Source organism: Rattus norvegicus, chromosome 20, assembly GCF_021556685.1.
Source record: "Rattus norvegicus strain SHRSP/BbbUtx chromosome 20, alternate assembly SHRSP_T2T, whole genome shotgun sequence".
In the NCBI taxonomy this organism is placed as follows: Eukaryota; Metazoa; Chordata; class Mammalia; order Rodentia; family Muridae; genus Rattus; species Rattus norvegicus.
Window position 1 is genome coordinate 28,725,903 of NC_141553.1, and position 287,523 is coordinate 29,013,425.

At 46.5% G+C, this 287,523-nt stretch overlaps 3 protein-coding genes, 5 long non-coding RNA genes, 1 other non-coding gene and 2 pseudogenes across 14 annotated transcripts; 3 read left to right on the forward strand and 8 right to left on the reverse strand.

Annotated features, from left to right (window-relative positions):
- Window positions 1–31,858: 31,858 nt before the first annotated feature.
- LOC120099016 (small nucleolar RNA SNORA17) lies at window positions 31,859–31,986 on the reverse strand. Its single transcript, XR_015646062.1, has one exon. It is a non-coding gene; the product is annotated as a small nucleolar RNA SNORA17 (small nucleolar RNA).
- A 14,017-nt stretch (window positions 31,987–46,003) lies between these two features.
- Window positions 46,004–46,497, reverse strand: Fabp5-ps3 (fatty acid binding protein 5, pseudogene 3; annotated as a pseudogene).
- Window positions 46,498–50,863: 4,366 nt separating this feature from the next.
- Window positions 50,864–196,862, forward strand: Micu1 (mitochondrial calcium uptake 1). Of its 2 annotated transcripts, none has more exons than XM_087597903.1 (12): window positions 50,864–50,982; window positions 77,038–77,199; window positions 80,089–80,263; window positions 87,184–87,346; window positions 95,434–95,489; window positions 112,461–112,575; window positions 130,590–130,672; window positions 131,509–131,706; window positions 165,487–165,624; window positions 175,868–175,976; window positions 194,121–194,210; window positions 195,944–196,862. In XM_087597903.1, the coding sequence occupies exons 2-12, from the start codon at window positions 77,039–77,041 to the stop codon at window positions 196,099–196,101; spliced, it is 1,446 nt and encodes a 481-aa protein (XP_087454029.1). In that variant the 5' UTR covers window positions 50,864–50,982; window position 77,038; the 3' UTR covers window positions 196,102–196,862.
- Window positions 106,410–118,167, reverse strand: LOC147998622 (uncharacterized). The gene is made up of 6 exons (XR_015645830.1): window positions 117,991–118,167; window positions 114,721–114,889; window positions 113,228–113,397; window positions 109,543–109,590; window positions 109,268–109,409; window positions 106,410–109,063 (listed from the first exon to the last, which is right to left on the reverse strand). It is a non-coding gene; the product is annotated as an uncharacterized LOC147998622 (long non-coding RNA).
- LOC147998623 (uncharacterized) lies at window positions 126,474–135,722 on the reverse strand. Of its 2 annotated transcripts, XR_015645829.1 has the most exons (3): window positions 135,385–135,648; window positions 127,789–127,911; window positions 126,474–127,437 (listed from the first exon to the last, which is right to left on the reverse strand). It is a non-coding gene; the product is annotated as an uncharacterized LOC147998623 (long non-coding RNA). The 2 variants fall into 2 exon arrangements; XR_015645828.1 differs by lacking the exons at window positions 126,474–127,437; window positions 127,789–127,911 and adding an exon at window positions 131,631–131,894 and having other exon boundaries at window positions 135,385–135,722.
- LOC120099025 (small nucleolar RNA SNORA17) lies at window positions 156,435–156,521 on the reverse strand (annotated as a pseudogene).
- A 13,335-nt stretch (window positions 196,863–210,197) lies between the features above and the next one.
- Window positions 210,198–228,400, forward strand: Dnajb12 (DnaJ heat shock protein family (Hsp40) member B12). 3 transcript variants are annotated; one of them, NM_001013907.3, is given in 9 exon segments: window positions 210,198–210,452; window positions 219,631–219,811; window positions 220,370–220,515; window positions 221,983–222,168; window positions 222,252–222,331; window positions 223,648–223,757; window positions 224,894–225,066; window positions 225,543–225,640; window positions 226,654–228,400. In NM_001013907.3, coding segments are annotated over 9 exon segments (1,137 nt in total). In that variant the 5' UTR covers window positions 210,198–210,319; the 3' UTR covers window positions 226,684–228,400.
- An 8,227-nt stretch (window positions 228,401–236,627) lies between these two features.
- Window positions 236,628–240,206, reverse strand: LOC120098848 (uncharacterized). The gene is made up of 4 exons (XR_015645825.1): window positions 240,044–240,206; window positions 239,325–239,368; window positions 238,944–239,160; window positions 236,628–238,620 (listed from the first exon to the last, which is right to left on the reverse strand). It is a non-coding gene; the product is annotated as an uncharacterized LOC120098848 (long non-coding RNA).
- Window positions 236,882–243,006, forward strand: LOC147998624 (uncharacterized). 2 transcript variants are annotated; one of them, XR_015645827.1, is made up of 3 exons: window positions 236,882–237,063; window positions 239,607–239,688; window positions 241,111–243,006. It is a non-coding gene; the product is annotated as an uncharacterized LOC147998624 (long non-coding RNA). The 2 variants fall into 2 exon arrangements; XR_015645826.1 differs by lacking the exon at window positions 236,882–237,063 and having other exon boundaries at window positions 239,605–239,688; window positions 241,946–243,006.
- Window positions 243,007–273,947: 30,941 nt separating this feature from the next.
- On the reverse strand, window positions 273,948–276,047 carry Ddit4 (DNA-damage-inducible transcript 4). Its single transcript, NM_080906.2, has 3 exons — window positions 275,925–276,047; window positions 275,546–275,800; window positions 273,948–275,295 (listed from the first exon to the last, which is right to left on the reverse strand). The coding sequence occupies exons 2-3, from the start codon at window positions 275,739–275,741 to the stop codon at window positions 274,802–274,804; spliced, it is 690 nt and encodes a 229-aa protein (NP_543182.1). The 5' UTR covers window positions 275,742–275,800; window positions 275,925–276,047; the 3' UTR covers window positions 273,948–274,801.
- Window positions 276,048–277,178: 1,131 nt separating this feature from the next.
- Window positions 277,179–281,793, reverse strand: LOC147998625 (uncharacterized). The gene is made up of 2 exons (XR_015645831.1): window positions 281,063–281,793; window positions 277,179–277,936 (listed from the first exon to the last, which is right to left on the reverse strand). It is a non-coding gene; the product is annotated as an uncharacterized LOC147998625 (long non-coding RNA).
- Between the last annotated feature and the right edge of the window lie 5,730 nt (window positions 281,794–287,523).

Consider the following 287,523-nt stretch of genomic DNA (forward strand, 5'->3'; position numbering starts at 1 on the left):
AGTGCTCAGGGTATCCACTACCTGGTAACATTTGTGTCAGCCTAAATTTTCAAGATCCAGGGACTTCTGATGGTGGAAACATTTTGAGAGACACTGTTCTAGACCAGAAGCTTTCAAAAATTTCCAGCTGGATTCGTATGTTACATCATGGCTGTCAAATATAAGCATACTTATAGCTAATGCAGGGGTTTCTCAAAGCACTTGTTCGTCCACACACAGTGAATACTGATCCTTTCTCTTCTTTGGTAGTTCAGTACCGTAGTACCATGCACTGACTTCATGACCCACTCTAATAGGCTGCAATTGCAGCTTGAGAAACAAGTGTGGGATCATAGCTTCTCCAGGTTTCCAATGCATTTGCAGGTTCTGATTCAGCGAGATAGGGTGGGGTGGGGCCTGAGGTTCTGCAGTTCTAATAAGGTTCCATGTGCTGTTGCCTCCGCCCCTACTGCTGCTGCTACTGCCGCTACCCACCCCCTTCAGTGCCCTTGTAACTTTAGAGAAACCTGGAACTAAGTCGCATGTAGGGGTGAGGAGGGCACTTGCCCTTTGATCCTAGTGCTTGGGAGGCAGGGACAGACAGAGCTCTGTGACTTGGAGGCCAGCCTGGTCTTTATTATAGAGAGTCCCAGGCCAATCAGGGCTACATAGGGAAAGCCTGTCTCAAAAAAGAAGGAAAGAAAGAAAGAAAGAAAGAAAGAAAGAAAGAAAGAAAGAAAGAAAGGAAGAAAGAAAGAGAGAGGAAGGAAGGGAGGAAGGAAGAAAAAGTAAAGAAAGAAAAAAGAAAGGGAGGAAAAGAAATTACAAGTAGCACAGATGTAATTTATAGACCACAGACCATTGTTATTATATTATTATGTCCTGATTTAATGAACAGTGCACTCTCATTACGCCCATTAACACTAAGCCAGGGGCAATGGCACACACCTTGAATCTTAGCATTCCACCCAGAGGTAGTTAGATCTCTGGGAGTTCAAGGCCAGCCTGGTCTGTATGGTGAGTTCCAAGACAGCCAGAGTCACATAGTGAGACCCTGACTCTAAAATAAAAAAGCAAATCATGGGGCTGGGGATTTAGCTCAGTGGTAGAGCGCTTACCTAGGAAGCGCAAGGCCCTGGGTTCGGTCCCCAGCTCCGAAAAAAAGAACCAAAAAAAAAAAAAAGCAAATCATTGCCACTGTTTACGGCTATAAGGTGTCCACAAACCGCACGATTAGATGGCTGCAAGCAGTGGTTTCAGCAGATGTCAAGCTAGTGTGTTTGTGAAAACTCACAAAGAAAGCTTGTCTTTGTCTTCTGTCTGAATTAATCCTAAAGAAGTCTACCTGCTTCTGGTTATATACCAGACTTGAGAAAGTCTTCCAAAATCAGGTCAGGGCTGAAGAAAGGCTCCACATTTAAGAACACTTGTTGCTCTCACAGAGGACCCAAGCTGGTTTTCAGTATCCACATGGTGGTTCACAATCATCCAGACTCCAGTTCCAGGCGTTCTCCGTCTTCTCTGATCTCCATGGGCACTGGGCGTACACGTGGTGCACACAAGTATACCCTGGCCAAACACTCACAGACATAAAATAAAAAATAAATCTAAAAAGAATTTAAATAAAATCAATTAATTCTAGACCAGTGATGTATGACCTGCATTGCAATTCAAATTCCTCTTCACAAGTGAAGCAATTCAAGCAGTCTAGAGAGATCAGGATGTTGTCCAATGAAAGGTGACCAGCCCCACCTTAATAAATGCAGACTGGCTGTCAGTCCTGAAGGCTCAGAAACCTGAAATGTCAGTTGGAAAATGGTGCCCAGACTCTTGAGGGTATCAGCTGATATTAACCTAATACCAGGGTCCCAGATGCTGCACATGTATAAAATAAGGACACGGGCTGGGAGTGGTGGCAGCATGTTCCTATGACCCTAGGACTCGGACAGGAGGACCATGAGTTCAGGGCCATTTTAATGTGGAAAAACAATCAAACAAAAGGAAGTTAAGAACTCTGGGCTGTTTCTTTGGCGACAGAAGCTGCCGGGAGGATCTGCACTCACACCCTGCATCTGTCCCTTACCTTCCTGAGAACTGTGCAGGGGGGCAGCCCGTCAAAATAGTGAGATGGCTGAAGAGTGTGAAAGCAGGGGGAGGGAATTTTAACTATCTCAAAGAATTATGGGTTATCTCCCTAATAGGGAATTGATTGGCTAAACAGCACCTTTCCAGCCTGGTGTGGTAATACATGCCCATAATCCCTGCACTCTGGAGGTAGAGGATTATCACGAGTTCAAGACCAGCCTGCACTCCTAGAGGCTATCTAGGGCTACATGGCAATATCCTATCTCCTTGTCTCTCTTGAAGCCTGCTCCTTTTAGCTTAACTAGCCATTTTGTATTCAGACTCCACGTTACTCACAAGGTGAAATTAAGTTCATAGTTATTAATTTATCTGACACTAAAAATAATGTTACTAATAAGCCAAAAAGTTATGGCTTGTCAAAGTTATGGTTATCACTTGTACCCTGTTATCTCAATGTTCTGAAATTTCCCTGTCCACCATCTGTCCACTGTAAGGCTCGAAGTGAGTCTTAACTACAGGGAGACCTCCCAAATGAGACAGGAGAACGAGATCGATGCAAAAGCAAGAGGTTTATTTTCCGGCACTTGGGGTGGACCTTCAATCAGACCCTCATGGTGAGTGACTAGAAGGTGACCCCAAATGGCTATAACAAGCAGTTTTTATACTTTTTAGGGGTACAGGTTACATCAGCAAGGTTACAGTTTAAACTTATCGGCTAAGCATATTGACCTTTGAATCTATTGGCTAGCAAGCATATGACAAGCATTCGGACTCTATCTGGGACCAGAGGGTCAGATGACTATCAGTTCATTTTGCAGTTTTTCAAGAACGTCCCTGCTCCTCCTGAGAACTGTGGGTGGAGATTGGAACTTGGCCTAACCTTGACCTGAGGCAGGAAGCTGGTACTTGGCCTAGTCTTGACCTGAGACAGTGGGTGTAAGACTGGTGAAAGCCCCTAGGGTCCTTCACAGGAACCCTATAACTTTCCTACTTTCTACCAGGCCAAGCTTCTTACACTTCAGTAAGAAGTAGGGTCCTTCACCACCACCTCTTACCTCACACAGGACCAATCAGCTTGTAGCTTGGCTGATGGGTCTTTGTCTAGTTAGCCAAAAAGTACCTTTCACTGCTTGCCTTTGAACTTTTGAACCTGGTTTTTCCTATAAAAAACCCTGCCCTGAGGACAGACTGGTGCCACAGTTAGGTTTTTCCTTCTTGTGGTCCTGGACATCCAGTATTACAGTGTGTGTTCAATAAACTATTCTTGCTTACCTGAGATTGGTGTATGCATGGTGTGTGTGGTGACTCCCAGACCCCAACAGTCTCAAAAGGAACAAACAGCAGACTATACTAGATGTGGGGGTCCCTGCCCGCCATCCCGGCACCTGGGAAATGGAGGTGTAATACAGGTTCAAGATCGGCCTGGGCTGCATAGAGGGTTGACTTTAAGGCCAGTCTGGGCAACATGGGACTCTGTCTCAAACAAGGAGAGAGACAGACAGGTAGGTAGGCAGGGAGACAGATGGATAGATGACAGATTGATAGAAATAAATAAATAAAAGGTACCTTTCCCTTGGCCAGCCTTGAGGCAGGCCTCAGCTGTCAGAATGTGTCTCCAACATTAACAGATCTCTAGACTCTACTGTAAATGACCCACATCCTAAGCAAGTCTAACTCTATAGTCAGTACATTGTTTTCAGCTTGTTTCTTTAACTTTTCAAAAAACTTATCTCTGCTCTAACCTATATTATGTATAATTTGTGGAGTCCCTCAGAGAGGAACACAATTTCTATACTTTTAAAGGACATTTTCCTAATTACTATAAGTTTAGTGATTAAGGAACTATTCTCCCTCCAATTTGGTTTATATATTTTAATCTGAGTAATGACTACACTTCTTTTGATTTTTGTTTTGTTTTGTTTTGAGACAGAGTGTCATTTGGTAATCCAGGCTGGGCTCAAGCTCATGACCTTCTTTCTGTCTCAGTCTCTTGAGTCCTGCTCAGCCATGTAAGGGATGGAATGACATGGTTCCCACCCCTGGAACAGGGCCAGCAGAGCGTGAGCCTCCATGAGCATGGATGGTTGCTGTAGGTGTAAGGCTTGTTTGTATAATAATGTATATATGTTCACATTTGTATAATAATGTATATATGTTCACATTCCTCCTTTGAGGAATATCCTCTCTGCCAAGGTTAATAACTCCATGATAAGGAGAGACAGCACAAGTCTGGGAGGCAAGGGTGTGTCCAATGTTCCAGGAAAATTGTAGAACATTGTGACCTTCAGGATAATCCTTAAAGCTGTGGGAAAAAATCCTGAAAAGACAGTTCAAAAATATATATAATTTTTCAACTATGCAAAACATAAGGATGCAATATGAATTATATGTGAGGCTTCTTGGGCCTAAAAAAGTAGAGGCAGCCGCACTATGAGCCAGCTTCTCAGAAAGATGTCAAGGAAGAAGATAAAGATATTTAGGGGCTAGAAGTTAGGAGCACTGACTGCTCTTCCAGAGGTCCTGAATTCAAATCCCAGCAACTACATGGTGGCTCACAACCGTCTGTAAATGAGATCTGATGCCTTCTTCTGATGTGTCTAAAGACAGCTAACAGTGTACTCATATAACTAAATAAGTAAAAATCTTTTTTTAAAAAACAAATTAGTGAGTGGGGAATCACAGGGCAAGGTCCCACTCACCAAAGCCTACAAAGGCAGGCCAACCTCTAAATTCTTTTGCAATGTTAAAAAAAAAGTTTTCTTGTCCATTTCCCAAGAGTCAAGAGGGATGGTCAAGAGGGAACCTGGAGTAAACGACTGAAATGAAATGAAATGAAAAGACTGGGCTTTTGCTCTGCATGAGATAAGCCAGCAATAGCAGTTCTTTTTTTTTTTTTTTTTTTTTTTTTTTTTTTTTAGAATTTTTTTTCCCAGTGCAAGCTGAGCTGTCTGGAGATCTCTGGATATGGAACGCAGCCCTTTTTTCTAACAGGACTTTTTTCTAACAGGATTTCTGACCTTGGTCGGAAATCCCTAGAATTACTTAGAGAGCTAACCCAGCTCATTTAGAGTGTTTCCAGCTATCCAGAGAAGGCTGTCTGAAGAGCGAACACAGCTCTTTTAGTATGTTTTCTGACTTTCTGATTTTGGTCAGAAAACCCAAGAATTACTTTTAAATTTTTTTCTGACAGGATTACTGACTTTGGAAAATCCATGAGCTATACAGAGAGCTTTTGGAAATTTTTTTCTAGCAAGAGAGAGCTGTCTCAAGAGAAAGCTGTCTTGAGCAGACAACAGAGCCAAGAGCTATCCACAGAGAGCTGTCTAGGGAGCCATCTTAAGCAGAACATAGGTCGTCAGCTTGTAACCCACAAGTCATTTGTTTCGCAGTTCCCAGAAATCCCCTTCCTCAGGATCTCTGACGAAGCTAAAGCTGGTCCTTGGCAGAGTGCTGGACTTACAGGTCTGAGCCTGGCTCTACACAGATCTTTAAACTCCACAAATGCTAAACAAACAAACTGTAACAAAGCAAGTGAGCACCTGTTCTTCTACTCCAATACCTTCCCCAAAAGCAGCTACTCAGATTTGCCATGTTCAGCTGTGTGTGTGCGTGTGTGTGTGTGTGTGTGTGTGTGTGTGAGTGTATGTGTGTGTGTGTATATGTAGGTGTCTGAGTGTATCTGTATGTATAAGTGCATATTTGTGTGTGTGTTGAAGGATCATGTGTATGTCTGAGTATGTATGTGTCTGTGTGTCTGTGAGTAGCTGTGTATATGTGAGTGTGTGTGTGTCTGTTTGTGTGTAAGTGTGTCTGTGTGTCTCTGCATATATGTGAATGTGTGTATAGGGTGGTGGTGAAGGGTATGTGTACCTGAGTGTGTCTAAGTGTATCTGTATGCATACATGTGTGTATGTATGCGTAGTTCAAGGGTCATGTGTATGTCTGAGTATGTGTGTGTCTGTGTGTCTGTGATCATCTGTGTGTATGTGAGTGTATGTGAGTCTGTGTTTAAGTGTGTCTGTGTGTGTGGTGAAGGGTATGGGTGTGTCTGAGTGTGTCTGTGTGTGTCTGTGTGTATATGAGTGTGTCAGTCTGTGTGTGTATGTTTATAGCATGTAGCATTGGGATACATGCACCCATGTCAGCAGGTGCAAGCCAGAGCAGGGTTTTGCTGTATCTCCCTTCACTATGCTCTGCCTTATTCCTTGGAGATGGGGCCTCTCTAACTAAACCAAAAGTTCACTGTTTCCATGAAGCTTTTCAGATGGGTTCTAAGGATCTGAACCCAAGTCCTGTTTGCACAGTAAGTGTTCTTACCCCAGTGAGCCATTTCCTAGCCCCCATGTTCAACTTAAATTTCTTTTTATTTGCTTGTTTATTTATCACGGTGGCAGGGAGGACATGAACTTGTGCTGAGGTCAGAGGACAACTTAGTGGTTAGTTCTCTCATCCTGCCATGGGACCCAGGACTCAAACCTGGGCTGTCAAGTGTGGCAGCAAGCACCTTCACCCATAAGCCATTTCACTGACTCCCACGACTACCTTTTAAACAGTTTTCTCTGGCTCTGAGCTCCATCCATGGTGCATCTTTATGATTTTCTCTTCTCCTTGAGACACCATAGCTTAGGCTGGCCGCCTGACGCCGCCTCCCAAGCCTCCTAACACGTAGAGCAGCTGCTGCTTTGCCTGCCTCGGTTGCTATCTCTTGAGTCTTCAATGTGAGACATTACTTACTGACTTCTCTCTGGAGAAGGAAGGTGGAAAAATGTGATGCCTACACCCGTACATGCCTTTCCTTCTAACTCCGAAAACTTGATATTAGATGCATAGAAAAAGGAATCCCTCTGGAACACTGGTAGGAAAATAAATTACTCCAACTACTATGGAAATGAATGTGCAGGCCTTGAAAATAAACAAATAATTTTTATACAATACTGGGCGGGCATACACCTGAAAGACGGTTAGGAACATAGGCAGACATCTGTGTCTGTGCTTATTCAAAATAACTGAGGCTTGAAATCACCTGTCAACAGATTCGTGGATAAAAAAAGTGAGATAAAGATACGGTGGAATTTTATTCAGCTCTTGTGGTGGTTTGAATATGCTTGCCCCAGGAGTGACAGTAGTAGGGGGTGTGACCTTGTTGGAATGGGTGTGGCCTTGATGGAGGAAGCCTATCATTGCTGGGGTGGGCAAAGAGCTTCCTCCAGCTGCCTGACGATGCCAGTCTTCTCCTGGTTGCCATCGGAACAAGATGTAGAACTCTCAGCTCTTTGGCATTGTGTCTGCCTGGACACTCGCTGCCTTGCTCCCACTATGATGACAATGGACTGCACCTCTGCACCTGTAAACCAGCTCCAATGTTGGCCATGGTGTGTCTTCATGGCAATGAAAACCCTAAGACAGCCATAAAAAAACAAAATTATGTGCCTTATAGGAAAATAAATGCAATTGGTGATCATCACATAAAGCATCATAATGAGTCAGACCCACAAGCACGAGGCTCATTGGCTTTCTTCATCTGTAGAGCCCAGATTCTACACCGACACAGACTTGTTTATATGCATGTGAGAGTTGAAGCAAGACTGTTCAGGGAAGCTGAAGGACTGGTAGGAGTGGGGGAAAGAGGGAGTGGGTGGTGAATATGGTTAACGTGTACGATCGACGTTCTTTAAAAGTCCTTAGGATAGCCCACACTGTGCACAATGAATATATGCTGAGAGTTGTCCAAGCCACCATTGTTGATGCTGGGAATTGAACCTCAGGCTCTGGCACTGACACCACAGCAGACCTTTATTTGTGTTTGCGAATTGCTAGTTTCGTCATGTCATGGGATTTCATTTAAGTTAGTAAGTGGTGCTTACTGCATTCATAGAACTATTTCCTCATTAGGCCCAAGATATATACTATCTAAAAGAACTTTTTCCTTTAAAAAAATAATTTATTGGATCTCCTGAATTCATGATTATTTTCCTCAACTTTCCCACCTCCGGTTAGCTCTTTAAACACACACACACACATGCACACACACACACACACACACACACACACACACACACACATGCACAGACATGCACAGACACACACATGCACGCACATACATGCACACATGCACACATGCGCACACACACACACACACACACACACACACACACACACACACACACAAATGCATACATGCACACATCCCAGAGCAGTCTTAGACGAACAGACCTGTAAAGTGAGCACAAAGCATCCTTATTCAGGTTCACTAACTAGTAATGTTTCGCATTACTATGGTACATTTACTGCGACCCCCACCCCCCCCAGTACACTGTGAGGAAATACAGCTTGTGTTTTATTCAAATGCCCTTACTTTGTTTCTGTTTTGTTTTGTTTTGTTTACCTGACCTAGCTTTTCTGCCCCTTAAGTTACTGCTTATCTATTTTCAATCTCCCATGGGCATTTCTTAGGCAAGTACTACACCATGACATGAGACCTTCTAACGGCATTTCCTCCGGGACCCTCTACTGTTTCTGTCTGGTTCTCGCTGGTTCTGCTGGTGTCCTGGGTTGTGTCCTCATGGGCTTATTGGAGAGTCTCTTCACATTCGCTCTGGGTTCTATCTCCCATTCCCTGTCACTCTGCTTCCTGGCTTGGTTCTTGCCTGGGCGGAGGGTATCCCTTCAGGAGGCCCTGCAGGAGGGACACATTGCAGGCAGTTATATGCCTGTCATCTAAGTATTCTATTGTAGCAGTATTCTGTTATACCTGATGATAAGTGTGATATTACTTAATAACTTCTTCCCAGTGTTCTCACACCCCTTCTCAACAAGTAAACTATCCTCAGTAAAAGCCTTTTTCTGTTCTGTGGAATTGTTTGTGAGCAACTGGTTCTGTCCATCTTCTCTTGTCTGTGCATCAGCCTCTCCCCTGCCCCTACCTCCTGCCAGGACATAGCACCATGCCTAGAACATAGCCACAGGGGGCTAACATACTCAGCTCCTAGGTGCCTTTTCCTTTGTAAAAAGTCTTGTTAGACTCGGTTATTTAAGGCCATGTTCACACACGTATACTGTGTACTTAGAAAATATTCCCCACCTGACTGTCTTTCTCCCTTACTCCCCTTTTGCCTCCCTCTAGTACTTTTGTCCATTAGGGGTTTATTTCTATTTTCATATCCTCGTTGTCTGTCTGTCTGTCCATCTGTCTGTCTGCCTCTCTGTGTCTCTCTCCTCTCTCCCTTTCTCTGTCTTTGTGTATCAGTCTGTCTGTGTGTCTATCTGTCTCTCTGTGTCTCCGTGTGTGTACAGTTTTATGTATCTATAAAGCCTATGCCCCACAAATAAGAGAAAACGTTCATTATTTCTTCCTGACATTGAGTTCGCTTGGTATCATTATCTCTGGTCAGCACACGCTCTCCAGTCCTCTGCTGCTGAGCACACAGGCTCGTTCCATACTTCCATAGTGCGAGCCAGGCTGCAGGACGCACGGCTGTGCAGATACAGTTAGGTCCTTAGTACAAGTGAGCTGAAGAAACGAAGGCGAGGCATGAGAAAGCCGGGGACATCTAAAATGGCTCCGAGACTTTGCTCAGGTCCTAATTACAGCAAGTGTACATAGATACACTCGCAGGCACACATGCATCCCTTTATTGTAACTAATGACGACCAGAGAGACACACTCAACAGGGTGACAGACCTGACCCTGGGGCGATCAGAAGCTGGCTGAAATGTGATTCCCCAGAACGGAGGGATTGTTACGTCTTTGCTGACCGGGGCTCAGCACTCATACATAGTAACTGTTGTATTAGTCAAGGATGCCGACAGGAAACAGATGGCTCACTCAAAATAGGATATCTTGAGGAGAGACCATTTGTAAGCTGTAGGGGAACCACAAATGACTGGGAAGCAATTCGGGGCTTAGCACATGAAAAGCTGTGGCCGCTGCCCCAGGTCTGAAGGGAGAGGTTACACATATATATGATCAGTCTTGAGAAGAGCAATGATGACTGCTCACAGCCACTGAACCACCCGCAGGGCCACGCCCAGTGAGGGTAGTCTCAGCCAAACCATTATGTTCCATTATAAGTGGCTGGTGCTAACGTGGAATCTACTGTGGGATCAAGCATTGGACTAAGACAGGCTGGCACACTCCCAAATCTAACTTCCACAGCATGCCTTTCTAAAAACATCACATTTTTTTCCTATTTTACGAGGAAAACTACACACAATGTGCTGAGGAATGGCTACTAATAAACAGCAGGGTTTTGGGGTTTGAGTTTGTTTTGTTTTACAATTATAATTATTGTGTGTGTGTGTGTGTGTGAGTGTGTATGTGTGTGTGAATGTGTGTGTTTGAGTACATGTACATGTGAGTGCATGCACATGTGGCACAGTGTTCATGAGTATATGCATGTGTGTGTGTGTTCATGTACATGTGTGCTGTGGTGCACATGCATGTTCAAATGTGTATATGCACACACATGTGTCACTGTGTATGTGTGTGCACGTGCATGTATGCCACAGTGTGCATGTGTGTATGTGTGCATATGTGTATACATACGTGTGCCACAATATGCATGAGAGTGTATGTGTGTGTGTATACACATGTATGCCTAATGTGCATATAGAGGTCAAAAAACAATTTATGGGCATCTCTTCCTTCCAGCACACAGATTCTGGGATCAAACTCCAGTTGTCAGGCTCAGCTGTCGGTGCCTTTCTTACCTGCTGAGCCATCTTACCGGTCTCCTATGTTTTGGTTTTGTTTTGATTTTTTTTTGAAGTCTGGCCTGGAGCTTGCTATGCAGTACAGGTTGGCCTTGAGTTCTAAATCCCTCTGCTTTCTCCTCTGAGTGCTGGGATTACAGATGTGAACTATTGTTCTTTTTTAATTTGTTGCCCCATTGAAGGCATGTTTGCCAAGCTGACTCAATTAAATTAGAACAGTGGGCGTTTTCCAATTTTTGGTTGTATATGTTTGTTTTTTGTTCTGTTTTGTTTTTTTATGAGACATGTTCTTGCTGTGTCGCTCAGTCCTCAAATGTCTAATTCTCCTGTCTCTGCCTCTTGAGTGCTGGAATTGCAGGCATAGATGACCATTCCAGGTTTCTGTTGTTTTGAATTTTTTTGAGATAGAGTTTCACTATCTCTATATTTGAGTCTGGCCTTAAATCTACAATCCTCCAGCCTCAACCTTTTGAGGCAAATAAAGTGGAGTCTGTGTTAGGTTCTGCTAAGAGGAAGTAAAGCCCCAGCCATCACTTGGGGATACAAAGGTTGGATCCGTTCCCAGGGAGAAGGGACTGCCAAGTGTCTGACTAAACAGTGTGCCCTCCAGTCAGACACCCGGCCTAGGATTCCAGCTAGGATTCCAATCCTCAAGGAGGGAATCAGAATGCGGATCAGCCCCCAAGGTAAAGTTTACAGGCTGGTCAAACAGTGAGAGTCAGGGGGAGACCACAGTGTGTGCACACACAAGATCTGATCTCACAGGGGTGCTGATGAAAGGCTATTTCTAGCATGCTATTGAAATAGCCCATTGTGTGGGTAGAATACGATATTTGGTACTATTAAACTTGCAAGAAGACAGCAACTGCTTTTTTTCCCTTAGCTTTTAAAAATCGCCCTTTCTGCTACCTTTTTAAATCAAACTATCCTAAAGCTTTTTGGTGCGTGCATGTATGTGTGTATGTGTGTGTATATGTGTGTGTGTCTGTTTATATAGAATCTTACTATGTAGCCCAGCCTGACCTCAAACTCCTTTCCAGCATCCCAAGTGCTGGGATTACAGACATGTGCCACCGTGCTCAGATAACTGTAAAGTTTAAGTCCTTAAACTAAGATAAGCCAGACTCAGATCACAGTATCTGTCCTGTTTTCCTCAGCATCTCTTATATGCCTTTCTCATTAGCCTGCATATTAACTTTAAAAGTCAATGTAATCGAACTGTGCAAATAAGGGACAAGAAGTTTAGCATAATGAAGAAACGAGCATACAATTACTTTAGGGTTTGATACAAACTTTCTGGGATCCAAGACAGGTATTACCTCTGTCTCGCACACCAGCTACGTGAGCTTAGTGGACACGTTTTAATCAACCTCAACTGTCTCAGGCTCATCCTAAATAATGATGACGAGCAGGCTTAATGTATTAAGGGAAGATGTATATTCTCATATTATCGTTTACCTGCTTGGTTAAGAGGGCCCAGCTATTTTATACATCTTTACATTTTTATATCAGTTGCTGTACCTACCATATTTAAAATACTTTCTATGAGAAGACATTTTCCTCATAGCTTCTGGTGGCAGGGCAGTCTATGTATTATAGTGTGTTATTTCCTGCTTTTAGACTGCCCTGTTCCAGACATGGGACCCAGAGACAAGCATCTCCCCTAAAAGCTGCTAACCTTTATTAGCTGATAACCTCCCACCAAACCTAGCATAACAAAACCAACAGAATCACCTGTCTGGGCTCCACTCTGATGTTAGACTGGCCAACACAGATTCTCGGGCAACAGAAGACGTGAAACCTGTTTGAGTCAATGCTGGATCTGAAGCTTAAACAATAAAAGCAAATAAAACAGACAGCACCTGGGGAGCCCTTCAATGGTAGATTGAATTTCCAGCATCCGAGAGGCTCTAGGTTCATGCCCGGCCCTACCAAAACAAACCAAGAAACGATTCATTTTACTTCCTCATGTGTACAAATGGTGCCCATACAAGCAATCTTGTAGGAAAACGCTGCTAATTAGGTTGAAGTCTACCATTGTCCCAGTAGTCTTCTAAGCTTGGTACAAAATGGCAGAATCTCTTTACCAGCAGAGCACTTCTTCTTTGTCGTTGTCTGGGGAGCCCAGAATGCTTTTACCTGTGGAATGCCATGTAGCCTTGGTTAGATTACAGGTTCGACTTCCTTATTCCTGATAAGAATTCGTTCAGCAAGCCCCTGAGATCCCTGGAATGACTCCCCAGTGCTAACGGGGCATTTCAGCACTCTAAGCCTCCAAGCCTCAGCCAAAGATCTTTGCTCATCCTGGATGTTTCTACCCCAAGTTCCCCCCTTGAATCACTACAAATGAAGTTGGTCTGTCTCCGCAAAGCTGATCCTGGAAATACATATTTCCTGTCCTCCTTCATACTCCCCGGCTGTCTGAAACCCTAGTCATCAGCTCTGCTTCCTTCAACCTCATGGGCCTGTAGCCATTAGCAATGATTAGCCATCAAAAACTCTTTTTTAAAAATTTAGGATACCTTCAAGTTACAATAGATTTATCACGTTGGAAGCATCATCTAAGTCAGGGTCTTAAGAAAAAATATGACATGGGGAAATTGAGATAAATGAATGGAATTAATTACAAATATGTGGCTGAGTGAAGGAGGGAGATGGGGATATAAAGAAACCCACCCTGGGCAGGAAGGAAACTATTACGACCGTACATAGGAAGGGCTGCAGAAGTCTGTGAAAGGACAGTTGGTTGGGTGAGACATCTCGAAAGAGCCTTGGTTGAGGTATCTGAAGCTACTACCTTCCAGGGTGGAAAGAGGCTGCGGAGAATAAATACACTGGCCTGGTTTCTGCTGATCCACCCCACACAGGCCAACCTTCCAGGAAGAGAGAGCACCACAGAGAAGGGTAAAGGTGCGTCTGGTGGGGCATACTAAAGATATTCTGGGCACAGCGAGGTTTAAAAATAACTAAAACAATAAGTAAAGGCGACAGAGCAGTTCAGACGCAGACAGTGAAAGTTCTCTGTAGATCAACTGCCTGAAAAAGACGGGAAGGGAAGGTCTCCCTGGAGGTCCTTCCATATTCAGGACTTGGGCTTTGAGGCTCCGCCAGTTTTAGCCTGGTGTAACTTCGTAACAGGGTCTCCCTTTAAAGAAGCCTGTAAGCCATCCTCTGTTATTTCCTTTTTGTAAATCCACATGCCCAGGAAAACACCGGATACAATAAGAGTTTATCTCTCTTAGAAATCCTGCAAACAAAGATGTGACAGACAGGCCACTTACTGAGAGTGAATTATAACACTCACCTCAGCTTTCTGTAAAGTGTCCAGATTTAAAAATAAAGGTGCTGAAGTCGTGAAAACCACTTACTGTCAAAACAGAGAAAATCATAAAACTGACCTAATTAAATGGGTTAGAGAAAACATGGCCAGCTTTTGAAAGAATCACTCTAACGAAAATTAAGACAGCTGTACTTTTTTTTTTCTTGAGTTGTGTTCACACTCAGCTAAATTTTTTCTCTCTTCCCCCTCAAGCCCCATCCTTCCTTTCTCTAAGGTGACAAGGATTTAACCCAGGGCCTTGTGCCTGCTAGCCCAGTAAGTGTACTATTACCAAGTGTATCCCCAGCCTTTTAAATGGATTTATTGATGCATCGACTGCATGAATTTAAAGTCTGTAAGTTGACCAGTTTCGACACGAGTTCCATGACTATGATTAACATCATATTCCCATGTGTTCCAAAGGTTTCTTTGTACTGCCTCGTAAACCCTACATGTATTCATAACCCCAGCCAATCAGTGATCCATTTTGATCATTACAGATCTGGATGCATTTTCTAGGCTTTTATATACATAGACCAAGTGGGATATATTGTTTTCTTGCACTTTAGTTTTGTTCTTTGGAGATAGGGTATCACTTTAGCTCAGATGCCCAGCCTTGAACTATACAGCCCCAGGCTAGCTACAATATGTAGTGCTGATTATGAACTTGATAGACTCTAGAATCACCTGGGAGATGGGTTTCTAGGTATGCCTAGGAGGAAATTTCATAGGTTAGATAAGGTGGGAAGAGAGGTCTACTGTGGGTGGCCTCATTCCCCTGGCTGGAATCCTGGACTATGCAAATGAAAAAGAGGACAGAGATGCCAGAGGCATTCACCACTGATCCTGAGAGTGACTGTAAAGTGGCAGCTGCTTCAGCCTCCTGCCCTGACTTCCCTGCTTGATATATTGTGCCCTGAAATAAACCCATTGCCCACTATGTTGCTTTTCAAAGGTTATTTTATTGTGATAACTAGGAAAGATACTTCGATACTGGCCTTGACCTCCTGACAGTCCATTCTGCCTTGGTCTCTGGGAGCTGAGACACAGGTGAGAGCCGCCATGCCTAGCTCTCCTTGCCTGTCTTTCTTGAGTTTTGCACACAGTATTGTGATTTCTGAGATCAATCCATGCTGCTGCACATTTAATTGCTGAGCAGCAATCTTTATATAAATTTACCTTCATTTAGCTGGGAGTGGCACACGCCTTTCATTCCAGCACTTGTGCGGCAGAAGCAAGTGGATCTCTGTGAGACCAACCTGGTCTACAGAGTGAGTTCCAGAACAGCAGGGGTACACAGAGTAATCCTGTCTCAAAACAAACAAACAACAACAACAAAAAAAGCAATAATAAATTACCTTTGCTTGCTCTTCCACATAGGATCGGACATATGATTCACATATGATGGATGTTTCCAGTTTGGGCTTCTATTCAACTGTTGATTTTTTTTTTTCTTCTTCTTCTTCTTTTTTTCGGAGCTGGGGACCGAACCCAGGGCCTTGCGCTTGCTAGGCAAGCGCTCTACCACTGAGCTAAATCCCCAACCCCCTCAACTGCTAATTTTTAAGATGCCAACAGGAATGATATTCTGACAGGTGCCTAAAGGTTAGTAGTAATTGCTTCAGTAAAATGAAAGTAAAAGTCTGGTCCCTTGATATCTGAGGTGGTCATTGTGGTGTTTGAATAAGAATGTCTCCCACAGTGGCACTGTTTGGGTAGACTTTGGAGCCTTGCGGAAGGAACTATATCACTGGAGCAGTCTTTGAGGTTTTGAAGCCACACACCTTTGCAGTTCACTCTCTCGGCTTCATGCTTGCTGCTCCAACCGCCATGCCTGTCTATTGCCTTGATTTCCTGCCATTATTCCTCTGGAAACTTAAGCCCACACAAACCCTTTGTCATGTATTTTATCACTATAATGGAAGAGTAGTTAATACAGTTACTTACTGGTGATGACGCTCAGGGCCAATACATCAAACTTTCTGAACTTCGATTCCTTCAACAATAAAAGAATATTAGTAATACCTGCCTTCTCCTATTGCACCATTTATAATAGTTAAGATGTGAATTCAAGCAAAGTACCCATCAACTGGTCAATATACTGAATACACCTAAAATATAAGAAGAATGAACTCATAATTTTTATTAGAGAGAGAGAGAGAGAGAGAGAGAGAGAGAGAGAGAGAGAGAGAGAGTTTATTGTGCACTGGGTTTCAGGTTCTAGGGAATGGACTTAGGTCATCAGTCAGTCTTAATGGCAAGTGCCTTTACCAACTGAGCCATCTCACTGGCCAAAAGTCCATTTTCACAAAGTGGATGTTGCTAGAAATCGTTTTAAGTGAAACAAGCAGGCACAGAAAGCAAATATTGCATTTTCACCCTTGTTGGAAGCGAGAAAACAAATTAACATCATAGAAGAAGGTAGTGGGTAGTGGCCCTTGGGGACTGGGATGTGTGATGTGGGACAGAGAGGGGTGAGCTAATGGATATTGAAATACAGTAAGAGGAAGCCAGACATGGTGGTGCACACCTGCAGTTCTCTCCCTTGGATAAAAGGAGGAGGATCAGGAGGAGTTCAAGGTCACCCTCAGCTAAATAGTAAGCGCCAAGGCACCCTAAGTTATGAGACTTTATCTCAAAAAATAAAAACACAGTAAAAATACAGTAAGAGAACTGGAGCTAGCTTTGGTGTTCTACAGCACAGCAGAGTAACTTTGATCTGATTTACAAATTATGATATAATAACTCTTTGACACAATTAGAGGAGTCTAAAGTTCACATAGGGATGATAAATATTTGAAGAGATGGAAATGTTAATTGCTCCAACTTGATGATCACACATCATAAACATGCATTAAATTATACTGTATCTCTTAAATTTGCATATTATGTTTCAGTTTAAAATGATAAAATGTAAGTCCCAGGATTATTATGAAGATTAAATAGCAAAACTCATACATTCAACTTTTCATTCAAGTATTAACTAGCATTTACTACTATGGAGGTAGAGTTAGTTTACTATGGAGCTTGGTTAGTTTTTGAGGCTTAGAAGTCCAAGGAATGGTTGTCATCATTGTCAACGTCTAATAAGGATTTTCTTCCAGACTTACAGATAGAAATTTTCTGTCTTTATGGGACAGAAAGGGAAAGGGAGAGCATCCTTGTTCTGTGGTGTCTCATTCTGTGAGGGTACCAGCCCTACCAGGCCACTACTCTCTAGCCGTTTGAATCACCTCCCAAAGGCCCCATTCAGAATGCCACCATATTCGATAGTTCAACCTATAAATTCAATGGTGCTGGTTGGGCATACAACTCAAATCACGTCAGAAGACTTTTACTTTTCTATGCCTGCTTATTACCTTTCTATTAAGGCCCAAATGATGATGTCAAGTATCATGGCTTTGAGCAACAAGACATTCTAGGTTGGGCTGGACAGGTGGCTCCATGGTAGCGTACTTGCCTAGCATGTGTGAAAACCTGGATCCCCTTCTCAGCACCATTTGATTTTCTTTCTGGAACTAGCCACGAATGCCATCCTATGAATCTGTGTAAAACATTGGGTCATATTTCTTACTTTCTTGGTGTTGGGGGGTGATTTTTGTGAACAAAATAGAGGGAAGAAAATTGGAGAATATTGTGTTAAGTAGTTCCCAAGAAGCCACTGTATTGGAAACAATTTTTTACTTATTACTACATATTTTATCCATTAATAAATCAAAACTCTTGAGGCCAAGGAACCTCTAAAAGAGGAAAGTTTATTGAATTATCCATTTTGATTTGTTGATTAGTACCTTATAGCACTCTAAGTACGACAGGCTATTGTCAATATTCTTGGCTACCCTCCAGGAAAGTAAAACCCTATTGCTGAAAACACCAAGCTCGAGCTTGGGCCCAACTGCTGTCTCTGATGTAGCAGGCCGGAGGGTGAAGCCCTGAACCCAGTTTCAAACATTTGTAGAGGTCAGCAAACAAGCAAGGGGATTTCTAGCCTTGAACACATCCAATTGAGCGACTATTGTAGAATTTTGTTTCCCTTTGACATAATTGGCTGGGGTTGGGAACCAAACCATAGACTTAACTTCTGCTTTCCTCCTGATTGGTGGTTATGAGGAAGTGACATGCCGGGGCAGTCTTGTAATCCGGAAGTGCAGATTTGTTGGGGGTAACCTAGAAACTGGTGCTAGATGCAGGTTTGTTGGGGTTCCTTTCTCTAAAATGGAGTCTGAACCCAAGATCTGATCTCTCAATAGAAACCATCCCTGGCACTGTTAATTAGGTCAAGAACCTGTGTCCTAAGTCCTAGGGGAGAAACGAATGTTATTCTGCTAAATGGTCATGGTATTAAAATGACTCCTAATGACTGATTGCTGTGCTCATAGGTTGGAGCATCTCTCAATCCTCAATGACATTGATCAGTGTGTCCATTTAACATGGAAATAAAATGACAGTGTAGCTTGAAGTCTATTGAAGGCCATTTTGGACAGCCATCTTGTTATCATGAAGCCTACTATTATGAAGAACTTCCAGGCGACCTGTATTTACTTATTTATGTATGTTTTGAAGCAGTATCTTGCACTATAGGCCAGCTGGCCTTGAACTGTTTCTCAGAGAAAAGTACAACTCAGTCTCCTAAGTAGAATTACAGGTATGGCTACCACACCCAGCTTCTCTTTGTCTTTAAGATCAAGCAAGATAGAGCAGGGTATACAAAGAGGAGTGAGTAAGGCCATCTCTGCAGAAATTGTACTGGGAGAGAGACCATCATTAAGGAAGACCTCGTGTTGCTTTTTGATGAATGGGATGAAATCTAAAGGCTCAGCTACTTGGGGTCTTGAGTTGGTTTTAACATATATTCAGAAATACATATATTTAACATATATTCAGAATTCTGATGGGATAACTTCCCTTATTTTCCCTCCACTCCATCCTCTGGCTCTTGAAATTAAACTTAGGAGATTCCAGAAGTATTCTTTTGTTACTGTGGTTTACACACACACACACACACACACACACACACACACACACACACACTTTACCACCTCACCACCACCACTAACAAGAAACAACTCCAGTAGAAAGTTCTATTTGTTCTACTGACATGGATTGCATTTGGGAGAAGGAAATAGTTGACATGCCATATCTGTGTTTGTTAAAGAGGCTACTTTTTCTTATATTTGTATCAGAAATTTTCTTTAATAAAATATATTTACATTACTTGGCTCTCTCTGGCCACTTCCTATAGCTGCGTGTGTTTGTTTCTTAGTTATAAATCTGTTATAGCACCTGCTATTACTTCATGCAAAATTATTTATTGTAACTTAGCTTTCTAAAATCTGTGAAAAACTACTTGCTAATGCCAGTTAAGAGCTTGGAATTTGTTGGCTCCCATGTCAATATTCAAATAACCTTCTTTATAAAGGGGCTTACTAATTCATCTTTCAAAAATAATTTGCCTTTCAATAATATGGTTTGGAGCTGTTTGCATTCATGGCCCAAATTACCTAAAAGGAGACTATGTAGAAAACAAAACTCAGGGCTAGAGAGATCCAAGAATAAAGTGCTTACTGTTCAGGCATGAGTTCAGATCTCCAGCATCTACATGTATGTGTATGTCAGTGTGCCTGTAACCACAGCACTGTGTGGGGGAAGGGATAGGACTGATCTTGGCGTCTTGTGGCCAGCCAACCTAGCTACCCCAGGAGTGCTAGGTTCAGAGAGAGATCTTGTCTTGAAAAATAATGTGATGGGGTGGTTAAAGAAGACAACCATGATGTTAACCTCTGGGGTCTGCATGACCCTGATGCACCCACATCATGAATACATCACATGCACACCTACAAGCACGCATGTGCACACTTTCTGTGACCTCAGGTATGTAGTCTTACCCTCATGCTGAGCAATTTTCAAAACTCAGAAGTTAGATGTTGTGGTAGTTTGAATGAAATGGCCTCATAGGCTATAGGGACTGGCATTATTGGGAGGTGTGGCTTTGTTGAAGTAGGTATGGCTTGTTGGAGGAAGTGTGTTACTAGAAGGTAGGGTTTATGGTATCAGATGTTGAAGCCATACACAGTGCAGCAGTCTTTTCTTGCTGCCTCTGGATCAAGATGCAGAACTCTCAGCTCCTTCTCCAGAACCATGTCTACCTGCCTGTCTCCATGCTTCCCTCCATGATGATAATGGACAAAACCTCTGAACTGTAAGCTAGTCCCATGAAATATCTTCCTTTAGAAGAGTTGCCAATGATCATGGTGTTTCTTCACAGCAATAAAACCCTAAGACTGAAGTTGGTGCTGTGGACTGGGGTATTGCTGTGATAGGCTATACTGGGCTTTCGTTCGGAGGAACTTGGCCTTTGGGTTAGGAAAGCAGTGGGATGCTTTAAGTGGGACTTAATGGACCACCCTAGTAACACGGAAGACATTGGTCCTGAGGGTGACTTGAATTGGGGGTCCTGGCTCAAGAGGTTTCAGAGGAGAAGAGTGTTAGTTTGTGGCCCAGAGACTGTTCCCGAGATATTTTGGTGAGGAATGTGCCTACTTTTGCCCTTGTCCAAAGAGTACGCCTGAGACTAAATTGAAGAGTTTTTGGATTGGTTATGTTGAAAAATTTCAAAACAGCCTAACATTGACTGTCATGTGGTTCTCTTCGTGTTCATTCTTATAGAAATTATAATGGAAAGGAGAAGCTGAGCAAGGAAAATATAATGTATAGTTCAAGGAAGAAGGGGGCACCAGGAAGTGGGATAGAGCTAAACCCTGTGTTCAGTGAGGTAAACAGATTAAAGAAAAGCCTGATGCGAAATGGAATGCTGAGCTCAGCTGAGATTCCAATGTGTGAAAAGGAATTAAAGCAAAGATCAGAGCCAGGTATAGTTGTCCGTGCCTTTAAGCCCAGAACTCCAGAGACAGAAATCGGTGGTGTCTGAGTTCAAGGCCAGCCTAGTCTACAGAGTTCCAGGACAGCCAAGCTTGGACAGTGAAGGAAATCATCAAAACCAGAAAGCTAATGAAGATGTCATTGAATGAGGGAACATGCTCCAGCCCTAGCAAGCAGCAGAACTTGGCTGTTTTACCCATGAGGCTCTGGTTTTATAGTCAAGGATAGAAGAAAGGAGCTATGGAATCTCCCTCCATTTCTTAGGAAAGTCATTGAGGCCAGGTCTGTGGCAGAGGTGTACCTGCATGGAGGCCCAGAGAGGCCATTATGTGAAGCTGTGAAAGTGAAGCTCAAATTGCCTTGGAGAGCCCAAGATATTAGAGATGCCAGAGCCACAGGATACCTGCCAGGGAGAGCTGCTAACAGAGTGGAAACAGCCCAAGAGAAAGAAATGTGTAGTAGTCAATAAAGCTAAAAGGAGTTGGAGATCCGAAGAATGTTTTGACATCAGACATGGATATAAAGAGTTTGAAGTTTGCCCAGCTGGTTTTTGATCTTGCTTTTGTCCAGTATTTCCTCACTGAGCTCCCTTTTGGAACCGTAACATATATCCTATGACATTATATATTGGAAGTATGTGATCTCCTTTTCTTTTTTCTTTCTTCCTTTCTTTCTTTCTTTTTAAACAGGGTATTACAGTTAAGAGATTGTATGGTCTCAGAAGAGACTTTGGACTCTGAATCAGTGTTGAGATTAGCATAGACTATGAGGACTTTTGAAGTTGAACTAAACGCATTTTGTATTATAATACACCTTAAGCCTATGGGGACCAAAAAGTAGAATGTGGTAGTTTGAATGAAAATGGCCCCATCGGCTCTTAGGGACTGGCAATTTTGAGAGGTATGGCTATGTTGGAGAGGTATGGGTTGTTGGAGGAGGTGTGTCACAAGGGGCAGGCTTTGAGGTCTCAGATGCTCAAGTCAAGGCCGGTGTTTTTTCTTGCCTGTAGATCAAGATGTAGAACTCTCAGCCCCTTCTCCAGCACCATGTCTGCCTGGATGCTACTATACTTCCCACCTTGATGATAATGGACTAAATCTCTGAAACTATAAGCCAGTCCCAGTTAAATGTTTTCCTTTATGAGTTGCCATGGTCATGGTGCCTCCTCACAGCAATGAAACCCTAACAAAGGTACTTAATTCAGTCCTGAAACTACCTGCTTAGAAATATCAACTGATTCACAGGTTAAGGGGCTTGATTCCCTTTCACAAGCCAATCACAACCCTTGAGCTGTTTTACCTACATGTGTTTCTAAGGAAATTGTCTCATTTAGCTCAGGCTCTGGAAATCTCAATATAGCTAAACATGGCTTTGAACTCCTTGATCTTCCTTCCTTTTCCTGCCAAGTGCAAGGACTACAGGGATATCACCATGCCTGGCTCTGGCACCTTACCTGTGCTTTTGACCAATTAGCTATAAATTAGGGCTCCTACACTATCAACCTTGGGCTTGTCTAAATTGTTGAGCATCTCAAGGGACTCTGTGAATGCTGAGTTCATTTCTTGATTTCTCATGAAGGTTGTTTCCAGTGATATGGATGAGAGATGTGTGGAGTGAGGTTGTGGGGGAGGGGCAGGGAACTTCCTACCGCTCCTTGGCCTATCCAGAAGCTTTTCAACCTTTCCTTTGGAGAGTCTATGAAGGCTTTATAATACAAACATAACAACTTAAATAATTAATGATTTGTGATCTACTCAGCCTTTAACCCTTCTCCTCTTCCTGGATATTACCAGGGTGTGGTTAAAACTCCAAACATTCCAATCAAGATATGGGCTTTCCTATAACAAGGGTCCATCCTGAAATTGCCTAGGACTTTCTGTTGCCCAACATCATAACAGCAGAAAATACTCCAATTGCCCTGGAGAGTCCAAGGATTTTTAGGAGCAATAAATCAGGAAACGGGGCAAAAAAAACCCACTTACTTTGCCTTATCTTTTGACTGGCAATATAAGACATTTTCTTTACACTACTATGGAAGTAATTTTAAAAGGCAAATGAGTAGGAATTTCTCACATTAGGACCATTAACACTGAGAACCATTAAAATCTATGCAAGATAACTTGTACAATATTTCAAACTAAGCAAACAAAAATTCTGTATAGGAAAATAATAGCTAATAGTTGCAGAAGAAGCAATAGAGTGACTTTGCAGCTCCTAATGAAATAATGGACATAGGCTGTGACTAACAGGAGATGCTAAAAACCATTAAGAGAGACTTTGATGGAAAGCATTATAATAGCCCATGTGACTGAAAATACTTGAACCCACTGGTCAAAAGCAACACCATTCCAAGTGAGACAGTTGTAGCATTCTGGTAGGTACCTTGCAACAGAAAAAGACATTTGGCAAAATCAAAGGAAATCTGAAGAAAACATAAACTGTAATGAATAATAATGTATCAGTTATTGATTGTAACAAATCACAATAATGCTATGTGCTAGTCACGTGTCTGACCCTCTTGGGCCCCCTCAGTGTTTGCCCCATGCTGAGCCTTACTGATGCATAGGAAACTTTTGTTCTTAACTTGTTCATCTTGCCCTTTTCTGTTTAGCCACGGGCAGTAACACAAGGGCAGTAATACCTGGGCGGTTACACTGTTGAGTCAGTTCCTGTTTTTTGTTCCTGTTTTTATCCTGAGGGTGTAAACTTGTTTTTCCACTGTGCTTCCTGGGTTTTTTCCACCCAGTGGACTTGGGGTATATATTCTGTGAACCTCAGTAAAGCTTTAGCATTCTCATAGCACGAATGACCCAAGTCTCTATCTTTTCTTAAATCCCCCAGGCCTACACCTGGTTCTCAGTACCATGGCGGCAGGGGTGCCATCAGTCATGAAGCAAGGAAGACCTGTTAATTTAGAAACTGTATTATTTGCTTAATTTTTCTGAAAAATCTAAAATCTAAAGTCTGTTACTTTGGGGTGTGTATGCTGAGGAATAAACACAGGGCCCTGCACACTGCACTACATTCCCAGCATAAAATAATGTTTACTGACAAAAGTTCTACCAGATATTATGTCCCACAAAGTAACTAAATAGGAAGTAAATATGAGTCACTTAAAGGCATTCACGATGAAAGGGTTGAACTGGTTTGTAGATCAACATGTGTGGTGATTTGGTTTCTTAAGAGACAGAGGTAGGGAAGGAGGAAAAATAGACTAAGGACATCTACCAACCAACTAGACATACTGATCTTATCTGAGCCATGATTTGAAATCATTAATCTGTGAAAAAGCATTTGGGGGAATTTCAACATGGGTGAGTGATGAAGTAACAGGAAGTACATGTGATAATTTATTAAGTGTGAAAAATGGCACTCTGGTCTCTTCTTTACCATCGATTCATTCTATTGTATGCATATGAGTGCTTGTCTACATGCACCTATGTTCACCACATGCATGCCTGGGACCTGCAGAGGTCAGAAGAGGGCGTGAGATCCCCTAGACCTGGAGTTACAGATGGTTGTGAGTTACCATGTGAGAGCTGGGAACTGAACTCAGGTCCTCTGCAAAAGCAACAAGTGCTCTTAACCACTGAGACAATGCTCTAGCCCCTGGCATTGTGGTCTTAAAAAAAAAAAAAAAGTCTGTGTTCTACACAGATATCTCTGTGTAGCGTCTCAATTTAATGTGAGAAAGATAGAAATTTTTCTTTTTTATATGTAAAAAAAGATAAATCAGACCTCTAGGTCAGCATACATAAAAGTAAATCCCAACTAAATTACACCTCCTTGAAAACTTCCATTCTCAGTTGTTATAAACTAGACGAAGTTATGTTGATAAGTCTAGAGAAAAGGGAGCATTGCATCATAAAAGTTGAAACATTGGAAACACTGAGCTGTACAAACTAGAAGAGATCAGTCAGTTCCATTCAGTTAAAACAACAGAAATCTGTACAACTCCAATTGTAGCAAAGTTATTGATTGTTTGATCGATCGATCAATCGATCGATCGATTGAGTCGCACTGCGGACTGACCCCAGGGCGTATGCTATGTAAGCACTCTAGCACTGACCTATCAGCCCTTTGTTATTTTGAGACAGAGTCTTACCACATAGCAATAGGTATCCTGGGCTTACACCAGGAAGGCTTTGAACTTGTGGTAAGCCTTTTGACTCTGCCTCCCTAGTGCTGGGATTATGGGCATGACACTACACCTGTCATCATAAATCTGTATAATGCCTTATTTTTACAGTAGAAGTTAAAATATGCAAGTGCTTTCTTGGTTGGAGAGAGGGGATAGCTTAGTTAGTAAAGCAAATTGTCTTCCAAGCCTGATGGCCCGAGTTTGAGCTCTGGAGCCCACATGAAGTGTCTAGAGTTGGTGGTGTGCATCAGTAGTCACAGAGCTAAGGAGGCAAAGGAAGAAAGATCTCAAGGGCTTGCTGTTCAGTTGGCCTATGAGTCCAGGTCAAGAAGAGACTGTCTCAAAGGAGGTGGATGATAACTAAGGCTATCCTCCAGCCTCCACAAACATGCATGTACATGCATGTGCATAGCACCTATATATACACACATGTACACAAACAAAAAATATGCATCAATCTGCCAGGAATATACAGCTTAATGCCAAAAATACTGTATTCTTTTTTTTTTCCAAGTGGAGAGGTTTAATGAGAGAAGAAGAGGAGAGGAAAGGAAAGGAGGCCGGCCATGAGCACGTGGAGGGAGGGGGGATGGAGAGAGAAGAGACAGGGACAGAGAGAGCAAGAGAGAGCAAGAGGGGAGTAAGAGCAAAATACTGTATTCTTAATTGATGCATATGAGTTACAAGTTTAAAAACAACCAAGACAGAACATATCCCACCTTAAGGTAAACGGCAATCTTGATGAAGGGATAGGATTTTCACTTTCTAAAATATTTGGTTTAGTATTTTAAAATTCAAAGCAAATACGGTAAAGTCCAAATGGTGAGGTTATAGGTTGTAAATATAGTTGTTACTTTGATTTCCTCAGTTAAAGTCATGAGATGAGAGTCATAACCTAGCTTTATAAAGACATGGCTTAAGCTGAGCCTAGAGCATTTATATCTAATTATTCCTAGGCCCAGAAGCTTCTAGCCTCTATATAATCTAATCTTCTGCAACCCTGAACCTTGAAGGCTTCAGCTTGAAGCCTCTGTCTAGTAACCTAGGATTAGAATGTTTCAGCCTCCAAGACTTACTGCTGAGGGGTTGGGGATTTAGCTCAGTGGTAGAGCGCTTGCCTAGGAAGCGCAAGGCCCTGGGTTCGGTCCCCAGCTCCGGAAAAAAAAAAAGAACCAAAAAAAAAAAAAAAGACTTACTGCTGAATAAACTCACTCTTTCTAGTTCTTCTGAATCCTTGCTGACTGGTTCAACACAGCTGTTCTGGTTCAAATATCTTTCCAAGCTGACTGATTCAGACTGGCTTCTCTCAGCTTCTGACAGAATTGCTCTGCTTAGGAGGACTCCTTCCAACTCCACAAACTGAACTGCTCCAAATTGAACTGAACTGATTCTATTCTCTCTCCTTCTCTTTGTTGTCTGTTCTTGTGTGTCCTATCTCTGACTCATTCTGTCAAATCTTTCTCTGATTCATCACTTTGTCTACCCCTCAATTAGATGTCATTGTTTGGGATCAAATGTGTATACTAAAGGTGTGTCTGCATTCCAATTGGATATATAATCCCTTGCCAAAGCATCCATGTTAATGGATTAAAATTCCTCTACAGTTATAGTATTTTATATATGTTTGCTATGTTCCATATTATAAAAATGTATTAAGAAAACAAACTAAGGGATGGGGATTTAGTTCAGTGGTAGAGCACTTGCCTAGCAAGTGCAAGGCCTTGGGTTCGGTCCCCAGCTCCAAAAAAAAAAAAAAAAAAAAAAAAAAAGAAAACAAACTAAAAAATTCAAAGAGAATTTACACTTCAAATAGTTTCAAATGTGTGTGATTGGCAGTAAGATAAAATGCAAGCTAAGATAGGAGGTCTCAGCCCTTGTTTCCCTGGATAAGAAACAGCAGGGGCTGGGATGGATTCTGTGTTTCTCTATCTCCTGTGTACCCAGATGCTGCTGGGGACCATGAGGAGTTAAGAACAGGGGTCTGAGGGCTGGCTTGGCTCTAAGTGAGTGCCAAGAGTACATAGAGGGGATGGAGAGACGGCTCTGTGGTTAAGAGCACTTACTGCTCTTCCAAAGGTCCTGAGTTTAATTCCCAGCAACCACCTGGTGGCTCACAACCATCTGTAATGGGATCTGGTTTACTCTTCTGGTGTGTCTGAAGAGAGCAGCAGTGTACTCACATACATTTAAAAAAAAAATCTTAAGAAAACATATATATTTTTAAAAAGTACAAAGAGGCTGGAAGAGAGGTCTTCTATGGGAGATTTGGGCAAGACTTTTTATGACGAGGCCTTCCCTCTCCATTCCGCAATGGTGGTCCTTGACAGAGATGGTCCTTGCTCATCCACACTGTTTTATTCGTAGCAGATGAAAATTCATTCGTCTTACTCAGGGTGAATCAGGGACTAAATGCCTTTTGTAGGAAAGGTTGCTAACGACTCAGGGTCTAGATAGACGCTGGGTCTATCTCATTAGCATAGGGAACTCTAGGTTTTCACGCTCCGTGACTGGTTGTCATGGTCCTCTTAGTGGAGGGTTGTGATCACATGCTCCAGGACAGTAGAGTCTGGCCGGAGCTGATTCTAATGCCTACTGTTTTTAATTATGAGACTTCACAGGGTTTTGAACCTGCTTCAACCTTACCAGTTCTTCTGTCAGGTGGCTCAATCCACCTGCCCCACACCCTTCTCTAAAAGCTGGAGAGCACTTTGATCTTGCCTGTGGTTGCCCCTACCACATCTCCACAGGTTTTACTGGTTGCCTTTCTCCCCTGTCTTACTCTCCATTTTCCTACTAGCCCACACTAACTGTTGGGTTCTTGTCTCTGCCAAGATTTGCCAGAGAACCCCCAATGAGGCCAGTTGGGTGCAAGAGCATCCTCATTCATTTCCACACAGTTATTCATCAACATAAGAGATGTTAATCTGTGGTTTACACAAGACATAAAAGAACACAAGATGGTGCAGTAATAGCTCTTGATCACAGGAGGGCCGTGTTGGGATGTGTCTTATGCATGTGTCATACTTCAATAAGCTTAAATTCCCATCCAGATGTTAAGAAAATCTGTTTCAGGATACTCAGGATGCTGGCCAGACTGCATCAAAGGGAAATTTTACAAAAATAAAACAAACAGTAGACACATTAAACATCTTGTACTCTAAATGTTCTTTCTTAGCTAGCAAGTGTTAGAGTTTCTCGTTCAAACCCCAAACTTCATTTTTTTTTCTTTTTTTCGGAGCTGGGGACCGAACCCAGGGCCTTGCGCTTGCTAGGCAAGCACTCTACCACCGAGCTAAATCCCCAACCCCCCAAACTTCATTTTTTTTTTATGTGAGGGTTTAGCATGAAGATATTTTATAAAGATTGTTATGATCATTTTTATGTGATGTGCATCTTCTTTTTTTTTTTTTTTTTTTTTTTAGGAGTCTTTTTTTTTTTTTTATTCCCAAACTTCATTTTTAAGGGTTGCTTGTTTGTTTTGCTTTGTTTCTTCTTTCTTTGCTTGAGTCTGGGTCTTACTATGTTGCCCTGGCTGACCCAGAACTCACTATTTAGACAGATCAGGTTGGCCTCGAACTCACAGACATCCACCTGCCTCTGTCTCTTGAGTACTGAGATCAGAGGTAGGGCATGTGCCACCACCTCTAGCTGGGCTAATATCTTTTTAGGATTATGTATTTTTCTTTATGTGTGAGTTCTTGTCCATGTGTCTATATGTGCACATGTGTGTTAGGTGTCCTCAGAGACCCGAAGATGGCATCAGATTCCCTGGAGCTAGAGTTACAGATGATTGTGAGCCGTCATGTGAGCGCTGGGAACTGAACTAGGTCCTCTGCAAAAGCAGCCTGTGCTCTTTGTTATTTCTGAGACAGGGTTACTCTGTGTCACCATGACTGCCTTGCAACTAACTCTGTAGATCAGGCTAGCCTCAAACTCAGAGATCCGCCTGCCCCTGCCTCTGGAGTGCTGGATTAAAGGTGTGTGCCACCAAGCCAGACAGCCAATGCTCCTAACCACTAAGCCAAACACTTACTTCCCAAGGGATGAGTATTACTTGTTAATGGACCGTCAAATTGTCTTTGTTTCCTCTGCTTATCACGGCTTCATTCTGAAGAAGCGTAAATAGAAGTCCCCAGGCTAGCGAAGGCTTTTCTCTCTCTCAGTAGCAATTGAAGGGCAACCATGTCCCCTGGACAGCTGCCTAACAGAAACAGCTTAGGAGTGGAAAATGGTCACACTTGAGCTAAGTCACATTAAACAGAATGGGGTTGAGGACCAGAGAGGTGATCCAGCAGGTAAAGAGGTGTTGCTGCCAAGTCTGATGAGCTGAGTGGATCCCTGGGACTCTCTTGGTTGAAGAAGTGTGCCAATTAGAGCAATCCTCTAACCTTCATACCTGCACCATTGTGCCCTGCTTGTAAGCCTCCCCTCTCTCCTTTACACATGCGTGTGCGTGCGCGCATGCGCACACACACACACACACACACACACACACACAGACGCGCGCGCGTGAGCACACACACACACATACACAGTATAATTAAAATAAAAAGACAAACCCAAAAACAGGGTTGGAGTGATGTCTCAGCCATCAGCACTTGCTCCTCTCCTAAGAGTCAAGAGTTCAGTTCCTATTTCAGGAAATCTGACACCTGGCATTCTCAGACACATATGTGTCATACAGACAGACACATACAATTTTTTTTTTAATTTGAGGCTGCATGACTAGAGAGATTGCTCAGTGTTTGAGAACACTTTTGATTTTCCAGGAGACTCAAACTCAGGTCCAAGCACCCACATCAGGAGCCTCACACCCACCTGCAGCTCCAGCCACAGGGGCTCTGACACCCTCTTCTGGCCTCTGCCAACACCCATGTACACAGGACACACACATAAATGAACACGTTTTTTAAAACTTTTTATTAGTTCTTTGTGAGTTTCACACCATGCACCCCAATCTCACTCATCTTCTCCTTTATACCCACCCTCTGCCCTTGCAACCTTCCCCACAACAACAAAGTCTCGTGGAACTGCAGTGTGTCACAGCATGTCCCACAGTACACCCTTTCTTCCACACTTCTTTGCTTGCAAATGTTCATTATAATGAGTGATGGGTCTGGTTCAAGGCCTCTGGCTTCTGCTACACTATCAATACTAGACCCTCACCAGGACTCCTCTCAGATATCCTGTTGTTGCCCTGTGTCATGGAGATCCTATAGTTTTGGACAGGTCCTTTAATAAGCTCCAGCAGTTCATAGATGGGGTAGATGCTTAGTTCTGGTTCTGGGCCTGAAAGGTATCTGAGCTGGTCAGCCCACCCGCCATCCTGATCGTATACCCTCAGGGCTAGTTACCAGCCAGCCGTGTGTAACCAGGGCCAGCTCCTTTCCAGGTGAGGTACAAGGCCTGTCCTCCAAATGTTGCAGCTGGTGAGGAACAAGGCCAGTTCTCCCCACTTGTATGACTTTGGGGCCAGCGGGGTCAGCTCTCCCACTTGCCATAGATGTCGAGGGATAAGGAAAGGGAAGATGCCCTTAGGGCAGGCTCATCTGCGATCCTGGAATCTAGAGCCAGTTCTACTGTGCTACCCAGGTAAGGTGCAGGGCCTGCTCTCTCTTGTGCTGCAACCTGTGAGGGGCAGGACTCTCCTGCTCTCGTGACCTAGGGCCAGTTCTCCTGCATGCCATAGGAGGCAAAGGGCAAAGGTCAGGGAGGGTATCTCTCTCCCTTGCTGATGCCTTTGCACAGCAGACAAGCGTCAAGGCCAGCTCTATCACACTCAGCCTTCAGAGCCAGCTTACCCACAACACCCACATCCAGGAGCAACTCAACAGTGTCCAGGTGCAGAGACTGCTTCCCTCAGTGCTGCAGTAGGTGAGGGCAGGGCCAGCTCTCCCGCTTTGATGACCCCAGGGCCAGCTCTCCTGCTCTGATGACCCCGGGTACAGCTCTGTTGCTCTGATGACCTCAGGACCAACCCTCCTGTGCGCTGTAGGAGGTAAGGGGTAGGGAGGGGACATCTCTCCCTCTCATGTCACCTCATGACAGACAAATGGTGGGCCAGTTCTCCCATGCTCACACTCTCAGGGTTGGCTCACCTGCAACTCCCACATTGTGGTGGCCTGATTTTCTGAGGACTGCAGATGGCTAGGGGTAGAATCATCTCTCCTACTCTCATGGCCCCAGAGCCAGCTCTCCCATGATGCTCAGGAAAGGGATGGGGCCAGCTCTAGACAGTGTTTGGTTATCAACATGTCCCTGGGTGACATCCCAAATCAGAGACATCCTCCTGGCCTTTGGTGGTAACAGACCCCTGTGCTTTAGAGCCACATACCCAGATGTGGGCCTCAGTGACAACACAGGGAAAGACCCCACCATTGTCTCAGGTGGCAGATCAGGCTATCCCTCAAATCTCCAGTTCTGCCTCTCTTCATTGTACCCACTTCCTTCTGCTTCTCTTTCTCTCCCATTTCTCTATAACTTACTTGTTCTTCTTAGTGGTGCCTGGGGTCTCTGAGTGTCTAAGATCTCCTCAGGACTGCTATGCTTTTTGTACATTATGGCACTGAGCAGCATTGGACTGGTAGTCATCTCAGGCTAGCTCCCTGTTGAGGCCCCTACTCCTTGAACAGCTCACCCAAGTGGTCCCTTGCAAGGGTTGTTGGTCTCCGGTTCATTCCAGCTTGTTCCAGCCCTGGGTGCCTGATAAATTGGTGGTCATCTCAGGCTCCATTTGTTCAGGGAATGTTAGACTAATCATTCAGATGTTCATAGATCAGAACACTGAGCATAGACACAGCCTATCTCCTCTTTGCACTCACTGACACACATGTGACATATCAGCCACATCGGCGATGCCTCTAGGGGTAGGATGAATCAGAATTTTAACTAAGAAATAATTGAAAGTTGAGCTCTTGCTCTCTTGCTCCTGCTCTTGCTTTCCTGCTCCAGTTCTCTCCCCATTCCCCTCCCCCTTCTCTCTTCATGTGCTCATGGCCTGCCTCTACTTCTCTTCTCTTCTCTTCTCTTCCTCTCCTCTTCTCTTCTCTTCTCTTCTCTTCCTCTCCTCTTCTCTTCTCTTCTCTTCTCTTCTCTCTCTCTCTCTTTTTCTGCCTCTACTACCCTCTTAACTCCCCTCCCCACGCCCTGAATAAACTATTTTATACTAAAAAAAAAGAAAGAAATAACTGAAAGTTTAAAATAAACAGTGTAATATACTTTAATTATAAAATCAATATATATGTATAACTAAATGCTTTTAAACTATACTACAAGGTATAAAGTAAATATTTATATTCATCTTCTATTTGGTCTCTTTTATTGTGGTAAAACATTGACCTAAAGCAACTTCAAGAAGGAAAGGCTTACACTTCCAGGTCGCATGTGGTCCATCACTGAGAGAAGTCAAGGTAGGAACTTGACCAGGAACCGAGTTTGAAGCAGAAACCATGGAAGAATACTGTTGGCACCCTCAAAGGTGTACACTCAGCTAGCTTTCTGGTTGGTTGGTTGGTTGGTTTGTTTTTGTTTTTGTTTTTGTTTTTTTTTTTGTTTTTGTTTTTGAGAAAGAGTTTCTTTATATAGTTCTGGAACTCACACTGTAGACCAGGCTGGCCCTGAACTCAGAGATCCTCCTGCTTCTGCCCTCAGGAGTAATGGGAGTAAAGGCACGCAGCACCACTGCCTGGCTTCAGCTAGCTTTCCTACAGAAAACCACCTGCCTAGGGGATGACACCATCCACAGTGGGATGGGCCCTCCTACAGCAATTAACTATCATGACAAATCCCTCCCCCAAGACATGCCCCCAGGCCAATCTGATCTGGGCTATTCCTCTCTTGAGACTTTTCTCAGATAAGTCCAGGCTATGTCAAGTTGACAGTTGAGCCTAAGTATGACACTACATTTGTCACTTTTCAACAGAACACAATGATTGCTTATTACTCAAAAAGGAAATTGGCACTTTTCAAATATTTCTCACTTTTCACACAGTAAGAAATCTGACACTCTGAAATTATTTCCCACTTTTTCTTATCTCCAATTTACCCCAGGTTTTGCTGGTTTCAATTATATATAGTTCAGTACATTTAAAATGTCACCAAGCTAAAGTGTTATAAGCTCATCATTAAATTCTAGAACAAGATATATTACTTTGCACCTTTAAAATACTACCTCTGGGCTGAGGGTGTAGATCCAGGTTGGAATCTTTGCCTGTCACGCATAAGGTCTTGGGTTGGACCACTAGAATTGCAAACTAAATAGATAAATAATACTAGTAATTCTTATGGAGTTAAACACTATTAACATTCTTTAATTAATAGAGCTTATAGTTTTAAACTAAACAAATCTAATATTTGTTTTAGAGCATTTCTGGATTTTTTTTTCTATACATGATTTTTTTTAATTTTTAAATTTTTATTTTTTTTATCTTTATTAACTTGAGTATTTCTTATTTACATTTCAATTGTTATTCCCCTTCCCGGTTTCTGGGCCAACATCCCCCTAACCCCTCCCCCTCCCCTTCAATATAGGTGTTCCCCTCCCCATCCTCCCCCCATTACCGCCCTCCCCCCAACAATCACGTTCACTGGGGGGTTCAGTCTTGGCAGGACCAAGGGCTTCCCCTTCCACTGGTGCTCTTACTAGGCTATTCATTGCTACCTATGAGGTTGGAGCCCAGGGTCAGTCCATGTATAGTCTTTAGGTAGTGGCTTAGTCCCTGGAAGCTCTGGTTGCTTGACATTGTTGTTCATATGGAGTCTTGAGCCCATTCAAGCTCTTCCAGTCCTTTCTCTGATGTCTTCAACGGGGATCCCGTTCTCAGTTCAGTGGTTTGCTGCTGGCATTCGCCTATGTATTTGCTGTATTCTGGCTGTGTCTCTCAGGAGAGACCTACATCAGTTCCTGTCGGCCTGCACTTCTTTGCTTCATCCATCTTATCTAGTTTAGTGGCTGTATATGTATGGGCCACATACAGTTTCCTCTTGGGCCAGGGATGTGGGCAGGGGTGGCAGTATTGGTGGTCTCTCCTGCTCTGCAGTCTCAGGAGTGCCCACCTTTCCTGGCGGTGAGCTCTCTCTCCCAAGGGGTTTGGGAGCAGGGAATGTGGGCCGGGATCAGCGAGGTTCGGGCTCCAGCCGGAAGTGTCCAGTCCCAGAGGAATTTTGCCTCTGTGTGTCCTGAGTCCACCAGGCAGGTCCCTTAGAGCAGAAAAGTTGGTCTTACCTGTGATCCCGTGGTTGAAGTGACTCCTGGGCTGCTGCTTTTGAGCTGCCCGTGAGGGCATCATGAATTTTTTTTTTTTATAAATGAAAATTTTAAACTTGTATTTTTCTAGACAGATAAAAATAGTTACCACACAATTCCTATGGGTTTAAACTATTCTGAGCAAGACCAGAAAGAGAGAAGGAGAATGGTGAGAAATAATCCTCAGACAACAGCCAGCACATCAGGAAGTCAGCAACAATATGTCAGAAAGAAATTACTTGTAACTGACATGGAGTGTTAATAGTTGGAATTCTTTGCTGGAATTGTGCTTATAGAGAAGATTGGAACGGTTAGATGTATTCCAAATTTTGAAGATAGAGGACTAATACTGTACTCTGAATATTTCAAATCCCCCATGGTTCTCTATAACAGCACACACTGCAGTATAATAATAAAATGACACCAATGTTTGGGTTCCCTACAATTAGAGTTTGGCCTTCTACCCTGCAGAGCAGCTATTTATCAGTTCTAACAGGGGGGGGGGGCTAAAGCAGACAGCTGAATCCCCTCAGGAATAGTGGTGTCAGTGTGACCTTTGAACCTTAGTTTCCTCATCTCACATTGGGGCAATACCTTCTATGTCTACATAGCATCCGGAAATGCATAGTAGCCTATGGGACAGTATACATGTACTTATTTCTACTTCGATAAACAGACTTGGAGTACTTGATGTAAGAACTACATTTTTTTAAGATTTATTTTTTTATAGGGGACTGGAGAGATGGCTCACTGGTTAAGTGTAAACTAATTATTTTTAACACAGCTGTTAAAATTGAATTAATCCAGTGGCTGTATTTTTTTATGGATTGTAGCTTGGTTATCATTTATTGAAAAGCTAATATCCACATACATGTGAATACATAGCATATTTATTTTTTGGGTCTAGGTTACTTCACTCATGATTTTTTTCCTAGTTCCATATATTTTACAACAAATTTTATAATGAAACTTTTTTAAACAACTGAGTAATACTCCATTGTATAAACATACACATTTTCTTTATCCAGTCTACTGTTGAGTAACATCTAGGTTCTTTTCAGCTTCTAGACATTATGAGTCGAGCAGCAGTGAACATGGATGAGTGTTCTTGGGTAATCATGAGCATCCTTTGTGCATATGTACAAGACGGTATATCTGGATCTTGCTATAAATGGATTGCCCTTTTCTGAAGAACTGCCACGATTTCGACAGTAGCTTTATGAATTCACATTCCCCACGAGTAATGGAAGAATGTTCTCCTTATTCCACATACCCAGCATATACCATCACTTATGTTATTGATATTAGCCATTCTGACAAGTATAAGACGGGATCTCAAAGTAGTTTTGATTTGCATTTTCCTGATGTCTACGGATGTTGCATTTCTTTGTTTTCCCACCATTTGAGCTTCCTTCACTGAGAATTTTCATTTTTAAACTAGATGATTTGGCTTGGAGATGTCTAGTTTTTAAATTTTTTGTATATTTTGGATATTAGTCCTCTATCAAATATGAAGTTAGTAAAGGGTTTTCACATTTTGTAGGTTGCTCCTCTGTCCAAATGATGATGTCCTTTGTCTTACAGAAGCTTTTCAGTTTTATGAGGTCCCTTTTATTAATTGTTGATCTTAGTGTCTGCACTAGTGGCGTTCTGTTCAGGACAACTTTTCCTATGCCAATGAGTTCAAAGCTATCCTACACTTTCTCGTATATCAGGTTCAGTGTATCTGGTTTTTTTTTTTTTTTAATCTTTATTAACTTGAGTATTTCTTATTTACATTTTGATTATTATTCCCCTTCCCGGTTTCCGGGCCAACATCCCCCTAACCCCTCCCCCTCTCCTTCTATGTATTTCTTTACCTTATGCTAGTCCCCAATAACTTCACAAAGAAACCAAGATTTATTTAAAACTGCACCTCAATAGCTGAGCAGTTAAGTGATCGATTAACCTTCTATGCTAATGTAGATACCTCCTAGCCCCATCCCATGATCCTTGCATATTATTGATCTGGGTCTCGGGGCTTCAGGCGTGTTTCCATGATCTCTCTTCATACCCCATATTCATGGCTCCAAATCTTTCATCCTCCTCGATGTTCTGAATCTCCCTCTCTCCTTCCTCTGGTTGGGAGATGTCCTGCCCTATTCTCTATTCTGCCCAGCCATTGGGTGATCAGCATTTATTGCCAGTCAGAGAATAAATGGTAAGAACTGTTTACACAAACTTGAGACAGGGGATTCTTGGTACAAGCATTACAGTGCCGTGTCCATACAAGATCTGAGGGCAGAGAGATCATCATTTGAATAACCCAAGGGTAAACTTTACAGTGTACAAAAACATTATGCCTACATTAAGAGCACTTGATGCTCTTCTAGAGGACCCAGGTCTGATTCCCAGCCCCTCCATGATAACTGACAGCCATGTAATTCCAGTTCCAGGGCATCAGACACCCTTTTCTGATTTTCATAGTTACTACATGTACATGTGGTCACACATATGTATAAAAAATTAGAAAAATACTAAAAAAAAAAAAAACAACCAAAACATTGTACCCAATGGTATGGGTATCTCAAGCATGCATAAAGGCTGATTCTAAGTTATTGATCTACTTACTTATTTATTGGCTTTTTTATTATTTAAAACTCTTAGACAGAGCCTCAATATGTAGCTCTGGCTGGCCCAGAACTTACTATGTTGACTAAGCTGGACTTGAACTCACAGAGATTTGCCTGCCTGTGCCTCTCAAATATTAGGACTAAAAGCACATGCCACCATACCTGACTTATTTTAATTTTTAAAATAGCATCCCATATATCCCAGACTGGCCTCAAATAGGATCTGTGGCCAAGACTGTCTAGAGACAATTTAACTGAGAATTCATGTTTTCCAAAAGATGTAGATTCTAAGATGAAAAGCTAAGGAAAATATCTTAGGCTACAGTAGTACTATGTCCTCAGGTTTTCTCATTTTAGTGTTAAAATATCCATGGTTATTTCTGACTTCTCAGAAGACTAGAAGTGATGTGGGGGTCAAGGGACAGCTTTTGGGAGTTGGTTCATTTCTACCGTGTTAGAAAGTAAGCTCAGGTCCTCAGATTTACAGAGCTTTCCTGTGCTGAGCTATCTCAAAGCCCTCAAGAGTATTTTTATGCATCAGAGAGTTTCCAGTTAAAATTGAATGATGGAGGGACATACTGCCTTAGATAAAACCATAAAATAACATTACTAAGCGAGACTCATCTCGCTTTTCTCTTTTTATACAGTCCAGGATCCCAACCCAGGGAATGGTGCCACCCACAGTGGGCAGGTCTTTCCTCCTCATTAACCTAATGAAGCTATCATACATAGGCATGCCCAGAGACTACCCTAAATAAGGCTCACACGTATACCAGAGCTTGTCTCCTTGGTGGTTCTAGATCCTGTCAAGCTGAAATGTAACACTCATCATCACAGTGCCCAAAGTGTGACTGATTACTTTATTTATGAGCAGAATGATAATATCAAGATAGTTGGGCTATCCTAATGTGTGTCTATTTAAAAACTCATTTAATTAGAGACCTCTACATGTCTTGTTTTGTCAGAATGGAATTCCTGAGTGCTATATTCATTCTACTTAGAGAAGAAAAGCCAAAAAAGGAAAGATTTAGGACCTATTACCTATGATATCCTGGTAATCCAAGGAATCTGCAGAATTGTCTAAGTATAACCCGAGGGTAACGTTGTGTAATATTTAGTCATCCCAAAGACAGAGTTCCTTTCATAGCAGACAATGCATGATACAAGTCATGTAGCTTCTCTTGTAAATATTCAAGATTATCCTAAGAGACCATGTGTTTGTCATAAACTAGTTCTTATAACGGAAATCTCAAGTTGACTTCTGAATCTTTTTGTAGATGAAGAACAAAGAAGTAAATTGTCTAGATACCAATCTAGGTAGAACTCTTGTGAAAACTGATTTTTAAATATCTATGTATAACTTGCCAAAAAAAAAAAGTATGGAAGGTTTCCCTGTGGTATTACTTTTTTCACTGTTGATTCTTTGAAATAAATGCAAATATTGGTACTTTTATCTACAAGGATTCAAGGATACATGATTCAAGGACACATGATAGACCATGACTCCACTAGTGTCGATCCTTCAGATTCAGCCGGAGCTGTTCCTGTCAAACGGTTTTGATTTAACATAGTTGGGATTCTCGCTTTTAGGTATAAGGTTCTACACAAATGCTTATCTCTGGACATTGGTTTTGATAGGCAAGATTCCATTATTAGAACAGAACTATTAATACTATTAATCCTTACTCTGTCGGGTCTTCTACTGTTGGGGTGATTCCTTGTTCACTTTAAGTTCGTGAGAAAAATTAGGAAATTTAGGAAACAGGGAGGATCAAATTTAATTTAAACAGGCTCTGTGTTTTAGGTTTTTCTTACATGTGTGGAAGAAGATGTCCCCAAGTGCCAAGGTCCAGCCTCGACACAGGATTGGAATTCTCAACTAAAAGCAGGGATATCTGGAAGGCGCATAATAAATATACACAATAAACATAATAAATCTCTCTCTCTCTCTCAGCTTGGGGTTGCACACACTCTGCATTCTCTTGCGCACTCTGCTTCTTTCTATTGTGGTTTTCTTTTCTCGAACTCATGCACACCTCTGTTCATTACCCTTTCATTCTCACACACACTCTTCATACACCTCACACATATCTCACACACACCACATGCACTCCCCTTTCACTCACATATACAATCTTCATACATGCCTCATATTCTCTCTCTCTCACTTCACATTCTCTGCACTCACTCTTCACATTCTCTCTCACTCACTCTTCACATTCTCTCTCTCTCTCTCACTCTTCACATTCTCTCTCCACTCACTCTTCACATTCTCTCTCACTCACTCTTCACATTCTCTCTCTCTCACTCTTCACATTCTCTCTCTCACTCTTCACATTCTCTCTCTCTCACTCTTCACATTCTCTCTCTCTCACTCTTCACATTCTCTCTCTCTCACTCTTCACATTCTCTCTCTCTCACTCTCACATTCGCTCCCTCTTGCGCTCTCTCATTCACTCTCCACAGGTTCTCTAGCCTTTCTCCTCCCCCAGTCTTTTATTAATAATCCAAAAGAAGGTAGAAAAAAAGACATTGTATAATCATTGCCAAATCAAATTCAAAAGAATAACCACATCCCAGAAAGAATTAAGAATTACAATTGTTCCCCAAAGTTTCAAGCTTCCCCTATTCCCAGGCACGTGGCCAAAATAATAATAATAATTGTAAACTTATCATTATTTAAACTTTAACTTTTGACCTATTATACTTCAGAGCTCAGAGCTCTTGCATTTTCCTGTGGAGCTCTAATGGTAAATGACATGGGCAAAGCTGCCAGGCAGTGGCCAGAAAGAACCAAGTTAACCCTTAACTCAGTGGTTCCGCTAGCTTTCTGTTCCTTGTACACAGTGACTCTCGTAAGAGTCCCAGTATTTTGACTTAGTTTACTAGTATATAATTTTCTATATTCTATTCTTCCTTATCCAGGAACCTTATCTCAAATGTTATATAAAACTTATTTCCTAACTTCAATAACTTTTTCCTTTCTTAAGATCCCAATGTTGGCTCTAATTAATTTTCTAATAATTTCTTTAAAGTTTCTTTGCAAACCAAGCATTAATCTGGAACTACTATTGTGCAGTTATCACATTGTTTCCAAGATGAAAACACACAGCATGCACCTGGGCCATTAGGGCTGTGCTGTGCTGTGCCCCTATGCCTCAATTTCCAATTGTTTTAGAATCATTACATCAAGGACTATTTAGTGTCACAGAATTCACCAGGGCAGAAGGAGAAAGAAGTAGGAAAGTCAGATATAATAGAATAATTATGCACACCAAGGCCAACTGAAAGGCAGCCACGCAGAAATGAAATCTATACAGCCGTTGTCCAGGGCTAAGGTTAGGAGAAGTGGGAACAACCAGTTTTTACAGAGAGCTGCTGCGGGCTACTGAGATGTCTCCGTCCCGCCCTACTGCAGGCAGCCTCTTATTTCAGATGGCAGTTCCCTAGAGGGATGTGTCTCCTACTTCTCAGGGTCCCAGACGCCACCCTACTTTACAAGGAGCTGCCACGTATTTCTGAGATGTCTCCATCCCGGCCTACTGCTGGCAGTCCCTGTCATCCTATGCTGTCCCCAGTACCCAAGATTTCAGAAATTTAGAGCAATCAATTTTGGCATGGAGGAAACAGATCTGCAATTTACCTAACGTTCAGAAGAGAATTTAGTGTGGATTTCAACGGTGGCCAGCAGGTCCCTCCCTAGTAGCTGTATGGGGCAGAATTGCATGACAGGAAGTGATGACAGAACTCTTTTAACTTGTTTTGAAACTCCCACCATCAGAAAGTTGTTATTCTCATGACTTTAAGTTGATTTAAAGGAACTGTGGAAGTCACTTAGCAGGTAATTCCTTGGAGCCCTGTCAACACTGACAGCCGCGGAAGATCTCAAGTGTTCCAATTTCCTCATCTCGTAAAGGGATAGTCTTCTGTCCAATCGCCTTTATTTTTTCTTTCTTTTTTTAAATTACATTTTTATTTGGGAGGAGAGAGGCACATGTATATCTATGTCTATCTATACCTGTATTTATCTCTATCTCGATAGATAGATGATAGATAGATAGATAGATAGTTGATAGATAGATAGATAGATGGATAGATAGATAGATAGATAGATAGATAGATAGATAGATAGATAGATAGATAGTTGATAGATTTGTCAGAGAACAACTTGTGGGAGTTAGTTATCCTCTTCTACTATATGAGTTCAATGGTCCAACTCAGGCTGCCATTGAACTGAGCCATGTCACTGGCTCCGTAACTCAAAAGCAAGTAGTCTGCTTGACGCTTCTCTTTTTGGCCCAATGTCCTTTCAAAATATTCTGCTAGATGCTGTGATTCTGTTGGGAGAAGTATCTCTCATTCCTTCATTTCTAAGTCATTTCTTTCTGTATGAAGACATTTAGCAAAAGAGGCCAACAAATCCCCCTCATCATCTTTACCCTTAAGAGTGCCCTGACATCTTCTAGGTTTCCCTTTCTGCTCTAAGGTTAGATTATTCCCAGTTTGTTTATAGGGACTATTTAGAAGGGCACACTGTGAAGGCTGGCCCATTTGCCTAACGCTTTGTCGTTCCTTTTTGGAGGCATTTTAAGTGTGATCATGAAGGTCTTGGATTATTCCGGTGTATTTTTTCCAGCCACTTTCTCCTTGTTCTCGCTATTATTGGTGGTGGGGGTGGAGGGTGTTATAAAGCAGAGAGCAGTAAGTTATAGGTCCTTCCAGTACCCTGACATTGTTCTTTGTAGGGTGACCAAGGACATCTTTTCAATACCTCAGAGCTCTGAATAAGGCACGGGTATAACGATGCTGCACTTGAGGGTCCATTTTTAGGGTAAACTGTTACTGACAGGGCTCAGGCAAGAAGGGTGAGAGATCCGAAGCCCTGCTGGGTTTCGTATTATCAGAGCCCAGAGAACAGGGAAGAAAGGTTAGCAAAGAGCTGTAAGTCAGAGTTTAGCCTTTCATTTTTCATGAATATTCTATACTGGTTCCTTAAGAGAAGTTACTTTGACTGATTCCATCTTGTCTTCTACATTCCAAAGAATATACCATATTGTTTTGGAGACTTTCAAGATACTCTAATTTGAGTATCGTTCATCCTGGTCACTGCAAATCAAGGTTATCCTTTGTAAAGTTTGCCCAGTGGCTGGGACAGGAGATCAGTGGTGAATGTACTTGCCTAGTATATGTGAAGCTGTGGTTTTGATTCTCAGCACAGGAAAAAAAAAAAGGGAAGGAGGGGAGGGAGGACTTTATAACAAACGTAAAGACAGACAGCATCCATCCATTAAAATGTAAGAAATACCGCGGTTTCCAAAATGGCACAGGACCCTTTGTAGTGAGAATAAATGTGAGAAGCAGGGGTTTATTTTTTGGTTTTGAGGTCTGTTTAGTGTGTGTGTGTGTGTGTGTGTGTGTGTGTGTGTGTGTGTGTGTTGCCTAAATGTATGTCTATGCACCATGTGAGTGCCTGGCACCCACAGAATCAGAAGAGGACACTGAGTCCCTGGAACTGTTGTTACTGACAGCTGTCAGCTGCCTTGTGTGTGAGCACTGAGCCACTTCTTCAGCCCCCAAAGCATGAGTTTTGAGGGGGATGGAGGAAAGGTCTCAAAGCAGGTAGAACCCATCTTTGCATTAGGTTCCTTAAGCCACTGTATTCATAGCAGGCCAGTGACTTTACCAACAGGCCAGGGAGGCTCAGATTTTCTCTTTTTTTTTTTTTTTTTTTCGGAGCTGGGAATCGAACCCAGGGCCTTGCGCTTCCTAGGCAAGCGCTCTACCACTGAGCTAAATCCCCAACCCCAGATTTTCTCTTTATAAATAGAAGCTCTTTTATGGAGAACACAACAAGGACACAGGCATCCACAATAAACTCAGTAAGCTTGAACCAAACAGTTTGGGGCTTGGGTCCAAGAAAGGCATCCAAGCCCGAAACTCTGGTTCGGGACAAAGTGATTAGCCTAGGATCGGTGGTAGCAGCATCTGGCTATTCACTGGCTTCAGAGCTCAGGAAGAGTCTTTGGGGTTCTATATTCTGATACCATAACGTTCAATAAGTCAGATACTATTTTAAAAAGTTAACTGTCACTCTGCCTTAAAAGAACAGTGAGTGAATTGGGAGAGTTCAAACTGAGCTGAGTTTGGCTACAGTCCCGAGTCTCTGTGCAGCTTCTAAAGCATTAACGTGACTGTGGGGTGGTGGTGGCACACCCATTTAATCACAGCACTACGGAGGCAAATCTCTGAGATTGAGGCCAGCTGGTCCAGTATGAGTTCCAAGATAGCCAGGGTTACATAGAGAAACTGTATCTCAAACAAACAAACAAACAAACAAACAAACAAAAAAAGGTCCACAACAGAAAAAGCCCATAAATGTGGAATTACATCAATCTCCACTGTGATTAGTAATTATAATATAAATGTATATGCTTTATATGTATATACTATATATGTCCTTTTTAGGGCAACTAGAGCTATGCAAGCTTATTAGGCTATAGCTGGTTGGTTCAATCTTCTCTAATTATGATGACAAAATGGAAAGATAAGTTCCATTTACATTTAGAGCTGATATTTTGAGAGAAACAAACATATCTTAAGGGTCTGGTAGGAGCAGAAAGAAAATCCTCACTGTGCTATGTGTGGTAAAACACACCTGTAATCCTAGCACTCGGATATGAGACAGGAGGATTGTGAATTCAAGGGCAGCCTACATAGTGAGACCCTATTTCAAAATAAAACCAAACCAAACCATTTGTTGATAGCATCAGAATGGCCCAAGGTTTCTTTGAGACCTAACAAAAACAATAATAAAATGTTGCCTCTTGATAAAGAGTGTTGTATTTTAGTAAATGTTGGAATGTGCTATTCTCTCTTCTCTCTCTCTTCTCTCTCTCTCTCTCTCTCTCTCTCTCTCTCTCTCTCTCTCTCTCTCTCTCTCTAGGTGTGGCCTTGTTGGAGGAAGTGTACCCCTGTGAGGATAGCCTGCTCCTGGCCTCCTTTGGATGAAGATGTAGAACTCTCAGCTCCTCCTGCACCATGCCTGCCTGGATGCTGCAATGCTCCCACCTTGATGATAATGGACTGAACCTCTGAACCTGTAAGACAGCCCCAATTAAATGTTGTCCTTATAAGAGTTGCCTTGGGATTGGGGATTTAGCTCAGTGGTAGAGCGCTTGCCTAGCAAGCGCAAGGCCCTGGGTTCGGTCCCCAGCTCCGAAAAAAAAAAAAGAAAAAAAAAAAAAGAGTTGCCTTGGTCGGAGTGAGTGTTCAAAGCAGTAAAACCCAAACTTAGACATTGATGTGGCAATTTGGTAAAGTCTATCAAAAAAAAAATCAGATTTCCTCTCAGAAAGGTCTCGTGGCTCCAGCTTGTGAGGAGTTGTGTTGGCAGGCAGCCTTCAACTGTCAGCCCTTTTGCGTTTTGCCTCTGCTGCAGAGCGCAGACTCTGTCAAAGACAAGTTTTTCTGGGGCAGCCCACAGCCTGTGATTGACAAGGAAGGACTTGTCATTTCCACCCAAAGCTTGAAGACTGATGAGAACTTGAACTCTGCAGCTTCCCTGTGGGGTTAGCTAAGGCACAGGGGTGCAGCAGAGGTCACTTCTCCTTCTGCATAATTACTCTTCCTCCTTCTCTCTTCTCTCTTCTGTAGCTGTTGAATTCAAGAGCACTTCTAAAAACACACCCCGAACTCGGACATTCTTACCCCAAACCTGCTTCCCAGAGAGACCAGTGTGTGTAAATTTTGACTCCACAATTATGCTTCTAGGAGTTTATTGACTCACACAGAGGTAGGATGAAGTATTATCACAACTTTTAGCTGAAGATGATCTGTTAAAGCAAAAATTGGTTATAAGCTAAGAGTCTCACTGCATAAATCAGATGCTAATTAAAGGGAGGTGAAAAGCAGAAGCCAGGAGATCCTACCTAGAGTTCCAGGTCAGCCTGGTCTACAAAGCAAGTCCCAGGCCAGCCTGGTCTACAGAAAGAGTTCCAGTCCAGTTAGGGCTACACATAGATACCTTATCTCAAGCAAACAGACAGATGGACAGAAGAGGAAGTCTATTAGTGACGTGGTCTTTAAAGTGTATGTCCTACTTGCCTCTGCACTGCTGTGATAAAACGCCATAGCAAAAGAGCAGAAGGCAGTTTGGGAGGAAGAGGGTTATTTGGCTTATATGTCCCCAATCATGGTCATCACAAGAGGAAGTCGGTACAGAGAGGTGGAAGCAGAGTGAAGCAGAGGCCGACACATACTGGTTTGTTCCTCGTGGTCTGCTCAGCTTGCTTTCTTACACCACCCAGGACCAGGCTCAGCGGTGACACTGCCCACGGTGGGCTGGAAAATGCACCAGACTTACTTACCTCACAGGCAGATGTTATAGGAGTATTTTCCCAATTGAGGTTCCCTCTTTCCAGATAACTTTAGATGTGTCAAGTTGACAAAACACTAGCCAGGACATTATTTTAAAACGTCTTAAAATGTTTGCTTTGTTTGATGTTAATTGTAAGTAGTGTGTGTGTGCATGCTCACAAGTATGCCACAGAAGAAAGGTAAAAGTGTTGAGAACACTTGGGTCCCTCCTTTCCCCTTTACAGAGGACCCAGGGATTGACCCAGGCTGCCAGACTTTCCAGACAAGGGCCTTTACCACTGTGCCATTTATTTGATTTTGTTGCTTTTGATTTTTTTTTTTTTTTGGTTCTTTTTTTTTTTCGGAGCTGGGGACCGAACCCAGGGCCTTGCGCTTCCTAGGCAAGCGCTCTACCACTGAGCTAAATCCCCAACCCCTTGTTTTTTTTTTTTTTTTTTTTTTTTTTTAAGCACAAACACATTTATTTACTAACCAAAGGAATGATCCTGGGTAAACCAACGGTTTGACATGGGTTTCAGGTAAAGTGTCTGTGATGAACAGTCATGAAAAATCAAACCAAAGCAGCGACGCAGTGTGGCTCTGTGCGACCTGCTCATTGAATTGAGCTTATTCCCTCGGGTGCTGACTGCTGTCCAGGATGTCAAGGAAGTCAGTCCTCATTGTACCTTCTCATAGCTCGGAGTACAGACGGCATTGTTCCTGACACATTCCACCACCATCTTCCCGTCCTTCAGTTTTCTCGTTATCGTGCTTTCTTTCCCTTCCCACTTCTGGTGCTGGACCAGGGCGAAGGTGCTGAACATCTCAGTTTTCCTGCCATCAGCTGTGGTTTCATCAAACTTCTCTCCCAGGGTGCAAGAAAACACGGTTGTCTTCACCGTGCTCTCGGTTTTGACGGTGATGTTGTTGCCTTCACAGGTAATCACGCAGTCTGGTTTGGCCATGGCACCCATTCAAGAGCCAGCCCTACTCCTAGCTCCTTCACGTAGTCCTCAAAGCCGTGGCTTTCCACCAGGCACCACTTCCCTTCGAAGTCATTAAGGCTGGCCATGATGTGCAGGAGAACACAAAAGCAGCACGGAGACGTGGTGCCGGGGGCACTCGTGGCTTTTGATCTTAGACTTGTTTTGTTTTGTTTTGAGACTTTGTCTCAGATAGCCCAGGCTAGCCTTGAACTGTAGCCCAGGATGACTTTGAACGTCTGATCCTCCTGCCTCCATTTCCCCAAAGCTGTGTACCTGGCTCCAACATGTGATTTTATAAGAATAAAAGATGTAGGGGTTGGGGATTTAGCTCAGCGGTAGAGCGCTTGCCTAGCGAGCGCAAGGCCCTGGGTTCGGTCCCCAGCCCTGGAAAAAAAAAGAAAAAAAAAAAAAGATGTAGAAGTAGGAGGAAGAAGAGAGACCTGGGAGTATAGATGAGCAAAGTAAAACCATGTATATTATACACAGAAATGTCATAATGAAACCTGTTATTTTGTATACTTCAAAAATAATAAATGCAGAAAACTAACATCAGTGCTTGCCTATAAGTAAATTTAAGGGTCTCTGGAACAAAGATACAAGGGATATTTTTTACATATCTTTGTATATTTAAAAAATTTAAATCCTAGCCAGGGGTGGTGGCACATACCTTTAATCTCATCATTCCAGGGACAGAGACAAGTGGATCTCTGTGTTTTCTGTTTGAGGCTAGCCTTGTCTACATAGTGAGTTCCAGACCATCCAGTGCTGCATAGCAAGACCCTGTCTCAAAAATAAATACATACATGCATATATACATACATATATACATACATACATACATGTTTAAAGCCTGTATGGGGCATAAGAAATGACTTCCATCATTTTGAGAATTGGCCGCTCTTCCAAATGACCTGGGTTTGACTGTCAGAACTCACATGGAGGCTCACAGCTGTATATAACTCAGTTCCAGTGGATCTGACACCCTCTTCTGGCTTCCACAGACATGAGACACACACTGGATGCACAGGCATGAATATAGACACATAAATAAGATTAAAAACTAAATCCTGTAAATGCATACTTTCAAACTTAAATGTATGGGCTGGAGTGGTCAAGAGCACTTGCTGTTCTTGCAAAAGATTTGGGTTCAGTTTTCAGCACCCACATCAGGCAGGCTCATAACCCTGTAACCCCAGTCCAGGAGACAATCTTCAGACACGGATACACACATGAACATAAACATAAATAAATTATAAAACCAGCGTTCCGTGCAGCAGGTGGACCGTGCCACCAGAGAAAATGTCATGGAACTGTCAAGGTGGAGCATGTTCAAATTCCAGAAATCTCAAAACTTGAGATTTAAATCTCCTTTTGAGACAGCAGGAGTTGGATTAAATCCCTCCCTGTGGAGCAGGAGAACCCTAACCAGGTGGTCACAAGTAGTCAGTGACACAGCCCATGGAATTCTTCCCCATGTGAATAGGACATCACTAGCATCTTAGCCTCAGCCAATAGAATGAATTGCCCCCCCCCCCCAAATTCCCAAAGTTCATATAGTCCCTGTCCGCATGGAATAAAGAGCACACATGTCACTTCACCAAGGGTCGAGTGAAACTGGATGTTTCTACTGAGCTGTAACACTGGGGGGATTGGGAGGAAGGGCTGTCAACCAGGACAAGGGTCTTAAAGCCCACGCCCACAGTGACTCGCCCACTTCAACAAGGCCACACCCACTCCAACAAGACCACGCCTCCAAATAGTACCACCCCTAGGCTGAGCCTATACAAACCATGACACAGCCCATTGTTCTTTAATACTCCAGTGATCCACAGTTGACTGTTTGGAAGCCCTTCAAGCTTTTGGCATGCACCTTTTAATTTCCTGGATACAAACTTACCTTCTAGCACAAGATGTTCCAGATCAGCTGGTACCTCTCTGTCCTGGTCCTGAGTTCAGCCATTTCTCCGTGAGCTCCTGCTTCTTTTATTGGGAAAAAAAGTAGATTTAGAAATCGAAATAAGAGAAGCAATTCTTTGGTTTTGTAGTTACCTTCAACTACAAAATGAAGAATAGATTTTAAAAAAAAAACTTATGTATCGATTTAGCTAGTCTTCCTTGCTTCCTTTGTGGTAAAAAGAAAGGAACATTTATGATTTTTAAGGTTTTTTTACTTATTTAATATAATTATTTCTGGCCATAATTATCGGGAAAGAACGCACACACTACAATAGCAACTAAGGACTTACTTCTAAATGATACTGGAACATAATAGCTTCTCGATAAGAATTTGTGGGAAACAGCTCAGTACTAGAGGGCTTCCTAGAATGTACAAAGTTTGCTTTCAATCCCCAGCACTACAGCAAACAGAGGAAAACTTTGGAAGTCTGCATAGGTTTTTAAAGACTATCATTTCTAAAACTCTGAAGATAAATACAATGAAAGATGGGGACTCTCTTGAGTTCATTTGAAAGAAATTGAATGAAAGTTTTACGAAATGATGCTTCATTCACTCAGACGTCTGTTGCAGGAGAGACTCGCTTTTCACAGTGGTGTAATAAGTTGAGCCTGCTGTGGGCAATACCTGGAATTGTTACTTTTACGTATGTGATAAAAATAGGTAAGTAGGAAACGCTTGAAAGCATGCAATTTATATGTTAGCCCAATTGAAAGGAAAAAAAAATCTCTCTTGATAGCACAGAGCTTCCAGTATAATGTACTTCACTATACTGAAGGCAAAATAGGGATATTTCATTCTATGGCATTTCTTTTCCTATTCAACATTTACATGGAAATCATATGGTACAGTGAAAATCCAGATTTCCGAACACCATTCTAGTCCAGTGAGTATATCCAGAAATCTGTTTTTTTTACCCTGAGCCAGGCATGGTGGTGCATGCCTACAACCCCTGCCCTTTGGAGGCTGAGGCAGGAAGATTACCATTAGTTTGAGAACAGTCTATATAGAAAGACCTGTCTCAAAACAACAACAACAACAACAACAACAAAACCCAAAAAACAAAAACAAAAACAAACAAACAAAACCAAACAAACCAAAAACCAAAAACCAAAAACCGAAAAAACTCTCCAGATAAGTGTGAGGCATTTGATTATCAACGTGGCTTAGGAACTACTGGTGTGGGTCAGGGAAGGGATACGTGGATATTTCTTCTAATGTTTATTTACTATTCTTATGTGTATGTGGGGTGGCACATCTGCCACGGTGTGTTTGTGGGTGGAGGTTAGAGAACAATATGCTATGTATGTAGCTGAGGACAACCTAAGGACAATTCCTGATCCTTCTGCCTCCCTCTCTACAGAGGTTATGGTCATATATATACCAGCATGCCCAACTTAACCATTGCCTTGCTTGCTTGATCTTGATGGATTTTTATGTTTAGTTTGGTTATTCAGATAGGATCTTATAGAGCCCATACTAGCCTAGCCTCAAACCCACTACGTAACTAAGTATGGCTTTGAACACCTGATCCTAGTGCCTCTGCCTCTCAGACGCTGAGATTACAGTTGTATGCTACCACATCTGGCTGAAAAACTTCATTCAGGGGTTGGGGATTTAGCTCAGTGGTAGAGCGCTTGCCTAGCAAGCGCAAGGACCTGGGTTCGGTCCCCAGCTCCGAAAAAAAGGGAAAAAAAAAAAAAGAAAAACTTTATTCAACAACTTATATATTGATGATTTTTCTCTTTACCTTGTTCAGATAAAGAGTTAATTTGCCCCGTGAGCCTCCAAAGTGTTCTATGGTATTTATGATGCAATGTGAAATTTACAAGTTTTGGAGCTAACAAGAGAAGCTTCTCAAGAGAAGACTTTTACTCTCTCCCTATCTCCCTCCCTTCTTCCAAGTCTGTCTGTTTGTTCCACAGCATGAATCTGAAGGTTAGAGAACAGCTTGCATCAGTCAGTTCTCTGCTTCCACAGTAGGTGTCCTGGGACTCAAATATGGGTTATCCAGCTTGGTAGTAAGATTCCTTACCTGCTAAACTCTTTTTCATAATTTGACACTAAGTAACCCACACTAGCCCCTAAGTTCCAAGTGCTAGGAGACTAGTTGGGGACGGTCTGCAAGGAGTGAGAGTGAACTGGAGGTGGATAGGATTAAGATACATTATATCTTATGAAACTGTCAAAGGATAAATAAAAGATGTTTCTAAAAAAAAACAGTGGAAGCCTCTAGACTGGTGGGAAGAACCTCGTTATCTCTTTCTCACTTACGGAAGGGCGGGATTTAACTAGAAAGAGGCACAGAAGAGGTGCACTTGAACACCAGAGAAACAAAATCAGCAAAGGAATGCAGGAGGGATTTTGCAAACCAGCCAGCTTTCCCGCCTTCAGCGCTGGAGTTGCGCGATCATGTGGGTGGGGCCGAGGACAGGGCAGGCCCCCAGGCGAGGGCGGAGTCTCGACTCGGGGCCGGATCCGAAGGGTGGACCGGCCCCAGGGTAGGGCGGGGTTGCTTCTCCGCCCCTCCCCATTCCCCCCCACCCCCGTTCCTCCCCGCTCTGTTTCATCAAGATCCCGACAGGCCCAGCGGCTAAGGGAGTCACGTGAGAGTGGGCGGAGGAGGCAGAGCTGGGCTCCACGGCTTCTGCGTCTCTATGGTTGTCAGAGGTGGGCGGCATTCTCCGAGTTGCTGCTAAAGCTGGAGCGCGGACGGGTGAGTGTGAGGATTTTGATCGCCGTGCGGAGACAGGGGTTGAGGGGGAGGGGGAGCCGGCACGTTTTGGGGACGAGCCTTTCGAGAAGCTCCGAGATCTGGTCACTTTTCAAGTCCGCCGGGGACTGCTGTCTTAGTGATGCTGTTGGCGATATGCTGAGGGGACTCTGTCCTCCGCTCCCTTCACCCCATCATCCCTTATCCCTGTCAAGGAGAACTTGTAGTGCCCGACTTCTAGTCTCTGAGTGCATCCTCTCCACCCTCGGCCAGGACACAGGGGTAGCCCTCACTGGTTCTCCGAATTCGTGGCTGTGGTCAGAAGTGGATGGAGGAGTATAGAGCTGCGACAGAAAGATGACACATGTATCGGGGATAGAGAAAAGGGGGACAATCATGGGCTCCTTAGGGAGGCAAAACAAACTGCAGATTTCTCGGACTGTTCCGTTTTTATCCTCACCAGCAACTTCGCGTTCTCATTCTCCCTCTTTCTCTCTCTGCGCCCGGTCTCAATCGGGGCTTGCCCACATGATGTTTCGAGAATGAGCCAGGTATTATTGATTATATGGGAATGCTGGACGAATAGTTTAAGGCGGACTGTGTTTTATAATTAGTTGTCACCTTAATAAATCCTAGGGTTTGTCCTTTTTTGTTTTACGTTTGCAGTCCCTTTCAGTTGCTTGAAGTGCAAATATTTGTACCTGTAAATAGAGTAAAATTTTATAACTAAGAGTAAATAATTTTCTTCCTGAGACGCTTCGGAAAGACCCTTTCTGTTGGTTTTTAAATGGATGTTTTGATCCACTTTTGGGGTGGCTCCCTTAATAACCTCTGTTTACTTTAAAGGAGTCAGTAGGATCAGAAGGGAGGTGATTTAGCAACATTAGAAAGAAATTGTGCGGACACAGCTGTTGGCGAGTTTAGGTTTCACTGATTGTCAGCATTTGAGACATAACGAACAAACAGTTGGCCGACTAGACCATCCTGAATGTTTTGCTTAGTTAGAATCTTACCCTAAAGAGTTTGGAGCACCACTTACCTAGGAAGGTGTTCTGGCCTCCAGCCACTTTGTTTTGTTTGAGTTCTTTTTTTGAGGCAGGTTTTTCCCCTTATCACTTGGTTTGGCCTTGAAGTCTGAATCTTTCTGTCTCAGCCTACGGAATGGTGGGTGGGATAACAGGCCTGCCTGGACCTTGCAGGCTTCAATAGGTTCAGTCCCCCACTTCTCAGAAATCTTTGATTCTGTCTCACTTAAAGACATCGCCCTGGCTACCTACCGACACCAAGAAAGTGTCAATGCCTAAGTACGGAGGGTCAGCACATTCAAAATAATGTTAGCAAGAAAGTGAAGATTCAGAAGTGGCTTGTGTGCCTGGAGAGAATGAGAGAACTAAGAAAGGCTGGTGAAAGCAAGGGCATTACTGCCTTTGTTGTTGTCTTCCTATATTTCACGGAGTGGTTACTGTATTCAGTAAATCCATCTGACCATCCGTCCATCCATCCATCAAGACAGTGCCTTACTGTGTTGCTCAAGCTGACCTTGAACTCTTGGGTATAAACAACCCTGCCTCAGGCTCTAACTTGCTTTCTAATACTTGGGAGAGAGAGAGAGGAAGAGAGAGAGAGAGAGAGAGAGAGAGAGAGAGAGAACCTAACAATACATAATTTCTCACATGATTGAATAACACAGGAAATAATTATAAGTTATATTTAACTGAACAACTACTTCAGACCTTTGTAATTATTTTAAAAACTCAAATAATTAATGAAGCTCCCCTCTTCAACCCCCACAGTTGGCCAGATACTTAATGGTAGTCTTCTGCCTCAGGCTCCTAAGTGCTGGGATTATAGGCATGTGCCTCCAGGCTGGCCAGTAAAGCCTTTCTTATATGTCATTTTTTCACTCTTAACCTGAGAAGCTAGTTTAAGATCTTGAACAGTTGAAAGAGCACATCCTAAATACTATCCATATTCCCCTCAAAGAGTTGTTTAGCATACTTCGTTTTATATAAAAATATTTTTTATATAAAAATAATTTTTTGAAAAAAGGTTTACCACAGCATTCCCCCATCTCATAATAGAAATAGCTTCCTTTGTTGCCCCCCAAAAAGTGGATTCTTTTCCAATAGGTGTTCTGTTTTAGTAAATCATGAGAAAAAAATGATAATTCTTTAAAAATACTAAATGTTACTCTCTGGGCATGTTTGAGAGGCCTGACCATTATCTTGGAGTGGTTTTTGTTTCTCACTACAAAAGTGGAAACTTTACACACACACAAAAAGTAACATTGGGCTGAGTGTGGTGGTGCACGTTTTTATTCTGAGCTCTCTAGAGGCAGAAGCCAGTAGATGTCTTTTGAGTTCCACGCTATCCTAGGCCATCCAGGGATACATAGCCATGTCTCCAAAAAAAAAAAAGAAAAGAAAAGAAAAGAGAGAGTTCACATACACACACCAAGTCATGGTTATAACTGATCTTCAGAATCATTTCCCTTTTGAGGGATGTAATCGGGAACTCTAGGAATATAATTGAAACTTGGCCTTATACTCCTTAGGAAAGGTTAGCAGTAGGTTCGCACCCTGTAACCAACTGTAGAAACCCCAGAAGAGATCCTCATGTCTTCTACACATCTAGCACATTACTGTGTGGTGCCTCATTGGCCAGCAATGCCAGCTTGTGCCTTTGCTCATCCGAGAGGCTCTCTCTACTGCCAGGGGGTTAGAGCTTTTTGCGGCCAGGCTTGGGTTTCTTTCTTACCATAGACTAGGAGAAAGGACAACATGGTCTCACACCACACAAATTAACGGGAGGGATGGGGGAGTATTTGGTTTCTAAAGAAAAATAATTGTGGCATTATGTCCTGCTGAAGGGAGGACAGTGGTGCGAAGACGGAAACAATAGTTAAAAGTATTTGTATTGGGGTTGGGGATCTAGCTCAGTGGTAGAGCGCTTGCCTTACAAGCGCAAGGCCCTGGGTTCAATCCTCAGCTCTGGAAAAAAAAAAAAGTATTTGTATTCTAACTGAAGAAGTTCTCTTTTCCTTTGCGATATAAATTACTTATATTTGTAGTTTGGTTTTGCTTTTTAAAATGTTTATTATTAACTTACAAAATTTGAAATCTGAGCTCTTCCTTTGCATAGATGTGCATTATTACATGTGTGGTGTCTTGGCTCTGGAGTATATATATTTTTAGATTTATTTTAATTTTGTGTGTGTGTGTGTGTGTGTGTGTGTGTGTGTGTGTTTTGCCAGCACATGTCTTCACCATGTATGTGCCTGGTGCCTGGAGAGGCCAGAAGAGGCCATCAGATCCCTTGATCTGATGTAGTTGTGAGTCACCATTATGGATGCTTGGAACCGAACCCAGGTCCTTAACAAGAGCAGCAAGTGCTCTTAACTAATGAGCCATGTTTCCAGCCCCCAAGGATCTGAGTTTTGTAACCTGTAATATATTGTAACCTTGGCTAGTTTGTCTCACTTTCTTTCTTCTCAGCACATGCTCTTTTTGCTGAGCTACAACTTACGTGTCAAGCTTAGTAATTACTGGTACTTTTTGTGTTGTGGGTTAAGTTGACTAAGTGACTACAGCTTATAAACAGTGAGTGAAGATGTTTTAAGTACTTGAAAAGCTGTGTGATCAGTAAGAGTAAGTTCTAGGTCCTCTGCACTATTCTGTTGACAAGTCTCTTGGTGCAGAGACTACGTTGTATTGATCCTTGCATGAAAAGTAAATCTTATAATTCACTAATTGCTGTTAAGTGGATATTAACTTCAAAACTAGTTGACAGTAGTTAGTGTCTTGTTTTCTGTCTTTTTATGTTTCGTTGTAATGATTCATTATATTTTAGGGAGGACTATAGTTAAAACGATGAACCGTTTATTGTCTTGTTTTCAATGGAAAGAAATGTCGTCAGGAGCTCCGTTCAGTGGGTGAGAGCTGCTGTCCTAGCTGCTGACACTGGCCGTAGAGGTTCCGATGAGGTGTGTTCTAATGTCCAACTCCATCCCTTAACAGTGAGCTGGATAACCACTCCACACCGGAGATTGTCCCTTTGCACATGGGAGTGACCGTGCCTTTCTCTTGGGTGGCCGAGGCTAATTAGTATATAATAAGAGTATGGATATGTAACGTTCTATACACATGTAAGTGTCAGTAGCAGAAATAATGTCTTAAGTGATTTTAGTTTTCTAATTCTTGGAATTCTTATCTGAATTGTGTGTGTGTGTGTGTGTGTGTGTGTGTGTGTGTGTGTGTGTGTGTGTGTGTAAAATATATAGATGCCTAAGCGGTGAACTGTATTACCCTTCAAATCATCGTGAGTTTAAGATGGTTGAATTCCATGTTGTATACATGTCAGTGAACTGGAAGATTGGTTAAACTATTCTTATTAAGAAAGTGCTCAGGTGTTTGAAGAATCCAAGAGTGAGAACTGGTTTCCCAGTTTAAAGAGGGCATTGCATTTTATTAACATATTTATTTACACATGTGTGTATTTGCCAGCACACCTACCCATAGTCCTGTAAAGAAGAAACAATATTTTCAACACAGGGTGTCCTGGGTACTTGCAAATAGGAGGGATGACAGTGTAAAACGTAACTTACAAAACAGAAGGCCACGGTGGGACGGGAGAGCCACAAGCCATGACTAAATTGAATTAGTGATCTGGCATTGGGAGCTAAAGGTTGCTACATAGAGGTGTGTTGATGCAGTTTTTCTTGCAAATTTAAATATTTCCTGAGCTAAAACTAGCAAGTTCAAAGTGAGTTTTACTATTTGAAACTGAAACATGTGGGGCTGGAGAGACGGCTCAGTGGTTAAGAGCACTGGCTACTCTTCCAGAGGTCCTGAGTTCAAATCCCAGCACCTACACAGAAGGTGTCTTATATATCTCTGCCTATAACTATATCTATGGGGTCCAGCATCTTCTGACCTTCCTGAGTACCAGGCATGCACAGACAGACATCTAGGGATGATACCCGATACAAATGAAAAATAATTTTCAAGAAAAATAAAGAAGCAAACATTAAAATTTTATTATTTTTTTAAAGATAAGGCTACAGAGGTAGCCTCAGCTGGCCTCAAACTCACAGCAATCCTTCTGTCTCAGCCTCCTGTCTTAGGGTTTTACAGTTGTGAATAGACACCATGACCAAGGCAACTCTCATAAGAACAACATTTAATTGGGGCTGGCTCACAGGTTCAGAGGTTCAGTCCAGTATCATCAAGGCAGGAAGCATGGTAGCATCCAGGTAGGCATGGTGCAGAAGGAGCTAAGAGTTCTACATCTTCATCTGATGGCTGCTAGATGAATACTAGCTTCCAGGCAGCCAGAGGGAGGGTCTTAAAGCTCACCCACCACAGTAACACACCTACTCCAACAGGACCACACCTACTCCAATAGGGCCACGCCTTCTAATAGTGCGACTCCCTGGGCCAAGCATATACAAACCATCACGCCTCCTAAGTGCTAAGGTTACAGGTGTGATCCAAAATGTGGGGATGGAGATTGAGAGGATTTCCTGTAATATTTGAAGCATTGTGGTGAGGTTGATGAGGTGACGCTGCGGGTAAAAGTGCTGACTCTGCAAGACAGGTGTTGACCTGAGATCCTGTCTATGGTGGAGGAAGAGAACCAAACCCTGAAAGTGCAACACACACACATGCACACACGCACACACATACCCTTACACCCCTTAAAAAATAGTGCATTGCCTATTGTAGAAAGAAACCCTCTGCTGCCCTTTATTCTGCTTACTCCCTTTGTACTCCGGAGAGCAACGTTGGAGAACTAACCCTGTCAGTAGAATAGCCAGCCAACATGAGCACTTTGAGCTGTCTTTGTTCCCTTAGTAAAAAGTGTGGGAACAGAGATGGGCAGTGGAGGGTAAAAGGAGCCAAAATCTAAAGTGATGCCCGGGTTCAACTCTGGAGACCAGCATCAGAGTGCAGATCTAACTTTATTGTTTATTACATGAGCTCGTATATAGCTTTTTCTTCAATTAGGATATGTTTATGTATTCAAGGGTAAATCGGGGTGCAACCTGTGTTGGTTAGTAGAATCCGTCCAGGAGCTTATAGGGGAAGGTCCATTCCCCTGTGGAGATTTCCATGAAGATCCTCCTCATGCCAGGAGCCATGTCAGATCAGACACTGTACAGTGGATCAGAAGTCTCAGGAGCTGGTGGGGCCTCGCTCTCTGTCCCATTTCTTTGTGTCCTCCACCAGATGGGTCTCCACATCCCCCACTAAATCACTGTAGAAAGTGGGGCATTGAGAATCAAATTGTGCTGCAAAGGGCTGTGTATAAAATGCTGTGGTCCTCTCTGTCTTGGAGCCTGCAGATGTCTGCTGGGAACAAGACTTCTAAAAGGTATCTAGGTGGCTGTGGTAAAAGGCTGTTTTTGCTGACTATAGGCAGTGTCTCTGGGCCCAAAGAGAGCACACAGTTGTTCTTAAAACTGAAGGTAGTCATGCCCAAAATGAAAAGGAATTCTGCTTGAGCAAGGGGTGTATGTATGTGTATAGAGCAAAAAACCACACAGCAACTCTTGGTGGAAATCGGATAAAAACCAGAATGATCTGGCAAAAGGTAACCAGGGCCATGAAACAGGAGCATGGTTCATACACTAAGATACATTAAGAAAGTGTTACTAACTTGAATTTGGGATCATTGTCTTATAGTTATAAAAGAGAACATTATAAAGATGTTTGGGGATGAAGTATTGACCATAACTTCCTTGGGAAGGTTCAGAATAAAATAACTGGGTCTATAATTCCAGCACTAAAAATGGAAGCAGGAAGCTCAGAAGTTAAGTTATCCATAGTAAGTATGAGGCTAGGGCTAGAAGCCTCAAAATCAAAACAAAGCAACACAAACGCAGCCTGGGAGAAGCAGATGAGGGAAATGTGAAGACATGTTTAATCTAGGCGATGCGCCTGGAGGGCAGTATTCATGTAATAGCTGGCGTCCCGTGACCTCCTATAGGCATCCTATAGGCAACACTGCTTATGTCTTTACAGTTAATCTCATCGCAGGCTTTGTGGAGTGTGCACACTGTGTGTACCCAGCCTTTGAAGAAGCAATTCAGTTGTCAGTGCTTTGGCACGGTTCCCACAGCTTCTGTAGCCTAGGGGTTTTCATTCATGCTCTGTAGAAAACTCTTACCATTAATAATTTTTCTTGGCTGCGCGCTCTCTTAGGCTCAGATTAAAGTTGGTGGTAAACCCCCGAGTACTGGGTACTCTGTGTTAAGATGAAGCGCTCTTTATTGGTTCGGAGAGTGGATTGTAGAATCTAGAATGCTGTTGTGGGAAATCCCAGTTTCTACTGTAAGAAATTAGCTAAATATACTAACCTCGTGCTTTGGGTTTGCTTTTAAGGCAAAGTCTGTGTACCCATGGCAGGCTTCGACCTTAACAGTGGTCCTCCTGCCTCCACCCCAGTTCCTCTTCGCCTGGGACTACAAATGTACAGCACCACACCCAGTTACTTCGCTCAATATTAAGCTATTGACATTATTTCTGTAGCAAAGTACAGAAGATGGCCAGACAAGGAGCTACTAAATCTGGGTTTGTTTCCCAGTTTGTCGCTTGTTCACTTTTGTTCTTAAGTTGGCCTTTCTGGCCTGTTGCCTTTCACACTGAAATCTTGAAAATTTCTGAGATCATTTTCATCTCTTAACATTCTAGTACATTATTCCCTCCCACTTTCTGTGTCAATCACTGTTTGAAAATATTGGGGGCCACCATATGCTAGATCCTCTTGTCAAAACTACTTGTTTTTTTATTGTCTTAAGGTTTATTTATTTTTACTTTATGTCTGTGAGGGTTTGCCTCCATGTATGTCTGTGCAGCATGTGCACGCAGTGCCCATAGAGACCAGAAGAGGGTGATGGACTTCAGGAACTGGCGTTGGAGGTGGTTGTCCGCCACCGTGTTGGTACTGATAACCAAACCTGGGTCTTCTGCAAGTGCAGTGCCTGCTCTTAACCACTGAGCCATCTCTCCATCCTCATGGAGCTGGAGGTACAGGTTAGCTGTCCTGTGGTGCTGGGAATTGAACCAGGGTCCTCTGGAAGATCAGTCAGTGCTCTTAACTACCAAGCCATCTCTTCCAGCCCCATGATGTATTACCTTCTAATCTCCAATTCCATTCCTAGGTATACACATACAATTTTAGAAAAGGAAGGATTCAAATAAATACTTAGGTATCAATAGCGTTAGTCCCAAAAACTGAAGTGTAAACAGCCCAAGCATCTATTGATGGAAGATGGATGAGCAGGACGGGGCCTGTTCTGCGTGGAATATTAGTCCACTTTTCAAAAGATAGACAGTTGTGCACTGGGCCACAACATGGATGAAGCTGGGTAACACTGTACCAAGTAAAATGGCCAGATACAAAAGTGCACTGTTCATAAAGGAGGCATGGGGGAGGGGGAGGATGAAGGATGAGGAGGATGAGGAGGATGAGGAGGAGAAAGGAAGAAGAGAGGAGGAGGAGGAGTTGGTGGTGGTAATGCAATATTCCACTCTTGAGGAATTTTCATACTGGAAATTCCCACAATTTTGTGTTTTTACCAGCATGCACCCGAATTCCACTTCTTCTGTATTTATTCTCTTTGTTATTTTCTGATAACATTTTCTAGGTAAAGTGTCTCAGTGTGGTTTTGATATACATTTTCCTCCTGACTCATAATGAATATTTGTCCATTCAAGTTTTCTGCCCATATTTAATTAGACTGTGTATTGTTGGACCAGGACCACAGCCCTCCAGACATAATTCCATGTAGCCCAGGTTAGCCTTAAACTCTCTCTGCATCTAAGTGAGGATGATCTGAAACACTGGATCCTCCTTTCTCTACCTCCCAAGTGCAGAGATTACAGGTGAGCACCACCAAGCATGGAAAGGAGACAGTTTTTATGTAAAACCATACAGTTTCTTAGAGACAGGATTGATGCCATGGGTTTACAGTGGGATTTACATTATAAGAAAAAACCCTTTTTATTTCCTGGATTCAACAGTATAAAGGAAAACTAAAGCCATGACAAGAACTGCTTTCCTTTCCTGGGTCTCCCAGGACTCAGTGGTTCACATCTGATACCTCACGCGGATTTCTTCCCTGACCTGTTCTCTAACACCACATAGGTGTCTTATTGTTTGATTCAGGTCTGACACTAACTGGAGCAGGTGCATCTACACTCCTGCAGGTTAAAGCTTCAGTCCCACTAGATTGGCCTTCCCTCCCCTCACAAGCAGTAAGCCCCCATACTCCCTATGACTCCTGTGTGACTTGGCTGTGAGTATCTCACACTTCTGATTGGATTTGATCTTTTGCTGCAAGAACTTCCAGAGTTCCGGAGAATGCTGTCTTTACTAGTTTAGAATCGAGATACCTTTTTTTTTTTTTTTTTTTTTCCAGAGCTGGGGACCGAACCCAGGGCCTTGCGCTTGCTAGGCAAGTGCTCTACCACTGAGCTAAATCCCCAACCTGTCTTTACTATTTTAGAGTGTGTGTGTGCATGCATATAGACAGGCATCGTGGAGATCAGAGGGCAGCTTGCAAGAGTAGGTTCTCTCCTCCCACTATGTGGATCCAGGGATTAAACTCAGGTCCCTAGCCTTGGTGGCAAGTGCCTTTACCTGCTGAGCCATCTTACTCTTTATGTAAAGGACACAGCTTGTGAGCAGGCAAGGTAGAGGAGCTGCTTAAGGAAGGGGTGCTGTGCTCCCATGCTGCCTGAGGGTCTGTCATCCTGTCAGCAGCACCTCTAGCAGCCCAGACCCGGCTCAGTCCTGTCTTTGGGGGTTCCATAGAGCCATGGCTGATGAAATAATTGGCAGGGACAGCTCAACCATCAGCACATTTCCCCTCCCTGGGGATAGGAAGCAGGGCTGAGAGTGCCAACCTTCTGGAACCAGCTCGCACCTGAAGCTGCCCCTAGTAGTCAATCTGCGTTTGTATATTTATCACAGTGCTGGGTTGGGGTGGAAGCCAAGAAAACTCACTTCAGGTATGGAAGCTTAAAAGGAAAGCTTTATTTTCTGAGCACTTAAGGAGTCAGCCAGTTGAGGATCTGAACTACATCCTGAAGGAAGATTGTACAACAATTTTTAAAGCAACAGGAGGGGAGCTGAGGGAAGCTACAGTGTTATCCAGTTGTACTTAGACAATTGTGGGTTAAGCAAGGGAGTAACCATTGGAGACTGGGCTGTATCCAGGGTACCCGGCTTCAAGGTCCTTAATTCATTCTCCTAGACATCAGGTCCAGAGCTCAGAGTGATAAGGGGACAGAGGTGCAAATCAGTTGCGTGTAGATAATTAAAACATAATAGGCAGTTGGTTATATATTTTTACAACTAATGCAACTTGGTTTAGATAACAACAATTTCTATATTCTTTACTGGTTAACAGACAATTAAGGAAACTTTTGGAGAAGTGGGATAGGTGTTCATTCCTAGGCCTGGTAATATGATCTTGTTTGACTCTGCCAGCAAGGTAGACCAGTTGTCTTTGAGATGGCTGGATGCAGACAACTGTCTCCTTACAAGGTGTCCTTGAGATGTCTGGAGTCAGACAACTGTTTACAACAGATGTTTAGCTATTGGGATTCCTAATTCTTAGTAACAAATCCCACTAGATTGGCTGGGACCTTGAATTTAGTTTCTCCCTATGAGTAAATGGAGTCTGAAAACAAAATGGTAGCACTTAGGATATGTTTCTTTTGCTTGTTCCCAACAATAGAAAACTACACTCTGAGAGCCCAATGGTTTTAGAGAGCTGTGTGCCAGGAATCAGCAAGGAGACCAAATAATGCTCCTCACGAATTGCAGCGTAACAAAAATAATGTTTTCTTAACTCACTCTTTGAATTCTAAAAAGATAATATTTACATAAGTATATATATATATTTGTGTAATGTTTTCTTTTAATTAGGCCATCAGCAGGTTTTTCCTCTTTATTTTGCTTGCTTGCTTGAGAAGAGCCTTGATATGTAACCCAGATTGGCTGTGGGATTCTCTTTCTTTCTGAGGCTGATGTCATAATGTCTTGTTCTTCTGATCTCTGGATGGCAGTGGCATGTGCCATGCCTGGCTTGCAGTATTGACTTACTTTACTTTCTAGGCAAACATTTATTTATAATTTACTTCATGTTACACTGTCTGTGTGTGTGTGTGTGTGTGTGTGTGTGTGTGTGTGTGTGTGTGTACATACCTGTGGGTGATGCATGTGCATCCATGTATAGAGAGACTCGAGGAAGAAATCAGAACCCTGCTGGACCACTCTCTGCACTGGTCCCTTGAGACGTAAGCTGGAGCTAGGCTGGCAGTCAGCAAACCTTTGCGATCCTCCTGTCTGTGTTTCCACTGTGTGTCAGTGTGTTTGGGGGAGTGTCACAGGCACACACATTAGATGCCATGCCCAGATTCATGTGCGTGATGAGGATTTGAACTCAGGTCCTCATGCTTGTGTGGGAGGTGCTCTTGCCTGCTGCGCCTTCTCTGTAGCCCTCACCCTGGCCATTTGTGGTAATTTATTATCCATATTTTCCTTGGTAAGCACATAATTGCCATCAGTAATGAAACATAGTCTTGACTTCCTGAGGAATTGTTGTCCATTAAGAGGTCAAGATGGTTAAGTCTGATCGCTAGAGCTAATTAATTATGTAGAGTAGGATATTTATGGGCTTCTGCTTATTAAAGCAAAATAGAAACAAAGCACACAACAGCAGCTTGTACTGTTCCCTGTGTTCAGTTTCTCATTGTCTCGTTTGAGTTTAATAAAGTCCCAAAGTTTACAGCTTTCAGTGAAAAGGAGGCTCTTGTTAAAGAGTGCCTGGTCAAGAGCGGGATGTGGCCAGGAGTGCTGTGCAGTCTGAGGGAGCTGTGGCCCCATGACATACAAGGCAGAAGTGGAGCATCTGAGCCCAAGATGTTCAGAACAGCTTCTTACCATAGCAAGACACCTCTCCCTTTTCTTTGAAAGAAAAAGTACCTGGGAAACTAGAAGTTGGACCAACAGTTAAAGACAGCATGGCGGGAGGGGAGGAGCAGGTAGGAAATCCCTGTGAAATCCCTAAGATTGTTTGTCAGCCTGGCATGTTCGTTTTTAGAGAGACCATAAATACAGGCGAATTGTTGTAAAGGAGTATGTATAGCAATGTTTACTTCTGTGAATACTAGGGAAATGACACTGAAATGATTATTTATATAGGAAAAGGCTTCATTTGGCAGACATATATACCTGAGAGATGTGTGCAGTTGTCTATAAACACATTATTCTTACAGATCAGCCTGTACTACAAGTAATTCTTCTAGGCTGAACGTGGCAGTGAGTGATATGCCATTGACTCACACATTTATTCCGACACAAAATTGTTACTATGTTTTCTGGATGAGTACCCTTTACCCCTTGTGGAAATTGAACCTACTACAGATGTCGGATGAGAACCTATTGGGAGGGGCACTTGGGCAGTGGAGTCCTCAACGGTTACCAGGAAACAATCTTGCTCAGTCTGATTGCTTCTTCTGTCCTCAGAGTCCGAGCATTTGATCTCAGGACCACCCAGGCAGTATTCTGACTCTGTGTTTGGTGAAGAATGGAGTGCATCGTTGCTGGCACCGTTTGGCCCTCCTCTTTACTGAAAACGTGCTCTCTTGGGTCAGTCTCAGCTTTTTTGAAGTTTAGCTTTAGTCACCCAGTGATGTTGCCAAAACGCATTGTATCCTAAACAGATTGTCCAGTAAATGAATTAGCTGATAGACAAATCACAAGTGAAGATATGGCTATATGCTTACATGAGCCATTTGATTGTTTTTATCATATTTAGCTCTACCTAATAACTTTCATGTGGCTAGATGTCATTAAAGTACATACATATGTGTGTGTGGACATGAGAGTGTGTGTGTGTGTGTGTGTGTGTGTGTGTGTGTGTGTGTGTTTTAAGACAGTGTTATTTTGTAGCCCTCACACTCACACAGATCCACTTGCCTGCCTCTCTTCTTCTGGAATTAAAGGCATATATATACCACCATGCCTGGCTTAAAACATATCATATATAATAATAATTATTATTATTATTGTTTTAATTTAAATATATTTGCATATTATTTTAATAAATCTGTCCTTGGTTGTAGAGGCATTACCATAAACCTAGGAGGGAAAAGAAGATAGTTTTTTTCCACATACATATATCCCATATAGAAACCCCTTAGCCAGACATGGTGGTTTTAACCTATAGTCTAAACTACTTGGGAGGCAGGTAGAGAAAGATATCTTGAGTTCAGGGTAGGCTGGATAAAACTTCCTATTTGTTCTCTTTTACAAAAAGGATCTCATTTTGTAGCCCATGCTGTCCTTAGACTCACAATTATCTTCTGCCTCAGATGCGCGCATACACACACACACTTTAAAAAATAATTGTAAAAATACAACTCATGTGCAACTATCATCCAAGTTTGGGCTCAGAAACAAGAAAACAACCATCTTCCTTTGGGGCTAGAGAGGTAGGTGGTTAAGAGCACATGCTGCTCTTCCAGAGTTCCCAGGTCGGACACCCACATGTTGGCTCACAACTATTGTAAATACACATTAAAAAAAAAACACATTTTTCTTTCTTCTTCTTCTTCTCCTCCTCCTCCTCCTCCTCCTCCTCCTCCTCCTTCTTCTTCTTTTTTTTTTTTTTCCGGGGCTGGGGACCGAACCCAGGACCTTGCACTTCCTAGGTAAGTGCTCTACCACTGAGCCAAATCCCCAACCCCTAAAAAACCACATCTTTAAACAGTTTTAAATGTCTATATCCTCAACTCCAGAAGTATCATTTGTTGTTGTTGTTGTTGTTGTTGTTGCTGCTGCTGCTGCTGCTGCTGCTGCTGCTGCTGCTGCTGCTGCTGCTGCTGCTGAGATTGTCTCTGTCTTTGTAGATACTTAGGTTTTGGCAACTAATGTCATGTAGTCAATGACAGAATCAAGTTCAGAACAGATCCCTTACCTCCAGAGAGCCCCTTGTGCCCCTTTGGGGTCATCCTGTTCTCTCACCCTCTGACCCTCAGTACCCACTGCTCTGTTTTTTGTTACCTTTTCTAGAATGTAGTATCAGTGAATCCTACAGTGGGCAGTGTGGCTTTTAAAAGCTTCCAAATTTATTATACAGTAAAATGCATTTCTATTTTTCTCCAGCACAAATCTACAAAATTGGATGCAAGAATTTAATGGTACAGATTCGTTTCTCCATTACCCCAAGATGTGAAAGCCTCTGCAGGCTCTCTCCTGCCATTTCTGTCTGCTCAGAGCTTCTCATATCTCTGCTCCTTGGCGCATGGTTGATGTGTCCTCTGTTGCTGTAGTGTGTGTCTGTGTGTGTGTGTGCGTGTGTGTGTGTGAGAGAGAGAGAGAGAGAGTGTGTGTGTGTGTATGTGTGCGCGCGCTAGAGAGAGAGAGAGAGAGAGAGAGAGAGAGAGTGTGTGTGTGTGTGTGTGTGTGTGTGCGTGCGTGCGTGTGTGCGCGCGCGCTCAGCGGTCACTGTTTGAGACTTGATGTTTGCGTTCAGTAGAATGCTTTTGAAATTCATCTAAATTGTTGTATGTACCACAAATCCATTCTTTTTTGTTTTTAACAATTTTTTATTGTTGTTGTTTTGTGTGTGTGGATGTTTTTACCAGCATGCGTGTCTGTGTACTTAACACATACCTGGGGCCCATGGAGGCCAGAAGAAGGCAGTGGATGCCCTGGCACTGAGGTACAGTTGGTTTTCTGCTGTCCCGTGGGCGCTCTAAAGCAAACACAGGTCCTCTGGTGAAGCAACACAAACTCTTAGCCACTGAGCCGTCTCTCCAGCCTTCACAGATCTGCTTGATTATGGGTGCGTTCTGTTCTACAGCTGTACCACAGTTTATCCATTCAGCTGTTAGAAGATTTTTAAAATTTTACTTTTGGTAACTTATAAAAAGAGTTTCTATAAACACTCCTGTACAGATTCTTCTTTTTAAAAAAAGTTTAATTTTATCAAGGATAAATGTCTTCAGCCGTATTGCAGAACCTTGTAGGAGGAGCATGTTTTCAGAAGACCTCAGCTGTCTTCCAGAGGGGCCGCCATCCTGCATCCCGGCAGAGATGTACACCGCCTCTCTGGCTTTGCATCCTCCCAGTCCAGTTAGTTGTTTTTTTCTTAGGCATACAAATGGGGGTACCATGGTGTCTCGTGTTTCTAATCTAATGGCCAGTGATACTGGATACTTTTTAAAAGGAGCTGTGAGTGAATGAATGGAGCTGCTATCAGCATTTGTTTCTAAGTTTTCCTGGGAATATGTTTTCCTAGGGTAAATGCCCGGAACAATAACTTAGTAAATTGTTTAAAAAAAAAAAAAAAGATAGAGGAACCTTGAATGCAAGGAGAGGGTACACAGTCGACTCTTCTCAGTGACTCAGCCCAGGTACTCCCCAGCAAGACGGCTACCCCTGCAGATCGTGTAAGCATGCCAGAATATCATGCTACACACCATGAAGCAAAGTGATCAAGGAGACAGTTGGAAACCAAGAATGCTCTTCCTATTGAGACGAGAGGCTGTTCCAGGACAACAGGAATCCACTCCGTCCTCTCACTACTGGACGAGTACACACTAAAGAACAAGCAATCAGAGAAAAGTGACACAGTGTTCACAAAACATGATGGGGTTCAGGACATAGTACTCCAAAACATGACCGTAAGAGTCAAAATGCCCAATCCTTTGGGCATAAGGATCGTTTCCAGCTGATTGTTTTAAGAAACTACAGTTATAGAAGAAGGTCTGAAAACTGAATTTTATAAGACATTTATATGGACAAAGGAAATCTCCATTTAATGGGGGTGCCTCTGGGAAGAGAGGGCTGATTAAATCACTGGAGACTTATCAGTGCAGACAGCACCCACTCAGATCTGCATTCATGACACTCTTTTTAAAAACAACATTATATTGCTTAAATTGCTTCTTTGCGAACTTCACACCATGAGTATCAATCCTACTCATCTCTCTCTGTCCCTCCACATCTCTTGCCAACCCCCCCCCACGAAGATACAAACCTAAAGTAAATAAACAACAACAAAAGCATACTGTCATGGAAGGTGCAGTGTGTCACAGCACGTCCCACAGTGCTCCCTTTTGTCCACACTTCTTCACTGCAGTGACTCATTGGTCTGGGGTGAGGCTTCTGGCTTCTGCTCTACTGTCAACCATGGATCTTCACCCATACTTCTCTTGCCCTGTGTCATGGAGATCCTGCAGCTTTGGATCTGCGTGATCAGGCCCTTCACAGGCTCCAGCAGTTCACAGATGAGGTAGATGCTGGGGTGAGCCAACCTCAAGCCCTGGGTCTGACCTGGGTGGTAGCTAAGTTGGTCAGCCTGCCAGCTCTTCCTTACCCACACCACCAGGGCAAGCTCTCCAGCACTCAGTGCCACAGCTGTCAAAGGGCAGGGCCAGTTCTCCTCTCAAACCCTCGGGGCTGGCTCACCCATGCCCATGTCACCAGGGCCAGCTCTACTGTGTTGCCCAGGTGAGGTCCAGGGCCCACTCTCCTGAGTGCTGCAGCCAGTGAGGGTCGGGGCCAACTCTCCCTTGGCTCACCCTTGCTCAGGCACCAGGACTGTGCTATCCAGGTATTGTGCAGGGCCTTATGTCCTAAGTAGAGTGCTTCAGCCAGTGAGGGACTGGGCCAGCTCTGCACGGCCCGTAGACACCAACATGGTCCCAGATGGCAGCCCAGATCATGGATGTCTGCATGGCCTTTGGTGGTAATGTGAGCTGTGGAACTGACACAGACCCCACTGTTACACAGTCATGGACCCAGACATGGCGCTCAGCAGCAGATTGGACCAGGACTTAACCATGACCTCAGGCCTCATGGCAGGCTGCTTGCATCAAGCTGTTCTCTCCACCTCTTGTCTCCAGTTCCATCTCTCTTCATAACACTCAAGCCATTCTGCTCGCGCGCTCTCTCTCTCTCTCTCTCTCTCTCTCTCTCTCTCTCTCTCTCTCTCTCTCCCTCTCCCATCTCTCTACCACATACTTGCACACTGTAATGGCTCCTGTTGTGGAGAGAGCTAGCAGGCCTTTGGGTGCCTTCCACCCATCACGCCCCATAACAGTACTCCTAACACTTTTGTTTGTTTGGTAGTTGTTGGGGCTTGAACCTGAAGTATTTTAAGGTTTTGGACATGTTTATATCGAGCATACTCCCCTGGATAGCTCCACCTTTCCTTCCCTTTCTCTCCCCCTCCCCGTTGTCTCCTGTATCCCTGTGACAGACATGTCCAGCCTGTAGGCTTCGTACACCTCAGAATAGCTATGCATGCAGCATAACACAAACTCTAGACTTAAAACATGTTTTTGTGATTTTTTTTTTTTTTTGGTAATTTGTACTGTTTTTGATCAAAACATTTTGTAGATGGCTTCATTTTGTAATACCAAAGGGGACAGACTGAGGCTGTTAAAGAAGGCATAGTGCGCATGCCTTTAATTCCAGCACCAGCACTCAGGAGGCAGATGGACAGATCTGAGTTGAGGACACCCTGGTCTAGTGTGTTCTAAGCTAGTCAGGACTATGCAGTTGAGACTCTGTCTCAAATGATGTATATGGTGGTGGGGGGAAAGCATGCACTCTTTGTCTTTCTGAGACTGACTTAATTCACTACCTATGATCATCTCCAGTTGCGTCCATCCGTCTTCCTGCAAACAACAACCTTGTTCTCTGTGGCTGGGAAAATTCCATTGTATTTGCTGACCACTTTTTCTTCATTCATTCTTCTGCAGTTAGACCTCTAGGTTGCAAGCATAGGGTCTTGTTTTTGCTCCACAAGTCTCGACTGCTGCACTCCAGCTCTGGTCCTCTCCTTAAAGGGGCCACTTTGTTCCAGAGATGGATGGGATTTTTGTCTGCCTCTGAAACAGATGTTTGAGATACGCTCATCCCTGAGTTTTCTCCTGTGTGTCGAGGGTCCGTATGCGTTTCTGTTTTCCTTTGTCTCAGTCAAGAACTCATGAAGGGTGGAGGCTTGATAAAGATAAGAATTACAGCAGTCTGGTCACGTAATCAGAGTTCCCAGCCATAGTCGCTCTGGGCGACTCACCCGCATTAAGAGAAAACAACATAATGTATATACATGGAAAAGTGAATTTATTTACAGTTATGGCCAAAACTAGAGAGAAAATGTCTATCTGTCATCTCACCCACAGCAGAATTACAACTTAGAGAAAGGATAAAGGAAAAGCCAGGATGCGCATGTGCAGATTTCAGTGTCTGCCCCAGTTACCAGAACTAGATAGTCCTTCTCCTGGGAGATGCGCCAGGGCCCTTGGGATGGGCCAGTTTCACCCCCAGCATGATAATTTCCGGCAATGATCATCCCTGGAGCCCCTGATGCAGTCAGACATGATGAAAATGTTTCTGTTGTTTTATTCCTGAATTTCCCAGACTTCATCTTCTATGGTTCTTCGATGTGAAGAACTTTTAGTGGGTTGTATGTTCTGTTCTGTTTTCAGAGCATGTCCGTGGACAGGTGATTCTAAAACACCATGCTTTGACAATGTAGGTGTCACAAATGTCACTTGAGTAATAGGAAGTGTTGATTTTATTTCTGTCTGCCTGTATACTCTTAGCAAGCAGCTGACCTAATTAGGTTCAGGCTACAGATTTTTGCTTTACCTTTTAAGAGCTGTCCATCCAATGCTTGTCATGAAGAATACATTATATGGATTTATGTTTTGTTTTTTTTTTTAAAAAAGGACCCCGATAGTTTAAGAGGGAAGAAACCAAGAGTAACTTACTCCTGTGTCTGGGCTCAAATGACTAGATGTTTGGGTTTTAGAGATGAGAGGAGTAAATTGGTAAAATCGTGATTTCTGTTCAGGACTAAACTAGGAACTTAAATCTAGCTGTGTCCTTACGGAAAGTGTAGGCTAGAGGTGACCTTCTGAGAAGAATTTAGATATAAGTGCTACTTAAGCTGTAGGATTTGAGGAGGTTGTCTAGGATGAGAGGGGAGAAAAGGAAAGTTGGTCCTCATACAGCCTTGGAAGCCTTTTAGAGGTTTAAAGTTAGGGTTTTTGTTGCTGTGATAGAACGCATGGCAGAAAAGCAAGTTGGGGGAAAAGGTTTATTCTGCTCACATTTTCACATCACAGTCCATCACCAGAGAACTCAAGCAGGGCAGGAACCTGGAGGCAGGAGCTGATGCAGTGGCCATGGAGAGGTGCAGATTAGTGGGTGTTCCCCATGCTCAGCCTGCTTTCTTATAGAGACCAGGACCACCTGCCTACCTACAGCAGCACCCACAATGGGTTGGGCCTTCCCTTATCAACCACTAATTAAGAAAATCCCTTATAGCCTGAGGTTTTCTCAATTGTGGCTCCCTTCTCTCTGGTGTCTGTAGCTTGTGTGGAGCTGACATAAAACCAGTCAGTACAGTAGATACGCATTAAGCAAGAGAGCAAGGAGCAGGAAAGTGGAAGGGGGCAGGGAAGAGCAGTTGTTAGACCCACGTAAAGCTCTGCTGCTGCTGCTGCCTGTGGCCAAGCATGACTTCACTGGCTGCCTGGAACAATGGCCTGGAGAAACGGCTGAACAACCACAGGACATTGCCCTTAAGAGCCTGGCCACACGAACTTGCACGTGTCATCGCAGGGTGTGCGTGTGCCTTTGACAGACAAAAGCTGACTGCCATGAAGGCTCCTGTCAGCTCTTGCTCGCCCCAGAGTGTAAGGGAGCTGGACCTGATGGAAGGCTTTCAGGAGCCATCCTGGCTTCCATGCCCTGGTCACGTCTCTCTTCCGCTCTCCTGGTGTCCACCAGTGGCATCGCCTCTTCCTCACTCCATCTGGTGTTGGAGTTCTTATTCTAGAAAGAGTCCCATAATGTATCAACCAATAGAAGTAGGAGGATGTAACATTATAGCAAGTATGGTCAGTCATCACCTACCTGATGATACATTCTAAAGACTGCTGGTCCGTGAGTGTCTGTCTGTCTTTCTGTCTTTCTGTCTGTGTATGTAAGAATCTCGCTATGTAGCCCTCTCTAGTCTGGAACTCCCTCTGTAGACCAGGCTTATCTTGAACTCAGAGATCCACCTGCCTCTGCCTCCCACTTACCTGGGATTAAACACTGAGCATCCATTCATAGATTCAGTCAGACCCTGACCCAGAGTAGTGTATGACCATTTTGAGGGTGAAGGAGTAATTATCTTTTCAAATGCTTCTTAAAAGTCAAGCAGAATCAGGACAGAAATTAGCTAGGGTTTGGCAATATGAAGATGACCCTGAGAAGCATGTTAAAATCATTATGATAACAGCGGCGTCGGGCGGATCAGCAGGGCTGAAAATCTCATTGCAGTATTGAACAGACTGGAATCTGAGGAGAGACAACTGAGATAAGATGCCACTGAGTCGGCCTGAGGGAGTATGGGATCAAGTGAGACTTAAGTCTTTTTATTTATTAAATCAGTAACACGTGCAGGCTAGTGCCACACCGTGCATATGGAGGTCAGGTGACAGCTTGGGGGAGATGGTTCTCCTGTATGGGATCTGAAGAGCAGACTCAGGTCAAGGTTTGCACACAGACACTTGCTGTGCCATCTTGCCACACCAGGGAAAGATTTTTTAAAATTTGAAATGTTACAGAATATGTCTATATAGTAATATTTTAGAGATCCAATAAAAAGAAAAGATCTAGATCTTTTCCCTCACCTGTAATTCATTCCTTACACTTTGCATTTTGTAGCCATTCCCTGGGTGGGGACTGTCGTCCTCTTAACCCAGATTTGTCTTCAAGATGATATGTTAGTCTGGTGTAACGGTGACTGTGGTTCCAGATTCTCAAAAAACCTGAGGCAAGAGCATTGCTTGAGTGCAGAAGTTTGAGGCCAGCCTGGGCAATTCAGTGAAATCCCACCTCAACAACAATGACGGGAATTCTGTGAGATGAAGGTATTCAGCCCTCTTGGTAGACTTGTGTACCTGAATCCAGATCATGCTTGTGGACTTGGGTGCTTAGTGATCCTAAAAGTGAGTTATACACACAACCTAATATTTTCGGCTGACTACTTTTTTAGATGAGTGGGGAAGGAAAACTATTATTTCCTTAGCTTCTCCAAGGTCTCTAATTGGGTTCATTGGAACAAAAAATAGATTAATGAAGGAAAGAAAATAAAATGGCAGCTTATTAACATCTGTGTCATCTATATATGGGAAAAATTACTTCATTTCAAAGCGATAGCATAGACTTTAAGGTTAAATTAGATTGTCTCTGAAACCAAGGGTTCTTTTGCCTGTATCTCCTGTTTTGAAGGAGGAGCACTGGGATTTCAGGTATGCACGGTGGTGTCTGGCTCTTTGAAGGTGGGTTCTGTCAGGCTTGCACTGTAGCCTCTGCACTCTGAGCTCTCACTCCCCCCTCCCCGCTCCTCGTTCTCCAGGCTTCTCTCAGGCTGTGTGCTTTCTTATCACGAGAGATTTTTTTTTTCAAAGAAAAAATTCTCTCTCTCTCTCTCTCTCTCTCTCTCTCTCTCTGTGTGTGTGTGTGTGTGTGTGTGTGTGTGTGTGTGTGTGTGAGAGAGAGAGAGAGAGAGAGAGAGAGAGAGAGAGAGAGAGACTGACTCTCAGTTTGGCACTCAAAGATCTCAATCAAATGAGGCTGACCTAGTCTCCCAATCTTGTCAGAGCAACTCTCCAGCCTATGTGCTGGCTCTATACCTTTCTATCTCGCTGAGAATCCCCTGGAGCCCTTTCTTTCTGGTGATGACCACAGTCTCTCCAAACATGTGTTCTCTGTACTTCTTGTTGCTGCTGCCAGAAGCAAAGCTATTCACATCTACACATGCATACATCTGGGAAATATTCATTTAAAAATAAATCAGAAAGAAAAGATTCAGAAGTTATCAGGTAGGAGAAAAATACAAAGCTGGCCTCTCTGTTGGATTTTATCACCATATGCACAGAACTGAGAGATGAGCTCTGGGGGAGGCGGGGAGGACTGCTGGAATTGTGCTACTGAAGCTTGAGTCACACAAGGTAAATCTGTTCACATTTTGTCTATAAGACAGCAAATAAAGTTCCAGCGTTGACAGAGGATTTGGCCTGGGATCATCCCTCAGTCCAGGAATAGTCAGTAACAGGCCAGTGACTGAATCTGACAGGAATCCCAATCGCTAAATACAATTATTTTAGTAAATTAGAAGTTGTTAGTATATATAAATATTAGGAGTAAGGGCCTGTGTAATTAATGCTATACAGGTGTTTCTCATGTGGAAATAAATAGTTAAGTAGCCTGTCCAGGGGCTGGGGAGATGGCTCAGTGGTTAGCAGCACTGACTGCTCTTCTAGAGGTCCGGAGTTCAACTCCCAGCAACCACATGGTGGCTCAGAACCATCTATGATGGGATCTGATGCCCTTTTCTGGTGTGTCTGAAGACAGATACAGTATATTCACAGACATAGAATAAAATAAACCTTTTTTTTTTAATGAAAAAAAAAAAAGTAGCCTGCCCATGCCTATGTGTCTACAAAAGGAAAAAAACATTGGAGGAAACTCAGAACTGAGACAGGAAGCAGAGCTATGGGTAAATACATTGCCCTGGGTAGATACATGCCAAGTCCAGGGTAATTTAGATTACAAAGCAGTGTGCTGAGCATTGGGGAACCAGAGCATGCTGGGTGGAGACGGGGCCTAGAGGGATAGTTGAGGGACACCAATGCATACTTTACAAAGTATACCTTAACCGTACCTAGGTTAAGGGCTCTGCCTTCCTCCATATCTGCCTGGAAAGAGAAGGAAAGACCAGCTGTGACCTCCAGGGCATTGTTGAGAGGGGAAAAAAGCCTTTTCCAATAATTCTCAGGAATTATTGGAAGTGTCTAAAAAGACCCTAAGGATTTGGGAATGTCCCTGACATTTCTGCCTTTCCATCAGAATTTTGAGCTGATCTGAGGCTGTCGATGATGTGAGATACAAGCTGACTGAGCAGCCTCTGTCTTTCTAGTCTTTGTTGTTGTGTTGGTGTCTGCATGTGGAGACCAGGGGACAGCCTCAGCCTTGGCCATGTGGAGGCCAGAGGCCAGCCTCAGCCTTGGCCATGTGGAGGTCAGGGGACAGCCTCAGCCTTGGCCTTGTGAGACCAGGGGACAGCCTCAGCCTTGTCCATGTGGAGGCCAGGGGACAGCCTCAGCCTTGGCCATGTTCTTTAGGCACCATCTACCATCTGGCTGTGGAGTTGTTGTTGAGTTTTGTTTGTTTTGTTTTGTTTTTGAGACAGGGTGTCCTTAGCCCTGAGTTTTTAAGCTGCCCAGTGATTTGTCTCCGTGTCCTGATTTGTTCTGTTGGATTTTAGTTGTTGTTTTGAGATAGGGTTTCACTGTGTAACCCTGGCTGGCCTGGAGCTCCCTATGTAGACCAGGCTGGCCTCTACCTCCAAAGTGCCGGGATTAAAGGCATGCACTGCTTAAAAACATCAACATGGGCTCTGAGAATTGATGAGATCCTTGTGTTTGTAAAGTACCCCCCCCCATGCCCATTTATAATTTGTTTCTACTTCTTTTTTTTTTTTTTTTTGGTTCTTTTTTTTCGGAGCTGGGGACCGAACCCAGGGCCTTGTGCTTCCTAGGTAAGCGCTCTACCACTGAGCTAAATCCCCAGCCCCTTTGTTTCTACTTCTTTAGATAGCATTTTAGAAATATTATTTCTAAAATGTTTCAAGGAGCCAGCAAGATGGCTTAGCTGTTAAAGACCCTTGCCACCAAGCCTAACAGCCTGAGCTCAATTGCTGGGACACACATGGGGGAACTGACCTCTGTCAGTTTTCCTGTGGCCTCCACAAACATGCCATGGTATCTGTGCATGTATACATGCAGACACACACATACACACACACACACAAACACACACACACGTAATAAAAATGTAAAAGAATGTTTCAAGTGTGTCTTGCTTTCTTAGAATCTGAACTATTGGTCATCTTTCAGATGATTCACATGGCCGGGCAGCATGGCTTTAAGCAGGTCATTTTCAGTGAAAGTGCCCCAGTAACTCTGTTAGATGCTGAATTCGCTCTTGGCTGTGGCAACGAAGAGGCTTCCCCCTGCCCCAGTCCCCCCAGTCTTTGTGGCTTTTGCTCTCAGACATGATTTCTCACAGCTCGGAAGGGCTGCTGTGTTCAGCCGTTTCAGCTGGAGCTGACAGTGGGTTGTTCAGACTGAGACCTCATTCTTGTAGAACCCAGGTAGAAGGGCCAATGCCTACTTCCAGAATGATCTCTGGGTGAAGCAGAGGAAGATTAGCAGCAGCATGCCCTAAAAGGACTTTGCAGAACTCTTCTGCATTTCATTGGTAGGAGTGAGGAACATAGTGAGACAGGCACCCCAAATTAAAAGAATAGGAAAGTGGAGTTGGCCGCTGGGATTCAGGGTGCGAAGGTGAGTGTCTGTTGAGTAGTAATATGAACAACTGTGGATGTGTCTGTCTTATGATGAAAAACCGTCTATTTTCAATTAGTCAGCCAGACCCAGTTGGGAACGTAGTCAGGAAGGACACAGGCCTCTTCTCCATCAGAGCTCATCAGGGTGACATTGAGCTTCTTCACAGCTGTGTCAGGCATCCTGGACATCTGTAGGGAACACGTGTGCTGTCTTCTGTGTTCCTTAGTGGGACTTAATGGTATATAGTGCCCACACTTATTTCTCTTGGGGCGCCCTTTGGACGGTATATGGGTTGTTTCCAGTGTTCCGGCTGCCAGCAGGTTGGGTGACAGCCACTCTGGTCTGCTCTGTGGATTTCAGCACAGCTTTCTCAGCCTTTAAGAGCTTTGTTTTGGTGACTGAGAAGGACGGGTTCACTTACGGTACCATCTTGTTGAGGTTCCATTACAAAACAAAACATTAAAACAGTGGTTCTCAACCCAAAGGGTTCTCTAATGACCTTTTAACAGGGGTTGCATATCAGATATTCTGGATATCAGATACTTATATTATGATTCATAACAGCAAAGTCACAGTTATGAAGTAGCAACAAAATAATTTTATGGTCGGGAGTTGCAACAACACAGAAATCTGTATTAAGGAAGCATTGGAAAGATTGAGAACCACTGCATTAAAGGACATTTTTTTCTTTAGTGATATTTTAACTATGAAATGAGAAGAATCTGGTAGGGAAGAAGGTTTCCAAGGGCTGGGAGTGAGAAGGATTTAAATCAAACTTCAATTACTTTAATGGAAGCATCTCTCAGCATTAGCACATGAAATAGTACCAGACTTCCAACTAAAATGTGGCACCGCCTAGCTCTGGACCCCACGCTTTTTAGCATGGACCTCCCTGCGAGTTTCAAGCTATTCGGTTACCTACTGCTTTTCAGTGCTAGATCTGCTTGCATTGTCCTGGAACTTTCTCCCTTTAGACTTCCTGTTTCTCACCAGGAGCCGGGTGTACAGGGTGAGGGCTCCTGTTCTCCTTGTTGCTTCTGTGGGCTCACACCTCAGTGGGACATTCAGTAGCTTCCCCTGATCCAAGAAGAGCACCTTACCAACACGTTCTCCTGCCATGAGTTCTTACGGCTTCTCCTGGCATTCCTCCAAACTGGCTTTCTAGTACATTTTGCTGCTGCGATACCTTTGTAAAATTCCTGTTTCCATAGTTTTGTCCTCTCCATAAGATCTGGGAATCAGTCCTGGTTGGGCTGGCTCCTTTTGGGTGCTGTCTGTCAGCCCTGGGAGCGTGGCTGCATCCTAGAGCTGCTGTCTCTTTATATCTGTGTGATTAACTCTCCTGTTACAATTACCCATATTTTATATCTGGATTTCTCGGTTTAAGTTAGCGTGTGGTTCCTGTCTTCTAATTTAACTTTGACTTATATGTAGTTAAGTAGTAGCTCTGGCCTCATAAGTTGTTCTGAGGCCAATACCTGCAAAACAGTATGGTGTCTGACAGCGTTTGGTGTTGCGTCTGCCAACATCGTTATTGTCATTGTCGTCATCGTCATCATAGTTATCGTCATCGTAACCACCAGCAGCATCTAGAAGTAATGTTTCTGTCATTTGTCCACAGGATGTTTCGTCTTAACGCCCTCTCTGCGTTGGCAGAACTGGCCGTGGGCTCCCGCTGGTACCATGGAACATCTCAGCCCACACAGACTAAGCGGAGACTGATGTTGGTGGCGTTCCTCGGAGCATCCGCGGTGACTGCAAGTACCGGTCTCCTGTGGAAGAAGTGAGTGTTGTCTCTGGCTTGGTTCCACTTCAGAGTTTCTTTGCTGAATCATTTGGTGTTGATGATGTTGGTCTGTGGAATAAGTTGTGTCCCCTGCCAGAGCAGGGACATCGGGATTGGTGGCACTGGAGTTGGTGGCATCCAGGTTGATGGCATCAGGTTGGTGACATGTTGTCAGCCTGAGAAATTCTGAGATACCTGTGTGGTTTCCATCCTGGCTCTTTGTTGGCCCAAATTTCTTTCTCATTTTGCTTTCTCCCCCTCTTAAATTTGCCTTTCTTTGTAACTGAAGCCTTTTGTGCAGTGCCCATGCTGTGGAGTCAATGGCTGGTGCCTTTATGTCTTTACATGAGCATGACTTTACTTAAAAAGACAAAAACAAGGCCTGCAGGATTCAAAGTGACCTAGGGTGAGAACCTGGGTGTTCTAAACCAAGAGAAACCTCGTTCTACAAGATACTTAAGCATAACAGTGTTTCAAAATGTGCTGTAGGAAACTAATTGAAACAAATCACATGTCTGATCTGCCTGTGGGTCTACTCCTGAGGGCAGAGTCCCTGTCTCAAAACTTAACCCAGAAGCTATCTCCACTTGACAACTGCCCACACGGGAAAAATGAGTTTCATTGACGATGGGAGCCACACTTAAGGGCAAGTCCCATGCCCAGGCCTTTCTTTGCTCTGCTTGTATTTTGTGATTTCCTATTTTGTGTTTTTATGGTGTGTGTGTCTGTGTGTGTGTGTGTGTGTGTGTATGTGTGTGTGTGTGTGTGTGTGCGTGTCTGTGTCTGTGTCTGTGTGTCTGTGTGTCTGTGTGTGTGTGTGTGTGTGTGTCTGTGTGTCTGTGTTTCTCTGCTTTTTCTTTATTGATTGTTTCTATTTGCCTGTTTGTGTTCTAAAGCAAAAGAAAAAGGTGTAGAGTTGGAAGGAGGGAGATGGGGAGGACTTGAGAGGAGATGGGGAGGATCTGGGAGGAGATGGGGAGGGAAACCAAGATCGAAACAGATTACCTTGAGCTAGGTGTGGTGGTGCACACCTTTAATCCCAACAATTAGGAGGCGAATGTAGATGAATCTCTGAGTTGGATGCTAGCCTGGTCTACATAGTGAGTTCCAGGATGGCCAGGGCTATGTAGAGAGACCTTGTGTCAGAGAACCAAACCAGCCAAACAAAAGAATATAATCATGTTTAAAAAATAATAACTTCAATAAACAAAAATCTGAGAAAAAGGTTCATTCATTATTCTAGTACACTAATAGCAACATATTCTCCTCTCTCTCGTTCTCCCCCTCCCTCCTCTGTCTCCTTGCTCTTTGGGAGCACAGCTGAGGACTTTTGATGGATGGTGTTCCTTCATTAGTCACACACATTCTGTTTTCTTTGTAAAAGGTACCGGCCAACCTAAAAGAATAAGGATACACTGTTAGGGGGAAGCATCTTTGGGGTGTTTTGATTTGTTCTAGTTTGGGTTTTTGAGATGGGATCTCACTGTGTAGCCCTGGCTGGCCTGATACTTGCTCTGTAGATCAGGCTGCCCAGGGATGTGCTGTGAGTGCTGAGATCTCAGGTGTAAGCACCGCGTCTATCACATTTGACATTTTGGGGTTTATAAAAATGACAGTGGGTCTAGGAGTCAGTCAGGGGTAAAGTGCTTGTCATGCAAGCGTGAAAAGCTCACACAAAGCCAAATGTGGAAGGGCATCTGTCATCTTCCAGGGAGATGAGAAAGACCAGAGAAGCCCTGGAAGCTCATGGACCAGGTAGCCTAGAGGATGTTTGTAGCCACAAACAAGAAAGAGAACCTGTTCAAACAGGTGGTAGACGAAGATCAACACCTGAGGTTGTCCTCTGACCAGCACACACTAGCCTGGCACATGCATGCTCCCACTTCTGCATTTCTACATGCATATCACACACACACACACATGTACACACACACATGTACACACATACATATACATACACATACATGCACACACATATACATATGCATATATACACATACATACACATGCATGTACGCACATACAGATACATACACATACATAGACACACAAATACATACAGAGGGAGAGAGATTTTATTACTTGTTTTTATTTTATTTCTATTTTTTATTACTGTAAATGGTATGTAGCATTTCTCACATTAGCCATTTAAAAACATTTTAACCTTATTAAATATAGTCTCATTGTGAATTATGACTCTGAATGTCCTCCTCTTGAAAGAATGAAGTAGGGTACTTATTAAAAAGAATGAAATGACATACTCATTGGAAAGTAAGCCTAAGATGATATCCTGGAGCTGGCGATCCAGACCAGGTTCAGTTCTCAGTAACCACATGAGTCTAAAACTCCAGTCCCAGAGCATCCAGTGCCCTCTTCTGTCCTCTGCGTGCGCACACACACACACACACACACACACACACACACACACACACACACACACACACACACAATGCACAGACATACATTCAGGATAACTGATATTCCCGTGAAATGGGGATGAGCATGAAATGATGAACCCACTGAAGAGCAACTTCCTGTGCCCTCCCGTCTGTCCTTCTTCAGACCGTTACAGCCTGAGAGCGGGAACTAGCCATGCCCCATACCTCACCTGCTCTGTGCTTTAACTCAGCTCCGTCACTCATGGAAACAGTGCAGTGCACAGGTAGCCCTCGCCCTTTGTGCCTAGCTTAGGTAGGTAGCAGGCTGCTGCTTTTGCTTCATGCGCGTGTGTACCACAGGGGGTGCTGAGTGTTTCCAGTTGTTTTAGGGGGTTCTTCTTGTGGGATTCATGGCAAGTGTGATTGGAGCTCTGCTAAGCTGTGCGCGAGTGCTTGTTAACGTTATGGAGCTGCCAGCTTAATCTAGGCTTCTCTTCTGTACCACCAGGGCTCACGCAGAATCTCCACCGAGCGTCAACAGCAAGAAGACTGACGCTGGAGATAAGGGGAAGAGCAAGGACACCCGGGAAGTGTCCAGCCATGAAGGAAGCGCTGCAGACACTGCGGCCGAGCCTTACCCAGAGGAGAAGAAGAAGAAGCGTTCTGGATTCAGAGACAGAAAAGTATGGATCAGAGGTTTGCTAGTGAATCAGAACCGTGTCCTAAAGAGGAGCATGCTGCCCGGCTCCTACTCATGTTTCAGAAGGGTTGCAGCCCCCCTGAGCTCCTCACTTCTTTATTATTGGTGTAAGCCAAAGGTACCTCAGAGTGTGAAGTGTTGTGTGACAGACTTTCCTGGGGAGTCGCCACACACACACACACACACACACACACACACACACACACACACACACACACACACACACACGTACGTACGTACGTACAGCCCACCCAGGACAGGCACAGCTCTCAAAAACTGGGAACCTGGAACACACTGCACAGCTGGTGGGCAGCTCAACAGGTTGGAGAATGTCCTTTCTGGGTGCCTCCAATGGTCTAAACCTCTGCCAGGTCACCCACCTGGTTTTTGTCGTCGTCCCCCAACCCCACCCCCAGGCTACTTAGCTGGTCTCTCAGCGACTTGGCAGTCTTCTCTATTTCCTCTTGGAAGGGAGGGGCCTCGTGAATCTGGTCAGTTTCTGGGACTTCCTGGAGCTATTTTGAGTTGCTTACCTTCTGACTTCAGGAGCTTCCCTAACCAGTGGAATGTTTCCATCTCAACAACTATACAAGGGGGAGTCAAAGGAAGACAAACAGTGTGGAGGGTTGTTCAGGGTGAACATATTCTTTGTTCTTTCAGTTCAAATAGTAAGTTGGTTCTTGCTTTCTAGGTCTTCCTATTTGGTTTGGTTTGGTTTGGTTTGGTTTGGTTTGGTTTGGTTTGCTTTGGTTTGGTTTGGTTTGGTTTGCTTTGCTTTGCTTTGCTTTGCTTTGCTTTGCTTTGCTTTGCTTTGCTTTGCTTTGTTTTGTTTTGCTTTGGTTTTTTAAGACAGAGTTTCTCTATGCAGTCCTGGCTGTCCTGGAAATTACTGTGTAGACCAGACTGGTCTTGAACTCACTGAGATACACCTGCCTCAGACTCCTGAGTCCTGGGATCAAAGGTGTGCTCAACCACATTCAGCTATTATGGGTCTTCTTAATGTTTAACATTATCATAGATACACTGAATGTGTGATATTTCTGGTTTGTTATGTCAAAGCAAACCATTAAAGCAGAAAGTAAAGGGAGAATAATACTTGTGGGGAGACAAACAATTCCCAGAAAGCCAAATAGTTGTGGACAGGGTAAACTATGACCACAGCACTGCAGCTTTACCTCAGAAAGTTTCCATTTTGCTATAGTGCCTGTGATGTCAGACACTGGATTCTGTGTCTCAATAATGCTCAGAAGGGTTGTTTCTTAGACAACTTGAAATTTTCAGTTGTTTTGAGCTACAGAAATACAGATGCTATTGCAGGCCAAGTCATTTCTCTTGTGTGTGCCATATGTGTCTGTAAGAGTCACTCCTTTGAGAAGTCTGAAACTTTTTAGATAAATCATACATGTATCTTCTCAGCTTCTCAATCCATTTGTGAATGAGAGGAATCTGAACAAAAGTTAGGCACCACCAGTCCGCTGAGTTCTGTGACCTCAAAGCTCAGGGCTGCCTTGAGCTGCCAGCATCTTTTATACACTTCCGTTTAGAAACAGTCAATCAACATTTATTAAGCTGGTTCCATTTATAGCCCCACCTTCCCTTTAGCAGATGATAGGGCCTCCTGCATTGCAGTGACACTAAAGCTACCAGTGCAATTTATTAATTTCTAACTCCTGAGCTATAAAACCTAACTGAGCTATATAGGGAACAGTTCTTATTCTTCCCTAGGCTCGGAGGAAGAGCTGTCTTTCCTCCCTCTCTTCAGTGACGCTCATCGTGTGAGCCATTCCCCAAGAGTCCGTCTCATTCTTCTCATGTTTCTGTTCTGTTGGGTTTTTTTATTCTTTTAAGTAACATATAAACATTATAAGAATTCCTCCATCTATAATTTTATAATCATAGCCACAATTTATTAATACCAATTTTATTTTTTAGTATTTCAGTTTTTTAAAATCAGAAAATATACAGTCTATAAAAGCAAAAATTACAAAGTATATGCAAATATACCTAATAATATAAATGAGATTGTATAAATAAAACCAAAAATTTTACTGATTACTTTTTAAAAGAAAGAAAAAAAGACTAGGGCTGGCTCCATGAGTCAAGGCCCTTGCTGCCATGCCTGGTGACCTGAGTTTGATCTCTGGAACCCAAACCCAAATGGTGGAAGAAGAGAACCAACTTCTTCTAGTCACACACACACACACACACACACACACACACACACACACACACACACAGAGAGAGAGAGAGAGAGAGAGAGAGAGAGAGAGAGAGAGAGAGAACTTGGAGAAATACTGTGTGATAAACTACATTCTTTTAAGTTGTAAGCTTTTAAAAACCATCTCTACTCTTCTGAGTTGAGGAGTTTGCATTATTTTTAAAAGAGACCACATCTGTGGAGAGTTCATGAGTGTCTCAGGGTGAGGTGAAGCAGCCTTATTTCCTAAGCAGTTGCGTTACCGGAACGAGGTTCTTCCTTATTTGTCCATCATCTCGTGTATAGCGCCTATCCACCCTTACTTCTGCTTCTCACACCTCATGTCTGGATTTTGTTTAAACTGCTTTTCTACAAAACAAAATATACATGCAGATGCCACAAATGGGTTGGATTTTTATGCCTTTTATTTCTGCCTTTTTTTTCAATGAGCCTCCCGCCTCCACTTCCTGGATGCTAAGATTATATGTCTTCCATGCCCCAGTACAGCATAGAGCTTTGTAATTGCTTCCTTTCACTTTGGGGAAAGTATAGAAAACTCAGCAGCAGACTTGTTTAGACTTTACAAATGCAAGCCATTAATTTTGGACCTGGGACATTGCCTTCCCAGGGACAGAATAGCTCATCACTATCTGTCACTGTCATTGTTCCCAATAGCTATCTAGTTACTCTGCCTTTAGTGTTAACCTCTGTGAAGGTGAGGATGGCATAAGTTTTGCCTTGGACCAGATGTCCCAGCCTGGCCTTCCCCTTGAGGAAGCCTTAGGGAAACCCTAGCTTATGCCACAAGGCAGGCAGAAGTCAACAGGCTCAGGGGCTTCTGGGTCACATGCAGCTGAGCAAAGTTCCCCCGTCCCCTGAGGCCAGAGCGGTTTTCACCCCACTCAGGACAGTTTCTGAGTGGGGACATCCCGTCACTGGCGGCTTTCTCCTCAGGCAAGACCAGCAGTTGGTTTGCTTCCCTTGCTGTGTTTCTGGTGTCTGCTTGTCAGCCATTTCACACAGCTGGGAAGTTACTTGGCAGTGCAGGCCTAGAGGGACTACCTAATTGTTATGGAGGTAGAGGAGGAAGGAATTACTATGACCAGGCACTCTCAGCCCCTTAGATGGGACAGTTCCCTATGCTGCAGCTGGAATGGAGGCAGTTTTTAAAAACAAGTGTGCAGGCCAATCAAAATCCAGGGACTTACTGGTTGCTTGGCCTTTTGACCCTGCAGCAGCAGGACAGAGGACCCTTTCCTTCCCTTGGCCTTCTTTTACCGTAGTGGGCAGTGGGAGAGTGAGCTCATCTGCTTCTCTCACCTGAATCAAGTGTTCATCAACAGAATACTTTTATCTTGGCTGTTTTAATGTCCGCTCCCCCCAGTCCCCACATGGATGCTAAGGACTGAACTTAGGACCAAGCATGAACTCTGTAATCTTACTGTTTCCCCCAACCTAATGATTCATGTTTCAGTTCTCTCGATGTACAGGGGACAGGCTCCAGGCCATTTCACTGTTCACGTTTCCTGTGGTTGGATTCTATTGACAGCTTTAAGGGCCGTTCAGCTCCTTCAGTCTCTGTATCACTTGAGTTTTGGAGGTTGGACTCTGAGGTTTGATCAGACTTGGGTGTGGTCCCTGTAGCCACACTGGTGGTACTGTTTCCTGTCTCCTCCTCCTCCTCTTCTTTATCTTCTTCTTCCTCTTCCTCTTCCTCTGCCTTCCCCCTTCCTCTTGTATGTGCACCACATGTGTGCAGTGCCTGTGGAGGCCACAAGAGAGTACCAGGTCCCTGGAACTTGAGTTACAGTTATAAGCCAGCATATAGTTGCTGGGAATGGAACCTGTGCTCTCTGAAAGAGCAGGAAGTGCTCTTAACCACAGAGCCATCTCTCTAGCCCATTATTTTTCCTTTTAGCAGCTATGGATAGTCAAAATCTAGATCTTTTCATCCACTGGGATTGCAAAATAACAACAATAATAATGTGATTTCTTTGCTCCCCAACCTTCCCTTTCTTTTTTGATCAGGCGTCTATTCTGGGCTACCGCTAGCTCCCTGTGCTGAGGGTGACCTTGAGTCTCTGATCCTCCTGCCTCCACCTGCAGGTGCTGAGATTAGAGTGAGGCTTCACCCTACCTGGACTCTTTCATTTATTAGTTTGAGTATTTTATGGAGGAACCATCCCTCATCTGTTTGGTTATAAGTCCTTTGTGGCTAACCGTTGGTATAGTTCACATAGGAAAAATCATCCCTGAGTTCGACCTAGTTATACTCATCAGTTTTATGGAAGATAGGTCTTACTGAAAAATTGATAAGTGACAGAATGAATTATTACAATTTCCTTAGTAAATCTTTGAATACCCCACCCCCAGCCTCCCAGCCCCTCAGAGTAGCCTATCGCCGCCTCCAAACTTTGCTGTCTTGGATCGTGTCCTGAATTCCTTCTGCAGTGATTGGGTGAAATCCCATTTGGTGAAATCCAGAGTCACTAGAAGGAAGAGACAGTCCGTGTGAAGTCTCCAGAATAGGGTGCTAAGCTAGGAAAGGCAGCCGGAGTGCACTGAGCTCCCATTGTGTTTACACTGAACTCGGCCATGTGCGGCTTCACTGCCACTGTTACTCTTCTGGGCCAGTTGTTTCAGAATAAAACTTTGTAACCACACAGAGCCATTGGTTCCTATTGACAGGACAGCAGCTGAGTGTGGTGAAGGCCTCTCTCCTGGCACACATGGAGGCAGATCTCAGAGTTTAAAGCTGACCAGGGCTAACGTGGGACCCTGCCTCAAAGGAAACAGACAAGATTCTGTACAGGATGAATTTACTCAGACTGTGGTCAGTTCATAGCCTTCTGCACCATGACTGAATGAATCTGCAACAGTCGGAAAGCCGATCTTCAGACTTGAAACCCCTGATCTGGCCTTCTCCTACCTTGAATATGGCTGATTTTAGTTCACAAAAACCTCTTGCCCTAAACATTCCGAACCTTCTCTCTCTGCTCTCTCCTCCTCTCCTCTTCTTTGACTCCTGACTTCAGAGAGAACACAACAAATATACAGATATAAATGGGCCACAGAAACAATGTTTCTTCTCCAGCCATTATCTCCAGCAAATAAGCACCGTCTAAAGTTCAGCCCCTTTGTTCTGAGACCCCACAGGCCCCAAGGCCACACAGGGACTGCATAGCTCGTGCTGTGTTTACTCATGCTCCGTCTTTTAGTCTGCAGTAACATCTCAGATTTGAGGGGGTTTTTAAATTTATTTTATGTGTAAGAGTATTTGCTTGTATGTATATGCACCATGCTAACAGAAGAGGGCATCAGATCCCCTGCACCTGGAGTTACAGAGAGTGGAAGCCACATTCTGGGTGCTGGGAATTGAACCCTAGTTATCTGGAAGAGTACCCAGTGCTCTTAGCTTCATCTCTTCAATTCCCTAAAATCTCAGATTTAATGCAAGTTGTCACCGAATTCCTGTCATGGGGAGTCATAAATTGGAAGATGTTCTCAGTTGCTAAAACCGCGTTTGGTTGGTTGCAGAACTAAGACCATTGTTAAGTAGTTGCTGCCAGTGACCTCGAAGTCTCTCCTCAGGGTTGACATCTATGGCAATTGCTGTGTTAATTGCACACATTTAACATGAGGTAAATTAAAACTATTACCTGCTCTACAGACACAGAACTAACGAGGTTTTAGGTTTTATTGCATTGACGCATTTTTACAAGATACTGTTTACTATTGACTACCTCAGCTTAGAAAAGTGAGGTATGGGGACCGGGGTCTAACTCACTTGGCAGTGGGAATGCTCCCTGAGCTTCATAAAGTTCTGAGTATGGTAGTCCTCACTGTAATGCCTGCATTTGGGAATTGCAGGCAAAGGATCCGAAGTTCAAGGTCTTTCTCATCTACTGAGAGTTTCAGGCCAGCTGCCATACTTGAGGCTCTGTCTTAAACTAATGATAATAATAATAACAGTAATAATAATAGGAAGAAGTCAAATACCACTCAATACTGGAGACCTTTTCCCCAAAAGCACTGTAATTGGTATAGTATTTTGTGTATTCTGTAGGAGAGCGAGCTGTCCCAGTGACATGGCAGACTCTGGGTTAAATGCCACTATGCTTGATCGTCCCTTGTACAAACACTTGTGTGCTGCCCTGTGTTTCCTTCTAGATAGGCTGCATGTAATGGTTTGCTGGGAATTTGGCTAAAAATATCATCGAAGTTCTTCAGACATACTAATAACTGAGTTTCCATGATATACACTTTTATTTTTCTATGTTATTTCATCCATTTTGCCTTACAAGGACTGCTAACCATTTCTTAGTCTTGAGGCAATTCCACAGAAAGTAAATCCCTTTTAAAAACTTGGTATTTAAGAGCCTGTAGGCTTCTGTGTGTAGCAGTTCCCTGTCACTGTGGCTTTTGAATTCTTTCAATGGTGTTTTTAAGTTTTTCTAGTTTTTAGTAACTAGAAAATTATTTTTTTAAAAGCTCTAACAAAGTTTGGTGAGCCTTCCTTCAACTAGGGTGTGAGTGATGTCTTGCAAGAAAGAAATTTAAATTATTTATGAAATTGAGCTTATTTAGTATAAAAATCCAACTACAGAGAGATAATCAACTTATTTCAAAAGTAAGACAAGTGCTATAAGATTGTTGGCCTTGAGCACAGCTCAACGTAGTGACACCCTCTAACTTTCTCATTCCAGGTAATGGAGTATGAGAATAGGATCCGAGCCTACTCCACACCAGACAAAATCTTCCGGTATTTTGCCACCTTGAAAGTAATCAACGAACCTGGTGAAACTGAAGTGTTCATGACCCCACAGGACTTTGTGCGCTCCATAACACCCAATGAGAAGCAGCCAGAACGTAAGTCAACAGTGTGGGAAGCAGGCTTGACAACTGTTATGGCTGCAACTTCTCAGGACACAGCAATGTTCATGGGTCTAGGCAATAATTAAAAATTTGACTGTTGAATGCTTGGAATCGGCCTCAACTTCTGCAATCCAGTGAATATGTCTGATTTAGGGGAACTAGCTGAGATAAACAGGCATGGGGCAGGAGGCGCTGAGAGTTCTACATCTTCATCTGAAGGTCACTCTGAGACTAACTCTTTTCCACTGGGTGGAGCATCAAAGCTCACGCCCACAGTGACACACTTCCTCCAATACGGCTACATCTAACTCACACAGGGTCACACCTCCAAATAGCACTACTCCCTGGGCCAAGTGTATTCAAGCCACCACAGGAAATACACCCATCCAAGGAAAGGATTAAGAATGCCTTTAGAAATCCTGTGAGGACAATGGCTGAGGAGGGTGCTCCAAGCCTCAGGCACTTTCTTGGAACAACTACTAATAAGGGATGAGACTCAGTGTTTCTGTGACCCGAAGTCACAGCGAACAAGCAGGGGAGTGCTTACTATCCGGTGAGTCTGCTAGAGTCTGGTGACCACCCTCTGGTGCTGTGGCCTATGAGTTTTCCAGCTCAGCAGCAGCCAGCTGTAGGACAGCAGCCCTGACAACCTGGCTGGTTACCTGGGAGGGAAGGGAGGAGGTAGCCAGCGCAGGCCTGGCTCTCAAATGTTTGCTTTGTGTGTTCTGACTTACTCAGCGGTTTTCCATTAGGGTAGAACAGAAACTACAGAAGGACAGGACAAAGCATGCACGTTCTCTACAGATGCTTTGGGAAAGTGACTGAAGGACTGATGGCCGTAGTCTTTACCAGCAGCTGAACCCCAGGGAAGAGAGAATCTGATTTCTCTTTTCCTCAGTGTCATAAAAATATCCAACTTTAACAAGCAGTTACCTCACCATACTAACTATATATGTATTGTTAGTATGTATATGTATGTATTTCATTAACATGAACAAACGAGCCTGACAGTAATCACCCCTGGGCACCATTGGAGTTCACAAAAGAGCAGTTCAGACATATCTAGGTAACTGAAGCTCTAGTAGCTTGTTGCTAGTGAAAGGATATACTTTGTATTGATGCAAAAGGCCACAGAGCAGCGGCTCAAAGCCACACAAAGAAGTAAAAAGCATTAAAAACCAATCCAGTATATAAACCAGTAACCTGAACCTATGAGTGTACCCCAGAATGCTCCAGAGTCTGCAACATTTAGATGTCAGTGTGATGCTGAGTGGTAGTCCCCTATTAGACGGCTTGTGAATCGCAGTCAGAGCCCAGTGCACAGAGAATACCGGGTAAAATCACCAGTGGTCTGTGGGTAGGATGCAAATAAACACAAATGTATTTGATGCAGAGTTCCTCCTTCTTCTTCACTCTGTTGAGCAGCCAGCTCTGCCACACAAACTATGGGTTTGAGGATGGCCATGTGGAAGAGAGAGCTACTCCTGGGCTTCGAGTCCCTCTGTCTCACCTCCATTCTTCCACACTGATCCCACAGCTCTTAGCAAGCCTGCACGAGGTGCCGTTTACCTGTGGAAGGATGCAGGTCTCTCGTACTGCAGAATCTCTCTTCTCTGCCTTTCAGTGCTTACCCCTATCACTATGCCTCTCAGTCTTCTGCATTATAGCTACGTGAAAAATACACAGAAAGTTCTAGAAAAGGACACTGCCAAATAACTATGAATGTTGAAACCAGAAGGATGTATTTTATTGTACCTCAAATGTTCCTTTATTTCCCGATAGGGTCTTATATATTCATGCTTTCTGCTTCCAAAGAATTTTATAATAAGATATACCAAGCTTGTCATTAATTGCATTGAACTTTAGTGTAGATTCTTTTTAAATATCTTTCTTTATTTATTTAATGAGGGTATACATACCAAATGATAACTTCAGGGAATTAGTTCTCAATTCCCACCAGGTTGGTCCTGAAGACCAAACTCAAGTGACCAGGCTTGGTGACCAGCAGCACCGTTAGCTACTGAGCTGTCCAAACTGAAATTTAGATCCTTTTAAACTCACCTTGGCAGCGTGTTTTGTGACGTGGGAAGGAAGAAAGCTGAGCATGACTGTATGCAAAAGAAAGATGCTTGCAAATGTTTTCCCATGTTTTTATGACAGCAAAACATCTTTATGCCTGTAAGGCAATTACCATCCAAATAAAAATCTCATTTCTATCAACGACGTTAAAAAATATAATTTGCTTCCAGTGTGACAATGAAAATTAACCAACACTTTTAAGACAGGCCACAGAAGACTGTGTCCTCACTTAGGGATATTGTGTTTATTCCTTTGAAAACAATTATATTTTCCAGTTGCCTTGATACACTCCGGGCTTTGACTCCATAGCTGTTCCTTGTTTGTTTGTTTTTGTGATAGTGGAACTGAACGCAAGGCTTTCTGCATGCAGCACACGCACTCTACCACGGGGCCGCCACCCCCTTAATTACCGAAAGATGTCCTACATAAACTGAATAGCTACTGTGAGTGCTGTACACCAAGCACCCTTCTTGTTCTCACAGGAAGCTGGAATAACGAACAAGTGCTCTTCTGAGAATCAGAAGGGAGATTCTGATGCAGTGAAATGAGATCTAACCAGAAAGTGGCCTCACTTTCATTTGCTCATTAGCAAGAATTCATTAGCCAGCAAATGAATTCATTGAGTCAGCAAATAAAATCTGCTGCTCCTGCGTGAAGTGAAGAGTAAAGGCAGTAGATTCCTGTTTCAAGCCAGTTGGTGTTGGAGCCTGCCTTTGATCCCAGCATTTGGGAGGCAGATGATCTCTGTGAGTTCAAGGCCAGCTTGAACTACAAAGCAAGTTTCAGGACAGCCAGGGTTACACAGAAAAACTGTCTCAAATCTACCCCCATCCCCACATACATACACACATGGGGGTGGGGGATAATTCAGGGCAGCCACAGGTACACAGTGAAACTCTAGCTCAAAAATAAACAGCAAAGACCTGACGTCAACCCACTTACCAGTGAGGAAACAGGCCCTGGCTCAGCTGTGACAGAGCCTCTGCCTGGATTACCCACCTCTGGCCTAAGGAGAAAGATCTTTGTCACCCATGGGGTGGAAACTGGCTTCACTTTCATATGCTCATTAGCAGGAATTCATTAGCCAGGATGTTGATTCAGCAAAATAAAATCTGCTGCTTCTGCGTGAGATGAAGAGTAAAGGCGGTAGATTTCGGTTGCTTAGAGTTCTGTCTTCGGCTGCTCTCCAGCCAACCGTTCCAATTTCAGCCTTGTCTTGTCATGACTTCACACGTGAATATCCCAGGATTCCCAGAGGTTCAAAATCTGTGAGAGTCCTAGTTTTAGAACTGTTTAAAATATCTTAAAACACAGACTATCCAAGGCCCCCAAATTAAACCATTTGACATGAGCTGATGAGTTTCAGTGTGAAAAGTTGCCTAAGAATACTTGTGTACTAAATATCAGAACTGTCTAGAGAGGAGCCATGGGTGAGTGTGAAGCACATTAAAAGGACCCACACGTAGTGTGCTCCTTGAACGTGTGTCACCCCCACTGTGAAGGTGATGCATCACCACCATCCTTGCATGGGATGGCGACTCCGTTATAGTAAAAACTGTTTCTCACCAGCCATGGTAGCACACGCCTTTAACCCCAGCCAACACTCAGGAGGCAGAGGCCCGTGGATCTCTTGAGTTCCAGACAGCCAGGGCTACACAGAGAAGCCCTCTCCCCAAAAAATGAAACCAAAACTCTTTCTCAGTCGTTGTGTGGTGCAAGTACTAGAAGTGTGGCCTGTGGGTAAAAGTTCCGTGAACAAAGGAGTCGGGGCAGAAGCACGCCCTATGGTAAGGTTGGCTCCGTCCTTTCTACCGTACCAACCCAGCTGACTTTTTATCTTGTGGCTTCCTCTACACAGGGGAATCAAAATGTGAATGGAGAAGCAGGGCTCACTGTATATCTCAGGTATCCTGGCCTCTGTGTTCCCTTGAGAATCACACTTTACAGTTTTAAGGACAATCTTGCCTATAAAGAACACTTTCAGGGCTGGAGAGATGGCTCAGTGGTTAAGAGACTTCCAGAGAGGTCTTGGGTTCAATTCCCAGCAACCACATGGTGGCTCACAACCGTCTGTAATGGGATCTGATGCCCTCTTCTGGTGTGTCTGAAGATAGCTACAGTGCACTCATATAAATAAAATTTAAAAAAGAACACTTTCCGTCAGTGACCCACAACTGAGTCTGCAGCACTGTTCTTTTCTGTGCACCTCCTGTGCTCTGCCTGTATTGATTGTTGGTTTGTTTACAGTTTCACTATGTCTGCTTTTACTTTTGATGTCCTGCAGTCCTGTTCTTGCAGAGCAGACCAACTACAGCCAACTCCCTGGTTCTTTATGGCCCATAAAACAGAGAATGTATTTGTACATTTTTAAGGGGAGGAGGAACACGAGAATATTTACAGCATGTAAAAATTAGGTTTAATTCAGACGTCATCGTTCGTAAGAAATCGTACAGGCAGAGCACACTCATTCCCTGGTGATAGTTTCCCAGCTGGAAGAGCCGTGGGAAGTAGTTGGGACAGACCTTAAGCACACAATCTATTAACTTGAAGTATTCATTTCCTGTGGTTTCAAAAAGGGATTGTGCTAGCCCTTGGTGTTGGGCGTTGTGTGGGAGTTAAACATGAGCTGCCTATGTTGTTACAAAGTTAATGTCTCCTGTATTAGCTTGCACAGGGTTTAGAAATCTAAGCTCTTTCAAACCAGTACAGTTTTTGAGGACATTTAGAACTATGTATGCTGTTGTATAGGGGATAGCCAATTTTTTTTTTTAATTTGCCATAGGGATAGAGTCTTGGAGCTGGGGACCGAACCCAGGGCCTTGCGCTTGCTAGGCAAGCGCTCTACCACTGAGCTAAATCCCCAACCCCACAAATAGTAAATATTAAGGCTTAGCTGATTCAACAGCAATGCAATAAATACCACTCTTCTCCCTGGAGATCTAAGGAAAAGAAAGTGAGTTGGCTGGACATGGCCTGAAGGCTGTCGCTTGCCAAACTGTGCCTCTGTGAACTCGTTAGGATTGGGCAACGAAATAAATAGTGTGCAGCAAAAGCAGTGCCTGAGGTACTGTGCTCACGGTTCGCTCGCCTTGGCTTTCCTACTGCTGTGATTAGCTTAACCTGCTAATGAAGGACCTCGAAGCTTTGGTGAACATGGCTGAGGAGCAAAGTGATGTAAGTTGCAGTCCATTTGGAAAGTCTGTTTGGGTTGGAGACAGCTGATGAGTCGTGATTACTCAAAAGTATTGAGCTTAGAGGATGGCATCAGGGGACCGACGTGCCAGCCCACAAGGGCTGTAGAGGACCAGCGGCAACTGAGGAAGGCTGGATCGGGACGGGTGCCCGCCCCCCAGAAGAGCACACCTATTGTTGTCCAGCCTGCAAATGTATTATGTACAAGTAACGACACACATGGCATGTGATAACCTTTAATGAGAACAGAGGCTGTGATTTGAATTTGAAGGAGAATGGGGAGGGGCCTATGAAATATTTTTAATTTTTAAAAGTATTGAATTTAGGTATCTGGTAGCCATCGTGGCCCAGACTTATGAAGCACCGTCATTTTCCCCTTTGTGTGTACGTATGTGTGTATGTGGACAGATTTGAGCAGATTTGTGTGGACATGTAGAGGCCAAGAGTCATCTTTGCTCTGTCCACCTAGCTTTAGGAGATAGGGTCTCACGGTAATCTGGAGTTTGAAGAGTTCAGCTGACTTCTACACACACACACACACACACACACACACACACACACACACAGACACCCCGCTCTGGGATTACAAACCTGTGCAGCCACTCCTACCTTAGCATTGTAATTCTCAGGAATTTTGCATACCAGTTCAAAGTATCAGACCTCACCCAACGCTAATTGCATGAGACGTTGCTGAAATCTGAAACGTTGATTATAAAAAGATTAGACTTAGTGGAGGCCAAGGAATATGTGATCAAAGGACATGAAAGCTAGGAAGATAAAGTCGATTACTGTTCACACGCCGCCTTACAGGACACAGGAGCTGTCACACTGAAGATCATGGTAACATCCTCAGTGTTCCAGATGTTTTATAAAGCTTGGGCTATTGAAGTCTTATTTTCTACACTGTCAGCATCTTGTGCGAGCCCAGAAAATTGACTTTGCCTCATTATAAAAGACTTTGAAGTTTGTCACAGTTTACACATTCTGAATTGTGAATTTACTAAATGGCTCCTATTATGGCCCACTTCTCCAGCCCCGCCTGTGAACGATGTGACGTGGGTAACCTGCTGAGCTTGTGTGTAAATGTGCTCCTATGTTGCTCTCAAGATTGCCTGTCCCTGCAGAAGTGGCGTGGCCACTGACTGGACCGGTCACTGACTGGGCCACTCTGTGTTCGTGGGAACTGGTGGTTGTCATACTAGGATGGCTTGGTCTCTGCTTAGTCATCTAAGATGTGGCCCGCTGCCTGTGTGCTTCTTTCTTCAGAGCTTGCCTGGGTTTAGCGCTACTGTTCTCCCCTCATACATGTTTTCCTGGATGCTCTGTGGAGTATGTAAATGTTTTCCTGTATTTTATTTAAGTGATCTTTTTCTATCTTGACTATATTTCTTTTACTATATTTAGTGATTGTCATGGGGATTACACATACTTCCCACAGTGTTGTGTGAGAATTTAGTTTTACCACTTCAGGTGGAATAGATACCTTACCATGGGAAGCCCTTTCCTGCTTTATGCTGCGGCACGTAACCATTTAAATTATCTAGTATTTATTCCAATAAAGACACGGAGGTGTTAACTGAGGTAAACCCTGCTGGCTCAGTGAGGTAACTTTATTTTCTTAACTATATACAGAATACTTACAAGCCTGATTCTGCAACTAAACTGCTAGCTCTTTAGAAATCTCTGTCTAGTGAGTCACCCTTTCTTTTGAGCTCTTCCAAACCCAAGAGGGCTCCTTAGCTGTCTTTTCTAGGAAACTGTTTTACTTGTGTCCTTTCCAGCTGCTTTTCTGTAGTTCCTGCAAGCCCAAAGAGAAAGTCCTTCTCTCTTCCCCAGAGCTCCTCTATAAAGGCTCTTCCAAGGAGAGAGAAAGTGAGAGAGGATCAAAGGCCCAATTGTTTATAAAAATCTCTAACTCCTCCCCTATACCCCTGACAAGCTGTCACCGTTGTGGGGGTTGGGGCTCCAAGCCAAGTCAGGGGCAGAACCTTTTCACCTTTTGGTGGGGTATTTCAAGGCCACCCAGCTCTCTTTGCCTCTGGTCATAGAGCGGGGACCATAGGACCTCCCTCAAGCAGCCTGCCTTAAATTAGGCAGGAACTTCCCATTCTTTACCGTTGGTGTCTCTGGAGATGTTTAGAGGCATACCCAAACCGCACCTCTTCAAGACACCTAACTGCATCCCACAAATGCAATATCTAGTTAAGATTTTGTATTTTACTAACAGTTAGGTTGTCTATGTACAATAACCAAATATCCTGTAACCGTGGTATAGCCTATCTCTCTCCATATTGGAAACTGCATCCAAACTGATTCTGAGATAATACTGCTCTCTCATACAGAGGTGCTGGTTGAGGGGACACCTCCAGTCAGCAAGTACAGCTGGGGTAATTCCATTGCTGGGAGTGCACCAGAGTTCCCAAGACTGCAGTTGTTTCTCTCGGAGGACAGTCACTCACAACAGTGACCAAATCCTTATGAGCAAAATCCTTATGAGATGCAAAACGGAGCTCCTGGTGCTTGCTGGCACTGTCCATGAGCTTTCGTGAGGATGTGAGAAAGACTGGCGCCTTTCACACAGGCACCTTGCTGTTCTGGTACAGAGCAAAGCGTTGGTGTCTGTCTGCCAGCATTTGTACTTTGAATCTGAAAATGGAGCAAAGAAATCATTCCTATGTGGCTGTGGATGGATGTCATAGTGAAGCCATCTAGTACATAAAATCAGAGTAGTTTAAAACAAAACCGAGCACTGTCATGTTTTCCTGGTGAGTTACAATTAGAGGCTAATCAGCCTCTCCTCTCTTTTTCAGACTTGGGCCTGGATCAGTACATAATAAAGCGCTTCGATGGAAAGGTAAGCACACACGTCCTAATTCTTACTGAGGAGTTTCCTAGGTTCTCTGAAGTCACACACCATGTTTGTGAATTCCATTTAGCTGCTGAAGGAAGTTTGCTTGGGTTTTGAGGCCTGCGTCTTCAGTAGATCCTTCGCAGGAAATCAAGCCACGGTTCCTGTGTGTGTGTTTGCTGTTTATTTTATAATGTTTTTCCCTGTAAGGTAACTCCTGGTTTGTCATATATTGAGGCTGAATTCAGTGTCTGCTGACTTTGGAATATAGCACGAAAGTCGCCATAAAGATGTGCGAGCGGCCCGGTTTTGCGTTCATGTTTCTTATGGCTGCCTAGCCGGTTGAACCTGACAGTCTGTAGCAATAGCCCTAACACTGAAACCGTGATGATCTCTGAGGTGCTTAGGTAGCAGGTATGAGAATTCTCCCAGTTTGCACATTTGTATTGTACTTCCAGTTCTTTACTTTGTACCTGATGAAGAAGTCACGTTATGCTGCATCATTCCCAGTCATCGAAAGGGAGCCTTTCCATTTTACTCTCTTGTAAAGCTGCCTGCTCAGCATGGCTCTCCCTCTCAGGATAAGCTCTTCAGAAGCACGAAGAAAAGTTTACACAGGGTCAGAATGAGAGGAAAGGGTCAGATTAAAAATATTCTTTAATTAAATATGATTATATATCATTTTCCCCTTCTTTCCCTCCCTCCAACCACTCCCATATACCAGACCTCTCTGTTACTATTACGTGGACGTGGTCGTATAGATGCAATCATATGCAAATATGGTCTGCTGGCTCTGTTTAGACTCACTTGTATATAGATAGTCGACTTCAGGGCTGACCACTTGGAATTGGATAACTAAGGGGCTCCTCCCTGTGGACGGCTGAACCTTCTCTTTCTGCAGTCCTTAACTGCCTGTAGTTCTTTGCTTAGGGCTGGAACCCAGGAGATTTCTTCCTTTCACAGAAACAAACCTATCTTTCATCATCTATTTCATCTCAAAGCTGTCTACTCAGAGGTCCTGAGGAAAGAATGCTGACGCCTATAGCTGATTCTGCTTGAAGAGTATGTTTTATAGAAGAATGGTATTTTAAATATTCAGGCCTAAGATTAAAAGTTCCAAAGCTTCAAGTCATGGATGACTTTTGAGATTTTCTCTGATGATAAATTTGAAAAGAAAATAAACAACACAGTGTTGGATATCTAACAGATCATTTTATAAATAGCTTGTCTCAGCGGGTAAGGGTGTGTGGCAACAAGCCTCGTGACCTGAGTTCTCTTCCCAGAATACACTTGTTGGAAAGAGGACTGACCCCTGCAGCTTGTCCTCTGGACTCCACAGGCCCACCAGCCCACACAGAGCAGATACGAAGCACACACGTTAAAAAAAAAAAAACAAGCAAATGTAAAAACTCCCTTAAAATTAAATAATAATTTGTTAGTACTATTAGAAATGTGGTAATATAGCATGGAAATAGAGGTTTTTAGTACACCTCTCCTAATATGCACGTTTCCACCTAAGATTTGTTACTATAATCATTGTATATACTGTGCATTATTTTTTATTAAAAACTATAATTTCCATTTGATGTTTTTAGCGTCTAGTAATTGGCCTATAAAAACACAGTATTTATTTCCAAACAGCCTTATTTTGCAGTAGTGCCAAACGTCTGGTCTCAGTTGCTGTCTTTAGTTGGTATGATGTATTTCATGTGGTTTATAGTCTCTGGCTTCCATTTTGTCTTACTCCTTTTTCCCGGCAGTCTAAGTATAGAGTTGTGCCCTGCACTTTATTCCTGTGACATGACGTAAGCACGCTCTTGGATCAGATATGGTTGCGTTTCCCTCCGACATCGAAGGGGAGACCTTCGTGTGGCAGAGGTGATCACTTCCTGAGCAGGGATGCAGAGATGCTGGGCTTTGATGCCATCCTGGGCCTCTCTCCCAAAGAGGAAGTTCTTTCCCTGTTTGCAACCAGCGGCAGCAGGTTCCCATGGAAACAAACCAGTCACCAAGTCTCTGTTCCTCTCCCTTCCTCATCTTTCCAACCTTCCCTTTCTCCCTCACCTCCTCCTTTCCTATCTGTCAGTCTGTCCGTCTTCTGTGTTTATGATGGGGATTTAACCCAGAGCCTCTTGCATGTGAAGTGTATGCTCTACCACTGAAGCGCAGTCTCCACCCCCAAAGCTCCTCAAAGTTACCCACCCTGGAATCTCTCCCACCCTGCGGGGTCCCACTGCACTCAGCTGGTTGCTCCCTTGGCTATTCGAGGCACTTTAGTTTTATGAGGTCCTACTTGTCAATTGTTGGCTCTAAAATTTTTACCCTCCCACCTTCGAAAGACTTAAAATAAGTCAAGTCCACATCCTGTTAAATTTATATATGTATTCAGGTCCTACCGATGCTAAGTACAGATAAAATAGGCAGAATTTTAATATGTTTGCTTCTGATTTATATTTCTGTTTACCCACCCGTGCCATCTATAATAATAGGATATATCACTTATGTTTGCCTTCTTTTACAATAAGGAAATTTTTGAAATAGGCAGGAGAAATAGATTGTGAACAAGGCCTCTTGAAGCCTGGAGCTCTCACAGATATTTCATCTAGATATTTTTGGGGTGTGAGTGGAAAATGAGGACATGACCCTCCCAGGTATGGTTGAGGAGAAGGTTTATTGTAGATATGGGGGAACGCACAGCCAGAGGCACCTGGAACTGTCCGACTGAACATGGCTGGCAGACTGAACTGGGCCAGGAGGGCGTGGGGGGTGGGGACACAAAGAACATCTGGGAACATGGGACACCAGGAGGCCGAGACCCCAAGAGATGAACCAAACTGCAGAGCCAGCCAAGCCCGGACCAAAATGGCTGGGCTTTATAAGGAAAGGGGCTAGGGAGGCAAAGCTCAAGGCTGGAGAGGTTGAAGGTAGGAGGTGGGGTTTGTCAGCGGGTGACTCTGAGACAGGTACTTGTGAATAGGAACTTGGGTGGGCGGGGCAGAGTGGACTTTGCTGTGTTAAACAGGCACCTGGTAGCCATCCCCCCTGACTTTCTTTGAAACTTAACAGGTTATGGCTTGATACTTTGTAAAACAAAACAAAAACCCAATAACATATTAGCAACTGGTTGTCAGTGGTTTGTTTTTCTAGTTTAAAATGCAATCCCTAAATAAAAATGTTTGAGTCAAGGGTAGACTTCTGTTCTGGGAGGCAGAAGCAGGTAATTGTTTTTGAGTTCAGGGCCAGTCTGGTCTAAATTATTGTGAGTTCCAGGCCAACAAAGTCTACTTGGCGAAACCCCTTGTCTCAAAAAAAAAAAAAAAAAAAAAAAAAACAGGAAAGAAGGGAGGGAGAGAGGGTGGGCAACATAAGTGCTCATTTCATCTGTAGAGTCCCTTGCTTGGGCAGCTGCATTTTACATTTTACAAGGTAAGAGGATACACAAGCTAGGTCACTAGACAGGTCACATAGTAGGGGCCGCGGAACTGCCCTCAGTGCAGTATTCCACATTCCAGGTACCTTTTTTAGAAATTGACCTATTCCTAAATAGTGTTAATATCAAGATGTGAGAAAGACCACCAAGTCAAATCATCATGGCCAAATTAATTAAAGTGAACAATTAATTAAAACAAGCTTTTTTTATGCATTAGCACAGGCTGCCTGCCCCTAAGGCAGGGTTCAAGAGTCAGCCTTAGACATGAGGAAGATAAGGTTTTTATAGCCAAGGGGTAGTGGTTCCCAAATGGGGAAATTTGTCACAAAACAGGTGGAGTTACAAGAGTCGAACATAACAAGGTGGTCACCACAACTCTTTGAACAGAGGTAGAGTTGCACATGGTCATAAAATAGTCATACCACGGTGGTCATGACAACAGGTGACCATAATAACCTTTCGGAACAAAGGCGTGGCTGTCATTTCCTGCCACCAGCAGTACAGAGCCCTGCAGTTAAGGTTAGAGATGGGGTAGAGACCAGTCCTTGAGAATCAGATTTCACCATAAACAGGAAGGAACCAGTCTGTCATGCATTAACTAAAAGGTGGCCTTTAAACCTAAGAGGGAGGCAGACTTTCTTCTCGTCAAATGTTCTTGCCTTATTACTGTTTGTTACAACACACACACACACACACACACACACACACACACACACACACACACACAACCCCCATGTTTCTTTCACTTTTAGTTTGGTGAAGTTAGTGTGTTCTGCCCAGTTTTTGGTAGTAATGGTTTTTGGTTTGAGGATTTGGTTTGGGGTTTCAAAATGGTGGGTTTTGAGGCAGATTCTCAAAGGATTGTCCAATCTGTTTTAATTCAAGCTGCCCTGCCTTTGCCTTCCAGATAAAGCAGTTAGAAACCAATAATAAATGAAAAAAAAATAACATTTCATTTCAGGACAGACAGTATGAGGCACACAAATTTAATAACTTGACTTAGAAGCTAGAATCAAGCTGTGTCCCATTGGGTCGTATGTGGTCAGTTGGCATTTTGAAAAGCACTGTCTGTCGTTTTATTGCCCTTGTCGCTCTTAGAGCAATCCGTCCGTGTGCTGTGTAAACTGGATCCCTTCTGATCACACTCAGGCCATCTGAGTAAGATGCTGTTTCTGTTATGGACAAAACCAGGTATTCTTCTTCCAGTAATGATTTGCTGTGTGTGGGATGGAGCATCATTTGAACAGGATATGATAACCTTCTGAGCCAAAAGCTCAGAGTAATTAAACTCGTACACCCAGGTGCTGAGTCAGCGTTTCAGAAATCCTGTGGGCTGGTGGGGTAGCTCTGTGGTAGATCATGTGCTTCAGCCAGGCCTGGCTCTGAGTTTAATCCCTGACACTAATTCTTATACACTTGCTAAAATTTCCAATTTTTTCCCTGAGATTTTCCCATCTTTTCTATTCAAAGGTTTTAAAATCACTTTCATGTTTTTTCTTACAAATTAACTTCAACTTTTTCCCACACAGTATCACTAAATAATAATAACAAAATCTAGCTTTGGCGTGTGACCTCTCTTTTCCAAGGCATTTATTTCCATGGTATGCGCTCCCACGTCTGGTAGCCATGTGTAAGTGACCAGTAGATGTTAGAAAGCCTGCTGAACTGAGGTGAGAAATTCAGCTGTTACTTGCTCTGTGTCACAGTGCAGCATGGTGCACAGCAGAGCAAGAGTGCAGACTTGAAATCGTGGTGCCGTCCGTCATTCTGCACAGCTGAGGGGCAACAGCAGAGAACTGGGGAGCAGAGAGGACAGCTCATAGCTGTTTTGCATGGCTATGAGCCTGCACTCACTTTACGGAAGGACCACCTGCTAAAGTGTACATCATCTTTGTGCATAATTGTTCTCTCCTCAGTTCAGTCACCTAGAAAGGTCTCCCTGCGCTGCCCTTGACTGGTCATTTTTATAGAGACTGTTTGCCCCAGGCAGACCCAAGCTCCGAGTTCACAGGGTCTCATCCCACCCCTCTGCTACAGAGTCCTCTGGACCACCTCAGCCCCCACTGCAGGCTGTAAATCACTAGCCATGCCTGCTTGTCACTCAAGAACTTTCTTAATGATACCTGAGCTTGAGTTGAAACTAATGGTAAGTTTCAGTCAACTTTTATTTCCCAGCCAATGAAGTTTACTTAGGTAAAAAAGTGTAAAAAGGCGTTTAGAAACCACTTGATTTTTGGAGTGGAGCCCAGCCGCATTAACTGACCTGAACTACTCCCTTAGATGGCAGTCAACATTGTGACAGTCTTCATCACACAGGACAGCCCCGCTTTGGTGGAACATAACAGAAGGCTCACGTTCCCCTGAACTGCTCCACAGAACACATACCAGTCCTCAGCTCATCCGGATTTGGTTGGTGTGTGTCAGAGTGAGTGATGGCACAGCAAGCAGTTTGCCATAAAGTCGAAACCACATCCTGATGAAATCACGAGACATCCTAATGGGAAACTTCCACTCCAGAATTGCTTGGCTGCCCTGGGGAAGACAGGGCCTCTCTACAACTCTTCTTTTTGAAACATGTTGATTCAGGCGTTCTCCTGAGGAGTGTGCTGTCCTGCAGCTCTGCGGTTTGGTGCTGGGAGGCCGTGTTGTAGATCTTTGTTTATTGTGCCTAATGGGCGATGTCTAGAACATTTGCCTGCGTGTTCTTGTACTTCCAGGTTTCCAGGGATAGTTTCCAGCTTGTAATTGTTCCTTCGTATGTTGTGTTTTGTGATACTTGTGTTTGCTTTGGGGGTTGCTCATGTAATCACTGTCACTTTGTTTTTTCCTCCTCTCGTCTTCTGATCAGGAATTCTGGCAGGTACTGACTCAGCAGCATGTGCCTTCATTACTCACTGCTCGGACCCATGCTAATGCTTCTGAGGCGAGGGTCGGTGCATGCCCCTGGCCTCCCCACACCCGCACAGCGGTTTGGATCCCCGTCACTTAGATTTCTCGCTTTGTCTCTAATATGACGATTCAAACACTGCACGGTCCGTGAGAATATGGAACCCATATAATTCAGAGGGAAGTTTATCAGGAGCTGTTAACACAAAGGATGAGAAACTTCGTTGCAGGCATCAGATTTTAATCAACTGGTCACTTAAACGTTGGCATTGTCTGGCTGGTTTTGTTCCTAGACTATCATAGGAGCAGACAACAGTTTGAATTAATAGATTCATTTCTTTTGAAATTTCTTAATAAATGCAGATGAGCTGTGGCTTGGTTGCTCCTTACTCAATAAAATAGCTTAAGAGGAAGTCGGTGGCACATTTAGACATCATTTCCCTTTGCGCCAGGGAAAATAAGCAAACACTTGGGAAGAATAACAGTGGAGATGGCCAGGACAGGCAGAACACGTGTTTTTAAATTGATCTCTGCTGGGACTCTCAACTCTAGATTATAAATTTTTAAATTTTATTCATTTTAAATTACTCTTGCATTTTTGATGGTTAGCTGTAATAAAAATATAAAATCAACTTAAATAGCAGCATCATTGAATTGAAGTAATTGGTGATATAATTAATGAAGACCACAGGGGTAATTCTTCTTTTCATAGTGCATTGCCCCCTGTGCTCCCGTTTTAAAATGGGGCAGATTTTAGTAGTTCCACATAACTGTGGCATTAACTGTGTTCTGAAACAAATACTTTAAAAATTGCATCAAAAGACTTCACTGATAAGCCCATATTTCAAATTCTGGGGATTTTGTTTTCAAAGAGCTAAGGTACAAACAAGTGCTAGCCAGAAGAAAAACGTGGCTGCACTTGCTCTCCGAGACAGAGCACCTGCCTACCAGGAACAAGCCCTGGACTGGGGCTCAGCACGCCAAACCTTTAAGAAAGAAAAGAGTTGAGGGCCAGTCCCACGAGAAAGCCCTTCCCACGGCTCTCAGTGCATTTGGACAAATGGGAGGCAGCTTAAAAGCCCTGTCTCCTCATTAATAACCACGTGCTTTAGATTTGAAAAGCCTTGCCTTCCAGAGAGCCATACAGCAGGGAGTGAGCAGAAGAGATAGGAATTAGTAAGTGCTGGAAGCCTTGAGACTACAGCCTTCAGTGCTCAGCACCTTGGTAATAAGCTCTAGTCGTTTACACCTTCAGTACACAAAGGACTAGTTTTGCTTAGTCAGAGGTCAGAGGTCGGAGGTCGACCATCCCGCCACTTGGTTCAGAATCACAGATACTGAAACGGGGATGAAGCAGATTAGCACTGTGTTGGCCTCCGTGCATGGAGGAGCACGGAAATTTTGAAGCAGTCTGTATTTTTCTATCCATGTTTTCCTGAGCCTTTTATGGGTTTCTAGAGTCAGTATCTGAATGCAGTCTGTAGAACTGTTTCGATAAAATTAAAATTTGAGATGTTAAATACTTTTAAATCAGTTTTTACTACATCCTTCAAAATACCTTGTGAATTTATATTAAACATAGGCTTTTCTCTTAAAAGATGCTGAGGGGATTGTTCATATTAGTTTCTAGAAGCAGTGTTTATTTTAGTGCCAACACCAGTATTCGTATCTTAAGCTCCCCCTGCAAGCCACAGTCCCCTTGTTAGAGAAGGTGGACCCTTGCCTGTCTTTCTGCAGGGTGTGGTCTATGCATGCTGTTCCTGCTGACTGTAGACAGCGGCGCCATGGCCTGCTAGCATAGTACACTGTCCTCAGGCCAGCTCACTGATGACAGCAGGCACTCAGTGTATCTGTGTGATATACTGAGGAGTCTCCGAGGTCTCTCTCCAGTCTCTCAAGTTCCGCCACCCACTCCTAAAGTCTGTGGATTTAACAAGTTTTGGTTATTCAGGTTGAAAACAGAAATGATAATGCAACCATTAAATGCCCCAACAGGATGTCATTTGCGTGCTTGCAAATGCTCAGACTCCTACGTCTTTAGGTACATTTTTATTTTAGGTTATGTTGTGTTTGACCTTGTGATCAATCAAACCCACCAGATGCTCCATTGTTTTCTGAAGCATGATCAGAACTGGCCATCATGTCTCCAACAACACCTCATTCCTGGCTTTTCGTCATAGGACGATGTTTGCAGCTCACTCTGACGTCAGAGGACTCTGTTCTAGACCGACTTCCTTTTCCACATTGCTTGAATGTGAGCATGTTTAAGGCCACACTTTCATGATTCTAGAAGAGCTACTTAAAGAAGCTCTCCATTCTGTAGACGCAGGGTCTCAGCTTATTCTAAGTGTGTGTGATGCACAAAGCCTGGGAAACTGGCTCTTTGAGAATAGAAAGCTTTAAGAGCAAGGCACATTTTGAAAATGAATGGAGTGGACACTTGGCTAAGTCAGAGCGTCCTTACTCATCGGCTCGGCTTTTCTTCAGGTAGCTGAGGCAAGCAAGCTGAGGCCAGAGTTAGTGCTCCACCATAGTGAGCTAATCTTCCTTCCAAAGTCTCCAGCACTCAGTAATCAGAAATTACAGACACGGACACCCGTGTCCCCGTGCTGGTCATAGCATGTGGAGCACAGAGCTCCATGATAGGGCTGTGGAGTCCAAGCACAGTGGGCTCAGCCCCTTGGGCAGTTATTTACCTCCTAACCCTGAGTCGTCGTGGATGGGGTCACAAGTGTTGAGATTACACATGTGGCCCGCTGCCTCCCAGTTATGCATTGCTGGGACTGAACCCAGCGTTCTTCAGCCAAATTCTTGGCATACCTATAATAGTCAGGGATCTCTCATGAATAGTTCTTAATGTTTGATCTCAAATTTGACACTAGACTAAACTGTTTTCTCACAGAGCTTCCTGAGAGATAGTAGCTATGTCAGTCAAGGGTGTGAGCAGTGATTCTGTCAAAAAAAAACATTTGTTTTTCCTTACGTCTGTTTCGCACTCTCCTTTTTCCAAATGGGAGAGGATGAAATTACTATGTTGACGTATCCTTTCCAAATGTGTGCCCGAGACTGTCTTACCTGGAGTGGTAAGGAGGCCATTCAGGACAACTAAGCAACTGCAACCAAGATGGCTGCCAGGCTCAGCACTGTGGGGCAGCGTGGTGTTTTCTAGGGAGTTTATGTTCAGCACTGATCTGTTTGTGCGACCAAGCTTCAGAATTAAGTTCTTAGATTTAGCAGGCTCTCAGTAATGATCACATGCCACTTGTCCCACAGCAGAGCTGATGTGAATGAACATCAGACATGTCGTGCCAGAACATGCACCTGATTATCTCCCTCTTAGAGCTTCCCCCTTCTGCAGATCCTGAGGATTCAAATAAGTCATTTCAGTAAAGTTCTGCCTTCCGTGAAGTTCACTGCATTCCAGCAGGTTTATTTGAATCCTTATTACCACTTTTAATCATCGCATCCACCGCCGCTTTAGTTTGAGCATCTTCATGATAACGTTTTCTCTGAGGCCAATGAAGTAAGGAGAACATCTCATTCTGGTCCTCGGGTTGTTCTCAGAGCCCATGTGGTTAGAATTGGGACTGAAAAGAGAGTGGCTTCCTGCAGCTGGCATGCACGTCATCTTTAGCACCTGCCTGCCTCGGCCCGTTGCACAGTAATTTATGTTGCCCCTGATGAAGTGGACCTTTGAGAAGCTTGGACGAAGAGTCTGAGTCAGAAGGGGGGGAATCATAAACTACACTCAATTGGAATCATTTAAACTTCATTTTTATTTGGCATGCACAAAGTCTACCTTGCTACACAATTGGGTATGGACCAAATCAAGAGTGACATATTTTAGCTGTGCAACAAGTCATGTTCGATTGAGAATAATGTGACTTTAAAATTAACGTTTTTCCCAAGGCTTTGGAAGCTAGCTGTGCACGAAGGAGATAATGAAGTGTGAGATTCACTGCTTGAGAGAACCGCTGAGCTTTCTCTAACACTCCCCTCTCCCCCGTAACTCCAGGTAGTGATGCTGATTGCCGTTTGGAAACGAGATGCCAAAATCAAGTTTTCTGGAAGCAGTATATATTACTGTCATTAAATTTTAAAGTACAACTTCAAATATTACTAGAGGAATTTGAAATCCTTTTTAGCAGTATAGAGAAATATTGATTCTCCTTTTTTTCACTTTTTACTGTACTGGTGATTCCACCCAGGGCTTTGCACGTGCAAGGCAGATGCTCAGCCACTGAGCTACAAACCTTGCCTTGTTAATTTTTTCCCCAAGACGGGGCTCACTATATAGCTATGGAGGTCCCAGGACTCACTCTGCAGCCCACACTGGCTTGGAACTCACAGAGATCTGCCTGCCCCTGTTTCCCAAGTGCTGGGATTAAAGGTATAGCCCTTACACCCAGCACCTTTTTACATTTTGAGATAGGGTCTTGCTAAATTGTCCTTATGGGTAACTCATGATCTGTCTCAGCCTCCAAGTAACTGAGATTATGGGCCTGCGCCATCACACCTGGCAAGAAACACTGACGAAGGGTCAGTATTTAAAAGAAAAAAATCAGAACACCCTTGAGGCTCGTGAATGATGACATTTTAATTTATGTAACAGTGCTCTGCTCTTTCTTTTTTTTTTTTTTTTTTTTTTGGTTTTTTTCGGAGCTGGGGACCGAACCCAGAGCCTTGCGTTTCCTAGGTAAGGGCTCTACCACTGAGCTAAATCCCCAGCCCCAGCTCTTTCTTTATTATTTTCTGAATTCCACAAATATTTTTAGTTCATAAGTTGATACACAAGCGTTTGTGAAGTCTGTTCATTTCCAGGAGCTACTTTTGTTTTAAACTAAAGAACTTGAAAACTGGATGTTAAGTAGAAAGAATGGTGAGGTTAATTGACTCCCTCTTATTGAGTCCAGGAAGGGGAAATCAACTGCTCCGTTTTGATAACCCTGGAACTAGCTGGTGCAGATTCCCCACACCCTGAATGCTAACACAGCGTCCTGACTAGAAGCCCAGCCCCAGGGCCCTTCACGGTTCACGCAATTCTAACCATACATTTATGAGACTAATCAGAAGCCAAAGGGTGGGCACTGGAGCACAAAGCCATCCAACCCAGTTAAACTCGGGGTTTTTAAATTCACTGTGAAATATAGCAATCACACGTGTGAAGAGTGTGCTATTTAGTAATTTTATGTAACGAGTTTTTCAACCAACCTAAAAAGTCAGGTCTGTAGTGGAGGCCTGTAACCTCTGCTACTCAGGGGACTGAGGCAGGAGGATCACAGTCGAAGGCCTGCCCATACCAGAAAGTAAGATCAAGGCCAGCCTTGGAAATTTAGTGAGACCCTGACTCAAAATAAAAAATGAAGTCTGGGGATTCCACTCAGTAGTGTCTTGCCTCACACACATGCAGACACAGAAGTCGGGGGTCTAGAGGTGCAGCCCCGCCTCGGTGGTAGAAGGTGGCTTCCGATTAAGCCAGAAGCCCTGGATCTGATTCCTTAGAGGGGAGGGAGGGTGCAGGTTACGGTGCCACAGTACAAGTGAGCTAAAGCAAGCCCCCTGGAGTGGTGTTTCCCAGTCTACACTCAGCACCTTAGTGATCTCAGGTCTGCAGCTCTGCTCTCCCATATTGAAGTAAGGCTAGGTTCTAAGTTCTATTCCGTTCATGGATGTCTGTGAATTCGTTGCTTTGAGGCATTCTGTAAGATTTTGTCATCCAAGGGGGAACATTTGTCACTGAATTGACCCACATTCTGCCTCACACGTTGAATTTCAGAAATTGAAGTAATTGGAGGAGAATTTGAGAGGTCACACTTGAGCCGTGCAGTGTGGCCCTGATACTTCATAAGGTGCCTACAATTGGAATTATTTTTTTAAACTATACTCAGGAAATTTTTACCATATACTGAAATGGCTGGAGCCCTCCCTTGGGAACCTAAAGATAAAACACATTTCTCCCAGACGCTCGCCAAGTTAATACTAAAATGCACCTAATCTTATAGTATATGCTCTGAGAAGACAGTTGAGGCATCTTCGAAATATAATTCTTTGCACTTTTAAATACAGCTTCAATTTCCTTCTTACAGTTTGTCTATTATCTTTGCTATTTATACTGCTTTCCTACTTATATTAAATTATTACATATTCTTCGGGTTTTCTTAGAAAAGCTACATTTCAAAAGAGAACATTGTGTTTCCCTTTAGCTCTTTGAGCAAACAGATGATGTTTGCTTAGGGCAAAAAAAAAAAAAGAGAGAGAGATTTATAGTTTAGTCCAACATTGAACATTACCTGAAAGATTAAGCAAGGGAACATCTTGCTGGCATCTTCCATTTGCAGAGTTGGATGTCAGTAAGACCTTGGAGTCAGAGGCACGAACCCGAGCCCCTGTGCTGCCCGCCTTCCCGTTTTATTTCCATCTTTACCAAACTTGGGCTCTTACATTTCCATTTCCAAACTCATTTTTCTGTTTTCATAGCTTCCCTATGTGTCATGGGCAATTGATTTGAGAATATCATCTATATAAGAGTTAGATCTTTTTAAAAGAAATCATCTAAGAACCATGGGCACAAAACAGCCTCATGATTGGCTTCCTACGAATGCTCCCCCTCTTTTGTTTTTAAGCCCTCATCTCACCATGCACACCCGATGGCCTCACGCTTGTAAACATCCTTGTTTCTTGCATTTCTTTTCCTTCCTGTGTCTTTCCCTTCTTACTTGAGCAGCTCAGCTCTCCTGCTCCCTCCAGAGCAGGAGCCCCACAGACAGCTACTCTGACAGAAAACCCTTTCCTCCCGAAGGAGCAGAAGGTTCTAAACCCAAGCCTGCACCGCTGGGTGAGCTGGCTATAGCTCCCAAGTGTAGTGAGGAGGCCATACGAGTACTGATTGTTGCCCACAGTGGGTCTGCTACATTTCTGTCATGTCTACAGACTGAAGAACTGTCTAAGGATGAGGAGGATCGGCCCGACTTGTATCTCACATGCACCTCTCAAGCTGCCCTTCTAACCACCAAACATCATGACACTAGTGTACATATAGGCCTACAGAAAATAGCATATGGTTGAGAATCCAGAAGTAAACCTGTACTCAGGATGGACTGACTTTCAACAGTGAGCTAAGAGCCTTCAGTAAGGACAGGGTCGTCTCTTCCACAAATAGAATTGGTTTCACTGGATATCTGGACACAAAAGAATAAACTTGAGGGCTTACAAGATGGGTCAGTGGGTAAGGGTGCTTGCTGCCAAGTCTCACGACCTGAGTTCAATCCCCCGGAATCTATAGAGTGGAAAAAGAGAAGTCCTTACTCAAGTGTGCACCATGGCACTTATACACACACACACACACACACACACACACACACACACACACACACATTTACACATTTATGAATATATGAAATGAAGCGGGGCTGCTTATCTTACTTTATATATATATAACTTCAAAATGAATCAGTAAATTTTAAAGTAAATTGAACTTTACCAGCAAATCCTCTGGTGACTCACGGACACTTCCAGAATAGTAGAAAACCAATATGAAGGGGAAGTGAAGGTCAGGGCCTCCAAGATGTGTCAAGGACTCTCACAAGTCCTCTGAGCGAAGCCAGTTGAAAGATGGCACGGGCCTTGAACAGAGGTTCAGATGACAATAAGCTATAAAGATAACATTGGGCACAAGATGAATGCCCATCAAAGCCACAGTGAACAGGCATGGGGCCTGTAGTCCCAGTACTTGGAAAGTGGAGCTGGGAGGCTCACCTCAAACTTGTATTCCAGAGTAGCCAGGGCTAAGTAGTGAACCCCTGTCTGGAAGAAAAAAGGAAACACTACATCGAGGTACCAGTTCACATCTGTGAGGATAGCTGCAAGGATGTGTAGAGATCAGAGCCTCTTATGATGCTGGCAGTGGGGAGGAGGAGACATATGTGCTGAAGCCACCGAAGGAAAGGGTTTGGCTGCCCCTCAAAACATAAATATATAATACCATGTAACAGGGCAGTTCTGCTGCTGGGTTTACATTGAGAAAAGCCCAACTACTCTGACAGCCATTAGTAAATGAGTAATTAAGTACTGATTTGCACTATAGTGTGGATGAGCCTAGAGAACATTTAATGGTAGAAGCCAGACACACAATATTCGTTAGTTATATGGTTAAATGGCTAAAATGGTGACTTCTATGGAAATGCCATCACAATAATATGTAATAAACCTTCAAAGGAAAATAAAGAAAAACAGTTCAGGTAAAGGACTTGAAAGACAGCCAGCAAATGGATGCATTTTTATTCTGCTACATCTGGACTGGGGAAGAAGGCGCAGAGGTATAAAGGGAGTTGTTGGGAGAGCCAGCTAAGTGAAAATGGACATCAGGATAAAGGTCAACCAGATGACCAGAATTTAATCCTTGGAGCTCGCATGGTGGAAGGAAAGAACTGACCACCTGAGGTTATCTGATGGCCACACTCACTGTGGCAGACACACAAAATCATGTTCTGAGATTCTTGACAGGCAGCATTAGGTAATACTATGTGCTGATGTTAAATTCCTGCTTTTATTGAGTTTACAGTGCCTAAGAGAACATCTTTGGTCACAGGAAATATTTATTCTAATATATTTAAAGTCCTGTAAAGAATCAGCGCGCCTCCAGCTGACTAAGTGAGATGCAAAGGCTGTCTCTATGTAAAATGCAAAGCCGCTAGAGCCGTGTGTTAGTAAACACATAAAAAGGATATCCTGGCTCATAATACGAGCTTTCCATTTTTCTGTCAGTTTGCAATTGAAGGAAAATCTACAGTTACTAGCCAAGTTTGGTTTCTGTCTGTCTTCTTCCAAGCAGCAGGAAGTGATGCTACCTCTGGCCAGCGGTCTATGGCTTGTAAACACTCACCTGCTCCTCGACTTTTGACTCCATGTCTTACTCACTACAGTGCCCAGTACAGCTCCTCCATGAAATGACATTAATGCTTTGGCTTCTGGATGCACTGACTGCATAGGCTAGTCATTGTTTGCCTTTGGGAATGTGTTTTCATTTCATGTAAGTCTTTCTGTTCACACTGTTTTGCAACATATCAGACAATGTATGTAACACACACACACACACACACACACACACACACGAGGAATTTGCATATTAATTTCCCAGAGAGTGGCCTTGGCACTGGCATAAGAAAGACCCAGCCTTACTGGGCGCATCCTGAGCTGAGTGTCTATCCCAGTTGTTGGGTCAGAGAGAGAATCACTAAATACTGTCCTGGGGATAATTTATCGGCCACGAAAGCCAGAGCATCTCTTGCTTTCTGTCTTCTGTTTGGTTTCTGTGTTGCTGGGGCTGGAACTTGGAGCACGCTAGATAGCATCTCTTGCATGGAGCAGCAGCCCAATCCCAGGAAGTTCTTTCTCCGCCCGCCACTCACATCTAGAACCTGGGAGCGTGTGGCCACACCACCTGGGGGTGTGGGTTTGTACCTGTTTGTGGGCCAGCAGAGTTGTTGGTTAAGGTCCTGCGGGGTGACTTCATGGCGACTTCTGATGCTGGTCCTCTCAATTGCTTAACCACTTCTCTTTCCTTTGTGATGTTGATGGGATCTCCACTAGACAGAGGTAACCATGGTGGCCTGTGCCTGGATGCTGGTGTGTTGGTGCTTGTCCGTTTCCATGAGGCTCCCGCCTGCAGTGCCGCCTTTTGCTTTCTTGCTTGCATGGAATTGTTTCTTTGGTTATGCTTCCTCGGTTTGAATTCTTAAAACCTCTTTCTTTCTCCTGCCTTGGTGCACAGAATAAATATTTCCTTAAGTACCCATGGTTGGTCCAGAACGTGCGGACTTTGTTTCGAGTGCAGCTCTCTGGTGGATCCTTTGCAGTTTTTGAAAGTATCTTCAGTGAAGAATTCAGAGAACAGGAAGTGTTTGGCCAGACACCTGAAAGAGTCCATGCATCAGGCATGCTGACACTGAAACTAAGAACTGGCCTTCGTGACTGAGTAAAGGATGGATGTGCACATTTGGAGCAAGAGCTGAGTCAGGAGCCAGCTTATTTCCATCCAACAGCTGACGCTCAGAAGTGTCCACTCACATAATAATAACTGGATTTGTCACAAAGTCTGATTCCAGATTACATTCCAGAATATTCCTTATCCTAAATACTCTTCTGTGCTCTAGACTAAGATTAAGTAAGAATCCAGAAGGAAAGGTTAAAATTAGTATTTCAGAAGCATGTTTTGGCCTTGAGAACGGCTGCCTTCCCTCTGCTTCAAGACCACAAACTGTGATTGTTTGTTTGTTTGTTTATTCATTATTGGCCAGTTGGAACCAGTTTCCTTTTAGCTTTCTCTTCTCTTTGTTTGGTTACTTTTTCTTTGTACTACCAATTAGTAGTCTTAAGAGTGATACCAGTTGTGCTAAAAGTAAAACAGTTCTGAAGCTGGGCCATGTGTTCGATGGCAGGAAAAAACTGAAACCGGTTTCTAATCTCATTGACTCAGTGTTTGAGCGAAGAACAAATCATCTTGTCTTGGAATCTTCATTAGCTTCAAAACTGTAAAGGATCCATGGGTTTTGAATGCCGCCATAGAAGTGCTTAGGGGATGAGGGAACTGGGATAAACGCCATCCGTCCTTACTGTCTGGGTTCTAATTCAGTCATATCTTTTCTGTTTCCTGCTGGGACCTGTGCCCCTACTAGAAAATTGCCCAGGAACGAGAAAAGTTTGCTGACGAAGGCAGCATCTTCTATACCCTTGGAGAGTGTGGACTCATCTCCTTCTCTGACTACATCTTCCTCACAACGGTGCTCTCCAGTGAGTATGGCCTTCCCGTCCTGTGTGTTTGTAAGGAGCACACAGAGACACAGAAGCGCTCAGTTGGTTGGCTGGCTGGGAAACGGCTCCTGATTTGCACTCATCGGACTATAAATCCTACAGGACTCCATTTGGGTTTTTCTGTAATTTGTGTGTAAACTCACTTGAAAAGAGAAGAAAACCTAGGGTGTCAGGGTAGAATTTTTAAAACCAACAGCCTGCTGGGTATCCCTGCTGTAACTGGGGCTCCGTGTTCGGTGAGGACCCTCCGCACACACTGTCACACACTGTCACACACTGTTTCCATGTGGCATTTCCTCCTCTAAGGAAAACCGGCCGGGTGGTCCTGCTCATGTTAACTGGTCACTTATTGATCCTGGAATGATATTTCTAGAGACTGAAAGCTCAGTTTTCACGTATGTAGAACACAGGTGGGTGTCTGGTTTTTAAAAGTTAAGTTATTTAGGAAGTGCAACTTTGTGGCACTTTCTCTGAGTGTGAATCGTAATCATTCAGAAAAACTAAACAATGTTCCTAGCTCTCTATGTAGTCTGTTAAATGTGACTCAGGCGTTCCTAGCTCTCTGTGTATTTGTTAAATGTGACTCAGGTGAGAGTTGTGTGACACTGCCGGGCAGTGGGGAAGTACTCACCTAGAGCCCACAGGGTCCTGGCTTCAGCCCCAACGGTGCAAAAGGAAATACCCAAAGTGGGCCAGAGTTCAGACGCAATGTTGACAAAGTGATTCCAAGTTCTTCCAGCTAGGGAGGAGATGGCCGTCTCACCTCCTCACCTTATCTCCTGTCCTGTCATAGCTGAATTTCTATAAAAGGTAAAACCCTGAGTGAGACTAGGTCTCTTTATGTAGCCTTGGCTGCCCTCAAACTTGGCATCCCCCTGTCTCAACCTGCAAGTATACACCATTCTACACCACTGTGCCCTGCATGTGGGCACAGACAGAAGACCAGTCCTGTTGTGACTAACTACTTTCAGCCTTATTCCTTCCATTACTGCTAACAAGGGGAAGGAGAAATAGCCTGGTCACAGGTGGCTGGGGTGCCACTGTCAGAAGGAGTGTATGTGGCAGCCCAGAGCTACAGTGAAAATGCCCATTAACATAGTTATGATGACCCCAAAATAAGCGCCCCTTGCCTTTTTTTTTTTTTTAGACAGGGTTTCTCTGTGTAGCTCTGGCTATCCTAGAACTAATTCTATGGCTTTTCTCAATGTAAACCCAGCAGTAGAACTGCCCTGTTACAAGGTATTATAAATTTACGTTTTGAGGGACAGCCAAACCCTTTCCTTCGGTGGCTTCAGCACATACGTCTCCTCCCCACTGGGTGGGTTGGTGGATGGATGCATGCATGAATGGGTTGATGGATGGATGATGGATGGATGTGTAGGTGGATGGATGGATGGATGGATGGATGCGTGGGCGGATGGATGGATGGATGAGTGGGTGCATGGGAGGGTGGGTGGATGATAATCAGGCATTGCTAGTAAGTTGCATAGAATTGGAACATGAAATGCATTTGTGTATTTATTTTTCTGATAAACAGCAGGCAGCTGGGGTCATAGAAAACCAGTAGTGCAGTGGGAAGGGTCACCCAGCTGAGGCAGGACCACCCATCTGCTGAGTTGCTGGCACTCAGTGGGTGGACTCCCAGCATTCCCTTGATGCTGCCCAGCTGACTGAAGCGGGGACCCCAGGACACTTGAGAAGCTGTACTCTGTTGTCAGAAAGAAAATCTAAGAACTATGTGTGGCAAATTGTTCTTTTCCAATTTACCACACCTAAAAATAAACCTAGGAGCTGCTTTCCTGAAGAATTATGTTGCACAGCATGATCGCCCATCAAATAGTGTTCATTCTCATGGAAACTTTGGCAGCTTGATGAGAAACACAGTGTACATAAAGTAAAAGACATTGATTTCTTACTCTTGCCCTTACAAGACTTGGGTGAAGGACCTTGGCTAGGAAGCCACTGAGCGGCTGTCCTCCTGTCTCATACACATGCACACACACGGCTCAGAAACCTTTCTCTTGCTTTCTTTTGTTCTTCTTGGCCCTAATCTCTGCTTCAGAGTCTGGGTCACTCATTGTTTACCTAGTTACTGTGCGCTCTCCAACCTAAACCACCGGTTACCTCACAGCGATCTCACGGGGCTTTAGTGATGGCCATGCAGGTATCCACAGTGCACGAAGAGTGACAGCAAAGACACAGAACAAGAATATAAAACATGCTGGGTTTGTTTCTTCCAAACAGGCCAGGAATAGTCTTTGTAGCTGTAGTGTTCAGTCTGCAGCTGTGCCGCCTGAGTGGGGGAAACACGGTTTTTAAATTAATATATCATGGCACTTGGTTCTGTATGCTAATTCAGAGCCCTGTGCTGTACCCTCCCTAGGCCGGATTTACAGAGAGTCTGCCGTCTACACCCCATTTCTCTGGTCTACCTCGATGGACTCCCTTGGAGTTTTTTTTAGCATGAGCATGTGCATTAAGCAGAATGTCTAGTAATTACATTTAAAATATTTACTAGCTAACTATTCATGGATAAAATCAGCTTAGAGTCTTACTAGACAAGACGATTAATAATTATTACTAAGTAATTTCCAAAGAGCCTCTGACCCTTAAAGTCGGTTAATAAGAATCAAGCGAGAATGCAGAGGCACGGTTATTAATGGCCATTGTCTGCAGTGCCCAGCTGCAGCATTCGCTCGTGGTCCTGAGATGGAGGCGGGCATCTTTCCTCATAATCAGGTACCTCTGTGCTGTGAGGATTTATCTACAATGCTGGATGTTATTAATTTGAGTCACCTGTACCACCGTTACACTACATAATGACAGTGTAGCTTAAAATCTGGCTCTCGTCTAGCGTCAATCGACTTTATTTTGACAAATGACCATTTATTTTGTATTCTTCTCTCCATATCTATCCTAATTAAAATTGTTAATCCTGTGAGCTAATAACACGAAACAGTCTTGGTTGGGGAGACAGTGGTAGTGAGACATTTACATAAGCTCATGATTAAGCATCTCCCTGGCTATTCACTATAAATCTTTGAAAGTCCCCAGAGAAATCTGTGGCATACTCAGTACCTAGGGTTTTGAAGCCCGTGTGGGTCTAATAAATGTCAGGCATAATTCAGTGCATTTCAACTTTGGCTCTTTTAGACTTTAGGCAATGAATAAAGAAATTGAATTGTGGTTTTTGGTAGCTGAATTTAGCTGAGTAAATATTAAATCGTGTCTCATTGTTTTGCATATTTCTTACAAATACATACAGGTGCTGGAAAACTACAATAATGTTGACAGTTTAACAATTCTTTCAGGGGTTGGGGATTTAGCTCAGTGGTAGAGCGCTTGCTAAGGCCCTGGGTTCGGTCCCCAGCTCTGGAAAAAAAAATTCTTTGAAAGATGCAGTATAGGAGATCACTTCTGAGCAGCTGTGTGTGAGAAGAGTATGTCATTCAGTAGCCCCAGCTCTCCAGGAAGTAGACATATTGACATCACTGGATTAGCCACCACCCAAGGTGTTTACTTCAGATGAACAAGACAGAATTCTTCTGGAAAGATGTCTGACTCGTGACAGTGTCACATGTACTTGAGTGTCATGCCCTGTCTCTCTTCTGTTACCCTGGGGCTGAAGATTATCCCTCTCTAAGTCACGGATAACTCTTGTGATAATTGTCCCCTTGTCCTCAGGGCCACCCCTATCCTCTTGGTCTTCTCTTAATAGCTGGGAAGGGTCTGTGGGAGCTTAGTTCCCAGCAGTTACTGGTGTTTCAGGGCCTTTGCTCCTGGCCTGTAAGCCCTGCTTTCTTAGAAGCTGGATTGGAATCGTGTTTATACCTGTGTGCATGCCTGTCTACACGCCTGTCGCTGTGCCTAGCCTCAAACTTGCAGCTTACACTGTTGTGGATGTTCATGACTGACTCCTTCCTTGTTCCTGAAACAAGTTTTTAAGGTGCGGTTACAAGCTGGGTTTAGGGGCACATGCCTATAATCCCAGCATTTAGGAGTCTGAAGCTGGAGGACTGCTGCAAGGTGGAGATCAGCCAGGATGTATAGTGAATTCAGGGCCAGCTTGGAGCACATAGCAAAACCTTGTCTCAAAAGGGTCAGGACAAGAAATACTGCCCTTGAGTGTTTTCCCTAATTACCGTCTGTCCTAGAGAGGCCAGCACAGTCTGTGGCACGTACAAGTACTCCACATATTACTTGTTGGCTATATAAATGAAATTTTATGATAAATACTAAAATTTTGTATTTCTGAACATACGTTCAGCTTCTTGATTAATATTTAAAACTGTTTTGCATTAATATTCTCTATTATATATTAGCAAAGCCAGAAAATTAATTATACTGGCCAGAACTTTTTTCTTTTTTTCTTTTCTTTTTTTCGGAGCTGGGGACCGAACCCAGGGCCTTGCGCTTGCTAAGCAACTGCTCTAAAACTGAGCTAAATCCCCAACCCCCAGAATTTTTTTTCTATTGGGACACTTAAAGAGATTTTGGATACCAAACAGACTAACATGTAAAGAGAGTCCTTCAGATTGAGTGGGGTAAGTAGCAAACTTGGATTCTTTTAATAAAGCAGCTCTAAGCGAGGTGACAAATTCCATCTCGGCACAAGCCGTTGCCTTGGTTATTGAACTTCTATTTTTGAAATGAAGCCACACAAAATGAAAAGAAGGTCGAGTGGGTGAGCGTTTTTCTTTAAGCTTTCTGGATTCGAGAACGGGATTCTGTCACATAGGCAGATGTAATTTGGGCATAAAACAGTAATGAACTTAAAGAGAGAGCGTTTATGCCGTGGAGCCTGACCACGTGCAGGTACACACAGATTGCTTCATAGATCCCTCCTGCAGGCAATCTGGCACTGAACACACTTGACAGCACAGTCAGTGTCAGGACGGCCGGGTACGTGGATGGGAGATGCGGCCCTCGGGGATAACGTGCAGAGATTGGCTGTGGCCTGTCAGCCAGAGCCATCAGTCTTTACGCTTGTCTTCACACGAAAGGTGGTGGTGGTGGTGGCACGGGTCTGGCTGGAATGTATATTATAATGAAAATGGCAGTGGAAGAAGTTGGAGTGTCTATACAGCTGGAAGCTGGAGAAATACAAAATAAACATATATATATATATATATATATATATATATATATATATATATAAAACACTATATCATATACTATGTATTATATATTTCCTAAGAGGCCTTAAAGGTCAGAATCTTCTGACATGATATGTTTCATACTGTCAATATTTAGAATCTTCAGCAATTGACCAATTAAGCACACAGCATTTCAATGAAGAATAAAGGTCTCCTCCTAGGATTTCCAAATGCCAGCAAAACCGGATCAATATCAATTTTAAGTCTGTTCTGAGAATACATTAAATTTGTAACTTACTGTTTAGACCATAATGGAGGAGAAACATGGTTCTTCTGAGTGGGAGCCCCCAGTAAGTACTGCGAGAAATAACAGCTTGACACCCTCTGGTTTTAAGGGTGACTTGGACAGTCTGTAAATCCCAGAGCGTGGGCTTGTCCAGGCCGTATGCAGATTGCTAGCATCATGACTGCTCCTGCATGTTGGGCAGCTTCCCCGCCCCCCAGATGTGGAAAGGTTGACTGTCTAGGGTTGGGCCACACCACACCACACCACACCACACACCACACCACACCACACCACACCATACCCCGCCCCACCCCACTCCCAGCTATATGAGGCAGTCTTTTGTAACTGCCAGGAGATCTGAAGGACTGCAGGGCGTGGAGATGAACTGGTACATCCAGCCCAGGGCTCATCCCCAGCACACACACAGAAACACCTAGTATTGCTCTCTGTGAGAGGCAGTTTGTTATCCCTCTTCTCCCTTGACTACCAAATCCTTAGAGTGTCCCCCAACTATGTGTGCAGCAGATTAACTGTTTGAATTGGCCTTTATGGCGGAATTGAACTCTGCACAGCCCTCATAAAGTTCCTACCCTTTAACTCAACAGTTCTTTCCCATGAGTTTAGACTAAGGAAATAATCATGTCTATAATGATGTGGGTTTAGACTAAGGAAATAATCATGTATATAATGATGTGGGTTTTAAAGTATATTGGAAAAGAACTCAGGGTGGCTGAGTCTTTCAGTTAGGCCATAAGACCGTGGCCTGAGCCAGCTACTCTAAACCTAGCAGTAGGTCCAGTAGCGGTCTGTTTTTAAAGGTTGATTTATTTGTGCATGTGAGAAGGAGAAGGCATCAGATCACATTACAGATGGTTGTAAGCCACCATGTGATGGCTGGAAATGGAACTCGGGACCTTAATATAATGTATGTAATACAGAAATGTGGTCAGCAATGAAAATGTTTATAATGTATTGATGAGTCAAAATTTACCCATTATATGAGTCCATATTAGACAATTATATATGTTTATACACAGTGTGAATGTCGGTATTTCAGTAGACTTTTAGTCTTGTTTCTCCAAGGATATTTCTAAGTACTGTATTCTCAAAGATAGAAACAAATTTCTTATTTTAATCATTTCTAATTACATAATGTGAAAAACTGTATGTATGTGTGTATACACAGGGAGCAGGCACTCTACTAATTACGCTGTCTCCCAGCCCAGCAATGAGATGTTTTAGTGACGTGATGCTATTTCACAGTGTGTGGTCTGGCTCCCCTTGAGTATGATTCATGGAAATTTACAGCTATCCAGACACAACAAAAACAATCAGAAAATAACAGAATTTACCCTTGCTGGGCATATTGTTACTAAATGGTAAAAAACTAAAACTTATGGTATAGTCAGAAAGATCAGAAAGTGTTTAAAATCCTAATTCCAGCACAACCCAAAGAAAGAACTTTAGTTTCAATTTTATTTCATAACAATATTTTTCTGGGCTGGACTGATGGCTCTGCGGTTGAGAGCTGACTGCTCTTCCAGAGGACCTAAGTTCAATTCCCAGCAACCACATGGTGGCACAACTACCTACAATGGAATCCAATGCCCTCTTCTGGTGTCTGAAGTAGTGATAGTGTACTCACATATATAAAATAAATAAAGTAATTTAAAAAAATATTTTTCTATAACAAACTATAGTTTTGTTCTATTTAACTTTATGTTTTCTTTCTTACTCCCTTGTGTTCTAAAGACATCGAACAGCACACACATAGGCTGCTTGCTAAGGAGAGAAGCTGGCGATGCCCTCTAGATAACACGTGATACTGAGTGACTTGCTTTGCATGTAAAGAAGCTCACTTAATTCTTCACACTACCTTATGGGCCTCAGTGGAAATTTGAGGTTCCTTTATAAACTTAAACTGGACAAGGCTCTAGAAGAAAGTCCCCTGATGGCAAAGGACTGCCTCAGGAACTGTGAGTTCTGGATCGTTCCACAGTCCATGAACTCCTGCCATAGACTTGGGGTCACAAAAGTTCCAGGACATGTCCTCTCCTCCTTGTCCACAGCCCCTTCCCCCCAGGCCCGCAGCTCTCAGATCAGGGTGACCAGATATCAGGTAAGCTGGAAATAGGGTGACTCTTGACTCACTGGTTTCTCCTCCAAGGGGGTCGGCAGCACCATGAACTCCTCCCAGAAGCAGCAAGTCACAGGGTCTTTGGCCACCTGCTGAAGGCCACCACTGGTCATACAGTTGAGGCTGCTTCACCTTCTAAATACGTAGGTCAACTCTAGTGCCACCGTCCTCTCGGACAGTGACATGCTGTGCATGACCATCTCAAAAGCATGGCTGGGGTGTTCAGGTCTCAAAGGTAAAGGTTGCTGATGAAAGCCATATCTAAGCATACGCTGGGCAGCTTCCTTCTAGCCTCTCCACCAAAACTTCAAGGAAGCCACACATCTCCTTGCTGCTGTTCAGCCCTCGCTGAACCAGGCCTGGTTCTCTTTCCTTATTTTCTTCGGCCGTTGTTCCTCTGAATCCCTCTGATCCCTCTGTTCCTTCAAAGCACCGGGAGAGGTGAGGCATCCTGGATCCTGGCAGGACTTGCCTGGGGTCTTGAGCTTGTTGAACTTGTCTGTGTAGCTCAGACAAGTGGAGGCCAAGTGCAGTAAAGCATGCCTGCACTCAGCACTGAGAGGCTGAGGCAGAAGGATTCCAAGTTTGAGTCCAGTGTGGGACACACAGAAGGCCCCTGCCTCAAGACTGAGTCTTCATATGTAAGAACGAGGCCACTATATGCAAATACATGGCCACTAAAAAAAATATTAAACAGTTTCGGTTTGTTGTTTCTGTTCTTTAGCAGTGAGGCCCCATTCAACTCTAGGCACGGCTTGTCTTGCTGCAGTTCAGGAGCAGCTAAATTTGTTTCTGGAGAAGGGATTCTCCCTTCTTACAGACCCAAACTCAGCACCAGTGGCTGAGCAGAGGTGAGAGCTCACAGGCAGCCTAAGGCACTGACTGTGCAGAGTTTTGGCCCCTGTGCTTGCGTATGTCTGGTGGTAGAGAAAGAGGCCCATGAGTCCAAGCTGGGCCCTATGAGGATCTAACAGCTTACCGACCTGTGGGAGATTACATTGCAAGTTAATCACTGTGTGGGCGGGACATAGTCCCAGTTTCCAAGTAGAGCTTGAGCTCTTACAGCAAGATGTCCACAGCAGGTGACTGGTCACTGCGCTAACCCTTACAACACTATTTACAATAGGTGACCTCATCTCTGCACTTAGCTCAGATGTCCGCCTCCGGGACTGGGACTCTGGTCACCTTTGCCTGAATGTTCCAACCCTCGACTCAGAACCTTCTGGGTAACAGTTTGACTGTCTGCTCTATCCATTTGCCTTTGAAGCCCCTGAGTCATCCTTCTGTGGACACTCCCTGCTCTCCCTTAGTCTGCTTCCTTATTGAGTGCTACTGAGATAATCACAGTCCCAAGTCATCCTCTGAATGCCCTGATGGAGGGCTGCTGGCCAGTGCAATGAGGCACTCTTACAAGCTGAGGCACTGGAACCCTGGCGCCCTTGAGGCATCGTTAGTAATGTAGCCATGTTAGAGGACTAGGAACCAACCCTAAAGATCCCAGCCAACACCTGGCTCTTTACAGGTTCCTGAGGCTGAGTTCTCTGAAAGTTCACTTCCTTTGCTTCCAAGACTTGGAAAGGGAGCAGGTGATTCCCCCAGGCGGGCTGTCCTCTTTCTGTTGGACATCAGGATAAGGAAAGAAAGAGGCCCCAAGCCTTGTCCTGGATAGAGGGAAATCCAAGATGTTATCAGGGAAGTGCTTTGAAGCTCTGCAGGCAGTGGAGCAATGGCCCTCTCAGCACCAGCTGCAGAGCCCCACCCCCACCCCACAGCCCCCTTCCAGCAGAGTGGGGGCAGGGAGCCCAATGGGTTTCCAGAGTACCTATGAAGCAGTCACTGCCAGAAATAAAACCAGACTGAAATAACCAGCCTAGGTCAATGAAAAGAGAATCCATCTGCTGCTGCTTAATTGCTTTTACAGTGATTCTGAGGGTATTTGCATTTTGGAAAGCATTCTTCATACGCCACAGTCTCCCAAGGCAATGTTGAGCCCCAGCTGTGGCACTCTCAACAGAGGAATGTTCCTACTCCATAAAGGACAGGAGCTCCTCCAGACATCCTCCAGCAGCCGGTACCTGAAGCATTCAGAAAATCTATTCTTAAAGCCAGGAGTGGCAGTGCGTGTTTGGAATCCCAGAACTGGGCCACATTGATGTTCAAGGCCAGTCTGGATGATAGCAAGGTCCAAGTCAGCTTAGCTTAGAAAAAGATGCTACCTCAAAGTGAACAAAAAGAAATATCTAATACATACAGAGCTTTTAAAAATTATTTATTTTTTGAGACAAGGTTTTGCTCTGTAGCCCTGACTGATCTTTTCTGCTGTGTAGACCACTCTGGCCTTGAACTCAGAGATCTGCTTGCCTCTGCCTCCCAAGTGCTGAGACTCTAACTGTATACCCCCACACCAACTGTTTGTAATTTTGTTTATGTGTATGTAGATGTACTTATATGGCACATTCTAACAGTCTGAAAATGGCTGAAGGAAGACCCTAGACTCAAATAGTATGCAAAAACAAAGAGTGTTTATTCTGCAGAAAGAACCAGCATGAGGGGGACAACCATTATCTAAATGGTGACCCTAGACAAAGGCACAAAAGCCTTCTTATAGGGAACCAGGGGAACTCTCTAGAAGGATTAGGTAATCTAAAATTCCAGTGGTGGGTGTTAGGGGCTCACAGATGGTGGTGGTCTGCACTCCTGTGTCAAGTGTTCAAGCATGTGATGGGATAGGGCTGCCCAGTGCAGATGCCCCATTCTGAGATCAGAGAGTTTCCCATTCTTATGGTTATCCCCAGGCTGTTCTTTGCGAGGGGATTTTATGGTCTGTTCCTACAGCTGGTGTCTTATGACCTACTGTCTGGGACTCATAAGTCTATTCTGAAGCTGGTACCTTAAGGCCTTTTTGGAAATCAGGCCTGGTCTTTAAAATGGAGACAAATGGGGTTCTTAAATGGATGCAAGTTTATATTGTCCTTTTAACATAGATGTAAGTGCCCGTGGAAGATGGTGTCGGGTCCCCTGGAGTTGTAGGTGTTCATTTATAAGCTGCTTGATGTGTGTGTGGGAATAAAACTCAGGTCTTCGAGTTCCTCTTACAGAGTTCCTCCCTCCCCCAATCCTACAGAGAGCAAGATACCAGGGCATCACAAAATAATCTAGTCCATTAATTTAAAAAAAAAAATGCAGTCTTGTCTGGCATCATGTGATAACCTAGGCCATTATTTAAAAAAAAAAAAATGCAGTCTTGTTCTCAGAAGCACATCAAGTCCAGAGTAGCTGTATTGAGGATGTTGCTCTGTGAGGCATTGCCCACTTAAGGTGCTTCACAGGCAGACCTATGGGATCCTGAAGCTCTCAAGCAGGTCTGAGAGTCCTGGTAGAGATAGGATAATGTCTCTGGGAGTTTGCAGGTCTGCTTATTTAATTAATTTAATTAATATAGTTGGCAGAGTTTGTGGGGACTTCATCTCAGATAATCAGATGCTGTCTGATATCTGAACAAATACAGCAGAGAGGCCAACCACTGAATGGAAGTTCATGGTCCAGAGGTTTTCCTGACTCAGAATTCCCTGCTACTGTACAGCAGTTACCTCATTATAGCCTACAGCATCCATTATAAACGGGAATGATGGCATAAATGGGTAGTAGCTCTTTGACTGGAGAATCAACTGAAAATCAACTGCTTGGAGGGTGACCTGTTCCTGTGTTCACGGTTCCATCAGTAACTGAACAGTCCAGGCAGCACAGGACTCCCACTGTGAGAAGAGCTGCCATGGGACCCCCCCATAAGCTTGACTTGGTGCATGCAGACAAGACACTTTTATTATTATTATTATTATTATTATTATTATTATTATTATTATTATTATTATCATTATTACTGAATCGGAATGTTTAAACTGTGTGCTGGAGTAGCACAGGGTTGTTATTGTTGCTGTCATTAGTGTCTCGGTGTGAAACTATTGTGAAGATAGATTTGTAACCAGATTAGACCTGATACAGCCCCACAGCCTAGCAGGGAAAGATTGCCGTGTCCATCTTAATCCATTCCAGCATGTGGCTAGACAGTAGAAATCATGTAGGAAATAGGTTCCGTGGCTCCGGAAAGGGAAAGCCTCACTGTTTGCTCCGTTCAAAAGAATGCCTCTCTAGCCTTACTGTGGAAGCAGGTCGTGAGTTGCCATAAACCTAGGACCCCTGAAACTTGCTGGACAGCTAGATTTTTAAAGTCACTGTGAATTCTACACTTAGAGGGGAGCGGGGAGGCTTCCCAGAGAAGCCTTGGAGGCATGCTGTTTTGAGGGTTGTTCGTCTTGCCCTTTTTGATGTGGTTGATGGAAGACTGAACAGATTATGGGGATTCCTGACAGGGAACCTACATTGGTGAGCTGGCTGGGCATACTAAAGTGACAATGTGCTGGGAAGACAGAGTTCAGCGTGGTGGGTCCTCGCACGGGCCTTAGTAAGCCTCCTGAGTCGCTCCATAGCCAGCTCACACTTGGCTCAGAGAACTCCCGCAGGACAGAAAGTCTCAAGGACTTGTGCATGTGGGGTGCTCTCTGGTTGGTAAAATGAATTTAACCTTAGTTGTAGGAAGAAATATTAATGACAATTTGATGGAAAACTCCTCATTTAGTCACTTAAATAATTGTGCATATGCCTTTCGGGAAACTGAAGGACAGTAAGAATGAAAGACTATGGGGCCATCAAGATGGCTCAGCAGATAAGGACACTTGCCGCCAAACCTCATGGCCTGAGTTGAATCCTTGAGGCACATGGTGGAAGGGGAGAACTGAATCCCCAAAGTCGGCCCCTGATTCCATGTGTGTACTTCAGCCAGTGCACACACAGACACTCTAAATATAACATTTTAAGTAGGGGCTGACAGGATGGCTCTGCAGGCAAAGGTGCTTGCTGTCAAGACTGACAACCACATTCAGTTCCCAGAATTTACATAATAGAAGGGAAAACCTGCTCCTGAAAGTTGACCTCTGACACACACGCAAACGCAAAATAAATATAATGAAAAAAAAAAGACTACAATAGAGCTGGAATTGCAAGCACTTCATGCTAACAGGAACAAGACAGGCGTGGGAACGCTGGTCTGGCTGTGGCAGTTTCTAGCCTTTGTCCTGTCGCCTTCCCAACATGCCTGTTCTCTGCTGCTGCTTTCCTGTTTCCCTGCTCCTTAAACATCGGCTTCTTCCCATGCCCCACCCTTTCCACAGCTCTCTCTTTATGCTTCAGTTTTTCCCAGGCAGCTTCATGTCTGACTCCTTGCCGCTGACCACACAATATACCAGCAGCTCCCAGCATTAACCTTCTAATCTACAGTCCGTATTTCCACTGTCTCCTCAGTGTCTCCGTCAGAATGCGCTGCAGACTCCCTAAACTTGGCAGACCCCAATGGTCGCAGCTTCATTCTGTCATCCCTTTAACTCGGGTTTTATTCCTTCTTTTAAGTGACATAAGATACTCAGTCATCTAAGCCAGTCATAGTGTCACTCCTTTTTACTGTCTACCCATCTCAGATAACTGACCATACATTCCACAGTCCCTGCCTTCTTCAGGCACTGCGGGTTCCCCCTCCCCTCCCCTCCTCTCCCCTCCCCTCCCTTCCCCTCCATCCCCTCCTCTCCCTTCCCCTCCCCTCTCCTCTCTGTTAGCACTGCCCACCTCAGTTCAGTATTCCAGTTTTACAAGGGCTGCTGTGACCTGCTCTGAACCTCATCACCTGCTTTACAGCTAATCCTTAGATGCTTGCCAGACAAATCCTTTCTAAATGCCCTGTTGGGCCACTATTCAGGGTCTCCATGTTGTCCTCAGCCCTCAGGCATCACAGAAACTAGACATACAGCATAGGTAATGCAGAGGGCCTAGAGAGAGACACCAAGGAAGAATGGGAGAGCATGGTTCATGTTCAGAATTTTGAACGCCATGGCACAGCTCCAAGAGTCTCGAGTTGCCTCTGGGTCCGAGGTTAGGCCTGACCCGGGTCTAAGCTGCCGAGCAGAGTGTGTGCAGGTCTCACTGAGGTGAGCACCTTGGCTCTCGGCTTTGAGGAGACTGATGCAGCACTAGCTCAGGTCCTGTTTTGTCTTCAGGTCAGAACATCTCAGCATAAAATGAATGAGTTGTTCCCAATGAGCGTGTCTCTGTGTTCTTACTGGATCACACACAGCATGAGAGTCAGAAGCCTGGAGTCAGGGTTGCCCTAAGTCCAGTTCCAGGCCCACCACATACTGTGTGCACCCAGACAGTTATCTGCTATGAGCCTTGGTTAACGTCTCTGGGTGTTTTTTGTTTTTGCTTTTTGTTGTTGTTTTGTTGTTTTGCTTTGTTTTTGTTGTTTTTCTTTAACTCACCATTTTGCTGACTTCCTTATATTCTAAGCAGTAAAGTGGCTATATCTTTGATAAAATCCGTTTTTATCATGTTGATTTAATATCCAAGTGGACTCAGGTATAGCTCTTTTAAGACTTAGAGCGAAAAAGGTTTATTACTTATTTGACTCATAGAAATTAACCATTTTCTTCCACTTCTATCTTGCAATGGATACTAGCAGGTGGCCTACAAGAAGGTTTTTGGAGTTTTTTTAGATTTCTTTGAAACATGAATGATTAATGTTTTGCTGTATGTTTAATTCCAGTGACATGATCATGGCGATAAACTGTTCACCCATGCTTAGTAGCACACGCCTTTCATCCCAGCACCCAGGAGGCAGAGCCAGGTGGTTCTGTGAGTTTGGGGACAGCCAGGGCTACTCAGAGAAACCCTGTCTAGGTATTTAACCAGTAAGTCTGCAGAGATCGTATTAAGGGCCAGACTCACTGTTGACCCCACTGTCTGATACTGAGAAAAATAAAATGCTTTTAAAGAGAAGGAACAGTGCACATGACCCAAACACACATTCAAACTTTGCCTCGTGATTGACTTCCATGGACAGTGGCTGCTCAGATCTGACAGTCTCAGAGGACTATCTGAAGCAGCATTTGGGGAAGGAAGGAAAATAAGAGGTATAAGAAAATGTCTGTTAAGGAAAGAAAGAATATCTAGAACTGCTACTCAGAGGGCAGTGCCCTTCTTGGTGGGGCTGACAGGAAAGTCAGGTTGTACTGGAATCGTTACGTGTGCACTCTGCGGGATTCCAGTGGCAGGATGCTCTCGGTGCCTGCTCTGCAGGAAGCCCTGGCAGTTGTCAGGCTACTCCTCTGCAAAGTATGTAGTTGGTTCCTCTACTTCGCCAGTCTTTCTCACGTGTGTATCATACACATGCTTACATGTGTGTATTTGTGCACACAGATCAAGTCTTGGAGATCATTCTGAAAGGTAGGAAGAGAGAGATCATGGGTGATGAGTTACTACAAATGCATACTTGGAAAGCCACGTGCCCAGATGTACAGGAGGTGCGGGAGGCTTGGGATAATGCTGTCGTCAGCTCAGGTGACCCTAAAATGCTTTTCCAGTTCCAGTTCAGTCTGGTAAAAGTTCCAGCAGTGTCTCCCTCTGTGTCCATCTTGGCCCTTGACATAATTACTTTCAAAGCCACTGTTACTTAGTTACTTCCTGGCCTTCCAAGTGCCCGATATCCTCAAGACTGAAATTATATTCTTTACATCACAAGAGAAAAATCCAGAAGAGCTCAGAGGGACAAAGAAGAGATTCCAACTCACGAATCAGGATTACTGTGGCCAAAACTGGTTCCAAATACCCCCTGGAGCCCATCAGCAGGAATCTCATCATTCTGGGTCAACAGCCCTCCAGCTGTTGGAGTGAGACTGTGCAAATCGCATTTCCTGAAAAGAAGCCAGACAGAAATGCTTGATACTTAGCTGGGTTTTAGGCATGGTCCCAGTGTTCAGATATTAAGTAGTCTAATCTGAAACCTTTTACCTGATTCTTTCCACACCCCAGTCAATGACTGCAGGTTGCTAACACTGGCAGGATGAGAGGGCCAGCGGGCATCAGGAACGGCTCCTGCTTTATTCCTGCCAAAGCCAGGGGAGGCACATCATCATCTAGCACCTGCCTGCAGCAGCTAGCAGAGGGCTAGCCCAGTGCCACCCGCCTTGATGTCCAAAGCAGCCTTCTACACCACTCATGATAGGATACGAGGCAGAGCAAATCTGCACCTGCCCCATCCCCACAGCCCACAGTCTGGACCACTCTCAAGGCCCATGTGCACCCTGACCGATCAGATTTAATTTTTGGTTTGGATTTGTGTTTTTATTTTTTGCTTTTAATCATTCATATATATATATATATGAATTGGAACTGGCGTTACAGACAGCCATGTGGGTGCAGGAAACAACTCAGGTCTACTACAAGAGTGGCCAGTGTTCTTAACCACTGAGCCATCTCTCTCCAATCCCCTGTTGTTTTCTTTAAACCTTCGAGATTGCAAGTACAAAACCTACCAATAAATAGATTAAATTATCCATCTTAATGCTTGATTCAAGCTGGACACGTGGCGACTGCCTTTAATTCTGGCAGATCTATGTAAGTTTGAGGCCAGCCTGGTCTACATACTGAGTTCCAGGCCAGCTAGGACTGCAACATGAGACCCTGTCTCAAAAAAAACAACAAAAAACCCAAAGTTTGGCACTTACTAACATCTTAGTAGAAGATTAGACAGAACATTTTTGAGAAGTGCCAATAGCCAGATGGTAATGGCTCATGCCTTTAATCCCAGCACTTGGGAGGCAGAGACAGGCAGATCTCCAAGTTCCAGGCCAGCCTACAGGCCAGGGCTACCTTTAAGAGAAACCTTGTGTTAAAAAAATAAAAGAAGGAAGGAGAGAGACAGAGAGACAGAGACAGACAGAAGGAGGAGGAGGAGGAAAAGGAGGAGGGGAGGGGAGAAGAGAGGGGGGAGAGGGAGAGAGAAGGGGGGGGAGGCCAGTAAGCATAAAGGGGGTTCTCTAAGTGGTTCGCTGATCAGCAGTTGAGCTCTGGCCTAAAGAACAGTAGTTAGGGACCAGGGAGGCAGTGCACTGGGGAGGGCGAGGCCAGCGGACCAAGAAACAGAAAAGAAACAAATCTGCCCGACGCCAACATCAAGTGAATCAGACAGCTAGAAGCTGTCAGGCACAGCAGCCACCATGACAGCCAGCAACCAAAAGCCAGGGACTCTCCAGCCAGCTGCCTGGGTGTCTGAAAGGAAAATTGGCCACCCAGGAAGCACTGCTGTTGACAAACTCACAGTGGGGGATTGGACAATCTGGTTCCGCATGGCTTACAAGCTTGTCACACACACCTCTGTGTGTACAAATAATCCCCACGGTTATTGTTTGGTTTGGGGGTTTATTTGGTTTTGGTTTTGTTTGTTTAATAAAAATGATGACTGAGAACTTCAGTGGCATTGGGATAGACAGGACACTTATTTTGGTTTATTCTCTAACGCTCTGCAAGTCGGGAGCACATAAGGAAGAGACGGGGTAGATATCTTTGTTTCCTTTACCAGAACACTTAATAGCGCGGAGGAGAACAGCCATTAATTTTCGTTTCATTATGACACATGAAGTGTATTAATTGTGTTTTGATTGACTCTGAAACACTAAAGCCTGTTGGAGGGGCTTTAGTCACTCACTTAAGGAATAAGTTTGTCTTGGTTGCTGCTGCTGTTGTTGCTGGTGGGGGTGGGGGTGGGGGTGGGAGTGGGGGGGTTAAGCTTCAACTGAATTCTAGCATTTAAGGATGCTTCACTTAGTAATTGGTGTATGACGCCACATCTTGACGTGGGAGCTGAATAGCTTATAGTACACCTTCCCATCCTACCAGAGATCAGGGATGAGGGCTTGAAGCCCCCACAGCAGAGTGGCACACACAGGTCATTGCACACAGTAGCAGAAGCAGCATGGAAAGCTAGATTGTTTAATGGCAAGAGCAGAGGCCTAGGCTTTGACCTCTCATTGTCGTGGTTGGCTCGCCTTAGACAGGCCGTCTTGATGCAGTAAATAACAGCGTGTTCAAAACAACATGGTGTGCGAGCTTAGCATGGTTATAACCAGTAACAGCCAAAACGGGGGAAAGCGTATCCTACACTGATGGGAAAGCTGAAGCATTTAAGAAAGGAGACATGGCTGGCTGGTTTAGAGCACTGGCTGCTCTTGCAGAGGACCCAGGTATGATTCCCAGCACCCACAGGCTGTTAATCCAGTCTTAGGGACTCCAACGCCCTCTTCTGGCCGCCACAAGCACTGCACATGTGTGGTGTGTAAATGTGCATGCAAGCAAAACACGCATAAAATATTCATTTTTTTAATATAAAGAGGTTGAAATACAAAAACAGGAAAATGCTGGTTTTGCTGGTCATAGAACCCTCTTGGGTTTTAAGGAGTTAACACTTGATCTAGACAGTGACCTTTTCTGGTTTGGGTATAATTTTAGAGTTAAGCCATTTTTCTGGAGTGACATATGTTTTGACTGATGTGTTCCTTCCATTTTCCTCCCCTTTCTCCTTCCCTACTTGTAGCTCCTCAGAGAAATTTCGAAATTGCCTTCAAGATGTTTGACTTGAATGGAGATGGAGAAGTAGACATGGAGGAGTTTGAGCAGGCAAGTCGTGCTGACTTCGGTTTTTAATACTTCTTAGCCAGTGAGGAGTGAGCCGACAGTGCAGGCTCTGGTGAAGGTTGTGGCAACCGCAGACCAAGAAAGCTCACTTGTGTGTGGAGGGAGGCCACTCTTGTTAGCCCCCAAAATTAACACTTCTCAAAGACCGAAGACATTGCCTGCATTTTCTTCTTTTATACCAACTTTGTGTATCATAAGTATTCCTAATATATTTAGATGTCAATAATTTGCATATGAGGCCGGAGAGATGGCTCAGTAATTAAGAGCACTTGACACTCTTCCAGAAGATCTAGATTCCATTCCCAGCACTCCCATGGTGGATCATCACCAACTCTAACTCCAGTTCTGGGGGACCCAAAGCCCTCTCTGGTCTCTGCAGGCACAACAGCCATATGCATAAAATAATTTAAATCAAAGACCTATGCATTAAATAATTTAAATCAAAGACCACCTCTTGCCACATCTGGAGTAGACTGGGAAGTGTGGCATGCTCAGACCTACTGAGACACAGACAGTGTTGCTGGAAAGATGACTGTCCTTGTAGGAGAGGTCTTGTACCATTCTGCCCCACCAGCCCAAGCAAATCCTCTTTTCCTGAAAACAAGCTCTGCAGGAGGCATCCCAAGACAGAATCCCCATTCTCTTCCTCCATGCCACTACTCAACTATGTATGCCTCAGTCTCCTCATCTATAAAATGGGGATAATAGGACATGGCTCCTGAGGTTGTAGTGTGGTACAGTGTTCACACAGAGTCTGCAGGGGAACCTTTCCTGTGTCACCATCCCGAGTCTAAGGGCGGGATACCGTTCTGTTCTAGGTTCAAAGCATCATTCGCTCCCAGACCAGCATGGGCATGCGTCACAGAGATCGTCCAACTACTGGGAACACCCTCAAGTCTGGCTTATGTTCGGCCCTCACGACCTACTTTTTTGGAGCTGATCTCAAAGGGAAACTGACCATTAAAAACTTCCTGGAATTTCAGCGTAAACTGCAGCATGACGTTCTAAAGCTGGAGGTAGGTGTGGCCTGAACTAGGTAATCGCCTGTGTGCACACAGAGCCTGGGCTCAGGGGCCTGAAGGCTTCCTTGCAGGCTCCCTCCAGCCATGAGAACTGATGGGTCTGAGCGTTCTGGTTGATCTGTAAGCCAGAGGCCGATGGGAAATGCCGCACTCTGCAGGAAGTGTCGTGGAGTAGTGTGGTTCTAGGACAGAAGCAGAGATGAAAAGATTATAAACCTTAGTCGTCTTTGGACCCCCATTTGAGGAGAAAGAAATGTGGGTGTCAGAACATGTTTCCCAGTGTCATGCTCATTACGTGGAAGGCACCAGAATGTAGAGGGAAAGGGATAACAGCCCCTCCTATGAACGTTTGCAAAGGCGCTAGCAGCTGGAGGCGCGGACTGTCAGGGTGAAGTCCCCTGCTCAGGGGTGCAGAGGCATCCGTCTCGTGTGCTTGGAGATTCACACGCTCACTTCTCTGGAGGGCTAATGTTTTCACTGTGTCTTGACCAATAGGCCTTGGGGTTTGCTATTGGTTCTATTCAGAGCATCCATCAAACACATATATGTGCTTTGCCTAGAGATTTAAAATGCCCTAATTTTTAGAGATTTGTAAAAAATTCCCTTACAACCTCCTAATTCCAGCATAATCCCTACTTTAATATTATTTGAAATTTCAAAACATTAAATAGTGTCACTAAAAGGACATGAAAAGAAGGCTGACGCTTCACTTAGACCCATGCGTGTCTTCTCTGCCCTCCGCTTTCCCGTGCCTGCCTGACTCAATTACAACAGTTGGGAAATCATGGCCTAATTGCAGGTGGTTATAAGCCTGCTCTCTGACATTCATGATCCGTGGGGGGAGAAGGCTGGGTAAAGCGGATCAAGCTTTAGGATTTGCTTCTGTCTTAATTTGTAAGTGATCTGATGAATAGCTCTACACCTACAATCCCAGCACTTAGAAAGCCAAGGCCAGGAGGATTGCCATGAGTTTGAGGCTAGCCTGGGCTACATAATGAGTTCCAGATCTGCTTGGGCTCCATTGTGAGATCCTATCTCAAAAAACCAAACAAAGTAGCAAGCTGGCACTGTGATTCTAGTGCCAGAGGGAGAGGCAGGAGCACCAGAAAGTCAAGGCATCTTCAGCTACCTGGAAAGCTCAGGGCCATCCTGAGCTACACGGGACCCTGGAATAGATTCCTACAGTTAATCAGGACTTCTCATGGAGGCCTGTAATTTTGAACTAGCACTGCACCTGCAGTAAAGGTCAGCAGAGAAGCTGCAGAGCCGCCTCACTCCCTCTAACTTCTAACTCTGTGCGCACAGAGGAACTTCTAGTTCTTCACAGTCTAGTACTTCACCAAAAAGATTTGAGCAGTAATTGAAGCAAAGCAATTATGTAATCAGCTCTCGTGTAATCAGGAAATTAGTCATAATGCCTGTTTTTAACTTTTATATTACATTTATTGATTGATGTGTGGGCTGGGGACCAGAGGGCAGCTTATGGGGGTCGATATTTCTCTGTGCATGTGTATCTCGGTGCTCACTCGGGTCATGAGGCTTCCTGGCAAGCGCCAGGCTAGCCTCAATCAGCCTTCCCAGGACTGGCGTCAAAGGTGTGCACCACCATGCCTGGCAACATTTAAAGAAAACAGATTTCTTTAATCCTACACAGAGGGCTATCTTCAGGAAAACCTCAGGACTCATATGTGTAAATATTCATGCTATTATCGTAGCCTGAGCACCCCTTACCCACATACTTAGTAACAATGGTATTTTATACTTTTTATTTACTTTTCTCTTTTGATTTTAAAATATTTGCATATGTGTATATTGAGGAGATGAAAGTTTGTATTGAACTGTATATTTTTAAGTCTAATATCTATAATATATGTATATATACTAGAGTGTTACAATTATATGTATATATACATATCTATATATATATACATGTATGCAACATGCTGTGCCCTTGTAAAATTTGTATTCTAAATGGAATATTTCAGTCTGTTCCTCAGTACAGAAGCCAGTAGTAGACCTCATCAACAATTTCTGTAAAAGAATCTGTATGCTCTAGACTTTATGTCCTATATCCAGAGGCCTGGAAAGAACAATACAGCAGAGGGCTGATGAGGTGGCTGGCCAGCCACAGTCCAGCTGCGCACTCCTAAAAACATGAGTGGGGTGCTGAAGACACAGGACCCTGGGCTGTTCTCAGTTAGATGTTATCACCCTAAAGCCCTTCTTTCCACATCGTGACACAGGCCGGTGACTAAAGGCCTTTGGACCGGTAGCTCTCTTCCTCAGACTCTCAACCATCAGTGCTATCTTCCCACGAAATAAGTATCCCTTTGAGGAAGTCTAGCTAGCAGACAGCGCTGGCCCTGGCTCTAATGAGGTGATGAATTAGTTATTCTCTCGGAACCTGGCTACTCATTCATAAAACAGTTAAGTGAGTCAGTGTTTTGTTGTGAGCTGAATCATGTCCCTCCAAAATCCAAATGCTGTAGCCCATTACCGTTTGGATTTGAAATGTCTCCCTGGGTTAATGTTTGGAATGCTGGGTCCCCAGTTGATGGCACGATTCTGAATGCTGTGGACCTTCTGGAGCTAGAGCCTGGCTGGCGGACGTAGGTGCCCACGAGCAAGGCTTTGGAGGTCACAGCCACCTCTGGTTCAAGCCTAACCCCTGGCTCTGCTTCTTGGCCTGGACCTTGTTAGCAAACCTCACCCCATGCTTCTGCTGACACTGGCTCCGTCCACTGCGCCTTCCCACCATAATGAGCTGAAATCTCTCTTTTTTTTTTTTTTTTTGGTCTTTTTTTCGGAGCTGGGGACCGAACCCAGGGCCTTGTGCTTCCTAGGCAAGCGCTCTACCACTGAGCTAAATCCCCAGCCCCTGAAATATCTCTTAAAACCACAAACCAAAAGCTTTTCTCCCTCGAGTTGTTTCTTTCAGGTTATTTAGCCACCATGATAGAAAGGCCCCCATAAGCCATGACACCGCTTGCTGTCTCAGAAAATGGCCATAATCAGAGACAGTGCAAGAACAAGTAACTAGTGCAAAGAAAGCCACCGGATGGGGTCCACAGCCACCTGACTTTTGCCATTATTAGAAAACAATGGGCACATCAGGAGACACAGGGCACACATGCACAGACAGGCGATGATGGAGAAGCAGTCTGGGCAGCCACCCACAAACCAAGTAGAGTGCAGCACTTAGACCTTCCAGAACCCTGAGAAAACAAGTTTCTGCTACTGAAGCCACGCAGTTACAGAACATTGTCAGGGCGGCCCCGACACACTAGCGCACAGCCGAGTGCCCGAAGCCCTTGGCCAGTGCTGTGCCTTAGTGTCTTCACAGTGGTGTCTGCTGTCGGTCTGCCCTGGACAGACACAGGCAGCTGCACACCAGCAGGCTTCCCAGCCGAGAGACCCAAAGGCTGTTCATTTACTTTGGAATCATTTCCTCAGAAGACGTCTAGAAATAGCAGTAAACCTGTTTTCTATGAAGCACTTCTAATTTCACTCTTCTAAGTTTGGGGGATTTCTCCCTTCACTGAGCATGAAATAAAATCTCATCATCACCGCTAAGAGGCAGGTGGAGATGATTAATAAATCTCAATACCTTTGCTATGAGCTTTATAATTCCATCACTCTTTCTGCCTCTTACTAGTTTATTCCATGGCTTACCTCCTTTAAAACCTGAGATCAAGGAGATTTATGGGTCCATCTAGCTGCTCCTTTCTGCCTTTTTCTCAGAACAGCAGTTTTGAGATTAAAGGAAGTTTGATCCATCATTGAGATTCCACAGGTGAGAGGAGGGAACGCCTGTGAACGTTATACCCGTTATACCCGGTGTCTGCTCTGACCCAGGCGCTTTGCATATCCTAACTTTTCTTTTGAGACAGGTTCTCTTGGCTAGCCTGGAACTCCGAGTTCTGCCTCCTGAGTACTGGCATCAAAGCATGCACCAGCTGACCCTTGAATTCACTCTCAGAGTCCGTGTGATGTAGGATAGGATACACCATATCACAGGTGTAGACACAAACTGTAACAGCCACAGCTGCCGTGTGGTAGTGTCAGCTCCAAGCCAGCTACATTCACGCTTCCTTTAGACTGAGCTATTTCTGTTCCTTACTTGGTTGGTTTTTATTTGTTTTGTTCTTTTTAGCCTGGATTATGGTTTCTATGGGACTCAACAAAACAGTTTGGATTTTAGGGGCTGAAAAAGACCAAAGTTCTCTCATCCTGCTTTCTCCACAAGTCCACCTTCTGGCTCCTTTGCTACCAGGTGTCGCTCCTAAGGACAGAGGAGAAATGCCCGGTTGTCTATGTGTGTAAGCCCTTACCCAAGCCAGCTGTGTGGTCATCAGAATAACTATTACTGAGCCCCGAAGTGTCTGAACGCTCTCACCTTCCGACAGCCTTTGTCTCTTCCGCCCATCCCCTCCCTCTGTTTGAAAACAACAGCAACAAAAACAAGGTTTTAAAGAAGTAATGTAAGAATAAAAGTTGCTTTCTTAAAACTTTTATTTTAGGTTAAGAATTCCATCTAAGGCTGCCAGAGTCGGGAGAGCAGGGTTCCTTGGAGACAGGTGCGGAGTCTAATTCCAGTTAATATATTCATTGATTTCTCTAGGACTGTAGCAAGGAAGAAGTCAATCAAAATGAAAGATAGTAGAGAATTCTTTGAACGATTATGTTTAATTTTAATTTGGGGGAGAGGAACTGTCATGTCAAAGAGAAGTAAAAAATTAATTTATGCAAGAATAAAGACTCTAACTAGAATATACAACAAAGAAACTATGAAATAAGTTGGGGTCTATGTGTAACCAACCAATCACTGTGAAACCTCAGGAAAGATGAGCACCAGTTACCCAAAGATAAGTGAGGTACAATCACTGTCTCATACACACACACACACACACACACACACATACACACACACACACACACACACACATACACACACACACACACACACACACAATTACCTTGTTTAGTAGGAAAAAAAAATCTAGAAGCAGGGCACAACGAAATAGGCTAATAATTATTCACCGCTATCAGTAAAATAGAGCAGCCCAGCAATGGCTTGGAGACTAAAGATGCTTTGACCTGAGTCCAACCTAGAGCCAAATGGAGGCAGTGTGTGGGGTCCACTTATATCCACATAAATCCACGTTAACTCAAACAGCAGGTCAGTGGTCAATACAGATGACAAAAATGTACTGTAATCATGCCGCTACTGATGGATCAAGTCCACAGAACAGACTCGGGCTGAACTGTGACCCTGGAGAGAAATTGCACAGGATATTTAAAGGATGAGACCTCAAAGCGAAGGCGAGCAGAGCGGGCCATAACCTTGCCAAACCAACCATATTTTGACATAAGAGGTTAAGCAAGGAAGTTTTCACCAATCAGGTTAGGAGTAGGTCCCTGGGACATGAACTTGTTTGACCCTGCCAGCCAAATGGAGAGGTTGTCCTTGAGATGCCTGAACTCAGACAATTGTTTCCCTATAATATAAGGTTCCATGATTCGCTGAAGAATGATACCCAGGACTCAAATAGTTTGTAAGCGCAAAGAGTGTTTTATTCTACAGGAGTCCAGTATGCTGGGGTCTCCCATTACCAAGACAGAGAGATCACCAAGTGAGCAAATTCCAGGGTAGATGAGCTTTACCTTAACTCTAGCTCTAGGCATTCCAGAACCATTCTCAGAGTATGAAGTCTGGAAACTGCTGCTGACCCATTGTCCTTGCCTCAGGCCAGGTGTTGGGGCAGCCTCTGAGAGCAGGACTTGCCTGGACTTGCCCAGTTCTTGGAAACAGAAATTTAGGCCTAGTCTCCTTAAGTGCCAATTTGAAGCCTGTCTTGGAGTCAGCCTAGCCTTCTCAATCATAGAAGCTGTTCAACTACTGGGAAGTCCCCACCTCTCCCAGGACCTGGGACCTGGAATTTAGTTTCTTCCTGTGATTAAATGGAGTCTGAAAATGAAATGGTAGTGCTTAGATTAAGTTTCTCTTGCTTGTTGCCAACAGCAGAGAGAGATAACTGGCTCTACAAGGTTGTTCTCCAATCCCTACAAGTGCACCATAGCACGTGGACCTGTGCACACACACACAATCCGAATAAATAAATTAATTAAGGATTAGAGAAAATTAGATCAATTTGACTTTTTTTTTCCTCTTCTAACCTATGCGATCTGGGGATCAAATTCAGGTTTTCAGGCTTGATGGCAAAGGTGTTTAAATACCAGCTGGCTTGCCTGCCTGTTGTTCTCAGTTCTGGATCTCACCTAAATCTGGCCGAAACCAGATGAGTGCTCTGCCACCGTGCTATAGTCCAGCCCTAAGGGATTCATTTCAGCCAAGGAGCATTTTTAAGACTTCAAAGTGCCTAAGGAGACCCTAGAATCGTGTTTGAATCCATCAAAGCATATCTGTGTATGTCTAACAGTACAGCCGGGAGCCTGTTGCCTAGGAGAGACAGACTCACACAAACGCCAAATGGTTACAGAAAAGGAGAGGAGGCAGGAAGTCCTTCAGCCAGGCACTCCAGAAGCTAGAATGTTCTTGGTAGTCTTACAGCCTACATTTGTTCTGTTTTTGGGTTTTGGTTCTTCTGTTTTCTAGAGGAAATAACTTCATATGTGAATTTTATGATGAGAGTTGACTCTTTTTTATTTGTTTTTCCTTTGGCTTTTTGAGACAGGATTTCCTAGCATAGGTCTGGCTGGCCCAATAGCACATTTTGTAGATCATGCTGGCCGCAAACTTACTTTCCTGGCTCTGCCTTCCAAGCACTGGTTTGTAAGCATGCTCTACCAAGCCTGCCGGGTCCAGAGTTGACTCTTTCTTTTTTTTTTTTTTTTCTTTTTCTTTTTTTCGGAGCTGGGGACCGGACCCAGGGTCTTGTGCTTGCTAGGCAAGCGCTCTACCACTGAGCTAAATCCCCAACACCGACTCTTTCTTTTTTCCTTATGATTTATTCGTGTATTTGATGTGCATTGGTGTTTTGCCTGCATGTATGTCTGTGTGAGGATCCCCCTGGAACTGAAGTTACAGACAGGTGTGAGCTGCCATGTGGGTGCTGGGAACTGAACCAGGGTCCTTCTGGAAGACCAGCCACTGCCCTTAGCCACAAAGCCCCACAGAGCTGACTCTTAATTACATTCCAGAAAACAAAGTGGAGCTTTCATCAGGCTTGCTTCTCTTTTACTCTTTTGCTTCTACAAAGTAAAATATAGATGATAATAAATGTATAGTTTCTTATTCCATCCTTGGTTTCAGCTTGAATTATTCAATAAAAAGGTACTTTACTCCTTTAAGTATTTATAACTTTAACAAGCAAAGTATATATTTAAAGGGTTTTTTTTTATTGTTGTTTGTTCTTTTAAAAAAAAGCAGCCTCCTTCCTTATAAAGTAAAACAACTTTTATATTTGGTTATAAAAGTATTTTACTAATAATTTTTTTGTGGGAGGAAAAAACTACTTATTCAGCATGAAATTCTTGTCAAAGTGTTGAGAGAAGATGGGAGCAAACATTTTCATAAATGTGAAAAAGTGGATTTGGTTTTTCACCAGAAACTGAATTACCATGGCATTACCCACTGTGGGAGGAGGCTGCACAAGGGACTCGGAATAAGAGCCCAGGCTGCTTGTCCCAAGGATCTGGGTTCAACTCCCAGGACCCGCCTAGTGGCTCACAACCATTTTAATTCTAGTTCCAGGGATCCAATGCCCTCCTCTGGCCTCCATAGATACCAGGCACACACACACACACACACACACACACACACACACACACACAGTGCACACGTGCACATGCAAACATATCCATATGCAAAATTATAATATATTACAGTGCAAAATATAAATGTAAAAGTATAATTGTAATGCCAAAACAAATTGTAGGGAAATAGGAAAACCACAATTCCAGTATATATGTCTTCACCCCGGGAAACTCCTCTTGCAACTTTAATAATATCATCATTCCGGGGCTGGGGATTTAGCTCAGTGGTAGAGCGCTTACCTAGGAAGCACAAGGCCCTGGGTTCGGTCCCCAGCTCCGTAAAAAAGAACCAAAAAAAAAATAATAATAATATCATCATTCCAAATAACATACATACATGCATACATATGCACTCATGAATACTTAACATGTATCTACATGTGCTCATACATATATTTGTGTGTGTGCTCTTACATGTGTGTGTGCTTATACATATGTGTATGTGTGCTCATACATGTGTGCTTTTTTTAATCTCTTTCAAGCTCTTTGTTGTCTTAGTCCTTAAATCTAAAGATCTATCTATAAAGAAAAAAAAATCAACAAATTGGATCAGTAACATGATCTATACACACCAGGGGTTAATTATAGAACCAGAGAAAATTTTTTATGGTTTTTGTTTTGGTTTGGTTTTGGGTTTTTTTGTGGTTGCTTGGTTGATGGTGCTTGTAGTGGTTGTAGTGGTTGTCGTTGTTGATGCAGGGTTTCACTATGTAGCCCTGGCTGTCCTGGAACTCACTTTACAGACCAGGCTGGATCAAACTCACAGAGGTCTGCCTGTCTCTGGCAGGCACCGCCATGCCTGGCTCTGCAGCAGCAGATTTTAGAAGAGCCCACTGCTTTGAAAACTAGAGCAGGGCTGGAGTTGATAGCACACACCTGTCACCCAGCACTTGGGACGTAGAGGAAGGAGGATAAGGAAGTCAAAGCCATCCTCAGCTATGGGGTGAATTTAGGATAATTTACTTTTCCCTAATTGTTTTTATTCTTTGGTTGTTTTGAGGAAGGGGCTATCTCAGGGTAGCAGAGTCCAAGCTAGCATAACTTCTGGGCTCAGGTCATCCTCCCGCTGTGGCCTTCTGAGGAGGTAGAAAGAACTAAGTCAGAGTCATCACTGAAGGACCAATAAGTGCTGAAGGTTTATCTTGCCCTGATTTACAGGTAACTATGCAATCCCAAAGTCAGTGGACGTCCGTGGTACCTTTACAATATTTGACAGTTTCCAGGATTTTTCTGTCAACCGATACTCTTAATGCTACATTCTAAATTCATTTTAAACTGGCCACAAGAAAAAAAATCGAACTCATAAATAAATCATGAAGATTTGATCTTCCTCCTGGGAAACGTCTCTTGACTGTCACTCAAAGCCATAGCAGCCCTTTTTCAGTAGAACACAAGTCCTTCTCAGCTTCACAAGGTCATAGGTCATTCATTTGTGCTGGTTGGATTTTAGCTAGAGTTGTGGTGCAGCAGTGTGAGGAGACGCCTCACAGATCACAGCCCACTGGTTAGCCATACATACCCTAGCTGGTGCGCTCTGTGCTGTAGACCTGCAGCTGTCCAGCACATTAACAACCAGAGGGTGTAAGCCACCGCCCTCCGGAGTCAGGCTGTTCTAGCTGTGCCCAGCTCTGTGTTTCCTTTGCTCTTCACAGTGCTGTGAGGTTGGCATTGTAATCCCACATTTAAAAAGTGTGGAGACGGGGCTGGAGAGATGGCTCAGTGGTTAGAGCACCGACTGCTCTTCCAGAGGTCCTGAGTTCAAATCCCAGCAACCACATGGTGGCTCACAACCATCTGTAATGGGATTCGATGCCCTCTTCTGGTGTGTCTGAGGACAGCTACATTGTACCCACATATTTAAAGTATGGAAACTGAGGCAGAAAGAAGTTAATGCGCCCCAGATTCACACATACAGAGGGTGGGCCAGAGATTGTATTCCTGGCAGTCCAGCTCTTCCAACTTGCAGTAGTATAGGATCTGTACTCAGTGTGGAAGATACGAAAAGAAACAAAGCATTGCTTTAAGCTTCTGAAGGGAAAATGAGCAAACCAGAATTGTATTTTATTTGTTTATTTTGAGGCAAGGTTCCACTATGCAGCCCTACTTAGTCTAAATTTGGTAATTTAGCCTCGACCTCCCAAGTGCACCACCATGCTCAACCCCAGACAGTTTCTTATGGTGTCATGCGTGGAATCCCTGGTAGAAGTGATGAGTGTCTGGTATGAGTCATGTAAGTCAGTCTGTGTCCCCCTTAACTCTGAGGTGCGTTCTGTCTGCAGAAGAGGCTGTCTTGTCCTCTGCTGTTTACCCTGATGTGGAAACTGTGAGAAAGGGGCAGGACAACCCTGTGACTGCAGCTGGGGAGAGCAATGGGGAGAGTGGCCATCCTCAGCAAGTCTGTCCCAGACCTCGAGTGAATGGATGACCCTCCTGTACCTTCTAGGCTGGTCCTGCAAAAATATTAGAGGGATGTGCAGACAGACAGAAAGACAAAATTAGTGGGCAAGGTCAATGAATAGAAACCTGTAGGTTTCCCTAAGACCCAGCTGAGCCTAGAGACAGACTAAGTTTGCTGCCTCCTGATCGGCCCTCAAGTGAGGAAACTCACTAGCATGGTGGCACAGTACGAGTAGTCAGGAGGCTTGCGGGGGGAGGGGGGATGTTGGGCAGCCATAAGCTATACCTCCTTTCTCAAGAAAAACAGAAGAATGAAGCATGAGGAAACTTTAACAAAATATTTAGGATATGTAAGTTCTCCCCACACACCCATAGTAGTGACTAGCTGCAAATGCTTTTCAGAATTAGAGTCTTTAGAACTCTGGAAGGAAATGCTTAGAAGAAAAAAAGCAAGCTTTAACCTCTGTCTGTCAGTAGGGTCCCTGCAGTCTAGACAGCGTCTTAGGAGCCAGAGCCAGCTTTGCGGTTACTCAAGACTAAGTAATGCACCATGCCCCGCCTGTTGACCTGATGCTCTGAGCAGACGCCTCGTGAGAGGATCGTGCCTTCTGGGTGTTCAGCATAGGCGTGGATGTGCCTCGAGCCCCTCCCGGTTCTCATTACTTTCCTCAGAATGTCTTCTCTCGGTCCACGCCCACTCTCCTGTTTGCTTTCTGTCAGCCTACCCCACAAGGGCACAAATGTCTTTTCTTATTAAAGCTTAGGCTAATGAAATATAAATGACTTCAGTCGTTTCTCAGAGAGGGGAAGAGATTTGTGAAAATAGAAGAAAGGAAAACACGTCATGGGAAATGGCGCAGCTTCGAAGGTGTCAAGAAGAGAAGATGGCGCATCTTAGAGAATAAAGCAGAGCCGGCGGCCAGCTGTGAAAGGCTGTGTGCTGAGTGAGCTGTGAGCACCTCCTCAGCGCTGGTGCCTCAGAAAGCTCACTGAGGCTTAAACTGAGGTAGTGTGGGGGGATCTGGATCTCTAGAAAGGTCCATCTACCCACACTGTAGATTAGTGAAGGAGGGAGAGCCTATTAAATAGTTATAATGTGTATCCAAGGAGGAAGTAATACGGTAATCTTAGGAAAGAGAGAAGGAAAGGGGTCAGTTTGAGAAATCCTAAATAAAAGGTTTTTCTGGACTTGACATCCAGGAGAGGAGAGGTTCAGGCGATGCCACGCAGTGCCACAGAGAAGAGGGGACAGCTGGCTCCTTAGACAGGTCCCACGTTCTGTTCTGGACAACCCATGGTAGCCTCCAGAGTGCTGAGACTGCAGGGATGAGCCACACTGCTTGGCTCAGGCTGCAGTCTTGTCTACTGGGCTTTGGCATTCAGAGTGACAGCAACCGTAGAGATACAGGTGGAGGCGTAGCTGGAGGACCACCAGTGTATCTAGATCACTAGTGCATCTGTGGGCGTAGGGAGCCCTCACGAGGATGCTGAATGTACCTGAAGAACAAGAGGGAAACCAGGGACAGAAATTCTTCTATGCAGAATGGAGAAGAGGAACCAGAGAAGGGCGGGTCTCCATGTGAGCTGAGCACCCTGTGTCCACTGGAATCCAGTGCAAGAGGTGGCGAGGCAGCTGTGAGGAGGCAGCATGGGAAGCGTGCTCAGCTTCAGTGGCAGGCTTAGCGCAGCCTTCCTTGCGTGTTAGTTGGTTGTTTTACATGTTCACACTCGTACACTTTGCATGCTGACCCCGCTCACCTCTGACCTTCCCTAGCCACAAATCTGTTGAACATTCACATTTCTTCACTGTGTTTTGTGACCCACCAAGATTAAGCAGGGGCCACACATCTATGTGACCGTGGCACCTTCCATTGGATCCTGTGGATCAGCACAGGGTACACCACTAGACACTGCAAGTTTTCTCCTTTCCCAGAATATCCAGGAGCTCAGATGTAGAGTGTGAGGCCCATGAATATCGTGAGGGTGGTTTTGCTTTATCTTACTTTGTATATGGGGGTTTTACCTGTGTATATGTATATGCATTAAACACATGCCTGCCTAGTGCCTTCAGGGGCCAGAAGGCGATATCAGATGCCCTGGAGCTTACAGACATTTGCGAGCTATCCTGTAGGTGCTGGGAATTGAACCCAGGTCTCTGGGAAGAACAACAGGTGCTCCTAACCACTGAGCCAACTCTGTAGCCCCAGCATTGGCAGGTTTTGAGACCAGGTATCACTGTGCAGCCCAAGCTCTTCTTAAACTTGTGGTGCTCATGCGCTGGTCTCCCAAGCGCCTAGGACAGGCACGCACCACCTATTTAAAACTGGTCTCCCACAGTCCCTGTCCACTGATTCATTAGGCAGCAGACTGCCTGACTTGTTCACCTTCTTATTCCCTAGGCCATGTTTAGCATAGAATAGGCACAAGATAAGTGTTTGAATACAAATAGAATGATCTATTAACATAACTGACTTACATTAGTGATTTTTGTATTTTTTGATAGGTTTAAATTTTGTCTTTGCCTCTAGGACCTCGGAAGCTGTGCTAGCTAGTTTCATGTCAACTTGGCACAGGCTAGGCTAATTTGGGAAGAGGAACCTTAATTGAGACAATGCCCCCATCAGATCGACCTACAGTGCATCTTCTTGCTTAATGACTAGAGGGTGTGGGGGAGCTCACTGTAGTCCTGGGAGCCCTAAGAAAGCAGACTGAGCAAGCCAGTAGGCAGCACTCCTCCAAGGCCTCTGCATCCGTGCCTGGTCCAGGTTTCTGCCCTGTTTGGGTTCCTGCCCTGACTTCCCTGATTGTGGATTGTGATATTACACTGTGAAGTAAAATGAACCCCTTCCTCCCAGAGTTGCTTCTAGTCATGGTGTTTTCTCACAGCACTGGGAACCCTGAGTAAGACAAGAGCCTTGATTTGGTGCACAGAATCGAAGTAATGCTGGCTTAGAGGCAGGCGTGGAAGCTCCTAACACGGTGTCCAGCGTCCCCACTGTCCCCGAAGTCCGCCTGTCCGTTCATCCCCTCATAGCCATTTCCGTGTCAGCCAGGAGCTGGCTTCTCTCTGCTCCACAGAATGCCTGCCGTAGCTGCTAGTGCGTGATGCATGTCTCCCACCACTAAAAGCAGAAATAGGGGAAGGACTGGAGGCCTGGACTTCCCAGCATTCCTGACTATTCCTAGTCGTTGGAGCTTTGCAGCCTTTAAATTTTGGAAGACAACCAGAAAACTGCCCACTTGGCAGTCATTATATTAATATCATTTTTTAGTGTCCTAGATGATTGCTAAGATTTTTTTTACTCTGGAATTCTATGGTTCTGGGTAGAAGTGGAGGCTTTGGCATGGGAGACAGAGGCACAATGTTGAGCCTCTTCTTTCCTTCTCTTGACTTCTCCAGCGGATGACAGCTCTCAGCTCAACTCCTGTTCACATTTACAGAGATGCCAGAAATAAACCTCGACATAATGCATTGTCAGCGATTTTCAGTATATTCATCTAAAGAGTAAATGAGTATATGGAATTCATTACCAATCAGTGAGCTATAATGTTTTCAGATTTCCATGCAGATACTTTGTGATGTGTGGTGTCAGAGATTAAGGCAGCGTGTGCCCCTGTACTCCAGCTATTCCGGAGGCTGAGTGCAAATTTTGTGAGCCCAGGAGTTCAAGGCAGCCTGAGCAACACAGTGAGATCCTATCTCTAAAATAAAGCAGAGGATGGGAAAATAGCTTGCTGAATAAGAGCACTGGCTGCTTTTCCAGAGGACCCAGGTTCAATTCCCAGCTCCCACTGGTGGCTCACAAGATCTGTAACTCGAGCCTCTGAGGTTCTAACACACTTCCTGCCTCCATAGGTTTGCACATGATACACACAGAGACAGACAGACAAAACCCCATAGATTTAAATTCATTTTATTAAAATAAAGTACAGTGGAAAGTGATGTAGTTTCCATAGGTACAGGATCACGATGGCCACTTCCTCTTTACTGGGCATCATATAAAATTATTGACACAAAATTGCTCAGTATATTAATATATCTTCTTCTACCTTCAGTGCAGAGATTGAAATTGGTTTAATGGATTTCCTGCACTTTTAACATTGGCAGAGAGGGTTGAGAACATAGCTCAGTGGTAGAGAGCACTTGACTAGTGTGAATGAGACGTTGAGTAGAATTCCGGTACCACCCTGGTGGTGCTGGTGGGGGGAGCAAAGGGCTATGCTTGAAGTGTCCCACTGGTATAGTAGAATTTCTTTACCTGTAGGGAGGTGGCTATGATGTCTGTGTTCCCATTCACCTTCTGACTTTCATACTCAAAATGCTGGCTATAGTGAATTGGCTAATATAAGACAGGTGAGATGGGTCAGTCAGGAAAGGGACCTCATAACCCTGAGGACCTAGGTTTGATGCCCCACCCCCTCCAACCCAAGTAAAGATGCCAGGCATGGTGAACACATGCTGTAACTAGGAAGAGGGAGCCAGGCAGACCCTTGGAGCACACTACCCAGCCAGCCTAGTCTACTTGGCAAGCTCCAGGCCAGTAAGAGGCCTCAAAAAGCAAGGTAAGTGGCTCCTCCTGAGTCAAGTCACCCAAGGTTGTGCTGGGCCTCCGTATGCACATGCATACATGTATACCTGCACACACACATGAAAAGTGAATATATTCTATTAATTTAACATCTGTTATTGTCCAAGGCAACGTCAGTGTTGCTGGGACACCAGCTCTGCCTCTGGTGTCACCACTAGTAAATAAATGGCCCTGCTTACACCCATTTCCCACACAGGAACTGAAATGGCTTCTAATACCTTACCTCCAAAGCCAAAGCTCTGAGACTGCATATTAGTTAACTGTTAGTGGATGAGAAATTACCCTAATTAATCCAAAGTCAGTGACTTGCAGCATATATCAGCTGGGAAATTAATGAGCTATATTGAGTTCATTGTGCCAGAAGATAAAAATCGATTGTTCTCCCTGCCTAAAACAGCAAATATATCACAGAATCTTCAAGGAACGGGGATCCAGAGGTGGTCTAGCTGAGGCTTGACTGAGCCTCAGGCTCCCCCTGCAAGGTCACTCACACAGCTGAAGGCAGAAGGCTTCGGTTCCCTTTCTAAGGACCACTTTGTGGAGTCTCAGAATGTGACATCAGCCTCTCACGGGTCTTTGACTGACCCTGGTCCATTGCAGGAGAGGACTGCCCAAGCTTAGGAGTATTAGAAGCAGAATGTTGGATGCCATCTTTAATCTTTTACCACCTTCCCAGGGTACAAGGTTAGCCTTAGGAAGGCTGAGCCAAGACCAGACAGTTCCCTTAGCATGTGCAGTTGGCCCCACCCCTGCTCTTCCCAGGAGTGTCTTCCTTCCTGGTGATTAGATGTTCAGGATCTCGGAAGTCCTCCCCCATGTCTCATTCACTTTGACTGTAGTGAGTAGAGAGGTGAGTTCCTCATTCCTTCACTCCAGCAGGACAGATGCTACCCTGTAGGAGCTAAGCCCTGTGCATTGATCCCTTGCCTGCGCTGGGAAAAGCCCAGCTGTGCATGCATGTGATCCAGACTGCCCACATGCCCATGCTCCAGGCCCTGCCCTTCTTCAAGAACAAGGTCTCCCTCCAGCCTTTTGTATCCATTAAGATACTGCCCCTAAATCTCTGTACTGAGTCTCCCCACTGCTGCTAGGAACAGAGATGTAGAGACTAAGGAAGCCCCTGTTGTGCTACACACCGTGGTTTGTGGCCGCCATTTACAGCCCTCGCTTTGGGCATTGCAAACAAACATCATTTCACAGTCAAAGCAATATAGTATGCGGACACTTTCATACTGGTAATTTGTTCTGCCAATTTGAGGAATATACCAAGATTACTTTACAAGTGTAGGGTTTTTATTTTGTAGCCAGTTTGGGAAATTCTACCTTGACACCCTGATAATGTACTTTAAATCCATAGATCCCTTTTTAACTCTTTGTTTAAGGAATTATACTCTGGTAATATGTGGAATGTGATACAAAAAGTTAAAAAATGTGACCAAAAAAATCAATATAATGTATGATTTAGTGATAGCCTTGGGTGTCTGAATTATTTCTTTGGCCTAGTGAACGTCAGTTTTTAAGTTAGAAGTGAGCTATTTGGTTATACTCTTGTATAATTTCTAGCTAGTCATCTAATGGAAGCCTTAGGTGTCTGGGATACCAACCCAAGAAGTTGGAACCAAGTCAGGAATTCCTGTTGGTGTACACGAACATAGATTTTGTCACAGTGTATCTGACATCAAGACTGGATTTTAAAATTTGAGTTTGGAGTAATCCTGCAGCTTTTCTTGTCCGCTACTGATCTCAGCCTCTACTTATTTCAAAGATCACACGAGTGGCTTCCGCCTTTCTTTTCTCTCTCTCCAAGATTATCTTTGCGTTTGTCTGAGAGAATCTCATGGTATACATGGATCTGGCTCGCCAGCGTAGCTCACTTCTGATTAATAGCTTTACAGTCTTGACAGTTAGGATACCTAAGGGAGCCATCTCTTTGATTTTCCTCCTCCTGCGTGTAACCACAGGTGTGATGTGAGCGTGGTTAACATTCAGTTTCTGTTGGGGAAATAATAAACTATGGAATTGCTTCATGAGGCGAGGGTGGCGGCCATTTATCTGAATATGCAGTCATTAACTGGCCAAAGCTAACCAGATTTTACATATGCACTGGCAGCTGGGCCCGGGAGCCCACTCAGCATAATAAACCCAAGTTCAGTCTGGACTAATGGGAAATAGCCTTCGAGTCCTTGCTACACCTTCCAAAGAGGCTCACTTCCGTCCCTGGCTTGCCGTCCCCAGGCCCATCTGTTACTGGAGTCAGGGCCACAGCTGAAAGCAGCATGGCTCCTGCTGAGCTGTGATAGTGTGTGCTCAACCCTGGGTACCAATAGCTTTAAACACTTGAACTGTCTCCGCGTGCCATCATTAGCTGTTAAGTACATGACGGAAACCAAGCAGCTTGTCCTCTGGTTGCCACGGTGACATGGTTTTAGTGTATTTAGTCTGCAGGTCCTGGTGGAACGCACTCATTAGCATCCTTTCCGCCTCCAACTACAAAACAGTGCCAGTCTCCTCAGGTAACACAGGCCCCTGAGGTGACAAGGCCTATTACTGCCTTCCAGCTGTCTGACAGCCAGAGCGGAAGGCAGGAGCCATGGAATGGCTATGGTGTCCACCCTTTGTGTCTCAGGAGCTCTGCAGACCAGGTCCCTGGCGAGCGCCAGAGGGCAGAGAGCTCCGGAAGATCGAGGGCGTGGCTTCCAGAGTCACTACTGCCCTAGTTACTGTGAAATGGCTGTTCATATTGACATAGCAGCAGCGTCCAATCCAATAAGACCCTGAAAGACCTTAGGATCGAAGGAAGTGTTATTCCATACACTTCTAGAACCAGCAAAAGGAAAATCTTTGAGGAAAAGAAAATACAGAATACCTGATGACCCTTTAGTAAAGTTAACAGTAAGAATATGAGGCAATCTGTCTGTCTATCAGGCTGTCAGAGTCACACTCTGAGAAATGCTAGTGAAGCAGAAAGGAGTCGGTACCTTCAGTCCACCCATGCCTACCGTCGCACTTCCAGCTCTGTCTGCTCTCAGCTTCACCAGTTCCACGTGGTCCCCTTCAACTGCCTTGTCTCCCCATAGCCACTCTTGCCTTTCATTGCTCTCAAACCTGGCACAGCTGACGTGAAGGTAAACGTGTGCTCTGGGGATAGTGTTAAGGAGCATCTCCTCAGATGTGGATCAAAGCCTAATGCTGGATGGACACACCCACAGGTGCTGGACAGACACATGTACATGTACGCTCCCTTTCTAGCATCTCCTCGGTTCCCCCTCAGCTGTTGACAAAGATTCCTCTGCCCTCCCCTCCTTGCCTTCCTCATTGGAAGAACTGACCAGACTTTCTCCACACTGGGAAGAGGGACAGCTGGCCCCTTCTGGCAATTGTGCTAGAGCAATAAAAGTCATAGCCACAGGGTAACTCCCTGCTGTCCATCTTCTGTGCAGACCCAAGGAGCACATGGGGAAGAGGCTGACAGAAACCAGGACTGCTGGCCTCATAGGATCCGGAGCCCAGTTTCTCTCCTTCCCTCACCCGCAACCCTTTCCCATCTCCTGGCCACCTTCGTCTCCTGGGGTTCAGAATTTCTTTTTTGCTGAGGCCAGCTTGTTTTGTTTTGTTTTTTAAGCATGTTTACCCAAAAAAAAAAAAAAAGCTTTTTTAAAGCAACTAGAAAAACTAAAAATAATCACCTCAAAGCCTGGAGGGTTTTGTGGGAAGGGGCCCCTGCGATCACAAACCTCTGTGGACCATACACAACCTTCAAAGACTTTCAAGGGCTCAGCAGACAAAAATAAGAGTTAAAAGACTTCATTAGCTGGGGACTTCTCACATGACCCACCTACCTTACCAGCTTTTCCTTGGTCTTATGAAGAGCTTGACTAGCCAGTGAGTGGGTGAACTAGGGCGAATTAGAGGACTGCCACAGACAGACAGACATGCTCCATGGTTTTTTTGTTTTGTTTTGTTTTTTTGTTTGTTTGGGGTTTTTTTGTTTTGTTTTGTTTTCTGGCTCTTTTCACAACTGTCATCATAAAGGAGTCAATGGCGACTGAGGATGTAGCCCAGTGGGTAGAGCACCTGTCTGACGTGCGGGAATCCTTGGTTCCGGTGAGCAGCAATGTGACCTGAAGGTCAGGCAGAAGTGCTTCAGAGAGCACCCTGGGCACAGAAGACCCTGTCTCAAAAATAAAGGCAGATTAAAAGATTAGATTGTCTTCCTATTCTCAGAGAAATACTACTGCTCTCCTCATCCTCTTCCTCTTCCTACTCCTTCCTTCCTTCTTCCTTCCTTCCTTCTTTCTTCTTCTAGGGGTATCTCATAAGACAGGGTCTCAGTACACAGCCCAAGCTGTTCAACTAAAGATCCTCCTGCCTCAGCTTCTTTTGTCCTGGGACCTCAGGCCTGAAGGACCACACCTTTCTTTCTGATACTGATGATGTTCCGGTCCTCTATATGCTGTCTGTACCTTTTTCTTACCTGTCCTGTTGGCTGTCTCTTCTCCTTCATAGACGAACGCTTCAGTGAACGCATGTTTCTTAGGCACACACTCCCGATCTTCCTTGCGTTTGCCACTCTGTTCTCAGCCAACTCAGTCTCAGTTCTAGCTTCTGTGTACCGTGCTTTCCTTTCTAACTGTCCATTCCTGTTCTAAAACGTTTCCAACAGGACTTGACTATACTGAAAATATTAACTTTTCCATAACAGCTAATGAGAATTGGCCCACGGCCTACGTAATGGCTTTCTGGATGGCGAGAACTAAGAACGATAGGATTAGCCTAGTATGGTGGCATGCTGCCTTCAACCCTGGCACTCAGGAGGAAGAGGCAGGCAGATCTCTGTGAATTTGAGGCCAGCCTGGTCTACATAGTGAGTTCCAGGACAGCCAAGGGCTATGCAGAGAACCTCTTGTGTACCAGAGGGGAGAATGATAAGATTTAGCCAACCAATCAGCATAGCTCAGGAGGAGCGTGTAATTGTGCACAGGGTCCTGGGTTCCATTGTTACTGCCGCCAAAACAAGAGACAGAGATCAAGCCAGTTAAAGAAGGGATCAGGAGAAGGATGGGGGAGTTGGAGCAGTGGCTCATGGTTAAGATTACTCATTGCTGTTGTCTCAGAGTACGCAAGTTCAATGCCCACCACCTTCATTGGCAGCTCAAAACCACCTACAACTCCAGCTACAAGGAGATCTGTGTCCTTTGGCTTCATGGGCACTGCCCTCACATGTACATACCCATGCATGGACACATACACGTAATTAAAAATAAATGGGTCTTTAAAATGGGGGAGGGGTACCATTCATTCAAAAACTGAGACCAGCTGAGACTTGCTCTCTGAAACCCAAAGAACAAGTCGTATTATGAATGTAACCAGGGTTTTCCAAGCAAGGTACTGTTTCAGGAGGGGACGAACAGATTCAGACTACACAAATTAATCTTTAGCTCCACTTGCATGTGTAAAATCAGACAGCCAGAACGGGTCAACAGCTCTAGTGTAGCAGACTTCTGCCTCCCAGCTGACCCTTTGTGGAGGCCAAGTCGCTATCATGGCAGGTCCTTGAATACCACCATTTCTCCCTCTCCTCGATTGATCTTCTTTGAGTCTTGGCTCTGTGAAACTGTCCCTGCAGAAAGAAAGCTTCAGCCAAGCCATTTCCGTGATGCCACTGCCGCTGTGTGCAGAGAAGCAGCCTGACTTGGTTCCCTGAGAAGAGGTCCCACTCTGCTCTCCCCTTTCCCGGTGGGAACACAGAGACTTGCACCACCTCACGGCCTCGGTTACCGCGTGGTAAAGCTTTGCAGCTTTTGCCATAGCTGTAGTCAAGCCAGTGATGAACCTCATGTGAATGATTTAGAACACCCCCAAAAATGTGCAAACTGTATCTTAGTAAGTGCGCAGACTCCGCAGTAAGTGGAGGCCCTAGCTGTCCTGCCTCTGTCAAAGAATGAGTACCATGAAGCACAAATGAGAGAGCAAATAGGGGGAATTAATCATCATTGCCCTGCAGCCCATTAATTTGGGCCCCACTTGGAGTAAATGCGGGGCTTATGGATTATCCTTACAGCCCCAGTTTCCATACCAAAGCCTAGCTTTCAGAAAATGAGTTTATGGTTCAGCCTTTAATCCCAAGCATAGTTCATACTATCTCCTACATGCAAGAAATTCACGTGGGCATGGGAAAGAGGCAATTGTTACCTTCCTTTCTCAATCAGCTTTGCTATGTTCCCTTTTTAAATTTACCCTTTGGTCATTTCACACATTTGCATAAGGTATTTGAATCAAAGTCATCCACACCCTCTTCATCCTCTGTCCCTCCTAGTCCCTCTGGATCCCTTCTTTCCAGCACACCCCCTCTTTCATTCCTGCCTTTTATTCCATTGCGAGCCACTACGCTTGACCAGGGTAGCCTGTGTGAGCATGCTGACCAGGGTAGCCTGTGTAGGCGTGCAGACCAGGGTAGCCTGTGTGGGCGTGCTGACCAGGGTAGCCTGTGTGGGCGTGCTGACCAGGGTAGCCTGTGTGGGCGTGCTGGCCAGGGTAGCCTGTGTGAGCATGCACATGGATAATTTACTGAAGCACGGGCATCTTACCAGTGACCACCAAAGAAAAGTAACTCGCCCTCTACCAGCAGCCAGCCGTCATCAGCTACCGCAGCTCCTCAGCCAAGGGTGGGGCCGCATTTGTCCCCTCTATTATGTTACCTTCATAGAAGGTGACACATTTCTCTGTAGTTGTAGGGAGGCTGGACAGATGGCTCAGTGATTAAGAATGCGTGCTGCTGCTGTTCTACAGGACCTTAGTTCAGTTCATGGCCCCCACATCAGGTAGCTCACAATCCCCGGTAGCTCTGGGGGATCAGGTGCCCTCTTCTGGCCTCTGTGGTCACATATAAACACACGCACAGCACACATTCACACAGATAGACAGCAGAAGTAAGAACCAGATCTTGTTTTTAAATGTGGCTGAAGGAAACCAGCTTCTGACCCCAGACCTGTTGCTAATTCTGGTATGCACAGTGGCTAATGCTCACTGAGCTCTGTGTGTGCCAGGCTGGTTACTACCACACTTCAGGGTGCACCATCATCTTCTCACTGAGAAAGAAAGGCAAACGCTGCTGAGCTTGCCACGACAAGTCTTTTCACCATGCCAGAATCTTTTCCCGTCAGTAAAGGTCAAGCTTACAGTACTCCCCAAGTCCTAGACTTCTGATACATGGCGTTCTTGTGCAGACACAGAGGGAAATGCAAGTAAATGAACTCCCCCTCCTTGGAGAGCCAGCACCTCTGACTGTTTTGTTCTGAATCGTCCACTCTGCCTTCCCACATCTGTTGTCCTAAGCCATCACGGTTTGAAGAGAAAATTCCATAGTTTTCTGGAATATTCTTCTAAACTATTGGCACCCATTCTGCAAACTTTGACTTGTTTCTGCAGGAGACAGCAACCGTATAGGTGCCCTCTGGTCAGTAACAGTCTTAGGCAGTCTACTGATTTCAGAATACTAGAATGTGGGACTGGGCTATGGCCCCACAGTTAAGAGCCTTATCTTCCCAGCTTCCAAGTCAGGCAACCCACAACCACCCAGAACAACAGCTCTGAGGGATCTAACGCCCTCTTCTGGGCTGTGGAAGCACTCACAGCAAACATAGTTTGGTGGTGCTTGTGGTGGTGGTGGTGGCGGCAGCGGCATGGCGGTGTGGCATGTTTACTGCTATAGTTGGCAGTATGAACCTGGGAGACCAGGGCCTAAAAATGAAGTAAACTAGGAGCTCATGCAATAGCCAACTTTATTCAGAGCACTTTTTTCTCTGAGTGTTAAGAAGAATCATGTGAAAAATGGTACAGCCACAAGGACAAGCCTCTTGTGTTCTCCCACAGAGCCACACCGGTAACTACACTTAGGAGGAGCATGAAAACACCTGCCATAAACAGTTAGGCATTTCAAAGAAACCGCGGTCACCAGACTCTTGTTTTCTTGCAGTTTCTAAGCACTCGGAATTCTCTTTGAACTCCATTCTTGGGCCATGTTCCCACTGTGGCAGTTAAACGTGCACCACTCTCGCACAGGACCTGAGTTCAGGTCCCAGCACCCATAGCAGATGACTCACAACCACCTATAGCTCCAGCTCCAGGCATCAAGTGCCTTCTCCTGCACACACACACACATGCACCTCACGCTCACGCCTAAATCCCAGGACAATAATAATTCTTAAAATATAAAAGACTATCTCAAGGAGTCTGTAATCACAGCTCAGTGATAAAATGCTTGCCTCATGAGCTAGAAGGCCCTGGGTTTAGTTCTCAGCAATATAAAACAAAAGGATTCAGACCATCCTAGTAAGATCCAATCTCAAAAGTTAATTGAGTAAATTAATTAAAAGTAGTAAATTAAAATTTGAGAAAAAAATCAATGGAGATAATTTTGCATGTATTATCTAACTTAACTTTTGTGGTAATCCCAAGAGAAAGATATTATCATTTTACCCATGTATAAATGAAGTAACCAAGGCTTGAACGAGTTAAACATCTTGCCTACAGGAGCATAGTTGGTATTTGTCCAAGGGAGGAAAAAATTAGAGTCCCTCCGACTGCCGAGAAGATTTTCTTGCTGCCATGTTCTATTGGATTCACTTCCATGACAGACAGACAAGCAATACTTTTGAAATGGATGCAGGAGGGGTAGCCTGGTCCTCCCACACAGCCAAAGAGAATATGGGGCTGCATGAAAGTATTTTCCAGGGGTACCAGGTCCAGAGGCTAAATGAGAGGGCAAGTCCTGAGACTCAGATTTCTAAGTTACAGACAGGGTCCTTCTGTGTTTTGATCAAACCATTCCTACCTCCCTAATGGGGTACAGTGCTATGCTGATGATTTCCCATCTATCCTGTGTGGATTTCATAAACTCGATGACGCGGTGGTTTTCTAATAGAAAGTGGCAGAAAGCACAGGACTTTGCTGATGGATTCTTTGGTTCTCACTTTTAATGAACAAATGTACCTGCCAGTCCTGCCTAATGTATCACTCCAGCCGGCTTCCAGATCTCAGTACAAATTGTTTTGGCTTGCACAGAACTGCCATTCCACCCACGACCTCCCACAAGCTTGTCGTAGTACTTGGCTGTTTGTATTGTTTCTTCCGGTCTTGTCGTATGTGAACTGACCCTGCAGAAGCAAGCTGTCCTTCCTAGCCAGCAGAGCCCATTCCTAGGCATCTCCTTGAAGCTTTAGGTGCTACTTCAAGGTTCTCGCCTGACCCTTAGGGATCATTGGGAAATCTAAAGAAGATGTGCCATCTCCCCTTAGGCCTGCTGCAGTCTCTACTGCAAAGGGTATCGTCCGTGCCCATTTGATGACAAATGAGTCAGAGACTCATTCAACCCAAATTATTTAATAAGCATGTGCTGTGTGGCCGAGCACTGTATATAACCAAGCACGAGATACTGGGCTGGGAGATGGCTTAATAGGTAAAGTGCTTGCTACGGAAGCACATGGACCAGAGCCCAGGAGCAGAGAACAAGAGATCCTGTGGAAAACAAGACAGGACCAGGGGCTGGGGATTTAGCTCAGTGGTAGAGCACTTGCCTAGGAAGCGCAAGGCCCTGGGTTCGGTCCCCAGCTCCGGGGGGGGGGAAAAAAAACAAAGAACCAAGGGAAAAAAAAAAGTTACAAAAAAAAAAAAAAAAAAAAAACCAAGACAGGACCACCACCCAAGATTATCCTCTGACTCCTGTATGCATGTATGAGCCTGTGTGCATGCCCATGCGCGCACACACACCCCACAAACATAAAAGAATTTGTACGCAGTGTATAATGAGTGATACAGGCACCATGGACATATAGAGCCTAATACAGTGCAGAGTGTACTCCTCTGTTGTACCAGCCAGCATGTCCAACATCTTGACACTGACACACATTGTTTTGGGTTTTTGTTTTTGTTTTCAGGCCGTATTCAGCTGCTACTCTTTCAGATGTTCACAGGTCAGTCTCTCTCCTCTGCCACCTACTGACACACATGTGGCATAGCAGCCACACCTGCAATGCCCCTAGGTGCAGTTGTGACACATTGTTATCTATGGAATGCACACTTAGGAACCACACAAGCAAGTTATGAAAAAAGTACAAAAATACCTCCTGTTCTCAGTAAGCTGACAGTTTTGTGTTGGCTTGCATTCCTAGCTACCCCAGGTCGCTAGTAGCCTGTAGGCTACGACTTGGACACACCCGGTAGGTAGGCCTTACCTGTTGTAAGAGCTCAGAAAAGTCTGGGAAGCTGACTGTGTTTGGGGTCATTAGTAGAGCCGTAAGGTTCAGGGAAGGACAGGTTTGTACAAGTAGATGAGGCGGGGCAACCCAGACAGGAAAAATGGCAACAAGAAAAATTACCCACGTCCTTAGCATAAAACAAGCCTTCCTCCAGAGTCACTAGTTATTCCAAGTCCTGTCACAACTGATGAACACCTCCTTTGGAACAGAGAGGATAAAGGTGATTGGGTTCTCCCGGCTGCAGCCGATGGCTTTTACATTTCTATCTCGTTGTTTTGAGAAATCGCCGGGCATATGGGCAGCATAGCCGGGCAGTTTGCTCTGTGTGTCAGTGAGATGGGCTAATCCCCGGCATGCTGGAACCCACTGAAAGTGTGTACATCTCGTCTGCACGGGGTGGCTTATGTATTCTGACTTACACAGTTTCTCCCTTTATTAGTAAGAAATCTTTGTGTCTTTTCCCCAAGGCTGCTTCTTAAAGGTATTTGTCCTTAGGGGGATAGAGGTTGGGTAATAATTGTATTTCTCTTCCATGTTTTCCTTTGCTGGTTTTCTTTCTCTCTACTGGGACAGGATCTTACCATGAAGACTGAGCTCATCTCCAGCTCATCCTCCTTCCTCAGCCTCCTGAGTGCCTGGTTCTTAGCCATGCACCAAAACACCCAGAATTGTCTTTGTCTCAGCCACTGGGATTATGAATAACCAAGCCCAACGTAAATTCTGTATTTTGACTACCATTACTACTTCCTAATTCCTGCATTGGGCTGGAGAGATGGCTCAGCAGTTAAGAGCACTGGCTTTCGTCCAGAGGACCAGGATTCAATTCCCAGCACCCACATGGCAACTCACACCTGTCTCCAAATTAAGTTCCAGAGGATCTGACACCCTCACACAGACGTACATGCAGACAAAACACCAATGCACATTAAATTGAAATTATAATTAAGCAATAACAACAACGAAAAAAATCCCACAACCATACTAGGTGATGGTGGCCCCAGCACATGAGAGGCAGAGGCAGGTGGACCTCTGTGAGTTCAAAGCCAGCCTGGTCTACAGAATTAGTACCAGGACAGCCAGGGATACACAGAGAAACCATGTCTCAAAACACACACACACACACACACACACACACACACACACACACAGTATTGAATGCCAAGTAAGGAACAGGCCAGGTCTCTAGCTCACTTATGAAACTGATTGTACGCTATGATGAAGCTGCTGTATTTTCACCCTGGCTCGATGCCAAAGCTCTCTCTACAGAAAGATGGACTCCGGGGAAAGAGCACCGGCATCAGTCTCAGGCAGTCTGCCTCCTGTTACCGTTAGTCCTTGGTTCTTACCTCCTGAAATTGGAGCATTGCTGTTTCTGGGTTTTGTTCCCCCCAGCAGTCTTTCTATTTCCAAAACTCTTGTGATCTCAACATGAAAAGGAAAGTGTCCTTGAACTCTGAGTAACATTGGCCCTCTCAGATCTCACAGGAATAGAGAATGCAGAGCTGGGGAACTTCTGTGTTACTGCAAGCAGAAATGGCCTATAACACCCACTGCTTGGTGAAAGTCATCTTAAAGGACAAGCCCCCGATAGACTTCGGCAGTTTCGTGTAGAAACATTGACTTCCCTGGAGAGTTGGAACATTGTACAGAACTTTCATGAGGTTATTCATCAGGATCTCGGGGAGGGAAGACCAGCGCGGTTGGAGGATGCCGTTTGTGGACTGGCGTATGTAGGTCACAGATCTAGCACAGAAGCTCTGAGTGTTACACCTACGGTGAAATCGTACTGAGTCCCTGCCATCACAGAGTCTCCCTCTGAAGGCCATGGCTCTCCTAGGCATCCTTTCCTTTGATAACATATCTTTCCTAACTCCACACGGATGCACATTTGAACGAAAGACAGGCTAACTGGCCTAGAGTCACCCAGGACTCTTCCTTCAGAAGAGGCAACCTCATTAATTAGGCTCATATGACAGGTAAAGGACAGTTAAAATTCCTAGCCACACCTCTAGTCCTAGGAGGCAGAGTCAGGTGGATGGATCTCTGTAAGTTGGAAGCAAGCCAGGTTTTCAGAATTCCAAACCAGCCAGATCTACACAGTGATATCCTGTCTCAAAACAAACAAAAAAATCCCCATACATTCCAAGACTCAGCAGACTGCAAAAATTTAAAAGCTATAACTGTTCATCTGCTTTTTTATATTACTTTTCTAATTCATTTAAGACAGCATCTTACTTAGCTCACAATGACCTGTTTCACAGCCAAGGATAACCTTTAACACTTTACCCTCCTGTCTGTACCTCCCTGTGTGCTGGGACAATAGAATAGGTCCTACATGGGCTGTCATATTCAATTTATGGAGCTGAACGGGGTGGGAGAGGGGAATCTTCGTTTGAGGTCAGCAACTTTCCCACCTGAGCCACATCACCAGCCTTTCTGCCCCCACATTGTTTTTGTTTTGTGGGGGGCAGGGGGGGTTGTTTCTTCTTTAGGACAGGGTCTTTTCTGTAGTCCAAGCTGCCCTGGAAGGAAAGTCTGGATCCCCTTACCTCAGATTCCAAATGCAGCATCAGAGCTGGGTAAAACTTCAGTCAGGGAGTTTGTCATTGTCGTTAATCTCCACCATGAGGTATCTTTTAATATTTTAGGTGATGCTTCTCCGTGTAAAATACAGAAATCGGGGCTGGAGAGATGGCTCAGCGGTTAAGAGCACTGACTGCTCTTCCAGAGGTCATGAGTTCAATTCCCAGCAACCACATGGTGGCTCACAACCATCTGTAATGAGATCTGGTGCCCTCTTCTGGCCTGCAGTCACATATGCAGGCAGAATGCTGTACATAAAATAAATAAATAAATCTTTAAAATACAGAAATCTTGAATAAGGCCTAGTAGACCTGCACTCCAGGTGTGAGGTAAGAGGATTAAAAGTTTGGGCAAGTTAGTCAGACTTCGTCTCAAACAAAGGAAAATGTAGAAACTACAGGTAAATATTTGATTTCTTAACTTACCAGGAAAGAGTTCTTAAGCATAACCAGTTCTTTAAAAAAAAAAAATCTATATATCTAGCTTTAATGAAGATTTCAATACATAAAACAAACCCAAACAAAGTTAAAGATGGTCCAAGTGAGCAAAACGTGTGCCATCCTTTAACAAAGGGCAAACATTTTATCTTACATTACTATCACTGTCCCTGTTTCCATATGTATGGCTATTTTGCCTGCATGTATGTCTGTGTACCACATGGGACTGTCGTACTGACAGCCCCTTCCCTGGTCTGCCTAATGATTGGGACTCATGATTCAGTCAGCTGATTAGGACACAGCCCAGTTTCCTTCCTTTCGATCCTGTTAGGGTTCAGAGTCACCACACAAACCATAGGAATACCAGCCTCAGTTAAGGAAGAATAGTTTATAGAATACATACCTTAATGCTGGTCAATCCAGGGACATAGCTCAGAATTATCTGAGTTATGACAACAGACATCTTTTCCTGTCAGCTTATGAACAAAAAAACTCGTTTGCAGGTGCAGGCAGTGTAGCCCCAGTGGTCAACTCTGACTCAAGCCATTTTTTACATAACAATTCATATAGACCTTTAACTTGATAGGTCCCATGTAAAGCTTTGTGAGATTTCTTAAGATTAACAAACCTCAGAACATTCAGAACATAGCATGTGGTCAGCATGACCCTGCTCTAAGTCAAGTCACTTCTCTTGTCTCAGTGACTGGCAGGCATGTTATAGCAACAATAAGAAAAAGCTGTCAGCAAGCATGGGGCAAAATGGCTACAACTAGGCTGGGGGCGGGGGTCAGATCACAACAGTCCACTGGGCAGGTCTTAAGTCCACAGGCTCAATGAGGACTGTAGGAGTACACCACACTTCCCAGGCAAAACACAACAGCTACAAAAGATCAGGTTTGCTCTGGAACACTGTGAACCAGGCTGGCCTCCAACTCAGGTCTGCCTGCCTCTGCCTCCCCAGTGCTGGGACTAAAGGCATGAGCTCAGCCCAACACCTTGAATGCCGGAATTAAAGGTATTTGCCGCCTGGCTCCAGCTAAACCAGTAAGTATTTTAAAGTGTAAACTCTTAAGATTTGGAATGTAAAAGTATAGTTTAGTGTAAGCCAGGCATGCCACGTAAAGATAAAATGATTTCCCAGCATGCACAAAGACCCAGCAGCACAAAAGACCAGACGGCTCACCGTTTATCTAATACTCTGTGATCTCATGGTCTGAGTCGAATGTGACCATCCTACCAGCCCTCACTGAACACCAAGCTGTGCTGCCTGCATCCCAGATTGTAGACCTTCTTTCTCAACTTGCCAGCAGACAGCCCTGAGTGAAGCAGTAGAGACCCTCTTGTATTAGAGACGCCCATCCATTTCATAAACAGATTTCAACTCAGACTTTAAAATCCGTCACGGAAGAGGAGGGCTCCCATAGAGAATGACGCCTGTCATCCTTTTTCCTGTTCATGAAACTCCAGACAGAAGCAACAGTGTCACAGAGGCCCTGCCATTCTGACCCATATACAGATGTGTTCAGCTCAGTGGCCTGAGATCACCATGCAGCCTGGCTCTGTGTGATTCAGAAGCCAGGAAAGCCTGAAGAAATCTGTCCTTCTGAAACACGTGATAAGGGAGGGATTTGCAGAAGTCATCATCCCAGAGTGTAATGTCCAAGCCTTTGCTAAGTGATGGCGCACTTTCAGACTCTCATTTCTTTTTCCTTCTACTCTTCCCAACCTTATTTTTTGGTCCTTGTAATAAAGCATATTTTCTTCTCTCCCTAGCTTTTCATCCTTCTCAGATAGATATAGATAAATGTAGATTATCTGTCCTTCCAAAAGGCTGGTCCTTCTCTCACCGAGGAGCAGGGTGGGAGAAAGGTGCACTGTGTTTAGAAAGCCAGGAAAGATCTTCCAGCCTTTGCTGCCTTCTCTTTTCTGGCCCTTCCTTGCCGCCTTGCAGCCCCCTGGGGGTCAACGGGGAGATAGCTGGTATACATTTGAGAATATGACTGCGGCTTCATAGGGACAGGGAAAGACTGCAGCTACCTCTGAAACACGGGAAAGCAGCACAAATGGTTAGCGATGTGCTGGGCTGCATAGGTTTTGCCACAAGACTAAGTAAAATGGAATTCCTTAATCATCACTGAAGCGGAACTTAAGGGGCCTCAGTTTAAATGGGGCACGTGTTTGCTAAGTCATACAAGCCAGTGATTCAGACTGCCTCCGAGACACACAGATGTTTTCTGCACTGTGATAATCTTGTAATGCCCTGTGTCTCTTAGTGAGGCCCTTAGTGACCTGTAGGACTCACATGCCTGCAGCACTCGAACGGCACACCCAAAGGATTGCCAAGACTCTCATAGACTCGTGGGTTTGAATGTTTGGCCCATAGAAAGTAGCACTATTAGGAGGTGTAGCCTTGTTGGAGTAGGTGTGGCCTTATTGAAGGAAGTGCGTCACTGTGTGGGAGGGCTTTGAGGTCATATATGCTCAAGCTATGACCAGTATGGTGCACAGTTACTTCTGCTACCTGCAGAACAAGATGTAGATCTCTCAGCTCCTTCTCTAGCACCATGTCTGCCTACACACCACCGTATGTCCCACCATGACGATAATGAACCTCTGAACCTGTAAGCCTGCCTCAATGAAATGTTTTTCTTTTTAAGAGTTGCCATGGTCATCGTGTCTCTTCACGGCAATAAAACCCTAACAGTGTACAGGATGGGAGTCAGGTGCGGCTCACTTAGAGGGCTGAGACCAAGTTGGACTACACCAAAAAATAATTGTACCCATGATATCGCCAGCCATGAAACATCTATCCATGGCCCTTGACGTTTTAAGCTAGTAAATACCTGAAACTCTGTCCTCAAAACTCACAACCCTTCACTTAGTAGGTCTTCAACTTTAAAATGTTGAACATGTAGAATGTTTGCGTCTGTTAGCAGTTTGTAAGTATGTGAAACACCCACCACCCACCGTGCCCCCACGGCCATATTTAAGACCTTGGAAATGAACTTGCCTGGCATGCGAGGCCCTGATCTCTGCCGCACGAAAAAACTCAGTAGGTAGGTAGTTTTGCCCCAGAAGACCCAGTAGGCTAAACACAGAGATGCTGTCCAAAGTGAAGCCATAGAGCTAAAGCCATGAGTTTTGAAGTCAGCCAGACTGCAGAAAAGCACAAATATTGATGTTGAAGCCTTTTTGGTTCTAATTGCTTGATAATAGTGGAACATGTTACCAAAGCCAAGTTTGAGTCTTCAAACACGAGTAAAAATGCTAATTAGAGCATTGGAATTGCTATTTGAGGATCTCCCCCTAGAAACTGCCCTTGAAACACAGCAGAGGTGTGTTTGTGCCTTTGGAGGGTGGAAACTGAAGGCTTCTCATGAACCCTGGGCAAGCCAGCGGCTGTCAGGCCTACAAACAAGAAGCATTTTAACTTCAAATCCACCTTGTTCCACCATGACGGGGAGTTCCAGAAAGGGGTGCACAAATGCCCAGACCCTTAAAGGCTAGCCCGGGGAGCCGGCTCACAGCTTTGATTTAGAATCTGCCTGCAAATGAATTCTGTACGGCCAACTCCAGCCCAGGCACCCAAGCCTATTGGAACCGCCTCAAACAGTGCAGAAAGTTGCCCACTTGCAGAATTTTTATCAGTTCCTCTGTTTTGTTTCAGGATGGCAAATTGAGCCATAAATCAAACTTAAATCAAATCCCCAAAAACTTTGGGTTTTGTCAGAAATTAATCAGTTCGGCGCAAGTGACAGAGTGACAAATGTGAACGACTGTGGGCCCGAGTAGGAAAGGAGGTTTTCACCTGTATTGATGATGTTGATTCCTTTGCAGAAGCTGTGCGTTTCCTTAACCCTGGCTCTCAGCCCCCACCCCTCCCCGGCTGTTGTAGCTTATTCAGAATATCAGGGTGCTGCCCAGAAGGTTGCAGAGAAGTGGGGAGTTTTGTGAACCCAAACAGGCTGCGTCAGCTGACCCAGCTCGGTCACTTGCATGTGCTTCAGGTTCTTAGCTGCAAAGCAGAGCCAATAAACCCCTTAGCCCTGACAAAGGTTTAGGTGGAGAGTGTCGAGGGGAGCCTCCTGGGTGCCACGCACGCTCAGTAGAGAGTTGCTATTGTAGTGTCATTCTCGTGGCTTGTGCACTACACGGCTCATGAGGGAGGAAACAAGACTAGGGAGAATCCACTCTTGGCCTTTTCCGTTTTTATCACTGTCTTACATGTGTCATCTGCCTAGCAGGGGTCCCTAAGGCTCCAGCAGAACTCTCTCCTCCTTCCCATGCCTCACGGTGACTAACACAGTGCTGGACAACTTGAAGACTTTGGGGAAATGCTTGTTGACGTGAACTTAGTACCATCTGACATCTGCGAATGCCCTCTCAGGAGAACAGATCAACCCTGCCATGTAGGAATGTGAAAGAAATCTTCACGTCTTTTTGGCCCCTGCTAGGCCACTAGGCCTATAGCCACCATGTTTCTTGTTGTAGAAATGATATAATCTCAGTCAGCTTCTACCCTGCCTTTGATCATTCAGCTCCCAGATAAAAGACTTACAACTTTTGTTATTATAATAGGCCTTAATCAGCATGAAAGCTGGGCAAATATATCTCCTCTCCAAGCTATTAGAATCTATTTCCCCATTAATAACCCTGAATTATAATTTGCCATGTTCCATCTGGGCAGCTCTAAACCTCAATTGGCCGCCCTCGTGGCCATATTTTCATGACTCACCTACCCATGGCGACTTCCTTCTCTCCCCCTCCCTCCCTCATGGATCTCCTCAAACCCCAAGCCTGGGAACCCCAAGCCCCGCCTATCTCAATTCTGCTCAGTTTATAGGCTGTCGGCATCTTTATTCACCAGTCAGGGATAACTTGGGGGTGGGGGGAAGACAAGATCACATAGTGTAACTCGGGTCCACGTGCCAAGTCTCTCATCCTTGGGGGCAGCAAGGCCTTGGGGAACAGTATTTAGCATTAAATACATAGCAAAAGACCAAACCTCAACATTACATGTTACATAGAATTAACATTGCAGCTGGGACCAAGAGAGCTTCCTTGTCTCTGTTTCTAAATGGAATCTTACTGTTCTGATAACCCTTAAATTAACTCGAGTTCTTTCTCTTGTTGCATGTTTCTCTTGAGCTCTATTGACTTCCTATCATTCAGCTATACTTTTTGAGAAAACTTGTAAGTTACATTACTCTTGTTTGAGATCTAAGTGCATGACTACTTGATTTTGGCATAAGCATAATTGATAAGATATGTAATCATTTTTAAGTCTTCTCTGAGACGCAAGAGCAAGGGCGATCTTAGAGAGTGGTTATTACTATTAATGTATGAAATCCCAGCACTCAGGAGGCAGAGGCAGGCAGAGCTCTATGAGTTTGGGGCCAGCCTGGTCTACAGAATGAAAGCCTGTCTAAAAAGAAAATTTTGTAATTCTTATAGAGTTTTAAGATTGGTCCTCTTCTCTCAAGGATGCCTGACCACAGGGGGAAGCGGGGGTTGTCTTTTCTGGGTTTAACTGTTTGGTCTTATTATTCTTAGCACATATGAGTAATTGAGAATAGTGAGCTTCATCGTGGTAATCTCACACATGCAGTTCTACTTTATCTGTGAGGAACTGAGCCCCAGATTCATTCTCCCCTCAAACACAGTTGGTCATTCTGCAGTCCACACCAAAATACCTTCTGTGTAACTCCCGGAACTCTCTGTCTGCTTCCTACCCAGTTTGAACGCCATGACCCGGTAGACGGGAGAATCTCTGAGAGGCAGTTCGGTGGCATGCTGCTGGCCTACAGTGGAGTGCAGTCCAAGAAGCTGACCGCCATGCAGAGGCAGCTGAAGAAGCACTTCAAGGATGGGAAGGTAGGTTGCCTTGGATACAGGGAGAAATGAAACCATGGGAACCCTGGATAGTGCAGAGATATCAGTAATAGTGAGAGCATGTCGTGAACCTTTCAACAATGACTACTTCTCTCATACTTAAGGTCCAAAGAGAGAAAAATAATGAAAACAGGAGAGAGGGTAGAATAACACCAGATCTCTTGTTCAAACAAAGGTGTCACCATGCACTGGGATTGAGAAGCATTTAAAAAAAAAAAGCTAATTTGGAAAGAAAGGTAGGTTCTGTTGCAGATGCCTTGAATTTAAAATAACTACAGGCTGTCCGCATGGAGATGATCACAAGGCAGCTCAGCATCATGTCTGCCTCAGAGCTCTGAGCCAGGGTTGGTCCTTAAAGGCACGAGAACTGGAGCGATCTCCTGAGGAGTCTCGCACAGCATGAAAACAAGGGACCAAAGGCAGAATCCACTGAAACATGATTTCGAGAAGTCGGGGGAAGGACTTAACTCAACTGCTTTGTATGGCTGATAAACACCATGGCCAAAAGCAGCCTGGAGAGGAAAGGATGCAGCAAGCTTATAGGTTACAACTCCTTGTCAGGAAGCCAGGGCAGGAATCTGTAGGCAGGAACCGAGGCAGAGACCTTGGAGGAAGCTGCTCCCATGGCTTGCTCAGCCTGTTTTCTTATACAGCCCAGGCCACCTGCCCAGCTATAGCACCACCCAGAGGCCCTACCAGACTTGCCTACAGGCCAATCCAATGAGGGTTTTCTCAGTTTAGCTTCCATCTTCTTAGATGACGCTAGCTTATGCCTCATTGACAAAATAATTAACACGCGAGGACACAACCTTTGTCTCGGAAATCCTTAGCACAGTAAACCTAGCAGGTAGGAGGAGCTGATCAGACCAAGGACAGTTGTGGTCAGAGAGGCACAGAAAAAAGCTAGGCCTCACTCAGAACAATGAGGGGATACCGAAGGATTGAGGATAAAATGACAGGGTTGGTTATTTATGTAGAGAGTCGTGGCCCCATGTGGAAGATACTGTGGGAATGAGCAGGAGTAGGATCAAATCGGCTGATGATGAGGTTATTAGAGAGAAGGTGCGTGAGCAGCATTGAAATTAGAGGCCTTGGCTTCACGGGAGCTCTGCTCAATCCTGCTCTCTGCTGTCCTTTAACATTGACTGTTCCCAGTACAGGGAAAGGGTGGGCCACAAAGTCCCACAGCACGGGGGGAGGAGCAGACTTAAGCAGAGACTGGACTACTGTCTGCCCAGGCACTCAGACCCAGGGGAGAGCCTGGGCTCTTCCCAGAGACTCTCACTGAAGGCCCCAAACCGCTCCCACAGGACAGCAGCAGACATGTGGTCATGGTCAGAATCCCAGTCTACACTGAAAAGATTCCATGTGTGATAACCAGGGTAGTGAGTGTGATCAAATGCTCTCTGAAGAACGTTCAGCTGCTCCCACGGAGACTGTAGAGAACTCTGGCCTCGCTGGCCTCAGAAACTACACCTATTCCCATCTGCGTGCCATTGGCCATCCCGACTTTTAAAAGCCAGTAACTAGAGGAAGTAAGATGGCCGCATTTGTTCCAGTGTTCTCACTGTTTGTGTAAGGAATCGTCCACAAACACCATTGCTTTCTAAGCGCTTCTCAGCTGGACATTCTCTCCCTTGCCTTGAGTGTTGAAGAGCTGAAGGGACTCAGAGGCAGGCTCGCTTCTCAGAAACTTGTTCCAGCCTGCCTGCACTGCAGGTGCTCCCTCCTGGCTGAGGGAGGGTAGGCTTGTCATTAATGGAGTAAGGGAATGGTTCTTCCCCTGGAGAGCACTGCTGCACTACCCAGTACCCAGCTTGTACCTGTGGAAATTATGATAGATAGATTTAACCCTTTGCCGGAAACATGATGTTTGCAGAAAGGAAGCGCTCCCTTCTGTAGACAGACTTTTCATCTTTGTTTTGTCAGAGTTTTCTCTGGTTCGTTGTTTGTTATGTTTGGGGTGCTGAGGATCCAGCCTGGGGCCTCACAGATGCTAGCCAGATGTGCTCTGCTGACCTACATAACCAGGCTGAGCAGGCCTCTATTTTTAAAGGTTACTGCAGACATTGGTTTGACCTTAAGTTAGCTAGCAATCATGATAGGCTAATTCATATTTTATCATGAATTCATATTTGAAAGTAATGAATGAGCTGTTGAAGACATTGCCCTCGAAGGCACAGAGTGTTTTATCTTGTACAGGAGTTAATTTAGGACCAAAGACCTTGCAGACAGACCTCGGCCATGGAAGGACAGACTGTGAAACTGGAAATCTTGGTGCAAAATCACATTTGGCCAGAATTTCTAGCCTGCTTTAGCTAGGAGATTAAAATTGATTGCCCTCTTGTGTTGATTAAATAGTTGTGAACATAGCAATTAGCCAAAATGAGAGTTAATAAAGGGCCTTGGCTCCTAATAATACCAGTCCATCTCTCCAGAACCATTTCCCATTAAGGAGAAATTTCCATCTGTTTCTAACTGCTTCCTTTTTCCTCTTTGGAACCATTAACACTTAAGGGCTGGAGAGATGGCTCAGCTCTTAAGAATGCTGGCTGCTCTTGTGAAGATCCAGGTTCAGGTCCTGTCATCCACATAGTGGCTCACAGCCACCTAGAACTCCAGTTCCAGTGGGTCAGATACCCTCTTCTGGCCTCCACAGGCACTGCATGCACAACACACACACACACACACACACACACACACACACACACACACACACACACACACACACACGTATACATAAACACTCATGCCCATAAATTTTTTTAAAAAGCTTTAAAGAAGCTATGAAGTTCCCTGGGTGGTCCCAGCCCTTGACCCACAGCTGCCATTCCAGGGCCAAGGGGCTTGGCTGTGCTATAGATGCCCCTTGAGAGGATGCAGGGTTGGAAGCTGCAGCTCAGTACAGGCGGCATGAGGGACACAGGCCTGCCAGGCTGCTGCGGTTCTCACCTGTCAGTATTTCTGGTCAGTTCAACTCCACTTTAGGTGAGGCAGCAGCTGGGAGTGCTCCTGACTAGAGAGCAGGTAGAGATAAACTTGAAGCAGACCTACATTTTCAGGAGGGGCTGAGGGAAGAGAGCTGGACCAAGTGGAGAGAAGACAGCAACGGCAGAACCTGATACCGGCAACTTCTATGTGCCAGACATTGACTCTCCTGTGCCCAATTAGCACAGCTTGTTTCATAGACAACCATTGTTCAGATGAAAAAATAGTTTCTTCTTCTTCCTCTTCTCCTTCTTCTTCTTCCTCTTCCTCTTCTTCTCTTCCTCCTCCACCTCCTCTTCCTACTTCTCTTTCTCCTCCTCCTTCTCTTCTTCCTCCTCCTCTTCTTCCTCCTTCTCTATCTCTTCTTCCTCCTTCTCTATCTCCTCTTCCTCCTCTTCTCCTCATCTTCCTCCTCCTCCTCTACCTCCTCTTCCTTCTCCTCCTCCTCCTCCTTCTCTTCCTACTACTCCTCTTCCTCCTCTTCCTCATCCTACCTCTTCCTTCTGTATAGCCTTGGCTATCCTGAAATTTACTTTATAGACCAGGATAACCTTGAACACCTGCCTCTGCCTCCCATGTGCTCCATCATGCCTTTATTTGTAAGTTTTGTTTTCAACTTTACTTTTCAGATGGGGGAGAAAAGGATGCTTATTGTACAGCATGTGGTGGGGGGGTGTCAGAGGACAGCTGGAGGGAGCCTGTGCTCTGCTAGCACCATGTGGGGGCTAAGGATTGAACTCAGGTCGCTGGGCTTGCCACCAAGGACCTTGATCCACTGGCCATCTCTCCAGTCCTGCGCTTTATTTTAAACAACTTCACTGAAGTATAATTTATAAACCATAAGATTCAGTGTACAGTTCAGTGGTTCTCAGTAAATGCACAGTTATATAACACCACTGCCTATGCAGTACGCAGACATTTCCATCACCCCAGAAGACCCATCATGCCAGTTTTCAGTCAGTGTGCATCTGGCCCTCCTCCCGTCCATCACCGTCTCTCCAGATAGCTCACCTTTCCTGAGCATTTCACAATAAATGCAGCATCACAGGCAGTCTTTCTCCTCTGGCTTCTTCCACTTAGCATAATACTTTGAAGATAATTTTTTTTTTTTTTTTGCTACTTATCGCTAAGTAGCAAAGAGCATTACATCATCTGTGTTTCCCTGACCCCATCAAGTGCGCAACCAGACTGCTTCCCTCCTTGGCTCTCAAGAATACTGCTACTGTAGGTGTTCACATGCCAGTTCTCACATGGACCTATGGTGTTCTCATTGTCTATTATCATCATCATCATTATCATTATTATTAAAATGCTGTGTTCCTGGGTGTTTTGCTTCTGTATATGTTTGTAAACTATGAGTGGTGTTTACAAACACCAGAAGAGGGTGTCAAATCCCCTGAAACTAGAGTTACAGATGGTTGTGAGCTGTCATGGGTGCTGGGAACTGAACCTGGGTCCTCTGGAAGAGTAATCATTGAGCCATCTCTTTAGCCCCTGGACCTATGTTTTTTTATTTTTATTTTTATTTTTATTTTTTTGGAAGAATCCTAGGAGGGACATATCTGGGTCTTATTGGATATTTATATTTCCCTTCTTAAGAGACATCCAAACTGTCAAGGTGATGTGCAGCTTTAATCCTGGCACTTATGAAGAGAGACAGGAGTATCTCTGTGCCTTTGAGGTCAGTGTGGTGTACTGTGATTCCCTGGCCAGCAAGAGCCGTGTAGAGAGACCCTGCCTCAGAAAGAGGAGAAAGGACGTCATTTCAGTAGATATTGTTGTGGCTTTAATTTATATTTTTCTAATGTGTTCATCATTCATGCATTTTGCTAAGTAAAATGTCTACTGAATATTCATTTGCTTGTTTATGGCACTGAGGTAAACCCAGGATCCTGGTACATAGGACAAGTTCTATCTGTGCCCCTGAGCCAGGTCTGCACTACCAAATGTTTTATTGAATCCCATTTTATTATTGAGTTATAAGAGTTCTTTATACAACTTTGGGTATAAGTCCTATATATTCAAAAGTGATTTTTAAATATTTTCTTTTAGCCTCTCATTTGTGGTTTTCTCTTGGTTTCGATGAATTCTGATTTACCCATTTCTTTGCTCTGGTCTGGTCTGGTTTTGGTGTAGGCTGTGCTTTGCTGTGTTATGTAAGAACTCTTGCCTCACTTACCATAAAGAGAACCACTGTTCTTCTAAGATTTGTTGATTGCTTCTACTTCCAGAAGGCAGTTCACCCCATAACAACTCCCTGGCGTTAAACGCATTTTTAGTGCCTAGGAAAATCTCTATTTCCGCAAGCTACTATTAACCTTCTCGTCTTTTTAGAGTAGCCTAGCTTTGGGAAGTCCATGTTCCCTACTCTAACTAATTAACAAGGTTACAGAACAGTTCTCCATAACACCTCCATTTTCACCCTCCCCGTAGAATATTAAGAAGACCCCACAACTACCAACCAGGGAGTGCTCAGGGGAGGACACTCCCTCCTGGCTGCTGTGAGTCCGGTGTCATTCACAACCAATGGATCCTATGTGAGCTTTAGTCTTCCTGTCTGAACAACTCAGCTCACAGTGAGCGTAACCCTTGCGCTTCTACATTACATCCACAAAGCTCATGTGTAGATGGTTTAGTCTTTTGACGTGCGTGCATGCGTTCTTGTGTTTTTCCTGCACATGCATGCATGACCTTGCAAGCATGTATGAAGGCCAAAATTCAACACCAGGTCTCTTGCTCTATTGCTCTTCACATATTTTTGAGACAATGACTCTCATGTCAACTAGGATTCACTGGTCTGTGTGTGTGGTGTGTGTGTGTGTGTGTGTGTGTGTGTGTGTGTGTGTGTGTGTGTGTGTGTGAAGCAGTTACTGGGAATAAGAGTTTTGTGATTGGTATTATCTCTTCTTTAAGAAGGCCTATGTAAATTATAAGCCCCATAACATCAAGGCCTGTGTCCAGGGTAGTTTTATTTCTCTTGCTGTTCTTGGCAGAGAGCTAACTGATAAGTAAGCGCTCAATAAATATTCTTTATTGCGTCTGTACAATAAAGACAGCCTTATATATTAGACTCAACAGTGTCCCCGGATGATCTGTGTCCCACTATTTGTCTAAATCATGTTGAACAGGATGCAGGTTGTCCTCCCTCCTCCTCTCTGTCCTTCAGTAAGTTCAGCATCTTCCAAGATTCTTTGTCAAACTAGAAATTATTTTCTCTACAATGTCCTCTCTGTTTTAAGAGTCTTAAGTCAGCCTTTAGTCATCAAAACCCTTTCTAGTCTGAGGCTGAGAGTGCAGCTCAGTGGTAGGTCATTTGTCCAGCATGCACAAGTCCCCATGTTTGAGCCTCAGGCCTACAAAATAAAAAGAATACAAATGTGGGGGGCGGGGCAGCAAGGCTCAGCAGATAAAAGTGCTTACCGCACAGGCATCATGATCTGAGTTCAGTCCCAGGAACCCACATAAAGAAAGCTAGCAGAGGGCTGGAGAGATGGCTCAGTGGTTAAGAGCACTGACTGCTCTTCTAGAGGTCCTGAGTTCAAATCCCAGCAACCACATGGTAGCTCACAGCCATCTGTAATGGGATCCGATGCCCTCTTCTGGTGTGTCTGAAGACAGCTACAGTGCACTCATATATAATAAATAAATCTTGAAAGGAAGGAAGGAAGAAAGAAAGAAAGAAAGAAAGAAAGAAAGAAAGAAAGGAAGGAAGGAAGGAAGACAGCCGGCAGTGATAGCATGAATCTGTAATCGTGGCACTGAGATGCCAAGGTGGGAGGTGGAGACAGGAGAATTGCTCAGAAATGCAGAGCAACAGAAAGGAGAGATCTTGCCTCAGCAAGACAAGAGAAAGAGAACCAATTCCTGAAAGCAGTCTCCTGGCTTCCACACACACACCATGGCACATGCACCTACACATAATAATTAATGTGCAAACTTTGGAGGGTTTTTGAAGCTGTGTCTCACTATATAGCCCTAGCTGGCCTAGAACTCACAGAGATCCACCTGCCTCAGAGCCTCCCAAGTGCTGAGATTAAAGGCATGCGGATTTTATTATTATTTAATGTGTGCGCTCATTTTGCCTGCATGCTGATTTCATGCATCATTGAGTGCCTGTTGTCTGAGGAGGTCAGAGAGGGCATCAGGTCCCCTAGAACTGGAGTTATAGACAGTTGTAAGCCACTGTGGGGGGCTGAGAGCTGAACCTGGGTCCTCAGCCAGTGCTCTTAAGTACTGAGCCTTCTCTCCAACCTTGTAAAGTTGTTTTGAAAAGGAAAAAGAGTAAGAACTCAGTACCCTGTCCCCTGTCCCCAGAAGAATCCATTTGTTAATTTCTATAAACCTTTAGTGCACTTCATGTATGTATCCCAATATACACAGAAGTTACCACTTTAACCATTTTTAATTACATAGTTCAGTGGTTTTTACAGTAACTGCAGTAATTTTGTGCATCCCACTGTCGAGTACCCATCATCTCTGTCTCCAGAACTTTGTTCCCCTTCCCAAACTGAAACTCTTTACCAGTTAAACAACTCCCCATTCCCTATGGTAACAACCATCCTACATTTGACTCGATCCATCTGACCAATCCCAGTACCTCATATAAACACAATAAAATAAAACAATCGAAACACTTCCCCCACACCCCTGGATTGTGTTGCTGTATTGTTTTCTAAACAAGGTCTCACCATGTACCCAGGCAAGCATCAAAGTCAAAACTCTCCTGCCTCCCGAGTGTCAGGTGTACAGACACACACACCATGGCCTGTAGAAAGGGGTGGGGCAGAGCGGGTTTGCCTTGGTTACTGGTTCACGGCTCAGTGGGCACTTGTGTTGGTTTCTTCCTTACTGGTCTTGACAGAAGAAGGAAGACGGTAGCCGTGCACATGCAGTGCAGATACCGTGATACTGTAGAACCCGTGCTTCTAATCCAGTGACACACTCACCTGCAAAATGGATGCTAGGCAATGCTCACCTCAGCCAGCACCCTCTAACACTGTATGAGCGGGAAGCCTCAGCCCTGGGGAGCCCAAGTCAAGGCCAAGAAAATGAGCCGGAATTAAGTGTTTAACTGAATGCTTACATACAGGTGGCTTTGGTTCACAACTCTCCCAAACTGGCGAGCGCCCCTTTTAGAAACAGGAAAACAGTTTGCAAGGGCAGTAAGATGGCTCAATGGGTAAATGTCTCTACTACCTTACCTGTGACGTGAGCTTGATCCTAGGAACGCACGCCAAGGTGGAAAACTAGAAAGGGGTCCGCACGTTGGCCTCTGGCCTCTGTCCCACCCAACCCCACCCTCACATACATGCGCACGCTAGCAAATTACAAGTACATAAAGGAGTCCTTTTAACAAAGGAAAACAGATGTAATATAGTTAAATGGTATCATACTTTATACTGTAAAAGTAAACTGTAGATAAACAGAAGCCTGGAACAGATCTTAGGAGAACCCACACACTGCAAAATGCATCCTACTTAATTCCACTCAGAAAGTTCAAAAACAGTCAAAGGGGACTTTCCGTTTAAGGCATCAACCCTGTGGGGTGGAGTGGTGGTGGTGATGGTGGTTATGGTTGTAGTTGGTTGGTTTTGGTTTTGGTTTTGGTTTTGTATGGAAAGGAATTCCCTAAAAGTCACATAGTGGCCCCTCCTGGGAATATGGGTGACAGGAGCTCATGACTGGGAAAGAGCATGCAGCCAGCGTGTGTGTGTGTGTGTGTGTGTGTGAGAGAGAGAGAGAGAGAGAGAGAGAGAGAGAGAGAGAGAGAGTGTGTATGTGTGTGTGTGTGTGTGTGTGTGTGTGTGTAAGAGGATGCGGGCACTAATTTAATGCAGCTTCTTAATTTTGGACGTGTGTCCTTAAGAGTCATCAAATCTTACAGTGAAATCGCTTTCAAATTCTCTGACTCTCCGGGTGGTAGAGACACTTACAGAAGGTCACATGACATAATCGTGCACCCAGAGTTCTAGCTCTCTGTTGGATGTGATAAGAAAGCCCCAGTTGGCCAAGCTTGGAGAGTCCTGGGGAAGAGCTGTGGTGACAGCATCCTGGCTTCCTCATTACTGGGCTCCTGGACTCTCTGGGTCAAGGATGGAGACCTGGGGCTCCAGTACTCCATAGAGCCAGCCAACACGTACAGTCCACTGGGGCCCTGTGGCTGCACTGACAACTCCAGGACACACCCCAGTACTCCGCTTCTGCCTGCACTGTGGTCACACGTGCTGTGAGACCTGGGGAATAAGTAGTGCATTCTGACCCCTGGAAGGGGTTCCAGGTGGCCCTGTGCCAATAGCTGCTTTGCTCGAGTTGTCATGGAGAGCGGAGTTAAGAAGAGCAGCTTTGACCAGCTTCTAGAAAGATGTCTTCATCCAGAGCATGGTGGGTGGCTGGGCAGGTGGGTGGATGGATGGACGGACGGACGGACGGACAGACAGACAGATGGATAGAGATAAAAAGATAGAGATCGATTTTTAAGATATAAATTTTGAGACAGGTTTTCTTTTTGTAGCCTTGGCTGTCCCTGGAACTTGCTCTGTAGACCAGGCTGGCCTTGAACTCAAAGAGATCCACCCGCCGCTGCTAGGTTTAAGGTGTGAGCCACCACCACTGCCAGGCACCATGTGGAGCTTTTAAATGAAGTTCATCGGCTTTCCTTCTCAGAGCGTGGGTTCCTCTGAGTACTGAAGCCACCTGCCTGCAGTAATTCTGAGAGCAGGATATCACATGGAAGCCCTGACTTGGATTTTACTTCTTAAGATGTGCATCAGGTAAAGTGGCCACAACCCACACAGGAGTACAGTAGACAGTGTGGCTCACCAGAAAGCAGTTCATCACTGCAAGCAGCTTTACGTCAGAGTCGACACGTGAGGGGGAAGCAGTTAGCCATGTTACTTCCTCAGGGTGGTGCTCCGCCTGCAGAATGTGACTCCTTGGTGAACAGCGCTTTCACTGGGGTCACCTAAGACCATCAGAAAACACAGATTTGCATTAAGGTTCACAACAGCAGCACAATTACAGTGATAATTAGCAAAGAAAATAATTCCACGGTTGGTCACAGCATGAGGAACTGTAGTAAGGGGCTGAGGCGTTAGGATGGAGAACTGCTCGCTGCTCTAGAGTTTTGGTCTGTGGTGTGCACTTGCTGTCCTTGTCATTAGGATGGGAGTGTGCTTCCTGCTGGCTTGACTCTGTTTGCCACGGGCTCTGCTTCATCTTGCTGTTGCTCCTCTTTCAGGGCCTGACTTTCCAGGAGGTGGAGAACTTCTTCACTTTCCTGAAGAACATTAATGACGTGGACACTGCGTTAAGCTTTTACCACATGGCTGGAGCATCCCTTGATAAAGGTACTGAAACCTGGAAGCCTCTTTCTTGAAATTATATGAGTTAATCTGTATCTACTATGTGAGTGCCTCGCCTTAAAATGTCAGATTTTCTTGGATTTTGTTTGTTTTGTTTTGAGGCCGGGTTTCTCTGTGTAGCTCTAGCTGTCCCGGAGCTCGACGTACAGACCAAGCTGACCTCAGACTCAGAATCTGCTGGCCTCTGCCTCCCTCCCCAGTGCTGGGATTGAAGCTGTGCAGCATCCCCAGTGGTTCCTTCTCTTGTCGCACAGAGAAGCCCAGCCCAGCTCACATTTGCCTGTGCTTCGGACAGGGCAGAGAGCCAGTGATTAGGCTGCACACAGGCATGAAGCAAGGCAGAGCTGCAGGACCTCTCTCCAAGCCACTGGAGTCAGGGCATGTGTAAGGAGAAGCCAGGGCACTGGGCACTTGGGTCTTTGATGAAGGAATGGTCTGGTTAGTATATTTGCTTTCTACCTTTTTTTATTATTTTTTTTTAAAGAATTGAGTGAGAAGGACAAAAGAAGTCTTTTAAATTTATCCATGTATTCACCATTTTAGCTGTTTTTCCTGTATCCTTGAATACCAGTAGTCATCTGGGCTCTGGAACTTCTTCTGTGGCTGTTCATGGTGTGATAAACTCCCTTGACGTTTAGGCTGTTTGAGAATGTGCTGCAGTGCTGTGGTGCAGCCTCTCAGATCTGCCCAGAGCAAATGCTGCGGTTTCAGAGGCACAGACTTTTCAGGAAAGTCCGGAAGTCATTTGCATACGTGAGAGCATGGCCCTAACTTACATGTGAAGTCTGAAAATGAACCCGAGTCCAGAAATCAAGTAGACTGGTGGTTGCAACAGGGTCCAGGAGTGAGGTAGACAGAGAGACAGGTCAAAGGGCTCCAAGTTTGAGTTACACAGGTTGAGGGTGATCCTAGAGAGCTGATTACTGCTTGGTGACTGTAGTTACTAATACTGTACTCTATGCTTGGAGTTGCTAAGAGAGATGCTTAATGCTGATCTCACACACACACACACACACACACACACACACACACACACACACACACGCCCACACATGTAACTATGTTAAGAGAAAGAAATGGTGATTTGGAAGGTTAGCATGGTGACCCAAACCTATAAGTAGTACTCAGTAGGCTAAGGCAGGAAGATTATGAATTCAAGACCATCCTGAATTGTACATCAAGCCCCTGTATAAAATGCAAAGAAGAAAAACAGACACTTAATTACACTAAGTGCAGTAATACTTCACAGGGTGTCACATGTCAGCACAACTTGGTGAAGCCCTTAAATCACAATTTATATACATAAATAGCTGTCTTAGGTTTCACTGCTGTGAGCAGACACCGTGACCAAGGCAAGTCTTCTAAAAGACAACATTTAACTGGGGCTGCCTCACAGGTTCAGAGGTTCAGTCCATCATCATCAAGGCCAAGGTGGGAGCATGGCAGCATCCAGGCAGGCATGGTGCAGGAAAAGCTGAGAGTTCTACACCTTCATCTGAAGGCTGCTAGCAGAATACTGACTTCCAGGCAGCTAGGACGAGGGTCTTAAAGCTCACACCCACAGTGCCATGCCTACTCCAACAGGGCCACACCACTTAATAGCACCACTCCCTGGGCCAAGCATATACAAACCATCTCAATAGCCATGTAAAGCTAGAAAAGCCGAAGAGATCACTACCTATAACCAGAGCTCATGGTACTTTTTCCTCTCCAATCTGGATGCCTTTTATTTTAAACCATCCATATAGCTGTTTAAAATAGCATTTGTTTGCTTAAAATAATGCCTCCTCTCATCTCTGTAGACTCCTTTTAGGGAACAATGGTGTGGGAGTCTTGGGGGGAGGGATTACCAAGCCCTTCTTCCAGAATAGCCCTCACTGCATTGCTGTCTCTCAAGGCAGGCTTAGATAGCACGTGCAAATCCAAAAACGTAAGATTTAAAGTCACAAGTTACAAAAATAGAAATAATAACCACCTCTGAGATTCCCCCCCCCCCAACTCAAGCCAACAGAACCACTTCAAGAAAACCATACCGGATGAATCACTCTCTGTGTGTAAATTACAGGGTGTACAAAACCAAGTGATTCAGGATAGCAGTAACAAGGAGAAATGCAATGTAGTGATTAAAAATGTGGGCGGAGTTTCTTTGAAATGACTTTGGGCCATTTCCTGAGTAAGATGGCAGACCTCTGGTCCTTACATGCTGGTCATGCTCTTACATCTAGCCGCCACGCTGGACATGCAGAATACACTTAGCTCTCAGATCTGTGGTGTCGGGTCATTCAATCTGGCTTTCTATGTTTTATATTGGATTCCCTGAACATATATCAACAGATAGCAAAAAGATAGGTAGGGCCTAGTTTCATGCTAAGTAACAGAATGAACCACATGTGTTTGTTTCCCAGACCTGCTACTAAAAAAAAATAATAATGCCACTAGCTGGACAGTAGAGGCAGCACTGGGGAGGCTGAGGCAGGCAGGTCTCTGAGTTCTAGGCCAACCTGGTCTACAGAATGATTTTCTGCACAGCCAGAGTTACACAGAGAAACCCTGTCTCAGGGGAAAAAAAAAAATGCCACAAACTCTATTTAAAGCAACAGAAATTTGTTCTCTCACAATGGAGTGTTAAAGTCATCATGTATGAACTCTAAAGATGCGTCCTTCCTTGTGTCTTCCACATTCTGGAGGCAGTAGGTGCACCTTGGCCTTGCATACATAGCTCCTATCTGTGTCCTGTCTCTATGTGTCTGTCCCCTCTGAAGCTCCAAGTGTCTTCACCTACTTGGTCTTATGACGTCTTAGAGCCCAGCTGCTAATCCAGGATTCTATCTGAAGACACCCTTCATTATAACTACAAAGGCAATACCCACCCTCAATTGGCTCTGTCACCTGGGCCCCGCCATGTTCTTGTCTATTATAGACACTCTCAGAGTTTGTGTGTGGGTTTGCACATGGCTGTGTTGACTGCCTGCCACCCCAGCTAAATTCTTGTGTCTTCCTCACGTACTCTGTACATCTAGAGCAATGAGTAGGTCTCATTCCAGGCCTTCCCACCCCTCTCCACAAAACCGTGTAGATTTTAGTACTGAGATGAACACTAGAAAAGAAGGAAGAATGGTGTGGGGTTTGAGAACACAGCTCTAGGCTGGGGATGTACTTGCCTGCTGTGCACAAAGCTCTGAGTTTGGTCCCCAGCACCACATGGTGAAACCCCTGAGTGTTATCCCAGCATTTGGTATACAGGCAGGATCACAGTTTCAAGGCCAGCCTCGGCTACATAGCCACCCTGAGCTACAGGAAAACTGATGATCCTGCATCCCAAGAACTGATGTCACACTGCCTGAGCCTGTCTCAGCCCGTCACTCACTACCTGGGTGGTGTTTAAGATCAGAGTAAGGATGCGTAACTCACAGGGTGCCATAGGGACAAGTCTGCAAAAAAACCCTGTCGCCCTGTGCATTGGCTACAGGTCGGGTTACCAAGCTGGCGACATGAGCAGTGCGGTGCTGCACCTTTCATTGTCTGTTCTGTCAGCAGCACGGCCGCTCTGCTAGGTGTGTGTGGGGCTTCCAGCCTCAAGAAGCTCACAGGAGTGGGGGAAGATGACTCAACAAGAATTCCAGTCAGTGTGGTCACTGGCGTGGAGCCAGGATGGAGCCCTGCCTGACACCCGCTGTGGGCGCAGAGGGAGCCAGGCGGGGTCAAAGGGCACTCTGCACAGCCTCTTCTCATTCCTGGTTGCTGCTAATCTCAGCTGTCTTCCCAAGGCCCTGGCACCATTCCTTCCTTGGCTAGTTTAGAGCTTACAGGCCAACCCTGAAACATAATTGATTGGAGTTTCCCAAGCAGTGCTCAATATGGTAATGAGCCCTCCTGAGGTCTGCAAAGAGAAGTGCTCCAGGTCTAAATAAGTTTGGAAAATGCCAGAGTCGCACTTCTCCCTAAGCACCACCTGGGCTGGCTTTTAATAAACTAATGTTTGTAACAAATCCCCACAGGAGAGTGCGTTCCCGCCCCTCCCCCATCTGCTCCAGAATACCCTAGGTACCTTACAGATTAAAGCTCCCTCAGCAGTTCAAGGGTCCTGACTGGCAGCAGTACAGACTGATGGACACACCGTCAGAGGACATGATCCTGTCCTCCTAATACTGGAAGTTTCATTGGGGGGGGAGGGGAATGGGGGGAGTGGTGGTGGTTGGTGGTGGCGGTGGTTGTTGTTTGTGTGGACCATGTGGTAACAACTCAGATAAGAATGAAGTATCCCTCCTCGATGGTTTCTCCAGGAAAGACTGGACTTCCTCTTTAGGCCATCTTTCATTTAGTACATCAGAACAACCACCTCTTATTTGTACACGTAACATTAAGTGTATTGCCTCTGACGGGCCTCCTGAATTATGTAAGCAATCTGCTGAAGACGGTAATGGGAAATTGAACATGACTCCTTCCCAAGCACCTTCCCGTGATGGAATAGTTGGATTCGAGCTGGAGCTTAACAATGAGCTATGGCCTCTAAATCTCAGAGCTTGTCTTGTGTCTGCCAGAAGAGTAAAGGGTTTCCAGGTCCCGGGAAAGCACCTCAGGATGTTAGCATTAGATGTGGTAATCTCGGGGGTCCAGTATGCATCGTAGCATTTGTGGGTGCTGCTCTCCTGTCTAACACTGAAACATGCCTGTTTCTAGAAATCACGCTCAGCATAAATTCTGCTTTGCTGCTCAAACTCGAGGTCGAGTTCTTGTTCCTCATTAGAAATAGGGACTTAGCTCGGTAATTAGAGTCCCGCTAGTCCCTGGGTGTACTCCCCATCATCAGTGACGATAGGGGACCTTCTGCTCTGGGGATGGTGATATTACAGGCTTATTCCAGGGCTCTGGGTAGACGTGAGGGTGTGCAGGCCTGCTAGATGCTAGCATCAGTGTAGCTTCATCTGGCCCTGAGCTTGTCTTCACACTAATCGAGGGGCCAGAAAGACCCCACCCTACTGTGTCAGCGCCATAAAGAAACTAGTCCTTAAAGAAACACCAGGGATGTCCTTCATTGCAAGAAACTCCAGGGTTGGTCTTCAACACCACTAAAATGAAAATAATTCTTAAAAAATCTTAAAAAACCACCTTAGGAGTAGTTTAGTCTGCTTTTGTTCTTTGAGGAAACAGATGTATTCTTGCTTCTTTAGTGTATTGTTTGTTGTTTGCTTGTTTGTTTTATGGATGTTTTGCCTGCATGTACGGCTATGTGTGCGTGCAGTACCATCAAAGGTCAGAAGGGAGTGACAGATCCTCTGGAACTGGATTTACAGATGATTGTGAGCTACCATGTGGATGCTGGAAACCAAACCCTGGTCCTTTAGAAGAGCAGGAAGTGCTCTTAACCACTGAGCTATCTGTCCAGGCTGCCATAGTTAATTTTTTACATTCTTATTAGCTTAGATGTTCTAACTGTTTACTTACTAAGGACAGAAGCTTTTTCCTCAGTGTTTCATCATTATCTAAATGTGAGCCATGTTTCCACCTCTTTATGACCTGCTTAAAGCCTAGACAACTCGTTACATACACTAGAAGTCCAGTTACAATAGACATAATACATGAGAGAAATTATTCTGGCTGTGGGCAGGCCCTGGGAGAGCCAGCAGAACGTTCTACAATATGTCCTCCTGTGACAGCGTCCTGACAAAAGTAGCTGAAGGAAAGGTTTATTTCAGCCCACAGTTCAAAGGTGCAGCTCATCCTGCCAGGGCTTCCAGGTGACCAGAAGGTGAGGTAAGCCTGCTCCAGTCCTGTCTGCAGTAGGGCAGACGGCACTGAGCCTGGGTGTGGCCCCACATTGATTACTTTTCTCTTTGCTGTAACAAAATACCTGAGGAAAACTACTTAAAGTAGGGGTCACTGAGCTGCCTTTTGTTTGGTTTTGGCTCCCAGTTTAAGAGGATACAGCACATCACAGGAGGGCGGGGCTCTACTTGTGGCAGTGGGAAAGGCCGCATCTGTGCGGTCAGGTGGCAGGGCAGAGAGATGAGCACTGCTGCTCTGCTCGCTTTCTCCTCACTGACTTCTGTTCTGGCCCAGCCTATTGGATGGTGCCACTCACCTTCAGAATGGGTCTTGAGCGTCAGTTAAACCTCCTCACAGACGTGCCCAGAGGGCTGTCTCCGAGGTGGCCGCAGCTCCAGTGGGGATGGCAGTGAAGATTAACCGTCATGTTATAGCCCAGAGTTACATGCGAGTCCACGTGAAACTGCACTAATTTATAATTAGCAGATAAATGTAAAGTCAGAGGAAAGCTGTCAGGTTCCCAAAAGAAAAGGCGGCAGCTTTTATTTCCTTGTTAGAAAATTTAAAACTTAATTAGACCTTGGCTAGTGTCTCTCCCGAATCTCATTTGAGCAGCATGGTGCTGTAGTTGTACAAAGGTATGAAGCTGGTGAAAATTGAGGGCAGCTATAAACAAAGTGTGACCTGGGGAGCCTGGGACACTCCCAGCCATAAATACTGTGCCCACGGCCAGCTCTCCTGCTCCCGCTGCTGAGCCAGTTCTGCAGCCGAGAGACAGCTTTAGTAGCCGGCGACTGAGGTGGTCAGGAGTCTGCGTGCCACCTCTGGAGCCGTGCTCAGGTCTTTTTGTATAGTTTTGTTTTCTAGATTTATTTTTATTTAATATTATTTGAATATTTTGCTTGCATATATGTCCTGCACGTGTGTCTATACATGACATGCATGTCTGATGCCTGCAGAGGTCAGAAGATGCCGTATATTCCCAAACTGAAGATACAGACTGCTGTGATCTGCCATGTGGGGTACTAGGATTCGAACCTGGGTCCTAGAACTAGATCCTCTGGAAGAGCAACTCGTACTCTTAACCATTGAGCCACCTCCACAGCCCCTCTGCTCAGACCTTAACGGGGCTTTAATCAAGGTTTTCGGTTGTTAGCAAAATCCGGTTCATTTCCCTGCAGGACCGAGTCATCTTTTTCCTGCTGGCTGTTGATTCTCCACAGGCCACAGCGAGTCCAGCCATGGAGCAGCTCACAGCCCAGCCATTCCCTTCTTCTAAAGTTGCTATAGTAGATTCCTATAGAGAGGTCAGGAGAGTGACTAACCTGTCACCATTGTCACGGAAACTAACCTACCAGCAGGAGCATCACGTTGTAGTGAAGGCCTAGACTAAACAGGGTGGAAATGACGGGTACCTCAGCACTCCGTACAGTGCCACACCAACCAGCAATTCCAGAAGTCTCCGCCGTTAGTTTTACCCTTTTTTTAGACTTTAATTTTTTTGGGTGTGAGGCACATGTAAGGAAAGGTGTGTGTGCGTGTGCGTGCATGCATGCATGTGCATGCCCACAGAGGTCAAAAGGGCATCTGGTCCCTTGGAACTGAACCTGGGTCCTGGGGAGAACAGCACACGCTCCTAACTGCTGAGCCAGCTCTCCAGCCCGAGTTTCTTCTTCGAAGGCTCCCTGAGATATGGACATTGTAACTGACCGAGGCTATTAGATCATTAAAGAGAAAAAGGAAGCAACTTGGCAGTCATAAAGTTTTAGGACTAGAAGGGAGTTTAGAAACGGTTTTGATTAAACTCCTACTTTGTTGCTCTTAACCTACAATAAAATCACTAGCTCTGGAAGAAAATGACTTGCCCCAATCACAGCTAGTCTGGTACAAGACAGGGCAAAACCTGAGGGTCAGAACTTCACACCAGTGTGCTCAGCAGTCACGGTACCCGGAGTGAGCAGGGTATTAGAACAGAGACTCCAGGCTGGGTGGGGGTGCTGCATGCCTTTCATCCCAGCATTCCGGAGCAGAGGCAGGCTGCCTGGTCTACAGAGTGAGTTCTAGGACAGCCAGGGCTACACAGAGAAACCTTGTCTAGGAAATCCATAAAAAGGATGGTGGGAAAGAAGGAAGGAAAGAGACGCCAGGCTGGGGAGACAGCTCCCCCTTCCCAGCACCCATGTGGCAGCTCACAGCATCTGGAACCCCAGCTCCAGGGAACCTGACGCCCTTTTCTGGCCTCCTTAGGCTCAAGGCACGCATGTGATAAGCACATACGCAGGTAAAGCACCCAAACACCTATAATAACACAAGGTTTTCATGTTTTTAAAAAAGAAAATATATTCAACACTTTTATGTGACAGCAGAAAGAGAAGAAAATTACAGACAAGGGTCTTCCAGACAACCTACATGGAATAGGAGTGTTACAGCCATGCATGGGGAAGGGATTAGAACTTAAAAGAGCTTCAGTAGGGGCTGGGGATTTAGCTCAGTGGTAGAACGCTTGCCTAGGAAGCACAAGGCCCTGGCTCCGAAGAAAAGAACCACAAAAAAAATAAATAAATAAATAAAAGAGCTTCGGTTGATAAATTCTGGCAGCACATGGCAGTCAGTACCCTGCACACTGCCCATCACTGTTATGTTGTAAAAACATTGTTGTATGAAGGAAATGCTGGCCAGGATTCCACTGTTTAAGACAAAGTTATCAATTTTTAAAGTAAAATTATTCACAAGGAGCTCAAAATCCAAAGTAAATGTTTGCTTCATGAGGGATTTCCCGTGCAAAGACCTGGTTCATTTTCCCAAATCTAAAGTCACTTAGCGTTCTGAAGATTGATTCTGCCTCAACTGCATCACTACGCATATATCAGTGTTTTGTAAAGTGGCACAAGCACCCTGAGGACAAAAGATGCCTGAGAGATTCGTGACTACTGCCGGGAGAGGGAGAGGAGCATAATCTGCCAGCACTCAAGTCAACTGACTTTAGAGTCCACTGAGGAACAGACCAGAAAAGAAAGGTGACAAGAAGTATGGGTCAACAAGATGGCGCAGCAGATGAGGTCACTTGCTGCTAAGCTCGATGACATGAGTTCGATCCCCAATACCCACACGATGGAAAAGAGAAAAGCAATTCCTACAAGTTGTTTTTCAGCCTCAGTATACACACACACACACACACACACACACACACACACACACACACACACACACACACACACCTGGGCTTGATTCCCAGAATCTAAATTAAGAAGCTCACCCCTGAACTAGAGAGGTGGCTCCTCAGTGGTTAAGAGCACTATCTGCTCTTCCAGAGGTCCCGAGTTCAATTACCAGCAACCACATGGTGGCTCACAACCACCTGTAATGGGATCTGATGCCCTCTTCTGGCATGCAGGTGTATATGTAGGCAGAAAGCTGTATACATAGTACATAAATAAATATTTTTTTTTTGGCCCAATTGATAAGATATAATTGCCCACCTAAACATACAAAGCCCAATACACATCCATCCCTTAAGAACATTCGTAACAGGGTTGGGGATTTAGCTCAGTGGTAGAGCGCTTGCCTAGGAAGCGCAAGGCCCTGGGTTCGGTCCCCAGCTCCGAAAAAAAAGAACCAAAAAAAAAAAAAAAAAGAACATTCGTAACAACCTGTAAAGGAATCTTAACGTCACCTGCCACATTGTCCTGCCATGGCTTCTCTCCCTCTCCCTCCCGTCCAATAAATATTTTTTTAAAAAGGCTCACCACTGTCTGGAACTCTAGCTCCAAAGGTATCTGATGCCTCTGGCTTCCAAAGGCATGTGCACTCTTGTGCATATACATGCACACACACATGAACACACACACACACACACACACACACACACACAAGATTAAGCTCCATCGCACTGCTTCCTGGAACTACCATGAGCAGCCTATGTAAGCGAGAGCCTTTCAGGTCATTTCAGCACACTGAATCATAGCATATCTACAGCCACTGGAGTTAGCCTTCACTGGAGCAAGAATCCCAGTCCTTCAAGGATGCCGTGTTATAAACAAGGAGCCCTCTGCAGATCATCCTGTCCTTGGGAGATTCGATCGCTCTACAGCTGCTGTGGGCTGCTGTTTGCACTCTGGTATGGAGTTACTTTCCAGTTGCGGTGCTGAATGAGCCAAGCACAGCACTGGTTGCTCTGTTGCTATTTCGTGGAAGGAGGGAGGGAAGAGTGAGTCTTTGATGTGCATGTGTCTGAGAGAGCTGCTGGTGGTGCTCTCTCAGCGGTAAAGGCTCTATTCCTACACCATCTGAATTCTGCAGCAGGTGATGGTATTACCTAACCAGAAATAATTCTCTAACTAGGCTTAGTGGCTCACACGTCTAACACCAGGACCCAGAAGGCCGAGGCAAGCCAGGTGGTGTAGGCCTTTAACCCCAGCACGGAGAGAGGTAGCAGCTAGTACGTCTCTGTGAGTTCAGGGACAGCTTGATCTACAGATCGAGTTCTAGGACAGCCAGAGCTACACAGAAAAAGTCTCAAGAAAAAGAAAAAAGAAAAGAAAAGAAGGCTGAGGCAGGAGGTTCCAGGAACTTGAATTTGAGGAGAGCTGGCCTTGCCTCAGTGTGTGTGGGGTTGGGAGTATGTTGGCCTTGAGCTAAGACCTGGCTTGTTAGGTTCCCTTACTGACGACACTTGACTGGTGTCTGAGGAAATAAATCCTCCCCGGTGTCTGCCCCCTCTGCACCATAGTTCCAGCTCTTAAATGAGGCTTCAGCACACTTCAGCTTTCCAAACATCAGCCTCACTGACCCTTCCAAGCCTTCATCACCCGATGTCCCACACACACTGGAGGCAGTCTCCTCCCAGACAGAATGCTTACTGTGACTCGTGTTGGTTAGCATGCCAGGTATGTGTGTCCCTCCCCCCGTGCAGTGCACAGGCTGGCCCCGTCTAAACTGGAACTCTTCCCTGGTATGTCTGTCCTCTAGCATGTCGCCTGAAAACATTAACTGCCTAACGGTGCTCATAGCTGCACTTGTCTGGAGCCAGGAGGGTAGAGCGCGCCTATGGTCACAGGACTTGGAAGGCTAAGGTGGGCAGTTCATGGAGCCCAGCAGTTTGAGATTGCACATCTTTAAAAAAAAAAAAAAAAAAACCCTCTTGCCATTTTTAGACACGATGTGATAGGATTTTAAGTGAAGTTAAGCTCAGCACTGGACAAGGCAATAAACCATACAGCTGTGTTAGTTTGAGCCGGTTGTGGTAGTCATCTGAACTGTACTTTCTGTTAGCTAGGGGGCGGGACCAACTGTGTCACCTCTGACAGGCAGGCCGCCTGATCCCCCATAGGTTGTCAGCAGCCTGGACCACGCAGAGCAAGCACCACTCAGAGCAAGCGTGGGCCTCTTACTGCTAAGGTGCCGTGTTGCTCTTTTCTAGCCATCCTTAGCTCCCCTAATGCTGTCCTTCCCCACCACTCACCCCAAAACTGTGTCAGTATATGTGTGTTCCAGATGCCAGAGTGGCTTGGAAGGACTTACAAAAAAAGACACATGCAAGAAAGGACCACCCGGGGTTGGGGATTTAGCTCAGTGGTAGAGCGCTTGCCTAGGAAGCGCAAGGCCCTGGGTTCGGTCCCCAGCTCCGAAAAAAAAGAACCAAAAAAAAAAAGAAAGAAAGGACCACCCAACACTTCCCCACCCACCCCTACCCCTCTGTAGAAGCCAGCCTTCCCCAGGCTGAAGCAGCATCCCCTCCCCCACACCTCACCTTGGCAACCACAGCCAGCTTTTTCATTTTCTCCCCTGCAGTCCAGTGGGGCATGACTGACTAATCACATGAAGAACCAGCTCAGGACATCACCATAACCCGTGGGGTCACCTTTCCACACACCTTCACAGGGGGAAAGACAAGCACTCTAACCGAGTCACATAGAGAACAGCACCCGCCCTCACCCCAGGCCACCTCTGTGACTTCTTAGGAAGCTGTTGTCCTCCTACACATTTTTAGTTGTCGCCTCAGTTGTCAGCGTGCGTTCCAAGGGCACAACGTGTGACCCTCACTGCAGAACACAGTGGGATCTGCGGTCTGGTTGGAGTACCGCCTCCCCCCAAGTCCTAGCTGTCACTCATCCCTGGCACAAAGCACAGAGGGTCCCTTTAGGCTGACAGAGTCAGGAAGGAACTGGTCCATCCAGGCGAGAGGCCCAGTGTATATAAGGAAATGGGGCACTGGAATGTGTCAGCCCAGTAGCCACTAGCTTTGTGACCCTGGCAAGTCACTGAAGTCCCCTGGATCTCTCATCATCTCTGTCTCTTCTGGCTCCAAGAGCCGGTGGTTTTATGTGGACACGTGGGTTTTATCACTCCGCCACTCTCCTGAGTGGCCATGGTATGGTAAGTTCTATGTAACCTAATTTCCAATGTCTTACTTTAGCACAGAAGCTTAGCATGAGAGTCTTTCCACCACTGGGTTGACCAGGCACTGGCACAGTTCCGGTCCGGTCTGGAGTTGTCAGAACAAATGGCAGCCGATTTTGAGTGGCAGGGCTCTGCCGATTCTCCCCTTCCCAACCTTAAGTGGATGTAGGCCCCTGGAGAGATAACTAGAAATGTCACCAGTGATCCTTAGGAACCTAAGCTTTCTCCTTCCTGGGACCTTCAGTGCCGGCACTCAGGAGGCAGAGGCAGAAGGATCCCTGTGAGTTGAGGCCAGCTGGGGCTGCATAGTAAAACCCTGTCTGGAAAAATAAATAAAAACTAAAACGTAGAACCAAAAAAAAAAAAAAAAAAAAAAATGTCGGGGGGGATTTAGCTCAGTGGTAGAGCGCTTACCTAGGAAGCTCAAGGCCCTGGGTTCGGTCCCCAGCTCCAAAAAAAAAGAACCAAAAAAAAAAAAAAACTAAAACGTGCAAGCAGTCAGTTCTACCTGGACACCCAGCCCGGTTTTTGTCTTCCGTTGTGATGTGTCTCCCTCGAGCTAGTGTCAGGTCTAATGCCAGCTGAGGGTTGATGTCTCCATCCTCTGAGACTGACCCTGGCCTTCGGACACAGTCACAGCCCCAGGTTGTCTTATCAGAGCTCCTGCCCAGCCAGCTCCTGATGGGGTGGCTTCAGCTGATTTGTGAGAGACTCAAAGAACTAGAGCAAGCACTTGGGTTTATTGACTTCTTTCAAAGGTTACAGATGCACAGGGAGAGGTCGGGGAGGGGCCCAGAACTCCTGTACCCTGCCAGGATGCACCATCCTCCACAATCCTCCATGTGCCAACAGTCTGGAAGCTTGCCCAAGCCTGGACTCCAAGGATCTTAGAGGGCGTCACTACATAGCATGACCGATTGACCCCTTGGCCTTTGGTGACCAGTTCATGGGGGGGGGGGGGTTAGAGGGCAGCACTGGGAAATGCCAACGACCCTTGGTCTTTCCTGTGATCCAGAGTCCATCTTGAAACTACACATGTGCTGTCAGCTCAGTCATCTTGGGAACACAAAGAAAGATATACTTTGGCAATTGCAAGGATATTAGGACTTTTATGTCAAAACAAAAACAAGAAATCCCCAGAAGACTATATTCATTACTTGTTTCGATCCATGTGGCAGAATACTTGCCTGAATAAGTCAAAGCAGCTGGAGAGATGGCAGTGGTGTTCCTTGCTGTGCCAGCACCAAGACCTGGGCCATCGAGCTTACACCTGCAGTCCCAGGACTGTGGGGCCCAGAGACAGCATGGCTGGGGCTGCTGGCCACCAGCCCAGCTCCAGGTTCAGTGTGTGGCCCTGCCTCCAGAGCGTGAGAGTAAAAGAGCACAGCATTGGATGTCTTAACATCCTCCTCTGCCCTCCGCCCTCCGCCCTCCGCCCTCCGCCCTCATACCACATTCACATCCATACACAGGAAAGGGAAAGGCATTTGAGAAGAAAAGAAGGGTTGGCTTGTGTGCAGCCTGGAGGTACAATGAGTCAGGGCAGGAAAGACATGGTGGCAGGAGGTAGTGTCGACCCCACAGCCAGAATGACAAGAGGGATGGATGGATGTTTATGCCCAGTTCACGGTGTCCTTATACTCAGTCCAGGTCCCCAGACCACAGAATTAAACCGACCACATTTGGAGTGAGCATCCTCATAGACCTGAGATGGGGGTGGGCTTCCATGGTGATTCTGAATACCAGCAGGTTGCCAGGGGAAAGTAACCATCACAAAAGACACATGTGTTTCAGAATTACAGTTACCAAATAGGAGAAGGCCATAGTTGCAGTACTAGCAGTTCTGCACAGGAAAGCTGAGGTCCAGGAGGGCGAGGGTAGGGAAGCCCTCTTCACTGGGGTTTAATTCCGGCTTTGTGATTTGGAGATGTTGAAGCCGTTGTGAATGAGCCCGCTCTTGGATGCAGCCGTCAGGCACTTGGCCTGTAATCTGCTCTCGTCCCAGCAGTCCTGACACTTCCAGTTTGACAGCTTCCCTGCTTTGTTTGTTCTGTGCTGTTCTGATTCATACCCTGGGGGCCTCTCCAAGGACCCTTTTGCTATGAAAAGGGCACCCCAGCAAGACTGTTCCCATCCTAGGAGTCACAGTGACTTAGCAGCCCTGGTATACACAGGCCACTGGCATCCCCTCCAGGTGGGATGGGGCATAATCTATCCCTGCCATGTGAGGGGTGGCGTTTGTAATGATTGTCTTGGTGCAGTCTCTAGGAGTCCCCCATTCTACAAGCAGCTAATACCAGCCTAATGAGCTGCTCAGTGGAAATTGTCGAGGGCTCTCTCTTTCTCTCTCTCTCTCTCTCTCTCTCTCTCTCTCTCTCTCTCTCTCTCTTACCCCCTCCCTCTCTCTCTCTCTCTCTCTCTCTCTCTCTCTCTCTCTCTCTCTCTCTCTCTCTCTCTTCCCCCTCCCTCCTCTCTCCTCCTCTCTCTCTCTCTCTCTCTCTCTCTCTCTCTCTCTCTCTCTCTCTCTCTCTCTCTCTCTGACACGCCTGGATATTGCTTACTGGTTTATTGGAGCAGAGTGCTGTCGGTGTGGGGAAAAGGATGAATCTGAGAGTCGCAAGAAGACTGGCCAGGCATTCTACCTGAGAGAGCAACGGCCTGGGGAGAAAGCAGCAAGTCGTTAGAGCAGTTAAAACATGAGATTGATACCACCTGCTGCAAATGGTGCGGCCAGCGGAAAGCACACTCCCGTGCACATGAGGTTCTCGGGCCCTTCTCGGGACTCCTCTGTGCAGTGGAAGGAAGTTCCACAGCGGGTAGGAATGTATGAGAGCACCCGCTTCTCCACTCTCATTCTGACCTCCCCAAGGGAGCTCCCAAAGTTTCCTTAGGAGATCTCCTCCTTAAGAAGTGTAAAGTGTAACTTATTCTCCTTGTAAGTTGCCTTTAACGACATCCTCCTTCCCTTACTCCCTCCTCCCCCTCTTCCTCCCTCCTCCCCCTCTTCCTCTTCCTCCCTCCCTCCTTTCCCCTCCTCCTTCTCCTCTTCCACCTTCTCCTTCTCCACACAGTAAAGTTAGCAGTGATCAGTTCTTCTAGCAAGGCTCAGTCTCAAGCTTGGTACTGTAGTTTTGTCCATCTGCAGCACATGAAAACTTACCACATTTGGTTCTGCCTAAATCTTTTTATTTCAAAACACACTGGCCTCTCCACTGTCACAGGCTGAGAGCAAAGGTGACCTGAAGAGTGGCCCAGACTGCAGGAAGAAGAGACAGGGAAGAAGCAGGGAAGCTGTCAAACTGGAAGTGTCAGGACTGCTGGGACGAGAGCAGATTACAGGCCGAGTGCCTGATGGCTGCTCCCAAGAGCGGGCTCATTCACAATGGCTTCAACATCTCCAAATCACAAAGCCGGAATTAAACCCCGGTGAAGAGGGCTTTCCCACCTTCCTGAACAGCTTTGTCCCTCGAATGCTCGAGGCTTTGAACCCTGGGAGAGCCATGCAGGAGCCTCTGCTATCCCCAGATACGTCCAGCCCATGTCCATCGTCACCCTCACACTCTAAATAAACAGCAGTGAAGCCCCAGTGGCCTCCTCTGGCATCCTCAGATTCAAATCTGAGAAAAGCAAACCTTAAGCCACCAAGCAGCTGTCGGGTGGAGCCACTCTGAGAGCTCTGTCTGCTGGCACCCCAGCACGGTTCTGCCCTGCCATACCGGTGTCAGCTGACCTTGGAGGCCAAGTGCTGAATATTTACGGAGGTAACAGATGAAAGTGAGAAAATCTCAGAAGAAATGACAAGACAAACTGAAACTGATGCTAAAGTGTGAAATACCAAGAGGTGCACTTCGAGGATGTATTGCTACTCTGTCGCACTTCTGTGGAGTCTAAGCCAATGGTCCCACAGCCTTCCATAAGCGGAAGCTGCTCCTTTTCTTCTTTTCTTTATTTTATGTACACAAATGTTTCCCCTGCAAGTATGTATGTGTACATTGTATGTACCACCAAGAAGTCAGAAGAAGGCTTCCTTCTAATCCCTGGGACCCTTCTTGTGGGTGCTGGGAATCAAACCCGGGTCCTGTGCAAGAGCACTAAGTGCTCTTAACCACTGAGCCATCTCTCCAGCCCCTTTTTCCTTCCCGTAAGTTTTACTTCACTTTGGAGCTGATCTGTAAGCAGTAACACAATTTATAGGCATAGGTAGGCCAGGCATGAGGATAAATGAGAGGGGAGACATCGGAAATTGCCTAGTTCTTCCTGGCTCGTCTTTCGTGGAAAACCAATTCCACACGATTGCTAATATTTCATAGTAAATGTCAGGGGAGGAAAATGGCAGTAGAAGAGAACTTCTCTACAGAGACCAAAAAGAATAAAAATAAATAAAAATGTGCAGTGACCTAGTAAGACCGAGTATCCTGCTTCTCTGGGGTACTGGTAAAAGAACCGGCTGGAGCAGGAGGTGGCTAGTGGAGCAAACAGCTCACACAGAACTGTCCTGGAACTAAGGTGCACACACCTCCTGTCGGTGCCCCGCCCCTCCTGCCACCTGCACTTTTCCTTGATATTTGCCATCTTGTTGTGGCTGTCCCAAGAAGCCACTGAGGAGACTGTAGGTATTGGTTTGTTTTAAAGGAAGTTTTCTGGTAGAATATTTTAATGGAGTTGCCCGGGACTGGCGAGATGAATTGCCTGTGGTGAGGCATGAGGACCTGAGTTCTGATGCCAGCAACCAAGTTTTGATCCATATGCAAAGCAGGACCTATACGGGGCATGATGACACGTACGACTTTAATTTCAGTACTCAGGAGGCCGAGGCAGGCAGATCTTTTGTGAGTTTGAGTTTAGTCTGGTCTATGTATGGAGTTCCAGGCCAGCCTAGTCTCTCTGTTGTGAGTACCAGTCAGCCACGTCTACACAATGAGACCCAGTCTCAAAAAAAAAAAAAGGACACAGCAGTGCCGGTCTGTAACTTCAGCAGGGCAGATAGAAACGGGATCTCTGAGCTCAGTGATCTCAGTGAGCTCCACGTTCAGTGAGAGATCTTGTCTCAAAAAATAAGGTAGTGAGTGTTATAAAATTCAATGCAGCGGGGGTGTGGGTGGGGGGTGTCTTTGTCAGGCCCATGCCAAGGTGTACCCCCTGAAAAAGTTATGCCATGCAACAGATCTGGTGTACAAGAGGTTTATTGAGAGAGAGGAAAGGAGTGAAGAGACCTGAGGAAGGGATGGAGGAAGCGAGGGATCCAGCCGCAGACACCGGTCACAACCATTGGCTGAGGTGGCAGTGATGAGGCAGTGGTGATGTAAGCAGCTGCTAGGCCCCTGAGGGCAGGCCAGTGGAATTGCCTATACACCAGCAGCAAGGAAAGAAGACACCACGCTGGCCTCTGGCCTTCACGTGGAAAGAGAAAACTTTATAGAAGTTCTACTTCTCTATAAATTTTATATCAGACTTTTTTTTTTTGAAACAGTGCCTTTTGTGTGCAGAGAGAGTTCCAGGATAGGCAGAGCTACACAGACAAGCCCTGTCTCGAAAACCAAACCAAACCAAACCAAACAAACAAAATACCCTGAGGTGTAAAGAAAGGGAGTTGTGGATAAAGATTAAATTCTCATTTTCTTTCTTTTTTTCTTTTCTTCTTCACTGCTGGGCATTGGGACGTGCCATCCAAGTGCCGCATCACTGGGACGTGCACAGCCCATTTTGATTGTTGGAGAGTGGTTCAGTGCCCCCTCCATGGCCTTGAAGTTTGCTTGTGGCTTTGGCGCAGGTTCTCACTGTGTATCCCCAGCCACCCTCAAGGGTTTGACCCTCCTGCCCCATCCCGTGTGCCGCCCCACAGCTGGCCTTGCTCTCTCTAACCGGACCCGGATACAGCTGCAGTTTTGAGTGATTCAGCCCCCATCCGGAGAGAGGAGAATGGAGGGGTCGGTACAGCACTAACCCAGCACTTTCTTCCCTCAGTGACCATGCAGCAAGTGGCCAGGACAGTGGCGAAAGTCGAGCTGTCGGACCACGTGTGTGACGTGGTGTTTGCACTCTTTGACTGCGACGGTGAGTGGGGTCCCATGGAGTGGAGAGGGTGCACCAGGCCTCGCTGTATCCCTAGACCCTGTCTGTAGCGGGACGGTTTTCTATGGCCGTATCTGCCTCAGCAGCAGGTCGGCCCTTGGCACAGTGAGCGTGAGAGGTACCACCCTGGGCCCCGGGGTGCGTTAGCCACTCTCCGGGTTTGTTTTATGTTTAGTTTTGGTTTTTTGCTTTTTAGTTTTGTTTTGTTGAGATGGGGGTGTCTCTATGTAACCTGGCTGGCCTGGAACTTACCGTATATACCATGACTAAGGGCAGGCATTACAGGAGTGCACTGCCACACTAGTATGTTTCCCATTTCCTGTCATCCCACCTTGCCTGTGGGTTTAAATTAGTGACCACATGGGTTTCAAAATGACAGCAGCAGTCACATTTGTAAGTTGGCTCGAAGCTGTGTTTTCCCAAATTGTAATCCTGGTGATCCCTGAAGACATGTAATTTTCTCTGGGAAATAAAGAAGCAAAAATATTACCACACAAATGCACACAGTTTGCTGCTAGTAGATGAGGGCGCACATGTCCCAGAGACTCTAGAAGGAAGTCGACGCAGCTCTGTTCTTACAGAACATTGTGGACGCCAGGACCTATGTCGCCTACTGAGAACAATGAGGGAAATGAGGGGCTGGGCCGAGCAGGGCAGAGCTCTGGCTGCTCTTGCTGAGGGCCAGCATTCAGTTCACAGTGTCCACAAAGCAGCTCCAGTTCCAGGAGATCTGTCACCTCCTGCCTCCTCGGGCACCAGACACACAGGGTGAATATACACATAAGCCCACTGCACACAGAATTTTTAAAACTAAAAGAAAAGAAGAGATAGGGTTGGGTCTACCTTGGAGAGGATGTATAAGCCCAGACCAACAAAGGTTCCAAGGCCAAGACTTAAGGATGAACAGGATGACCAGGTACAGAGCACCAGGGACACCTTCCAGGTAGAGAAGCGGATTGAACTCAGCCTCACCACACCCCAGGGGTCCTCATTCTTTGCTATGGGTGGGAGGTGCTCCAGCAGCCACACCCACCACACCGCTCCCCTAAAGCACAGCGTCCTCTCCACCCCGCTCCCCTGCCACACAGCGTCCTCTCCACCCCACTCCCCTGCAGCACAGCGTCTTCTCCACACCGCTCCCCTGCAGCACAGCGTCCTCTCCACACCGCTCCCCTGCAGCACAACATCCTCTCCACCCCACTCCCCTGCCACACAGCTTCTCTCTACCCCACTCCCCTGCAACACAGTGTCCTCTCCACCCCGCTCCCCTGCAGCACAGCATCCTCTCCACACTGCTCCCCTGCAGCACAGCGTCCTCTCCACACTGCTCCCCTGCAGCACAGCATCCTCTCCACCCTGCTCCCCTGAAGCACAGCGTCCTCTCCACACTGCTCCCCTGCAGCACAGTGTCCTCTCCACACTGCTCACCTGCAGGACTGAGTCCTCGCTTTGCCCCACTGTTGAGATGTCTTTTCTGCAACCTGGGAGTATTTTAGGGCACAATGTACAAAGTTCATCCATCTCTGTTCCAACACAGACCTGACTTATGCTCTGGTCTCACAGTATCAGTGGACTGTGTTTGGAAATGGAAGGAGCCAAGGTTGACAGTGGCTGAGTGTGGGCCGGACTGCAGAGCCACCAGGGTGAGGGCTGGAATTTTCTCAGTGGCTTTGTCCCAGAGTCCCTACTCACACCTCTGTTTTCTCATCCTCCAGGCAATGGGGAGCTGAGCAATAAGGAGTTTGTCTCCATCATGAAGCAGCGGCTGATGAGAGGCCTGGAGAAGCCCAAGGACATGGGCTTTACCCGTCTCATGCAGGCCATGTGGAAATGTGCCCAAGAAACCGCCTGGGACTTTGCTCTACCCAAATAGTACCCCACCTCCTGCACCTTAGCACCCCGCAATCCTGGAGTGGCCTTCATGCTGCTGATGCTTCTGGGAGTAGTGCCCACATCCCCATCTTTCTGGAAGTGACCTCTGGCCTCAGCTGGCTGACCTCTCCATCCTCCCCTGACCCAGTCAGTGTTCCGCTAGGCTCTGAATCTGCAGTCAGATCAAAGGTCTAAGACAGGAACAAGTCTTCAAAGCAGAGACCATAGCTCCCTTAACCAGTGCCCCGTGGGTAAATGCGGGGAGCCCTCCCACACTGGCAGCCCCAGGAGGCATCTCTGCAGTCTCTCACTGTGGATTTAAGTAACACAAACGTCCCTGCCATCTTCCTCCCACTGTTTTAAAGCTGCAAGTTTGGAAATACTCTGGCAGGCAAAGGGAAGTCTGTGATGAACGGTAATGCAGATGACCCTGGTACCCTGATCTGGCAGGGCACCTGGTCAGTTGAAGGGTCTGCGTCAGACACCAGCGGCACCAGGAAGGCTCTTTGCCACCAGCACAGCTCCCGATTCAAAGTCGCTGCTTTGAGCGGCTCTCCAGAACCTCCTGCTCTTTTTTTTTTCCTCCCGGGCTCCCTGCGATGCCTCCTCTGGGACTCTGCTTCACTAGAGCCAGGGCTGAGCCCCTGTTCCTTGTGTCTTGTCCCCTCTCTATAGACCTGCAGAGCGCAGCTCAGAGCCTATCTGCCCTCTGTCTAATACACTCGTAAATATCACTTTAATTATAGCACTTTGCAGGAAATACCCCAGAGCTCTGTGTCCTTTTCTTCTTGTAGGCCTTTCCTCGGGGCCCTTGTTTTTGTCTTGGATACAGCAGACCCTTTCTACCCAGAGACTGCTGTTCTCTCCTCACAAGCAACTTGAGGCAGGGACAAAAAGTGAGGGTGCTTGCTCGTTGGGATGGCGCTGTGCCACCCCCGTTGGAGTGGGGCTTCCTTGGGACTATAACCCACAGCCCCTGATGAGACATTTACCAGGGACCACAGGCATCCAGCCTGGTGGAAGTGCAATCTGAGAACCATAGCAACCGTGTTTGTCTGATGGCCTCAGCTCTACCACTCAGTGGCGCTGCCTGCGCCTGTCATTCCCCATCTGTTCCCTCATCTGTTAAGTGACAGGTTGGGCTGAATGGGCCCTAAGTTCCTTCCCATGAGCCTCTGCTTCAGCTCTCCATAACGTCCAGGCTCTGCCTCAGCACGGCACTCCACCCTAACTCAGAACACAGCCGGGGGTTATTGGGCAGCAGGAGAGCTGGGGCCTCTGTCCACATCTGCACAGGACAGCAGAGGCCCACACTTCTCCAGGGCCCCCCTTCCATGAGGCTGGCTTCGCTCTCCTAGGAGACAGCTGCTTCCCGCCTCTTAGGCACCTCGCCTTCTCCACCCTTCCTGGGGCTTAAGTGCAGGCTTTGCTGCGCTGGTTGCTCTAAGCCTGAGGAATCAGTGCAGTGTAAGCATTTCTTAAATATGTCCCAGAATTCACGCTCACCCTCTCCCCTGTCCCATTCTCCAGAAGTCCATCCACGGGCTGGGTAGGACATTCACTTCTCCCCACAAGAACTCTTCAGGAAAGTGGCTGTGCTTCCTTAACCTGAGGTTCAGTGTGATCCAAGGAGACAAAAAGAGGAGTCATAGAAACTGTTGCTAAGCAAGGGGAACTGAAGAATGCTCCGTAATTTTTTTTTTAATCATTTCAATTGCTTCTAGTGCCCCACCCTGTTTCAGCCATGGCTGAAGCACATACTCTAGGGAAAGGACAATGGCTGCCACACAGTGAAGAAGGGACTTCAAGGGTCCCGGAGCCTGGTGCTGGCACCAGGGTGCAAGTTTCGAACAGACCAAGTCCACCGGGTCATGAGACTCCGCAGAAAAGTCAGGCAGGAGCCGAAACTGGCTCAGCTGCGGACTTGCAGTGCCACCTGCTGGCAGACCTGCTCAGTGCAGGGAGCAGGTCTAAACCGTCAGCAGGGCTGAGTGGCCCGAAGGCATAGAAGGAACTGAAGACTGAGAAGGATCTAACTGCAGGTGAAAGAGGGCGAAAATAGTGTATTGCTGTCTGGCTTTAGAGCATGAATGTTAATGAGTAAATGTATGTCTGAGCTATTCGATGTCACCTTCACTAATCAGCTGCCTGGACCAGGCGCTGAGCAAGGTCTTTGAGGAGCCCTAGAGAGGATGGTGCAAGATTCCTCAGTACCACGAAGCAGTTTTCTGTCAGATCCTACCTGTGAGCCCACTCACGCTGGCAGAAGAAGTGCGATTTGGAGTGGTCCAGGGTTGGTTTGTCCCTTTGAATAGACCTGTGAGTTGAGTCCAAAGACTGAGGAGCAGGAGGGCCAAGGGGAAGCCGGATGTGCTTCAAAGACTGGGCTATACCTGGAGACTGGAGTCCGGGGTTCCCAACATGGATTAGGGAGTGTTTCTGAATTACGACCGGGAGCCAACTGTGACAAGTGTGGTAGTAGTGGTACGTCTGAAATTCCAGAACTAAGGGGGTAGGGGGTGGCTTTGGGCAAAAGATCAGCCTGAGTTCAAAGCCAACCCAGACTAGATGGTGAAACTGTTGTCTCGAAGGAAAGAGTGAGAATGAAGATAACGGCCGGGGTTGGGGATTTAGCTCAGTGGTAGAGCACTTGCCTAGCAAGCGCAAGGCCCTGGGTTCGGTCCCCAGCTCCAAAAAAAGGAAAAAAGAAGAAAAAAAAGAAGAAGATAATGGCCATAAAAAGTAACTCAGGGGTTGGGGATTTAGCTCAGCGGTAGAGCGCTTGCCTAGCAAGCACAAGGCCCTGGGTTCGGTCCCCAGCTCCGAAAGAAAAAAAAAGAAAAAAGAAAAAAAAAAGTAACTCAGAAGCCACCCATGTGATGGACATTTGGGATTGGGAGTGTGGCGCAATGGTGGAGTTTGTGTCAGCGTGCCTGAGACTGGGTTCAGCCACCAGTATACTGCAATGCTCAGAACTGAGCATACTAAAGGCTGTGCCCCCATGCAGAGGCAGCAGGAAGCTCACTGTCAGCATGAACTTAGTACGCATGGTGCCCCGGCTTTTTTAATATTAAAGAATGCAAGTTTTATTTATGTATTATGTATACATCATACAGCTTTCTGCCTGCATGTATGCCTACAGGCCAGAAGAGGGCACTAGATCTGATTATAGATGGTTGTGAGCCACCTTGTGGTTGCTGGGAATTGAACTCAGGACCTCTGGAAGAGCAGACAGTGTTCTTAACCACTGAGCCATCTCTCCAGCCCTCCTAGCACTATTTTTAAAAATGACAAACTAAAGGGACATTTTAAAATCTCTATTATTGGGCCTGGTATGGTGGCAAATGCCTTTCATCCTAGCACTCGAGAGAGACAGGCGGATTTCTATGAGTTCAAGGCCAGCCTGATCTGCATAGTGAGTTCCAGAACAGCCAAGGCTATTTAGAGAGACTCTGTCTCAAGTAAATGAATGGATGAATGAGTGGATGGATGGATGGATGGATGGACAGATGGATGGACAGATGGATGGATAGATGGATAAATACTTACATTCTTGCAGGAGACAGGCTGACAACATGCCGTGCACCTGCCTCAGCAGACTGCAGGTGGGGGAGAAAGTCACAGACTGGGGACCCACTGATGTCTTAGTGGGTAAAGCACTTGCCACACAGGCCTGACAACCTGAGTTTGAGTCTGGATCCTCCTCTGCTCAGTAGAATAGAGTTCCTAATCCAGATGAGCCTCTGCTAGAGGAAGGGAGGTGGAGACAGGAGAACCCTGCAAAACTCAAGAGACAGTTCCCTTGGCATATGCAATCAATGAACAAGAGAGACCAGATCTCAAGGTGGCAGGTGGGGGCTGACACCCAAAATTTTCCTTTGACCTCCACATACATGTACTGGAGTATGTGCACCTGAACACAAGACACGCAGAGAAAGTAACACACATGTAAATTAGCTTGGGGTTACAGGCATTACCACCGTGCTCAGTTTCATACAGTGCTGGGGACTGAACCCATAGCTTCATGCATGCTAGACAAGCATCCTACCAATTGAGCTACAGCCCTAGTATTAGGGATGTTTAAATGCATAAAATGACCGATAATCAGCTTAAAATATAGTACTGTAGGAAAAAAAGGGGGGATTGTGTTGGTTGGCAGGGGTGATGCAAGCCTCTAATTCCAACACTTGGAAGGCAGAAGCAGGCATCCCTGTATTCGAGGCCAGCCTGGTCTAGAGAGTTTGTTCCAGGATAGCCAAGGCTATACAGAGAAACCCTATCTTGAAAAACACAATAACAACAACAACAATAATAATAATAATAATAATATAATAATACAGTAAATAGTGCTGTGAGCAGCCCTGTGCCAATAAATGTGAAATTATGTTTCCCAGAAGATATCAGATAGACAAATGGGGGAATTTAAGTAGCCAAACCACGATAATTTTTTTTTCCGGAGCTGGGGACCGAACCCAGGACCTTGCACTTGCGAGGCAAGTGCTCTACCACTGAGCTAAATCCCCAACCCCTTTAAATTTAATCCATAAAAATTACAACACAAAGTCCCAAGCACAGATGGCCTCCTAGGGGAGAAAGGCAACTATGGTATCCCTGTAAATAAGTCAGGACAGCCATATTAATAACTAGGAGCCACTGAGGGTGCTATTAGGAAAATGCTGTAATAAACTACTATATTTTTTGGTACTGAGGTTGAAACCGTCACCTGGTATGTTTACCAGCCAAGCACTGGACACTGGGCTATGCTCCCAGGGGCCAGCCCTGCATGTTTGAATGGTTGGTTTCTTGAGATGCATTAAGTGGGCTTCAGTGAGGTCCAAAATGGGTCGTAAACCCCTAGAATAGTAATTCTCAAACATCCTAATGCTGCACCCCTGAATATGGTACCTCATATCATGGTGACCCCCAATCATAACATTTTCATTGCTACTTCATAACTGTAACTTTATGCTACTGTTATGAATCATAATGTAAATATCTGTGTTTTCAGATGGTCTTAGGCGACCCCAGTGAAGGGGTCATTTGACCCTCTCAAATGGATCGTGACCACAGGTTAAGAACCACCGCCCTAGAAGTTTGTATCAGGCTACAGAGCCAGAAGGAAGTGAACACGTTTAGAGGAAGGTGAGGCCACAGAGCCCCGTGACTGGATAAGGGGCAAGCATAAAGCATGAAATGTGGAGAATGGCTAGGTTGTCAGTCACTTAGGATGAAACCAAACTTATGTTTGGGTGGCACAGTGCTGTGGTTTCTCTTCATGGCCCTTCAAAGCTGAGAGAAGAGTCAGGGTTAGACGGAAGACACAGAGTGAGCCGTTCTTCAGAATGTTGGTCGGGGCTGCTGAGGTGAGCATTTGTTCAAGGATCCGGGTTCAGTACCCAGCAACTACACCGCAGCTATCCGAAGCCCTCTCAAGTTCCAAGGGCACCAGGCATGCATGCATGTGGTACACACATATATGCAGACGAAATGTACGCATCAATATTTTAAAAAGAGAAAGTGGAGGTCAGAGGCAAGGAGGTATCCCAGGGCTGTGCTGTGCTGGGCTGAAGACAGTGGAGGTTAAAAATAAACACAGGAGACATCCAGAGACCTGCTGACGTGGTGTGGGAAGGTGAAGATGCCCACAAACCCACCCTCCGCCACACAGCACAGTTGGCCGTGGGACACACAGAGCCTCTCATGCGGCCATGCTGATCGGGAAGAGGAAGACATCCACAGACCCACTTGCCACCGTGCCACACCCACAGGCAAAGGAGGTCACTCAGAGCCCCACCAGCCGAGTGTGCAACTGTGTGATGGACAGGAGAGAGAGAGACACAACAGCTTAAGCCTTGTGAAGGGAGATGGAGTAGGAGAGAGAGAACAGGGATAGCCTGTTGTGCACCTGAGATCATGGTCAAGTCCCAGCCCACACTGCCACTGAGGGCATGTCTGGGTCTGTGGCTATGCAGTGGCAGGAGTTGGTGTCAACGTCTGTGGCTCACATTACCACTATGGTGATGTCATTGGTCCAGGAACCACATGGGTGTCCAGGGACTGTGCAGGAACTGTCCCTGCCTCTCACAGGATGCAGCACTCTGGAGAAATGCCCCTGTCCCTTGCCTGCAGCAGCACTTGGAAGAGTGGGCCCTGTGCCTTACCAGAACAGCATAGTGGCAGAGGCATGAGTGAGCTGTCCCCTAGGTCATATGTGTAGGAGAGCTGTCGCCACCATTCATCTGCTATGAGGTGGCATGAGCTTGGAGGTGATATATCCCCTCCCCGCCCACCACCTCCCGTGTCTGGGGGAGCTAACCTGAAGGGTCATGGAAACAGGAGAAATGACCCTGCCCCTCACCTGTGGTAGCACTCAGGAAACCTGGCCCGGCACCTCCCCTGGGCAGCACAGCAGAACTGGCCCTAGTGGAGGGAGCACTGATAAGATGCCCGAGTGTATAAGTGCAGGAGAGCTGACGTAGCCCCTCACTGGCTGAAGCACTGGGAGAGTGAGCCCCACACTTCGATTGGGCGGCACCAGTGGAGCTGGCTCTGGAGGTGTGGGTATGGATGAACTGGTCCCTGGGCATGAGAGAAGGAGCTGACCTGCCTCAGGCCAATGGCAGTCATTGAGCCTCCTAGCTGGAACAGTGCTGGAGAGCTCCCCCTGGTTCGGGTAAGGAATAGCCAGTGGGCTGAGCAGCTTAGCTACCATGCGGTCCAGATCCAGGGCTTTGAGTTCGCCCACCCCAAAATCTTTGTCATCTGTCAACTGTCGGAGCACATGAAAGGGCTGGTCCTGCTGATCCAAAGCCGCAGGATCTCCATGATACAGGGCAATAACTGGGAGGAACCCCGATGAGTATCCAATAGTAGTGATGTCACAGAATTCACAGACCTCAAGCCAAACCAACAACTCACTGCCATAAACATTCACAATAGAAGATGTGTGGACATAGGGGTGCACTGTGGGACACACGGTGCCACACTACAGCTTCCATAAAGAGGTTTTCTAAGCTTCGTTAGGGGTCAGGTTTTTGGTTTGGTTTGGTTTTTGCTGTTTTATTGGGGGTGGGGGGAGGTTGCAAGGGCAGAGGGCAGATATGAGACAGATAGATGAGCAGGACTGGAGTACATGATGTGAAACTCACAAAGAATCAAGAAAAAGTTTTAAAAAGAGAGAGAATGTGGCGGTGCCTGCAAGACATCAAGAGGGAGGTGAGACTCCAAGTCTTGTAGGTAAGACTATAACCCAGAAAAGATGTCAAGAATGGCGGTCTAGATTAGGAGTCCCCCCTCAGAAATGACATACTTCTGGCTTCAAGGCCACCCACCCATTAACACATGTACTCTCCAGGGTCAGTTTCCAACCATGAACCACTGACAGCTGCTCCACGTCTCCCCCAAGGGAAGCTAGGCTAGAGGTTGACACCAAAGGACTTTGAATTTAAAAAAGAATTAGATATGATGGACCAGCTAGGAGACAGCCAAGCTTGGTAGAGGGATGACTGCCAATGTGCCTGTCTCTCTCCAGCATCCAGAGAGCACAGGCCAGGATAGAGCCTAGCCGTGCCACCAACATGCCGTCATGAGTCTACAAAGAACTAACTTTCCAAGTGAGGTGCTTCACGCCTATAATCCCAGGACCTCGGGACAGTAAGGCAGGAGGGTCACCACATATTTGAGGCTAGCCTAGACTACATAGCCTCCAAAAGTAAAGTATTAGTAAAAATCCAATTACCCGTCAGCCATTTGTGCTTTGAAGTAAATCATATTCATCACCTGCGATGCCAAGTTTAGGTTTGTTTTTTCTTCTTTTCTTTTCTCTTTTTGTTTGTTTGTTTGTTTGTTTGTTTGTTTGTTTTTTCTCAAGATGGGGTTTCTCTGTGTAACCCTAACTATCCTGGAACTCACCCTGCAGACCAGGCTGACCTCAACTAACAGAGATCTGCCTGCCTCTGCCTCCCAAGTGCTGGGATTAAAGGCTTGCACTACCAGCACCCATCTCCTTTAGTGATGGGAGGGACTGACTGCAGGGTCTCATGCATGCTAGGCCCACTCTGACCCACACTACTGCTCTGTAGCAGGCCCAGGGACCGCTGCCGTGGGACAGGGTTAGATTGAACACCAGGTAGTTGGGGAACCCAGACCTATGCCCCCATTTCCACAGTCTTCCTCCATACCTTGTCTGCCTGTGTGCTTATGTATATTGCAGTCTAGGCAGAATATTGAAGGCAAGACTTTGAGCCTTACAACTTCTTGAAAAGATATGTTTGGGTACACAGTGTCCCCTAACAGGCTTGGTCTGCAGTCAGTGGTGTCTCTGAGGATTGTGAGGGAATAACTTATCAATGGGTGCCACCACTGATACACTCCTGTGAGGGTTTGTAGATCCTTGCCCCAGAGAGTGGCACTATTAGGGGGTGTGGCCCTGCTGGAGTGGGTGTGGCCTTGTTGGAGTGGGTGTGTCACTGTGAGTGTGGGCTTAAGACCCTCATCCTAGCTGCCTGGAAGTCAGTCTTCTGCTAGCAGCCTTCAGATGAAGATGTAGAACTCTCAGCTCCTCCTGCACCATGCCTGCCTGAACACTGCCATGTTCCTGCCTTGACAATAAGGGACTGAACCTCTGAACCTGTAAGCCAGCCCCAATTAAATGTCCTTATAAGATTTGCCTTGGTCATGGGGTCTGTTTTTGGCAGTAAAACCCTAAGACAGTTCCTGAATGAGCTATTAGGACGTGGGGCCTCTTTGGAAAAAGCAAACTACCAAGGGCAAGTCTGGGAAGGGTCCATCCGTCTCCCTCTCCTTCCTGGATGTCATGATGTGAAGTGTTCACTTACACCACTGCCTTAAGTGGTCTGCCAGGCCCCCAGCAATGGAGCAAGCCAAGCACAGACAGTAACCAGGAGCCAAAACAAATCCTATGTGCAGGCCAGGGGGACACGGGATTAAAGTGTCTGTCTTGGTTTGGCTGAAAGCAGTGTATGAAGACTCACAGGCAGATAGCACCACTGTGCAAGGCAGGGGAGGTGACTTCTCTTGGGATCTGCACTTAAACGATAGCATTTGGGGTTGGGGATTTAGCTCAGTGGTAGAGCGCTTGCCTAGGAAGCTCAAGGCCCTAGGTTCGGTCCCCAGCTCCGAAAAAAAGAACCAAAAAAAAAGAAAAGAAAGAAAAAAAAAAGAAAACGATAGCATTTGGAGCATGGAGAGGTCCAGGAGGAAGGGGCCATTTTCTCAGCTTGAGACCCAGGCTTAGGTGTCAGGCCCTGAGGAACCCTTCCAGCCCTGGGCAAAATGGATGACTCCAGCATCTGGACCACCTCTGGAGTTTACACAGTCCCGTCATTCTCTTCTACCTCCCATTAGCCTGGGCCCCCTGAAGTCTGCGTCTACCCTTCTTCATGGTGCACCTCAGGATCCCCGAAGCTCTGGCTTCCAGAACAGTCACATGACTACTAAATTAAATTTGTCACTTCACAGAAGTAATGAGCTTCCCGTTGAGACCCAAAGAATAAGTGAGAATTGGACAGACAGGAAAAGTAACTGAGGCCATGCAGGTAGGCGGGGTGTGTGTGTGGGTGGGGGTTGGGGAGTGAGGAGAGACGCGTTAGATGGCAGGAGGGGGACAGAAGGATGCGGTGCTGGAGACAGAGAAGCAGTTAACTGCTGCCTATACAAGGTGCTAGTCCAGTAGCAGAGCCAGGTGAGGCCTTTGCAGTGACCTATGAGTACTCAGAGGCCACCAGAGTGCTTCAGGTTTTCGGATTTCAAAGAAGTTTTCAGATTTTCTCCCAGCATGTTCTCAGCCATGGTGTGCAGGTTTGTTATCCCAGCATTTGGGAAGCTGGGGCAGGAAGACCCCAGCAAGCTGAGGTGAGCCTGGGCTCCAGGGAGAGCCTGCACTTAAGAGAAAGGGTACAACTGCTCTTCTTCCCTGACATGGCATTCTCGTTTTGTTTTGAGACAGGATTTCAGGCTGGCCTGGAACTCACAGCAATCCTCCTGCCTCAGCCTCCCAAGTAATAGGATTATGAGTATAAAGCTGGGTGGTGGTGCACGCCTTTAATTTCAGCATTTAGGAGGCAGAGACAGGGAGATCTCTTCAGTTCAAGGCCAGCCTGGTCCACAGAGCAAATCTGACAACAGCCAGGGCAACACAAAGAAACCCTGTCTCAAATAACAAAACAAACAAACAAAAACAAACATAAAAACAAGTATGAGCCAACATGTTCAGCCTTATATTTATGTTTTAAACAAAATCTAGGGTTTGGGTATTTAGCTCAGTGGTAGAGCGTTTGCCTAGCAAGCACAAGGCTCTGGGTTCGGTCCCCAGCTCTGAAAAAAATCTAAACCCACGAACCAAAGTGGTTAGCATGAGCTGAGAACAGGACTGAGCGGAAAGTAAGGGAGGCCTCACAGAGTCCACTTAGGGAGCCCTCAGGCTCAGGTCACTGCGCCCCTGTTCATCACTGAACAGAGCAGGCCTGGAAGGAGCCTGGCTCCGGAGCACCTGCCTGCTCTGGGCACTGTGCATGGCCTTGGTTCCCAGCACCACAGGGGGGAGGGGGTTAAGGAGAGAAGAAAGGGGGTGGGGGCGGAGCCAAGCTCAGACGCAGAGGGGAGAGGAGGAAGCTAAGGTGCAAACATGCTCAGCCTCCTCTCCAGGTCCTTACAGACTGGAACTTGCTGTGTCGGTTTGATAAGGAACGGCCCCTATTAGGTCTTATATTTGAGTGCTTAGTCATCAGGGAGTGGCACTATTTGAGAGGGCTGAGGACGGGTGACCTTGTTGGAGTAGTGTGGACTTTGAGGTTTCAAAAGCCTGTGCCAGCCCTGGCCCTACACACACACACCCACACACCCCAGAGGTTACAATGTACCCCTTAACTACTTCCCCAGCACACAACCTGCCTGCTGCCACCACCATGCTCCCTGCATGGACTGCATGGACTGAGCCTCGGAAACCCTAAGCCGGCCTCCAATTAAATCCTTTCTTTTGTAAGAATTGCCTTGGTCATAGTATCTCTTCACAGTGATGGAGCAATGTCTAAGACACCTGCCAAGGAGCCAGAACTAATTACGATTTTAAATGACTTTGTCGTTTTATGTGGCAGAAAGAGAAGGAGGGCTTGCGGGCAGGAACAGAACACTCACAATCCAGTCCTCAGCACACTGATAAAACACCACCTCCCACCCCATTAAGTGCCACAGACTGAGGCACATGTGGTCCGCAGTCCGTGTGCCTCAGTCCGTGTGCCTCAGCACACTGATAAAACACCACCTCCCACCCTGTTAAGTCTCCACAGACTGAGGCACATGTGGTCCGCAGACAAAGGACTTCTCAGGAAGAGAGAACAGAACTCAGGCACTTAGCAGGAGATGGAAGGCAGACATTATAGTCCTAGGTCAACAAATGTCAGGAAGGGCTGTTTGAAAGCTCTCTGTCCAGGATTTGGCCATTAACACATTAGGAAGCTGCTAATCTATTCAGATGTAGGGCTGTCTCGTGAAAGGGGACACAGGGCCTTGCTCCTGAGAGAACTGAGAAAATCACCCAAGGGAAGGTTCCTAAGGCCTCTTCCTCCACAACTGCTAAACTGCCTCTCCCAAAGTATTGTGTCCATGTGTCTGTCCAAGGCCAAGTGTCCCTGTGCCCCCAGCTCTCACATCTTAGGTCTAATTGTCCCATCTCTTATTTGCGTTGTCAGAATTTCTAAGCCAATTAAATAATTTCTATTGGAAAATGCTATAGTGGACTGGAGAGATGGCTCAGTGGTTAAGAGCGCTGGCTGCTCTTCCAGAGGACCCAGGTTCAATTCCCAGCGACCACATGGCGCTCACAACTGCCCATAAATCCTGTTCCAGGGGACCTGACATTCTCACTCAGACACGCATACAGGCAAAACACTGATGTTCATAAAATAAAAATAAATCAATTTAAAAAATAAAAAAGGGAAAAAAGACTTAGTCTAAATGCTCTTTAAAAAAAGAAAATGCTATAGAAAACCCCACGTTAAGAGCACATGGAGCCCCTCGGGGACACACTTGAAACACTTGCATCACGGTGAGCATGGCAGTTCATACTGCCGTCATTTCTCGGTCCTCATATTGCTTGGCCTCAACATAACATTTCATAGTTTGAAATCTTCCTCCCCTTCACTTCCCCCCCCCCCCCCCCCCCCGAGTAACTCATTTTCTCACCTCACACCACACTTCAGTACAATTTCCTTTCCTAGAGCCTCCTCTCTCTCCAACCCTCTGGGGCTGGAGGCTCTGTAATCCAAGTCCCCTCTGCTCCGCACTCACATCTTGGTGTATCTGACCCCATAACTTGCTTTAAAAACATTCGAGGCTGGAGAGATGGCTCAGGAGTTAAGAACTCCTCTTCCAGAGTCCAATATCCAGCAACTACACACTGGTTCAAGACTATATAAAGGGATCGAATGTCCTCTTCTGACATGCAAGTGTATATGCAGACAGAGCAATCATGTGTTAAAAAATTTACATCCATTAATAATTTTCAAAATTGAGGTTGGGGATTTAGCTCAGCGGTAGAGCGCTTGCCTAGGGAGCGCAAGGCCCTGGGTTGGGTCCCCAGCTCCGAAAAAAAGAAAAAAAAAATTTTTTTTCAAAATTAGGTTTCTGCTCAAGCTTCTTGTCTGTTATTTTTTTGTCTTGGTGGGGAGGGGCATTGCTGGGGAATTAAAGCCAGGGTCTTGCACCTAAGCATGGTCTCCACCCAAGATCACCCTCTGCCCTCCATCTTCCCTCCAGTCCCCTGATTGCCACTCCCATCGCCAATACATCCTCCCGAATTCAACATCTAATATTCCTTCCAATGAACTGCCCCTTTCGCACAGGCTTCCCCATTTCTCCAGTCCAAGTACACAGAGATTCTATCTGGATATTCGGGCCAAGAATGTTGCCATTGGCCGGAAGTCCTCTGTTTCTCTCACACCGAAGAACATCCATCCACGTAGCAGCAAAAACAATTTTCAAAACGTATCCAGACTTTAGGCGGATGTGGACGGCAGAGCAAAAGGAGCCCGGCAAGTTTCATGGAGCCGCGTTCACAGAGGGGGTTCTAATCCAGCTAAGGCTATGACAGTCCTCCCTACACTTGATCCCTCCTCTTACCCTCCCCACCCCCTTTCCCTCCCTGCTCGGTCCCTCCCTCCACTTCCTCACCCCCCACCCCGTGACTATTTAATTTCCTCTTTTGCTTTATGTGTCTGTATGTATATGCATATATATCCACCGAGTCTCACCTGACTATAACAGCTGCTCTTTAACTTTTGTTTGTGTTTGTTTTTCTGAGACAGAGTTTCTCTTTGTAGCACTGGCTGTGCTGAAACTGACTGTAGACCAGGCTAGTCTCGAACTCCCAGCATTCCTCTGCCATCCAAGGGCTGGGATTAAAGGCCGCATTGCACCCTTTAACTTTCATTGGGTTTATTGATGTAGTTTAAGAAATAGCCAGTACCTGAGTGGAAGTCATTGGCAACCTTCACTAAAGGTTGTTGTCATTTTAGTGGGAGGTCGGCTGAGCTGCATTCTGACTGGTCGTATGACTCTGTAGTGACTCTGTAACTCCTCCTTAATCCCGCAATAACTCGCAAGGAAAATCCCCATTCGGAGCCTTTACATTTATTTCCTCCAGTCTAACCACCCTACCTCCAACCACATGTTCATGTCCACAGGTGCCTGTAAAATGAGTTTCTGATATATTAAACTATCTTAAACGGTAGCCCTCCCCTCCATTTCCCCCTACTTTTCGATATTTGCCTAGACTGTGTCACTATCTGAATGTTTCTGTTTACTGGACCCCACCCACGAAAGTTCTGTGAGGACAGGGTTTTGTTTTGACAATACTGCCACATCAGACAGACTGCCACATCCGACAAATAGCGGGCATTCGGTAAACATCTGTACGATGAACAGATAGTCGAACCGGAACGCAAAGGCTGCCGCGAGGAATGTGCGCGCACACTCAACTTCAGCATTAGCGCTCCAATAGCGCCTCCGAACCGAACGCCCCTTTCTTAGGAGACATACGGTAGGGCTTCCGCCCGGGTTCAACCCTCACTCAAATCCCGGGAAGGAGGGGCGGAGGGTTATGTCATCCTTCCGCGCCGGCCTGCCCCGCGACGCGCCGGCGGCTGGCGCAGCCCTTCGCTCGCCCGGCCTCCCCCTCCCTGGTTCCGTGCTCGGGTTCCGCCATGGAATCCAACAAGGATGAAGCCGAGCGCTGTATCAGCATCGCCCTCAAGGCCATCCAAAGCAACCAGCCCGACCGGGCGCTGCGCTTCCTGGAGAAGGCGCAGCGGCTGTACCCGACGCCAAGAGTCACCGGTGAGTGGGAGGCGCCGCAGAGACCGAAGGGGGCATTAGCACGGATCGGGGGAACACGGGAACGGACCGACGGGAGCAGTTGGCGGAGGGGGGAGGGGTGGCGAGGCGCGGCTACGCCTGCGCACTCGTGCGCGCGGGTGCTGCTGGGATTCGTAGTCCTGTGGTGCCGCTGTCTCTGCGATGCTGACCCCCTGGAGACCCCCGAAGGGCCTGGCTCCCAACCGCTTTCCAGTGCTTGTGGAAGCCTCTGGAATACGAGGCTTCTGGGAAGAAGACGTGCTAGGAGACCCGGTGAAGAGAACTCACGTGGAAAAGAAAGCGAACTACTTTTCCCAGAAGGCTGTTCGGTGGCCCAGGGCCAGTGGCCGGCCTGGGAAATATAGTTCAGGAAAATAAACATAACTATTCTAAGGGAGAATGGGTTCTAGAGAAGGAGGAAATTCATTCGCTCGAATCAGAGAACCGTTAGCGAAATAAGCCATTCCAATTCGTAGTCCTTCCTGCAGTTTCTTGAAAGCGGTATTTTGGAGTGGATGAATTGTTGAAGGTCCCATTCTCAGCCACCCCATCCTACCTTCGTCCTCAGCAGGCCCGGGTCGAGGGGGTCTTATGGACTGCTACGACAGATGAGTACCAGGTAGCTGAGTAGCCTAGGGGTGAGACCTCCCAAACCAAGCAAGGAATAGTGATCTTGATTCTGCTACTCAATCGTCTCAGTTTACCTGGTACCCACCCCCACCCCCCGCCTTTTTGCGTTTGTAACCTAAGGGCCCAAAGAAAATTTTAATACCAGCTGGAAAGGAGAAAGATACAGGATTTATTTCTGTGAAGTTAGTAAACTCTGACGTGTAGCAGGCTTTCAGAATTAAGAGACCCATGTCTCATCGTGAACTTGGGTTCCCCTATCTGGAAGTTTAGGGAGTTGGAACAGATAATGTATATAAACAAGAATATCCGCAGTGCTTTTCTATATAGAAAGTTCTCGGTATGTTTTGCCACCCGATCCTGCACAGTCCGGAAGACAGAGCACCACTTTTATATCTTCTGTAGATGAGGAAATACTCGGCGATAAGCGTCTTAGGCTGTGACACAGCTAGAAAGTGGAAAGCCCTGAGACTCCATAAGTGTTTATTAAAATGAAATGAAGAAGCAGCAGTCAGCCGCTCACCTTCCCTGCCCACATTTGGAGTGCTGGCCGAAGAGGCTGCTGGATTCCTGAACTTTCCTCCCTTCTGACTGTGCAGGCTGATCTTTGGTCTGTTTGCCTCCTCTAGGAGAGAGTTTCGATCTGTATTTACCAGGACTGCTCTGGTAACTTGCTTAAGGTGCTCCCCTATGGGATAATTCCCTCTTTATAAATGGATAGCACCAGTGGGGTACAACTGTCAGAATTTCATCTGATTACTGCTGGGAGCCGGGGAGCAGTTTAGAAAGCTGATGAAATAGAGCCTGTAGGGCATGGCAGAAGCTACCTGTGCTGGGTCAGGAATCTAGACAGGGTGTCCTTCCAAGGTCTGCTGTGCGTGTGCACGAGAGTGTGTGAGTGTGTTTACACTCATGAGAGGATAACTTCGTTGAGTCTGTTATGTCTTTCCATCTTGTGGGTCCCAGGATCAGACTCAGGTACTGGGCAGTAAGTCCCTTCACTGTCTAAGCCATCTCAGAGGCCCACTTTTTGGATATGTGTTATATCTTTGATGGATAAAATATATGCCTCATGCGCATAAACCTAACAACAAGCTCGCCTAAGCTGACAAGGATGTAAGGCTAGTTTAGGCCTGGGAACTCTTAGTCGGCCGTCTACACTGAATGACTAGATAGGAGTTCTTTCAGTACAGCAGAGGGTTGCAGGTATGGTGGTCCATGCCTGTGATTCCTGACCTCAGGAGATGAAGCAAGAGGATTGCCTCAAGTCTGAGGTCATCTGGACTACATAGCAAGCCCTTGTCTTTATTCTAAAAAAAAGAGTAACTGATGTTGAATCTATTTTGTTTTGCCTACAAAGTGATTGATGCCAAGTGGTACAGCAGGATTGGCCAGATCTGCAAGGAAGTAGACGTACAGGGAGAAAGAGTGCAAGGCAGCTGTTAGCAGTATTTAACAGAAAGAAGAAAGAGGGAGGGAGGGAGGGAGGGAGGGAGGGAGGAAGGGAGGGAGGGAGGGAGGAAGGGTGAGAGAGAACAGTTTAGGTGCTGAGGTCTTTAAGGTAGTCATAAAAAGACCCAGGCCCTGCCACCTATGAGTTCAGTCGTGAGGGATGGGAATGTGTGTGTGTGGAAGATGATCTCCTGACCGTCCTATTGTAAGCTGTTGGGAGCAGTGTAAGGAGGCCACACAAATAATGCTATGCACAGAGGGAACGACTGCAGGCTGTAAGACTGAGGCAACATCCAAACATCACTTTGTTGGAAGGGACTGGAAAGGTGAGGCCGGAAGCTTGAAAAGATTTGGGCAGGGATTGTGTAGAAAGAGATTTAGAGGCAAGTGACGTAGGGATTTATAAAGAGGACTCAAGTTAGAAAGTGGGGACCAGATTGTAGAGCTCTTTTCCTGCCAGACTAGATGGTTTCACTTGTTCTGCATAGAGGAAACCAGAAGAGCCTGCTGAGGTCTAACAGACCTGCCAAGTCCACTTAGAAGGTAGAATACCAAGCATAATGAAGCTAGCACAGGCTATGTAGCCAGTTTGAGTTCAAAGTTGGCCTGGGCTAGAAGAGACTTAAGGGGAAAAGGGATAATTTTCTTTTGAAGAAGCTGAGGCAGTAGATTTGGGCCAGCCTGCACTATATCTTTGGCATTCTTGTCTCAAAAAAAAAAAAAAAAAAGTGAGCCAGAAAGGGGAGGAGGACTCCTAGAAAGGTTGATGAGCAGGATGATGGCCCAAGAGGGAGGCAGGGGTAAAGAAGCATCAGGACATGGTGATGTCACTTAGACGGGTGCTGGGGAATCAGGGTCAACCTTTGTGACCCGAAAAGGCCCAGGCTGAGAAACTAGATGGGAGAGATAGACAGACAGCATGGGAAGGGCCAGTGGACATACACAGAAAGCCACCAGCCTAGCCCTGGAGAAAGCGCCAGGTTCCAGGTGAAAGGCCACTGTTACTGGCTTGTTGACACTCTAAGAACAGGTATAGCTGAGGTCACTGTGGGAAAGTGGGGAACATGGAGAAGCTGTTGGTGGACAGCCATGTAGCACCCCTTTCCTTAGTCAGGAGGGTAGTCCTGGGAAAGACAGAACTGCAGACCTGGAGATGCCAGGGGCTGCAGAGGCCAAGTGGGGAAGGCACACGTCAGAGACTAGGAGGGAGAAGATGGACAGCCAGAATAGCAGCAGCTTAGTCTTTGTGAGGTAAAGGAGGTGACGGTCAGGGAAGGGGCACAGACAGGAGTTGAAGACCCTTCCTTGTCAGCTTTCTCCACAGAAAAGAGAGGCGAGGCCTTGAAACCCCTGATGTAGGGGCAGGACAGGGGGACATCACCACTGGGCAACTGCATGGTGGGATAGAAACAGTGAAAACGATGCCATGAGTATCTTTTTCTGGGCGTTTCTTTTTTTAAAAGCCTCATTCTGTAACCAGGGCTGGCCTGGAACTCACTTTGTAGACCATGCTGAGCTGGAATTCAAAGAGGTCTGGCTGCTTCCACCTCCCAGATGCTAGAATTAAAGGCATACACCACCATGTCCAACTTTTTCTAGGATGTTCTATCCAGCATCTGTTGGTCTGATGGTCACTGGCTTCACCTGATACTTAGTGAAGGGTTTGAAACACTGGGTACGGTGGGTACATGGGGAGCATGGTGGGGGCATGGTGGCCCACATCTATAGTCCCAGCACTTGGAGGGCAGACAGGAAACAAAGAAATCTTACGTTCCAGGTCAGTTTGGACTGCATAGTGAGAACCATCTCCAAGAAAACAGAAGATAGAATTTGCAAGGAGGCCTTGAGGATACAATTAGGCTCCGGTTTTCCAAGCAAAGAGAGAGGCGGCTGGATGAGCCTGCAGCTCATGTTACCCAAGTGGCTCACTGTGCAGCCTGGGCAGAGTCAGAGAGGCCATCCTGACAAGGCCATGGGCGAGGAGGGGAAGCTTGGTGACTATGGGATTTGGCCCTTCAAAGTCAGTAGTATCAGCAGGAGCAGGAGGGAGCTGTCCACTTACATCCATGCCACCTTTGTGATCCCCAGGTCTTCCTTCCATTCTCTGTATTCTATTGAATCCTATTCGTTCCTCTGAGCAGCCAGAGGCAGGGCTCGAGGCTGCACTGAGGAATTAGCTATGGCAGCAAGTGCACACTTCCAGATGCTGACAGCCCCAGTCTTGTCTGACTCTGCCTTGGGTTCTTTCCCCATTCTGAGCTCTTTCCTTGACTCCCTCTGAGTGCCACAGGCCTAAAAACAAAACAGCTGCTAGCCATGTGCTAAGCCCTGTATACACCTCCACACCTTCTCATGCTGCCCTTAGGACGGAAGGGCCTAGAGAGCAAGGTTAGTTTATCCGATATGGACCTGCTAACAGACGGCCTTGGCTGAGTCTGAGCAAGTCGGGGCCTGGCTCCACACTGGCATGGGGAAGGGCAGGTCTTGGCAGCTGTTAAGTCTCGGTTACCCAGCAACCTTCTCTTACTGAGTCCTGCCTTTTCATTTTTTGATTTTGAGACAGGGTCTCTCTATGTAGCCCTGACTGTCCTAGAACTTGCTCTGTAGACCTGGCTGTCCTCAAGCTAACAAACATCCACTGCATCTGCCTCCCAAGCACTAGGATTAAAGGTGGGCGCGACCACGCCAGGCCCTTTTCCTTTAAATAAATTACTGTTGAAACAGCATCTCACTGAGGACCTGCTCAGTCTTCATGCTTCAGATCCCAGTAGCAGAGAGCGGGGTTCACTGATTCAGTGAGCACCCCAAAGCTAAGGTTAACATTAAGCTGGCCTGCTCCCCAACCCCTTTGTGTCATTGTACATTGTGTCAGCCACTGTGTCACAGGAGATGTAATGATGGGTCAGGATGAGACAGTCACATGCTACAGGCCCATCGGGAGCATCCAGACCAGTAGGGAGACCTGCTTGCTAGCAACCAGAAATCTCCTGTTTTCAACTCAGTCTGGAACTTTCTGGGTGGTGCTGAGTTCAGAGAATCCACTCCTTTTGGTTCTGCAGCGTAGGGAAATTAGAGTGACTGACTAGTGCCTGAAAATACTCCAGACTCTTTGCTGAGGAATACATGTGCAGGCCTCTGCCACCTCACCTGTGCAGCTGTGTCAATTGGATCACTGGTACCATTGCCCCTGGGACACACACAGCATGCTGGGGCTGGACCAGAGACAACTACCAAAGAGATCAAAACCCCAGGGACCAGCCTCCTCTTGTCTGTTGCTCTCTTCCTTTGCTTTCACGACTGCCTGGTGTCCCATGTACTGCTCAGGGCTGAGATCCGGTTACCTCTGCTTTAGCCTGGGCCACGCTAGGCACCCCAGCCCATAGCTTCCCTCCCCGCCCAGGCAGCTGCTCCTCTGGCCAGTTGGTCACCCAGGTTGTGATATTTACAACCCGATGCCTTACCAGTCTCTAGACCAAGTGCACATGTTACTATGGTTCATCCCTATACCATCAGTGAGGAAACTGAGGCACCAGCAGGTGACATAGATCAGCCGGGGTCACACTACCATGCTAGGAAGTGGCAGACAGGATCTGGTCTCTGTGGATATTATGTGGAGCTCCTGTTTGGAGGCACCGGCAGGGAGAGCCTCAGTTGGAGTGGGAGCCTGTGCACCTCGGCCAGGGCAGTGCTGCACAGCACCTTCTCCCCAGGGCAGCGGCAGCGGGTGATGCCACTTCCCGTCAGAGGCTGGCGTGATGGTTACCTGAGCTCATTTCTACAGAGCTGTGCCTACCTCACACACCTTGAACACTCAGTAACAGAAATGGCTGTTACAAGTCATCTCGGCACTTAGGGGGAATCATGATTCGGGGCCAACCTTGACTATGTAGCAAGACACTGCCTCCAAAATGAGAAAAGATGACTGCTGCTAATCTTCTTTAAGACAGCCTTCTGTCAGGCTGAAGAGATGGCTCTGCCGTGAAATGCTAGGCTTACAACCAAAAGTATAAGATAGCGTTCTATCCTGTGGTCCAACTCTCTGTGTAGTTTAGGCTGGTCTCCAATTCAGAATCCTCCTGCCTCAGCATGCCAAGAACTAGGATCATGGCTGGGTGGTGACAGATAATCCCACCACTTGGGAGGGAGAGGCGGGCAGATCTCTGAGTTCAAGGACAGCCTGGTCTACAGAGCAAGTTCCAGGGCAGTCAGGGCTACACAGAGAAACCCTGTCTCAAAAGCCCTGAGAGGGTGGAGGGTGTTAGGATTACAGCTGTGCACTACTATGCCAACTACTAATGCTTCTCCAAGTACTCCTTCCTCAGTCAAAGTCTCACTCCCCATGCGCCACAAACCCTGCAGTCAGCTCCTCTGTTTGAATTCCCAGTTTGGGGAGTTTTCCACAGTGAGACAGCCATGGCTGGGGCTCTATGGTCCAACAGAACCCAGTGCTCAGTTCCCAGCAACCCCTGGGTATGTATGACCCATGTATATGGTGGTGGAAGGTGTCTGGTACTTGCTACGTGCTGTGACATGTGAGAAGTAAGTGGGACCTAGTCTGAGTGAGTGGTGGCACCATTTTTCCTTGGCCCACAGGTATCTTGGGTCCCAAGGATCTAGGTAATATGTTTTCCCAGGGATCTGTCAACAGCTTTAGAACTTCTCAGCCAGGACACTGTAGTTTGCTAGGGTTTATAGACGCTGAGTCAAGAGGAACCAAAGGCTTGATTAGAATCATCATGATCCCATTTTAGGGTGACCACGACATGTCAGATAGACCCCAATGAAGTAGATCATTTGATATGGCCAGCTAGTTAAAAAAATATAGCAGCAGGGCTGGAGACATGTCTCGGCACTTGTTGAGAACACTGGCTGCTCTCGCAGGTTCAATTCCCAGCATCCATATGGTGTCTCACAGCGTCTGTAACTCCAGTCTCAGGGGATCTGTGGGTCCAGGACTGCACCTGGTTTACAGACATTGTGCAGAGAAAATGATGGTACAAGTGAAGTGAAATAAATATGTATAAGCAGTAATAATTGGGGCTCGTTGGCACACACTTGTGATCCCTGGAAGTATACTGAAGCAGGACGTTACTCAACTGCGTGGAGAACTTAAAGGCTAGCCTGGCCTACATTAGACCCTGTCTAAATAAACTAAATGTAACAACAGGGCTAGGGAAACAGCTCCATGGTGAGCACTTGCCGTGCGTGATTAAAGTCCTATGTTCAATCCCCTGTTCCATAAAGGAAAGCCCGGCTCCCATAGAGTGAGCACAGGATCTTTGTGGGTCTTATGGGACAGACGTACTTCCCCCGTTCCTCAGCGCTGCTAAGCAGAGTCTCCAGGAGTTGGCTTTTCCACTAGTCCCACTGAATAAGACAGGCTGCTAATGGCCCCCCACAGCGGACTGTGCCCCCTCTGTACCCACCAGAGGATGTGTGTTAGGATTCGGAGGGTCAGGCTGGAGAACAGGTCCAGCGTTAAGAGCACTGGCTGCCCTTCCACCCGGGTTGGCTTCCAGCGTCACATGGCTTACAACATTTTGCAACTCAAGTTTCGGGTTCTGACAGCCCCTTCTGTCCTTTCTGGACTGCAGATATTTATGTGGTACATAGACATCGATTATGTGGACCGGGGTGGTGTCCGTTGGTAGAGTGGTTGCTCACCAGAGCGAGGCCCATGTTGGTTCCAAGTTATGCGAAAATAGAGTTAATTTCAGATGAATCCACGTGAGGTGGCTCCTGCTTACAATCTCAGCCCTTTATAAGCAGAAGCAGGGGGTTGGGGTTTTAGCTCAGTGGTAGAGCACTTGGAACTTGGGGGATGACTGCTAAGTCTGTAAAGTGCTGGTCACTTGTAGTGGGGCACGCCAGTACAACTTGCTCAAGGAGAGGGAGGCAGGATCACGAATTCGAGGTCAGCTTGGGCTACACGGTAAAGAATGAGGACCTGAATTCAGAGACCCCAGCTGCCAGCAAAGCCCCCGCTGGCTATACACAAACATGGGACTGGAGACAGGAGGACCGTGGGGAGGGTGTTAGCTAAACCAGCACGCAATGATGAAGGCACCCCCAAGGCGACCTTTGGTGAGTTTCTACCACAACAAGAGAAAAAACTTGTGGTCTGGTCTCAACTAAAAGGAGATAATACTATTAAATCTAAACTAGGAACACTGAACAGTTTATAATTTTGATGTACGGTGCTAATAAGCAAATATTTAAACTAGGGAACATTAAAATTAACATTAACTTCGACTTAGTATTAAGTTTGCACTAATAAAAATATTCATTTAATATTAAAGTACTCTAAATAACTGGCATAAAAATAGAAAACAACAGGAAGTAGTGGTGAGACCTGAGTTCTTATGATGTAGTACTGAAGAGAGTTGAGCTCAGCAAAGGTTCATAAAGCAATAAAGAGCCTAGTCAAACAAACAAGCACAATGAAAAAAATACCAATGTAGCAGGAAGCCTGGCGTGGTGGTGCACACCTGTAATCCAGCACATGGGAAGCTGAGGTGGGAGGATGATGAATATGAGATGAACCTGGGCTGCATAGCAAGATTGTATGGGTTTTTTTGTTTTGTTTTATTTTTTAAGTAAAAGTAACTGAATTCTAGATCATAAACTGCTGGGTTCATTAGTCAGAGTGCACGTGTGTGTGTGTATGTGTGTACGTGTGTACACGCGCCTCTTCCATTTGGAATCTGGGGGTCAAAATCATTCTCAACTAGGCTGCAAGTTCATTTTCCTGCTGATCCTGAGCTGATCTCCCCAGGGCCTCTTATGTTACTTTGTGATGGGGGTGAAGGAGACAGTTAAGGGCAGTCTCGAACCTGTAGATTGGACTGGCCTAGAACTCCCAGTGTTTACTGGGCTGGCCTGAAGCTTAGATTCCTTTACCTCCAGAGTGCTTGAATCAAAGGTGCACACCACCACACCCAGCTCTTTTGCTGTTTGTTGAAGAAGGAGCTCTCACACACCTTGTCTGTACAGCAGTAGCCATGCTGGAAGGGTAGAGAGTGGAGCACCAGGAACATGGACGTGGCAGGCATACCGCTCAATGGCTTCTTTTACCTTGCAGCTCTGATCGAGTCCCTCAACCAAAAATCACAGTCCGCCGGTGATCAATCTCAACCCACAGACACAACCCATACCACCACCAGGAAGACAAGCGGGACCGAAACCCCCTCAGCCAACGGTGAGGCAGGAGGAGGAGAGAGCACCAAGGGCTATACTTCAGAGCAGGTGGCAGCTGTGAAAAGGTAGAGGCCATGGGGAGACTGGGAACAGGGGCGGGGACAGGGGTGTGAGGTGGCAGGGACAGGGGAGGCTCAGGGAAGCCTCTCAGTTCATCCAGTGGACTTGAAGGGTCTTGGAAGTTGGAGGTGGTCTGGCTTCATTTTCCACAGGGTGAGAGCCAGGGCCTCACTGCCCACCCCCCAACAACTGCTAACACTGTAGACTGGAGACCTTCCTCTGCCCTTGGGCACCAGCCCTAGGCCTCCCACAGCTCTGTTTGTCACACAAAGACACCGACATCTTGCCCTCCAGATTCTACCCCCACTCTACCCCAACAAAGACCTTTTCAGACCAGAGCCTGTGGCTAGGGCAAAGGCAGAGCTGTGTTACTGCAGGACAGGGGGTGGGGATTGGGAGAGACAGCCCTGCAGAGTGAAGCTCTCCCAGGCTTGTCACCACCATCCAGGACCACGCCAGACTAGACCCTTCCAGCCATTCTCTCTCCCTCACACTGCTGTTCCCACACATCCTCAGGGCCCACCCCCAACCCCCATCCCGTCATGCTCTTCTCCCTGCTCCAGGGTCAAGCAGTGTAAAGATTACTATGAGATCCTTGGGGTAAGCAGAAGCGCCTCAGACGAGGACCTGAAGAAGGCCTACCGCAAACTGGCCCTTAAATTCCATCCAGACAAGAACCACGCGCCTGGGGCCACCGAAGCTTTCAAAGGTGAGGCAGTCCTGGGCTGTTGGTGATTTTCTTTGTTAGTTTGAATCCCTGCTTAGACTGGGCTGACCTGAAACTCACAGAGATCCCGGTGCCTCCAAAATGCTGGGATTAAAGGTGTGGGCCACTATGTATGCCCAGACATCTTGGTGCTTTTATCCCCTGTCCTAAAATACAGAGCCAAGACAGCTCTCGGGAAGTAGGGCAGAAGAATGTGGTCTCAAGCAAAATTGTGTGAGAACTGCTCCCTGAGAAGGTTCCAGTAGCCGCCCCTAGCCATGTAAACTAGCAGCTCTCACTCAGTGCCTCCTGCCTCTCATTGTCTGGGTTACAGTAGAGGAGCCAGAGGCATTCTAGTGGCTTCTTCAGGGTCAGCAGCACCTAGGCCAGGAGCAGATTCCTAACTCACACTCTGGTGACAGTCCCTGTACTGAGGGGGCAGAGCACCCCATATAGGAGGGCTCCTTCAAAACAGGCTGCCAGCTTCCCACAGCCTGCCCCGGCCTGCACTGGTGACAGAGAGTCTTGTGATCCGGCAGCCTACTGAACTCTGGAGTGAGTGTCACCTCTCGCCAGACTCACAAGCCATTCTTCATGCATTTAGATCTCTATCTTCCCTCTCTCTGGTGCTCCTGTGCACTGCCTCCTTGCCTGTCCTCTGTTGCTGGGCCTTGCATTTCCTTGGTCCCTAGGTTCTGTTCCCTTTAGGGAATAGTGGTGACTGGGAGCCTTGTTGTGCAGGACTGAGTAGGAAGCCTGTGGCAGAGTAGAGAGGCCTTGTCAGATGGAAATGAAGATTCCATCCTCCCTTCCAGGGGAAAATAGTCTGCAGCCTACTGCCATGAGCAAGGGGAACATAGGGGATGCAGGCCCTGGGAGGCAGTAGCCTTCCACCCTGGGAGCTCTGGTGAGGAGGCCTCACACCAGATAGAAAACAGCAGCTGAGGCCTGGGCCCTGGAGACAGCAGACTCATCCTGGCCACACACCAGACACATGGGAGTCTCCACCAGAAACCAGGGGGTTGTGCCTTTCCTGCAGTGTCTGCTGCTCTCCCGTTTACAACCAGGGCCTCATGTGTCTGTTATTTTGGGTGGCACTGTGTATGACCTCAGGATTGTATTACACTGTCTCCTTGGACACTTCACAAGATGAGCGTGTGCGAGGGGCATTTCTGTAACATCAGTAAAAGACCTCAGACAGGACGTTGCACACCTAAAGCAGGTGCATAGGCTCGTGCCTACACCCCCAGTGTAGAAGCAGGAGGATAAGAAACGAAGGGTAACCTGGGCACATTCCTGAACCATTCTGGCAGTTTAGGCGGTGTAGTGGGGTTCCTGACTCAGAAAAGGAAAGAGCATCCTCACAGCCCAGACCAACAGGCACACTTCCTCTACCCGTAAGTCCCCACTTCCTGAGGCCTGAGAAAAGCAAGCTCTTGCCTATGTTAAGGCCTGTCTTTCCCCTTGCAGCCATTGGCACAGCATATGCCGTCCTCAGCAACCCGGAGAAAAGGAAACAGTACGACCAGTTTGGTGATGACAAGAACCAGGCTGCCCGGCACGGCCATAGCCACGGGGACTTCCACCGAGGCTTTGAAGCCGACATCTCCCCAGAAGACCTCTTTAACATGTTCTTTGGTGGTGGCTTTCCTTCCAGTAAGTCCACAGCCAGTTTTCCTCAGTGCAATGCTGACCAGGATCTGACTGCTGCAGCCCCTGACTTTACCTCTGTGTTTCAGGTAACGTCCATGTCTACAGCAATGGCCGAATGCGATACACCTACCAGCAGAGACAGGACCGCAGAGACAACCAGGGTGATGTGAGTTACCAGGGGCTGAGCTGCACACCAGGCCCCCCAGGGGATGGGCCCAGAGGAAGAGGGAGTCTTGATCCACTCAATGCCCTCAGCATTCTTAAGCCAAGGAGCCGTCTCTGCCCCTTCCCAGTTCCATTCCACCTTGGGACACCAGAGGGAGCCACACTCCATCCATGTTGATGCTGCTTTGGCTTCTGTGGGTATAAAACAAAACCTCACTTTCAGGCAGCATCTAGTGTGAGCAGCTTTTAGGAGTCTGTTTGTTCTTAAGATTGATGTAACATTTTCTGAGGATGAGAGGGTGAAAGAGGCCTGCGTGGGTGTTCAGCCTTCTAGAAAAGTGAGTAAATGCTGATAGCTAGGCAGTGCTTCAGACACATTTGGGATGCCACGGATCAACACAGCCAGCTGGCTGGGCCCCGAACACGGCCAAGAGCCAGTGAAGAGCACTGAATGTAGAACACTGACTTACTGCGTGCTTGCCCTGCCCCTCTCCCTTCCACTCTCTTTCTTCCCCTTCTTCCTTCCTTCTTCTCCCTCCTTGGATTTACCCTGCAGTTGAAAAGGACCTTGAAGCCCTACTTCCACCTTCCAAATACTGGAGTTATCTTGAGTGACCTGGCGTGGTGGCCTAGCACATCCATTTTGTTGGGGGTGGGCTTGGCTTTGGTTTTGAGACAGGGTCTCACTGTATAGCTCCGGCTGGCCTAGAACTTGCTATACAGACTAGCTAGTCTGGAACTACGGGATGTGCTTGCCCCTGCCCCTGAGTGCTGGGATTAAGGGCGTGCATCCCCCCCCCCCCCCAACTCAGCACTGCTTCTCTTGAGACAGGGTTATCTGTGACCTTGGCAAGCCTGGAGCTCCAGCTCGCCCATTCTCCCGTCCCTGCCTCCCGAGCTCTGGGATTAGTGGACCTTTACATGGTCTAACACAGAGAGGAGTTTAAAGTCGGGTTACTGTGTAATGAATTTACTTCTGGTTGTCCTGTCTTTGTTCTAAGACTCACACCCAAGGCCTTGTGGGTACAGAAAAGTTCCATCCCAGACTGCATCCCAGCCCTTTAACTAATGCTTTTCTGTCGACAGTTTTTGTGTGGCTCAGAATTCAAAAAGCTATGAATTATGGAAGTCTGTCTCCCTGGCCTGCCTCTCCTCTCCCGGAGGCACCGCCGACACTCACACACATGTGCTCACGATGCCTGCGTGGTCTTCTGGCGACACCCTCAGATAGAAGAGCTTCTGCCCTAGGAGGAAGGGGGTGTCAGCGCCACACAGGCACCACTAGGGGCTCTAACCACTGCTCTTGCTCCTCCCCAGGGCGGGCTAGGAGTATTCGTCCAGCTGATGCCCATCCTCATCCTCATCCTCGTGTCGGCGCTCAGCCAGCTCATGGTGTCCAGTCCACCCTACAGCCTGAGCCCCAGACCGTGAGTGCATGCCCTGGGCCAGGCCCCTTAGACTGTTGAGGATCATGGGCCCCTCAGGAAATACAGACCAAGCTCTAGGCCTTTCCTTAAGGCAACACACGTACACTGACTTCAGAAACGTGACCCCACGGCCATCCCCACCTTTGCTGGCACTGAGATGCCCTCTGCTCTTAAAGTTTGTTTGAAGCCTTAAGAAAGAACAGAGTTTAGTCAGTCGGGGCGGGGGGTTGCACCCCAGCTTCTGCATTGAGAGCTGTAACTCGGGATAAGTTATGTAACCTTGGGTCCCTGGTCTGTAAAATGGGAACAATAGCATCTTCCTACTGGTAAGAGTTAATGAGTAACCCATGTGAGGCGTTCAGCTCAGTGAAGTGCTTAGCAGTGTTTGTTGAGTGGATGCCAAGCTCAACTGCCAATGGTTAACTCGAGTGAGTTAGTGACCCTCTAAGGTGTCAGGGTCTCTTCCCAAGGCCTGGAACTGTGGGTTCTAGCTTCTGCAGATGCAAGCCCTCAGCTCCAATCCTTTGGCCTGCTGCTGCCTGAGGACCCAGCAGGGGGCAGAGCTGGCCTCTGCTCCCACAGCTGTCCTGCTTGCCTAGAGCCAGATGTAACCTCTCTTCAGCAGCTGGAGAGATAAAGAATGCACTTTTGGGGGGCTGCCCTCCCTGGAGCAGGGACCCCTGTTGGGCATTGTGGCTTCTGCTGCTGCCTGCAGGTCTTGTGGCTACATATTTTTCCTGACATTTTGTTCCTTTTGGGGTTTTCTTTTCTTATGGGGTTGGGAATGAACTGCTAACTCACACTAACATTATGCTGTTAAGAGACACAACTCTGTCCTCTCATCTTGACCTGAGGCTCGCTGCTTTGGGCTGGCCTCAGCATCTATGAGCTTAGAGGCATGAATTTCCCAGACCAGGGCTTCTCTCCACCCCACCCCTTTCTCCACAGCCCCTAAAAAGGAGTGGTCGACATGCTGAGCTATTCCTGCACCAAGGTGCTCTGCTTTGCCGCAGACCTTCATTTTGGGGAATGCAGTGCAGGAAGGAGCGAGCTATTCCTGTGGCCTATGTGGCACTGCCTGCCACAGGGCCATCAACCCTTCCAGCTGCCCACTCTGCCTGCTGTGTTTCTGTCAGGTCAGTGGGCCATATCCACAAGCGAGTCACTGACCACCTGAACGTCGCGTACTACGTGGCAGACACCTTCTCTGAAGAGTACACAGGCTCTAGCCTCAAAACAGTTGAACGGAATGTGGAAGACGATTATATCGCCAACCTCCGAAACAACTGCTGGAAGGAAAAGCAACAGAGTGAGTGCACCCACGAAGTGTGTGCATAGTGTATGCGTGTATGCATATGTGTGCATTGATGTGTGTGCGTGTGTACATGTGGACCTGTGGATACACTGGTATTCTAGCAAGTATGGGGCGAGGGAGGTGATGGTAGTGGTAGTGGGAGAGGGGTGGCCAGGAACCATGCTTGAGAATAGGAAAACCCTTCTTCATGGACCATAACACCAGCCAAGATCTGAACTCCACTCCTGGGTTCCCCTGAGCTGCAATCCCAGGGCCATTTGATGATTTCATTAAGGACCTCCTGTGTCACTGGTACCTGCCATGGAGGTTGCTAGAGGTGAATGTGTTAGAGACAGACTGCAAACCCCTAGCCACCCACTGGTTGTGTATCAACCAACCAGTCTGTCTGTGGGACCATTGTCCTGACTTCCTGTTCCATCCTGGACAGCCAGCTCTGCCCCAGCCCTGGTCCTGTCTCCGTTTCTTTGCAGAGGAAGGCTTGCTGTACCGAGCCCGATACTTTGGTGACACAGACATGTACCACAGAGCACAGAAGATGAGCACCCCGAGTTGCAGTCGGCTGTCAGAGGTGCAGGCCTCCCTGCATGGATAGTTCTGGGCCAGCCACACCACCCAGGTCCAAGTATGAGCCAGGACTGCTTCTTTGCTGCAACTCCTGGCAGCCTTGGCCTTGGTCCTGAGCAGAGGGAGGGAGGGAGGAGACCTGGTAATGATGGCAGGGACTCTCTCGTCACCGTCCTGACACTTCAGAGACAAGGAGTTCCCTGGCCCCATTGACATGCTGTCCCTTCCCCTCTCCAGGGCTGCAGGGATTGGGGAGCAGAAGCCAGGCAGAGTGGGGACCTGTGCTTCCAGGACCTACTCCAATAATCAGACCACCTCAGCCCTTCCCAAGCCTCACTTTTGTTGGCTGTGCATTCACACATACTGGGTCACACACAGTATCCCACTGGAGTCAGGAAAACCCGTGGGGAGTTAAGTGGGCAGGAGCCCTGGGAGGAAAGGGGAAATGGAGCAAGATGAAGCCTCCCATCAGCAGGCAGGAGGGTCTGTGGGCCTGACCGCTTGCTCGCTCTGGTGGGACCTGAGGCCCTCACTCCAATGCTCTGCACCTGGGAGCCAGGAAACCACGGGCATCCGGCCACACCCAGGCATCTCTCCTGTGGTCTTGAAGAAGGGAACAAAAAGTCACAAGTTCAGGGTCCAAAGCAACTATGAAGCACAGGAGGGGTGGGGAAAAGGGAGAGTTGCTATTAACAGGCACCCCCCCACCCCTCTACCCCTTCCCTTGATGTGGGTAATGGGCTCGGTGCCCAGTGCCCAGAGCAGGGAGCCTGGCTCAAGCCCAGAGGAGTGTGGGCAGGGCCAGAAGTTCTGTGCGTCGGTACCCTGTCCCCCTCCTGCCTGTGTCCCCGTCACAGAGCCAGCCACAGATTGTTCCAGGCCACTGGCTAGCTTGTGTCAGCTCTGGGCAGCTCATCACACTGCAGAGGAATTGTCAGGGCCAGCTGCCGGCTTGTGGGGCTGAGCTGGAGGTGCCAACCACAACCATTCGTCTAACTCCTTCCCTCTTCTCCCCAGACTATGAAATCCCTGGAGAATTTTTGGTGACACACACTGAGCCAGCCAAGGTGATGGACTATATATTTAAGTAAAGACATGCACAGAAAAAATTAAAATGGACTGGAGGCCGAACACCGCACAACCGTCCTCTCTCAGCCCGTGAATGCGGAAAGCTCTTAGGACGGACAGAAAGCCTGCCTGGGGCTGCTTCCTCCTCTCCCAGGGCTGGCAAGAAGCTCTGCATCGCCGGCTCCTAGGATACCGAAACCATGGCAACGAAAGTAGAATGTAAAACTTGCAGCAAATGTCTGTGGGGAAGGACTGGGGGAGGGGATGCCCCACTGTCTCTCCTCCCCCTCCCTGGAGCTGCCACCAGTCACTCCCAGGAGAAACCAGGCAGAGGCATGGGCCAAGGAACAGAGGAGAAAATTCCAGAGAACATAACTTAGAAATGCGTACGTATGTATATATATCTATTTATATGTAAATAGACATATATAAAGATATATATATATATATAAAGTCTTTTAAAACTATGCAGGGATTGGATTAAGATGTTCAGCTGACTTGCTCCATACTTTAGAAAACCGGGCCTGTTTGGGAAGGCGGCCTGGCTTTCAAAAGCTTGACAGTAACTGTAGCCGACAGCATAGGGAAAGTCAGATCAGACACTGTTAGTGTTGCCCTTAGCCCCAGCCTGACTGATGGCAGCAGTAATCATGGTGGTACAAATCCATAGAAAACTCCCAAAGGTCTCCAGGCTTATGGCTAAGGTGGGGGAGCAAGCTGGGGGCAGGAATGGTGCCTGCCCCTGGAGATAGCTGCTCAGTATTGGGCCATAGCAGAGATCTCAGACAAGGCCTGCTGGGAAGAGGCCTGCTCCTCACGCTGCCTCCTCCTTGGCCAGCCTCAGGTGGGCTCTCTGCCCTAATGCCCAGGAGCCCTGCAGCCACTCCCCTGCCCATACCTCTTCCCCACCCAAGTCCCCAGGTGGGTTTGCCTTACAGGTGCCACAGGGCACAGCTTCACCATTGCCAACAGGTTTTCTCTAAGTTGTGCACCAAGGACTCCAGAAGGCTCTTCCTCCAAAAGCTGAACCAGGACCTGAGTGCAGCCCAGCTTGTGGAGAACCAGGGCTGCAAGTGCCTGTCTTCTCCACAGTGGGCCCACTGGGTTCCACTCGTTGGATGGAGGATCCACCACGACCAGAATGGCTTCCCCCTTCAGATGAGGACGGTTTACCCTCCTCCCACGTCTATAATGGGCCTTTGGGGACTGCTGTCCCCTAGTTTTCCTATGGCCGTGGGTGTGCTCTTGCACCTGCTGACTTCCAAAGCCTTACTTCCCCAAGCTGCCAGCCCAGAGGTCGGAACTGTCCCCCCAGGGTCTCTCTCTCTCTCTCTCTTTTTTTTTTAATACAACCCCCTAACAGATAGGATGCTGGGAAAGGAAGCTTGGTTAGGAATTGTCAAATCTGTTGGTTTTTTTTTTTTTTTTTTTTTAAACAAAGTCCCACCCTGCAATGAAGTGGCCACCCTGGCCTAGAGAGATAATAACTGGATGCAGGCCAGAGTACCCCACCCACAGTGGCCTGGTGCTCTGCCTCCCACCACCCCAACTGTCTGGTCTTGGTAGCTGTCCCTAGAGGGGCTGAGCCATGTGCAATAAGAACACAGATCCTAAAGGATCCCTGAGAAGCTGTATTTCTTGAATTAGAACTCTGATATTGTACATCTATAAATATATGTTTATTATGTGATTGGCAGAAGTGGGTCTGCATTGAACAGGGGGATGGGGCAGGGAGCTCCCACCAGTTGCTATTGACACCATACAGCCTGTGCCTCAGCTCTTAGTGACAGGCTTGACCCTCCTAACAAAGGGTGTGGAGCTCAGATGGCGGTGGGGCTGCAGGATATGGTGTTCCAGACGCCAGTCCTAGATGGGGACCTGCCCACCACCCTGTCAGTGGGCTGGGCTAAAGCCCATTCCTGATCCGGGACTTGGGGGAAATTCCCAAGTGGGTCTTGCCATCTCTGGTCTGCAGTCTGCCCACAGCAGCCTCCTCTCCCTGGGATATAGGGGACGCTAACACTGAGGCAGCCAGGGGCTCAGGGTGAGCCAGCGGCAGATCTGCCCGGCCTCCTGGAGACAGGGCCGGCAGCCGTGAGTGGCGGGCCCAGGCCCCTCCCGCTGGCGCGCCAGCCAAAGGCAGGCGGGCTGCCTGGTGGTGCCACCACAGCCCGGGAGCTCATTGGCTGTCCCTGAGCAGGGTCACCTAAGCCTGCCCCAGCCTGCAAGCTGCCACTTGTTAGCTACACTTGGCAAAGGGGTAGCCAGCTTCCTGCCCCCCACCCTCCTTGAGGGACCAAAGAGCTCAGTGAGCCAGAAAGGGTGGGACGTCATCCATCTGCAGCAGAAAAGAAGCTTTGAGCAGGATGCCCCTCCCACTGTCAGGTGGCAAGAAAAGCCCATCTGGGCCTCAAGGACCTGCGTGCTATCTTCTTGCCCTGGTCTGGTCTGGAGTAGGAGGGGCTCCGTGGGACCAGGAACTTGCACCTGGCCTGGTTTTTGCCAGACAGTCGCGTCACCTAGCTGTCTGGGCCAGGTGTGCCTAGTGCCAACGTCTGACACTGTTTCAGGAGCAGCTCAGAATTCCCTGTCAGACCTCACATCTATGGCAGTAAAGTCAGCCCTTTCCCAGAGCTGGGAACAAACCAGAAGGCAGGTGACCCAAGGGTCTTCCAGAAGCTGTGTGTTTGCATGTTTGGAGTCTAGGAAAATGATTATTCTGCAGACATTCACTGAAATCAAGTTTACTGTGTTTGGCATAACCATGTGGGCTGGGTTGGGTTGGGGTCTGTGAGATAGCCTCACTTTATATAGCCTTGGCTGGCCTGGAACTCATGTAGATCAGGCTAGCTTTCAATTTACAGTAGTGAGCCTCCTGTCTCTGCCTCCCAGGTGGCAGAAATTACAGGTAGAAACCATGTATCTGGTATCTTGGTCATTTTAAGGATTTTTGACTTCTTTCTTTTTGAGACAGGGTTTCACATAGGCCAGGCTGGTCTCAAACTTGCTTATGAACCAAAGGCTGGCCTTGAACTCTCCTGATCCTCCTGCCTGTACCTCTGGAGTCCTAGGATTAGGCATGAACCACTACTTCAGTCCACACCCAGTCTTCCAAGTGCAGTGGCACTGGCACCTAAGTTCAGGACATAAGGCGAAAAGCCACACTTGGAAAATGGGTATCAGCAGGGATAAACAGTCAAAACTGGTGTCTCGCCTCAAAATAATATGGGTGTCCACCTGCTGTTCAGGACCACGTCCCTCCGTTGGAATCAGTCCCAGAAACAGCATTAAAAAAAGTTATTAGTGTCCCCGTGGACTCCAGCTGCCTCCCACTCAGTCTGCCTTCATATGTAGTGGCTGGGTAACCTTATGCATATTACTTAATCTCTCTGTGCCTTGCTGTCTTCGTCTACACAATGAGCGGGGTCCAGACAACTGGGCTTATTCGACACTTTGTGCAGGGGTTGGCTCCCAGGAAGCACTTCACACGGTGTCTGGTCACAGCAAGCTCCATGCAGGCCTTGTTTGTCCTGTCAACAAAGATTACCTGACACTGATGTCAAGTCCTATTCTAGACCCTGAAACCACAGTGGTGACAGAGGAGCAGTGCTCTTGAGGAAGTGGAGGAGGGGGGAGTGTGTCTCGATGGGGTACAGGCCCTCTGACTGGGGTCTCTGGGATAAGACGGTTGGCACTCTCTGGTGGGGAAGTTGCAGCCAGAGGGAGCAGTGTGACAGAAGGCCTGAAGGTGAAAAGAGAACAAAAGCACAACCAGGGGACAGCATGTAGGCCAGTCCCCTGTCTAGTTATCACACTGGCCATTCACAGTAGTCTCTCGCAGAGAAAAATTTCACTAATAAAACCCCCTGTGCATACCTGCTCCTACCTGCCCTGTAGGAACATCTCAGCCACCCTCGGTGCCCTTCCTGGCCAGGCCTGGGAGTGATTCTGTAAGGCAAAACTGTACTGGGAGACCATTTCCCCAAACTCCAGGGCTCAAGCCTACTGCCACCTCCATAGCCAGGAAATAAAGGCCCAGTACACAGGCCAGTCAGGGGTGGCAGGCAGCTGTGTGGGCTTAGCCAGGTCACCCTGCCACAGGCCCAAAAGTAAGGCTTTATTTATGGAAGGGACTCTCTGGTGCCACACCTTGCCCACCCAGACCTTCCGAGTTGGTCCAAATGAAGTCCCTAGGAAGGTTAGGGCTGGCTATAGTAGTCAGACACTGGGTGGGCTTTCCTTGGGGGAGATGCCCAAGTGCAGTTGGCCCCCAAAAAGGGTGAGGGTCAAGCTTGGGGCTTTTGGGGACTCAGGTTGGCAACTCCAGCATCTTATCTAGTTGTGCATCTTTCTGTTAGGCATGGATAAGAAAAGACAAGAGCCAGGAAGCTGAACCTATGGGATGCTGAGCGTATCAGCCAGGCCTTCCTCCAGAGTGACATCACCCACATTGCCCTGACTGTCACTCCTAGTGATACTGCCCTGGCTCCACATGGCCAGTGTGCTCTGGCATGCACACTGAAGCCTCGATGCCAGCTCTGCCTCTGGCCCACTTCCTGCTCTTTGCAGCGTGGGGCTGCCCCTCCCTCACCTGCAGTGTTGAATGTCCCATGCTGAGACAGACGCAGATTATTTTCTCTCCAGCCTTCAGCGCCCATCCCCCCAGCCGTCAGCTGGAGCTTCACTCCAGAGGTGTCTGCAGAATTGCCCAGCAGTGTCTGCCTCCTCTGGCTTGGCAGGTGCTTGCATTGTGTGTCACCCTTGCTGTTACTACACCCCTCGACTGTGTGACTCCACCGTGGGGGGGTCCCAGGAAGAAGGCTGAGGAAGGGAGGGGGGCTGGAGGACAGAAACTGTCTGCCTCATCATCATCTCCTTTGTCAGAGCACCTGTGGGCCACTTTGTAGCCACAAATTCAGACCAAGGTGTGTCTAAGGCAAAGGGCCCACAACCAGCAGAGGAGTCTTTCCTTTGCCCCACCTGAGGGAAACAGAATCCTACCGAAAATGTCCCCAAATTCCTCTCCTTAGGAGAACTCCGGACTGGGAGCCAGTTTGAGAATGGCCAAAGAGCAGCCACTGTCTCCTGCACTCAGCCTATGCCAGGGGACACCACCCATGTCTGGAATCAGAAACAGTTCTGGTCTTGGCTTCCCCAGTGCTATCCTGGCCACTAGCCTCCTGCTTACCTCTGGCATCACCTACTGGCGACCAGCTATGGCCCTGTGTTCTAACACTGACATTCTGGACCCCAAACTGTCCCTAGGTACAACAGAGAGCTACCGCCAGCCGGGCAAGAGCCACCTGGGTAACAGATGTGTTCTGTAAGAGAGTCAGCCTCCAAGGCACAGGACCCTCCTGGAAGGCTACAGGCCTATCCCTGCCGGGTTCCTTTTGGGACCTGAAGCAATGTGTAAAAGTCCACATGGATGGCAAGGTTCAGTCCCAGCAGGAACAGAAAACACTGGTAGTTTTCATAAAATTCATAATTACCACCATTCTCCTCCCCATTTATCATCTCGGCCACCAGCGTCTCTCAGCCACCAAGTTTGCAGGTGTTCAAGTTCCTAGGCAACTAGCCTGATTCAGGCCCTCAGCCCGCAGTCCAGGATCCCAAAGCCCAGGGGTCTTCAGGACCCTGAGCTCTGCCCTCACTAACAAGCCTGGTAGGATCACAGCCCACAAGATCACATAGCCCAACCTACATCTGCCAATATTAATAGCACCAGAACCTGGGGGCCTGGGCTGCGGCAGCCTAAGCTGCAGCACAGTTCGAGGAACTGTTGTTGACTTGGCTCTGTTTCCAGCTAGGCCGCATGGGACCGTCTGGGACAGCGAGAGAGAGGTGCAGGGTTAGGATGGGAGAAATAGGGGAGCAGAGGGGACCCCCTGGCCTCTTAAAGCTACTCATTCTGTGTTGTGAGAACCAGGCGGCTATCTTGAAGACCAGATGTCCCTCCAGGGAGCTGCTGATGTTAGTGCATGTGCCCAGGCCTCTGGGACCCTGGGTGACCTGTGCACTGGGTTATACTGGGTCTGACCAGGCTTCCTCTACTGCTCCAGTCCTGCTGCCTTGGCTTGCCCCAGACTGACCAAAGACTCCCATCAGCTTCCCTCCCTCCCTCCCTTTTTTCCCCTCCCTCTAACCCCCTCCCTCCCTTCCTGTACCTGCAGACGCCTTCATCCTAGGGACAAACCAGGAAAACCTGAGCTGGGCCACGTGTGCCCCAGACTATCCCTCCAGAAGAGTACTGGGGACAAGCTCTTCTCAGCTCGGCACCCGGGGCAGAACCCTGGAGCCCTTCTCTTGAGCTGCCAGATGTGACTCTGGAAGATGTCAGACTCTTTTTTTTTTCTTTAAAGATTTTATTTATTTTATGTATATGAATACACTGTAGCGGGGCTGGGGATTTAGCTCAGTGGTAGAGCGCTTACCTAGGAAGCGCAAGGCCCTGGGTTCGGTCCCCAGCTCCGGAAAAAAAAAAAAAAAAAAAAGAACCAAAAAAAAAAAAATACACTGTAGCTGTTTTCAGACACACCAGAAGAGGGCATCGGATCCCTGTTACAGATGGTTGTGAGCCACCATGTGGTTGCTGGGAATTGAACTCAGGACCTCTGGAAGAGCAGTCAGTTCTCTTAACCACTGAGCCATCTCTCCAGCCCTCATGCGATTTTTAAAATTACTGATTTTTAATTAATGATTTTTGTTTTTTATTTCATGTGTGTGTGCAAGTGGAGGTCAGAGGACAACCAATGGGAGTCATTTCTCTCCTACTATGTGGATCCTAGAGGTCAAAGCCAGGTCGTCACCTTCTGAGTCATCCCACTGTCCTACACTGTCTGACACTGTGGTTCTGATCTTCCTCCTTCACCTCTAGGATGAAGTGCTGGGATCACCGGCGCTGGGATCACTGGTGTGGGGTGCATTTCACCCTGTCTGACTTAAAATACTCAAAAGCCAGAACCTTGGGGCTTATGAGAGGCTTCCATTGGTAAAAGTGCTTGTTCCCAGTTCCCACACCCTGAATCCCATCTCCCCACATGGGAAAGGGCAAGTGACTACAGTAAGATGTCTTCCGACCTCCACGGTACCTCAAGGCACGCACACGCGCACACACGCACACACACGCACACACACACACACACACCAGACATACCCACTCACACACACACACACACACACACACCAGACATACCCACTCACACACAGACACAAACACACACATACACAATCACACACACAAACATACACATACCCACTCACACACACACACAAACACACACATACACAATCACACACACAAACATACACATACCCACTCACACACAAACACAAACACACATACGCAATCACACACACAAACACACACATACCCACTTGCACACAGTAACATACACATAGATGTAGCTGGAGAGATGAGCATAGGTTACAAGAACCTACTGCTCTTGCAGAGGACCTAGGTTCAATTCCCAGCCCCCTTAATCATCTGTATTTCCTGTTTCGGGCATCTGACATCCTCTTCTGATCTCCTAAGACACTAGGTACACATACACATAAATATGCAGGCAAACACTCACACATAAGTAACTTTTCTTAAAAATAAGGTTTAAGCTTTGTGATGGTGGCTCATACCTTTAATCCCAGCACTCAAGAGGCAGAAGCAGGCAGATCTCTATGAGTTCAAGGCTGGCCTGGTCTACAGAATGAGTTCTAGGACAGCCACGGTTACACAAAGAAACCTGTCTCAAGAAACAAATCAAAAATAATATTTTTTAAAAATTAACATTTTTATTAATCATTCCATTTGTTTACATCTCAAATTAAAAATTAACATTTTTAACACAGACTTAGTGGCACATATCTTTAATCTACTTGGGAGGTAGAGGCAGGCAGAGGTCTATGAGTTTGAGGCTAGCCTGGTCTACATAGCAAATTCCAAGCCAGCCAGAGATATTTAGTGAAACTCTGTGTCCTACACCCCCAAAAAAGTTTTTTTTAAATGTTATGTGTAATCATGTATGCCTGTGTGTGGGTATTGTGCTTGTGGGACCAGAGATGTCAGTCCCCTGAAGCTGGTGTTACAGGTGGTTGTGAGCCACCTGCCATGGGAAACAAACTGGGGTCCTCTGCAAGAGGACACTTGACCACTGAGCCATCTCTCCAGCCCCATCAAGGTAAATAAAAATAAAATAATAAATAATAATAAAATAATAATAATGATAATAATAAAGGGACTTTCAGATATGGTGACACACGCTTATGAAAGAGAATTGAGGGGTTGGGGATTTAGCTCAGTGGTAGAGCGCTTGCCTAGGAAGCGCAAGGCCCTGGGTTCGGTCCCCAGCTCCGAAAAAAAGAACCAAAAAAAAAAAAAAAGAGAGAGAGAGAATTGATACAAATTCAAGGCCGGTGTGATTTGGCACTATTAGGAGGTGTGGCCTTGTTAGAGTGGGTGTGGCCTTCTCAGAGTAGTGTGTCACTGTGGGTGTGAACTTTAAGACCCTTCTCCTAGCTGCCCTGAAGCCAATCTTCCACTAGCAGCCATCAGAGAAGATGTAGAACTCTCAGCTCCTCCTGCACCATGCCTGCCTGGACGCTGCCATGCTCTCACCTTGATGATAATGGACTGAACCTCTGTAAGCCAGCCCCAGTTAAATGTTGTCCTTATAAGACTTGCCTTGGTCATGGTGTCTGTTCACACAGTAAAACCTTACCTAAGACAGGCAGCCTGGCCTGAAGTTTCAAGGCCAGGTGGTAGCATGCCTTGATTCCAGCACTTGGGAGGCAGATGATCTCTGTGAGTTCAAGGTGAGGCCAGCTTGGACTACAAAGCAAATTCAGTACAGCCAGGGTTAGACAGAAAAACTGTCTCTAATCTACCTGCTTCCCACCCCCTAACTCACACAAAACACGGGGGGAGGGGGAGCAGGGTTGAGGGGGAGGAGCTTCAGGGCAGCCACAGGTACACAGTGAAACTCAGGCTTCAAAATAAACAGCAAAGACCTGACGTCACCTGTTACCAGTGAGGAAACAGGTCCTGGGATGGGAGTTGCCAGGGTCACCTGGCTCAGATGTGTCAGAGCTGCTGCCCCGGTCACCCAGCTCTAGCCTAAGGAAAAGAGCTTTGTCACTCTGTGGGTGACAAAGGCAGGGAAGTGGGTTCTCCTCATAAAAGTCCCCTGCCACAAGTCCCCAACAGAGGGATTCAGGAGGACAGACCTCTGGGTCAGGAGTTTTGGGGTCCAAAGAAAGGCGCTCAGTCCTAGGTACCCATCTCCCCAGTTCATAGCACAGCCCTGAGGCACCAGGAAGCAGCCACCCGGGACCAGGCTACCCTCATACAAAGCTTGTCACCGGGTCTTGCTCTTCCCTGTCCCATTCTGAAATCCTTCCACACAGCCCTGCTGACAGGCCCACCCTGCCTTTCACTGGCTTAATCCTGCTTGGGCCCTGGACCTCCATCCTAATCCTTCTTTGCTTTCAGAGGGCGAGCAGAGCCACCCTAGGGTTGAAGCAGCTGCGACCGACCGCTGGGGGCCCATCAGGGTTGCAGCTACCTGTCTGGGTTTGAGGTGAGTCATTTCCTCCCTCAGTTGGCAAAGGCAAGAAGGGAGGGGTGAGAGACATCTAAAAATAGCCCCAGACTAAGGAAGATGGCCAAAGAGCTGTCTGGGCAAGGATCCAGCTTCTGCTGGGACCAACACCAGCTGTGACCCCCCCACCCAGACCCCTGCCCTTCCGGCTCAACATGGGCTGAGTATGAGGCCTTTAGAAAGACTAAGTAAGGCACAGTGTGGAGAAGAGAGGAGTTTGAAGCAGGCAGGAGGTCTCTTAGGGTTCCTGGTTCGATCTCGGATTTCGGCACCCATGTTAGGGTTTCGAATCTCGGCCTGTTCCCAGACAGAACACATCCAGATACCATGGTTCCACGAGGAGAGGTTTAATGAGAGAAGAGTAGAAGAGCGGAAAGGCGGCCGGCCATGGGCAGGTGGTGGGGACGGGGAAAGGGGCAAAAGCAGCGAAGAACAAAGAGAAGTAAGAGAAGGTATGAGAGGGCGAGCAGCCCCTTTTATACTGTCAGGCACAGCTGGCTGTTGCCAGGCAACTGTGGGGCGGAGCATTCCTGGCTGTTCCCAGGTAACTGTGGGGATGGAGCTTAGAATATCAACAATGTGGAGGATGCCTTGGGCTTTGGCAGGCTCCGCCCCGCTGAGGCTGGCAGAGATGGACTCCCTCCCCTACCACAGCTCCTCGCTGTACCTCTCCCCCTCCCAACCACCCCCACGGACACACAGACCTCCTGCTTCTCAGCGGCTTAAGTCTTTTTCCCTCCTAGGAAAACCCATTCATTCCCTCTAGGTGGGCCTCCCTTTCCCTTGTCAGGACAGAGACCTGCTGTAGACTCCCCGTGCTTGAGGCACACTCTGGTAGCCAAGGAAGTTCCGCTTAAGACCATCTGAACAGGAGAGGAGGAAAGGATTGGGACCCTGTCGGGTAGGCCATCTGACTCAGGGGATCTGGATTCAAATCCTGTCTGTGTGGCCTGAGACATGTTTCGTCTCTCTCCCTGCCTCCATCTGGCCATCCACAGCAGCACGGGAAGTGTGCAGGTCACATATACTGACTTTCCAAATGCTCCTTTGAGCAGCTCTTTCCAGAAAAATTCGTGATGAAGCTGAAACCTTGGCAGAAGATATACACTCCTGAAGATATCATGGCTCATTGATACCTCCGGTACCTTTGAAAGGAGCCTGCCTCTCCCTGTGATGGGGACAGAGTAAGGGGTGCTATGTGAGCTACATAGCAATGGCTGTGTAGCTCAGGCTGGCCTTGAACTTATGATCTTCCTGACTCAGCTTTCCTGAGCACTGGGATTCCAGGACACACACACACTCTCTCTCTCTCTCTCTCTCTCTCTCTCTCTCTCTCTCTCTCTCTCTCTCTCTGCCTCTCTGTCTCTCTGTCTCTCTCTCTCTGTCTATCTGTCTCTCTCTCTCTCTCTCTCTCTCTCTCTCTCTCTCACACACACACACACACACACACACACACACACACTTCTGCCTTCTGAATAGGCCCTGCTGTCTCCACCCTACACGTGGCACAGAGGCCTGAGACATAAACTGTTACCAGACTTGGATCACAGCTGAGGGGCAGCTCCTTGTGCATTACAAGATCCAGGAAGGGGTCAGTCATGTCCAAGTGTCTGGGAGACACTAATCTCTGACTCTGCATTTGTCCCACGGGCATCAATGTCTGAGGACTGTGGGAATGGCCCCACTGATTGGGAGGCTGCCTTCTTTCTGTCCTATCCTGCCTCCCTCCTTCACAGTCCTGAGTCCTCAGGAACCCCGCTAGGAAGCACAGAGGACAAAGACCCATTTCCCCTTTCCTTCAGACTACATCTCAGCCTGGGAAGCCAGGTCTCATCCCGATAGATATCGGAGACCGGCAGAACTAAGCGGTCACGGGCATACTTCCGGTCACAGAGCTAGGGGTAGCAGCCTGGACTGAGTCCTAGCATCATAGTCCTTGCCGGGGAAGTCTGTTGGGAATAGGGATTGTGGCGTCTTCTGGGAACCATCCCTGTTTGCAAGCACTAGGTTCTATGGAAAAACCCAAACCTTGCATCAGTCGGCTCTGGTAAGAGCCTCTTTCAGCTGCTCTGGCTTTCCCCACCCGTTATCTGACTCATCTCCCAACAGTCCCAGGAGACCAGAGAGAGCAGGCTTCCTGTCCCTGTTGCATGAATGCAGAGACGGCAGGAAGGGGCTTCCAGCAATGAACCAGGGGCCAGAGCTGGCAGCCGCCCTGGCGGGCAGGTCACAGGTACAGCCACGGGTGCTGGAGGATGATCCTAGGCTGCCAGTCTTCAATGAGCTTCAGTGAACGGTCTTCAGGTCTCTGCCTCCCAGAGATCTGTATGAAAGGAAGAAGGAAGGAAGGAAGGAAGGAAGGAAGGGAGGGAGGAAGGAAGGAAGGAAGGAAGGAAGGAAGGAAGGAAAGAAGGAAGGAAGGAAGGAAGGAGACAGGCAGGCAGTTAGTTCTGGATTTACAGATGTTGTTTCTAATGCAGAAAATGTCAGATCCCAAAGAAACTCAGACAAGTGTCACTTAGAACCCGTGGCTCCTCCCACACTTCTCGCCCCGCCCCCTACCCGAACCCCCTCCAGCTCAGGACGGAGCTTGGCTTCCCTTCCCCCCAGCTTCGTGTTCGCATAGAACAGACTTGGGCCACGCACTCTTTTGGTCCTCTCTTGGCCTCTTTTTCCTCGGCTCCTCTCTTGGTTTCCTTGGCCTCTCTCCTCTTCTTTCTTGCTCTCTCCCCTCAAGGCCCGGTTCAGTCTGGATCCTTCCAGATGCCTCTTCCTGTGCAATTCCTCATTCATTTCTACAGTAAGACTGTTCTCCCTTGCCCATCCCTAGGAGCGAGTGTGGCCTTGTTTGGGTTCAGAAAACCTAAGTACAAATCCAAAGAGGGAAAATGGGAAGGCCAGCCTTGCCATTTTCACGGATGCTATCCCGTTACGAATTGGGGGACTAATGGAGCTTAACGTTTTAGCCACTCTTTTTTTAAAATTTGATTTATGTATGTGTATTTTGTCTGTGCACAACGTACATACCTGGTGTCCGCAGAGGCTAAACGAAGGTGTCAGATCCCCTGGACCTAGAATTACATACCCTAATGAGTAATCGTATGGGTGCTGGGAATTGAACTGGGGTCCTCTGGAAGATCATCCAGTGATCTTAGCTGCTGAGCAATCTCTCTATCATGGTCTTATTTAAATCCCTACAACAACCCAAAAATACTCCCATCATCCCTACTCAGCAGATTTAGTTGTCTGAGGCCCAGAGAGGTTAACCAACTTATGTAAGGACACACAGCATAGTCCTTGTTCCAACAGGCCTGAGACACCACGGAAGTCAAGAAGGGGCTTAGAACAAACAAGTGCCCTAGCGCGTGCACGCCCACGTGTGGCTGCCCAGGTGTGTCTGAGGGTTGGGACGGAGTCCGGGTGTGTCAGTGCTTGCGGGGGTGGAGGGACAGGAGCGGAACAGAACAACTGTTGCCTGGGGAATGTCAGAAGCGCTGAACTGCAAGGAGGGGGAAGGGGCTTCAGGCATGTGTGCTTATGTACCCCGCAACCCCACCCCATGTGCTCAAGGTCCTGGGTATTCCCCCAGCTGACCCTGGAAACGCAGGGTTGAGGAGGGCCAACCACTGCACCTACCCCCATCCCTGCACCCAGTCCTATCCTCACACCCCCGCCCAGAAGCCCGCAGACTGGCCGGTCAGCACGTTTGCCTGGGATTGCCCCATCATCTCCTAAGCCTTCCTCACGTTGCACACAGCTTGGGGCGTGGCCGCCGTTGTTGTCCCGGGACCTGGGTCCCCCATCCTCCTTCTCAGCCTGAGTCCCAGGCGGCCCATTAACCAGGCGGCCAGCGCCTTCTCCCAGACGCCTCTGAGGGCTGCTGCCCTTTGCTCCGCCGAGCAGACAAATGAGGGAAGTGGAGTAAGCCGGCGGCCAGGCAGGAAACAACCGCCCTTTGTGTTCTTCAGCAACTGGGGGGAGAAGGGGGCGGTGCAAAGGGACCTGGCTCCTGCGGGGATCTCTAAAGTTGGAAATGGGGCACCTCACGACTGTCTGCACCCTCCTGTCACGTCTTGCTGCCTCTCAGGGCCAGGCATGTGGGGAGGGGAAGCGAGTTGAGAAGCTTCACAAATTCTTGTTCGAATGGGTGTTCTCAGACTTCTCCAGAGGGGAGCAGGTGGCTAGGTTTAGGGCTCAAAGTCTGACATTTGATTTGGGACCTTTGCTGTGGGTTTGCTGTTTCACTTGGGCAAATCTCTTGATCTCTCTGGGTGGCATTTTGTAAGCTCACAGTAGGACAGCTCAGAGGCACGGGGCAAGCTTTGTGGTTCCATTTGGGGCATTTGGACACCCCCGCCCCCAATGCTGGGGACTGAATCCAGGACTTCATACAGGCTCGGCTCTAATCTATGCCCTCAGCCTAGGGCTATGATTTAAAACCAAACCGTGTGACAGGAATATGTCCTGGTCACCAATAGAATCCAGTCCAAAGTCTTGGCTGGGTGTTGACCCCCTCCCTTCCAGCCTCTCCATGGCCCACACTCCTGCGGTACTAAGTCTGACACTTCCTTATGCGTGCTGGAATGCTGCCTTTCCCTTTGCACAGAATGTTTTTCTGTGCCTCAAGCAATTGGCTCCTCACAGAGATGGCCTTTTTAATGTCACCATGGCAGAGAAAGACTTTGCACAAAACTGATTCCTGCAGGGGTCCTAGTTCCTGCTCGAAGTATTCTGCTCTTTTCCTCCAGAACCTCTGTCTCTGCACAGGAAAGTCAAGAAAGGAGACACCAAGTGTTTTTCTTCCCTCCCCCAGGTGTCTGGGATATAGTAAGAGCTCACTGAACTCCTTGGAAAGAAGGGATATGTTACTGACTGATGCAAATCAGTCCCAGCTGGCCACCAGCATGGACTGTCATAAATGACAACTCTATGTGGCTGGCACGCACTGCAAATAAGCTGCCAAGCAAGCAATCAGGGAGTATTGAATGTATCTCTAAAAACAAAAACAAAAAACAAAAAACACTTTCTCTGTATTTGTGTGTGCATATGTGTGTGTTCATGTATGCATACGGGGAGGAGCGCATTCTTGTGTGTGTGTGTTTGTGTCTCTCTGTGTGTGTCTGTCTCTGTGTGTATCTATATGTAAGTGTGTGTGCCTGTATATCTCTGTGTGTCTGTGTGTGTCTGTCTGTCTCTCTGTGTCTCTGTGTCTCTGTGTATGTTTGTGTCTCTGTGCATGTGTGCATGTGTGTATGTGTATGTCTGTATGTGTGTCTGTCTATGTGTATGTATGTGTGTGTGTGTTTCTCTGTGTATGTCTGTGTATCTCTGTGTGTGTCTGTCTCTGTGTGTATCTATGTGTAAGTGTGTGTGTCTATGTATGTGTGTGTCTGTCTATGTGTGTGTCTATGTGTAATTGTGTGTGTCTTTGTTGGTCTATGTATGTGTGTCTATGTGTAAGTGTGTGTATGTCTGTCTGTCTGTCTTTCTATGTCTGTCTATGTGTGTGTGTGTATGTGTAATTGTGTGTGTCTCTTTGTTGGTCTATGTGTGCGTGTCTGTGTGTGTGTCTATGTCTGTGTGTCTGTGTGTGTCACAGCCAGAGGTTGACAGTGTCCTCATTTACTCCTCACCTTCTTTCTTGACAGGAGGTCTCTCACTAGGACCTGAGGCACAGCAATTAGTCTGGCTTGGCTAGCCAGGGAGTTCCTGGGACCCAGCTGTCCCTACCTCTCCAGCGGGTTACGGACACACTGCACCTGGCTTTTCCTGAGTTCTTCCATTCAGCTCTGGTCCTTACACACATTTTACCAACTGAACACCTTCCCAACTCTGTGCTTTTCCTTTTCCTGACAAGGTCTCATGTAGCCCAGGCTGTCCTAGAATTTATTACATAGTCAGAGCTAGGTAGCTGCATAGCAGAGCCTCTCCTGCTTCTCTTGTCTCTGCCTCCCAAGTGCTAGGATTGCACAGATGTGTGCCACCATGTCTAGCTTGCATGGATCTTAAACATAAGTCAAAGGGCTTGTTATGGAAACAAGTCAAAGGCCCTAGCTCAGGGGTCAGAGTGTCCACCTTCTTGTGACAGACAATGAATAGTAAAAGTAGACTCTAGGTAACGTGATTTAAAATAAGACTACACGTTAACCTAACCACTCCACTCCAGTAGAACATTTACCCACCATGCCCCAGATGGTGATGCCAACCCTAGTACCAAAAGAAGAAAGCCTGGTATAGCTGGGCAAGGCTATAATCTTAGCACCTCAGAGGTAAGGCTGGAAAATCACCATGAGTTCAAGACCAGTGTGGATGAACTACAGATAAAACAAGGGAATAGAGATAAGACAGTGTCATAAATGACTGACTGTCCTCCAAACCAAGCAACCACCATCTTGGGGCATTCTGCTACACCACCTTGTAAAAGATTATCCCAGCCGGCTTGCCAAAGGTCTACACAGTTGACAGAGAAGAATGGACAGGATCAATGGACCCTCACTTGAGTCTCCGTGCTGTCCACCCCTTTTGTTTGCAATTCTGTCTTCATTGTACTTACTTTGGGGAGGAGTTAGAGGAAGACTTGGGATGGGGTGGGCATAGGAATCCCTCAGGTGCTATGGGTAAGGCTTTCTGGGTGTGGCCTTATGGGAGAAGCACCCCCTCACCTGCGCTGGGTAAGGAAGCCAAATAAACTCAAAGTGAGTTTAGTGGATTTATGTCTCGGTTTGTCTTGGGATCTTAGGGGGAGGGGTAGATGTTGCCTGTCTCCCTCTGGGAAGGAATTTCAGCAACAAACAGCAAACCTGGTGGTTCCAAGAGGACAGTGGAGATGTGTTCAGGAAACTTCCCTTAAGGACTGTCCCATCGTGAGTCTCCTCTGACTCAGGAGCTGCTTCTGCGCATAGTGACTGTGATACCATACCCAGTGCGGACAAACGCACATGGCTAACAATGAAGTGTCAGGCTGACACCCACCTGGCAGCCATCGTCACCTGTGGTGAGAGACCTGACCTCCTGGGTGGCAGAACCTGGCCTGTACAAGGGTGGGTCCAGCCAGCTCACACCTGGGCTCATACAACATGGCAGGTGCTACCAGCTTGCACATTAACCCGTTGTCTGTCCCACATGGCTCCCATGAGACCTGGAACAACTGGCTTAGACCAACTCGGCCAGGAAAGAAAGGCTGCCAGGGCTCGGGGTCAGCTGTCTGGGCTTCTGTCCCCTTGGGTGCAATGCTTGCTGCTGGTCCAGAGGCAGGGGAGTGCAAACCTTTGGGCTGTTGCCGTTTGGTTAGCATTGAGCATTGGTAGAGTGCTCAGTGAGTGTGCACAAAGCCCTGGGTCTGACCCCTAGCACTGAATAAACTGGGTGTGGTGGGGCGTGCCCTGATCCTAACACTTGGGGGTCAGATGGAGAAGGACCAGAAGTTCAAAGGCATCCCTGGCTACACAGTTCAGAAGCCAGCTAGGGTGACTTGACACTCTGTTTCAAAACAAACAGGGAGCAAAGTTAGCAGACACGGCAAGCAGCAAGCGTCATTGTTCGTTCTTATTGCTCAGCCTACTGTGCACAGCCTCTCACCTCACCCTGGTCTCTCTCTCTCTCTCTGGGAAGGCATGGGTTGCTCTCTGTTCTAAAGTCATGCAGTTGAGTTACCAGTGGTTTCATGTGACCCTACCCCTCTGTGCCTAAAGGAGACTGCATAGGAAGAGATTAGAGTCCTCTGTCACACGGTGTCTGTCATCTGCATGTTCTGGCTACTATCCCCTTGGCTGAGATAATAAACCCTCTTCCTGCAGCTCTGATGGAGCCTTAAGGTTAGTTGTCTTGAAGAAAACAGGGCGGGGATACGGCCGGACCTTGACCCTAGAGATTCTGGGGAATTAGCATAATGGTGTCTAGATGTTGTGGGGCCCCCACACAGTACTGTGGGGTTTTACAGTACTGAGTTCTCTGGCTCCCTCTAACCCAGCTAGATCAACTTCTAGACAGTCTTTCCCAACATACTACCCTGGCAGCTGTCACCAGCAGAGGCACTGGGCAAAATGTCAACAGTGCTGTAAAAAACGTTGGGACTTTATCTGACCCCTGGCTTCCATCCCAACCAGAAATACACTGGCTGAAACTTGCTGGCGACCCGGAGCAAGCCCGGGGCTGGGGGCGGGAAGCAGTCTGGGTCACTGGCTGCAGATATTTCTCCCCTCTTACTAGTTAATGCTCTTGTTTGTGTTAGGATCTGGTTTTTAAAAACTAAGACTTCAGGCTGAGCCCCGGCCTTGCAGAGGAGGGAGGAAAAGAGCGCCGCTGCACCTCTTGCCCCTACTCCTGCCGCCCCTTAACTCATATTAGTGCACCCCCGCGCATTCCTCCTGCCCTTTCCTGGACTTGTTGTTTTCTGCAGATGAAACAGTCTTGGGGCAGTAGTTGCAGTCTGGGACTCCCCAGAAACGGTCCATGACGATGGCAGCAGACAGCCACACCAGGGTGGGGTAGGACCAGCTTTGAAGAGGGCGGTTCTCAGTCGAGAGCAATGCTCCCTCCCTTACCCACTACCACCTCACCACCACCTCCCCATGTCCCCCGCCACTCTTCCCCCACTCCCTACCCCCTAAGCCCCCCCCACGCCCCCCCCCCCGCTTCTGCTGGTAGCTGCAGGGAGGTAGGTCTCAGGCAAGTCTAGGAGGTCCTAAGCTAGTCTTAACAAGTTTCCCTGCACAGTAGTCTAGGAAAAAAAAAAAAAAGACATTGTCACAAGAGAAGCCCCAGAAGCACCCCACCCCAAGACAGGAAAAAATAAAAGCCTTGTCCTGGGATTTAACTCAGAAAAAAAGGACATGGGAATTAAGTTGTGTGGGACAGCACTGGCCTAGCTCACGTGATGTGCGTGCTTGTGTGCGTGCATGCGTACCTGTGTGTGTGTGTGTGTGTGTGTGTGTGTGTGTGTGTGCATGTATGTGTGTGTGGTTGCTCCCCCAGCACCGCAGTAATAATCGATAATAATAAACAGATAAATGAGTTAAACAAGGAAAAGCTTATGGATGAAGGGACGCAGAGGAAGGAAAACAGTCATTAGATTTGGAGCAGACAGTCATTAGGCAGCAGTATCTGCCTCAGCCCCTCAGCCCTGCAATTGTCGGTTTTCTTCCACTCCTACCTTAGCTGCCGGCTCAAGAGCGTCAATGCTCACCACAAGATTGAAAGATCCCAACAATATAACTCATTGGTTTAAAATTAAAATAAATAAATAAGTGGCCGGGCAGCGCTATTGCATGTCTTTTAATCCCAGCAATGGCAGGGTTGGCGGGGGCAGAGGCAGGGGAATCTGAGTTTGAGGTCAGCCTGGTCTACCAAGTGAGTTCCAGGACAGCCAGGGCTACACAGAGAAACTCTTATCTCGACAAAAACAAAAATAAATAAATAAATAAATAAATAATCGGTCTGGTTTGTAGGATACACCCTGAGGGCATACACTTGTGCTTCCAGCACTTGGGAGGCTGTAACCAGGGTGATGAGTTCAAGGCCAGCCTGTGCTACATAGTAAGATCGTGTCTCCAAAGCCAGCCTGAGCTATGTAGGGAAATGTTGCCTCAAAAAACCAAGGACTGAAGACATAACTAAAGAGTAGAGCATTTGCTTGCAATTGGCAAGGCTCTGAGTTCATCCTTGGCACGAGAGGAAAGGGGCGGGTCATGACACACTACTGTGAGAAAATCCCTGAAAGTCACAAGCTGCATTTCATCTTTGCTGTCAGGGTAGCCACAGCTCAGACTGAGGTCATTATGAGTCGAATGTCCAAACCGCATATGGGCAGTTCACATGCACTTATGTGCATAAGAGGGACTTGGGGGGACACACCTGTGGAGAGGTAGGCAGACTTCCGGGCACTACAGTGACAAGTCATGAGACAGACGACAACAAACTCAGACCAAGGCTAAACACATGGCCTCTCTCACAGCCTCGGAAGGACCCAGTCCTTGTTAGCACATTGCTGGGTCTTGTTTTTACTTTGGTTCAGACCAAGATGTAAAGAGCTCAAACTAACCACACACCTTTAGTGTAGCTGAGGATAGCCCAGAACTTTGAGGTTACAGGTGAGCACCAGCAGGCCAGGTTTATGCAGCGTCGGGGATTGAACAGGGGACTTCACATATGCTAAGCAAGTACTCTAACAACTGAGCCTCGTGCCCCGCCTTTGTCTGCTGTTTCAGGTGCCAGGTTCAAAATAATTTATGACAACTCTGACAAAAGAAATCCCAGGGAAGCCAGGCAGAGGTAGTGCACACTTGGGAGGCAGAAGCAGGGGGATCTTGGTGAATTCAAGACCAGCCTGGGCTACAAGAGTGAGTTCCAGGACAGCCATGGCTACACAGATAAACCCTATCTTAAAAATAAATATCATAAACATATGCAAATATGCATCATATATGTATATATTACATATATACATATACACATACATCACTACACATATACACATATATACTACACAGACATCATATACACACACACATATATATATATATACATATACACATACATCACTACACATATACACATATATACTACACAGACATCATACACACACACACATATATATATATATGTACACATAAACATGCATATACATCATTGCTTATAACCAGGACAGCCAAGACTACATAGAGAAACACAGTTTCAAAACATTAATAATAATAATAATAATAATAATAATAATCTCAAGGAAAACAATACTAAATACATTATTTAAGCCTTGTAAAGATGTTAGTTGCATTCTATATTTACCGTGTGGGAGGAGGGATGCGTGCCACAGTGCACTTGTGCATGTCAGAAATCGACTTTCAGGAGTCCCTCCTCCCCTCCACTCTGGGCCCCTGGCATGGAACCCAGGTCATAAAGCTTGCGTTGCCCAGCAGGCACCTTGGCTGGTTGAGCCACCTCACGGTCCTTCCTTTTACTTTTTAGTTTTAGAGGTTTCATAAGTTGCTCAGGCTGGCCTTGAACTTGGGATTCTCTTGCCTGAGTCTCCTAAACTCTGTGATGGCGGGCCTGTGCCACAGTCCAGCTGAATCTCAACCAGTGGCATGTGAGCCTCCCCATTTGTACTCCGTGACGGTCAGGCTTGGGAATCCCTCTATGTAGGAACCAGGAAAAATCGCCTCAACAGGGGTTAGGTCGGGATCTGCCCACCACCAGTTTCCCATCATTCCACTTGGTGTGCAGGAATTAGTGTACGTCACTACAGTCTGGGGGAGCCGACATCCTGTTTGCTAGAAGAGCCTGAGTCAGTGCCAGTCTCAGCTTTGCCTCGGCAACCACGGCTGTGCAGCTTGCTCTGCCCAGGCTTTTCTCGGGCCTCACAGCACATCTGGTCCCTACCTCCTGTAGACACCGCTCTTTGCTTGAATAGAACGGTGCAGCTATGAGCTGACCAAGGAGATGGGAGGCCACAGCAAAAGAAGCAAGAAAGCAGCTATCTACACAGCCTGGGCTCCTTATAGACTGGGTTTGGTGGCGCCCACCCAGTCACGGCACCCAGGCTGTAGAAGCAGGAGGATCAGATGTTCAATGGCATCCTTGATTCCTTAGTGAATTCTGGCCAGTCTGGGATACAGGAGACTCTGGATTCTTGTGGGGTTTTTGGTTCTGTTTTTTAAGTTAGAGTTTCTCTGTGTAGTCCTAGCTGTCTTGGAACTCAATCTCTGTAGACCAGGCTGACCTCGAACTCACAGAGATCTGCCTGCCTCTGTCTCCCGAGTGCTGGAATCAAAGGCATGGGCTACCACTACTCTGAGACTCTTCCTTTAATAAAACAATAACAACAAAGCAAGCAAAATAACAACAACAACAACAACAAAGTGGCACTGACAGGAAGGTCCTGAGGGCTGAGACAGAGAGAGGGGAAGTCAGGAGCAGGAGATGGTCCCATGGCAGGTAGGACAGCTTGAGTGAGGCCCCCAGATGTGGCTATGATGAGTGGGGTAGCCCCCACTTCAAAATTCAGGGCTCCAGCAGACAGAATGGAAACCCAGACTTGGGCTCACAGAAGCCAGGAAATGGGGGACAGGAAGTGGTCAATGCTCAAACTGTCCCTTCTCCCCCCAACACACAGAACCCCCTGCACCTGTGGTCAGAATTCCCAAGCTTCTGGCCTCATGTTATAGCAGTTCACACAGTCTTTACACCCTTTCTTCCTAAGAGGTTTCCCAGACAGGTGATTGGCTCTCACCTAGTAAGATCTGTTCACAAGGCTTCTCTAACAGCGGGAGGGTGAGGCAGGAAACCCATGACCAGATTCTGGAGTGGATACTCCAGTCCCCGCAGCCGGGGTGGGTGGGTGGCTGTTTGCTCCAGAGCCTCGAAGCCTATGGGAGAAGCCCTCACAGGCTATAACGCTCTCATGAAAGCCACATATGTTCACCTTCTGGAAGTAATTATTATTCTTATTCTACAAGGAAGCATCTGGTGGTGCTGGGAGAGGTTAAATTCATCGCCTGAGATCTCGAAGCAGCAAGCAACGGTTGGCCTGCCCAGGTCAGAGGGAGGAGCATGTGATGTTCTTCTACCCTTGAACTCAGGAGTACATTTGGCAAAACCAGGGGGCTTGTGCGAGCTGGAGGCCCAGCTGTGTTGGCAGGAGTTGGCGCAAATGTGTGCCCGCCCAGCTTAGGCAGCGGCAAACAGCTCGTGGGAGTGTGTTGATGGCAGGGTGTGGGACGGTGCCACCATTGCCATGTGTATTTCTGCTGGCAGCCGAACGTTCTGCTCTGTGTTGATAAACAACAGTTTGAGCAAGCAAATAGCCAGAGCAGGGGACAACAGAGAAAGGGGCGGCGCTCCGGCCAGTGGGGGCGTGTCAGGAGGAGTGGCAGAGGGACTGGACGTTCTGGCAGGTTGTTTTCTCAGCTGGGTGTGGCAGCCTGTGCCAAGCACCTGATGCCCGTAAACATGAAAACAGGAGTGAGGACACTGTGTCAGGAAGACCGTGTTCTTCCTGGGGTGTTAGCCGCACGTTTTATTAGCAGCTGGAACCAAGGCAAATACGTCATGCCTCCCAAGCCTGAGAATTCCTCAAAAGTCAGCTTCTTGGAAGAAGCTGAAGCCCCAAGCTCAGCAAGGCTCGTGATTGTTAACCCAAGCCTGGCATCTGGCACAGGGCTAGCCTGAAAGGACAGCTGCACCCTGAGAGACTTCTGGGGTTCTATTTCGCTTCATTATTGTCCCAGAAACTCCTCCAGTAGCTTCCCTTCCATTAGTTGAACTCTGCTCCATCACTGAGCCCCCTTTGTTTCTCACCTACCCCCGGAAGCCCTCCAGGTTGGCCTAGGAAGATTTCAGAATGACCTCCAGAGCTCACTGTACTGTCTAGTGAGCTTCTGCAGAGAACACGATGGAGAGAGAGAGCCCAGGAGGAGCCCCAGGGAGTGCTTGCATAGGTCACCAGCTCAGTGCTGGGGAGTTAGCTCTGTAGGTAAAGTGCTGGTCATGCAAGCATGGGGACCCGAACTCAAACCACACGGGAAATGCTGGGCATGGCTGCACACATTGGTAGTCCCAGCACTGGAGACGTGGAGGTATACTGATGCCTAAGGCTGGGTGACTCAGGGAGGAACCATTGAAAATGACTCTTAAGGTTGACCTCTAGCAGCCTCTTGCAGGAGTGCGCATGCGCATACCCGCGGACACATGCCATTACGATAAATAAAATGTCTTCCCATTCCGGGTGCACAGAGACCTAGATTAGCATGTGATAAGGACCAATAAAAGCCACTCAAATTTGGTGTCATATCAACAAGAGTGGTCTGGCCTAGTTTAGAAAGGAAGGGACATTGACACACAGGAGCAGACAAGTCACCCTGCCCCAGTGTGGTGGTTTGAATATGCTTAGCCCAGGAAGTGGTATTACTAGAAGGTGTGGCCTTGTTGGAGGAAGTGGGTCACTGTAGAGGTGGGCTTTGAGAGCCTCCTCCTAGCCACCTGAAAGCCAGTCTTCTCCTGTTTGCCTTTGGATGAGGATGTAGAACTCTCAGCTCCTCCTGCACCATGCCTGCCTGGATGCTGCCATGCTCGCACCTTAATGATAATGGACTGAACCTCTGAACCTGTTAAATGTTGTCCTTATAATGCTGTCCTTGGTCATAGCATCTCTTCCCCAGGTAGATGAATCTCTCAGTCCTTACCTAACGGACTGGTCACCGGCAGGGTGATGAAGAGGCCCTTGCTGCTCTCTGTGAGATCCTGTCATGGCCCAGGCCCTGTTCCTCATGTACCTCAAAAGAGCCAGGCTTTTGTACTTCAACAGGCCCACCCTCCTTACCCACCCAGTTCCTGCCGCCCCTGTGACTGTTTGTTTGTCTGTTTGTTTGTTTGTTTTAGGGGGCTGCTTATTTGTGGTTTTTGAGATGCACGAACTCCAGGCTGGTCCTGACTCAGCATAGAGCTGAGCCCTTAAGTACTTAACCCCCCTTCATCCACCAGCCAAGAGCTGCATTCTGAACGTCACCCCAGGACCCAGTCTGTTTGTGGGGGTTGTTTCTCATTTGTTTGTCTTCTGTTGTTTTGAGACAGGGTTTCACTGTGTAGCCCTGGCTGTCCTGGAACTCACCCTGTAGACCAGGCTGGCCTCCAGCTCACAGAGATCCCCATCCCCCCCCCCCCCCCCCCGCCTCTGCCTCCCAGGGGCTGGGCCTATTTATTATTGTGGGGTAACGCTACTTCGAATGCTTTTGGTAAGCACTCTACAGCTGAGTCAACTGTCCCAAAAGAACCACTTCTGTGGCTTTAGTTATTAATTTTTGTCCATTTTTTTGAGACAGGGGTTTCAAGATGGCCTTTAACTCACGGCAGTCCTCCTGTCTCTCCTCTTGACTGCTGAGATTATAGTCACCCACCCTGTGCTTTGACTTTAAAAAAAAAAGTAGGGGTTGGGGATTTAGCTCAGTGGTAGAGCACTTGCCTAGGAAGCGCAAGGCCCTGGGTTCGGTCCCCAGCTCCGAAAAAAAGAACCCAAAAAAAAAAAAGTATATTTTTGTGTAATCAAAAACAAAATTTTGATTTTTTTAATTAAATAAACACATTGACTTAAAAAAAATAATACATTAGGGGTTGGGGATTTAGCTCAGTGGTAGAGCGCTTGCCTAGCAAGCGCAAGGCCCTGGGTTCGGTCCCCAGCTCCGGAAAAAAAAAATACATTTTGGGCCCAGAGAGACAACTAAAGTCAGCCTGTCAACCTTCCTGGCTTGACAATTATGAGGCCTCCCCTAGAGAATATGTAAAACTCGCAGGTACCACAGTCCCAAGGGCAGAGCAGCCCTAAATGATGTGGGGCCTCAGGAGCCAGGTCCTGGACCCCTGCTGTGAGAGCGGAGGAGAGAGCAAAAGAGGAACCACCCCCACCTAAGCCCTCTGGGCAAGAGGCTGTTTTTAGCCACTCCCTCCTTCAGCCAGTGGCCAAGACCAGGTTTTCTTAATCCCCTTAAGTTAGTCTCCGCAGGCCTCTCTTGCTTAATCGCTGCTTTGGGGGAAGTGTCAAGGGTGGCTACCTTGATTGCAGGGTACACTAATCTTCTGAGCAGAAGGGGCCTCAGAGGTCATTTAGACCATTCCTCTGCCTTCAGGCAATACTGGGATGAGCCCAGCTGGGCGAGCCTTTATCTTGTTTTGAGGACTTCCGAAGGCAGGTACTCCACACCCTTCCTTGGACACTCTTTCTTCTGGCTAAACATTTCTTGCCAGGAAGTCCTTCCTCATGTCTAATCCAAACTCCGTTGTGGGTCTGGTTGGAGGCTGTTTTCCATCTTCCCTTTATGTGGGTCAGGAACTACCAGTGACTTGGTCAAAGTCCTCACTGTGTATAAGTCACGATCACCCTTCAACCTCAGTTCTCTCCTCTGTACAAGGAGGCCGGAGATGTCCTCAGAAGGTAACAAGCAGGACCCTATGTGTAGAAAGGTGTAAAGCACGCTACTGTGGGAAGCTCTTTGTTACTATTGGTTTGCAATGCTGGGGATGGAACCAGGGCACTGCACGTCTGTAACTGGGGTTATAGATGGTTGTAAGCCGCCATGTGGGTGCTGGGAACCAAACTAAAGACCCTCTGCAGATGCAGTCAGTGCTCACAGCTACTAAGCCATCTCACAGCCCTCCTATTATTATCAATAGTTAACCAGATCTGGCTGTGCTATTGCTAATGGCCATTTCCAGTGTGGCCGTACATGAAATAATTTTATTTCATTGATTTTTGTTTTCTTCAAAACAGGGTTTCTCTGTGTAGCCCTGGCTGTCTCTGTAGATTAGGTTAGCTTCAAACTCAGAGCTCTGCCTCCCTCTACCTCTCCTACCCAGTAGGAGAACAGGGCTGGTAAAATGGCTTAGGTGGGTGAATGTGAATACCACTCAACCTTTGACCTAAGTTATCCTGAGGGCTTACGTGGTAGAAGGAAAGAACCAGCTCCCCCAGGTTGTCCTCTGACCTCCACATGCACACTGCAGTGTGTGTGTCCCACTAAAAATACATTTTAAAATTTTATATGTAGGAGCTGGAGAGATGGCTCAGCGGTTAAGAGCACTGACTGCTCTTCCAGAGGTCCTGAGTTCAAATCCCAGCAACCACATGGTGGCTCACAACCATCTGTAATGGGATCTGATGCCCTCTTTTGGCGCGGCTGAAGACAGCTACAGTGTACTCATCTATAATAAATAAATAAATCTTTAAAAAAATTTTTTATATGTAAGAGTGTTTTGCTGGCACACATGTCTGTGTGCCATGTGCCTTCCTGGTACCTGTAGAGACAGGGAAAGTATTGAATTCTTTTTTAATTTATTTTATGTTGCTACATTGTAACTGTTTTTTGTTTTGTTTTGGTTTTTTTTTTTTTTTTTGAGACACACCAGAAGAGGGCATCAGATCTCATTACAGATGGTTGTGAGCCACCATGTGGTTGCTGGGAATTGAACTCAGGCCCTCAGGAAGAGCAGCCAGTGCTCTTAACCCCTGAGCCATCTCTCCAGCCCCTTGAATTCTTATAGATGGTTCTAAGCTGCTATGTGGGGGCTGGAAGTCAAGTCCAGGTCTTCTGGAAGAACAGCCAGTGCTCTTAATCTCTGAGCCATGTCTTAAATTTAAAATTCAATGCATTCAGAAAAAATAAAATAAAACCAAGCATCAATTCCAGATTTCAAAATTATTATTGTTGTTGGGTAGTGGCGGTGTATGCCTTTAACTCCAGCACTCAAGAAGCAGACAGGGTTAAGCAGATATCTGTGAGTTCAAGGTCAGTCTGGTCTATGGAGTGAGTTCCAGGACGCCAGGGCTACATAGAGAAACCATATCTCGAAAAAGGAGACAACCAAAAATATGTATGTATGTATGCATGTATATATGCATGTATGTGTGTGTGTTTGCATGCATGTTTCACTGCTCATAATTAGGTTAACTTACAAAAAAAGCATTGATTTTAAGAAAACAGCAGGCATGAAGCCCTAGATTCAATGCCCTTCCTACACTGTATAAACTAAACTAGACTTGGTAATCATAACACAAAGGGGATGGGAGCAGGGAGGTCAGAGGATCAAGATCATCCTTGGTTATATAACTTGTTTAAGACCAAACCCCGGACTACATAAGACCAAGTTGAAATGGATCAGACACAGAGTTAAGTAACGCTGCATGCAGGACCAGGCTAGGGCAGAAATCAGGAAGGTGTTTGTAGACATAGTGTTTTGGTACACAGTAAAGTTTACCCTTGGGTTATTCAAATGTTGATCTCTCTGCCCTCAGTCACGGCGTTGTAATGCTTACACTAAGAGTCTCCTGTCTTAAATTTGTGTAAACGTTCTTATCATTTATTCTCTGCCTGGTCAATAAATACTGAGCACCCAATGACTGGACAGAAAAGAGAATAGGGCAGGAAGTCTCCCAACCAGTGGAAGGAGAATGGGGAGAGAGGGAGATTCAGCTCTTCAAGGATGGAAGATTTGGAGCCGTCGAAGAAGGAAGGGGTCCAGAGAGAGATCATGGAAGCTCACCTGAAGCCCAAGAGCCAGATCGATAATAATATGCAAGCATCCTGGGACGTTAGCCCCATTAGCATAGGAGGTTAAGATAGATCCCTTAACTGCTCAGCTATTGAGGTGCGATTTTAAATAAATCTTAGCTTTCCTGTGTGATTATTGGGGAATAGTATCAGGTAAAGAAACATAAGTGACCGCATTAAGTCACTGTTTACATTTCTACGCAGAATGATTCATTCGCATGTGTTTACTAAAGAAAATGCTCACTAACAGAGAGCAGCCCATTTGGAGAATAAGAGACCAGGTCTCAGGCTGAGGGGAGCATCAGAACAGTGTGGAGAACTGATGAGAAGGCATCCAGCCTGCAAATGGGATTTCTGGGACAATCTGTCTACCCCCCTCCCACTCCCACCCTCACCCTCACCGCCAGAACTTGGGGGTTGCAAGTTCCAGCAAAGCAGGGCCAAACATCCTGCTCCCATTCATGGCCTGGGAGGCTGAAGCCTCCTCTCCCATGCTAGAGACAAGTAGACAACTCTACCCCTGCCTTGGCCACCTACTGTGTCACTCGGGTAGCCTGTTGGCCAGTGACAGAAATTCACAACCTCTGGAACACATTGCCTCTCAGTCTGGGGATAGACAAAGAGACCCTGGAGAGAGAAAAGTCCCTGAGGGCCTGCCTGGGCTAGGCCCTAGAGAAGAGGCAGAGTCACAATAGAAGCAAAATAAGCCATGGCCTCCAGGAACACACACGTACATGCACAAGCATGCACAAGCACACGCACACAGCCACACACAGCTTTTTATTTTATTTCTTGTTGTACCCTCCCCAACCCCCATCCCGACACACAGGGTTTCTTCTGTGTAGCCCCAACTGTCCTAGAACTCAAAGAGTTCCAGTTGCCTCTGCCTCCCAAGTGCTGGGGTTAAAGGCTTTGCCACCATTGCTCAGTCCCCGCCCCTGCTTTAACAGAGGTAGTCCAGAACAGAGAGGGCTTGGGGGAAATGGCCACATCTGCCCTGGAATCCTTAGCCTCCCAGAACCAACCAGGCCCTCACTGGAACAGGTAGAGAGTATCATCTGTCAATTAGAAAGCCTTTGGCCTATTGCATAGGCAGAAAATAGGAGGAGGGACATCCAGGAGGAAAAGAATTCTGGGACAGAGCCAGATGTGGGAAAATCTGCCTAGGAAGATGTGAGAAGAGGGATGCATGGTGGCCAGCCAAATGGCAAAAATAATTGGGTTATTTTAGTTATGACATAGTCAGAGTAGAGCCTATATGGCCAAAGTATTTATAAATATATTTTTGAGTCTGAGTCTTATTTCTGAGAGTGTGGGGCTGGAAGAAGGTAGATAACTTCTACAGGACCAGCAGAGGATGAAGAACTCCTGGGGCCCCAGAGCAGCGGAGACACGGAGCTCTGACCCTGGAGCTCAGCAGTCCCAGCAGCCTCAGCATACACAGGGACAGGGCATCCCTTGACAAGAATCTACCCAAGGAGTTACAGGTATTCACAGCCCCACCAAGCTAAAGCCATATCCCAGGGCCCAAGGGTATACCTCTTCACCTTGACTGGTTCCTTATCTGTGAGCTTAGGACAATGAACCTGGTCACCTTCCTTTGTCCCGGGATGAGGATGAGGTTAATGAGTGCCCAGCATCGAACATGACTGTATGTAAAGCCAATGCAAGATTCCCCAGGCAATGGCCCTACTGACCCCGGTCCTCTCTTCCTGGCCGGACTGAGAACTGTGTAAGAGGCACAGTTTAGCTTTGGTACACATCTGTCCCCACCCTGCCCTGGGTGGGTTTTGGCTGGCAGTTCCTGATCTGCCTGGTAAGCAACTGGTTCAATAAGATGGCCTCTTGTGTCGGCCTATATGGCTCTGTCTACTCCATTGCTCTGAACCATTTCAAATACATTTTTATTCTTGTGTGTGTGTGAAAGTGTTTTGTCTGCACATATTTATGTACACCACATGCATGACGACTCAACAGATGGAGTTGGATACCCCGGAACTGGAGTTATAAGTGACCAAAAGAACCAGGGTCCCTGAGAGGACAAGTGGGTTCTTCTTTGTTTTATTCTTGTTTTGTTGTGGGGTTTGTTTTTTGGTTTGTTTGTTTCTTTGGGGTTGTTTGTTTGTTTGTTTGTTTGTTTATTTTGATACAGGGTCTTTCTATGTAACTTTGGCTGTCCTCAAGCTCACTATGTAGACCAGGCTGGCTTTGAACTCACAGACATCTAGCTAACCTATGCCTCCCAGGTGCTGGGATTAAATGTGCCACCACCTCTAGCAAGAACAAGAGTTCTTAACTGTGAAGCCATCTCTCCAGCTCTGATTTATTCTAGAAGGAAGGAAGGAAGGAAAAGAGGGAGGGAGGGAGGGAGGGAGGGAGGAAGGAAGAAAAGAAAAAAAAACAAAAGAAGAAGAAAGAAAAGGGAAAAAAAAATCTGTTGTGCTTATGGAGACAAATGGAGGCCAGAGGACATGTAGGACTCTGGTCTTCCCGAAATGGAACTCAGTTTGTCAGACGTGGCGGCAAGCATCTTTCTTTACCTATCCCGTTTTCAGAAGGCTCTTCTGAGGATTCCTGGACCACAGAGCCCCAAGGTCATCAGGGCAGAGAACCCCACCCATTCAGGCAGGTCCTGGGGGCCAGGAGTACATCTTCCTCAGCTGAGTATCTCCTCCAGACAGCCTGCTCTGATCAACCTTGGCATGGACACTCACTCGTCTACAGTTAGCGTTTGTCAGAGTCTTGGGTCTTTGTAATCCCCCAACTTCAGGCTTCCAATTCATCCTACCGTAGAGCATGTGACCACTGTGTGGCGGGTCCTGGGAAGAGCAGGCTCTGTGCCCAGTGAGAGAAACTGGATTCTGCTCCCTGTTGCTGTAGCAACCACATCTTCCTGAGAGTTTTCTCATTGGCCACTAAAGTTGACACCTTGTCTATGCCACCTGAAGGAACCAATCAAAAACAGAGAGACCAAGCTGGGTGCGGGGTGGGGGTGGGGGGCCTGCATGCGCAAGCTAGCTGTAATGTGGCTGTCAGTGGGGCCCTGGAGCTCTTCCGGGTTTGAGCGGGACGTAGGGAGCCGGGTGCATGGAGTGGGTAGGAGGCTGGATTTCTTTTTAGCAACGCAGGTAAGGCTGAGGCGGTAGCCTGCAAGGTTGGAGAGCCCCGGGTCAGACGAGGAGGGAGAGTGTAAAGGAAGGTGAAGGTCTCACTACCACGGGTGACTGGTTCAAATCCTTATACCCTGTCATTGAGTGACTTCATATAGCCAGCACCTGTTTCTCAGGGGCGAAGAAGGAGTCAACACCTGTTACCTTATGTTAATCCTCGGGGAAAACATCCTAAGAATGTTATTTTGTTTGTTTTGTGTGTGTATGTGTTGGTGTGTTTTTGGTTTGGGGGGTTTGTTTTGTTTTGTTTTTGAGACAGGGTTTCTCTCTGTATCCCTGGCTGTCTGGAACTCACTCTGTAGACCAGGCTGACCTCCAACTTCCAGAGATCCACCTGCCTCTGCCTCTTGAGTGCTGAGATTAAAGGCATGCACCACCAGTGCCTGGCTCTAAGAATGTATTTTTAACGCTCTCAACACGACCCAGCAGTAGAGGGGCAGAACCTTCACCACGTTGTATAGACAAAGACACTGAGGCTCAAGGTGAGCCCAAGCCCAGGCAGTAGTTATTGGGTATCTGGGGGAGGAAATAAGAAATGTCAATCCTAGCTCCACCCCACCCTGACCTCACACAGCCTGCCAGGAAGGATGGTTCATGCCAAGACTGGTGGTTTCCTTTAGTCAAACTGAACTGCGTCAGACTCTCTCTTGGGGGTTAACCAACAGGAACTGGTGGCTCAGCCTTGGCCATGTGAAAGATCAAAAGGGGGACACCAGCCTTCTGGGCAAACTTGAAGCTGTCCTTGAGCCCATATGTGTGCTCCATGGGAGAGGCTGGGCCATACACTGAGGTTTGGGTGAGCCCTGGACTTGACATTGAAGAGTACCTATCTGTGAACCCCGCTTGCCTTAGCTGTAAAACGAGGTTGATTATTTGTGGGACAGGAGTGACTTGTGTCTGTAATCCCAGCACTTGGGAGGCAGAGGAAAGGGGGATAGCTACAAGTTCAAGTCTACCCTGACCTACATAGCAAGTTCCGGGACAGTTAGGAAGGCAAAGTAAAGCTGTCTCACAAAACAGAGGGAAACAGAGGATTATGAAGAACTCCAAGGCCCAGGGGTGGAACTTGTTGGTGGAGTGTTTGCCTAGCGTACTCTCGACCCTGGCTCCCACCCGATTAAACAATTAATTAAATCAGCTGAGGATATAGTTCAGTGGGTAGAGTGTGTTTGTCTAGCATTCATGAATTTGAATCACATGCCCGAATTCAAACCCCAGCACTCAGGAGATGAAGAAAAGAAGAATGGAAACTCAAGGACATGCTTAGCTACAGAGTTTGTGGTCAGCTTGGGCTACATAAGACTCTGTCTTGCTGGGGCGGTGGTGACGCACACCTTTAATCCCAGCACTCAGCAGACAGAGGCAGGTAAATCTCTGAGTTTGAGGCCAATCTGGTCTACAGAGTGAGTTCTAGGACAGGCAGGGATACACAGAGAAACCCTGTCTCAGTCATTACCATCATCACCACCACCAACACACACAGGCTACAGCCTGTGATGATCAAGAGTCAGGAAGGGGACTGGAGAGATGGCTCAGTGGTTAAGAGCACTGACTGCTCTTCCAGAGGTCCTGAGTTCAAATCCCAGCAACCACATGGTGGCTCACAACCATCTGTAATGGGATCTGATGCCCTCTTCTGGTGTGTCTGAGGACAGCTACAGTGTACTTATATATAATAAATAATTCTCTTCCAAAAAGGAAAAAAAAAGAGTCAAGAAGAATGCTCACTGGGACCCCAACAAAACCAAAGGGGCCAGTTCTCCTTACTAAACAAGGAGGCCCCCAGCATACAGCAGGCTGGAAAGTTTAGTTCTGGGTTCTGATCAACCTTGCCAAAGAGTCATTCCTTTCTCCGGGAAAAAAAAAAACAAAAAAACAAAAAAACAAAAAAGGAACACGCCCATTTTGCAGACTCAGAGGCAGAGAAGTTGAGACAGTTCACCGGCAGAATTGCTCAGGATTGCTCTGCAGTACGTGCTGCAAATGTCAGGAAGCCTGACTCAACTGGCTCTGCTGAAGGACGGAACTCTGGAACCTTCTCGGCAGGGTAGCCTTAAACCCTGAGCAGACTCATTTGTGAAACTGGAACAGTCTAACCTTAGCACCATACCCTGGCTCACCTTGTCATTCATGGGGGCTAGCCCGGCATCAAGCCCCTGGGGGGGTGAAGGTCGCCTTCCTGACGCCCAGTCCCCAGCTCTTCCCTCCGTTCCAAGCACAGTCCTCACCTCTGCTGCAGCTCCTTTTTTTTGGGAGGGTACTGAAGCCTTGAGGAGCTGAGCTGTGGCTTACAGGCCTTGGGAAGCCCTCTCACAGTTAACCAGAGTTCGAGCTATCCTGGCGGCCGGCTGTTTCTTAACTCCTAAGCAAAAGGGTAAATGTTCCATGTCTCAAACTGCTTTCTTCTCTCTACAGCAGGAATCCTGTTTAGGATTCCTACAGCAGCTACTGTGATTTTCCAGGGCCTACCTAGGAAGTCCCTTAAATGCCTTTCTTTCTGAAAAGTATCATTAGACAGGTACAATTCAATTGTTCCTAAGATAATATCACAGATTTATTCTTGCTAGATAGTCCAGGCTGGCCTCTAAACAAACTATGTAGTCCAGGCTGGTCTTGAATCTAAGTGATCCTCCTGCCTTAGTTCCCTACATGCCTAGCTCCCATAGTGCATGTTATTCTTTGACACTTTACTCTAAGACACACTACAGAATTCTGGAGCAGGCTTTCTTATCACAAACACGTCCCCCCCGCCCCGTGTGTATGTGTGTGTGTGTGTGTGTGTGTGTATGTGCGTGTGTGCATGTTATGTATGTGTACATGAGTGTGTGTGTGCATGTGCCTGTGTGTGTACGTGAGTGCTGTTACTAGCCCTCAAAAGCTCCTCACGTATCTTATAGCTCCCAGGACAGATTTTATTTTCCTTGTCTTACAGAGTAGGAAACTGAGGGCTGGGGAGGTTAGGAAGCTTGCCAAAGGTCAGGAAGTCAAGTTCCACAACGTACACAGTCTGCCACCATTTATTACAGCGACCATGCACAGAGCTAACGAATGTTTAGTCCTTGACTGTTTAAAACCTTTCACTTCTCCTCAGCCCAGCAGGTGAGGAGAGACTGACCCAAGGTCAACCCAAGAACAATTCCAACCTTACTTCAGAGTTGAGTCTCTCACTACCAGCCTGGATGACCTTTAGCTGGAGACCAAGAGTGAGTCTGGTAGGTCCTTTTGGATTGGTGTGTGCTACACACAAACACACACTTGGTGCCTCTAGCGTTTCGACTCCCAGCCACAAGCCCAACTTCCAACACCAGTAACCAAGCCACCCCAGCAGGGAAGGCAGTGGTAAAGGCCATCCCTTAGGGCAGCCCGCTGATTTCAGGACCTGTGCACGGAAACTCCTCAGGCATCTGATAGCAATGCAGACTAAGAAGGAGGCAATGTGCTGAAAAGGCCTTGGGATTATCTCAAAATAACTTTCCAGAGCCTCAGTTTCCTTGTCTGAGTGTCACCACGCTGTGCCTGAAGCTTATCTGTGGGAAACCTCATAGGATCTGTTAAATGCCCAGCCCCGATTTCTCACAGGGCTCTTCCTGGATCTTCACCTCAAGTGCATCTCCCAGTTTGCAGAGGCAGAGACAAGGCTCAAGGGCTTGCCTGCAGCCCAGCCTTAGAAACACACGGAAGTCCACTAGGGGGCTGGCAGGAGGGCTCCTTGATAACTCGCTTGTCTTGAAAGCATGAGGATCTGAGTTCGAATCCCCAGAACCCATATACAATCTGGGCAGGTATGGTGGCCACCTAGAACTCAGCAGGCGGGAACAGGAGACCCCTAGGGTAAGCCAGCCAGCTGAGACTGACTGGAGCTGGTAAGCTTTCTGTTCATGGAGAGACTGTCTCTATAGACATAAAGGAAAGTGACCAGAAAAGATACCTGGTATCCGGGCTGGAGAGATGGCTCTTAGAGCACTGACTGCTCTTCCCGAGGTCCTGAGTTCAAATCCCAGCAACCACATGGTGGCTCACAACCATCTGTAATGAGATCTGATGCCCTCTTCTGGTGTGTCTGAAGGCAGCTACAGTGTACTCATATATAATAAATAAATAAAATATTTAAAAAAAAAAGATACCTGGTATCCACATCAGACTTCCACACACAGGTACCCATGTGTGCAAACACAGGCACATACATACATACCCCATGCACACTTGATGTGAGGGTGCCCGTCCAGGTGTTTTTAGTATTACTGTTTTCTTTCTGAGCAAGATCTCATGTGTCCCAAGTGACTTTTGAACTCACTATGAAGCTAAGGATGGCCTTGAACTACTGACCCTTCTACTTATGCCTCTCAAATACTGTATTATCAGTCACCAGCCAACAACAGCCAAGTCCAAATTTATTTTATTTTTTATTAAATAACATTATTTTATTGCTGGGGTGGGAGGCGGTGTCACACATGTGCCATGGCTTATGACACCTTTTGGGAAGCTGGTTCTCTGTTTCCACCATGAGTCCCAGGGACTGAACCTAGGCATTGCCCGCCGAGACGGTGCACCAAACCGTCAGTCACTCCCTTTGAGATCAGATCCATGCAATCCATGCCAACATCAAACCCACACTCCTGCCACTGTGCCTTGTCTTACTTTATTTTTTTTTAAAGATTTATTTATTATATATGAGCACACTGTAGCTGTCTTCAGACACACCAGAAGAGGGCATCAGATCTTATTACAGATGGTTGAGAGCCACCAGGTTGCTGGGATTTGAACTCAGGACCTCTGGAAGAGCAGTCAGTGCTCTTAACCACTGAGCCATCTCTCCAGCCCTTACTTTATTTTTGAGATGGACTCTTGCTAGGTCGCCCTAGCTAGTCTCAAACCCCTGGACTCAAACAATCATTCCGTCTCAGCCTGCCAAGTAGCTGGCACTCATCCGTCAGCCTACGCAGAATCTACCACACCTTCACCATATGCTATAAACGAAGATGAACCTAAGAGAGAAAGCAATGAAAGAGAGAGGTCTGCCCTACCTTTAGAAATATGATCCCAGCAGGGAGGAGGTGATATACAGGGAGAAAGGTTTAGATCACTGGTTCTCAATTGTCCTAACACTGCAACTCTTTAATACACACAGTTCCTCATGTTGTGATACCCTTGATCATAACATTATTTTCATTGCTACTCTATAACTATAATTTTGCTACTGTTATGAGTCATAATGTAAATATCTACGTTTCCTTGTGGTCTTAGGTGACCTCAGTGAAAGGGTCCTTCCACCCTCCCAAAAGGGTCTCGACACAGGTTGAGAACCACTGGTTTTGATAGTCAAATTGACTAGGTTTGGCACATTTGGCTGGAATGGAGCAGGAGGCCACCTTGGCTCCCACAGAGGATCCAGCCTAGCAAAGGACTGAGTAGGGGGTGGAGATGAGGAAGCCTGGGTCCCTGACCTCAGTGTGTCTGGCTCAGAGAAGTCAGAACTGCTGACCCTCTGAACAGCTCCATCTATCCAGGTGACTTTCGGGCCCTGCCTGGTGCTCTCCCCATCCTGCCTGTCTGCAGTGTCCTTGTCCTAGGTGCTTTCCAGCCCCACCCACTTTCCTGGAGCCCAAGTCACCCATTCCTTTTGCCAGGTGTGTCCTGGTGTCAGTCTGAGTAACCCCGGGACCAGGGTGACCCCACCTGCTCTTGATTCAGATTGAGTCACCTTACTTCCTGCTCTGACATCTGGGGAGTGGCAGGTCCTCATCTTGACTTCCTCTGCTGAACCAACTCTATGTCCTGCAGGGGACATGGTGGAGCCTTGGAAGGAGACCCCAGGCACCCTGATTAACTCAGGCTGACAGCTCAGGAATGATCAGGGCACTCCCCATTGCTAATAGCCTGACCTGGGAGGAGAGCTGCTGCTGCTTCCTCCTCCTCCTCTTCCTCCTCCTCCTCCTCCTCTTCCTCTCTTTTTTCTTCTTCATCTCTTTCTCCCTTCCCTCTTCCTCCTTCTTACTTTCCACAAGAGAAAGCTAACCTTAAAGAAACATTTTTTTTTAATTTAAAGTAAACAAGCCCTCCACTTCTGAGTTTAGCCCTCCACTCAAACTTGGCTTATTCAAGGACCCTTCCTTTGCAAGAAGTTGACAGAGGTGGGACTGGAACCAGGGGGGACCTAACTCCAGAATTATTGAATGAGTATTCAATAATTCTTTGGTCAGGAAATGGAGAAGGACTCCTTGCCCACAGAACCTCAGCCCATTCAGATCCAGCCTCTATCCCTGATTCTTTGCTTTGGGCCAGCCTTGGACAGAACTCACAGTTCAGATTCGGGATTGCCATTTCCTTGTAGACAGGAACTTTTTTTAAAATAATTATTTATTTTATTTATATAAGTACACTGTAGCTCTTCAGACACACCAGAAGAGGGCATCAGATCCATTACAGATGGTTGTGAGACACCATGTGGTTGCTGGGAATTGAACTCAGGACCTCTGGAAGAGCAGTCAGTGCTCTTAACCACTGAGCCATCTCTCCAGCCCCGGTAGACAGGCACTTAAGGTGTGGGGAAAGCCAGCAGGCCTCCCCTGATGAGGACCAGACCTGTGTGGTCCCATGGGATTGTGTCTCTTTCCACATTCTTCCTTCCACAATTGGTCCCCTCTCTGTCAGGATTTCCTACCACCACCATCCCCAGTCCCCCCACACACACCCCGGGAGTCCGTCCCTTCATCTTCTACTAACCGGCCTTCTGCCAGTAAGACTGTATGTAGTTCTGTGTTAGCTTAACCACCCACAATCGCTGACCACTTGAGATGACTCAGCGGAGACTCTGGAATTTACATTTAGTTTAGCTGAAATTAATTTACGTGTGACTTGTAAAAAGTGCTATGCAGCCAGGCATGGTGGCACCCTGCCCTCAGTCTGAGGAGGTTAAATTGGGAGGATTGCTGCAATTTCTTGGTCTGCACTGTGAGTTCCAAGCCAACCTAGTCTACATAGTGACTTCTAAGCCAGCCAGGGATAGAGCACAAAACTCATTCTCAAAAAACGAACAAACAAAAAAATTGACATAGAGTTCAGTTATTGGAAAGCTTTCATTATCTTTCGACAAACTTAGGCATACATAGCTTTTTTTTCTCTTTCCTTTTTTTGTGACTTACTTTTGTGTATGCGTGTCTGCCTTGTGAGTGCGGGGTGCCCACAGTGGCCAAAAGAGGGAAGTGGATCCTCAGGGCTAGTCACCCCTCCCTGGCATGGAACTTGGAGAAGTGACAAACGTTCTTTTTTTTTTTTTTTTAAAGATTTATTTATTATATTTGAGTAGTACACTGTCTCTGTCCTCAGACACACCAGAAGAGGGCATCGGACCTCATTACAGATGGTTGTGAGCCATGATGTGGTTGCTGGGATTTGAACTCAGGACCTCTGGAAGAGCAGTCGGTGCTCTTAACCACTGAGCCATCTCTCTGGGCCCTTTACTCTTCTGTTTTTGTCTATTTGAGACAAGGTTTCATATAGTCCAGGCTGGTTTCAAACTCATGATCCTCCTGTCCCTACCCCCTGCAGGGATGACAAGAACATGCCACCATGCCCAGCTGTTTCTCTGTGTAGCCCTGGCTGTCCTGGAACACACTCTATAGACCAGGCTGGCCTCAAACTCAGAGATCCGCCTGACTCCAGCTCCTGAGTGCTGGAATTAAAGGCCTGCCTCCCCCACTCCACTCCCCAGACACAGAGCCAAAAACCAGGCTAAATCTATTTCTTTAAACTATAATTTTAAATTATGTTCTAATTTATTTAAGTTCTAAATATGGACTTTTATATGTTTGCTTGTTTATATTTCTAGACTGTATTTTAGTATCTAGCTCAAGCTGGCCTGAAATTCAATATCCTCTTGCCTTGGCTTCCTGGGAACTGGGATTATAGCAGGCCTAGCTTCAGATTATCCTTTTATAAAACTTTATCAAGTGTCGTTACGCATGAAGTAGGCACCATACTAAAAAACGCTTAATCTAAGGAAATGTAAATGATTTCATTAATGTATATTTTAAAAGATTTATCATATATAATATACATATATATACATACATACATACATACATACATACATACATACATACACTGTAACTGTCTTCAGACACACCAGAAGAGGGCATCAGATCCCATTACAGATGGTTGTGAGCCACCATGTGGTTGCTGGGATTTGAACTCAGGACCTCTGGAAGAGCAGTCGGTGTTCTTGACCACTCAGCCATCTCTCCAGCCCCTTTGTTAATGGTTTGTATTGACCCATGGTGACATGGTACTGGTTGTATGTCATCAGAGTTAATTTTACCTGAGCCAGGCATGGTGGCTCATCCCTCTGATTGCAGCGCCTTGGAGGTAGCAGGAAGAGTGGCATAAATAGAAGAGACCTGGTATCAAGCAAACAAATTAATCTCACTTAATTCTACAATTAAGTGTGGCCACTAGAAAAGAAGTTTAATTACATATATGGCTTGCATTATATTTCAGTTGGATGGGACTGGCCTAGAAGATAAACATTTATGATCAGATCTTGGTTCTCTGTGCCCTTGTTTGACCTTTAGCCAAGCTTCTGGTCTGGGTGGGGTTGGGGGACACAGGGACAGGTGTTTCCTCCCTGGCAGGGATGCTCCAAGGAGAAAGAGGTTTGTAGGGTCGCCATGGTGCCTGGCATGCAGTAAGTGCTCAGGAAAAACATGATTTTAGTTCAGTGGGTGTCAATCAACAGTATCTCCCCAGCCTGCTCTCTCTCTCTCTCTCTCTCTCTCTCTCTCTCTCTCTCTCTCTCTCTCTGTTGAGAGGGGGGGCCCTGGAGATTTGATGAAACAAGCTTAATAATGTCTCAATTTTCAGGATACTCCCACTTTCCAGTGAGAAGGACAGCCATTGCTTTGAAAGAAAGAAAGAATAAAAAAAGGAAGGGAGGGAGGAAGGGAGGGAGGGAGTGAGGCAGGGAAGAAGGGAAGGGGAGAGGGAGAGGGAGAGCGAGGGAGGGAGGGAGGGAGGGAGGGAGGGAGAGAGAAAGAGAGAGAGAGAGAGAGAGAGAGAGAGAGAGAGAGAGAGAGAGAGAGAGAGAGAGAGAGAGAGAGAGAGAGGGTTTTAGTACGGATGGTCAGGGAGCACTTCCCTGCTGACAGAACGGAGTTGCATCTGATGGTTCAGGGGACAGCCAGGTGCAGCTCTGAGGGAGAGGTGTCCAGGCAGCAGGAACCCTGGTACAAAGGCTTCTCAGTCAGCCCTGCACCGGCTGCATATGCTCCACAGCCCACCATCTGCTGCAACATAATTTTCTTTCTTTGCACCTAGTACTACTGTCCGATGCATGGTCCCCACATTAACGGAAACCTTTTCAAACAGCTCCAGGCTGTTCCCTTTCTCATCCCTCACTTCCAGCCGCTCACCTGGTCCTCCCCTTTCTTGCTTCCTGCTCTCTCCTAGGACGTTTCCCTTGAAGCTTGTTATCCCTGCCGATCCCTGGCTGGGATTCTTCTAGAATTTTCCTCTACATCACGGGGCACCCGCCCCTCCCCCATTCCTTTTCCTCTTTCTAGGTCAGTCCTGCCTCTCCAACAATCTCACCCCTCTCCTCCACCCCCTCCAGTGCTGGGCTAAGCTATTCAAGGAGACCTAAGGCTTGCCACCGCCAAACTCTGGGGACTCAGAGAGGCACGTCTGCCTAGGCAGAGTGGAAAATCCCTCCTTAGGGGAAGGGCCACGGAAATTTCTTCTTCGGGAATTCTTTCCCGACTTGGACCCCACCCCCATCCCCACCCCACCCCCCCACCGCCTCCGAGAAAGCAGCCAAGCATTTGCCCAGTGGCCTTTGAGGTGGCTCTGACTCTGCTAGCCACCTCCACCTCCCAGACTAGGATCCAAGGAGAGTGACCGGAGGGGAAATGGGGGGAAAAGGAACTGCCAGGGCAGCTGGCAGTCCAGCCCTGTCTCAGAGTCACTTTGAGATGTCATGCGTCCTGTACATTCAAAAATGACGAAACGGGATAATGATGAAATAGCACAGGCCACAGGTCATTCCTCTGCTGGTCCAGGCTCCGTCTGTTGCTGTGTTTCTTGGTTTTCCTCACCTGGAAAATGGAGATAACAGTTGCAGCAACAACCTTGTAGGGCTGATGATGTAATTTGACTATAAAGTGGTTGGTAAATATGAGCGATCTGGCCTCCGCAACCCGAGCTTGCTTCGTCACTCCACGGTTGGCAGAGTGCCCAGTCCCCAATCTCCATCTCCATGGAGCCTGTCCCCCGGCTCCCTGTAGACTGTGTCCCTAGAAGATCTCTTTTTGTAATTGTTTTTGAAACATGTGCTACCCAGGCTGACCCGAAACCACTGGCTCAAGCTATCCTCCTGCCTCAGCCTTCTGAGTAGCTGCCATTTTGTGGTTGATGCTATTTTATGCAGGGTCTCACTGGGTATCCCTGGCCCTTATTACATAGACAAGACTAGAATCAAGGTCACAAAGTCCTGCCTGTCTCTGCCACCTGAGTCTTTGGATTAAAGGCACCACCCGGTACCTAACTACAGCTGCATTTTTTCCTAATTTTTAAAACGATTTATTTATTTACTGTGTATAAGTGCTCTATCTGCATGTACACCTGTATGCCAGAAGATGACATCAGATCTCATTATAAATGGTTGTGAGCCACCATGTGGCTGCTGGGAATTGAACTCGGGACCTCTGGAAGAGCAGCCATGCTCTTAACCGCTGGGCCATCTCTCCTGTCCCTGTAGCTGCATTTTCAAAGTGTCTGTTTGCTTTTATTTTGGTCTGCTGAGAACAGGCCCTAGGACTTGTGTCTGCATGGCAGGCAAATGTTTAACTATTGAGTTATACCCTCAGCCCTTGGTTATTTTGAAGTCTGGGCCTGGGGCTATGTAACCCAGGATGGCCTTGAATTTAAAATCCTCCTGTCTTTGCTTCCCAAGTATGGGGATACAGGTATGTGTCATTATGCCCTCAAGTAGGCTGCCGTTTAGATTGTGGCGAAGTCTAATTTGTCTTACCATTGTGGTACACGTACATATAGGTAAGTAAGCAGCCAGTCCCTCCCCCCTTGTTTAAAAAGATTTACGCTCACCCATTTTTAAAAAGGCATAACAACAACAACAACAACGACCAACCCAAGAGGACAATCTGCCCTTCTATTTTCTTCTAAGAGTTTTATACAGTAAGCTCTTCTCTTTGGGCCTATAGTCTACTTTGAATTAAAAATTTGTTTGTTTGTTTGTTTGTTTGTTTGTTTTTGAGATAAGCCTTCTCTGTGTAGCCCTAGCTGTCCTGGAACTCCTGCCCTTGCTGGGAGTGGGGTGGGAATGGGGTATTTGTTTTGTTTGAGACAAGGTCTCAGGTATCCTAGGCTTTGTAGCCAGGATGGCTTCCCTGAACTCCTGATTCTCTTACCTCTTACAGACGTCCCAAGTGCTGGGATTAAGTTTTTACAATTAAAACAAACAAACAAAAATAGGGAATGGAGAGATGGCTCAGTGGTTAAGAGCACTGATTGCTCTTCCAGAGGTCCTGAGTTCAAATCCCAGCAACCACATGGTGGCTCATGACCATCCGTAATAGGATCTAATGCCCTCTTCCGGTGTGTCTGAAGACAGAGACAGTGTACTCACATACATAAAATAAATAAATCTAAAAAGAAAAAAAACAGTTATTATTTTTAAAATTATACATGTGTGTCTCAGTATGGACATATGCATAAGTACAGGTGCTTGAGGAAGCCAGAGTTGCAGAATCCCCCAGAAGCTGGAGTTGCAGCCAGCTGCAAAGTTGCCCAGTGTGGGTACTGGGAACTGTACTTGGGTCCTAACCTCTGAGCCTTCTCTCCAGCCTCAGTTTATAAACTTGCAATCCCTCTACACTTTTGGGATACTTTTGCTTAGGCACATAGGCATAGAGAGAGTCAAGGTGAAGCATGCTGTCTTCTTGTGCCCTAACCTGCCTGTAAATGTGTATGTGTGAACGAAATGGAGTTGGAGGACGGGGTGAAGTCTCTGGTCTCTCGTCTATTAAGGATTCCTCCTCCCTTTGTCTTTCTCAGGAAGCTCCCCACAGATCTGTTTAACTCTACATAGGTCGAGTAAGTGAGGTTCCTAATGAAACAATATTCCAGAAGCTTCCATCTTCTCAGTTGCCACCGTGTGGTCACAGGCTACCGAGAGTCTTCATGAGCTGCCCCGACTGACTGAGGATAGAGATTCCTTACCTGGTGTCCGGTATAAGAGTCTGAGTGTCCTGCTGCCTAACTTATGACTCTGACATTTGGAGAGTTTTTTAAATTAATTTATTTATTTATGCATATGAGTACACTGTAGCTGTCTTCAGGCACACCAGAAGAGCACATCAGAACCCATCACAGATGGTTGTGAGCCACAGGAATTGAACTCAGGACCTCTGGAAGAGCAGTCAGTGCTCTCTCCAGCCCTCATCTGGACATTATTACGTCTCGTAATGATCTACCGTACAATTCCGGAACCTGTATTAGTGTTTCCTTAGCCTTTCCCTGGATCCTCCCGCCAGTACTGACCACCGCCAAGGACAACGGCCAGATGCAGCCTATCTAAGGCCAGCTGAGCTAGAAAGCCTGGAGAATATAGGGTACATGGAAGACCCAAGAGGTCAGAGACCACGTTTCCTAGGAGATTCCCTGAGACACTTTGGACCTCAATATTTCCTTCTGAACCACAAGATGAAATAAAAGGAAAGTTCTGTACCTAACTCAGAAGACAAGGCAGGCAGGTGACTGTGGAAGAGAAGGTCCCCACTAGCACAATGTTTTCTATGAGGGGGCATAGTTCAATGATAAAACATATAATTAGCATGTGTGAGAGCATGGGTTCAATCCCCACTGTGATGGTTTGAATGAGAATAGCTCCCCTAAGCTCAGATGTTTTAATATTTGGTCCCTACTTTGGTGGAACTGCTTGGGAAGGATTAGGAAGTATAGACTTATTGGCAGAGGTGGATCATTGGGAGTGGCCTTTGAGGTATCAAAGACCCACACTACTCCCAGTTTGCTCTCTCCCTGCCTTGTGCTTGTGTCTCAGGATGTAAACCCTTGACTATTGTTTCAACATTCCTGCCTGCCAACCTGCTGCCATGCTTCCTGCCATGACTGTCACGGATTAAAAGAACTGTGAGTCCCAGTTTAAATGTTTTCTGACTTGCCTTGGCTATGGTGTCTTATCACAGCAGGAAGCAAGTAAATAAGACACCCGACACCAGAAGACCACAAAAAGCCAACACATTATTGTCATTATATATATATATATATATATATATATATATATATATATAATTTTTTTTCAATATAGGGTTTCTCTGTGTGACCCAGGCTGTCCTCTACAGGGTTGCTCCATAGTCCAGGCTGGCCTCGAACTCAGAGATCTGCCTGCCTCTGCCTCCCAAGTACTGGGATTAAAAGGTATGGGCCACTATTGCCCAGCTTCAAACACAATTTATTTAAGACTTTTTAAAATGTACTTATTTTTATTTTATGTGCATTGGTGTATAGTGCATGTGTGTATGTCTGTATACATGTATTGTGAGGGATCAGATCTTGGTGTTGCAGACAGCTGTGAGCTGCCAGATGGGTGCTGGGATTTGAACCTGGGTCCTCTGGAAGAGCTGTGCCATCTCTCCAGAGCTTTAAGACTGTTTTTAAAATATTGATTTTTGAAAAGATGTAAGAGGAAAACAAGAGCAGAGAGCAGGAGTCCCTGTGGAAGGGGACTTGCTCTACACCTAGCCCCAGGACTGCTCAAACCCAGAGCTGGCTCTCTCTCTGCCCACAGTGGAGCCCAGTGACATCCTCTTCAGAGTCATGTCCCAATATTATCACCTCTTCACAGACCACAACAATCAAGTGACTTGTTTTCATTTATCTGCTACAAAATGTCTGAGACAGGGTCTGAACCCAGAGCTCATCAATTCTAAATCATGCAGCCCTAGTCGCAAAGAACATACCTCCTCCCAGACCTCCAGGGCTGGGAATTAGGCTCAAGCGGACGTCGAGCTTGGATGAGGCTCTGGGTTCAAGCCTCTGCACAGAAGACTTCAGTCTGGGGCTTGAGAGATGCCTCAGTGGTTAAGAGCACCAACCTGCTCTTCCAGAGGTCCTGAGTTCAATTCCCAGCAACCACATGGTGGCTCACAACCATCTGTAATGAGATCTGATGCCCTCTTCCGGTGTGTGTCTGAAGACAGCTACAGCGTATTCATATAAATAAAATAAATCTTTTTTTTTTTTTTTTTTTTTTTAAAGAAGGGGTTGGGGATTTAGCTCAGTGGTAGAGCGCTTGCCTAGGAAGCACAAGGCCCTGGGTTCGGTCCCCAGCTCCGAAAAAAAGAACCAAAAAAAAAAAAAGAAGACTTCACTAGACTGTACTATTTTCCTAAGGTAGCTAGCTAGTAGGTCTACTGAACTATTAAGTGCCTCTACACTTTCTCCTCACAAGGCTGGAAGGCCCTAGTGTTCCCTGAGCCTAGGGAGAATAGGCATTTGATGATTCTGACACTATACAACAGAGGAACCCAAGAGCACCCCACAGGGCTGGAAGCAGATACAATGACATCTAAGACTGCCAAGATTTCAACATGGTCATTGTGAAGGATGCAGGTGGGGAGTCAGAGGGGAGCCCTGAAAGGACCATCTTTTTCTCTGGGCTTTAAAGGAAAGGTCAAGGGTCCATGTCCCTGGCAGAGGTTACCAGAGAGATCAGAGCTTGTCACTGAGCTGGCTTTTAGAAGGCATCTTGGTCACACTGGTTCTAAAAAAGCAGCCCCTTCCTCCTACCTCCATCTGACCCGCTTTAAAATAGAAGGCCCACTCAGGCCTTGTGATACCAAGGCAGGAGAATGGCTGGCTGTGGCTTTCCTGGCTCCTGTTTGGGGTCGGGAACACAGAAGAACAAGCAATGGCAGCGCCTCAGTTTCATAAACGGCACCTGTAAGCTAAAAGAGAGGGCTGGGCTGCACCCTCAGGTTGAGTGAGCATGGACCAGCCTTTGTCTGAGGAGACGGCCATTCTCCATGTATAAGATGTTACAGAACACCTCTGCCCACCCAACCTACCCCTCCCAGGATGGCTACTAAGAGGGACCCTAAGACAGACGAGGGCTGTCCTGAGACTGTATCCTCCCTCTCTCTCTCTCTCTCTCTCTCTCTCTCTCTCTCTCTTCCCACCCTCCCTTGCTTATTTTATTTTACTTTATTTTTATTTTTGAAAGAAGTAGAACCTATGTTGCTATAGCTGGTCTCATCTAGACTAGCCCAGGCAAGTCTAGCACTCACTTCACAGCCCAGGCTGGCTTCAAACTCACTATATAGATTGAATTAATGGCAATCCCCCTGTCTTTGCCTCTCCAGTTCTGGGATTCCAGTTGTACAGTGACTGTCACACCTGGCTTCTAACTCAGGTTCACTTACTTCCGGGAATAAGTTCTGAGTGTTCTACGAAAGAGATAGGGGTCTCCTGGGCTACCCCAAAGGTCAGGCCCTGGAGAGAATCCCTGAGGAAAACACGGATGTTTTTAGTCTCTGCCTTCAGCTCACTGGAAGGATCTGGTTCTCCTTGGTGGTTGGTGGGTGATGTGGAGATAAATCTGGGTCCTTTAACAGGTCAGGCAAGTACCTTACACTGAGTGACATCCCTGGCCTGAGGGCCCGAGGGAACTGTTTTAACTAAGCCCTCCAAGAGGATGCAGAGCAAAGAACCGTTTTACAGTCTTGGGACGCACAAAGCCAGTCTGGGATCAGGAAGAGAAACAAAGGAGGCAGTCATTCTCCAAAGGCCACTTGGTGTGGGTGGACTCTGGAGTCGGGAGAAGTGAGAAAGGCCTTGGCCTTCCTGGCCCAACTCCAAGCTTTCTGATAAGGAACTCAACTCCAGCCCATTGTCTGATTGGGCCTTTTCTCTGGGAAGAAGTCAGGGGTCACCCTCCTCATCCCTCCTGCCTTTGTCTGAATTGCTGCTCTTGCCCGGGCCACATCTCCTGAGCCTAGGTTCCTTGCCTAGGGAGAGGTTTGTGCTGAATTGTCTCTTTCAAAGATCTAACCTTTTTATACTCAAGAGATTAAAAATGGTGTACTACATCAATCTCGACTTTCCTCAGAGAAAGGGCCTTAGGCTAAGAAGACTGGGCCTTCTCACCTGGAAACCGAGGTAACCGTCCTTGTGGAGTGACTTCCAGGGAGGTCTGACTCATCTTTCACCTTCAGGTGCTTTCCAGCACCTTCTCCTAGTAGCTCCAGTCAGCAGAACTGAGAGAGCCTGGGTTCTTGGTTCTGATGGCAGTTACCAGGTGGCTAGGTAGTCTAGGAAGGTGTCAGGGGGACACACAAGTGGCCCCTGGAATCTGATGAAACCTGTCCGGACCAGCAGCACCCACCCCTCTTCCTTTTTAATTTATGGCGCTGAGACTCGAGTGTTTTAACAAACATGTTTATTAGAAAAGTAAAAATATTGCATAGGTCTTAGTACTTGAACATCAAGTGTATTCATGAACCGTGAGTATCTTCATGTAAACAGTTCTAGATGGAAGACCCAGGTGGCGCTCCTCTGGGGGAGAGGGTTCCAGCCCCCCACCCCCCTCAGCCCCATCCCCTCACAGTTCACTCCTCCAGTACACCGGCACCGGGATGGGCTGGGATGCAGCTCCCTGGTGTTATTTTGTTTCAAGTGTTGAAGATCCCAAATGATCCTAACACCCACCCCCTTCCTATTCTTACATTCATGCAGTCTGTAAGATAGCTGCCTCGAACAGGTCAGTAGTGAAGCTCCGATCCCCCCACCCCACCCCCAAAACAAGATACAAACCAAACGACGAACAAGCTCGGTCCTTTCAGACCATGAGATCTGTCGACAAACTGTCGGAGACCTCCCCCCGCCTCCCCCCAGCACACAGCCCGGGCAGAGGCCAGTGCAGACCAGCTGCCCTTCTGACTCTGGCCCACAACTGCTGTTGTAACTTGTCAGTAATACAAAAATTAATAAGATACATGCTACATACACATCCAGCCAGAAGCCTGTGTGGCTCCGAAGCCTTTGTTTCATGCTACAGTACTGAGGGGCATGTGCCCCAACAGGGGGCCACCTGCACACAACCTAGAGACTTCCTGGACAACACTTCCTTCTCCCACCTGGCCCTGCGCCCCTCCGGTGGCTATTGTCAGTTTTCTAACACAGGGGACAGTCCTTCAGTCCTTGCCTGCGGGTCTCCACCACAGAAATTCCTTGTCTCCACTTTGGGGGGCAGTGCGGCCCCCCTCCAGGACGAAGTTCAACACTCTTCAATGAGCAGCTGCTCGGAGCTGTAGAGTTTCTTTTTGATGACTCTGAAGCCGGTGCTCAGCGTCAGGGACTGGCTGTAACCAGGGACCAAGGAAGAGTTGGCAGAACTCAACAGGCCCTGGATCTTGGGCCAGAGGCGAGAGTCCAGACGCAGCACCAGGGTCAACTGAAAGGTGGGCACTAGACTGGGGTCCAGAGCCAGCTGAGCCACACTATGGCAGCTCTTGCCTTGCTCCACACAGACGTCCAGCAGTGCCCCCCGCAGGCCGCACGGCTCGCTGTACGCCAGGCGCAGGAGTTCCTTGCCCACCTGGCTCAACAGCTGGCTCGGCATCAGCAGGCGCGCAGGGCGCCGCGAGCCCAATCGCGCCTGGGACAGGCTCTCCTGCAGCAGCTGCATCAGGTTGGCACACAGGTGCTCATCCTCGGGGTCACTGAGCAGCTCAAAGTCAGGCAGAGACACCCCATCCAGGTATGAGGAGTCTGGAAGAGAGAACACAGGGAAGGGTATTAGAGCGCCTTCCAAAGGAGCTGTACGGGAGGGGGAGGTGCAGTTTTACTAAGAAAACGGCGTTCCTTCCCATTCCGAGCCTCAGTTTCCATCCCACTCTTGTGCCTTCTAACCCTGGGATAATCTGTTTTTTCGTGCTGTGGATTGGGAAACTAAGGTGGCTTTAATCCGGTTCAGCTCGCTTCGTCCCCACCTCCAATTCAGCACTTGCTCAGTACTCACCTTCCTCCGGCCCAAAGCCACTGTTGCTGCTGTCCAGGGACTCGCAGTCCGAGCTCTCCAGGCTCGCGCAGCGGTCAAGGCCCTCTTCTCTGGCCGCAGACCCCCAGGCGGAGCGCGGCGGCCGATCAGCGGCCGGAGTTCGGGACGAGGACGAAGAGGAAGAGGAGGACGAGAAACGATCCCAAAGGCTAGGCATGGCGAGGTCAGACGCCAGGACGCTGGTTGATGAGGTTCGGCGAAGGAGCACAGAAGCCGCTGAAAGACAAGAGAGACAAGGATTTGGCGTCAGTGTTGGCGTTGCACAGGATTGAGGGCTCTGGGGCCCCAACAGCCGAGGTCGCTCCCCGCCAAGATGTGCACACCCGGGAGGGACACTCACCAGCTAGCGCGGTCAGCGAAGATTGCGGACAAGAGCGATCTGCCTCTCGAAGGGTGAGCGAACTGATGCCAACCCCCGATCGCTGCCCGGACCTGTCCTTTCCAGCCCTCTCGCACCTCCCCCCTGCCTGCTGTGATCCCTAGCACCAGCGAGCAGCAGCCTATAAGGGCTCTCCCGACGAGACCACGCCCCCTCCAGGTCTCAGCCCAATCGAGACCCGGGAGTGTGGCCCACTTCATCCAATAGGCACCGGGCGCACGTTCGCAACGTTCTCTCCTGCCTGGTGACAGCGGCCTGGCCCCGCCCCCACGAAGCCCCAGAACGCTCCCGGCCGAACCCCTCTCCCCTCGCCTTAGCCTCGGCCACACCCCCTTTCTGGAAGGGATCCGAGGCGGCTTTCAGCAGCTGCCAAGGTCCCTGAGGGCGCTCGCGGCAGGGGAGGATCAAGGAAAGAGTTGTTTATTATAGGGTCGCGTTGCTGGGGGAGGGGACAGCCTACGACTACACTCGGACGAAGAGTTGGGGGACCTGGTGCGGTGGTGAGCAGGGGAGAAAGGTAACCCCAGGTTCCGGGAGCCCAAGAGCCAAGGACACTACCGGGCGCACAACTGGATGCCCGTGGGACCGTGGCGCGGCGGCAGACGTTACTCCGTTGTCCCAGGAGCATCAGTCCCTCACTGTCTTTGCTGGGGACACCCGATGCATTTTTGGTAATAGGTCGAAAGACAAGGCAACTCAGGGCCTTCGGCTCCCAGGTCTCCTTATCAGTGTTCCTGTTTCACTACGGCCCTGGGGGAACAGGGTGTGGGTTCAGGAGGACATACATCACTGCTCGCCTATGCGAGGTTGTCCTTAAGCAGAAGGTTTGGGTAGGAGTTAGAGTTCACGGACTCCGATTCATAGCGCCTGGTCCATGGCCAGGGAACAAGGACTCACATCAAACCGACACACTGACCCACCCGCAGGCCTTAGGGACAGAACACTGCAGGGCCAGTGCCTCCCAAACCCACTGCGGCAGAGCCCCTGGCGTCCGCCGGGTCCTAAAACCCCTCTTATGCTTTGTGTTAGGGGAAAAAAAGGGGTCGGGGGAGGATTCAATGGAACCCAGTACCTAGGTCTTTGGAAAAGCCCGAGTGCAATAGCCATCAGGGGTTTCATCATACAGGCGAGGCAACAGGAAACCTATCCTGGCAGCGATGCTCGAGGGCTGATAGCGATTGTTTAGGGTGGGAGGAGATTCAGACGGACTAGACCTGTTTGGTTTTTTGTGTGGGTTTTTTTTTTTTTTTTTTTTGAAAAAGCTTTATTAATGTAGGACACTGGGACCCTGATGGAATAAAAGACCAAACTTACATCAGACACTCTGGCCCGGCGGGCAGGAACCAAACCAGATCAGACAGGCAAGCATCGCGCTACTGGGCAGGTTTGCTTCTGACACATGACACTTGTCAGGGAAGTCAGGCCACTGTGCTTTCCAGCCCCACCCCCACCCCCCCCACTACCCAATTTCATCTTTTTGACGGAGTCTCCTGGCTGGCTGGCCTGGAACTCACAGAGATTCTCCTGCCTTTGCCTTCCTAGAGCTAGGATGAAAGGCGTGAGCATAGCTCCTACCACTGATATTTTTAAAATTAAAATAAGCCTGATTTTTAGAACAGCCAGGTCTTAGAACTGCAAAAGGCCCTGAATCCGAGGTCTCCCACAGGTACATTCATTTTACAGGTGGGAGACCCGCTCATTTATGAACATCCCCCCCTCCACCGCGGGAGGTGGGGGATAGGCTTAGATTAGGAGACACAGTTAATGACAGCTGCAGAATAGAGTGCCGTGTTTGCTTCTGGAACTCCCGGGCCCAAGAGCTAGAGTTCTTTCCTGACATTTAGATTTGACACTTGCTAGAAGACATCGGATAGGGTGATAAGACGAAATACTTCCGTAAGAGCAGGTGACATCATCCTGTAATGCCTTTCACAGAGGTGAAGAGGGTTGGGGCCCTGTTTGAGTGAATCTTCCTGATGCCAGAGAGAAAGGAGAGAGAGAGAAAAATATTAATTGACCAGCAGGGCACCCATTCCTCCAACTAGGCTGAGCCGAGTTGAACATAGACTATGGATATATTTCTGTCGCCATTTTTTTTTCAGGCTAGAGATGAACCCAGTGTTTCAGGCATGCTACTAGGTACAGCTCCGCTTCTAAAGGGCTCCAGCTCCGCTTCTAAAGGGCTCCAGCTCCAGCCTCCCTTTCCCTCCTCCCTCTCCTCTTGCTTTACCTTTCTTTCTTTCTTTCTTCCTTTCTTTCTTTCTTTCTTTCTTTCTTCCTTTCTTTCTTTCTTTCTTTTTTCTTTTTTTCGGAGCTGGGGACCAAACCCAGGGCCTTGCGCTTGCTAGGCAAGCGCTGTACCACTGAGCTAAATCCCCAACCCTTCCTTTACCTTTCTGATACAAGGTGGGGGAAAAAGTACTTCAGAGAAATATGACATACTGGCCCAAGAAAAATAGTCTTTCTTTAAAGTGAACAGTAATAAAAGAACCCCTGACCAATTTGGACCAGTTTGGAAAGGAAGAAGAGCTTATTCAAATTCACACATTTATCCAACAGACACCATCATGGGCTATGTAAGCCACCCTCCCCCCTTTAATTTAGTGTCTATATTTTTTGAGAGAGGGCCTCATGCATTCCAGTCTGGCCTAGAACTTGATACAACCGCTTGAATTTTGCCAAGTGCTGGGATTACTAGGGATTAGGTTGAAGCCAGCATATTCTGCACACCGAGCAGCCTTCCTCAGCCTCAGTCAGTCAGTGAATCTTTCTGTTAATAAAACAGCTTCCCTGGAGGATCTCTGATTTCAAGGCCAGCCTAGTCTACAGAGTAATTCCAGGACAGCCAAGGCTACATAAATCCTATCTCAGAAAATTAATTAATTAAAAAAATAATAAAGTTAAATTAAGAAATAAAACAAAACCAGAAAACCCATTTCCCCTCAAATGGGAAAGGGTTGTGTTCATAGGCATTGCATAATTTTGTAGGGTTTTTTTCTTCCCCCAGAGAAATCTATCCAGGGGCTATTGGCGGAAACAGTGCCAGCCCAACACACTTGAAGCTTTGGGTTCCCCACAAGGAAAAGCCCCACAGAAATCAGGTGTGTGGCACACATGTACTCTGAGCACTAAGAAGTAGAAGCAGGAAGATCAGACATTCAGACTCAGACTGGGTTACACAGGAAAGGCAGGACCTTGTCTTAAAAAAGCAGCTTCCGGGGCTGGGGATTTAGCTCAGTGGTAGAGCGCTTACCTAGGAAGCGCAAGGCCCTGGGTTCGGTCCCCAGCTCCGGAAAAAAAAGAAAAAAAGAAAAAAAAAAGAAAGAAAGAAAAAAAAAGCAGCTTCCGGCCGCAGGGTTGACTCAGCTGTGATAAGGACTTACAGGGGACCTATGTTCTGTCCCCAGCACCCATGTTTAACCTCTCAGAACTCTGGTTCCAGGGACATCTGATAATGTGCACATAAGTTTTAGCATAGTAAAAGTACATTTAAATTTTTTCCAAATGTCTTTTTACATGCATTTTATTTGTGGGGTGGGGGTGGGGGTGTGTGTGGCAGTCAGAGGACACTATGTGCATTGTTCCAGAGATAGAACTCTAGTATTCAGGCTTGGCAGCAAGCACTTTGCCTACTGAGCCATCTCAACAGCCCCAGAAACCATCTTTAGTTTGCTTCAGCCTTTTGGTTTTGGTTTTGCACCAGGGGTTGAACCCTGAGTCTCACACATGCTAGGCAAGTGCTCTTGCAATTAAACCATGATATCAGTTCTCTCTCTCTCTCTCTCTCTCTCTCTCTCTCTCTCTCTCTCTCTCTCTCTCTCTCCTTCTCTCTCCCTTTCGTTAAGTAATGGAAAAAGGCCTGAGGAACCTAGTCCTGGGTCCTGGTGATGTTTTTTCAGGCAAGGAGAGGGCAGATAAGAGACTACTCTACAAGAAAGCCCGACAGAGACCCGGAGTGTAGAGCTTGCCTTGCTGTGTGATACCTGCTTAATATGACAACAGACAAGGCCTATTCATTACCTACTTTAAAAAAAAAAAATGGAGGCTGGAAAGATGGCTCAGTGGTTAAGAGCACTGACTGCTCTTCCACAGGTCCTGAGTTCAATTCCCAGCAACCACATGGTGGTTCACAACCATCTGTAATGGGGATCCAATGCCCTCTTCTGGTGTGTCTGAAGACAGCTACAGTGTACTCATCATTTATATAAATTAAATAAATAAAATCTTTTAAAATAATGAATGTAGAAATGGGAGGGTTTCCTGACCATTGTCTTTTCTGGGGAACTGGAATGACCTCTCACCCATGGGAAGGGACACTATGTGCTGGCCTCTGAATCAGAACCCCTCAAAGGCCATAGCTTTGCATTTGATACTCAACTCAGTGCCCTTGGCTAAGGTTGACTGCATGATGGGCTTGCCTGGACATGCTTTTCCTGCAACCCCCCCAGCACCCCTTAGGTTCCTTCCTCCCTTTCTTCTCCCCTAGAAGCTTGAAGACAGTGATGTTCCTATCCTTTAGCAGCCGGGGCGTGCTAGTCCCCCACCCCCACACACAGGAGAGCCCCAGGAAGACCGGGCCCCCATTGACTGGATCAGTGGACAGCTACATGAAACAGAAGGACAGCATTCCCACATCTACACAGATGTATAGTTGGAATCCCAGCATCTGGTGGGGCAAACAGAGTGGCTCTTCAGAGGACTTCCGCCTTACCCCTCCAGCCCCTTTACAACCTGGCACATAAGCTGAATGTTTGCCTTCCTCACCTGGAGACTAGGAGCAGCACCCAAGGACAGCCCAGTTCTTCCAGCTGGAGGGCGGCATCCCTAGTCAACAGGCAACCAATCAGCCTCAGTGCAGAGAGCCAATCTAGGGAATCGTGAAAAGCAGTATTTTTCCTTGAAGTATCTCAAAATACTGACAGTATTTTATTTCTCTATGTCGGAGCTGGGAATGAATCCCACAGCCTCACAAATATGGGCAGGCACTCTTACCACCAACACATACCTCCAAAGGAAACCTTAAAGACGAGGAGGCAAGGCTCTTATCTAAAATTTCATTTCAAGGCGAACAAATACTGTATTGAAAATGGTGTAACTACCTTCCTTCTCTACTTGTTTCAAAACATCTCTGTGGCCCGGAAGGAGACAAAAGGTACGTCCATCGCTCCCTTCAAAACATCTCTGAAGCTTATGATCCTTGTCCGGTGAGCATGGTGGCCTCACGGTTCGGCCATTCCCATCAAAGTCTTCCGTTTGCATGTGTTGTGGAGGGTTCCTGCTCCAGGCGACAATTCTCACATGTACGCAATGTGCAGCATGCACCCCTTAATGGGAAGACCCTAGTGGAGAGGTGGCTCAGTTCCAATCAGTTGTGGGCTAATGTCACATCCCGGGTGATTTGCACTTCTAGAGTTGGCCCCACATCCCAGTCTCTGTGGCCAGAGCCCTGACCATGCAGAAGAGATGCCTCACCCTTGATTGTGCTCGGTTCCCGTGGGACCCGCCAGAGCCTACAATTTAAAGTCCACGGGCGCTGACTCCCGGGCACCTGCCCCTCCCTCTGCAGGCGGTGCCCGACCCGAGCACCAGTTCCCAGGGCCTCAGTCTGGCAAGTCGCCCCAGTCGGGTTTGGGAAGTTAAACCAGATCTTGGGGTGGGGGTGGGGGTGTTTCTGGGAACCCCAGAATTTGAGATGAAAATCCCTGAAGACCAGCCAGGTTTTCTCCGTGTCTGTGCTGCAAGTGGCTTCCTCAGCCCTCTGGAAACTTCGGAGCATGGTGAAGTGGTAGGCGGCTAGAGAACAGGGTGCACCCCTGTGGTGGGGGAGAGGGTGGAGCAGTAACCGGAGGAGGAGGAGACAATAAGCCTGCAAATGTGTTCCCAGGAGCATCTCTGGCTGGCTCGTTTGCTTAGAACAACAACAAACAGCTTGGTTGGAAAAGCAAGCTTGTAGCTGCACCTGGCCCACCGGAGGGTTGTGAAAAGCTGTTGACAGCTCACAACACAAGACTTCAAGTGGGATTTTGATTGTTCTAAGGGAGTGTTAAAAACCCAGTCGGAGGCTTTTTTTGCAAATGAAGCTGCTTTTTGAAATGGAAATACTGACAATACAATATAGCACAGCTTTTGAAAACGGCTTTTAAAAATCTTATCTTGAAAGAATACTCCAAGGAAAAAAGCATGGGTGCCCTTCTACACCCCGTACCCAGGAAGCCCCTTTGAATCTGATTAAATATTAGATTTAGGGGCTTGGGGTGTAGCTCAGAGATATAGCAGGCACAAAATTCTGGACTTAATCCCGGCACTGTGCACAACAACAAAAGGCTTCTTTTTCAGGGAGGAGACTTAGAACATATATATGCTCTTCTATCCAAACCCTGTTTAGATAGGTGGGTCCAGTTGTACAAGTGGATCTGCTGTACAAGTGGTTCCACGCAGTTTTGTGTTCATCTCTACAAATCTGCTGACTGACCCCTCAGGAAGAAGGACAGGGTCTGGGATGGAGGCTAGGCTGGCTTCTCAGCCAATCTAAGCCTCCCTGTGGGGGGCAGGGTGCTGTGCCAGGGGTGGGTGAGGGCATACAGCTGCAAAGACAAGGGCTATGGGTGACAACAATGAGCTCACAGATGGCCAATTCTGCTAGGGTCCTGAGTTTCACAAGACGTCATTTCCTCTGGGGACGGGGCAGAAACGATGGGAACCCCACAAAGGGCTGGTTTGATAAACTGTTGAGGGCCAGAGAGATCTTGAGAGTTGGGAGAGCAGGTTGAAGATTCTGCCAGACTCTTTATGTCAACAGAAGGAAAGACCCCGATGGCTGGCCAGCCTTGGCGCTGCCCACCCCGCTTTTCCCCACCAAGCTGGAGTGGTCTGAGCAATCAGCTTAGGGATCCAACTGGACCCGAAACTCCAGGACACTGTCTCTTCTCTTCCTCACCTGCCCACCTCACAGGCGATCACCACCCAACTTTCTGCCAGCTTTGTAGGGCCCCTCTCCCATCCCGGGACTGAACAGTTAGGCAGAAAGAAATGAGAGGTTTGGAGAGGGCTAGGCAGCCCCTTCTCTGGTTTGTCCCCAAGACAGGCTAAAGAGGTCTCCATTTCCTTCAGACAGTGGAGTAACGGGCAGGGAGTCCAGCTATCCTGTTTTCAAGGCTGTGACTGCTAAGGACGATGGGAATTGTTCTGGGCTATTCCCCTGGGATGGATCCCAGGAGGCATAATATGACTTTGTTATAAATGATACAACATTGCATTCTGTTATACAGTTGATCTGTGTTAATATAAGTAATAAAATTTACTCACTACATTATTCATGTTCTGCTTAAATCCTGTGTGTATGTGTGTGTGTTAGCATGTAGAGGACAAAGGACAACTTTCTGGAGTTGGTTCTCTCCTTCTAGCATGTGGGCCCTAGGATCAAACTCAGGTCGGCAGGCTTTGTGGTAAACTCTTTTTTTTTTTTCTTTTCTTTTTTTTTTTCCGGAGCTGGGGACCGAACCCAGGGCCTTGTGCTCTTGCGCTTGCTAGGCAAGCGCTCTACCACTGAGCCAAACTCTAGCTGCTAAGCTTCCTCACATAGCTCAGGCTGCCCTTGAACTCTATGTGTATGGTTTTGAACTCATGATCTTCTTCTTGCTTCCCCCCTCCCAAGTTAAAAGATTACTGGTGTATACCACCATACTCAGCTTAAAAAAAAAAAAACCCAAACTTTTAATAAAAATGGTTAGAAAGATGCACAGTGGCCCAGAGGTTAAGAACACAGGCTCCTCTTCCACAGGACACTCGTAACTGTCGGTAGCTCCAGTTTTGGGGGATCCAACACTCTTCTGGTCCCTGGGGGCACTGGCATGCACGTGGTGTGCTGGCATACACATAGGCAAACAACAACAACAACAGACCACAGAAAAATATAAATAAAATTAAAGAAAGAAAGAAAACAAAGACACCCCGTGTTTCTACTGTTGCTTTGTTTATCTAAGGGATGTTTTCAGAGGCCTGTTCTGAAAACTCAACTGGGTCTCTCAACAGTGCGTTCAGTCGCAGAAGGATCATGGGGTGGGGTGGGATGACAAATTCCTAGAAGCTGCTTTCCCCAGAATCTCAGGCCAGAAGAAGTGGACAGTCCTAGGCCTGGCCTAGAGAGGGTCTCTGTGGAGGAGGCCCCCCTACCAGCACAGCAGCCACAGACACCAGCGGCTGACCCATCTGTGGGGGTTCTGTTTGTTTGTTTTTTTGTTTTGTTTTTACCTTTTGAGTGGGGCCAACTGTCAGATATCAAGGTGGGGAGCAGGGACAGGATGAGCCTTGTTCCTCACACTGGAGAGACTGTGGACAAGAAAATAACAAAGTCCTCAGGAGACGGAATCATGCTGAACGTCAGAATTAAAGACTGCCACCTGCCCGGACAGTGAAGCAAGCTCGTTTTCGTTCTTTTCTTTTTTATTTTTTATTTATTTATTTATTTATTTATTTATTTATTTATTTATTTATTTATTTTTGGTTCTTTTTTTCGGAGCTGGGGACTGCGAACACAGGGCCTTGGGCTTCCTAGGTAAGCGCTCTACCACTGAGCTAAATCCCCAGCCCCTCTTTTCTTTTTTAAAAATGATTTATTTATCTTATGTGCATTGGGTGTTGAATCCCATAGAACTGGAGTTACAGACAGTTGTGAGCCACCATGTGGGTGCTGAGAATTGAACCCAGGTTCTCTGGAAGAGCAGACAGTGTTCTTAACCGCTGAGTCATCTCTCTAGACCCTTTTTCTTTTCTTTTTTAAAAGATAAATTTTATTTATTTTAAAAATCATGTGTGCTGGAGGATGGAGAGATGGCTCAGAGGATAAGAGCACTGACTGCTCTTCCAGAGGTCCTGAGTTCAATTCCCAGCAACCACATGGTGGTTCACAGCCATGTGTAATGAGATCTGATGCCCTCTCCTTGTGTGTCTGAAGAGAGCGACAATGTACTCATATAAATATAATAATAAATAATTGTTTTTTAAGAAAATCATGTGTGTTGCCAGGCAGTGGTGGTGTAGGCCTTTAATCCCAGAGCTCAGGGGGCAGAGGCAGGCAAGTCTCTGTGTTTGAAGCCAGCCTGGTTTACAGAACTAGTTCCAGGACAGCCAGGACTACACAGAGAAAGAGAGAGAAGAAAGGTGTGCGTGTGTCGTGTATCTGTGACCATGTGAGGGCAGATGCCTGGGAAGGCCAGAAGCCATCTTGGTTCTATGGCACTACTGGACCCCTCATGAGTGCCAGGAACTGAACTCAGGACACAAGGGGAGCATCAAGGGCTTCTGACTGTCAAGCCACCTCTCCAGCACCTCCTTTTTTTATTTTTGAGACAGATCTTGCTGTTGTATCCTTGGTTAATGTGGAATTCACTAAACAGATAAGGCTGGTCTCTCTCAAACTCTCAGATAAGCCTCCTGCCTCTGCCTCCCAAGGGCTGTGCGTGCCACCAAGCCCAGGTCAAACGTCTCTTTATCTCCAACGGCTTTAGCAGCCAGTGGTGGGTGTTTATGTATCTGTCAATTAAAATAATTGACGTGGGCCCGGGAAGATGGCCTGGTCAATAGAGTATTTGCTCACAAGCAGGAGAACCTGAGGTTAATCTCTAGAACTACAGAAGAATCTAAAGAACTAGCCAGCCATGGTGGCATGTGCGGGGTAATCCCAGTGCTGGGGAGAAGCCATGGGTGTCCCTAGGGGCTCTCACCCCCATCTAGGCTAATGGCAAGCAAGACTAGCAAGAGACCCCTTCCTCAAAACACAAAGTGGACAGATTTTTTTTTTTAATTTTTATTTATATTAGTACACTGTAACTGTCCTCAGACACACCAGAAGAGGGCATCAGATCTCATTACAGATGGTTGTCAGCCACCATGTGGTCGCTGGGATTTGAACTCAGGGCCTCTGGAAGAGCAGTTGGTGCTCTTAACCACTGAGCCATCTCTCCAGCCCCCCAAAGTGGACAGATTTGAGAAATGAGGTTGACCTCTGGTCTTTACATGGACACACACACACACACACACACACACACACACACATACACACATACACACATGCCCCCCCATTACACAAACCCACAGGCACACCCCCATACACACACTATAAACACATGACCCCCTCACCACACCACACACACACATCCCCACACAGGCACACATACATGTACACACACACACTACACACACACACACACACACACACACACACCACAGACACACATGCACACACACATGCACACCAATAGTTGCGTATCATATGTAAGCAGGGTTTGGGCTTATCAGTGGTCTCTTTACAAGTAAGAAGATGGGAGTGTGGCTAAGTGAAGTGACTTGCCTTCGGCTGCACAGCCAGCAGATCTGAATCAAGATTCTCCACAAACCCTGGACACTAGGCCCCTAATGTTCTGAGTTGTGAGCCAAAAGGGAACAGAAAGATTAGATGGAGGTTGGGGCGGAGGGACCACAGGGGCCCAGAACAGCTGGAGTGAACACCTGCAAGCCATGGAGGTGTTGACAGAAGACACCTTCTCTGGCCTTGGCCTCTGTGATATCTGATCAGGCTCCTCCTCCTCCAGTCCTCACATCGCAGCTCTGAGTGAGGCAGTGAGAAAGGCAGGCTGACATCCCAGGGCTTTCGGGCCCCTTTGCAGGACACCCTGAATGCCAGAAGTGGCAGTGACTCTGTCAACACATCTCCTTTTTGGGGTTCACCTCCACTCTGCATCGCTGCCAAGACTCTGATGTCTGCCTAAAAGTGGCGCGCGTGTATGTGTGTCTGTCTGTCTGTCTGTCCATCTGTCCGGCTCTATTTATCCTATCTGTAACCCACAAAGTGACAAAGTGGCATAGACCCTCAAGAACCACAGTTGAATTTTGATTTAAAAAGCAGTCTCTTGGGCTGTTGCTCACAGTAGGGCGCTCACACGGCATGCGGAGAGCCCTGGGTCTTCCATAACTTGAGCATCCCCAGTAGTCCATTACCTCAGCACTGCGTAATCCAGGCAAGGAGGCACATGTCTATAATCTCAGCAACTGGAAGGTGACAGGAGGCAGAAAGGAGTTTAAGATTTTCCTTGCCTGCAGAGTCAGTGCTACAGAGTGAGTTTGAGGCTAGCCTGAGCTACTGGAAAAGCTGTCTCCAAAAAAAAAAAAAAAAAAAGTAACAAATGCAGAGAAACAAAGACTTTTGGGCTCTGCTCTGCAAATTTGGAACACACACACACACACACGCACGCACGCACGCACGCACGCACGCACGCACCACACAAACACATCCAACCAACGGACTTTCCAAAAGTCTGGGGTGCCTCATCAAGGGCCAGACGTTGGCAAGGGTGGGTGGGAGTACTGCACTGCTCGTTCACTCTCCCTCCTCCCACATTTGAGATGTTCTTGGGGAGCCAGGCTGCGGAGGTGACAGATGAAGAGCAGCTGACTTGGAGAGGGGGCTCGGTCCCCGCCGACCCCCTGCAGAGGGGAGAGCGAGGACGTGACTCAGAGAACGTGCCGGGGGGGGGGGATGGCGGAGAGGGGCGGGGCCTGGCGG

Excerpts from the sequence above, each read along its gene's own strand:
- Micu1 (XM_087597903.1), top strand. The coding sequence starts at position 77,039 with ATGTTTCGTCTTAACGCCCTCTCTGCGTTGGCAGAACTGGCCGTGGGC. Across the intron at positions 77,200-80,088 it reads ACCGGTCTCCTGTGGAAGAA|GGCTCACGCAGAATCTCCAC; the intron begins GTGAGTGTTGTC and ends CTGTACCACCAG. Across the intron at positions 80,264-87,183 it reads CTGGATTCAGAGACAGAAAA|GTAATGGAGTATGAGAATAG; the intron begins GTATGGATCAGA and ends TTCTCATTCCAG.
- Dnajb12 (XM_087597223.1), top strand. The coding sequence starts at position 210,320 with ATGGAATCCAACAAGGATGAAGCCGAGCGCTGTATCAGCATCGCCCTC. Across the intron at positions 222,332-223,647 it reads GCAGAGACAACCAGGGTGAT|GGCGGGCTAGGAGTATTCGT; the intron begins GTGAGTTACCAG and ends GCTCCTCCCCAG. Across the intron at positions 223,758-224,893 it reads TACAGCCTGAGCCCCAGACC|GTCAGTGGGCCATATCCACA; the intron begins GTGAGTGCATGC and ends TGTTTCTGTCAG.
- Ddit4 (NM_080906.2), bottom strand. The coding sequence starts at position 275,741 with ATGCCTAGCCTTTGGGATCGTTTCTCGTCCTCCTCTTCCTCTTCGTCC. Across the intron at positions 275,296-275,545 it reads TGGCTTTGGGCCGGAGGAAG|ACTCCTCATACCTGGATGGG; the intron begins GTGAGTACTGAG and ends TCTCTCTTCCAG.